Raw genomic sequence first — 246,407 nt, 5'->3', positions numbered from 1 at the left:
TTAAAAGTCAGCGCACTGCCTGTGTAAATTATATCACCATGATAATGCAAAGGCGAGACCGGTTATAAACAGCATTTGTAAAAAACTCACCAGACTGTTTATATAATTTTCGGCTGCTGTATATGTTTTCGCGGTCTAGAGAAAGGAAGACGGCAAGAAAGCTTGTTGATAAAACCGCCAGAACAAAGACGTCTTCTTCGTGTCTGAATCCCGCGAGTCCCACTGCACGGAGTCCGTTAAAGTAGATATCCTCATCGTCTTTCACATTTCTATAGAGAAGACACGTCATTTACCCTCTCTCTAAAAGTGGAAATGAATGCCCGTAGTACAGTCACTCGCTGGCATAAGGCTTCATGCGAACTATGTGCACAAGTTGAGAACGGTGTTGGCGGCACCTTGCGCACTAAGGGCTACCTAGAACGTGCTCGTATGTGACGTCACTTAGATGTCGCAGCAGTTAAAGTTAGGTGTCGCAGCAGTTAAAAATCCTCGAATCCAGCTTAGAAGACAAGGATCAATGTTAAGACGGGATAACTTTATTAAGAGACGACCATGAGGGACCTTATCGAAAGCTTTCTTCAAAATCCAAAATTATTTGTCAGTCTGGATGTTACGCGATCAAGGTTTAAATGTAAGTCGTGCAAGAAAAGAGCAAGTTGGGTGACACAGGCATAATTTTTGTGGAAACCGCGTCGACATGGGTGAACAAAATTTACGGATGTTAGGAAGTTAACAATATGCGAGTATAAAATATCTTCCAATATTTTACAAGGCACGCTTGTTATGTAAATAGGGCGGTAGTTACTCGGTGATGATCAGTTTCCTTTCTTGAAGACTGGAATGACCTTGCCCACCTGCCAGTAATGTGGAATTGAAGCGCTGTTAAGTGATTACTGGAATATGAATGATAAAAACAGGCTACACACATGTTTAGTACTTTTTAGCACTTCGGCATTGGTACCGTCTAATGCTGTACATGACTAGTTCTTCAATGATTCAATTGCTTTCACAATGCCGATGGGATAGAATGTGATGTTTTGCATCAGAGGATATGCGAAGTATGGTAGATCGGGCATGCCGTCAGGTAATTCATTAGTAAAAACCGAACTAAATGTTGTGGTAAGAAGATCTGCAACCTTGGTCTCAGGGATCGGAAGTCCGGAGCTATTGAGAAGTGATATCTTATTCCGTTTATTAGGATTATTAGTTTTCCAAAATCACTTCAGGTTAGATTGTAGCATAGCTGGTAAAGCGGCAGAAAGAAATTTGTGTTTAGTTTGGGAGGTTAACTTGTCATATTCCTTCTCGACTGCATAGTACTTCTGCCATGTGGAGGAAGAATTAGATCGTTAGGCTGATCAAAACTACGTTTTTTCTTATTATTTAGCCGTTTGACGGATACATTAAACCATGGTGGTGTTGTTCTTTGTGATTTTGTAAAGGTGGGGATGTAAAGATGTATAAGGTGATGCATTTTTGCTTTGAAAAGCAGCCAGCTCGACTCGAGAGAATTTAGTTGAAAGTTAGCGACGAACGTGCCGAAGTACTCAGATAATCCTCGGTTCATACTTACATAGTGCCCTTTATCAAAGAGTGTAAGTATTTTTCGATTTTTTTCTTTCTTTAGTACGCTGCAATGAAACGAGATATGTACTGTCAGGTGCCTGCTCAAACCGCGCAATAAAGTGACAGGGGTAAAGTTATCAGGGTGAGTTGTTAATGCAACATCTAAAACTTTGGACGAGTGAGCGGTAACGCGTGTTGAGTCAGTGACGAGCTGCGTTCAGTCGAATGTTATACACGTGTTTAAGAAATCGCTAGCGGAGCTGCTTTTAGAAAAATGTAGATAGGTGTAGGGGCAGCATCGGGCCAATCAATAGTCGGAAAATTAAAACCGCCAAACAGAAGGACAGGACTGTTAGGTTATGTTTTTGTTAACGTATTTAAGGCTTCATGAAGCAAAAGCGTGAAAGAACTGTCGGTACTAGGAGACCGATAGCAAATACCAATCAGAATGTGCGGGCGTGTAGTAATGCATCGAATCCAAATCATTTCCAGTTGTGAATAGAAGTTTACAAGTGAAAAATGTAGCTTCTGCTTCGTGGCGATTAATACACCACCACCGCGTGAGTTATCGGGTCTACCTTTCCGAAAATGTCAAAATGCGAGAGGTAAGGGAGAATTTCGGTATCATCGATTGATGTGTGAAGCCATGTTTCTGTTAGTTGTAAGACATCGCCAGAAGATGAGCCTGTTAGACTGCACAGTGCATCACGCTTGGGAACAACACTTCGGATGTTAGAGAGCAGGAATGATAAAGGCTGACAGTTCGGTGGATGCGGTGTACGATTTGGTCTCAATGATGGCTAAAGGTGTTCCCCCCTGACCTGGTTAGAAGTGTGGTCGAAATAGTAGGTATTTTCACCTACGATAAGCTTTTCATGTCGCAACTAGTACCGCAGTTTACGGGCCCTTCCAAACTCGATGAGGTGTTCCTGGGCAATGCGCGTGCTTGGGGCGAGATGTTGTGCAACGGCATAGCACGTATCTTTGAACTTGCGAGCCGAAGAAAGGACTAGATTTTTGCTTCTAAAGTGAGCGAACCTCACAATTATAGGCCTGCACTTTTCAGTTTCGAATGACCCAATACGATGTGCACGCGCAATATCACGCAGTTCTATTTATGCATCTAAATATTGTTTACAATGTGCAATAATTTTTTTCTCAGAATCAGACCATGATTCTTTTTGTTTATCAGCGATGCTGTAAAAAATAACGTTATTGTTTCTAGATCTATTTTCAGCATCGTTTATCCGGGCAAACAGTACACCTATCTGTCCCGTATTTTCAGTGCTTATCTCATGAAGTTTGCCCAATTCAGTCTGCATGTCCTCGATACTTCCACAGGCTGTCTCAATTTTCTCTAGAAGTGCTTTAATTTCACTGAACGTTGTTTCATGGTCAACTAGCTTTTTTTTCAATGGACTCTAGTTGTTCAAGCATTACCGTTTGCGCAGATTGCACTTGTTTCAAAACATTAAGAATCTCTTTGTCGGGGCCGGGGTTAGATTCGATATCACCAGCTAGCATGAAAAGCTTTAACAGTATATGCGCACAATCACACCCAATGGAACAAAAGCGCCGTGGGCGCGGCAGCACAAAGAGTGCACGGTAGCTACAAGGCTTTGCGTAAAGGCAATACGAGTTCGTTACGCGCGCGAGGAAGAAGCGTGGAAAGTCAGCACGGGCCATCGCTAGCTTGCTGCCAGGCCGAATGAAGGGCGCGTTGCTCAGGCGTAGCTTGTTAACAGAATTTCACGCATGCGCAGAATGCACAGGGGAGGTTCCGGTGTTCAGATGAGTTAATGAATGCCACGATGCTTGCAGATATTGTCGACGGCCGTGTACAAAGTGCGCGGACCGCGATGGGCTGTCAGTGAGCCGGTGATTTCAAGCCCAAGACGGCTCAGCTGGCTTCACCGCAATAGCCCCTAGACCGGAAGTTTTGCGAGTGGGTTAACCTGGCGACAGATTCTGGGCACGGGGCGCGAAAGCTGGAAGGCTCCAGAAGCTGCAAGCTCCAAAGTCTGAGGAATTACACCACGAAGAAGCATGGAACGGTAGCATGGGCCATCGCTAGCTTGCTGCCTGGCCCACTCTGTATCGTAGCAACGGGCAGTCCTGGCCAATAGTATCTTTGTCGCACTCACTTCAGCATTGGCGTGCATCCTACATGCTCAGAAGTGATCTCGCTGCGACATGCTTCTAGTATTCACAACAAAGAGGAGTAGGGACGACGAAGAAATAACTCGATCCGCTCGAAGAGAAGTTCATTTTGTATAGAACTTTGTTCGTTAAGAAGACGATGACAATCCTCTTGCGAAATACTTAGGTGCGGTCTGAGCTCGTCCGAACAAGAAATTATACAAGCCAAGCACCTCAGGGTCGTCATGTGGCTGTGGTGCATTGAATGGTATAGGTGTCGAGTAGACCAAAGCGGCCAACTTTTCATTGGAAGCAGGAGCCGACTCCATGGTTGACCGAAGCTGGCAGTCAGTGTAGGTATGAGGCTTCCCCGAGCTCTAAATGCCTGTCATATCAAAGTCTAGCAGCTTAAGGCTCCAACGTGCTACTCGCCCGGAAGGATCCTCAAGATTTGTGAGCCAGCTAAGTGAATGATGGTCACTGATAACTTTGAAGGGGTGACCGTACAAATATGGGCGAGATTGTGTAACCTATGCTATGACGGTGAGGCACTCCTTCTCAGTTGTATAGCAGTTAGCTTCTACACGTGAGAGCGCTTTGCTTACACAAGCGATCGCTCTTTTGTGTCCTTTTTTTAAGGCCAGTGACCGGAGAACCGCCTTAAGCCGGTCAAGGTGCTCGTCAAAAGTTGCGTAACCCATTATGACACCGTCGAGATAAACTAAACAGGTTTTCCACTTCAGCCATGAAAGTAGGATATTCATAAGCGGTTAGAAATTAGCAGGTGCAGACCTTAGATTCCTATAGTTCGTCTGGCGTGACAGTTTTCTCATGGTCTCTCGGGTCTATCTCAATTTGCCAATACCCGCTTTTTATGTCCTTGAAAGGGAAATCATGACCGTTTCGTAGCGGATACATGCCTTCTTTATCACTTGATTTACCTTTCGATAATTCATACAGAAACACAGGGTGTCGTCCTTCTTCTTGACCAAAACTACACGTGATGCCCAGGGGCTTTCGGAAGGCGGTGTGACATCGTCTTCAAGCATTCGGTTTACCTGCAGTTGGATCGCCTCGCGATGTTTTAGGTCCCCACGATAAGTGTTTTGTTGAATCGGTCTCGTTTAGTCCTAAGTGATTAGGTGGTCCTTGGTTAGGGGCGTCCGACAGAACCTTGACGACGACGCAAAGCAGTAGTAGAACTATTCCAGTAAAGCAAGAAGCCGTTCTCGCTGGTGTTGTGGCAAAGTAGTGTTTCCGTCAAGCACTGGTGCTGGGTCTTGCGCAGGCTCCTTCTAGTTTACTGAAAAGCATCCACGAATATAGGAAACGTCGTCAAAATATGCTACAGCCATGCCTCTTGGCAGGTGCCGCCGCTGTGTGCTAAAACTGGTTAACAATAGGTACGTGCACCGATCAGTGACAGTTACGATGCCCCGTGCAACGAAGACGCCGTGAGTAAATAACGGGGTTACATGGTTTGGAACTCCTTCACAATGAGACGGTACGTCACATGCCACGCGAACAAAGAGACATGCCCGAGATTGGACTGCCACGTCGTTTTCGATTAGAGAAAAGGAGTTCTGTTATGGTGATAAGTAGAGAATTTAACCGGGACTCTTATAAAACGCAACCGAGCGTGTTGATTATGGCGCTATATTCTCGTGAACAATCCATGCCTATGATTAAATGTTTACAACATGTTGGAAGGATGGCAAAAATGTCCACGAAAGAAGAAACTCCGATGGTTGTTCTCGCAGTGCAGCTTTAAGCAGCATGAGCAGTTGGCCACCCGCAGTCCTTATATGGGGTCCCTACCATGGTGTTTTTTAAAGTGAAGGGCTAGGCGTTGACTCAACACGGAATCTTCGACACCAGTGCCGACTAGTGCTGTCACTTGCTCTCCGTTAACGGAAACAGGAAGATTTGCGCTTAGAATTTCGTCAGTATCAGGGTCTCTCGGTTTCACGGCGTAATGCAGCACGTTTATGGTGTTCTTTCCTCATCTTGTTGCTGGCCCGTTACCTCACCCCCATTGGTCACCACCGTAAGGTTCCCCTGTGTGGGCTGGGTGAGCTTCTTTCCCGGAGGTTAGCAAAATGACCTACATTCGGCAAAGATGAATGAGCAGGGAACGCAGAGCGTGACCGTCGGCCGAGGTCTGTTTGGTGGTTAGGCAGAGGGTCATGGTTCAGAGTGCGCGTTACCGGAGGACCCTGGAAAACAGCGTCGTCGCGGCATAGCATGTAGTCGTCACAAGTGCGTCGACCGTCCAATCAGAATGGACGAGGTCGTTATGCGGCTTCGCGGGACCAGCAAAATGGACAACATGACCGATGCCTCCGCAGTTCTAACAGAGGGGACGCGCATCGACAATGCACCGTACGTCCGTTTTTCGAATTTCTGGATGCCTCCAGGCATCGTATTGTGGTGGTGACCAGAATGCAGCAGACAGTGGTTGTCCGTAGGGCAGGATCGGCTCAACGGGCGGATGTCTCTATGTTTCCTCTGGTGGTGATAACCAAGATGGGGCTATTGGCGGCTGATGGTACGAGTACGCGGGCATAACAGCGAGTAGACGTCAGACAGCGTAGGCGTAACTTATGGGAGCTGCTCGTGACTAGGATTTCCTGCCGAAAACGCTTGGCTAATTTCATCACAGAGGACTTCAGCGACTGATGCCACGAATGTGCACACTGCCGGTGTCCAGAGCTTCTGAAGTTCTTCGAGCAGAATCTCCCGAACTGGGTCACGGAGGTAGTTGTAACTGCTAACGGCCGTTTCGGTGGTCTTGACCGGAGTGCTGGTTGGCACTCCAATCATCTCAGACGGAGTGCGCGTTCACAAACAGTGGCTTCTTTTACATAATCAGCCACGGTACTCGGTGGATTGCGCACAAGCCCGGCAAACAGTTCTTCTGTCACGCCGCGCATAAGGTAACCAACTTCTTTCCTCGGGCATGCGAGGGTCAGCTCTAGGACACAGGCGGTTCATGTCCTCGGCAAACATTGCTACGGGTTCGTTTGGTGTCTGGATACACAACTGCATTAGTTGCTGGGCACGGTCCCATCGATTGACATTCGCCAACATTTCAGTTAGCTGACGTTGGAAATATTTCCATGTAGCAATGCTGGTCTCGCTCTTTTCAAGCCACGTGCGAACACTACTGTCAAGGGCTAAATACACGTGGGAGAGCTTTTGTTGAGCAGTCCACCAACTGACGTTGACAACACCTTCGTTCTAGTCAAGCCAGTCTTCAACGTTTTCGAGGGTACCACCATGAAAGCGATCGAGGACCACTACCTGTAGGAGGGCTACCTGGGACGGATTGGTCGTCATTGACAGAGGTAGGCACTGCGCAAACGAACGTTCCTTTAGGGGGTGTAACTCAGGAGCAACGCCTAGCAACCGGCCACTAAAGCGATGCAGAAGAGTCGTAATTGGAGACAGGCTCATTGAACGGCTCCTAGGAGGAGTCTAGAGCTTCAGGCAGTGTTGCATACCTAGCACCTGGACTTGTATCGTGTTTCAAGGCGAAGAAGAGACAGCAACGGTGAAACAGCCTTTTGAAAAGCACCAAAAAAATTACGTCTTCATCTCTGAATTCTCCGTCTACGTAGAGCACGCTCACGTCTTGCGTCGGCAAGTACATCGAACACATAGTTCTCACCCGCGTGACCGACTTTCCTCAAGACGGCGACGGGTTCCCGCGCACCATACTAGGATTCCGCCGAAATCTCTCCGCACAGATCGTATTGCTTGAGCTTAAACTCCATATCGTAGACGACACTACCAGCTCCGCTCAGGTAATTCTCGGCGTAGATAATAAAAAGCCTGTCACAATGTTAAACACTTTTAAAAAACAGTAAACACATAAGAACTAGGCCAAAGAACGTACAATTAGGTTGGTAATTTGCTTGCGGCCAGCCGTGCACGCGTCGTCGTCGGCGACGAGGAGTCGCCGGAAGTGGAGATGGATCTGTCCGGCATGCCGCAACACTCCGTAATATTACCATTACTCTTTAATTTAGTTCTACTCGGTCTACCCGAGAAATTAACAGTAGTAGAAGTATTGCATCACTGTATCTGCACGGATGACATGACCCTCCGGGTTGCCGGGAAAGATGTGACGGTCACGTCGAGCTAACGCTGCAGGCGGGAGCAGACACGATCCAGGTATACTTGCGAGGAATGGACCTCGAGTGCTCAGTTACCAAGGCCGAACTCTAAATCTACAAAGCCACCAGCAGAGGTCGTAATACTCTGCGCGACGAGGAATGGGAATACTCCAAGATACGCATTTTTTGGCAAATGGTACTGCCATACTACACGTAGACAAACTGAGAATCCTAAGGTTACATCTGCCGGTAAATGGCCATAATGGAGAGATGGCGCGAAGATTTCGCCATTCGGTAGATGACCCGATCCGACTCTTGCGTCGCGTGATCAATAGACGCAATGGCATACGCGAACACTGCGCCATCCGTCTCGTGTAGGCGCACGCGATAAGCCGCATAGCATATGTTGCCCCCTACTTGAAGTGGATAGGGTCCGTAAAAAAAACAAGATCGAGTGCATGATACGAAAGGCTTTCAAGAGGGCGATTGGCGTTCCACTCTACGCGAGCACCGAGAAGTTTCTAGAACACGCACTTCACAACTGTATTAACGAGTTAATCGAGGCGCACGACATTGCGCAACACGAACGATTCACGAAGTCAAAGACTGGTCGATGCATCTTCGAGTCGTTCGGAATCGTACCACACTCAGCATGGAGAAACAATGGCAGTTCCGGCCTCGGTCGCGACCGCCTGATCATCCCGCCACTTTCCTTGATGAACGTGCACGCGACGCACCACGTCCGGAGATGCAACCAGCAACCGAGCGACTTCCAAATAACTTTGGCAACAGCGACGAGGATGTGTACGTATGCGCCGCGTAGTATGTGGAACGGTGCAGCGCACACGCGATCGCGGTTGCAGAGCACGCGGGTAGTTGCCTCGCGAGCGTCACGTTGACCACGGGACACTGGGAGGCGGACGAAGAAGTCTCGATAGCCCTAGCAATCCCCGTGGGGCCGAATACTGCGATCATGATCAGCGACTCGCTGGCGGCAATCCGCGGCTTCGAGCGTGGCTGCATCTCGCAGGAAGTGACCCGCACACTTCAAATTTGGGACGATGGTTACTCGACATTGCTCTCGCAACCCCCAAAACTCTGCGGTCTTCTTTGTGTGGACCCCGGCTCACACCAATGTCCCGCTCGCGGGCAACGAGGCGACCCACGCCACGGCTCGAAGTCTCACACGCCGAGCCGCCGCAGATTATATCGCCGCCGCCTCCAGTCCCGAAAGCAGGGCATCGGATCTCCCGGATCGGGACTACGACAGAAATGCAGCAACAAGAATCACAGTGCGCGTGGGGCGATCGTCGGACCACGTTCAGAGACCTGAATACACAAAGTCTGAATACACAGAGTCTGAATACACAACTGCATTAGTTCCTTGGCGTGGTTCCGTCGATCGACATTCGCCAATATTTCAGTAAGCTGACGTTGGAAATAATTCCATCTAGCAGTGCTGGTCTCACGCTTTTCAAGCCATATGTGAGCACTACGGTGAAGGGCTAAATGCACGTGGGAGAGTTTTTGTTGAGCAGACCAACCATTGACGTTGGCAACAACTTCATACTGGTCAAGCCAGTCCTCAACATCTTCGTGTGTACCACCATGAAAGCGATCGGGGACCAGTGCCTGCAGCAGGGCTACCTGGGCCGGATTGGTCGCCGTTGGCAGAGGTAGGCACTGCGCGGACGAACGTTCCTTTAGGGGGTGTAACTCGGGAGCAAAGCCTAACAACCACCGACTGAAGCGATGCACAGGAGTTGCAATTGGACACAGGCTCAATGAACCGCTCGCACGAGGAGTTCGGAGCATCAGGCAGGGTTGTTTACCCAGCACCTCGACTAGTAAAGTGTTTCAAGGCGAACAAGAGACACCAACAGGTTGAGCAAGACTGTCTTCTGAAAGGAAGGAAGGAAATCAACTTTATTCAGGTCCTGCAGGCCACGAGAACTTTGGGCTCTCATGGAGTGGGCGTCTCCCACGACGAAACCGGGAGGTTGAGTTTCCTGGCGGCGTCGTGGACCTGCTGGAAGGCCCAGAGTTGGGGAGCGAGTTCTTCGCTCCGAATTGCTTCTTCAAACTTGCGCTTGTCCTGTTCGTAGTTTACGTGAGCTTGCGAGCACGGCCAGAGTAAATGATATACGTTAAGGGATGTATTGAAATTGGTGCAATGAGACTTGCCCTAGTTTCTCAGCAAGACCCGCCATGGCAAGGTTGAAAAGCATAGGGGAGATGACCTAGCCTTGGGGAGTGCCCCTGCTCCCCAGCGAGAGAGTCTCCGTGGAGAGGTCGGCAAATCGGAGCGTAGCCGTCCTGCTATGCAAGAATGACTTGACGTACGAGTGGAACCTAGCTCAGAGGTTGAGTTTGGAAATGGTGTCCACAATGTATTGGTGAGAGAGGTTGTCGAACGCTTTCTCTAGATCCAACCCAGGAATGGCCTTGGCGTTTCTAATGGGGTCATCAATGATTTGGTGCTTGATTAAAATCATGGTGTCTTGAGTTGATAGACCGGGTCTAAATCCGATGGGCGTGTTTGGTAACAGTCCCTTGGTTTCGAGGAATCTGGAGATTCTGTTCTGAATGACGTGTTCCGCCGCCTTACCCACGCACGACGTGAGTGATATGGGTCTGAGGTTCTCGACGCCGAAGGGCTTGTTGGGCTTTGTAATGAGAACCGTGGTGGCGTTCTTCCATTCCGGTGGGACCCTGCCGGAAGCCCAGACCTGATTAATTTGATCCGCTAGGAACCGGACGGAGTCTTCGTCCAAGTTACGAAGGGCCTTGTTACTAACACCGTCCGGACCTGGGGCCGATGTGCCATTCAAGTTTTGAAGGACGGTCCTGATTTCTTCCAGGGTAAAGGGTTCATCGAGGTCGGGGTTGTCAGCTCGCGTGTACGGGGAACCGCATGCCTCGGCCTCGCTTTCGTGGCTGCTCGAGAGTGGCATGAACCTTTCGGCAAGTCTTGCCATAAATTCCTGCTCGTTGGAGTTTTTGAGTTCATGTTTCGCTACCTTGTCAGCCGCCTTGGTCTGGGAGCTCCTGGTTTGACCTTTGTTAAGAAGGTGTTTGAGTGGGTTCTAAGTTTTTACATATGTCACACTGCCATCGACCCTTGCACATACTTCGTCCCATTGTTGGTTGGAGAGTACTACACAGTGGTGCTCAATGTCCTTGTTCAGTAATGCAATCTTTTTCCTAAGTCTTCTATTGAGTCTCTGGGTACGCCATCTCTGCAGTATGGATCTTTTCGCTTCCAGCATGTGAGCGAGCTTAGCGTCCATCCCGATCGTCTGGACATCTGTTTCTATTTCCTTGGTCCCATTGCTGGCGTCCTCCTTTAGTTATTGCGTCCACTGTTCTAGTGTAGCGGGCTTGTCGGTATGTTCCTTTCTTATCTGTCTAAACACATCCCAATCCGTGTATCTCAACTTTCGTAGTGGTTTCAAGGCGATTGCTATTGACCTTTTGACAATGTAATGGTCGCTGCCGAGGTCGTCGCCGGTATTATGCCAGGTGGCCCCCTCGATGTTGAGAACCAATGTGAGGTCTGGGGTGGTGTCCCTCGAGACCGAGTAGCCCATCCTGGTAGGGTAGAGCGCGCACGTGTTAAGGCTGAGGCCCATCTCTTCGGCATCGGTGGCAAGATTTCTGCCTTTGGCGCTGGTGACGCCGTAGCCCCATTCTACGTTTGGGGCGTTGAAATCTCCGGCAATAATCAGTGGGTTGTCCCCGGCTTTGTCCCTGGCCTTCTTCAACAGTCTTCTGAAACTTTGCGTTCTGTGGTTCGGGCTGCTGTAAATGTTCAGTGCTAGTATGCTCTTAGCCTTCTTGCCTTTGGGAAAGACTTCGATGAACAAGTGCTCGCATTTGCTGTCCGGATTGCTTCTGTCAATTTCGGCCCACGCGAGCCTGTTACTGACAAACTTCGCTACGCCGCTGCAGGCTTTTGTTGGTGGAACGGCAATTGTTTCATATCCCGGAAGTGTTGGTGTGTCGGTGTTGGTCTCTTGAATGAGTATGATGTCCGGCTTGTCTGTAGTGTGTCTGATGTGCTGTTGCAAGACGGATTTCTTGTTGCGGAACCCGCGACAATTCCATTGCCAGATTATAAGCTTGCCTTGACTGTTCGTTTGCGCTTGGTGCCTTTCGGCTGGTTCTCGCTTATTCGCCTTCTCCATTTTTATTTTCTACTATGGTTGCGGACTTTACCGCCATTTTGGGTGTGACGATATCGCTTGTTGCAGTGTTCCTTCTGACCATGGGGGAGGCAGGGGTGTTGACCGGTACCGTGGAGTGAGTAAAGACGATCCTTTCGAGGCCCTCGATCCTGGCACCGAAGCCCTTCTCCATCACTTCTATCCTGCTCGTTAGGCCATCGACCGCCTCTACTAGCCTGTCGTGCCCCTTCTTTAGTGACTCGACATCGAATTGTAGTTAACCTAGGGTACTAAGCATCTTCTCCAATTTACCGTCTATGTCCTTGGCAGGCGTGTCGCATTCCGTGGTCTTGGCCTTGCGTTTCTTGGTGGCTGGTGTGCCCGCGGGTGGGCTTTGACTAGTCGTTTCTGATTCCGCTACGCTGGAGGGATTCGGACTGGGTGAAGTGTCCATGTGCATGTCCTGTGTCTGTGCAGTTGGTGAGCTAATTTGTGTTTTAAGCAATCTATTCTCGTTAGCCAGTTCTGTCATTGTGCGTCTGAGTTCAGCGTTTTCGTGCTCGAGTGCTTTGATTATCTCTAAGATGTCTTTGTGCACATTATTCTCTGGCCGCGCTTGCAAGCTCACCTGTGATTGGTCCCTCAGTGGCCCGGAGTTAGTGGGCAGCGTCCCTGCCGTTGCCGAGGCCTGACATCCCGTTGTCGCCTTGACTCGCTGTGCCCAGCTGTCAGCTCCAGCCGCGGGTGCGAAGCGCACGCCCGAGGTGGAGCGGCCCCGGCTTCCGGGTGTGCGGGAGCGGCTCCTGCGACCTCTGCTGGCCGATCGGGATCCCGAGCTCCCTCTGGATCTGGAGCGTGCTCTGGGCTTGCGATGTCCGTCTGGATGCTGCGCCGCACCTGCGCCGTTCTGCCTTAAGAGACTCGTCGCTTTTTCTCGAAGTTTCTTGGACGCAATGGCTGCCTGCTTGTCTCGATTCTTTGTTTGCGTACCACGTACGGGACCTGGTATCTGCTCTTGCATTCCTTGCTGGCCGTGGGGTGCTTCTCGCCGCACAGCGCGCAAGATACTTCTTCACAAGCGTGATCTTCTCCGGGGTCTGGAATGCCGCAATCCCTGCAAGTCTGCTTCTCCGGTGTGGGGCATACGTCTGATCGGTGCCCTAGTTTGCCGCAAGCCTGACATATGGCGATCTGCTTCCTGTAGAGCGAGCACTCTACCCATGTACATCCGTACATCACGTGGTTGGGAACTTTGTGTCCTTCGAAGACGACGATCACCATCCCGGTTTCCCTAATGCGCTTCGCCGCCAGTGCGAGTGGGTTTCTCGGGTTGACGATGGACCTGGTTATCGTTTCTTGCGTGTGGTGGAGCGGAATGTTCCGATTGACTCCCTTGCACGTGTCGTCCGGTGCAGTCTGGTAGGAGAAGGCCTCGTACGTCTGCCCGGCGATGGTGACGCTCTGAATTTTCAAATATCCGTTGACGTTCTCGGGTAGCGGGGAATTCACGACCATGATGTTCTGTTTGAGGTTGGGGCAAATCGTGCCCCCGTCGCACTGCATCGGTTCAAAGCCGGCTGCTGGAATGGCCTGCACAATTCCCACGTGTCAGGTTTTGGCGATGTTCAGTCCGCCGCGGATGCGAATTACAACTTTGATCTCGTTTAGCGGGAGTAAAGGCATTCTACTTGCCTTGATGATTTCTTTACGGGCCGACATGGGTTTGGGTGCTTTCGCTCTGGCACCGGAGGCTGCCACGTTGGCAGCCATGTTGAGGTTAGACTTAGGCTTGGTTGCTCTTCGTGGGGCGATGTCGCACCACCCGTTCCTGACGGAAACCTCGGAGGGGTCGATTTCTCGGCCGATCACTTCGTAATTTATTGTAGTGCCGTTGGCAAGGCTTGGGTAGATGTCTCTGTGCCGGTGGGAGCCCCGGCGTCCGTCCAAGCGATGAAATCGTCGGCGGGTACAGCGTTAGGGTTAACCGATGTAGCGCCCGCTTCGGGCATAAAAGTCCTCGCGGTAGTGTACAAAATAAACTCACAGGGTCGAAAATGTAGATGCGATCCAGATTTACTTGCGAGAAATGGACCTCGAGTGCTCAGCTACCAAGACCGAACTCTTAATCCACAAAACCACCAGAGGGTCGCAATACTCTGCGCGACGAGGAGTGGGAATACTCCAAACTGCGCATTATATTGGCAAATGGTACTGCCATACCACACGTAGACAAACTTAGAATCCTAGGGTTACACCTGCCGGTAAATGGCCATAACGGAAAGACGCTGCGAAGACTTCGCCGTCTGGTTAATGACCCGATCCGACTCTTGCGTCGCGTTATGAATAGACGCAATGGTATGCGCGAACACTGCCCCATCCGTCTCGTGCATGCGTACGCGATAAGCCGTATAGCGTATGTTGCAGCCTACCTGAAGTAGATAAGGTTGGTAAAAAGCAAGATCGAGTGCATCATACGAAAGGGTTTCAAGAGGGCGATCGGCGTTCCCCTCTACGCGAGCACCGAGAAGTTTCTAGAGCACGCAATTGACAACTGTATTAACGAGTTAATCGAGGCGGACGACAATGCGCAACACGAACGATTATCGAAGTCAATGACTTGTCGATGCATCCTCGAGTCATTCGGAATCATGTGCCACACTCAGCATAGAGCAAAGACGGCAGTTCCGGCCTCGATCGCGACTGCCTGATCATCCCGCCACTTTCAATGTTGTACATGCATGCGACGCACCACGTCGGGAGATGCAACAAACAAGCAAGTGACCTTCCAAATAACTTTGGCAACAGCGACGAGGGTGTGTACGTAGGCGCCGCGTAGTATGTGGAAGGGTGAAGCGCACACGCGATGGTGGTTGCAGAACGCCCGGGTAGTTGCCTCGCGAGCGCCACGGTGACCACGAGACACTGGGAGGCGGCCGAAGAAGCCTCGACAGCGCTATAGTACTCCCCGCAGGGCCGAACGCTGCGATCATGATCAGCGACTCGCTGGCGGCAATCCGTGGCTTCGAGCGCGGCTGCGCCACGCAGGAAGTGGCCCGCATACTTCAAATTTGGGACGACGCTGACTCGACATTGCTCTCGTAAACCCAACATTCTACGATTTTCCGTGTCTGCACCCCGGCTCACACCAATGTCCCGCTGGCGGGCAACGAGGTGGCCCACGCCACAGCTCGAGGTCCCACACGCCGAGCCGCCGCAGATTATGTGGCCATCGTTTCCTCTCCCGAGAGCAGGGCATTGAATCTACCGGATTGGAACACTACGACAGAAATGCAGCAACAAGAATCACTTTGTGCGTGAGGCGATCGCCGGACCACGTTCAGAGACCTCACCCAACAATACACACTCTAGAGACGCGCAGTCACGCCACAGCACGATTAATCCCTAGCCCCGCCGTCTTACATCACTGCTACTCGCGTTTATACCCAACTGATGCGTGTAAAGCGTGCGGACAAAGAGCACAGCTGCGACACATGCTTTTGGAATGTGACGGCAATAACGGTACTGAAACCACCTCCCTTCACGATGCGTTCAAAACCGAGGCCCTTACCAGCGTACAGGAACCCTGGAGGTCGCTTTTTCCCAGCGCCACTTTAGCTGCGGGGGCCACCGGGGAGGCGCCGTTGCGAGGCAGCTCTCGAAAGTTCGGAGTTGGAAGACCAGCTCTGGGCCATTTGGCACCCCAAAGATGCCACCCGCGTCGAAGGAGTTCAAGCCACCACCTGAGGCCACCAAAACAAAACAGCTGCACTATTCTTTGTAATAAAGTTTCTTCTTGTCGCCCTCCTACAAATTTTGTGCACTACCACCACGAACAAATTTATTTTATATAATTATTCAGTGAGTCCTGTCAAGCTTACAGAATGTGGTACCCATGCAATGAATGGTCCACAGGACTCCCACACGGGAGCACATAGACGCTTTTATGTCTACTATACTTGGAAAGCAACTATCCAGTAGCTTGTAAAAAAATTGGAATGTGAAAAACAAATTGGCAGTGACCAAATGAGTGAGACAACTTTATTTGGTCCACAATAGACGCGAGTAAACTCAACGTCACCTGGCTAGGCCCACTGAGGGACAATCAGGTGAAACCTGACGGCCCTCTCGCGAGCACTCTGGTCTGCCAGAATTTGAGAGGTCTGGTCTTGGGCCCTAATAAGCTTCATCATTTCCTCTTATGTAAAAGTGGGACCGGCAGAGGCGCAGCTCCACAGGACATGCTCGAAGTCCGCATAACCCCCACACACAGGGCGATCTGGGCTTTGAAACCATTCGGCGTACATTGTGTGCAGTGCCGCGGGGCTCAGGTAAGTGCTTGTTAGCAGACATCTGAGAATGACTGCCTGGACCCTGCTCAACGAGGAGTGTGGGAAAGGCAGGAGTCTTCTTGATAGATAATTATGTTTGCATATCTCGTTGTACGAGCACAGACGCTCGGGTTGCCCTGGAGCGGACGCGTTACCCGGTGCACGGTCAGTCAAACCTCGTGCAGCCGAGTGCGCCTCCTCGTTGGTGTTGATCAAGGCACCTTCAATGGTTCCAAGGTGCGCAGGGAACCAGGCCTATGAGTAATGTTTGATGTCTTTAGCATTTTTGATGATACGTAGGGCCTGGGGAGCCACCACTCCCATCTGAAAGGCCCTGACAGCGGCCACGGAATCTGAATAAATCGTGTCGAGTATACTGTTCGTCAATGCAAAAGCAATAACAACCTGCTCTGCAACTCTGGAACTAGAAGTGCCGATGGCAGCGCAGCTGAGGACTTTGGAATCACGGTCGATGACCACTGAGGAGAATTCTTCTTGAGCGTACGAAGCAGCGTCTACAAAGGATGATCGATCCTTGTTCAAGCGGGCACAGGCAGCAAAGCTTCACCCCTGGCTTGTCTTCATCCTTCGTTGTTAGTGGGATGCATGTTGCTTCGAATCCGCTGAGTGTATATCTTGGATCTTGCGTCGTTGGGTAGCTTCACGGCTTCGCGACAGACGACCGTGGGGTTACATTCCAGTTTGCGAGGCATGGCTCGGCCCGCCGGGATACCGTAGTCTGACCAAACTGAGAAAACTTTTGGGCTTAAACAATTTCTCCGAACGCGTTGTGAATTCCCAAATTGAGGAGGCATCTTGTGTGCGTTCGGACGGGAAGGCCGAGGGCAAGCTTGAAGACTCTTCTGATTAAGGCATTGATCTTGTTGCGCTCCGACACGACCCAGTTCTGCATAGCCCGTGAATAAGCGAGGTGGCATAGCAAGATGACGTGAATATATCGCATCAGATTTTCCTCCCTGATTCAGGGGTACCTGTTGACGATTATTCGGCTCAGGCCGAGGGACCTTTGGTCTTGTAACGAATGCGTTTGAGGGCGGCTCCATTGGCCCCGTTCGACTCGATAAACATTCCTAGACCAGGATGAACATTCCTAGAGTGCAGTAAATGGGATATAATAGGGCTCAGTGAAGTTAGGAGGCCAAAAGAAGCATATACAGTGCTAAAAAGCGGGCACGTCCTGTGCTACCGGGGCTTTGCGGAGAGAACTAGGAGTCGCATTCCTGATTAATAAGAATATAGCTGGTAACATACAGGAATTCTATAGCATTAACGAGAGGGTGGCAGGTCTTGTTGTGAAACTTAATAAGAGGTACAAAATGAAGATTGTACATGTCTACGCCCCTACATCCAGTCATGATGACCAGGAAGTCGAAAGCTTCTATGAAGACATGCAATCGGCGATAGGTAGAGTGAAAACCAAATACACTATACTAATGGGCGACTTTAATGCCAAGGTAGGCAAGAAGCAGGCTGGAGACAAGGCAGTGGGGGAATATGGCATAGGTACTAGGAATAGCAGGGGAGAGTTATTAGTAGAGTTTGCGGAACAGAATAATATGAGGATAATGAATACCTTCTTCCACAAGCGGGATAGCCGAAAGTGGACGTGGAGGAGCCCGAACGGTGAGACTAGAAATGAAATAGACTTCATATCCTGCGCTAACCCTGGCATCATACAAGATGTGGACGTGCTCGGCAAGGTGCGCTGCAGTGACCACAGGATGGTAAGAACTCGAATTAGCCTAGATCTGAGAAGGGAACGGAAGAAACTGGTAAATAAGAAGCCGATTAATGAGTTAGCGGTAAGAGGGAAAATAGAGGAATTCCAGATCAAGCTACAGAAGAGGTATTCGGCTTTAACTCAGGGAGAGGACCTTAGTCTTGAAGCAATGAAGGACAATCTCGTGGGCATCATTAAAGAGTGTGCCTTGGAAGTCGGTGGTAACTCCGTTAGGCAGGATACCAGCAAACTATCGCAGGAGACGAAAGATCTGATCAAGAAACGCCAATGTATGAAAGCACCTAACTCTACAACTAGAATAGAACTGGCAGAACTTTCGAAGTTAATCAACAATGGTAAGACAGCTGACATAAGGAAATATAATATGGATAGAATTGAACATGCTCTCAGAAACGGAGGAAGCCTAAAAACAGTGAAGAAGAAACTAGGAATTGGCAAGAATCAGATGCATGCGTTAAAAGACAAAGTCGGCAATATCATTACTAATATGGATGAGATAGTTCAAATGGCTGAGGAGTTCTATAGAGATTTATACAGTACCAGTGGCACCCACGACGATAACGGAAGAGAGAATAGTCTAGACGAATTCGAAATCCCAAAGGTAACGCCGGAAGAAGTAAAGAAAGCCTTGGGAGATATGCAAAGGGGGAAGGCAGCTGGGGAGGATCGGGTAAAAGCAGATTTGTTGAAGGATGGTGGACAGATTGTTCTAGAGAAACTGGCCACCCTGTATACGCAATGCCTCATGACCTCGAGCGTACCGGAATCTTGGAAGAACGCTAACATAATCCTAATCCATAAGAAAGGGGACGCCAAAGACTTGAAAAATTATTGACCAATCAGCTTACTGTCCGTTGCCTACAAACTATTTACTAAGGTAATCGCAAATAGAATCAGGAGCCCCTTAGACTTCTGTCAAGCAAAGGACCAGGCAGGATTCCGTAAAGGCTACTCAACAATAGATCATATTCACACTATCAATCAGGTGATAGAGAAATGTGCGGAATATAACCAACCCTTATATGTAGCTTTCATTGATTACGAGAAAGCGTTTGATTCTGTCGAAACATCAGCAGTCATGGAGGCATTACGGAATCAGGGTGTAGACGAGCCGTATGTAAAAATACTGAAAGATATCTATAGCGGCTCCACAGCCACCGTAGTCCTCCATAAAGCAAGCAACAAAATCCCAATAAAAAAAGGCGTCAGGCAGGGAGATACGATAGCTCCAATGCTATTCACAGCGTGTTTACAGGAGGTATTCAGAAACCTTGATTGGGAAGAATTGGGGATAAAAGTTAATGGAGAATTCCTTAGTAACTTGCGATTCGCTGATGATATTGCCTTGCTTAGTAACTCGGCACCAATTGCAATGCATGCCCACTGACCTGGAGAGGCAAAGCAGAAGAGTGGGTCTAAAAATTAATCGGCAGAAAACTAAAGTAATGCTTAACAGTCTCGGAAGAGAGCAGCAATTTACAATAGGCAGTGAGGCACTGGAAGTCGTAAGGGAATACGTCTACTTAGGGCAGATAGTGACGGCGGATCCGGATCATGAGACGGAAATAATCAGAAGAATAAGGATGGGCTGGGGTGCATTTGGCAGGCATTCTGAGATCATGAACAGTAGGTTGCCATTATCCCTCACGATAAAAGTATATAATAGCTGTGTCTTACCAGTACTCACCTACGGGGCAGAAACCTGGAGGCTTACGAAAAGGGTTCTACTCAAATTGAGGACGACGCAAGGAGCTATGGAAGAAAGAATGATAGGTGTAACGTTAAGGGATAAGAAAAGAGCAGATTGGTTGAGGGACAAGCGCGAGTTAATGACATCTTAGTTGAAATCAAGAAAAAGAAATGGGCATGGGCAGGACATGTAATGAGGAGGGAAGATAACCGATGGTCAATAAGGGTTACGGACTGGATCCCAACGCAAGGGAAGCGTAGCAGGGGGCGGCAGAAAGTTAGGTGGGCGGATGAGATTAAGAAGTTTGCAGGCACGGCATGGCCACAATTAGTACATGACCGGGGTTGTTGGAGAAATAATGGAGAGGCCTTTGCCCTGCAGTAGGCGTAACCAGGCTGATGATGATGATGATGATGATGATAGTGTCTACCTGCGGTACTGGGGCGCCCTTACCGGTGATTAACTTAATGTGGCTGTCCGTTGCTGCCTTGCAAGACCTGTGAGAACCGCCTAAGGGCCTCTTGTTGTAGAGCAAGAGCTCGGATTTAGCGGCAAGCACCTTAGCCCGGTGGGGATAAGATATCGCACCGTCACATCGATGGCCTCTTGTAAAGCTTGATCAGTGTCTTGGCGTCCCGAGTCGAGAGCGCAGACCGAGAGCCAATCATGTTGTGTATATAGTATTCGTTAGATTAGAGATGGTCACTGAGGCGGTTAAGCATGACGTGCTCGGCCATCTTACCAAGATACGACGTAAGGGAGATGGGCCTTAGATCGTCGATGCTCGTCGCCTTACCTAGCTTGGGTATGACTACTGCGGAGGCAGCTTTCCAGCTCTTGGGAATGAGGCCTCTCTACCAGATTTCATTCATCTTGTGTGTAAGAAACTCGGGTGAGTCGTCATCGAGATGCTTGAGCATTTTGTTGGTGACCCCGTCAAGCCCAGAGGCAGCTCTGCCTTTGAAGGAAGTGAGGACCCGCTTAACCTCCATCACGGTATAATACTCGTCCATAGATGGCACGTCGCCCCCTTCGTACTCGGGAAACTGGGGGAGGGGGGCACCGGATCGTCCGTGGCCTCCAGGTACTTGTCTACGAGCTGCACCGTGACCGCCTCATCTGGAGTCGAGTCGGTGGCCGAATGAACAGCTTTCACCAAAGTTCTCTTCTGATTAGACTTGACGTTGCCATCGTGCTGTAGGTGCCTGAGGAGACTCCAGCATTTACAATTCTTGAGCTAGCCCTCCACCGAGTCGCACAGCTTGTCCCATTGCTACTTGCATAGCACCTTGCAATGAACCTCTATCGTCTTGTTGATTTCAGAAATTTTCTTGCATAGACTTCTGTTAGGGTGCTGACTCTTCCATCTGGCGAGGAGTGCCTGCTTGGCTACCAACAGATGCGCGAACCTACTGTACATCCTGTCCACCTGCAGATCGGTTGCCACCTCCTTGGTGGCTCTAGCCACATACTTTTTTATCTCGTCGCACCAAGAGTCTAGGTCCATATCCTGGTTGAGAACGCGCTCGAGGCGGTTCGCTCGAAACAAGCCCCAGTTAGTGAACTTAAAGGTTCTCGTTTTCTTACGGGCCGCCTTGATCACCGCTTCGATGCTGCAATGAACGCTACTGAGGTCCATGGGTGTGTTGGTCCACTTGACTTTTTCCACGTTCTTGACAACGGTAAAATCCGGAGTCGTATCTCGGCACACCGAGTTCCCTCTCCTACACCGAAAGTCTTTATTGGCTATCAGCGTAAGATCTTCCTCCGTTGTCATATCCCATATGTCTCTACCGTTCTTCGTATTGGTCCGATAGCCCCACGCATGATGCTGGACATTGAAATCCCTCATGACGACTAGAGGTTGACAGCCGGCTAAATGCACGGCCTTCTTGAGAATATAACCAGCCCCACCTCTCTGAACGGTGGGTCTGCAGTAAACATTGAGTATGAAGATACTGTTTCTTCTTAAGCACTGTATAGGGGGGTCGACAAGGAATTCGGCCATGTCGTACTCGACCCCATTGTCCGCGGTACCAACTTCTCGCTGAAGGCACCTGAACTTTTTATTGACCAGAGTATCAACCGTCCTTCTTCCCTCTTTAGTGGAAGCCACCATTAAAAAACTGGGGAGGTTGATGGGTGATGGTGTGATCGTCTCTTGCAAGGCGATTACTTTGGGTTTGTCCTTTACGCTTTTTAAGTATTGTCACAGGGTCGCCTGTTTGCTGACGAACCCTGCGCATTTCCACTGCCACATTGCTATGACGTTAGTGCCGTTATCCATGTTTGGGCTCGGGGATGGATTGCGTAAGTGCCGCATTCAGAATGGCACCCTCCTTCTTGTGAGGCAATGACGCTGGGCCAGCTTGGGACTTGTTTTGTAGATGCGCTTTGCAAAGATTCGTGGCTCATCCCCTCCAGCATAAGTATTCTCGCCCTGAGAGCGTCCATGCACACTGACGGTGCAGGATCTTTTCTTGTACGTGAAAGAGACCTGTCTCTATGTTGGAGATGGCGTTGGGATACAAAGTGGGCAAAAATCATTGAGCTTCATTCTCGACGTGACAACATACTGGCACCGAGAGCAAACTCCCTGCCATATACCTCAGAATTCATTTCACAAGAATAACTTACATGTGATATTGGAACTTGCAGAATAGGTACGATGAAAACCGTTCAATGGGAGGTGCAACAGGTTACACCTATCAAGGCCATAAGCGATCTTTATTCATATCGCGATGTGTACAATGGTCCACGCAAGGGCAATAAAATAAAGACGATGCTAGAATTTCAAGGGCCCGCACCGCGATCTGATTATGAGGCACATGGTAGCGGTAGACTCGATATTAATGTTCAATATTTGATTATAGCGTGCACCTAAATCTATCTCCACGAGCGTTTTGGCATTTATGTTTCATGTGAACATGGCAGCCGTGGTCGGCATTGAACCCGCAGCCTCAAGCTAAGCAGCGCCACGCTGAAGCCACTGGAATACTGGGCTTCGCCAGGCATGTTCAGCTCTGCCATATAGTATAAGGCCCAAACAATGAAACTTTCCTTTCCTTCGACCGCTTCTTAAGCTTACGTGAGGCCTCCTTAGGTAAGGACCGCTGAAGGCTGGCTTGCCGCATGCCTGACTTTGAGAGCATATCTTGAAAGCTTTACACGAACAGCTTTCAATAAAAATGTTGTATCGTCGCGCAATTTTGAAATTGAAGTGGTACTATAGACATCTGGACCGTTTCATCAAGTTTTGTTTAATAAACGCGAACAAGTACCGCATTCTAGCGCAAAACTTGTTGTGTTCCAGCAACACTGGCATGTGAGCGTCATGAAACGCTTTCATGCCGAAAGGGCGAGTGAAACAAACCTGCCTGGTGTCATAGAGTTCGTGCAATAATTAGAGCAGGTAATTCTGGTTGTGCAATCGTTAAACTACCGTAGACATGATGGGAAGTACATGGATTTGTCTGATTTCCATGCTTGCGGACTCAGACGTTCTTGTGGGGTTGTTTATTTCGCCTTATGTGCCTTCATTGTCGTACATTTCAATGCAAGCTATGCTTTTCGAATCGCAGAGGACACTGCCAACACGCACAATCACTACTAATTGCAATGGTTAAGCTTGTCGAGTTGGCCAAATCAAAACGTGCCACGCGTCTCAATGAGCCGCCTTGCCGGCGATAAATTCCTAAGGGTAATTTATTAAGCTTGTCGATGCAGGTGCCTGTAGCCTAATGGTTTCGCTAACAGCCTTTTCGGTTGAGGTGCGGTGTTCGAATCCTCCCATCAGAGAATTTTAATAATGTTTATCTGATATTTATTTACTCAATACTTAGTTGAAAATGAGTTTACAAACCAGGAAGCCATTTGAAGCCAGCAGGACGACGTTTAGGCAAATCCATGTACAGGCGTGGCCACTGGTAGTGGGAACATGAAGCTCATGAAAATACTCTACGCAGTACCCTACCACCGCCTCCTCACAAATTCTAGCGGCGCCTGTGCAATCAAAGTGATTTCCGAAAAGCGCTTTGAGCCGTCTGCTATGGTGAGTCTTCTGCCAATACTTCATAAAGCTACAATAGTGGCGCTCCGCGTAGTGCTGCGATGGGTTCTTGTGTTCCCGCTAGCAGTGGCCATGCCGGTACTTCGCACAATTCCCATGCTGGCTGAACTGCCCAAATAGCAGCTTACATAAATGCGAGCGCCAGAGTTGCCTCTGTAGAGAAGGAATGGAACAATATAAGGATTGTCCTCTCACGTACTTTCTAGAGGGTAGTCCTCTTACGTGCTTTTGTTCATGTATGCAGCTCGCGCTCCAAGTCCGTGCTCTGCCTGGTGGCGAGTTCTGTGCCCTAAATCCTCCCACCCTCGAACTTCTATCCCGTACCTTGCCGTCTACCATGCCTCAGGACGCCTTGCAGCAAACACCTCTACCTGCACCGACCCCGTGTCCTGGTGAACCTCGTCACCGCAACCCTGCCATCGTCGCTGGCACAGCTGACACCGATATGGAGGACTGGCTCACCACATACGAGAGGGCCAGCACGCATAACAAGTGGGACGAACCAGCCAAACTAAACAATGTGATCTTCAACCTCACACGTGTCACCAGCCTATGGTAAAACACGGAGCAGATTTCCCGATAGGGTCCGCCTTCAAGACCGCCCTTGTCGATGTATTGCTTCGCCCCGCTAGTCGTAAGCTGCGTGCCGAGCAGCGTTTGGGTGAGCGCTCTAAGCAACCGGGTGAATCATTCACAAGTTGCATAGAAGACAACGTGGACCCGTGCAAGAAAACGAACTCGACCATGGCGGAATCTGAGTTGAAACTGAAATGTTTTGAAGACGGCGCCTTCAGCACGTTGCTCGTAAATAATCCTTGCTCCATGGCCGACATCTTCACATTGTGTTAAATCTATGAAGAGTTTCGGCGGCAGACGTTGTTGACCCGTTGCTCCTCGTCGTGCAACGAACTCCTCACTGATGTTCCTACAATTCCGGACAAGTCTGCGTTGCAAGGGGAAATGCAGGGGTTCCTCCATGAGGAGGTTGCCCGCCAACTATCATTGCAGGAGCCCTCCTCGCGTTTTGCGCCTCCGCTCCGCCGCGCTATTGAGCAGGAGATCAAAAAATTACCGACGATTACGTTACTTCCTAATGCGAAATTTGAGCGCAGCAAATAAGCTGTTTCACCTTTTCGATAGATTGAGGCAAAGAAATCGAGCAACACATGTATGCGCTATCACAGAATTTTTTTTTTATTTTTCACACGTATTCCTTTAACAAAGACTCCACTAACAGTTCTTGACAGTCATGAAGGAAGCTTTGTGGTCGGAGAAATAGACTGATATATGTTCGACTTGGTACACCAATGCTTGATTCTCAAAGACGTTCACACAGACGTTCACAACTGGGCCCTTAATGCCATATTGGCCTCCGCCGTGCATCAGTCGTCGCACTTGCATGAATGGGATTCGCGGAGATACGAGTCTTACACTCACCGCATTAAGTTGTGGAAGGTGCGCTGGCCTCGAGGGATATTTGTAACCGTTTGTTGTCGAAATAACAACCAAAACAAGCGCGAACGAGACCGACCCAACAGAACCAAACAGGCGCGGGCGAGAGCTGTGGCGCGAGCAGACGATAGTACGAAACGAGCGGATCGGCTGAGACCAGACACGAGTGCGCATCGAGCCGTAAGGAGGGTCCGCATGACACCAGCATCGCGCGCGCACCTCACTGAAGGGGCCGCTCTCATTGGTCTCCGCCATTCGCGGCTCGCGTCCTTCGTCTCCCACTCCAGCGAAGGGGGGCGGAGCTGGTTACGAGGCCGACAACGCCGACGACGACGCGAAACCCAGGAACGGACGCCAAAGAGCTGCGCTCTAAAAAGGCTTTTTATGAACTCCACCAAATTGTTCCTGCGGCCGGACTTCACCCGGACGTCATCACCCGGCCCCCACAAATCCGCGCGGCTGCACCACTCAGCGACGCCGATTTCGTCGCCTGGCCCTAACCACTTCCGCAATGTGCACCTTTCAGCTACGCCGTCGTCATGCCTAGACGCTGACCGCAGTCCGCCATTCTACCAGCCACACTTCGGTGACGCACTTCGGACAATCGATCCATCTGTTTTGCGTGCAGCTACACCGGACATGTGGCATGCCTATGCAATTGCGCGCAGCCTTCCAGCACCACGCCCTACCCTGCAAGTAGTCTTGTTGGTTCTACCCACCCATGTGATGGCTCGCCTGATGACTCAACATCGGCAGTACGTCCGAGGCCTGTCACTCACCGTTCGCCTTCTCCACGTCGCCGCCCACTATCACCGATGCGGACTGGTCCCTTCGCTCGCGAGCATAAAAACTAGTCGTCGCAGTCCATGAGGCACGGGCTTCGACACTATCGAAATCTCAAAGCCTTCAACGAAGCCCATCGAATGTATAGACGTGTCTGTCGACGGTGTTCACGTATCTGCGCTTGTGGACCCTGGAGCCGTCGTGTCCGTTATAACCACGCAACTTAGCCGTTTGCTTCGAAAAATGAAGACGCCACTTTCTGGACAGTCTCTCCGTACAGGCAGTGCCCAACGTATTCACCCCATAGCGGCCTGCACTGCTCATGATGTCATTGCGGACATTCTATACGCCGTCGAATTCATCCCCCTTTCCTCATGCACGCATGACCTCGTGTTAGGCTGGGATACCGTGATTCATTGCTCACACACCGAAATAGAACTCTTGCCGTAGTCAGACTATACGCTGACCGACAGTCCTTCGACTTCAAACGAGCTACTCGTCAAAGACGACAATACAGTCCCCCCGAACTCGTCAATGGTTGCGTCCATCTATTGCAGCAGCCTCTCCTACCCCGCTGCACTTCTTTCTCCATCCGATCACTTTTGCTTCAGAAAAGGTCTGCTGCTACCTTTTGCGACCGTGGGAGTCACTGAGGCATCCAGCGCTACCTTTGTTTGCAACCCATTGCCATGCACTGTGATGCTGCGAGGGGAATATCTTGGTAGCGTGGAAACCTTTGAAGCCACGCAAGTTAACGACGTGCCCTATGACAGGCACTGAGCCACTTAAAGTACGCACAGTGCTATTTCTATGTCTGCGCCGTCACTCTGTGAAGCATACGGTTCCTCCATTGCTCATCACCTAGATTACGCCAGCCCAACGTTGCCAGCATATGTGCCTGTTAGAAGGATTTCGTGCTTCTTTCGACGTCGGGCAACTTTCGCTGGGCCGGACCTCTACTTTTAGGCGTCGCATGCACATGGGCTCCCAAGTGACACTGCGACAACGTCCGTATCACGTGTCTCCCAGACAAAGTCGTGTAATTAAAGAGCAAGTCGACGAATGCTTGGACGCGAAGTGGTTCGACCTTCGAACAGTCCATGGGCATCACTTCTCGTCTTTTTCGGGAAAAAAAGTTTTTGTGCGGTTTTGTGTTGACTTTCGTCGCCACAACAAGATTACTCGCAAGGACTTTACCAGCTTCAGGGAATTGATGAAGCCATTGACAGACTACAAAGAGCAGAATTATTCTCTTCTCTTGGTCTGCGCTCGGGGTATTGGCAAGTACCCATGGGAGACCACGATCAACCGAAGATAGCTTTTGTCACACACGACGTCTTGTAGGAATTACACATCATGCCTTCAGACTTTGTAATGCGCCATTAACGTTTGAGCACGTGACGGATACCCTTCCGTGTGACTTGAAATGTCATACAGACTTGTGCTTCTTTGAGGACGTCGTTTTCACTCCGAACTTCCGCACGCACCTTCAACGCCTCCGGCTTGTTTTGACGTGCTTGAGAGACGTCGGCCTACATCTAAATTTAAAGAAGTGCCAATTTCCAACTTGGAGGCTGACCATACTAGGTGACGTCGTCTCCAAGGATGGAATTCTCCCTGATTCAGTCAATGTTCAGGCCGTTGCCGAATTCCCGAAACCTACATCTGTCAATGGCCTGTGCAGTTTTGTAGACCGGCGTTAATACTTTAAACGCTTCATCCGAAACTTCGCCCCATTCACATCGCCCCTGACAGTGCTCCTTGGAAGCATCGGGCCCCACTCTTCGTGGTCGTCTGAGTGTGATGAGGCATTCGCATTCCTGCACCGTTTGCTGAAGTGCTCTTCAATTTTGCGTCACTACGGCCCGACGGTCCCTACAGAGGTGCATGCTGATGCCAGCGGTGCTTGCCTCGGCGCTGTCCTTGCCGAGCGCAAACACAAGGTTTCTGATTATGTTGTGGTCTATTTATGCAAGTCGCACGCTTACGAAAGCCGAGAGTATCTACACCGTGATGAAATTAGAACGTTTGGCGATTATATGGGCTCTTATTGAGTTCCGGCCATATTTGTATTGCCACCCATATGACGTCGTCAAGGACCACCACGCAGTTTTTTGGTTGTCGGCACCAGGCAAACCGCTCAGGCCACCTTGCTCGTTAGGGACTTCATCTGCAGGGCTACGAAATTCAACCGACAGCTTTTGTGCCGCTTGAGAGAATTGGATAGTGCGAACCTTTCTCGCTTTGCGTGGCATGTGAGCGGGAAAATTCATGTTTGAAAGAGAGTGAACCTGCGGTTGTTATTCGCTGCACAACTGACCTCGATAAACTGTGCTGTAGCTGAAGTATACAGCTAACCTGTCTGTTCATCTGTGTCGTATTTCATGGACCGAGTAAATTTATCGGGCTTAGGTACAATCATCCGAAGCTACGGTTCAAATTGCTGCTGTTGTGTTCAGTTAACCCTTACATCTGGCAGAAACGATAGAGACAAATTTGACTGTATTTCGTGTTTTCTTTTGTGGGGTAGGGGAGGGGCACCACAGAATGTCAATTTAGTGTTGTCATATTCTCTGAAGCATGGTTTGTTTTGGAAGAGGATGTGTATTATTTTCCTGGCTAGAAATGTTTTTACAGAGAGCTCTCAATACTTGCTTCAAATTCTGAGTTTCTCTCCGAATGTTGTTGCACTAATCAGCACTATGAATTCGTCGTTGTTAAATGCACCAATCTGATTTTCTGTGCTTGCTACCCGATGCCAAAGAAATATCATAAGCTGCTTTTATCGCATGTAGATTAGCTGTTAGCAATAATTACCATGAACAATTATGAAACACTTCTTGGTGTTGACTGAAATATAAATATAATTGCTCAGCAATAACATGAAACTAGAATTAGAATTTTTCGTAAATAAACAGCTCTGTCAAAGCGTGAGTACCACGCCTACGCGAGTTGCCGCAATATGTCGACTGCATTGGGGTTGTTCGGAACTTAAAACTAACTTTCACATGTCTTCTGTAAGACCTGGTGTTTTAGTACAGGCAACTACTGATCACTTACCTTTGTTTGTATTCATTACCACTACTGTTGAAAAACAAAGACAACTTCATCAAGCATTCCCTTTTGACTTACCAATCCTAGAGTGTTGTTAACATTCCCAGATTTTCTTGCCAGCCTTTCTTGGGATGATGTGAAAAAAAACAGTAGATGCGGCTTATGACAATTTCATGCAAACGTTTTTGGAAATATACTATGCATGTTTGCTAGCGAAAACTTTCAAGCCCACCAAAATATGTCGCAAGCCCTAGATAGATAACACCTGCTTAAGCTCGTAAGCAAAAGAGTCTGGTTGTAGAGTTCAATCAAGCAAAGTAAATCACTGGAAGCATTGAAATATTTAAAAGACGCAGAAACTACTTCGCGAAACAACTAAGTTTTGCTAAGAAACATCAGTTAATCTTTTCAGCTCATCGGCAGGACGCTCTCACAAAAAAACCACTACACTTCTTTAAGATGGCACTGAACTAAAGGGCATCCTTATTTTAACGCTCTTAATAATTGTTTTTGTCTCTTGGTCAGGTATCAGATAATATCGACTTCTCGTATATGAACTCACCTAATAGTCAGTCATTATTCTTAACAAGGTTACAAAACAGTAAGTTTTTTTTTCATTCTTGTCGTTAAGTAGGAGCAGAGCTACTGATTTATTCAGTATTCAAATAGCGCTGGTGAACTTGGTTATTTACACAATTACACCTTGTTAATAGTACACTTTTTATTCTGGCTTTAACTACAGGCGTTTCCCCACGGATCATGCAGACAGCGAAAGTCACAACATTTAAACAAGGCAACAAAAATTATCTTGCAAACTACCGCCCTGTGTCAGTGCTCCCTGTTTGTTGAAAAGGCTTATGGAAGGTAATTTTAACGTGGTTGTGCTCATTTACTGACCACTTTATTGTCATAAATCCTGCACAGTCATGGTTTTGTGAAAATCAGTCCAATTAATCAGCCCAGGCGGACCCAAAAGGAATGCATATTACACGAATTTGGGGAAAAGCAAATAGAGCTGGTAATTTTTATAGATTCATCCAAGGCCTTCGATCTGATAAGCTACAACGTTTAACAAAAAACTCAATTATTGTGACATTCGAGGCACAGCTCACTCTCTTCTTACATCCTACCTTCAACACAGGTAGGACGTAAGGTTCCTAGATACAGCCGGGGACAATTACGAGTTCAAACCTGCAAAGTCTCGTAGGGGAACATACTGGGTCAGTATCTTTTCATTTTATCTAATAATTAAATACTCAATGTTGATCCGTCTGCAAAGTGCGTAGTTTACGCAGACTACCGCAGGCTGTTTTTTTTTACGATGACTCTGGTTCTAGAATATAATAGAATAGCTTTATTTCCATCTACATGATGGAGAAGGCTGCAAGTATAAGCTGCTCCAGTAGGCAGCTCGACGAGGCCCGCAGCCCCCTCTACAGAACATTCGGCAACAGCATACATGCAAGCACATATGCATCATACATACATTATACACATAAACATACACATATGTATACATACATATATATACACATACTCGTATATAGTCTCATGAACCCACATACTCGCATTTACACATGCACACCCATATCCATACAGAGCCACTGGTGACTAAACCAGTACCTCTGTATGCTAAACCAGTGGCTAAACCAGTAACATCTAAAATCGAGCCAATGAAACGCTTTAATACATTCTCATCTTTGTGACAAACAATTATGATTAACGTAAAAAAACAAACATAGGCAAGTTTCAGCCCCTTAAGAGAAAGATTCAACAATTCCCCATTAGGTTAAATAATACCAAAACAGGATGAGTACCCTCTTTCAGATCACTTGGCATATGTTGCTCCAAAACGATCTCATGGGATTGACAAGATATAAATCGCTCACTAAATTGTCCACAGCAATGGGTGATTCTTATTATCTCCCAGGTCGGTATACATTAGTACGCTTTTATATAATTCAATGTTTCTCTCTTTAGTATCGTGCAGAATTATTCACGGGGAAACGACTTCAGTGGAGAACGTACATAAACTTAGAGTATTGCAAAAAAAAACAGCAATGCCCCTTGTCTCCCAGGCACCCTATATGTGCCACACCGCTCAGTTGTTTTTGAAGCTTAGAGCTAGTGAAATTTAATCCTTCTATAGAGATAGGCTGCATCGTTTATATAGAACTTGAAAAAATAAAAAAGGTGAGACATTAAAAAATCTGGCATGTTGAAAGCAGCGCAATTCTTTTTATAAATTACGTCAGCTAGAACCTTTGAATGTTAGCACGAACAGAACTACGGTGACCAAATTCTATAGCTTGTCATATTCACCGCAAATAAAGACGGGGACGGCGGAAGAGAACACAAAAATGACGAGGGCGGTAACTTTCAACTGGTTTATTCACGGCAACCCGTGCGGCCATCAGATGGCTCATACCTTTCTTTTTGCTGTGCTATAGGCGCTCAGTTTGTGCTAATTTATTTCTTTATTTAGAAGATACTGTAGGCCAATGAATGGCCCAAGCAGGAGTGGGGGACATACAGAAAAAAATGTACAGGACACGATACCTAATTATAGAGGCGTGGCAAAATAACGCAGAGGTATGGCATATAGTGAAGAAGAGTTATAGAGCGCAGAAGATCACTTAGCTCGCCGTTGCTGCCGGCTCCCTCACGCCAGCATTTCTGTAGCGAGCGTCTGCGGTCATTGAGTGTGGTGTGTGCAGTTTCCCTGTGCGTGCAGGCACCATGCTGGTTAATTTATGTTCTAGGCGAGTATTTTTAATCTTATACGGCCGATAAAACTGCCCCCCTTACTTCGCACAGCTGTCTGCTAATTTGCTATTTAGATCGATGCTTCGCCTTCCAAGCAAAACTGCGACAGTATTGCTCTTCACCCGCATGGACGGCACCGCCGGTGCCACGAATGAATGGATGCCATGAGCGTCCCTGTTAAGAATGGGTGGTGTTTTGTGCCACCAAGCTCTTGTTCTCATTTTGACCGATGCGCTAACTTTACTTTCGTAAAGAATTGTTAGCTCTCCCGTAATCGAAAGTAGATGTAAGCATCAAATGACAGCAGGCAATGCAGATTTGTTCGCAATGATACAGCCACAATCTTAAAATGAGCGTAGTGTACGTTCTCAACGGCACACCCCACCAAACCACACCAAACCACGCCAATACTGTGCACTTGTCTATATTGGATGGCAAAATTTCGGACAAACCAAGGGAAGTAGGAGCAAAGGCCAAAGAAGCTGCGAACATCCTTGGCATATGTTGGCACGGGAAACTCTTTGACTGCCCGTATTTTATCGTGATCGGGGCGTACACAAGAAGAATCAACGAGATGCCCAAGCACAGAAATTTCACGACGACCGAAGTGGCACTTGGACAAATTTAGTTGTAGCCCCGCCTGACGGAAAACATATATGACTGTCAACAGGCGCTCGTGGTGTGTCGCAAAAGTCGGAGAAAAGACCATCACGTCGTCCAGGTAACAGAGGTAGATGGACCACTTGAAACCATGTAGGAGGGCGTCCATCATTTGTTCCAATGTGGCTGGGGCATTACATAAACCGAAAGGCATCACTTCAAACTGATACAGGCCATCGGCAGTAATAAAAGCTGTCTTCTAGCGGTCGATGTCATCGATGGCGATTTGCCAGTAGCCGGAGCGAAGGTCGATGGACGAAAAATATTGTGCTCCATGCAGGCAATCCAGGCCATCGTCAATGCGTAGTAGCGGATAGACGTCTTTCCTTGTTACCTTGTTTATGTGTCGATAGTCGACGCAAAATCGCCAACTGTTGTCCTTATTTTAACTACTACAACAGGGGATGCTCTTGGGCTGCAAGAAGGTTAGATGATGTCTCGTGAAAGCATCTTGTCAACTTCGTGTTGGATAATATGTCGCTCAGTAGGCGAGACGCGGTAGGGTCGCCGACGGATCGGGCTCGCATCACCGGTGTTTATTCAATGTTTTACGACAGATGTTTGTCCTAGAGGGCGTTCTCCAAGGTCGAATATGTCCCAGTATGAGGCAAGGACGCAACGTAGTTCTTAAGCACGCTGCGGAGGAAGGTCGGTACCAATGGTTTTTGTTAGGGCATTCAAATTTGAAGGGACAGGGGGCGAAGCAAGCGTTGAACACGAGGAGCTGTCAAAAGGTAAAGCAGAAATGTGGTAGTCTCTGGCTGGCGTTATTTGTGCCAGGGATATATAGCGCGGGAGTGCTTGTGTACGGAGTCGAAAGTTCACAAGCGGAAGGCAGGATGTGTTGTCCGAAATGGTAACGACGGTGTGAGGGAAAGCAAAGTTATGCCAGAGCAGGACATCCGGATTAGGAGATACGATCCATCTGGGATTGTCTGGGACAGGTGGAACGGGGGAGACACCTATGTAGGTAACAGCGCGCTGGGGGAGGCGAATATGCTCTGTGGAACATAGCCGTATCGGAGCACTGTCGGGAGAGTCAATAACAGCAGGTAGAGCGAGTTGCATAGCACCAGCAGAGCAGTCTATCAAAGCGAAATGTGTAGACAGAAAGTCAAGACCCAGGATGAGGTCGTGAGGGCAGTGCTCTATTCCATAGAATAAAACAAGTATGATGTCCGGCGACACTCACGCGAGCCGGACACATGCCAATAACGGTTGGTGTTCCACCGTCGGTGACTTGGACCTCAGGCGAAGGGGCAGGAGTGAGGACTTTCTTGAGACGATTCCGAAGCTGAGCGTTCATCACAGATACGTACGTGCCAGTGTCAATCAGGACCGTAACAGGTACACCACCCACGTTCATGTCAATGAGGTTTCTATCTGTGGACAAGGTAAAAAGAGAATTTTTGCGTCGGGTTGGTTTGGTGCAGGTTCTGCACCCGTTAGGTTTCCGGAAGGGTGCGCCGGAAGGATCGGCGAGATGGGGTCGATCGGGAGAAACGGCGACGTGGCGAAGGAGAGTGGCTAGAGCGGGTAGGACGAGAAGTGTCGCTAGAATTTGCTGGCTGCGTTTGCGGGGCGAACCGAGGAGCAGCATGAGGGCCGTGGGATGGGTGGTAGGACCAGTGGGTCGAATTCCACGAAGACCAGCAGGGACGTAAAATATGGCCGATACGGACACAAATTAAGCATATAGGCCTGTCGTCTCGAGTAGGCCATTCGACCGGGTTGCGATACCGCGTTGGGACATTCAAGCTGCGGGTGCTTATGACAGTGCTGGAAGGAGTGTAGTCAGGCCAATTAACTGAGCTGACACTGGTCAAACGAACGTTGGCCAATTCTTGCAGCACGACGGACTGAATCAATGAGACGGTCGCCTGGCAATTGTCGCGGCCATGGTTTGGGATCGTGACAGGAGATGTGGCTTCTATTTCACGCCGGATGACATGAAGGATGTCATCAGAGCGATTGGGTGTGAGCGGACTGCGGAGTTCTTCGCAGGTGGACATAGCAGCCGTGCTGGGAAGGCGAGGATATGGCTGGGCAAGGCAGCGACTCTTGGCTTCTTCAAACCGCCGGCATTTGGTAATGATGGCTTCCACAGTGGAAGAATTCTTGAAGACAAGGACATAGAAGGCATCATCTGCTATGCCCTTAATGACATATGCACCCTTATCTGGTTCGGACATCTACGGATCCAATTTGCGGCACAGAGCGTGCACGCCCTGGATGTAAGTGAGATAGGATTCTGTGCACGTCTGGACACGCGACTTTTCTTACAGATCACTCATGAGAGCGCTGTAATCGCGGCGCATTTGGGCGCACAAAGCGCGTTCTCACGGGGTATTTTTTAAACTCCTCTGGCCTACGTTTTTCCCAAATTAAAACGACCACGCTAAGCCTATCTCGTTCGAAGTACCTGGAGTACCAATAGTTGTGAAGCGCCACTACATTTCTATTGACGCCTGCACGTTTGAAGCTACAATGGAAAAGTTAATTAATTTTTCTGGGGTAATTACTGCGAAGAAGACGAGCAGAACAATGGAACTGTAAGCTTAAATAGACGCTAACAACATCCACACGATCTCTGTTCTGAAGAACGCATAGCTTTTTTCAAAATCTTTGTCCAAGTTAGCTTGGACACATTGTATATATTGCCTTTATTTATTCATATGCCAAGCTATTTCCGTACGTATATTCGAGGTATTTCTAAGTAACTGTCTCCACACGACTTCCATTGAACACCTTAAAAGGCTAAATTTTAGTCCGAAATTCTCACATTCCTGTGAGCCGAACGCTGCATATAACTTTGTTTTTAGGAACACAACACAAAGTCGTCCGCATAAAATAAACCTGGAAGCTGCTGCTGTACTATCGTGTGCTCCTGCTTGTATGAGAGATTAAACCTGATATTGATTCCTTCTAGCGCCGTTCCCATTCTTACCATGTACATCACAAACAACAACGGGGATAACTGACGACCCCATCTCTGTCACTTCGTGATATAAACATTCTCCTCACACCTGATCCCTTCCCATTCAACGCAGACGGTATTTTCTAGTTAAAGGTCCCTCAAAAGCGGTATAGAGTCGCTTCGTACGCCTTCCTTTTCTGCAATATCCCACAAAATGTTGCGGTCTATATTTTCATGCGCTTCAGTAATGTCTAAAAAACCACGTGTAACAGTATGCTTTCTTGTCTGCATATTTCTATACCTTAAGAAGAAATAAGCTATGATTCTGGAGTCTACGGATTCTGGAGCCAATCTGATGTTCTCCCAATGGGTCATTAAGTTCTGCCCATACTTGCACTTTAATTTATTCGCTTGCGTTTCTAACCTTGTTGCGTCACAATACGACGATGAGCATTCCTTGGACATTTTACACAAGATAGTCCTTTCATAAGCGCGCGCCCAGACCATGCCAAGTCCCGACATAGACTATGATGTGGAAACAAAAGAGATCAGTCAATTCAATTGTGGGCTTTTACGTGCCAAAACCACGATCTCAATATGAGGCATGCCGAAGTGGGGGAATCCAAAAATTTGGACCCCCTGGGATTCTTTGACATGCACCTAAATGTAAGCACCCGTGTGTTTTCGCATTTCGCCCCCATTGAAATGGGCCGCCGTGGGCGGCATTCGATCGCACGACGCCGTGCTTAGCAGCCCAACACCAAGGAACCACGGCGGGGTCAGAAAAGCTCACTTCGAGGCGGCGACCACCGCGAAGATCGCTCTAACTGAACCTGACCTTCACAAGCTGAACTAATTGATAAAAAGGAATGTGCGGAAGACAGCCCCACACCAAATTACAAAAGCTCCCGCTCAAAGGAGGTGCACGTAATATTCTGGCTCCTAGTTCAGAAACCCCGTATTTGTTTACTTGTGCTTCCCTGCCCCAAGTAATTACATCATGGAGTGGAAACAGCTAAGAAGTTCATTTAAATGTTCGACTCCCTAGGGACAGAAACGTTTCAAAGAATAAGATAGAAGCTGTCAGAAAAATATTTTTTGTAAAGTGTTCCATTAACTTTACGAAAGCTTAAATGGAGGGGAAAATACGATACATCGACAATTTCTCGGCTCATTGCCCGATGTAACCGATGGGTCTAGAGCAATCCCCGAGGTCACCACTGAACACCAACGCTTCCGTCTGACAGCTGGTCACAACGAGATCAAGTCTCTCGTCATGAAGGAGCCTATTTTATGTCAACACAACGACGAGCATTCCCTAGTCGTTTTCCAAGAGGCAGTCCTTTCGTCAGCGCGCGTTGAGAAGACGCCGGGACCCGACATAGACTGTGATGCGCAAAGGCGCTCACATCGAGGTGACAACTACCGCTAAGATCACTCAACTTAAGCCTGACCCTCATGTGGTGAACTAATTGATGAAAAGGGCCAACGTAGAAGGCTACCGTGGGAAGAGCGTCCACCTCACATTCCTGGAATGCTACACTGTTACATCATATGCGGGGGCGAACGTGCAACTGAGGAGGTAGAGTCACGCAGAATGGCGCGACAACATCAGAGGAATATAGCGACCAATTCAGCTATTGTGATTGGCCGAGATAAAGTAATCATATTCCCTATTGTAGTCTCTTACGGAAGAACACACTTGTTAAAGAACAGTTGTTAAAGTGAAGGGCTTTTGTGTAGAGAGGCGCCGCCGTGTTTTGATGTGAACTCAGTCGTTTAATATGCTCCTACATGGAGTGAGCTTCCATATATGGAGCCAGTGTTAAAGGGACCCTGAAACGATTTTGACGATTTTCTACAAACGTACGGAGTCGTTAAAGTAGGTGCTTCTGATCATTAATTGGCACATCTAAGTGCTTCGCGTAAAGTATGTAATTTATTATAAGTTTTTTAAATTGCGCATCGCTATCGATTGCAGCACACTGCTCGGCGGAATTTTAAGCCGCCCCTACGCATATGAGAAAAATCATCCATATGACGTCAGTGGGGCGAGCTATCCGATTAGCTGACCAGGGCGTGCGATCGATAATTTTTCCAACTTTATGGTAAACAAATGATCTTCGTAATAGTTGGAATGTTAGTTCATTTGTTTCAGTATAAAGAATGTAACTTAAAGAGAGTGTACAAGAACAATTTTTCAGTACACTTAAGCACTTCCGGCACACAGCAAGTGTCGTCTGCTTGTGTTACAACGTACTCCATTTTGACGAGAGCTCCGCGGTCAGAGTCGGTCTCAGTCTTTTCGCGAGCACTATGATTCGACTTTGTTGCCTTGCAGGCTGCAAACGTAGCGACTGGCAATATGTTAAGATGCGACATCGTGTCCCTCTTCAAGGCATCATAGGGGCGAACTGCCTGCTGCACATCGGACTGACACTGTCCGATCGGCGCCAGGATTTGCGCGTTTGTACTGGTCACTTTACACCGGTAGATTACTAACGCAATGGCGTTTCACGAGTCCGGTAATAGGGCAAGCGCAAGCGCACGGGGACAGGGTCTGGCTGCTTGACTGTGCCGTAACGGGATGAGCCATGAGATGAGCAGAGGTGCAAATCTGAACGGTCTGCACGGTGCAGCCACCTGGTGGCACAGAGCTCAACCATACAAAGTAGCAGTAACGAAGTGTATTCTTCTATGGCTGCTGGTTTGTATAGTGTAATCATGAACACGTTGTTTTTAAAATTGTTTAAAATGTCTCACTCCTGGTGAGAACAATATTAGCGCTTTGTTTGGCTGGTTACGCGCTGCGCCAACAAGTGGCTGGACCGTGCAGACCAATCAGGTCGCTCACGTACGTCCACGCTAAATTTCCTTCATCAGCTTGAGTTTATGCCTCCAGTCATTTGCCGAAATTACCAGCTTGCCTGTGGTTACCGGAATACTAGACACGTTCGGCGCTAGGACCGAATGCTCACAAGGCACGTTGCTTCGATAGCTCTCGCTTGGGGTCGACGGCCAAGCGGCTAGCGGAGAGGTTTCGCGCGGGCGGGGGCGGGCTCCAAAACAAGCGGAAGTGGATGACGCGACGTCGCATCGTGACGCATAACAAGTGAAGGCGGAGCTTAGCCCCGATCGCTCGGCGAACAAGTTGAGGAGGAAAAGCATGGCTATGGAGGAGGGTAACTTCTAAACGCTTGTAGCTCCATTAATACGTAACGCTTCACTTAAATTGTGGTGCGAATGTTCTACTTATGTTGTACCCTACGCGTCTACAAAATTTGTCCGAACCGTTTCAGTGGCCCTTTAACAATGTAAAACAAACGGTCTTTTACTTCACGTACTCAGCCCTGTGCCGGGTCGATTCCTATCCCGAACTCTACCACGAGTTGCAACCGCCTGTATATTAACAATGTAATGATAAACGATCTATAGGAGTGAATTTTATCTTTTTTCCAAATACCAAGAGGTTCGTGTGAACCCATAGAAAAATGTCATTGCTGTTGACATAAGAGATGATAAGGTGGTGCAAACTCTGCTTGGTTTGTCTGAAATTTGTGGTGTCCACATGCGGAACCGCATACCACAGGCTGCGCGTATAGCAGCTTGTGTTTTATCTGATTTCTGTTTGGATCAGAAAGACAAGATTTTTAAGAGCATGATTGTTCGCACGGCACCATGCCAAATTATTAGAGTTCCAAGGAAAAGCTCGTTAAAGTGTATGAAGGTACTGTTTGCCTGTGGAAAGGTTCCTAGTCATATTTAGGATGAACTTTTGCGCTATCCTGTTCGGCCTTTAGTACCACAGCTCTTATAGTGCGATAAATGTTTTAGGATTGCTATTTTCAGGGCTTTTGCACCAGGTCTGTGCCAAATGGGGTGGGAGTCACCCTGTACATTTTTGTGAAAGCCACGCAGATCGGTGCAATATCTGTAATGGTGAATATTTCGCGACGGATACAGGATGTACCTTACTGAAACATGAACTAACAGCACTAAAAGATAAAACCGCAGCAGACCAGCGTCATTTCCACTTCCCTACAAAAAGTGGCAGGTCATTTTTCCAGTGAGCTACTGAACAACGCTTTCCAATGGTATGTACGTGGTTGAAATCATGGATCCGATACCTCAAAAATGTGTGAGACAATGCTGATGCATGTTGTGTAGCATTTCCACTAGATCACCACTTAAATACTTTTCAGATTATCAACAGTTTCAGCATAAAAGAAAAGGGGTCGATTGTCTTTTGTTTTCAGTAAGTGCTAGGAAACCCTCTTTGCTACGCCTGAACGGACAGTGTGCATGCCGAAAGAAAGCTGCTGAAAATGTTCCTTGAAGGGCGACCCATCAGAGAAGTGCCATTCGATATTCATGAAGCAGGTGTCTGAGAAATTGAGGTCTTAGTTGCAATACCCTCCGGAGTGCATGTATAGGAATGAATCGACAAAGTGTTTTTTCTGAAATACATGAATGGCTTCCAGAAATAGTGTCCAGCTAGCGATGTAATTGATTCAAATGAGGCTGTAGAAAAAGACGAATAAAGGGGGCAAGCGGGCACTACGAAGAGAAGACGTTAGAAGTTGGAACAATGAGTAGCTCTTTGTCTGGTTTTTTCGTGTCTCGTTAGTTTTATACATTTTCGGTGCCGAAACTCTCCGTGCGCACTCGTTACCTTCATCGCACGCCTGCAACGGCCTTCTACTCTACCGATTCGCGCTGCGAGCGGTGAGGAATGACTGGATAACGGATCGTTCATGATCGGCGTGGAGACCAGCCATCTATCAAGAGCTAATCGAATGGATCGCCTCAAGACCAAGCGGTCGGCTCGACAAGCACAGAGTACGAAGATTCTGCAGGAAGCACAGTTGCTAGTTACAGATCCTACACCTGGACAAGCGCAAGCTATCAGGTATTTTTGACCGACTATCTGCTAGCAACAATGAGCTCTCGAAGCTTAACGATGCACTCGAAGAGCACATTGCCGACGATGACCTCGAAGCAGAATACATAACTGCTTCAGAATATAACGATCAAGCTATCCGCATGCTTTCCGAGATTCGGTGCGAGATAGGCGCTTTGGGACGCGTGGACACTACAGCGGAGTCTTCTCCTCGGAATGCAACCCCGACAGTTCCTGACGCTATGCCCAGAATTGGCCCAAGCTACCGGATCATGATATGCCGACATTTAAAGGCGATGTTCAAAAATGGGCACTTTTCTGCGAGCAGTTCGAGGAGACCGTTCATCTCAATAACGCTATATCGACAACGACGAAGTTTTTCTATTTACGGCGTTATTTTGCCGGGGAAGCGGCAGCGGCCATTGCCGGTTTACCAACTCCTGAAGCTTGCCACTCAGATGCCGTAGAACCTCTCATAGAACGTTTTGGCGATCGTCAAAGTATAGTGGAGCACCACCTGACAGCGCTTCGCCATCTACCTCATGTAAAGTCCGGAAGTGATGCACGCGGCCTCAGGCAGCTGTATGACGCCACGGAACTAAATATTCGCTGTCTTACTGCACTAAAAGTACCCACTGCCAGTTTCTTTACAATGCTGATAGATATTCTACAGAAGACATTGCCATACGAGATTGCTCTTGCATATACACGAGGAAAGCGAAGTCTGACTTTACGTCGACATGGGCCTGATACGAACCTCTCGGAGCCAGCACTGGCAGCTGCAACATCGGAAGCGGAATTAAAAGAGCTGCTCATGTTCACACGTGTTGAATTAGAAAGCCGAGAGCAGTGCGACTCATCGTCACAACGATCTGTCAATGACCGTGCTGGGAGAACTCAAGGGAGCAGCACCGCTTCCATACTGCACAGTGCATCATACAGCTGGAGCGAGTGTTTCTGCTGTCAATCTAAGAAGCGCGGTACCCGCGCCGGCGACGCCAACATATCTCTTGTTTCCAAAAAAAGAAGCTAGCTAAGGATAATTGATGTTATAGATGTACATCATGAGGTCGTCAGGCTTGGTCTTTCCATGTCAAACTCAAGTGCTCAGCTTGTCACGGAAGACACGCCTCGATTATGTGTGACCGGAACTACAGAAAGAAAGGTACTAAAGATGAAACTTCGAGACCAGCGGTGGTTTCAGGTAGCACAGCAGGGATAGCCTCGTCGTAATCAGTAATGCTTTGCGACAGAAATTCCACAAACGCTTGCGGAAAGATGGACAGAGAAATGTACCTGCAGACTTTTCGCGCTTTTGTCGTTAAAAACAACAGGTCCAGATACATCAGAGGGATTATGGATGGAGGCAGTCAGAGACCATTTATCAAAGAAGATCTGGCTGTAAAACTGCAACTGCAGGTACTGGGAGAAACGAGAATTTCATTCAACACGTTTGGCAACGCATTCCAAAGATCTGCTGAAATACGAAAGGTTGTTAAAGTACCACTGCGTAGTCAGCACTGTTCCGACATCCATATTGCTCAAGCAATTATAGTTCCAGTTATCTGTCACGTTATTGCTGCTGATAACAACTTCATTCGGAAGCTGCAATGTGAGGGTGAATTTCTTGCTGACGACAAGAATTTTCTTGAAGCAGATAGTGGACAAGAATTTTCTTGAAGCAGATACTGGACCGGCGTCAACTTGTTGATTGGAGCTTACCATCTTTGGGAAATGATGACGGGAGAAGTTGCAAGGAGCATAGAAATTCCAGGACTGGCCTCAATGAACACAGCATTTGGATGGACACTGCAAGGACAAAATCGCCAAAAAGCCTTTCTTGACTGCGACGCTAACGTTTTGGTCTGCGTTCTGCGAGTGGAAACAATTACTGACGAGGACACAACCTCGCAGATTCTACAATCGTTCTTGCAGCTCGAAGCAATGGCCATCACAGATTCTGGCAAACCTCGCTCTCCTGAGTCCATTGCATGGTTCCGAGGAACAATTCTCAAGAAAATGGCAGACACAGCTTGGCGCTGCCTTGGAAATAGCATCAGAAACAGCTACTTGGAAGCAACCGTGATACCGCGCTCGCAGGTCTACAAAAACTGGCAAAGAGGCTATCAATGAATGAAGGATAATTGGAGCAATACAACGTAGTCATCCGACAATACCTAGAGCTAGGACACGCTGAAGTGGTACCTAAGGGTGTTCCTATTGATCGGGCCACCTATTGTATGCCACATCGGGAAGTTATACGAGAGGAATCGCTGACCACCAAGCTCCGGGTCGTGTTCGACGCATCATCACACGCTCAAGGCTTTCCATCACTCAACGACTGCCTGGATAAAGGAGTGAACCTCAACCCAGCATTACTACAAGTACTGCTTCGCTTTCGGTGGTTTCCGGTGGCCATCAACTCGGATATCGAGGAGGCATTATTACAAATTGAAACACAGGAGACCGACCGAGATGCATTCCGGTTTCTCTTGTTTGAAGCCATTCCCGTCACCCAAAACAGTAACATTGTCGAATGGTGCATGATCCGGGTACTGTTTAGATCAACATCAAGCTCTTTCTTGCTCATGGCGGCTATTCATCGCCACTTGGACACCGCTTGTGAGGACAAAGCGCTTGCTTCTATTTTCAAGAAGTCCTTTTATGTAGACGATTTACTGGTGGATGCAGAGACATTCGAAGATGTTCTGAGCATCTATGAACGATCGAAGGCTATTATGCGAGATGCAGGCATGAGTGTCAGAAAATGGAAGACCGATAACCAGCAACTGCAGAACATTTTAGACCACCAGGAGGAGCAAGTTGAAGGTATATCAAGGGAATCAACTGCAGTTTTGGGAATGCAATGGAATACCGAAACTGATTACTTTAAATTTTCTTCCAAATTTATAGCCCAATACTTAGCCTCTGCTAAGTATTAGGCTTCTTCCCGAATTTCCGACCCTCTTGGTATTCTCTCGCCTTTCACCATCACTGCGAAGCTTTTGTTTCAACGACTGTGGATTTTAGGCCAGTCTTGGGATGACCAGTCACAAGAGGAGATCAAGACGACGTGGACAGCATGGTGGGCAGACGCAATCCAGCTTGGCTTCATCAACATTCCGTGCTGCCTGACAGATTGGCTATATGGAGCGGTCGAGAAGGCAGAGCTACATATTGTCACGTGGTGGTGACGTTGAAGAACACAGTAGCAATACTGTAAAGGACAAAACTAACTTTTCTTGGGCGAACCTGTGCCCATAAAAACAGGCTACACTTATAACACAACGATAGCGGCGAACACGGTCGGCGATCGTCGAAAATCTGATCAGTGGGTCCAGCGCGTCGGCTTTTATACAGCAGTCCTCGAATGTTCCACACTAATTGTTGGGACCCGCATGCCTTCCACAAAGTTCTACACCATTCGCGTTACGCGGTGAAATCAGATAACACAATGTTCGGCGACGACAGACAGCGGATAGAAGCATCGACAACTTTCCAGAAACTTCGGATACATGCAGGTGCGTCCCGCGCTGTGCGATAAGGTTTGTTAGGTGGCGAAACGTAGTCGCCCGATAAATATAAGTACACGTGTCAATATAATCGTCGAGGCCAGCCTGAAGGCTTATGGAGCATGTGCCTATTTGAGAACAGTTGATGACGGTGGAAATACAGCTACATCACTAATAGCATCGAAGTCTCGAGTAGCACCTACCAAGAATTTAACACTGCCGAAGCTTGAGCTTATGGCTGCAGTAGTAGGAACCAGATTATTAAAATAGACCCGCTCATCGTGGATTCAACGCATTTTCCCTACGTCATGTGGACAGACTCAGCGATAACGCTGAGCTGGATGCGGGCTGACCGTAAGAAGTGGGGTCAGTTTGTGAAGCACAGAGTGACTGAAATCGCAGCAATTGCTGACCCACTGCTATGGCGTTACTGTCCCGGAGAAGACAACCCGTCAGATTTATTGACTAGGGGCGTATGTTTAGAGATTCCGCGTACATGTCACAGCTAGTGGAGGGGACCTGAATGGTTATCCCAGGCAAGATTAACCTGGCCTACAGACTCGCACATGAGCACGCCGATCTACGAAGAGTCAAAATGTGACACGCAACATGTACTTCAAGCGCCGAGAATGGTGCACACCCTGATTGAATTAAGGAAGTTTGGCAACCTACAGAAGCTCCTGGGCGTCACCGCCTGGGTAGTGCGATTTGTGGATCGATGTCGTCGTATTCAAGCGTCGCTCGGTGGAACTATTTCGAGAGAGGAGCTAAGCAAGGCTGAAGTGTTCTGGATCAGTCGTGTCCAGCTCACAGTATACAAGAATGACATTGAACACCTTCGGCTTAGAGACACTGTCTAGAAACACCCGTACTGCGCGATACTCACCCTTACCTTGATCACAACGGGCAGCTTCGACTTGGTGGCCGACTTGAAGGAATGAACGCTGCGTATGAAAAAAAACACTCAGTTAGTCTTCCGCAAACGCATCCATTCACAGCCTTAGTTGTTATTGAGGCCCACTGCAGAGTTTTACATGGCGGTGTGGCAAACACTATGGTGCAGATTCGACAGCGTTACTGGGTTATACATGCTCGACAAGAAGTTGAACGGATCATCAATTCTTGCTTTCTCTGCAAAAAATACAACGGCAAACCTGTAAAGGTGCAATTATAAGGTGCGATTTGCGCCAGTGAATGAAGACAGGCCTCTCACACCACGGCCGTTTGAAGTTGTGGGATTAGACATTGCAGGCCCACTATATGTAAAGCAACATGAGACTGGTGGAGTTACATACAAAGCTTATATTCTGTTGTTCACATGTGCCACAATGTGAGCTGTACACCTTGAATTGACGAGTGGAATCTCTACAAGCACCTTCTTACCAGCGTTTCGTAGGTTTTTGGCTCGTATAGGAGTACCCGTAACTCTTTACTCCGATAATGCTGTCGCATTTAAGAGAACATCGCGAGACCAATGGGATATTTGGAACACCATGAAGAGCTCTCCCTTTGCATCTTTGCTCTTGACGCATCGCATATAATGGAAATTCATTAGGCCACGTGCGCTTTGGTGGGGCTTCTGCTGGGAGAGTCTTATCCGATCAGTCAAGTCATTTTTACGCAAAGTGCTGGGAAAGAGCAAGCTCAACAGCGAACAAACTGAGACTGTACTGCTGTATCAATTCAAGACCCCTAACCTATACGTATACGGAGGCTAGAGAGCCCTCTTCACTATGCCCTGCTCATTTGCTGGTCGGGAGCTCATTTCTTGCCTCTCCAGAGCGAACCAACAGCGGCGACGAAGCTCGAAGTGCACAGGCTACGCGACGTGATCTCAGCAAGAAGTTGCGATACCACCAGAAGCTCGTGGACCACCTGTGGATCCGGTGGAAAAAAGAATACTTCCTCGAGCTGCGAGCACTTCACCTCTACTCATCGCATCCAAGTAGCAGTCTACAAGTAGAATATGTAGTACTCATCGAAGAACCTAACATCTCTAGAGGTATTTGGCCACTGGGACGAGTCGTGGACATCTTCCCTGGTCAAGATGGAATAATGCGAGCCTGCAATGTGAAAGTTCAAGATGGCATGCTTATAAGCAGGCCAGTGCAGAAATTGTACAAGGTTGAATTGGACAACGCTACTGGGTGGGGGGGGGGGCTGTATGTAGAACAAGACGAATAAATGGAGCAGGCGGGCACTGCGAAGAGAAGTTGGAAAAATTAGTGGCTTTTTGTCTGGTTTCTTCGCGTCTCGTTAGTTTTATACAGATGCTACATATTTTGGTACTTTCAAAACCAAGATATACGTTCTTTATGACGGCCACATGTGCGGTTAGATTTAGTAAACTGATGATGTTGCTGATTCATTCTTTTTCGCACGAAGCCGTTATTAAGGCTGCTGTTGTTTCCTATCAAGCATGTGGCTGCGACCCACTATGAGGGATTGACGTAGACATGGATGGTTTATTGCAGTTTATAATGAGGAATAACTTGCGGAATCGCTAAGAACGTAGCACTGTAGAACGTCACATTGTTTGTTAAAATAAAATCAGTAAAAGCAGATCGAATGAATAATCAATAATTCAAAGGTAGACAAAAAAGACAATATACAGTATCAGGAGGGCATTCGGCTGGATTATAGAAGACATTTTTGGAGAGTGGAACAAATGCCCCGGTGGCTGAATCGCGGAGGACCCCAACGGGAAGAATATTCTGTTCTGCTAAGCCTAGACCAAGTTTTCTTAGTGGTGTTTGCAATATAAGTTTCTTGCTGCAGTAAACTTACGACAAGATAAAAAGGGCTGCCTTTCCCATTTGGTATTAAAGACTTTATTTCTCTGATTTGGTCTGCATGCCAATGCAAAGCACCTAATTTGTAAGTTCGCGAAGTAGGCTCTGAGTGGCTAATAAAACAATGATTATGACATTTTTGGCAAGGCACTCTTCAAATATGAATAGACGAACTTAATTCAGCAATACCAACCCAAGTCTTGGCTAAAGCCGCAGTGGAATTGAGTCACGTGCTCAGAGCACCACAACAACAAAGAAGCTTCGTTCATCCTCTGCGTCATCCCCCTCAGTGGGTTCGTGCCATTCTCTGAGGCTTCATCATCATCATCGTCAGCACCAGTTCTGATAATGGAACCAGGTAGGCCTACAATTTTCTTATTTCTACTACGGACGTCAGGGTTTCTTTCTTTATTTGTTTTTTACTCGGTGAAAGCAAGTTACGCTTCTCTATTGTCAGCATTAAGATGCTGTCACCTTCGGTACGCGAGAGCCTGCTGCTAAGCTTGTCTTTTTTCGCAGAAACATCCAAAGCGAAGCCCCACACATGTTGGTCTTGACTTCCCACGTTTTAAACGCAGATAAATATATTCTTTGACCAACAAGACTGCAGTCAGTAAATATTTCTTAGAAAATTGGCTGCTTTCTGCATATAATATACATGTGAACGCCTGTTAATAAAGTCTTCGTTTTAAAACCGAACGAGACATAGAGGCTGTTCCTTTTTTTAGACCAGACACATTTCTAGAACAATGGTTTGAGTTTAGTGAGCGTGGCGGTTTTACCGCATACGTTATTTTGCGAGGTGGACTCGTACCTTACCATGAGTGTCACCATGAGTGTCGGAACACTAATGAAGAAAAAATTGCGCATAAAGTTCTTTACGTGAACCTTCGCGGCAGCTGTTTCACTGGCAGCTAGGAGGCAGTCATGTTTTAGTACACCATTTTTTAAAACTTTCAAACTGTAATCATGAAATTTCAGCATTCAGGCAATAACGAAACCGAGTCCGCTGTAAGCGTAGAAACGGCTGCCCCGCTATCATATTAGACGGAAACGCTCCGCGACGATAAGCGTGATGATGATTAAAACTGAACCTCATGGTCACTGCTGATGCTGATGGTCACTGCTCATGATGCTGAGAGAGAGAGAGACAAGAAGGAAAGGCAGTGAGGTTAACCAAGGTCACGCCCAAATGGCCGGCTGACATGTGGGGAAGGGAAAACAGGGAAATAAAGATAAGAAGGTAGAAGGAGATTCATCAGGATGTACACAATGAATGTTCAACCACGAGTACACACGGCGCGTTTAGCCTAGCTTTATTCTGCCGGTACGAATTCTGTCAGTATTTACCTCAAATTTTAATAAGTACTTAAATTAATACGTCTTGGTAACTAGCGTTGTGATATTCGCGTTATAAGCGCTAAGGTATATCAAACTCACCGAAGAACTCATCTGCAAAAATGACATCTTTGCTACGCTGATTCTGTTTTTATTAAGCATCTGTGGGGTCTAAAGAAAACCATTTACTGAGTTATTAATTCATTACGATAGATTTTGTTTACATGTAAAGAAGTATTGAAGAGTGCAACCAAAAATGAGGAAATTCACGTGCGCGTGTACATCCCGCACCCTCACAAACTTCAAATGCTTCTGAAAGCGTGAACACGAGAGTGACGACGTGGAAGAAATGAGCTAATGTCTTCGTTGTGAAAAGAGAAAAAATTACCTAAAAATATTAGGTACTGGTGCACTAGGATTATCGCCATGTCGGCTATGCAACTCGTGTTCCTCATTTCGACAGTAAAGAAAAGAGGATTACGATTGTGCTTTTCAAGGAAGACCTGCGGCTAAGTTTTTTGTGCGCAAAGAATTTACCGAAAATATTGCGTGCACGTGTCCCAACAAGCAACTTTTAAACGATTTTATTTTTCTTGCTGGCATTTCCCAGTCTAACGTTTAACAAAGCTTGTGCCTTGGCCGAATAAGAACCATTGCCGGCAGGAAACCTCTAGATGCCCTCCTTGTTGAGTTAAACTGTAAAAAGACATTGTGTAGATCCGGTGTAAAGAGAATTATCCCAATGTTTTACATACCACGGTCGTTATTAATTCAGCAATTCTGATGTGCACTCTGTCATCAAGAACATTTGCAAGAACTTGTAGAACCATTATTTCTAGCCGTGCAGACATCTGTGTAAAAAGAATGAAATTTTTTTCGAGCTCAATAGTGCAATATTTATTTGTGTATTGGTTTGGTAATATATTCAAAGCTTAAACATTCATAAACTTATCAAGCACGCAAACAAAGACTAAGTTTGCTGCATCTGCATCATCTTTTCTATGCGTGGTACTCCTCGTTGCGTAATTGATGCTTCGGACGATGCAGGGCTAGAAACAAATATATTTCAACTACTACAGCCCCTACTCTCGCCACTTGAACTATCCCTCCTCTCCCTACTCTTATAACGCGCACATTGTATCATTTGTTTGCTTACGAACAAATTAGCTCTAGAAAAGCTACTGGTTGATGGAGTCCGGTCAGTTGTGAACTAACGTTCCCTGAACAGGTCAGTTCATGTTTTGATTGGGTCAGCAGGAGGCTAACATTAATGTAGTATTTGTTTACAAATGTCAAATTGGCAGTTTCCTTATTTTGTAACATTTCGCTAGGAAGGTATTCTTCTGCTGTTTTTATAATTTTTTCCTTCTTTTTTTTCTGCAGAAGAACCAGATTCCTACTATTCTTCCGAGTACACGGAAGATGCCGAGGACACGGACACTGGTCCTTCTTTGTGCACCTCAGATGAGAGCCGTAAGTTTTATCAAGTTATGAAGGCGCAATGTCTTGACTCCCAATTGTCGTTTAAGTTATTGATCCGTAGCTTCATGGCGTTCTAATGCTCGCGAGCCAGAAGAAGACGAATCTCAGTTTCATAATTGGGTGGCCTTCATGCCACTTCCGCCATTCTGCGGGCCTATCACATTTCCTTGGCAAAAATGCAGAGGATATGGCGTATTTATTCGTTATATCATTCATAGAAGTAGATGTATTATGACACGTAGCGTTTAAAATATTTGGCATCAGATACACCGGTTCGGCGTAAGATGATGTGGATCGGTATTACCTTTAAAATGGACTTAATTATATACTATTTGAGTAGAGAAAACATGCTTATTTATCAAAATAGAGGAAGCGTTGATTAATATGCCACACCCACATTCAAAGAGGGACAAGCTCGGTGCACTTTTAGGTGCAGATAATGCCCCTCTATTTATTATTTCGAATCTTGTCATTGAGCATGGTATAGTGGTTATCAGTGTTTAATGCTGTCCCCGAAGCTACTCGCGCAATACATCATCATCATCAGCCTATTTGCGCCCACTGCAGGGCAAAGGCACCTCCCATACTTCTCCAACTACCCCGGTCATGTACTAATTGGGGCCATGTTGTCCCTGCAAACTTCTTAATCTCAACCGCCCACCTAACTTTCTGTCGCCCCCTGCTACACTTCCCTTCCCTTAGAATCAGTGCGTAACGCTCAATGACCATCAGTTATCTTGAATCTTAAAACTCATTGTGCGCAACAAACAGGGACGAAGAATACAAGATACACAAGGACGAGCGCTTTCTAACAACTGGTTTTATTTTTGAAGAACCACCTGCATATAGTCTGGCTTCAGTTATCTTCCGTCGTCAATACATGTCCTGCCCATGCCCATTTCTTTTTCTTGATTTCAACTAAGATGTCATTAAGTCGCGTTTGTTCCCTCACCCAATCTGCTCATTTCTTATCCCTTAACGTTACACCCATCATTCTTCTTTCCATAGCTCGTTGCGCCGTCGTCAATTTAAGTAGAACCCTTTTCGTAAGCCTCCAGGTTTCTGCCGCGTACGTAAGTACTGGTAAGACACAGCTGTTATACACTTTTCTCTTGAGGGATAATGGCAACCTGCTGTTCATGATCTCAGAATGCCCGCCAAACGCACCCCAAGCCATTCTTATTCTCCTGATTATTTCAGTCTCATGAAACGGGTCAGCGGTCACCATCTGTCCTAAGTAGATGTATTCCCTTACCATTTTCAGTGTCTCACTACTATCGTAAACCGTTGTTCCCTTCCCAGACTGTTAAACATTACTTTAGTTTTCTGCAGATTAATTTTTAGACCCACCCTTCTGCTTTGCCTCTCCAGATCAGTAAGCATGCATTGCAATTGGTCCTCTGAGTTACTAAGCAAAGCAATATCATCTGCGAATCTCATGTTACTAAGGTATTTTCCATTAATACTTATCCCCAATTCTTCGCAATCCAGGTCTCTGAATACCTCCTGTAAACACGCTGTGAATAGCATTGGAGAGATCGTATCTGCCTGCCTGACGCGTGTCTTTATTAGGATTTTGTTGCTTTCCTTATGGAGGACTACGGTGGCTGTGGAATCACTGTGGATATCTTTCAGTGATTTTTACATACGGCTCGTCTGCACCCTGATTCCGTAATGCATCCATGACTGCTGAGGTTTTGACTGAATCAAACGCTTTCTCGTAATCAATGAAAGCTATATGTAAGGGGTGGTGATATCCTGCACATTTCTCTATCACCTGATTGATAGGGTGAATATGGTCTATTGTTGAGCAGCCTTTATGGAATCCTGCCTGGTCCTTTCGTTGACAGAAGTCTAAGGTGTTCCTGATTCAATTTGCGATTACCTTAGTAAATACTGTGTAGGCAACGGACAGTAAGCTGATTGGTCAATAATTTTTCAAATCTTTGACGTCTCCTATCTTATGGATTAGAATTATGTTAGCATTCTTCCGAGATTCCGGTACGCTCGAAGTCATGAGGCAATGCGTATACAGGGTGGCCAGTTTTTCTAGAACAGTCTGCCCACCATCCTTCGACAAATCTGCTGTTACCAGATCCTCCCCAGCTGCCTTCCCCTTTTGCAGAACTCCCTAAGGCTTTCCTTACTTTTTACGACGTTACTTCTGGGAGTTCAATTTGCTTCAGAATATCGTCTCTTCCATTGTCATCGTGGGCGCCACTGGTACTGTATAAATCTCTATAGAACGCCTCAGCGACTTCAAGTATCTCATCCATATTACCAATAATATTGGTGACTTTGTCTCCTAACGCATACATCTGGTTCTTGCCTTTTCTTAGTTTCTTCTGTATTGCTTTTAGGCTTCCTCCTTTCCTGAGAGCATGTTCAATTCTATCCATATTATACTTCCTTATGTCAGCTGTCTTACACTTGCTGGTTAACTTGGAAAGTTCTGCCAGTTCTAGCTGTAGGGTTATTGGCTTTCAATAATTGGCGTTTCTTGATCAGATCTTTCGTCTCCGGTGATAGCTTACTGGCATCCTGCCTAACGGGGTTACCACTGACTTCTATTGCACCCTCCTTAATGATTTCATAAGGTGGTAATTCATATCTTCAATATTAAGGTCCTCTTCCTGAGTTAAAGCCGAATACCTGTTCTGTAGCTTGATTCGCAATTCCTCTATTTTCGCTCTTACCGCTAACTCATTGATCGGCTTCTTATGTACCAGTTTCTTCCGTTTCCTCCTCAAGTCTAGCCTAATTCGAGTTCTTATCATCCTACGGTCACTTCAGCGCACCTTGCCGAGCACGTCCACATCTTGTGTGATGCCAGGGTTAGCGCAGAGTATAAAGTCTATTTCATTTCTAGTCTTGCCATTCGAGCTCCTCCACGTCCACTTTCGGCTATCCCGCTTGCGGAAGAAGGTATTCATTATTCGCACATTAATCGGTTTTGCAAACTCTACTAATACCTCTCCCCTGCTTTTCCTAGTGCCTATGCCTTATTCCCTGACTGACTTGTCTCCAGCCTGCTTCTTGCCTACCTTGGCATTGATGTAGCCCATGAGTGTAGTGTATTTTGTTTTGAATTTACCTATCGCCGATTCCGCGTCTTCATAGAAGCTTTCGACTTCCTGGTAATCATGACTGGATATAGGGGAGTAGACCTGTATGTCCTTCAATTGCTACCTCTTATTATGTTTCACAACACGACCTGCCCCCTCTCGTTAAGGCTATAGAATTCCTGTATGTTACCAGTGACATTCTTAGTCAGGAATTCGACTCCTAGTTGTCGCCTCTCCACTAAGCCCCGGTAGCGCAGGACGTGCCCGCTTTCTAGGACTGTATATATGCTTCATTTGTCCTCCTAAGTTCATTGAGCCGAAATACACTATGTAGGTAGACTCAAACTTGGCAGTTAAGGACCGTGCCTTTATTTCAATAATGTTGCACCTTGCTCCAGGGGACGGAACGGTAACAGCGTTTGTAAGTATAGAAAACCTTTATATGAAATCATCATACGCTTTCCTTCGCAATGTGCCGTACCTAAACACAGCGAAGAAAACGATGAATTTTATGAACTGATCGACGACGGTGGCGTGACAATGATGGCATGACTAATGTCGGATGATGAGGCTAGACTGTCGACGATGGAAAAACTGCGAAGGCATGAAGACGACGGTGTGACACCGAATTCAAGACGACGGTGTGTATAGACGATACTGTGATGACGACGGCATGACGAGTATATGGGAAGAATGTAAATATGAAGAATGTATGACGGCTACGGCCTGACGATGACTCTAATAAAAGGCCTGTATGGCGATGATGGTTTGTCTACCACGGCATGCTGAGAGTTGGATGATGATGAGGGGGTGGTGATGACGGAATGACCATCATGGCATGCCGGCAGCGGTGTAGTAACGCATCCATGATAGCAACTTCCATAGGACTATAGGCAGTGATATCGATGGCAAGACAGCAATAGCAATATTATCATTGAATAAGGATGGCATATATAGGATAGATTTGATAAGATGTTTATTAACGGTGCGTTCCCTCAAGGAGGCTACGAGTAGAAAGGGCAAGAAAGTGTGAGGCACTGTGTCGAAAGACACCAGCGAACAGCAATGCGATCAGAGCGAGCTGAGCGTTGGCGATGCTGCCGAATCGAGGCGCGCCTTCTTCACAATCAGCTCGCGCAGAAACAGGGCTATATTGGCGGCCTGACAGATTGGAGGCAAGGGGTTATGGTAGGGCTTGACACGCGCCATGTAAACGAGGTCACGTCAACTCCAGCGCTTTCCGTCTGGTGCAGAAAGTAGCTCAAGGAGAAAATTTACTGGCACGTTCGCTCCACGATGCGGTACAGCCCTTCGCATTTTGGCACGTGTTCAAACGAAAGCCGAGGAATTTGGCTAGGAACAGCCAGCTATGAAAGAAACACTAGGGCATAGGTGCGATTTGCAAGTGAGTCGGCGTGGCTTTCTTACTGGTGCTGTTGTTCTTGTGATGTAAAGGTACGCGCGAGCTGGCAGCACTCTTCGGCTTTTTGAGAAGCTTTGTACACATCTGAGCACTTAGAAGTGCCATGACGGGATGGAACGAGAGTGTCAATGCCATGCGACAGCTCGTGTCCATACAGAAGGAACAAAGGTGAAAATCTTGTAACAGCTTGTACCATGGTGTTGTATGCGAACGTGAAAAAAGAACACAATCTCAGTTACCATGATCAGATACACATACATCAGGAGCATATCACTGGAGTGCGGCTAAACTGTTCGGTCAGCCGATTAGTCTGCAGGTGGTATGCCGTATTCGTACGATGCGCACTGTGGTGTTCCGAAAGCAGAGCTTCGACGACTTTGGAGAGGAAGGCGCGACCTCTATCACTAAAGAGTTCCATAGGTGTCCCATGTCGAAAGACGACGCGATGTAGGACGAAAGAGGGTGCATGACGCTGTGCGGCATTTGGTAAAGTATCAGTTCCGTCGTAGCGTGCCAAATGGCCCACAGCAACTATGACCCATCGATTCTCTTCTGGTGTCATTGGAAGCAGGCCGTAGACGTCAATGACGACGTGGTCGGAGGGATTTGCAGGGAAGGGAAAGGGCCTGCTTCGACGTCAATAGCGCAAAGGTGGTGATTTGCGCCGTTGACAGTGAGGACAGGCCTGAACTAGCTTTCGTACAAAAGTGCACATTCCGCGCCCATAAGCGATCGCGATATGTTCGTATCTCTTAAATATTCCAGTGCTGCCACATTGCGGGTCGTCGGGAAAGGGGTACAGATTTGTGGTCTTAAGCTGCGGGAATCACCAGCAGACGTCTACGGCCTTCGGGAGCGTAGTTTCGTCATTGGAGCAGGCGATCACGAATGGTGAACTGAACAGCTTGACGTTGGAAGGATCGAGATGATCCAGAGAAATAGGCGAAAAGAGAAACGATCAACATTTCACGGCTTTGTTCGGTGCCACTTAAGTCGAGGTTGAACAAGGGGATGACGTGTTGCGTTCATTCGTTCCACAGGCCGAGTGTGGAGCTAGAGGTGAACGGGACATGACGTCTACATCAGATTGATTACGTAGGCAACGTAAAACAACGTGTGAATATCGTACTACTGGATTCGGAGTGCCCAGCGTACTGAGCGGCCAGGTGCATCTTTCAACGTGGCGAGCCAACAAAGCACATAGTAATTAATTACTATGTCGAATGGGTGGCCATGCAAATATGGGTGGTACTTGCCAAGCCAATAATACAACCAAGCACTCTTTTTTCAGTAAGGTCGTAATTGACTGATAATTCATTCAGCATGTGACTCGCATATGCGACGACGTATTCAGCGAAGCCGGGCTTGCCTTGTGTTAAGCGAGGCCAAGACCGAACGCGCTGGCGTCCATATGTACTCAAGTTGTAACTGTCGGGTTGAAATGGCGACGAATGGTGACAGTATAGTGGTAAGAGGACTGCAGAGCGCAGCAAACGCGAAGTCACATGTAGCCGACCAGGAGGAAAGGTCTGCGCCACCGCGTGGGAGCTCGGTCAAGGGCGACATGATGGAGGCAAAATTGTGAACAAAGCGGCGGAAATATGAGCATAGTCCCAGAAAACGGCACAATTCTGTAATGTTCGTAGGTTCGTGAACTCAGCTACTCCTCGAGGTTTTGCATGTTTGCGCAGGAAGGGGTGCTTGGACGTGGTATGGCCTGAGATTTTCCGCTTCCGCGCGGCAAAGCGGCACTTCGGCACTTTTTCGGGTTGAGTTGCAGGCCAGCGTTGCTGACACACCTCAAAACATTTTTAAGGTGAAGCAAGTCGGTAGGAAAATCAGGCGAGAAAACACCGACATTGTCGAGGTAACATGGAGAAATATACCACTTCGTGGCACGCAGCGCATTGTCCACGAGTCCTTTAAACATGGCAGGTGCATGCGTTGCAAAATCCAAAGGGCATCACCATGAATTCATATAGGCCGTTATGTTTGATAAATGCAGTTTCTTGGCCATGATCTTCGGCCAACGTGGGCTGCCAGTAGCCGGAAGGCAAGCCTATGGACGAACAGAATTCTGCTGCTTGAAGACTGTGAAAGTCGAAGCCGATGCGCGGCAAAGGATAGACGTCCTTGTGCATTACCAGAATAATTCCAACGTAACCGAGGCAAAAACTAATAGACCCGCCCTTCTTGCGAATGACAATGACAGGAGGTGCCCAGATACTGTAGGATGGCTGAATAAGGCCACGGCGTAGCCTATCTTCGACTTGGTCGTTACTGACATGAAGTTCATCTGCAGGGACGCGGCAGTGTCTTTCACGCCATGGCTGGTGTAAACCGGTGTCAATGTAGTGGTTAACTCCCAACGTTCAGCCCAGTTGCGGTTGAGAAGCATCGAATCACCTTCTAAAGTGGTGTAGCAGCTGAAGAAGGTCGTAGTGTTCGGTAGGGCTTATTGTATTAGCGGTGGAACTCGAGAACATGTCACTTGACGACTCTTCAAGCGTTGGAAGTGCGCGTAGTTCACTGGAGCGAAAATGGGAAACTTCGCCTGGCACATTAGTAAAGGACGAAGAGTCAGGGTGTTCCACGTGGCCGAGACATTCACCGACAAATAACGCAACAGACGTAGAAAGGGGATTGTATAAAAAAATGTCGCTGAAGCCACCTGCGATGTCAAACGCTGCAAAAGGCATTGGAACGGCTTTGCGGCTCATGAATGTGTCAGATGGCGTCAAGTCCTTAGCATCGGTGACAGCACTGCGGAAGACTAGGACAAGGGCAAAAGAACCATGTGGAATGTTGGCATCCTCGCGGACGACCAGTGTGGGTGGCTGATCAAGAGCGTCGCGGAATATTGCGTCACACAGGGACGAAAATTCAACTTTCGCTCGTGCGCAGCCGATGGTGGAATTGTGACGAGATAGGAAGTCCCATCCAAGGATGGCGTTATGTGCGCAGGCAAAGAAAACCATGAACTCCCCATTGTAGATAAGACCTTGTATACAGGTGGCGAGAGGTTTAACGTGCTGCGCGTTTGCCGAGTGAAGCGACAGCCCAGAGAGCGGCGTGCTTACCTTGCGCTGTGAGCGGGAGAGTTTGGCGGCTTTAACAGAAACGGTGGCGCCGATGTCCACCAGTGCAAAGTAGAAACACCTTAGACAAATATTGTGACCATGTTAGCAGGACTGGAGCGAGAACTTGGCCAGTTCAAAGATGTCGCAATTTATGCCTCCTTAACAGCGGCACTGAGTTTTTCTTGTCGAAGGGTGCAGGTTGGCGACGCATTGGGGAGAGTGATCATCAAAGAGGAGATCGAGAGCGGCGTGAGGGAAATTCAGGGTAAGCAGCACAGAAATACCATTGTGAGGGACGAAGAGCGGAATGGCGCATGGGCTGGCTGCCGTGGTGCAGCGCGAAGCGGGACAGGTGACACAGAAACAAAATGAGGACAAGTGCCTGTCCTAATTTTTTTCTGTGTCTTCTGTCCCGCTTCGCTCTGCATCACAAAGTTACATGAAAAACCGGCTAATCCAAAACATCGCCCTTCTAACGTACTGGAAAGGCCGGGCAACGTGGCCGGATGCTTGAAGCGAATGATGGCAATAGCAAGCAACGAGTCCTGGAGCTATGTAGGTGTAACAAAGGGAACGATTATTAGGCGTCCTCTAAGGATTGCTGGCTCTCGGCGTGGTCCAAGGTGTAGTAGCAGCGGCGGGGGCAGCAGATTGTTGCAGGGTCGAGAAATGCGACTGGAAAGGACTACGCACTACCTGCGCGCACGTATGTGGCATGGCTACAGACTTCAGTGCCTGCGCATAAGCAGGAGGCGCGACCACAGGCTGCTGGTGGTGAGCGACATGAGAAGCTTGAACGACGTCTTCAGCAATAACAGTGTGAAGCGTAGGTGGCTAATGACAGGGTTGCTCCTGAGTGAAGGGGACCACGGAAAAGTTGGCGGGAAACTTCCTCGCGCACAGAGTTTTGACCTGCAGAAGCCGTGGTGTGTGCCAGGGACCGGCAACAAGACTGGAGAGTGAGTCGGCGTCCGACTGAGGCTGTCGAATCAATGTACGTTATGATGCAGCCGACCTTGTTGATCGAACGCACGCTTAGGAGCAGCACAATACCACTGCGCAAGCTCTCCGTCAAGTGGGTTTTTTTTTTTTCATACCTTGCGGGCCTTCTTTGAAAACCGGAACAGAGGACTACGTCAGGCGTGTTGTACAGTAAACAGTTCGATTGGTAGTTTCCGAAGGTGCTCTACAATTCTGCGTATCAATCTTAGGGTTTTCAGCCTATTATTAAAAATTTGGGTAATTAAGCCTAACTGCTGAGTTATAGGGAAAATAAAAAAAATGCCTGAGTTACTAGAGACCAGTGCGAACATTATCAGTTTGGTTCAATTCGCTCCCAACGCGCCATTGATTTTTAAAATCTTCGTTCAAATTCCGCGGGGCACCCTGTATAGATGGATGTGCAAAAAACGGTGCTGAAGTAAGTAAGAAACGCTATTGCATCAAAAATGCTCATGTAGCTCGAATTCACATGTTGGAATCTTCTAGAAGAGAAGTTTTAGTGAGGCAGGTTACGTTCCATTCTACGCAGAGTAATGCGCAAAATTGCATTTCCTTTCAATCCATGCAATGGATAACGGAGTGCAATAATTACGTTTGTTTGAACTCGAAGAAAGCCCTTTACTGGAGTGTGAGTGATATAATATGAGAGCTAAATATGCTAAAAAGAACACCAATCGGTAAAAACCTGTCTTTCTAAACGGCCAGGTTCGCTCACCAGAAAGGAAGATGATGTCACACCTACCAGGAAATATATACGGCGCACGACACACGTGTTCAAGCTTTGAAAACCTTTACATAGAAAAACTGCTTGATAATGTATCTGCAGTATTGGCAGCGAAGACTTACAGAGTCGCCATCTGTCGAAAGCGCCTCGCTTGCCTAGTACGAGGGATAACGCGGCGCACTCCTCATAGGTTTGGCTGTGTGTGCTGAATAAAACAAAACCTCATGAGAGGCCTGCAGGATAAATCTGTAAGTATTCTCGAAACGACAGAAGTTTTAGTGTCAAAATATTAACCTCGCGCACACAGAAAGCACGCAATGATTTACAGACGCTATATCTTTACTAAATACGTAGAGTTAACGCCCACTGAACGCGGTGGACGCGATGGAGTCGCCCGAACGGGTTTCTCGCGTGAAAGGTAGGCCATCGCTGAGAGATAACTATGAAATACGTTCTTGTAATCTGCTGTTTCTGTAATGAAATGAAGCATAACGGAACGTAACCTCAATGCAGCGATCGCACGGGTTCGCAGCGACCGACTGTGTGTCTGCACACATGCACGTGCATAATGTTTCGCTTTCGCAACATGCCATGAGCTTTAGGCCGCAGCATATGAGAACTGTTGCGTGGATGCTATCAGCGCTGTTCAAACATAATTTCTTCATAACCAGGTACTTCGGGACGCCTAACGCGACCTTTGATATGCCATATGGACGATTCGATCTTTCTTTTTTTTTCATAGTTCTCGGACGTTTCAATACCATTTCACAACTTGGATCATACTGTATGTTTGTCGGTCTTCTCAAGGAGGAATTTCTTGCTTTTTGTTTTCTTAATCAAGTACATTCATTCTTTGGTGCTAACACAAACATTAGCATATGTCATGCGCTTTTTAAATGTGAGTTTTACCTTTCCCGTTCCATTCCAGTGAACTTGCCAGTATCTAGCGTCAAAGAACTAATAGACCAATGCGAGATGACATCAGCCTGGCAGTGCGGCCAGGCGAGCGTCTCACTGCGCGCTTTCTGCTATTGAGTCATCATCGCAGCCACGATGCCGTAGCAGTAATCTTCCTCGAGGAAGTGTTTGCGCACACCGGAGTTTTAGCTAATGGCTGCTTGCCAGCTCTAAGTTTCACGATCCAAGATTCACGCATCTTGTCCTGGGGGTAACTGTGAAGGCTGACACCGGGCTCCGTTGAATACTTCCGGCACTGCGACACCGAGCACTAGCCTACCATGTGGGGCACCTTCTAGGCAGCCCCTACTTATTACAGTGTTTTTAAGGGTTGCCAAGCAGACACCCGAAGCAGGAAAGCCTCCCCTGTTAATCAGAACCACAGCCCAGTTAGAATTTTAAACTTTCGCTTTCAGCTTGCTTGGGCTTTTCCGAAGCAGCCGATGTGGCCGCTGTTTGCACGTGATCCCTCGTGCCACGTCACGCCGACAACATCGACAGCTTTTGCAGTGGTGGAGCTCGCATATAATAATTAGATCCCTCTCGCTAGAAACAATTGGTGAGCCATCTTGTTAGTAATGTATTTACAAAATGCTCCCTGAAACACTAGCCGTGCAGTTAATTGCGTATGCCACCCAGCTTCCCACTGAGACAGAAGGCAAACATCAGGGATATAGCAGTGGAGAGTTGTAGAGGGTATTTATTGTTTTTCTACCATTTATCGCTACTCGCCTATCGGATATATAAAGGCATAGTTGCGAGGCTCTTGAAAATTAATACTGTTTCATATTATTTAACTGTCACATACAGAAACGACATTTTCATTGGCTGATTTTCATTCATTCAAGAAACGAAACTATATCAGTGAATTGATTTGTATTGTATTTTCTTGCAGCTGCGAAGTAAGTGAAACACATCGTTTACTTTTCACAAAGCACGTATCTTCTCGCATGAATGCAAAATATCAAAAGTGTATTTTTTGGTCACACGTTTGTCTAAAATAAGCAAAAGTTAGCCCGTGTGATTGACTGCCATTGTACAGACGTAAATACTCATGTCTAGAACAACGAAACATCACATTCGGGAGTGCACGAGCAGCATATACAGTTTGAAATAAGCACACAATGGAGCATGCACGGCACCAATGACGCACCTGTCTTGCATTTTCCCTCCTTGTTTATCGCCGCGGCTGCGACAACTGATTTGGCCGCCAGAAAGCGCTGTCAAAGGTGCAGCGCCGAAAGAAAAACAAAACGCGTGGAAACGCCCGGATTAGAGCCCTTATACTGCAGGTTTATGATATGATTATTATTATCATGATACTGCGAACTTCAGTTCGCGATATATACCGCTATTGCGTCGCAAATATATTTCACGCTTCGCGCCGTGGATATTGCATAGTGTATTGCGTTTATTGCCGTGTGTTAGGAGGGAATTTACTAACCTACTTTCATCATCTATTGGTCGTCAAATCGCCAACTATGCATTAATTGCGAATAATTGTAGGTTCACATCGCACATAAGAAAAATACTGCCTAGATATACTGAACTTTGCAGATTTATTGAAATCAGCACATGTAGGTACCTCAACAAGGGCGTCAAATGTAAGCACAACATACAGGAGCGGTAAACGGAAACATTTCCTTGTGCGTTTCGTGAGCGAGAATTCTCATTGCTAACAGTACTCGAAAGTTCCAGGAAAAGGTGTCTTAGCAAATGCAGCATCCTTATCGTAGTGCTTGTCATTCGTGCCGCAGAATTTTGCAGTGAGACAAACTAATATCGCGTTGCGGCTCCAAAAGAGAGTTGTGTCCTCTGAATTATGGAAGGGAGAGACGTGTAAAAGTGGTCCATAAGAGTGGGGTCATTCCGCAGATCAACGCACTCCTTTTCAACAGTGCCCTACAGATCGCCTGAAATACACCTTGTCAGGCCAGGCCATTGGGCGAGATCGTTTTCAGCAGATACCATACATATTCAATAATATTAAGTCCTGGCTTCTGGTAGGCCGCTCTAAGGTCATTACACCGAGGCTGCCAAAAATCTCTCGAACTTTAGTGGCTATGTAGACAGACGCGCCATACTGCTGCAACTCGTAGAGCCCGTCTGGAACGGGGCCGTCCACTACGTAAGGTAAAAGGACCGTTTCTAGTATGCACGCATAGGCTGCTGCCATCATCCGTCTTTTAAGCTTGCCTTAAAACTCTTGCCTTTGCTTCGTGTTGTCGAAAAATTCGACTTCGCCCTGCCATCTGCTAGCCGCCTGGTTAGCTCAGATGGTAGAGCGGCTGCCCCGGAAAGGCGGTGGTCCCGGGTTCGAGTCCCGGACCAGGACGAATTTTTCTTCAACTATGAGGCTTTTCTTTCGAGGAACCCGTATAGGTTTCCTTTGTAGCAATTGCTACGAACGGGTGGATGTCTGATTTTCCCTTTATTCATTACTTCTCTCCACCTTGCGGGTTTCCGCAGAACTACTGCGTCAAGCTTCTGAAGCAGTCCTAGGCCATGATAACTCACTACTCTCCACACGGTGACTGAGGTGCGCCCACTCGAGTAAACACTCCAGACGTATCTCTCGTCATCCCTGCGTGATAAACCGCACTTCCTGAATAATAAAAAAAAACGCCTCCAGCACTGATTAGCCACGGCCTTGGAAGAAGCCCGAATGACAAGCAATAAATTAACGTTGCTACAATATTCTTGTCCAGAGGTGTACACATCAGAATTCTTCATCGTCATACTCAAATACAACATGAATACATATATTGTCATTACTGTGAAATTTAGTGTGTTACACTAATTAGTAGCAACACTCTAGGTCTCGCTGTTCGCATGACTGTAATCTATTGTCTTTCATAAACGAACATACTCATTCTCTCTCTCTCTGTTCTCTGTCTAAAACAATTTGCGGACAATTTTTGCGCGCTAATGGAATATTTCCAGCATAAGACATGCAAGAAAACCAGTGTTATTTGCTACTATCTGGACGACGCACACGTTACCGGGGGTCCCAGCATGGCTTCGTCGCTGAACACAACGGCCCGCCAGTTGTCTGGTGTCCAGATTTGCACAAAGGAAGCGAAGTATATGCGCTGATCCCTGTGCGTTTTTCCAAGTTGGGGGCTGTGAGCATCAATACTGCTTTTTATCGCGTCTGAATGAAGCCTCCGACGCATGTTTGCGTGGAAACCTCCAATCCCAAAATATCCCGAATTTCCCGGGTCCTGAGAAAGGGGTTTTGAACAGTCGGTCCCCTTCATCGGCTATAGCCCTTTCTGGTCGACGACGGGCATCATCAGCAAGCCGACCTTCCTTGTAAAAAGCTCGAGCACTCTGTTAACAGTTTCCAATGCACGTCTCGTAGCCACCGAAATGACTATTTTAGTCATCGTGCGTTCCATCACCGTGATAGTATTTCTTTCGTCGAGTGTCAAGCCGGGTGCCATTGTTGGAGTTGTATTATATTGCCACGTGGTGACGTTGAAGAACACAGTAGCAATACTGGGAAAGATGAAACTAACTTTTATTGGGCGAACCTGTGTCCGCAAAAGAGGCTGCACTTATAGCACAACGATAGCGGCGAACACGGTCGGCGGTCGTCGAAAATCTGATCAACGGGTCAAACGCATCGCCTTTTATACAGCACTCGTCGAATGTTCCAGGCTAATCGTTGGGACCCGCGTGCCTTCCACAAAGTTGTACACCATTTCCGTCAGGCGATGAACTCAGATAACAAAAGGCTCGGCGACAACTGACAGCGGATAGAAGCATCAATAACTTTCCAGAAACTTCGGATACATGCAGGCGCATCCGGCGCTGTGCGATAACATTTGTCAGGTGGCGAAACGTGGTCGCCCGATAAAGATAAGTACACGTGTCAATATTATGGGGCTTTACGTGTCAAAACCACTTTCTGGTTATGAGGCACGCCGTAGTGGAGGACTCCTGAAATTTGGACCACCTGGGGTTCTTTAACGTACACCTAAATGTAAGCACACGGGTGTTTCCGCATTTAGGCCCCATCGAAATGCTGCTGCCGTGGCCGGGAGTCAATCCCGCGACCTTCTGCTTAGTAGCCCAACACCATAGTCACTAAGCGATTACGGCGGGTCACAAGTTCTAATGCAGCATCAGTAAAGCCACGTAAATAATAAATGGGCATTGCTACAGCAGCTGGCTCACTCACGCACGCTCCGAACGCTAAATTCAGGAGCAGCCAAGCGCCCGCGTGCAAACAGCCTGGTGCGAATAGTAGCACCAAATCTTTATTCTGCTGGCAAGTGAGTGCAAATCTGCTGCCCGAGAGATGAGTCCGCGAACAGAGAATAAGCTTGCAGCACAGTTTGCATCGGGTGCCCAGAAGAATGATTCGCTGCTTTTTTGTTTGTTTGTTTGTTTATTTGTGTGTGTCTGTTTGCGCTACACCGTCGACAGCGCATTTGACGACCAAAACAGTTGTTGCAGCCGCGGTGATAAACAAGGATAAAAAATGCATGGTCTGCGTATCATTGGTGCCACGCATGCTCAGATGTGGCCTATTTCCAACCATTGGTGTCCCTCATGCTGTCCCCAGTGCTACGCACCGTCGTTCTAGACGTGAGTGTTGGCCTCTCTACGCTTAACTAGCTCAAATTCAATAGAAAAGATATCTCATGCTTGTAACCACTAATTGCTGTTTCAATACATTTTTTGTTTTATTTTGCCAACAGAAAATCTCCACTGTCTTACGTAGCAGTACTGCTAATGATGGTCTTGGTGCTGGCCATGGTGTGCATTCTGCTTGTAGCAGCACAGAGTTCAGGTATAATGAGATTTCCCATTTCTCTTTCAAGCTATTATTCGCCGACTTTACGGCTTGTTACGTAGGACAGGAATACATATGTTACCTGCGTTGTCATTGACAAATACACACTCAGAAGATCAAAAGGACAGTCGCAAATACTTACCAGCACGTTAGCTCGGCTTACAAGACCAAATAAATGCGCGAATTTGTTTCTCGTGAAACGTACTGCTGTTGACTAGTTGGCATATGTTCACAGCTAAAAATCGAGCCCAAAATATAAAGCAAGACACCGGACTTAGCAAGTCAAAATAGTCTCATTCTCAGAAAAATATGTTAAGTCTTTTCACCAGAACCTATTTTACGTATTATTAAAAAAGTATTTCGAGTATATTGATTGTCAGCATAATTTGCTGTGTTAATTTGGAGCTCTTGTAGAGAAGGTGCCGTGTTTGCGAAAATTAACGCTTCAAAAATAATAAATGCCGACGTTGATGTACGTAAGTTTCGGGCGTGAATTTTTAATGGCATAGAAAACGGAGAAGTCTTAAAGAGGAAATCATAGCTCCCACATTTCGAGCAATAGAACTACCTGGGTCTATCTGCAAATAAGGAAAATAACAAGAATCAGGTGGTTTTCTAGCGATTAATGCAAGGACGTGAGTTCCAATCGTACATGAGGGACTCTATTTTTCTGCTAAATGTTTTTTATGATTGTAAAAATTAGCGTTCTCTTTAGTTCTGTTTCAAGAAACTGCGACTGAGTTAATATGCAATAATTGTTACCAGATTGTCCGCTGAGAAGGGAACCGTGGATTTGAAGATACATGTGACTGTAAATATTGCCACATCTTCTATGGACGCCTCGGTCATGTGCCAGGCAATGAAAACGGCGCTGAAGTAGCGCGCGAGTAGGAAAACAATGACGACAACGACGTCGCGTTAACTGCGCTGATAAAGTGCTTTCAGACGACTTCGACGCCGGATTTCCCGTCTCCTACTAGGCTGTGACACTGGTGGAGGTGCTGGGTAGGATTACCTCATGCTCGGCACCCCTTCGCGGAGCCATACATTGAACACGGAATCACCTGCCTTCGCCGAAACTCTTGTTCACCGGTACAGTCGCCGCCTGCTAGTCCTGACGCCCGAGTTCAACCCTTTGCAGGACCCTGCAGGAACGCGTCTACCTACGTCAGCCATGGCTACTGCAACTCCATCGCAGGTGACGCTACAGAATCCTAAGATCCCAGAAAGTTTCCATGGTAACGCTTTTGAAGATGCCCAAGGTTGGCTGGAGCAATTTGAGCGTGTCTCCAGTTATAATGACTGGGCTCCCAGCAAAAGCTGGCTAATGTCTATTTTGCGCTTCAAGACAGGGCGCGAACGTGGTTTGTGAACCGGGAGAGACGTTTGACGACATGGGATGCCTTCCGCACGCAGCTGCTAGACACATTCACTAGCAGCGACAGAAGAGACAATGCGCAGCGCCTGCTCGAATCCCGTATTCAAAAACCAAACGAGAGCGTCGCCATGTTTGTAGAAGATATGACCTGCCTTTTACGCAGAGCAGACTCTGAGATGGCCGAAGAAAAGAAGTTACGCTATCTCTTGCGCGGAGTGAAGGATGAAGTGTTTGCCGGACTCGTGGGGAACCCACCGACGACAGTGGCCGAATTTAGCAAGGACGCTACCGCTATAGAACGGGCACTACAGCAACAGTACCACCAATATGATCGGAAGAACTCACCGGTGAATCCTCCAATTCTACTTGAGAGCTGCGGCACGTCTCTGCACGAAGTCATCCGAGAGATTGTGCGAGAGGAGATCCGGCAGCTCGGGATTTCTCCTATGACACCAGCGGTGGCTTCTGTCGCTGATATCGTTCGGGAGGAAGTACGACAGGCCTTTTCGTCGCCCTACCGGCAGGCGGTGCCGCGACGATTAACCAACGCGGAAGCTGTCTATCGTCCTCCTCCCACCACTTCGATGCTTCTGACACCGTCAACCACTACGACGCAGCCATCACTGTCACCCCCGACGCCCTATTTTCGACCGTCACAGCCGCCGCCAGCTATGCCCTATTGCCGCCAACCGACCGCTGCGCCTCGGTCTTACGGCGAATTCCCTGCCGGCTACCCGATTCGAAAAACAGATTTGCGGCGCACTGCTGACCGCCGGCCGCTATGCTTTCATTGCGACGAAGCAGGACATGTTTACCGCGCGTGCCACTACGCAGCTGGGTGTCTAAGGTTTCCCAACTGCAATCACCCTGTGTTTGATGCTACACGTACCTGCGACGAAAATTCCGTAAACTTTCGGCCGGAAGGTTCAGCGACGCCTCGATCGCGCTCCCCTTCTCCGGCTCGTTACACCAAACCGACCGTCGCGATTTTCCTGACGCCTCTAGGGGCAGGTCCCCCGACCCGCACCAAAGAAACTAGAGGCAGCGACCTCCGGGGGTGAGGTTGCAAACCGTCTAACTTTGCAAGAGCCCCCATAAGCGACGACCGACGACTCTAACACTCCGACGACTCCAACCACACCCCCTGTAACCGACGCCGTCAGCGCCAATCTTGCCGTTTGCATTGACGGCCACCAAGTGGTCGTTCTCGTCGATACTGGTTCCCATTTTTCGATAATAAGTGAAAAGCGGTCTACAGGCTGAGAAAAGTGAAGACGCCGTGGACTGGGCCCAACATCAGAACTGCCGGCGGCCAGTTGATGACGCCTATTGGAAAATGCACAGCCAGATTAGTAATCGCCGGTACAAACTTCGTCGCCACTCTCGTCATTCTCTTTGAGTGCTGCAAGGAACTTATATTGGGGATGGATTTCTCAAGAGAGTACGGTGCAGTGATTAATGTCTGTGACCTCGTCGTCACATTTGCTACGAGCTCAGACGACGTCGACCTCGCGGAACACCAGCGACCCCTCTTACGTATCGCCGACGACGACGTCACGCATCCGCCGCGAAGCTGTTCCCTCGTACCTGTTATCTGTGACAACTTGAACACCGGGACTGGCGTCGTCGAACACATCGACGCACTGGTACTGAGTCAAGGCGTTTCCATCGCTAGGGCTGTTTTACCGTAAACGACAGACGTGCTGAACTCCTACTGACGAATTTTATCAGGGAACGTTGACACAATGTTAACGGCATGGCTGTTGCTTACTTCGACGAATTTACCTCAGTACAAGACTGCCTCTAAGGGAAACATGCGACGTCCACCGACGCTGTGCCGGCCCCTGTGGTTGACATCAGTCCCACCTTGTCACCCGTCGAACGCAACAGCCTTCTTGAGCTCATCGATGAGTTTTAGAGCTGCTTCTCATCAACGTCACCAGCCAGCCAGATGCTACTCACTAAGCACCGTATTGTCACCGAAGCCGACGCCAGACCAATTCGGCAGAATCATTATCGTGTAGCACCGAAAGAGCGCGAGGCAATACAAACCTAAGTGAAGACGATGCTTGAGGACGGGGTTATTCGGCCATCTAAGAGTCCTTGGGCATTGCCTGTCGTATTGGTGAAAAAGAAGGACGGCAGCCTGCGCTTCTGCGTCGACTATCGAAAACTCAACCACATCACAAAGAAAGACGTTTATCCGCTACCGCGTATCGACGATTCACTGGACAGGCTACGAAACGCACGTTACTTTTCGTCGATGGACTTGAAAAGTGGCTACTGGCAAATAGAAGGTGGGGAAAAAGACCGTGAGAAGGCCACTTTTGTGACGCCCGACAGACTTTATGAATTTCAGGTGCTCCCCTTCGGTTTGTGTTCCGCGCCAGCAACATTTCAACGATTAATGGACACGGCACTCTCAGGCCTCAAATGGCAAACCTGTCTGGTGTACCTCCACGACGTGATTGTTTTCTCCGTCACATTCGAGGAACACTTACGGAGACTAAAGGCACTCTTTGAAGCAATACGCTCAACAGGTCTAACTTTAAAACCTGAAAAGTGCCATTTTGGTTTCGAAGAACTGCACTTTCTCGGTCACGTTGTTAGTCGTGAAGGTGTCCGACTTGACACTGAGAAATTTCTGCTGTTGCTAATTTCCCAACGCCATCAGATAAAAAGGCCATGTGACGTTTTCTGGCCCTTTGCGCCTACTACCGACGCTTTATTGCGGAATTATCACGCATGGCATGGCCATTAACACATCTCACCAGAGAAGATGTCCCCTTTGTGGGGGGCGAAGACCAGCAACGGGCATTTCACGACCTACGGCAACGGCTGCAGACGCTTCCCGTGCTCGCACACTTTGATGATGACGCTCCTACGATTATTCATACCGACGCTAGTTATGTCGGCCTTGGTGCAGTGCTTGTACAGCGGCAGTATGGCACCGAAAGAGTGATTGCTTACGCCAGCAGGGCGCTATCAAGGACGGAGGCTAACTATTACACTAAAGAAAAACAATGCCTCGCACTAGTGCGGGCCGTCCTGTAATTTCGGCCATATTTGTAAGGTTGGTGTTTCACCGTTCTCAGTGATCATCATGCACTTTGCTGGCTGGCTAACTTAAAAGATCCAGCCAGTCGGCTTGCGCGCTGGAGTCTTCGGCTCCAAGAGTTCGACTTCATGGTTGGTTACAAATCAGGGAAACGACACACCGACGCCGACTGCATTTCTCGATATCCTGTTGAGACTGCAGTGCACGACGATGATGACGCGGCTTTTCTAGGCGTGGTAGATAGCGTCGCCGTTTCACGCCACCAACGCGAGGACCCAGAACTGGCTCCTCTTTTCGATTATTTGGAGGGAAAAACAAGCAGCTGTAGGGATTTGGAGCGGTCGTAGTTGTCGGGAGGACCTTGGGAAGAGCTAGGCGAGCAGGATTTATTGGCAGTCTTTACAGTTTAAACATGAGGTACATCGACATCGACAGTCTAGAGTGACTCCCATATGGAGCCCGCATGACTAACATACAGCAAACAGCTTACGAGCACACAGCTCACGAGTGCATTTTTAGCATGAAAACGAGCACTGAGCTCCCGACGATGAGCACACCCTAGCAGCCGGCAACCGCTACTTATAAGCACTTGGTCCCCCCTTGATTCCAAGCGAACGGAAACGTTCGTCCAGTCATCGTTCAACGTCACCGTTCGACGTCACCGAAGATGACCCGCCCTTTTGGAGGAGGCGGGCCCACATACTCGTGTTGCACACACACACAGGTGTAAAGGTCCGGAGCCGACGTCAGAGGGCTTCGTAGAACTATGCTTTGTCCCTGGTGGCGCGGCCGAGTACCACACTCCTGAGCTGACCCCGCGCGATGTGGCTGCCGGTTTATTCGCAGTTCTCTGAAGGGTGCCCCGTCCGGTTGGATAGGAACACGTGCAGCGGTCTGAAAGCTGGCACGTTGTCACCCCGTCCGGCCATTTCTAATAGCTCCTCCATGGCCCGGAAAATCTCGCCTGGCCAGTGCTGGCAACCGCTGGGCAGGAAGCAAGACGATGGCTTTGCTCTCTACAACCCGTGCGTACTTGGAATGCCTTCAACCATCTCACAACAACTGGCATCAGAAGAATCGACCCGGCAACACAATACCGATCAGCGTTCAAACGCCCGGAATTAGCTGTTAACCCACCAGGCCTCCTATCACAATTTCAATGCAAGTCACTCAATTGGGAATCCCCAAATTTTGCCCGAAAACTTTGTGCCGCCACAGCGAGCGTTCACGTTCCTCTTGAGTTCGACCAAACCCGACCGTCGCGCTGCACAAGAGCAAAGGTTTACACAGAATTAAACCGAAGGCTTTCAACCACGAATTCCCTAACATATCTTAAGCAGCCTAACTTCACGAACAGCCTGTTCCTACCCTAGCGCAGTGGCGTACTTATCTCATGTACTGTTACCACCGAACCGTCTGGCCAACTCCACCGGTGCGTCACCACAAACGCGCTAATTTTGTGCTCCCTATTCCGAACGCGTATTTGCGTCTTCCGCAAACGTTTCATTACGCTTACTCACATTTGTTCCTTTAGTCCACACAAGACACGCGCTCATGGAACTAAGAACGCTTCTTAGTGCAAATGATGCACTTACTGAAAACCTACGCGATTAAGCTTAGAAAATAAAGAAACGCTTGCAAAAAAAAGAAGGTTAACTAATGCACACGCGCGTTACCATATGCCTCTCAACGATAACCTTGACACTCAGGTTATTTACACACAAAAAAAGAAAGCTTATTTACTCATTAACTAACACCTCGTTAAACTAGAGGTTTACTTAAAACGCGTCTTTCAACTCTCGGAGCTATTTAAACAAAACATAAACAAAGCTCATACCTTACATATTGAAAGAAACTGTAGTCTTAAATCGCGATATCTTCCAAATGCTCAAAATTAAAACAAAACGACATGCTTTACTTCCACGGAAGCTCTCTTGGCCTCCCGTTCCAAACGTTTACAACTGACTCATACTAATTGAGCCGTACTCGAGGTGGTCGCGGTTCGAAAGCTATTCTGACTACCGAGGAACAACAAAAGGGTTGACTCACTATCAGCTCCCCCAAGACGTTACAGTCTCCCGCCAATTTTCGTCCTGGCGCCCCTCTTTCCTAAGAAACTCGAGTGACCGCGTCGCTACTCCCCACCTGGTCTCGACTTGCAACATTTGCGCTACTTTGGACTACACGCTGAGCTTCGGAAAGAACGACCGAACGACGAGGAATTTAACTGCCCCGTGCCCTTTGTCCGCGTCCGTGCAGAACATGCTTCGCGGTCCCCCTTTGACCGATGGCTCGAACGTGTTTGATGCGTCAACATCGTCAGTGACGACCACACCATTCTTTTCCTCGCGCCCCGTCCTTTTGGGTCTCTCGCCGTCTTTGGCGGCGTTTCATTAGTCACCCCATACCTATCTTTAGGGCGCTTCTTTCTGCGGCACTTTCTCTTTGAATTCTCTTTCATGTCGCCTTCTGGCGCCTCGTGCTGGCCGTTACACCTCTCATCGGCCCGGATCGGTCTCTTACACGCTGTTACGTTTCGCTTACGACGCGCGGTATGGCCGGCGCGGATGCAACGGACGCCGGGGCTTCGTTTGGGGTGGCGGACATTTTGGCCCGTTCAGCGCTGCCACAACGCCTCCCCGCCAAGCACGTCCAGGCATGTTTCAATGCCACGTGTCTTCATGTGTGCGTGTGTGTGTGTGTGCATGTTGGTGCCCACGCTTGTCAAAGCGCGGCAGCCGGGGAGAGGAGCTCTCCAACTGTGAAGCGAGGAGGTCTGACTGGCACCGGTCCCACGGATGCGTATCCTTCTAGTCTCAACGTGTCCGCGCGGCGCCGTCACGTGCGCCCCATCCGGAGCCGTTCCTTCTTGACCTCGACTCCGAGGGTATAAAAGCAGCTACCCCCGGACGCCAAGAGAGAGGCTCCGATTTCTTCCGTCGAGTAACGTGCTCTCCCATCTCTCCACTTCGGTCGACCTGACCGGCCGCTCTTTTGCGATGCTAGAATAAACAAGTTGTTCTGTTAGCAATCGACTCATTCTTTGACAGGACCTTTGGATGCTTCCGGCTATGCCTAAGGCCGCTAGGCCAACGCTACCCTTGGGGCTTGCAACCCATCTGCAACAAATGGGTGCCAGCGGTGAGATTGCAACAACTGTTTGCCAGCGGTGAGATCGCGACAATGGAGGCCAGCAGCGAAGATATGCGGTTGACTCTATGCTGAGCAGCACAACGACCCTCCGGGAGCAGTGCAACGAGCCCTGTGTGATGACTGGTTGCCTGCAGTGGAACGACTGCGCTGAATTCTTGGCTGCGAGGTTTGGTGAGTGCGGGACTTTCTTCTTCTGAGTTTAGCCAGGCTTTTGTTAGTGTCAGAAACAGAGCTGCTAATTGTGGTTGTCGCTGCTGCCGGGTTAGTTTGCGGCAAGACAATAGTAGGCAGTAGAGAAAGCAGCATTCAGAGCAGCCATGGATTGGAAGTCGTTCCGCAAACCGAAATTGCTGGAGCTTGCAAAAGAGTTGGGTCTGGATGTCTCAGACAAACTCAGAAAACCAGAACTGCTAAGGGCTATTCTTGAGTTAGAAGCTGAGGATGACGGGCTGTCGAAATGCCTTGCGAGCATTGAGAAGAGGGTGACGGCAAAAATACAGGAGCGCGAATGTAATGAACAGAAAGAGATAGATGAGCGCGAACGTAAAGAACAGAAAGAGCGAAAGCAACAAGAGAAAGAAAAAGAGCGCGATCGTCAACACGCTTTGGAAATGAAGCGTCTTGAGATAGAAATGGAACGCGCTCGTAATGGAAGTCAGGCGCAAGGTGCAGGTGAACGAGTATTTTTCAATATAACTGACCTGATGCGGCCGTTTATGCACGGAGAGGACATTGCTTTGGTCCTGGTTAACTTTGAGCGAACGTGCGAGAAGCCGGGGTTCTCTCGGGAAACATGGCCACAGCACTTGCTCACTTTGTTACCCGGTGAGGTGGCCGACGTAGTCGCTCGCTTGAAGAGAGAGGAGGCAGAGGATTTCGACAAAGTGAAATCGAGTCTGCTAAAAAAGTACAGGCTGTCAGCGGAGGCGTTCCGTCGGAAGTTTCGGGAAAATGAGAAAGGCAGAAGTGAGTCATATACAGAGTTTGCCTACAGGCTAATGTCCAACATGCAGGAGTGGCTCAAAGAAGAGAAAGCGTTTGGTGACCACGAGAAAGTTCTGCAGTGTTTCGGGCTGGAATAGTTTTATGGTCGGTTACCTGAGAACGTGCGGTACTGGGTCTTGGATAGGCCAGACGTTGGTACGGTGGCTAAAGCCGCTGAGCTGGCCGAGGAGTTTGTGACGCGTCGGGCTCGCGGAGCTGAGGACGGTCAAAAGGGTGAATTTGGCTCCAAGTTTGAGAGGCCGAAGTTCACACCCATGAGAGCAAGGGGGAACACACGTAGTGCGGATGCGAGTGAAAGCAGTCCGACCGAACGTAAGGAGACGGCGGCAGCCGAAGCCGAACGCAGAAAGGGGTTCGAGACGAGGCAAGCGCGCGTGTGTTATACGTGCCAGAAGCCGGGTCACTTTTCGGCGCAATGTCCGGAAACAAAAACAAAAGTCGTGTTTTTGTCATTATGCAGCACTGACGAGAGCATGAAGCTTCTCGAGCCTTAAATGCGAGACCTCCTCGTGAACGGGAAAGAGTGCCGAGTGCTTCGTGATTCCGCAGCTACAATGGATGTAGTTCACCCCTCTTACGTAGAACCCGATATGTTCACGGGCGAGTGCGCATGGATCAAGCAAGCCGTGGAAGCTCATAGCGTGTTTCTGCCCGTAGCAAAAGTGCTTATTGAAGGAACTTTCGGAGCACTTGAGACGGAGGCCGCAGAGCCATCTATGCGGCCCCCCACAGTACCCGTACCTATTTTCGAACAGGTCCGATCACCTCCTGCGCGAGAAGGGGCTTTTGTTTGGTGAGGCTAGCGTTCAGGCCTTAACCAGATCGAAAGTTCGGGAACTCATTGCAGAGGCGGTAGTTGCGGGGCCGACGTTGTCGAACAATGAGAAAGGGTCAGAGGCGCAGCAAGCTGATATTCAGAGCATGTCCGAACTGAATAAAATTGAGCCTGTAGCGTTGAAGGCACCAGATACTGCAGACGAAATGCCCGACACGGGAAAGTTAGAAGAGCTATCTGCAGATTCGCTCATCGCGCCGACGTCAGATTGACTTAATAGGTTGCTAAAAGTCAGCCGGTCGGCTTTGATAGCCGAGCAAAAAAAGGATAGCAGCCTAGAAAACATGCGCTGCCATGTCAAGGAAGGTATCGTCAAGAAAAATGCTCGTTTTGTAGGAAGAAGTGGAGTCCTGTACCGGAAGTATCTAGACCGCAGGGGAGTGGTGGAGTTCGATCAGCTGATCGTGCCTCAGTGTTACTGTCAGGATCTGCTGCGCTCGTCGCATGGGCGTTCGTGGTCCGGACACCTAGGAGTTAAGAAAACTAAGGACCGGCTATTGCAAGAGTACTATTGGCCAAGGGGTGTTCGGGACGCAGACCACTTTGTGAGGACATGTGACACCTGTCAGCGGGTGGTCAAACCAGGGGACAAATTGAGGGCGCCGTTGAAGTTTGTTCCTATCATTACGGAGCCTTTTAGACGGCTCGTTATGGATACAGTGGGACCTCTGCCGGTAACAGTCACGGGGTACAGACACATTTTGACTGTGATCTGCCCAGCGACAAAGTTCCCTGAAGCAGTGCCGCTTAAACAACTCAGCTCAGTTGAGATAGTCAATGCACTACTGTCCATATTTGCGCGAGTCGGTTTTCCTCCGGAAATCCAGTCAGATCAGGGCACAGTGTTTACTAGCGCTTTGACGACAGCCTTTCTCGAAAGGTGCGGGGTAAAGCTATTACACAGCTCAGTGTACCACCCACATTCGAATTCCGTTGAGAAGCGCCACTCCGTCATGAAGCGCGTGTTGAGAGCATTGTGTTTTGGACAACAAACTGACTGGGAGCTGTGTCTGCCTGGGGTGATGTTTGCATTAAGGACCGCGCCGCATGCGGCTACAGGGTTTTCGCCAGCTGAGCTTGTGTACGGTCGCTCGCTGCGGTCTCCGCTTCGCATGCTTCGAGAATATAGGGAAGGCAGGGGCGACGACCCAGTCGTGGTGGAGTACGTGCTTAGGCTCCTCGAACGCTTAAGAAGGGCACAGGAGTGGTCATGTGAAGCAATGGCAAAGGCCCAGCAGAGGGCCAAGGTTTATTATCATCGGACAGCCAGGGCCCGTGGTTTTGAGGTGGGCGATGAGGTAATGATATTGCGCACGTCGCTAAAGAACAAACTCGACGTGCAGTGGGAGGGCCCAGCACGCATTGTTCAAAAACTGTCGGACGTCAACTACGTGGTAAATCTGCCAGGAAAACGGAAAGCACAGCAAGTTTACCACTGTAATCTGCTCAAACCCTACAGACAACGGGAAGCAGTGGTGTGTATGATGGTAAACGTTCCCGAAGAGCTTCCGGTCCAGCTTCCGGGACTAGGCTCAGTGACGAACAGAGAATACACTGATCAGGTCATTAGTGACTTAATCAGTAAAGCACCGCTGTCGCCTGAGCAGAAAACCGAACACCAGCTTTTACAAGAGTTTCAAGGTAAGTTCTCTGAGAGGCCTGGTAGGACTTCTGTTCTTACTCATGAAATAGAACTTACCTCCCCAGAGCCAGTACGATCCAAGGCGTACTGGGTGTTACCCCTCCGGCGCGATATTATGGAGGCTCAAGTAAAGAAAATGCTACAGCTCGGTGTTATTGAGGCGGGTGAGAGTGATTATATCTCCCCTTTGATTTTAGTTGAGGTACCGGGCAAGGAACCTCGTCCTTGCGTCGACTACCGCAGGCTTAATTCCATCACTGAGGATCAAAGTAATACGATCCCTAACATCGAGGAGCGTCTTGAGAAAGTTAGCAGCGCTCAGTTTATTTTCACCCTAGATCTTGTCAGGAGTTATTGGCAGGTTCCACTTACAGAAGAGGCTAGTAGGTATGCGGTGTTCATTTCACCAATGGGAACATTCCGTCCTAAAGTGCTGAGTTTTGGTTTGAAGAACGCGCCATACTGCTTTTCAAGCCTCATGGATAAAGTATGGCGGGGACAGCAAGAATTCGCTTTGCCGTATTTAGACAATGTAGCGATATTCTCCGCATCCCTGGTCTGAGCATATGGCACACTTCCGGGCAGCGCTAACTCGCCTGCGTGAAGCAGGCTTGAGAGTCAAGGCTCCCAAGTGCCAGTTAGCACAGGCCGAGGTTGTCTACCTCGGTCACGTGATTGGTCGGGGTCGTCGCCGCCCCTCTGAAATAAAGGTGGCCGCTGTGCGAGACTTCCCGCAACCACGCACGAAGACTCATATTCGGTCGTTCTTAGGTGTCGCCGGCTACTATCAGAGGTACGTACGCAGGTACTCTGATATCGTAGCTCCCCTGATGGATGGTCTACGAAAAACAGAGCCCCAGACAGTCGTCTGCGACGAGACAAAGGAAAGAGCTTTTAGCGCCCCAAAGAGCGCCCTAACAAGCCAGCCTGCGCTACGATCGCCAGACTACACAAAATGCTTCGTTGTTCAGTGCGATGCCAGTGAGCGAGGCATGGGCGTTGTACTGTGCCAACGGGAAAATGGAGAAGTGGAACACCCCGTCCTGCATGCTAGTCGTAAGCTGACCAGTCGTGAGCAAGCGTACAGCGCCACCGAGAAAGAGTGTGCCTGTCTGCTATGGGCCGTTCAGAAATTGTCATGCTTCCTAGCCGGCTCGAGGTTTATCATTGAGACGGATCACTGCCCTCTCCGATGGCTGTAGACTATCTCTCCCAAAAAATGGCCGCCTCCTGCGCTGGAGCCTCGCTTTGCAACAATATTCTTTTGAGGTGCGTTACAAAAAGGGGAGTCTCAACGGTAACACCGATGGCTTAAGTCGAGTCCCCTAACGTAGGAATCAGCCTCAAAGTTATTTGTTACTGATGTTTTTCTTCCTGAGGCAGGATCTTTAACATATTTCTTTTGTTTAGTGTTTCAAAGTCATGATGTGCTTTCTAGTGCAATTTTCCAATTTGTGGACGCGTTCTGAGTGCTGCTAGAGTACTGTAAGGAACTAGGCAGTAGTATAAAAGGGGAAAGAGCCTGGCATGGCTCAGTGAGGGTTGTGTCGTGCTTGCTGACTGAGCGGTTGAGTTTCGGCGTAGTTCTAACGCTTGCTGGGAACGAGAAGAAAAATGGCAACTCTCCCCAAGTCACTTTGCAGTGTCCTGTGTGAACCTGAACATGAGAAGGAGGCCTTCTCTGTGCGCTGCGCTCAAGAAACGCCGAAAAACGACCGACTTCGGGTATGAGCATCATCGAGCGACATCCCTCCGGACAGCGGATGCAGTCCCCTGACCATCGCGATCTCCTTCTCCTGGTGGGGCGGTCTGTTACGTTTCGCCTACGATGCGCGGTATGGCCGGCGCGGATGCAACGGACGCCGGGGCTTCGTTCGGGGCGGCGGACATTTTGGCCCGTTCAGCGCTGCCGTAACGCCTCCCCGCCAAGCACTTCCAGACATGTTTCAATGCCACGTGTCTTCGTGTGTGCGTGTGTGTGTGTGTGTGCATGTTGGTGCCCGCGCTTGTCAAAGCGCGGCAGCCGGGGAGAGGAGCTCCCCAACTGTGAAGCGAGGAGGTCTAACCGGCGCCGACCCGGTGGATGCGTCATCTTCTAGTCTCAACGTGTCCGCGTGGCGCCGTCACGTGCGCCCCATCCGGAGCCGTTCCATCTTGCCCTTGACTCCGAGAGCATAAAAGCAGCTGCCCCCGGACGCCAAGAGAGAGGCTCCGATTTCTTCCGTCGAGTAACGTACTCTCCCGTCTCTCCACTTCGGTCGACCTGACCGGCCGCTCTTTTGCGATGCTACAATAAACAAGTTGTTCTGTTAGCAGTCGACTCATCCTTTGCCAGGACCTTCGGATGCTTCCGGCTGTGCCTAAGGCCGCTAGGCCGACGCTACCCTTGGGGCTTGCGACCCATTTGCAACACCGCACAGTCTGATTGATCCTTAACTAAATCATTGCTCGCTTGGCTACCTAGACTGGCGGAGAGCCGCACTAATCCCTGAACAATGCAGTTGTTCTCTCGTGAGCTACGGAGCTCCCCATCCCGAGAACTACTCTCAACTGCATCGTCCAGCTGGCACTTCTCTTCGGCACGGAGATCTGACTCGACATGGTTGCCCGTGTCTATTCGGTCAGCAGTACTCTTTACTTCGCTAGCAACCTCGCTAACATTACAAGCGACGCACACGCGCGGTAACTGTGCCAATTTGTTCGCAGCTGCCCTAGCTGTCTCTACAGTCCTCTGTTGGCACAGCACCTCGTCGCTCTCACTCTGACCTTTAACGGCCTCTGCGGCCACTAAGGCATTGTTAGCTGCTAGCACTTCGAGTGCACTTATGAACGTGCTGCTAATCTCGCAGGTGCTGCTACTTCTCTCGGCTTTTGAGCAAAATCTGCTATCTACTTGCTCCCACTTTCGCTGCGTGCAGCCTACAGATTGCTCAAGCCGCTGTTGACTTTGCTCGATTAACTGCTCAAGACCTTCAATCTCTTTGTTCAGTGCATCAATGTACTGCCTCGTTACTTCTGTTAGGTCTTTTTCCTGCGAAATGCTTTTTAGTTTCTGCCTAGTTTCTTCCTGTTTTCGCCTAAATTCATCCTGTTTTTGCCTAATGGCTTCCTGTTCCCGTTTCTTACTTAAAATTTGTTTGCCCATTTGTTCTATGAATTTCAAATCATTCTCACTTTCGAGAATTGTCTTACGAATTTCGGTTTCCGTCAAGTCCTCCTCTACGTTTACCTCGATCTCTTCACACAACCACAACAGGTCAGCTCTCGTCAAACACATTAGGACCAAGGTGGCTACTTTAAGCTTTGACTTTGCTGTCACACAATACTTGTTGCGATACCCACGCAAGTCAAAATACAAGTAAAAGATCCCCAGCGAATCAAATCCAAAAACACAGAGAAATTGAAGCCTGGTAAATCTTACAGCCAAAACCAAACGCTTACCCACTGAAGCAGCACCATATCACCAGGACTTCCCCGCCGTATCCAGTCAGTTGCAAGAGGTGGTCAATCTCAAGTCGCCTCCAACTTGATAAGGATACCGGTCGGTCACCATGTGCCAACGTCCGTCAGCTGCCGTTGCTGTCTCCGAGTCGTAGGCCGATTTACGAGCCGTAGGCCGATTTCACCGCTGCCATTCAGTTGTATGATTTGGCAGTCGTAGCTGTTGGGATGAACTTGGGCCGACAGGAAAAGGCGAGCATGATTTCTTGGCAGTCTTTACAGTTTAAACATGAGGCACATTGACAGTCTAGCGTGACTCCCATATGGAGCCCGCAAGACTAACATACAGCAAACAGCTTACGAGCAAACAGCTCACGAGTACATTTTTCGCATGACAACGAGCACTCAGCTCCCATCGACGAGCACACCCTAGCAGCCGGCAACGGCTGCTTATAAGCACTTGGTCCCCCCTTGATTCTAAGCGAACGGAAACGTTCATCCAGTCATCATTGGACGTCACCGTTCGACGTCACCGAAGATGACCCGCCCTTTTGGAGAAGGATGGCCCACATACTCGTGTTGCACACAAACACAGGTGTGAAGGTCCGGAGCCGACGTCAGAGGGCTTCGTAGAACTCTGCTTTGCCCCGGGTGGCGCGGCCGAGTACCAAATTCCTGAGCTGACCCCGCACCACGTGGCTGCCACTTTATTCGCAGTTCTCTGAAGGGCGCCCCGTCCGGTTGGATAAGAACACATGCAGCGGGCTAAAAGCTGGCACGTTGCCACCCGTCCGGCCATTCCTAACACAGCGTGCCGAGGTTATTCGCGGGAGCGCTGCCTTCGTTTTGCTTGCGCCACGACGTTCTCTATAAAAAGAACTTTTCACCTAGTGGCTGCAGCTACTTACTCGTCATTCCCGCATATCTTCGTGACGAAGTCCTACATGCCTGTCGCAACGAGGCGACCGCTCGTCACTTGGGTTACACCCACACGTTCGCAAGAATTAGGCTAAAGTACTACTGGCCAAGACTTGCGTCGATCGTGAAACGTTACATACAGACATGCCTGGATTGCCAGCGCGGCAAATCCCTACCCGGCAAGCCAGCTGGACTGCTGCATCCTGTCGAGATACCGCAAGCGCCGTTTGAACAAATTGGCATGGATCTGTTAGGTCCATTTCCACTGTCTACTGCCGGAAATAGATGGGTAATCGTCGTCACAGATTATCTTACTCGATACGCCGAAACAGGTGCTATCCAACGTGGAACAGCAGCCGAGCAGCACGATTTTTCATCGAAGCCGTCGTCCTAAGGCATGGAGCTTCCGCAGTGGTCATAACAGACAGAGGATCTGCGTTCATGGCTGCGCTTCTGGACACCGTTTTGCGACTAAGTGGTACCACTCACCGAAAGGCCACGGCTTATCATCCCCAAACCAATGGGCTGACAGAACGTCTGAATAAGGCTCTGGCAGACATGATGAATATGTACATCGAAGTCGACCACAAGAACTGGGACAAGATTTTACCATACGTTACATTTGCGTATAATACGGTGCGCCAAGATACAACATGCGTGACGCCTTTCAATGTCGTTTACGGCTGGGAAGGACAACCATGATGGACGCAATGCTGCCACACGAGTGCGGTCACGACGAGACTGGTGCCGAGGAGTTTACACAACGCGCAGAGGAAGCCAGACAGCTTGCGCGTTTCCAAATTTAAGAACAACAGGAATACGATGCCCGACACTACAATATTCGGCGAAGACCCGTCACATACAACGTCGGTGACCAGGTGTGGGTCTGGACTCCTATTCGTCGGCGGGGGCTCTTTAAGAAACTCCTGCGAAGATACTTCGGCCCGTATACAGTTCTGCGCCGCATCAGCGATGTGAATTATGAAGTTGTCCCCCACGGCCATAACTGCTCCAAACGCCGGCGGCATCTGCCCGAGGTTGTGCACGTGATTCGTATGAAGCCACACTTTTCTTCATGACCTCAACTTTGCACCGTCTGTGCACAGCCTTCGGACGTTGGTGCATCGGGACGATGCCTCGTTTTCAAAGGAGGGGCAAATGCCACATCCTCTATGATCGCCGCGGGTATGTGCCAGACAATGAAAACGACGTTGAAGTAGCGCGCGAGTAGAACAACAGACGACAACGACGTCGCGTTGACTACGCTGATAAAGTGCTTTACACGTCCTCGACACCGGATTTCCCATCTCCTACTAGGCTGTGCCAATGTAAACCATGAACAACAGACGTTGTTTTTGCAAGACAGGCGTTCTTTGTTTTTGCGTCGTAACCATGCTGTGTAAACAGAGAGGCACTAGGAACCACTGCACTGTATCTCATGACAGCAGAAGGAGTGCAGTATTAGGTAAATGTTTTTTTCATCCGTCAGGACGTCCTATTTCGCCGACCAGCGTGAATATTAAACCTTCGATATGCTGGAAACGACGTGAACGTGGGATGAGAATCCTCTCCGCAGCTTTAAAACTTGCCAGCTCACGAGAGGCAACACATTGCATTTAAAACTTTGGTGAATTGGAGTCAGCTAATATCAGTAAAACACCCAATAGTTTAGTTTTTTTAATATAGCTGCTCAAGTTGGTAGCTTCTATAATATTATTATGGCACCCATTGGACAACTCCTATGATTTCACACAGTTGTGTCAAGGCTATTTGTGGGGTGGTGGCGTCCTCTCTTTGTACGCATATCTGATGCAAAGATGGTGCCAGCGTAACAAAAGAGCACGGCTTCCTAGAGAGTTAACGGAGTCTTTAGTTCATCGAATGTTGAAAACAGACAACTTGAAGGCAATACGGGCGCTCAATATCAGTTGGACTTACTAACAGCCAGGCAGTACTGTTTCACAACTGCGCTTGAGGCTATAAAAACAGAAAATTATCTACGAAAAATTTACCCCTTGTCACGCATGCTCACCTTGTTGCCTTGAGCTGAGATTTTTGAGAGTGAGTGATAAACGGGGCCCTAGTGTAGTTATCACTTTTCTTAAGAAGTGAGAAAGATTCAAGTGTTGTTTTCTTTTTTTTGTGGATGACATTTGCCAATTACGCGTGCGCTCTCAAAAGCTGTTTTGCACGGACACTATCCTCACTAATATTCAAGATTGCCGACGCCCACCAAGTGCATCTGGTGCACCTCATATCTGTAGATGAAAGTGCTGCTTTAGCCAGAGCCAGCAATGCCTCATGAAGTTCTTCACGGGGCGCCGTGTTGAGATCCAATTTGATTGGCTAAGGTGTCCTTGCAAACAATTGCGAAAGATGCGACTGCTTGCCATTTTTTAAACAACGAACTTGTAAAGGGGTCATTCCATGCCAAATGAACCAGCGTTTTTTCGACATCACATATATAGGTAAAACATGTCCCCGTGTTTGCTGGAGTGCATAAGTTGTCCTCCTAGTTTATTTTTCCTGCCAGTAATATTGTAGCATTTTGGCAATAATTTGTATTTCGTGCTAGTTGAGTTAGAAGGCATCATTCAAATTTTTTTTCTCAAAGACACATTGTATTACTCGGTCCTTCAAATCGTTGCATATGGCAAGGCGATGAAGCCGTGTTACTGACAAAATAGCAAATTTTTCAAGTAGTTGAATACTTCGTACTAATGATAGCGCGTTCTAGCTGAGTTAGGAGGCATCATTCAACATTTCCTTTTCTCAAAGACACATTGTATTACTCGGTCCTTCAAATGGTGCATATGGCAAGGAATGGAGAAGTGTGACTGACAAAATAGCAAATTTTTCAAATAGTTGAATACTTCTACTGCGTTTGGCCCCGGCAAAAGCGAGTAAGCTTGAACATTTAGAATTTTTTTCTCCAAACGTAAAAAACTGCAGGAGACACAACTAAAGTATATAATGATAGCGTGCTCTACACAGTATATTATATATATATATATATATATATATATATATATATATATATATATATATATATATATATTGTTACACACGTCACGTCACATGTCACAAGCTGTCATGAACCACGCCTGCCGCGCAAACAACCAGATGAAAGAAAGAAGAGAACGACGTGAGCCAAGCTGCCGCGAGACCGCTATTCAACAACCGCGCCTATCAACCAGATTCATCTGGTTCTGCATTAAAACACCTCGTGTGTAACATTTGGTGGAGCTGTGCGGGGTAACTCCCACGACCTACAACGGAGCCACCAGCACAAGAGCTACGCCGAAGCCGTCGCCTCGCCGGACTTTCGCCGTCGCGCTCAGTCATGGCCACAGAGCAAAATACCCTCACCAGCAGTGCCTCGGCGAGCCCAGTCCCTATCCAGCACTACCGAGAGCCACGCACGTTCTCGGCGAAGGCAGAGGAAGATGTGGATGAGTGGCTAACCCATTACGAAAGGGTAAGCCAATACAATAACTGGAACGCTGCCAGTCAGCTTAGGAACGTTGTTTTCTTCTTGGCCGGCACGGCGTTGGTATGGTACGACAACCACGCGGACATGCTAACTACGTGGACACGCTTCGTTGAGGAAATCAAAAAGTGTTTCGGTGACTCGGACGCAAAGAGGAAACGTTCGGAACTCACATTAGCCCAGAGAGCTCAGGTACCCGGCGAGACTTGCACTACCTACATCGAAGAAATTTTGAAGCTGTGCCGCACCGTCAACCCTCACATGACAGAGGAAGATAAAGTGGGGCACGTGGTAAAAGGAATAGCGGAAGACGTGTACAACTTCCTCATTGGTAAAGAGAACTTGCACACTGTACCAGAACTGATACGGCACTGCCGTACGTTCGAGGCGCTGAAGACTCGCCGAATTACACCAAAGTTTGGACGGCTGGCCAATGTAACGACTGTAGCTAGTGTTGACACGAGTCCTCTGCTCCCAGACCTTTGGTCCGCCATCCGCCAGATAGTCCGCGAGGAGCTCCAGCGACATGACGAACAGGCACGTTATGCGGCGCCTCGTTGCAGCTCCTCCGTTTTCCGAGACACTTTTCGGGAACCCCCTTCGGCTACTTGGAACCACTCGGTGAACGTCGCGGATCTTATCGGCTCCAGAGACGAACCGCATTACATTACGACCGAACCACCACGCAATGATTCGCCCCCTCAACGTTTTGATCCACGCCCACGCAACTTTCGTCCACGAAGACTCGCCGCTACCTACGACTTTCAAGGGGAAGAGCCTCGTTACCCTCAACCGATGTCTTCGGCAGATTACTTCAATCCGCATTCTGAAGTTCGCCCTTCGCCAGTGTGTTACTGCTGCGGCATGCCTGGCCATATAGCTAGGTACTGTAGCCGACGCCGAGCATCAAACTACGGATCGTCAGCGCCGACTACGCGGTCTAGCGGTCGTACACTGCGCACTCAGTGGCCAGGAGACTCCTCTTCAGGAAGCCACTTTCGAGAGGACCGATGCACCGCCCAGGAGACCTACTTTGGAGCAGAAAGAACCCGGAACCGCTACCGCTCCCCTGCCTCCGACCCTACTCTGACGCCACCACCAGCCTTCCGAGCCTCCCGATCACCATCCCCTCGGCCGCGATTCACGTCACCATCGCCTCGGCGCCGTTTCGTGTCGCCCCCGCCGGGAAACTAGCCAGCGCGGCCGATGGAGGTGAGGTCGCTGGAAAATGTGTGCTGCCGACTTAACTGCCTCCAACTATTTTCATGCTAAAGAATAAGGTTCATGTACTGATTGATGGGGTCTCCACAATGGCTTTAGTCGACACGGGAGCAACTGTCTCGGTCATGAGTGTGGGGTTTAAAGGCCTTCTGGGACGCAAGGTTATGTTTCGTTGGGACCAGTGCACAAGTTTCCGTGGAGTCAGTGGTGAAGCATTATACCCGGTTGGTGTGTGTAACGTGGATGTGTCTTTGGGTGGGAAAGTTTTTAATGCAGAGTTTACTGTTCTTCCTCGCTCCTCGCATGACGTGATTCTGGGGATTGACTTTTTGCAGTTGTGTGGTGCGAATGTTGATTGCCGGACGGGAGAACTCAGTGTCGACACCAGTGTTTCACCTGTGCTCTTTGAAGGTGAAGCTTGCCCGGAGAGTGTGCTGTGCGTGTCTGAGGATACGGTTGTGCCCGCCTTATCCGCGATGCGTGTTGCCGTCGCCTGTTCATCTCCGACTCCTATCTCGTTCGATGCTGCAATGGAACCTGTACATCGGAACTGCCTCAAGAAAAACGTGTTAGTTCCGCACTGCGTGGTCTCAGTGACCAATGGATGCGCGGGGCTGTGGGCGCTAAAATGTTCCACTGAAGCGGCAGTGCTACCTCAAGGCCTAAAGATTGCCACGTTTCCGACAGACTCTCCCGTATCGGTGGCAGTACTTGCGGAACTCCCCGATGAAGGAGCAACCAGTGTCTCGAGCTCCGGGAGCTCGAAGATACTTTCCATGATTGATAAGTCACTCAGCGATAATGAGCGTCAAGTTTTGATGGCCCTGCATACGAAACATACCTCGGTATTCGACTTTGCGCGGCAGGCGTGGTTCATGACAGCTTGTGACAATATATATATATATATATATATATATATATATATTGTTACGGTGAAGGGAACGAAGAAGTTGGATTGGCCTAGACGAAGACGAAGTGTGGCAGTTGCCTGAACGCCATATTCGCCAGTTGTAAATATACGTTATTTTACACTCGTGGGCCTGCTTTCTTCCTGCAACATTTTGGTGGAAGGTGCGGGGTACAATCACGGAACTTCGAAGCGGACGTCATCTACCTGCTCTACCTGCCGCCACAATGGCAAATCAACCGACACAAGCGACAACGCCTCAGCAGCTCGTGCCAATGGTCATCCTCACTCATCCACGGGACCCAGGGACATTTTGTGACACGGACAACGCCGACGTCGAGGACTGGCTTACGATGTACGAACGAGTGTGCGACAACAACAGGTGGGATCCAACAATGATGCTAGCAAACGTCATATTTTACCTTAGAGGAACTGCGAGGCAATGGTACGACACACACGAAGCTGACCTAACGAGCTGGGATGTCTGCAAAGAAAAAATGCGAGACCTGTTTGGCAGACCTGTCGGTCATGAGCTGGCGGCAAAAAAAGGACTTGCGTGTCGCGCTCAAACGTCCACAGAATCCTATGTCGTCTACATACAGGATGTGCTGGCCCTCTGTCGCAAGGCTGATAACAACATTACCGAGGTAGACAAGATTGGTCACATATTGAAAGGTATTGCAGACGATGCCTTCAATCTCCTGATGTGTAAGGATTGTGCCACTGTGGATGCAATTATAAAGGAGTGCCGGCGCTTCGAACAAGCGAAGGGCCGCCGCATCGCTCAGACTTTCGACCGATTGCCCAATACCGCCGCGACATGTTCTTGCGAAGACCCGCCACGCTTCGTTCAGCCCACAGGACCAGAAGAAATCACGCGCATCGTTCGCTATGAGCTTGAGGCCATGGCTCCGGCTCCAGTCCGTTCTGACTGTCGGGAAAGCGTGCCCGCTATCTCCCTTATACAAGCGGTCGTTCGGGAGGAAATAGCAAGTTTAGGCATTCCATCTCTCTGCTCGGTCCGCCATACAAACACCTACCAGATTTCACCGGCCGCTCGCTCCCAGACGCAAAGCTTTCCGCCCCCTCGTCGCAACCCAGCTGACTGGCGCACAGCGGATGATAAACCTATCTGTTTTAATTGTTCCGGTATTGGACACATCGCCCGTCATTGCCGCAACCATTGGTCGTCGCCTCCTCGCTGGTCCTCTCCGAGTCACTACCGCCAAGTACCAGACAATCGTACTTTCTCGCCCTATACGCCGACTAGGAACATCAACGCCGACAGTGCTCCCCCAAGATCCAGCCGCTCCCCGTCTCCGCAAGGCCGTACGTCCCGTTCGCCTCTCGTTCACCGCTCTTCGTCCCCTTCTGCAACCGGTCGCTTCGCTTCAGGAAACTAGGCGGTGCAGCTCCCGGAGGTGAAGCTGCATCTACGACCCGGCCCACAAATCCTCTGTTGAACCTGCCTACATGTGGAAACCTACTGGACATTGAAGTTGATGGCGTCCCTGTTAGATTTCTCGTTGACACAGGAGCGCAGATTTCAGTTATGAGCGCTGCTCTCCATCGAAGGCTCAAGAAGGTTCTGACCCCCGCCGTACCGTGCACCGTGCGAGTCGCCGATGGGAGTACGTCACCTGTCCTTGGAATGTGCACAGCACGTGTGACCATTGGGGGCCATTATACTGTTGTTCTATTTATTGTCCTTGAACACTGTCCGCACGACCTAATTCTCGGCCTCGACTTCCTTTCGAAACACTCTGCCCAAATTGACTGCTCCGCAGGTGTTGTACAGTTGGATCTGCCGCTTCCTGCCGACGCAACAACTTGTGTTTCACACCGCTTATGTTGTGCTGAGTTTGCAAGGCTGTCTCCACAAGCGGCTACAAATGTCCTCCTGACGTCCTGTCCTCCCGTACCTGATGGCGAGTACGTCGCGTCGCCGCTTACTGACGTGGTTTTGTCGCGCAATATTGCCCTACCGAGCACCTTAATCCGGATCCGCGAAAACTGTGCTCGCGTGCCAATCCTCAATTTTGGATTTTCGTCGCATGTGTTGCCACACGGTATCGCCATAGCGCATATCACTCCTTTGGAAGAATGTGAGATTTCTTCTTTGACCTCCGAATCCTTCGTCAGTACCAACGGACCTTTGTCACCCACTCCTCCGTACTCGACGCCTGCGGACGATGTTTCTAAGATGATCGCCCCTGACCTTCCTTCCGAACAAATAACAGCTCTTCGTCAGCTCCTGTCATATTTTCGGGACATCTTTGATTTGGACGACCGTCCACTTGGCCAGACATCTGTTGTCACGCATCGCATCAACAACGCCAGCCCCATTCATAGGCGGCCATATCGCGTCTCCGCAACAGAAAGGGCCATCATACAGAAAGAGAGTAGACAGGATGATGGACAAGGACATCATTGAACCTTCCAGTGGCCCGTGGGCATCACCGGTTGTCTTAGTGAAGAAAAAAGACAACTCGTGGCGCTTCTGCGTTGACTACCGGCACCTCAACAGGATCACAAAGAAGGATGTGTATCCCCTGCCGCGCATTGATGATGTTCTTGACTGCCTTCACGGATCCCAATACTTTTCATCAGTTGACCTCCGCTCCGGCTATTGGCAGATTAGCGTCGATGAGATGGACCGCGAGAAAACAGCCTTCATCACACCGGACGGTCTGTACCAATTTAAAGCCACGCCGTTTGGATTATGCAATGCGCCAGCTACATTCGAGCGCATGATGGACTCTCTCTTGCGCGGCTTGAAGTAGTCTACATGCCTCTGTTACCTCGACGATGTGATTGTGTTTTCGCTGAACTTTGAGAGCCACCTGCGGCGCCTCACAACCATACTCTCCGTGTTTCGCAGGGCTCGCCTTCAGCTAAACTCCTCCAAGTGCCATTTCGGTCACCGTGAAATTAACATGCTCGGCCATGTCGTAAACGCCGCTGGAATCCAACCTGATCCGCAGAAAGTTCACGCCGTGCGAAATTTTCCTGTACCTTCTTCAACAAACGATGTCCGTAGTTTCCTGGGCTTATGCTCTTATTTCCGGCGATTTGTGAGAAATTTTGCCGACATCGCTCACCCTCTCACTGACCTTCTTAAGAAAGACGTCTCTTTCTCTTGGGGACCTGTGCAGGAGAAAGCCTTTTCTACCCTGATTGAGCGGCTTACAACTTCCGCAATTCTGTCACATTTTGACCCTTCTGCGCACACTGAAGTACGAACTGACGCTAGTGGTCATGGCATCGGCGCTCTCCTCGCTCAGCGTCAACAGGGCCAAGATCATGTCATCGCTTACGCTAGCCGCCATCTTTTCACACCCGAGCGAAATTACTCCATTACCGAGAGAGAATGTCTCGCACTCGTATGGGCGGTCGCGAAATTCCGGCCGTACCTTTTCGGTCGGAGCTTCTGCGTCGTAACCGATCATCACGCCCTCTGCTGGCTCTCCTCTTTGAAGGACCCAACTGGACGACTTGCACGTTGGGCATTGCGTCTACAGGAATATACATTTTCTATTATGTATAAGTCAGGGCGCCTGCATAAAGACGCTGACTGCCTGTCCCGCAATCCCGTGGATCAACCGGACGATACCGATGCAGACTCAGACATCAGTGTTCTATCCATCTCCGACTTCCTCCATATTGGCGACGAGCAGCGCAAAGATCCTGTTATTCGAACACTTATGGAACGCCTAAGCTCCTCGCCCAATGACCCGTCCCTCCGCATGTTCACCTTGCGCGATGGAACTTTATACCGTCGTAGCGTTCGTCCTGACGGCCCGGAGCTCCTCCTAATCGTTCCCAAGCACCTTCGACTAGCCGTGCTCCAGCAACTTCATGACGCTCCTACTGCTGGACATCTGGGCATCACTCGTACATACGACCGCCTGCGGCGCCGCTTCTTCTGGCCCGGCATTTATCGCTTTGTGCGCCGTTACGTCGCTTCTTGCGACCTGTGTCAGCGCCGGAAGACGCCTGCTACGCCTCCCGCTGGTTTGCTTCAACCAATCGATATCCCCACAGAGCCTTTCTTTCGTGTGGGCCTAGACCTCCTAGGCCCCTTTCCAATTTCTATCAAAGGCAACAAATGGATTGCTGTAGCAACCGATTATGCCACGAGATATGCCAACGCGCGAGCGCTTCCAACCAGCTGCGCTACAGATGTCGCAGACTTCTTACTATACGACGTCATCCTGCACCACGGCGCCCCTCGCCAGTTGCTGACGGATCGCGGCCGCTACTTCTTATCGAAGGTCGTCGATGACCTGCTCCGCTCCTGTGCAACAGAACACCAGGTTGCTACCGCGTACAACCCTCAAACAAAGGGCCTCACCGAGGGACTCAACCGCACGCTAACTGAAATGCTGGCGATGTACGTTTCCGACGATCACCGCGACTGGGACGTCGCTCTACCATACATAACTTTCGCATACAACTCGTCTCGTCACGACACTGCCGGATTTTCACCATTTTACCTTTTGTATGGCCGCGACCCCACCTTGCCCTTTGACACGTTGCTACCTCCCGCAGTACAATCATCCAGCACTGGTTACGCTCGCGATGCTATTGACTTAGCCGCCCAGGCCCGAGATGCCGCCCGTCATCGCCTCACTCTCTCGCAAGCTTCTCAAAAGCGACGCTACGACCTTCGGCACCGAGACTACCATTCTTCACCTGGTTCCCTTGTCCTTCTCTGGACGCCTTCACGTCGCGTCGGCTTGTCGGAAAAACTACTTTCCCGGTATTCGGGTCCGTACCAGATCTTACTCCAACTGTCCGGCGTGACATACGTGATCGCCCCAGTCGGTCAGCCTTCAGTGCATCGCAACGTCACCAGCGATGTTGTTCACGTCGCCAGGCTTAAGCCCTATGTCCCCCCATTAAGTGAGGCTCTATAATTTGCACCGGGACAGAGTTACTCCACCGGGAGGGTAATGAATGTTACGGTGAAGGGAACGAAGAAGTTGGATTGGCCTAGACGAAGATGAAGTCTGGCAGTTGCCTGAACGCCATATTCGCCAGTTGTAAATATACGTTACTTTACCCCCGTGGGCCTGCTTTCTTCCTGCAACAATATATATATATATATATATATATATATATATATATATATATATATATATATATATATATATATAGTAGGCAAAGAGGGATTCTTCAGGCTACCCTTCAAACGTAAACAACTTGAGTCGTGCTACAAGGTAAACAGAACAAGTATTTAATTTCGACAGTTTCGATCGGTGGACCGATCTTCATCAGGGTTTTAAAAAACATGGCAGTTTGGCCCTGGTAGTGAAGACACCAGACCGGGTGCCCGGTCGTTCTTACATACATCAAACCGAGAGGAACAGTTGCGACCGTGATTGATTTTCGGCGCCTTGGCAGATTTACAGCAGCCTTTGGCAGCTATGCAGGGCAAGAGGAAGGCGGAGTCACATGTGTGTAGATCAAGAAGGTCAGTGAGGAAAAAAAAGGAAAAAGAAAGAAAATGGAAAGAGAAAGAAAAAAGCACACAGCAGGACGTAGACGTAAGACTGAGAATGAGGGGAGCGCGAAGTAGCGGCAGCTAGGTTCCCGTGCACCCGAGCCAAGGAGGGAGAAAGCGGTCGCTCCACAGCACCAGTGCGTGGGCTGCCGTTGTAGCGGGAGAGAGGGCAAGTTGAATCGGGTGGCGGGGGGCACAATAGAGAAGGGGCCCAGAAGGAAGACAGAAAAGCGGCAACTTGTAGAAAGAAACATTGTGTCACAGTACACATATACAAGGCACGGCCCGTTCCGGCAACTTTGTGGTCCAGCTACGGTGCGAAAAAAAGAAAAAATATAGTTCCAAAAAAGAATATATGCATGGGATTCGCACAGCAAGTGCGCCCATGGGCTTAGATTTAGGAAGTCGAGTTAAATAGCCTCCTTGTGTTCCAGTTTTTGAACGTTTAACAGACAACTGACGTCAAGGCAGCACGTGCGTATTTCAAGAAGGGCAATAGGTCACTCAGAATGACCACTTCAGTGGCAGGGTCCAGGAAACTGAATTTATTGGTTTTCCGCTCGCCCCCTTGAGGCGCATGTGGAGGGGTGAGCAAGCAGTGAATAGCCAGCATCTCAATTTTAGAGTACAGAGCATGTATTCGGGTTTCCCATGCACTTTCACGGCATATCCCGGAGGCACGTCAGCGGCCCCGGACTCTCATTAATTCCTTTAATGTACGTTCCAAATTTATGGATGAAAAAGGATTCTCTCTGCTCGCGTGCATGGGTGTGTTGGAAACCAGATTGCAAGAGCACAACGCTCACGCGTTCAAAGGAGTGATCTGGCAGCCGAACGTGCCTGGAGAAGGGTAAATTGGGGAGACTTTTCCCATGCGCGCGGTGATTGTTAAACCAATAGGCGGAAAGGGGTCTCTGTTTGGCCGATATATTCCTGCTTACACACCTCGCATCGAATTTTGTACACGACGTTACTGGAATCACAGTCAAGATTTTCGGTAAATTTATATACGAAGGGCGAGTTCGATGCTTCAGCCGTGTCTGCGGTTGTCATGTGACGGCATACCTTGCAACGAGGTTTCCCACACAGTCGACAGCCCTTGGGCGTGTTTGACTTCTGTGTCCTCGCCCTGACTAACAAATCCCTTAAATTTTTGTTTCTTCTATACACAACCCGAGGCGGCTGCTTGAAGATAGTAGCGAGTCGGATGCTCTGTTTCATGATATTAAAATGGCGGGTGAGAATGGCATTGACCCGCGGAGCACCGGTGGTGTATGTGAGGACCAAGCTTGGATCTGATTGTGTATTGGTATTGCTACCCTTTTCTCCCATTATCAGTGCTCGATCTAAGCTGCGGGTGCGTTCAATGGCATCGTCTACTATTTTTGGAGGATATTTTTGGCGTATGAGAGCAGATTTCAGTTCCTCCGCGTGTCGCTCAAATTGCGCAGATTTGGAACAGACTCTTCTGTATCTGTGGGCCTGGGAGTAGGGAATGCCTGTTTTGCAGTGATGGGGGTGGCTACTATAAAAATGCAGATATCGCTGACGATCTGTCGGCTTTTTGTATAGGGACGTGCAAATGAGACCGCCACTCAGTGACAGAGTGACGTCGAGGAAGTGAATACTATTTTGGGAGAAGTTGTGCGCAAAGCAGATTGACGGGTGCAGAGAATTGAAATTAGAAATGAAGTCTAAGAGACTTTGTTCATTGTCGGCCCACACAAACAAAATGTCATCCAGGAATCGCTTATAAAATATTGGTTTTACGGCCGAGTTTGCGAGGAAGGGTATTTCTAAAGATGCCATAAAGATATTTGCATAATTTGGCGCCATCTTCGTTCCCATGGTGGTTCCACTGATTTGCAAATAATGCTTGTCCTCGAACTCAAAGTGATTATATTTCAGTACTAGATTTAAAAGAGTCTCAACTGTGTCTTTATCTAATTGCCTAGGTTGGCTGGAGCCAGCGTAAGCTGAAACTGTGGAAGCTATGCCCTCGGCGTGAGGTACAGGAAGCTATGCCCTCGACATCTTTGGTTTACAAAGATGCGACATCCATAGTGACCAAGTAACCCCCCGCCGCTACCGTCAGGTTTGATACCTCCCGAAGGAAATGATTTGTGTCTTTAATGTACGAGGGACATGAAGATGGGATGTCCTTAATGAGACTGTCCTTAATGAGACTTAATGAGATCTATGGGCTAATTTCTACAGAGTCCTGCAGATTTGAGAGGTGCGTTTCATGCAGTTTATACATTGAAATCTGTGAACAATACTAGAAATTAAACGCAGAAAGAGTGCTGGCCTCGTTCACTCAATGCACTATAAATAAAAGGTGGGCACTCTATCGCCAAATGCTTTTTAATTTTAATACAAGCATCTTTTTCCCTGGTCACTGGGACCCGAAGACTGTAATAAGACGACATATGTGAAAAGCGCCTTCACGATTAGAACTGAAAACCTAGACAATCGTGAACTTGGTCCTCTGCTGTTGCGTGCGAAAAGCAACAAGCACAGTTCAGAAAGAGTGCGCGAACACCGTATTACATCACATCAAATATGTGCTCGGATACTTTCTCCGCTCATGGGTCAGACCGCTGGGGAACCATGGTCATAGCTCTGGACCCTGCTACAGCAATACCTCTCCTGGAGCTGATTCCTCGTGAAAAACCCTTTCCACAATGTAAGGTTAGATGTTTCTAAGTGCGGGCACAGCCAATAAAAGCTTAGTGGATTGTGAAACAACATGCGCGTCTACGTTTGAAGAACCGAGTGCACCAACCTCAAAACACTCTGCTGGACCGCGAGATGGGACTGAAAGGACCTCGAGCAGAAAACGGAAGCACCACGAGGAAGAAGTAGCTGTCACAGATGGTACCATGCCGAGTGATATTAGCACGGATGCTCAAGTGCAAGGCTTAGAGAACAGAGAAACGTTCCCGAGGACTATAAGACGCTTGTTTAAAATGTGAAAGATTCATTCGTACGAGAAAGAAATCAGTCGAAAAAGGTTTCTCTTCTGACATTGGCGCCTCCTTCATGATCGAGAAAAAAAAGTTGTGAAGTACTTTCGTGCATCGGAAAGGCAAGTTCGCATGGCTGTAAAAATTAGGCAACAGCGAGGAATTTCGGACTCTATGGCAACAAAGTTAAATATACCACTAGGCGAGAGAACAAGCATAACAAAGTTCTCTAAAGATGATTTTGCATCCGTCTCACTTCCAGCTGATAAACATGTCGTTCGAGGCAACCAAAAAAGATTACTGCACAGAAATCTCGAGGATGCGCACGAGGATTGGAAGAAAAGTTACACGAAACTGGAGTGCGGCCTTTGGATGTTCGCCTACCTGACGCCACGCCACTGTTTACTTGCTGGCGCTCCGGAAGCGCACTCCGTTTGCGTTTACATTTACCACGAAAATTTAAAATTGATGCTACAGTCCTTGGGCGTTTTATAAACGATTGATTCCTTCCTCGAGATGAGTGTGTGAGATAAAGAATGAGAGCTGTATGACCGGTATATGCAACAATTGCCCAGGAGCTTCGTCGCTCACATCGTTGATATTGAGCTCTCCTGCACAGAGCCCGCATTCGGTAACAAATATTTCTGTCCGTTAGTGGGCTAGGGGAGTGAGCTGCCGATTGGAAAGAATCCTGTTAACCATTAATGACTTCGTGGGTCGTGTCCTTGACGTGATAAATAACTTAACATCGCATCGCTTTCTCAGCAAGCTCCAAGTTCAGCCCCTACGCAATTCGAAGACAACTCTCATACCTGCAGAAGCCATAGTTTTAATGGATTTCTCTGAAACCATACCTTTCTCTTACAGAGCACCGCACACTATATATTGGTACAACTCTCAGGCAACAGTACACCCAAGTAGACAATGTAGACATTCCGTAGGTAGAAGATATACACTGCTTTTCATTAGGCACTACTTCCCAGTATAATAACAGAAAAAAATCGCAAACTTCTGCTGCCACAAGGAAGATTTTAACGCGATAGCGTGAAGGAGAATCTGGCGTCGGCGTCCCGCGTCGGCATTAAGCGTCAGTTCGACAAAATTTCGAACCACGCATACCCAACCACTTCTCTACCACCAATGGTGCTCATATCTTGTCTTTCATTTTTTAGAAAGTTATTCGTCGGATTTTCAGAACGGCACCCAGAAACAAATGCGATGGAAAAAAGCACCGACGGTGCATGTCCTTTATGTTAGCCTTTTTGAGACTGAAATATTAAAAGTGCGACGCAATAACAGGAAATTGACCATCGCAAGACGCCAACCTTCTATCAGCAAGCTCGCCTTCATGCACAGCATTTGTATTCAGCGTTTCCCGTTAAGCATTACGGTTACATAAACTGCAGTTGCCGGGCAGCTTGAAAAGCAGTAAGGGGTCTTTGAACGCTATGCTGTTCCGCTCTTAAAGGCGAAGCTTAAGCGTCCTCCAAACTTTAATTCGGATGCTACATGGCATTTTCTTTTTTCATATCACACGGAAAAAGCTCTTGTGATCTGGTGGTTGGCATCCTAAAAAAGGTGGCTGCCAAGAAAAACCTTGGCTAATTTTGACGCCGCTTGAGTTGTACAATTGGGAACGCGAAAGCCTTTTTGAGATAAAGCCTATTTGTGTGCCGTAGAATGCAATATTTGAGCCACAAGTTCAACCGTCCACCAGCTTTGCGAACACTGTCCGCATTAATGGAACCGAGCCTTTGCAATATTTTCAACCGACGACACTATTTCAACTAGAAGTGGCACTCGCGCCTTTGTCAAGGGCAAGAAGTGTCACTCCTGTTCGACAGCGCGCATTTGCTCGACTTCAAAACTGATATGTGCCACGTTCAGGCTCATGTGCTGAAATCTGGTTGGCACTTATTTTTCGTAGCCATGACAATAAAAAAAAAAGAGTCGGCCAACAATCTGGCGCTCCAAATGACTTGTCTCGGTTTTCATAGAATAACAAAGCCAGAAACTCCTTACTGAATAGTTTCTCGGGCTCAATTTGATACCAATGGGACTTTTCAAGGCGGCAACGCTTAATATATGTCTGCTGCCTACGTGATGCACGTAGGCAGAATACATATAAATAATAAATAAATAAAAATGCTTGCGTTTACAACATAATACCTTTTTGTTACTTCGTGCATTCATAGTAAAGACGTAGGGCTACCTAATGATGTAACGCAGATATTTTAGGCAGACGACCAAAGCAACGTTTTTTTTACCTTGAATATAGAATGTTTCGCAAAAACAGAATATTACAAATGTTTTCCTTGCAATCCACTGTAGCTTCGACACTTTCAATATTGTTCAATTATGCTGTGTTGAGTGTGCCACCATTATTATATACTTCATTTGTGTCTGCTAATTTTTCTAGTTTTTGAGGAGAAACTTTGAACGTAGGATTTTTACTCTTTTTGGACGATTCCAAAGTTAGTCGAAGTTCTCGAATATTTGAAAAAATTAGCTATTTTGTCAGTCGCAATACTTCATTGTCTTGTCATACACACTGGATCCTACAATGTGTCCTTGAGATAAAATGTTGAATGATTCCTTCTAGATCAGTTGGGCAAGAAAAACAAATTCTCTCCAAAATGCTACAAAAATTTTGAGAAGGAAAATAACCGCGGAGAATGAGTTTTGAACTGCAACAAACATGTGGGAATTTTTTCAGCTATGTCTTTGATGAACGAAAAAACGCCGATGCATTCGGCGTGCAATGACCCAAACGCAAATGTCATCAGTGAAAGAGCAAATCCGTACTTCATGCCTTCTCCATTGGAACGGAAAGTATAAACTTCATTAGTACTTGATTCGATGCCACTCAATAAAAAGTTAAAAAAATAAGCTTGAATATGTCTCTCAAAGGCTCCGTTGTCCACAAACGTCGTCGTTCATAAATTTATTTGTGGTTTTTCTTTTCTCTACCGCCCGTGGCATTGTGTTGACAATCACTCCCCAGTGTTGTCAAAAACAGTGAAGTTCAGCACCCCTTCTGTCTCCATGCGGCGAGTTTCCGTTTTATCTGGTTTGTAAATATATGACATACCACTCAAACCATCTCGGTGGATTGCAATTGCGGAAGAAATCAGGGCCTCTTGCATTGCGATCAGTTTGTGAATATACTTTATCGCGGCGCGCAAACAAGTTTCGTGAAGCTTCCAAAATGATTACCTCAGTAGAAAAACACGGGTATTTTTACTTTCCTTCCGCTGCTTTTTAACTCAACACTTTCTTTCTCTGGCACATTGGTGCTCAGCAAATTCCATGAAGATTGTTCTCTGGGTGCTTCAGATCTGCGTTTTTTTTTCTATATGAAGTAATTTCACCGCGTATTTTACCACTCCCAATTAATAATATATCCTGAGGGCAATTTAGTCATACATTTAACACCGCTACCATAATTATGACCATGCTGGTGGTAGTTTTTCCTCCTAGCGAATATTCTCTGCAATCACTGCTTCAAGAGAATGAAGCTTTTGTAGAGTATTCAGCTATCAGTATAACGGGGAACATGCACTGTGGCGCCCTATAACGTAAAACTATTCCAATATGTTTTCATTCCAATCTCTTGACGTCAAATTTGCGTAACCGCCGACGCAAGCATCGGGTCGTCATCCGCAAGGTTGTCTGAACAGGCTAATCAAACGCTGTCTTTTTCATAGGAGGTCACATTTGTTCGCTTGAAAAACCAGTAACATTACCTACACTGAATGGCGTGTCTTATCCAATTAGCTGACAAGAGACGAGGAGCACGCTCAAGTGGAGAGGGATTCGATGGCGCTGAGCCACTGCACTGAATATCGATAACCGGATGAAGAGGGTGGTGCCGGTGTCAGCGATTGTTCCGCTTTTCCTTACTTAGCTGGTGGTGGCTGTCCGAAAATCGTGGTGGCATGCAATGGAAGCGTCAGAATGACACTAAAACGGATCCTCAGCAAAGAAGAGTTGGTAGAACGCGGTCGTAAACGTTCCGAAAGTGCTCGAAAACGTTACACGGCCACACAACAAGTTTTATAACACGCAAATAAACCCATGCTCTCCGACAGGTGCGAGTAGCCAGTGCATCAGTGATCGGCGGCAGCCATCTTTTATTCCTTTTGGAACGGGGCAGCCTGCGGCTATTCAGAATAAAATTCAGTTTTGTTCGGCATAATAATGCACCTTTAAGGCGTACACGTCACTTTGACGCGGTGAGTTTTTGTGGTTTTGTGACGTCGCGTGACAAGCAGGTGAAGTGGGTGCACCCCGAAAATTTTTGACACATAGCCGAAGGTTAATGGCGAAAAGGCGTCGAATCAGAAATAACTTTTTTCATTTATTCGGTCAAATCATGCATAGTCATTGTGTACACGTTATATGAGATGCTGAGCTATCGGGGTTTTCGTGACGTCGCATGACAGACAGGTGAAGGGGGGCTGGCCCCCAAAAAAAGTTTTCACCAATCGCGCAGGACTGATTGCAGAATTGGAATAGAAATGTTTGGAATAGTCTTACGTTATAGCGCCCATGCTAACGTAAAAAGGTATTTAAATACTGTTAATGGTGTTAGACACCTTTATAGGTTTCCAGTGTTCGGGTGCAGCGGAAGTTTCATAAAAAAATTCGCTGCCTACCACAGCTGAATATTACAAGAGAAGAGCCCCAACGACGAAAGCCGACGACGCGTTCACATTGGAGATAAATGAAGCAAGAAAACCCGTGGTATGCGCTCTGGTTTTTCTGAATTGTATTTTTGCATTGCAACAAGGGAGCCAAGAGAGACAATTTTAGTGCCATATCCCACAGGTGGCATGAGAAGGTGTAATACAAAACTGTGTTGTGGTACAAAGCCATAAAACTAGCATGGCCACGCTTGTTTCATAGCCGTTTCGTGAAGACTCTCGTGGAAATAATCTTTCTCTTCAATTGAGGCTAACATAAACATATTAGTTGTTTTTGTAATTTCCTGACAATGGCTGCTTCTTTTCTATTACTAATAAGAAAGAACAAAAAACAATGAAACGCTGCACGCTACAACGCTGAAGAAACGCTACATTAGCTGCCCAAGGAAAACAGAAGGGTATATGACAACACTAAGTGAAATTAACTAGCAGAAACTTATCTTTGTTAGAAAGGATATGAAAAGCACGAAATTGTCTGCTACTCTTTAACTTGTGCACAACCGTATATTGACATAAACTAGTATTCTACTATCATCGCCTCTTAACAAAAAGTGTTTCCTTTACTGCAAGGACGATGGAATTAAAATGCTATAAACTTCTAATATGATGTATGCCTTTACTCAAAGAAAATAGGGAGGAGTGAGAATCAAGAAGTGTCAGTTTTCCTCCTTCAGACCAGCGGTTCCTTCCTTCAAACACATTTTAAACGTCTAAAAATACTTACTCGCCTAAAGTAATACTTCACATGTGTCACACTCTTGCTTACATAAAACGTAGAGCAGTTTCCCTCTTGCATACGTATCAGGCGCGTTACCGTCGCCCGCGACGAGAGCACCGCCTGCAACTTGTTTTCGACATAATATAGTATCAAGCAGCATCAGTGGTGGATCCAGCAACTGAATTTAGAAGGAGGTAGCACTTCAATGGCTTCTGGCGGCAGCCCGAACCACGCCTAGCGTGCCGAGGCTAACGCCACCCACTCCTACGGTCGGAGCAGCCAACTCAGCCCTGCCATCTCACAAAGTGTCCACACCAATTTCATCTTCAAGCTCCGGCAGCAGCCAAGGCACCGCAGAGGCCACATGGGTCCTGGCGACCTCCGGCCTGGTGGGGACGAAGACTTCGTCACTTGAGATGAAGTCTACGCGGCGCACACATCACTCCCTGGAGCGGGTGTCCAGTGCCTCGCAAGAGGCTATGGACACCAGTCCAAGCCAAACGGCGCAGGTAGCGTCGAAGGAGCGGCGAGGTTCTCTTGACCGCTCCAGAAAGGACCAAACACCAATTACAGGGCCTAACAATGGCATTGTAGAGTAACGTCATTCTCCTATCTCTCAAGACACACACCACAATGTTCTTTTCAACATGCATGACATTATGCAGTGGAATGTTAGAGGACTACTAAGAAACCTAGATGATGTCCAAGAAATTCTCTCTAAGTTTAAACCTAAAGTGCTGTGTGTACAAGAAACCCATCTAACTTCCAAGCACACCAACTTCTTCCGACAATACATGACTTTCCGGAGAGACCGCGAGGATGCTGTCGTATCATCTGGCGGTGTAGCCATCATTGCTGATAGAAGTATAGCATGTCAATATTTCAAGCTCCAAACGGCCCTTGAGGCAGTGTCCATTCGAGCCATACTTTTAGATAAACTCATAACCATCTGATCCTTGTATATACCACCACATTGTCACCTTCACAGACGCGACATAGAATCAATAATAGATGAGCTCCCGGAGCCCTATCTGATTCTTGGTGATCTTAATGCACATAGTAGTTTGTGGGGCGATGCACGCTATGATTTGCGAGGGTGTGTTATTGAACAGTTGCTTTTTTTCTTCTGGAGCATGTCTTTTGAATACAAAGGAGCCCACGTATTTTAACCTGGCTAACAAGTCACATTCTGCCATAGATCTTAGCATTTTCTAGCCGACGCTATTACCTTATTTTAAATGGAGTGTGCTGAATAACCCATATCGGAGTGACCACTTCACTATAACCTTAAATACGATGGAACAAGATCAACTTCTCCCGCAGGTCCCTCGGTGGAAGGTTGACACAGCCGATTGGGAACGGTACCGAACTCTTACTCAGATGACGTGGACTGAGATGTCCGGTATAACAATAGATGATGCTGTCACATACTTTACAGCCTTTATACTTGATGCCGCCTCTAAGTGCATTACTCAAGCAAGTGGCACTGACTCCAAGCGGCGTGTTCCCAGGTGGAACGATGCATGTAGGCAAGCACGGAGGAACCAGAACAAAGCGTGGGCGCTGCTTCGCGATTCGCCAACAGCAGAAACCTGGAAAACTTTAAGCATGTCAAATCACAGGCGAGGAGAACGCGCCGACAAGCAAGACGAGAGAGTTGGGCAAAGTTTATATCAAGCATTACCTCTTACACAGATGAGAGAAAATCTGCAATAGAGTGAAGAAAGTCAATGGGCAACGAACGTATTCCTTACCTTTAGTAGATAGCCACGGAGAAAGCCTGGAAGATCAAGCCAACTTTCTAGGTGCACATTTTCAATGCATATCGCGCTCCTCGCACTACTCCGAAACCTTCCTAAACTACAAAACGCGAATAGAACAGCAAAAGTTGCAAAGAAAATGTGCTACAAGTATGACGTACAACGAGCCCTTCTGCATAGCACAACTGCAGGCAGCAGTGAACAGTTGTAATACATCCGCCCCAGGTTCAGACCGCGTAATGTATGAGATGTTGAAACAACTACCCTCCGAAACACAAGAAACCCTCCTTTACCTTTACAATGTTATATGGTTTTCAGGCGAGATTCCACCTGTTTGGAAGGAGGCTATTATAATTCCAATTCTAAAGCACGGTAAGGATCCTTCCTCTATTTCAAGTTACAGACCTATAGCATTAACAAGTTGCCTCTGCAAAGTTTTCGGAAAAATGATCAACTGTCGCCTACTACACTTCCTCGAATCAAACAAATTGCTCGACCCATACCCGTGCGGGTTTCGGGAGGGTCGATCTACCAATGACCATCTCATACGTATCGAGGCATGTATCCGTGAAGCTTTTGTTCATAAGCAGTTTTTCGTATCAGTTTTCCTAGATATGGAGAAAGCCTATGATACTACGTGGCGGTTTGGGATATTGAGACCTCTCACAGTTAGGTATACACGGTAATATGTTCAATGTTATCGAAAGTTATCTGCGTAGTCGTACATTCCGTGTTCGAGTGGGCAGCGTTCTGTCACGGAAATTTGTACAGGAAACTGGAGTGCCGCAGGGCGGGGTGCTCAGCTGCGCGCTCTTTATAGTCAAAATGAATTCTCTTCGTCTACGCATGCCACGTAACATCTTCTATTCAACATATGATGACGATGCGCGGATAGGATTTCAATCAATTTCTCGCAATCTGTGAGCGACAGGTCCAGCTTGGTCTTAACAATGTCTCCAAATGGGATGATGAGAAGGGGTTCAGGCTGAACCCACAAATAAGCACATGTGTGGTTTTCTCTAGAAAAGAGGCCTGCACCCTGATCCCGAAATTGTTTTGTATGGGGAGCATCTGCCTGTAAATAGGGAACATAATTTTTTAGGCATAATCTTAGAAGCGAAATTAACCTTTATACAGCACATGAAGTATCTTAAAAATAAATGTATGAAAACAATGAATATCTTAAAGGGGCTGTCACGCACAACCTCGGGCAGTGCTAGAAAATGTCTCATGAACTTGTATAGAAGCCTCATACGCACACGACTAGACTGTGGAGCCATAGTTTACCAGTCGGCTACTCCAACTGCTCTGAAGATGCTAGACCCTGTCCACCACTTAGGAATTCGCCTATCAGCAGGGGTTTTTAGAACAAGCCCAGTGGAAAGCCTTTACGTTGAATCGGATGAGTGGTCACTTCATCTGCGGAGAACATATTCGTCTTTCATGTATTTTCTGAGAGTGAACACAAACAGTGAGCATCCCGCGTATTCCACTATAAATTATTTGTTCAGTTCTCAACATTTTCGCAACCGGCCCACAGTGGCAAAGCCTTTCTCCCTGCGTGTTAGAGACATAGCTGAAGAAACAAGGGTTCCACTGCTTGAATACCACCTTATGCCCCCTGTTATACGGCCCCCGCCCTGGCAGTGGCAACTTATACATTGTGATACATCTTTTGTAGCTGTTACAAAGCGCGCGCCTGTCGCGCATATCCGAATGCACTTCCTCGAATTACAGCACAAATACTCCTCTCCTGAATTTTTCACAGACGCATCGAAGTGTTATTCTGGCGTGTCTTACGCAGCGGTCGGTCCATCCTTTTCGGATTCCGATGTTATGCACCCTAGCACAAGTATTTTCACAGCAGAAGCCTACGCGATATTGGCCGTGGTTAAACACATTAAAGAATTTAATATCCAAAAGGCAGTTATATACACAGATTCTTTGAGCGCCATCAACACTTTGAAAACTGTCAAAAAATATCAAAACCCTATCATTGTATCTCTTTACTCAGCATTACTAACCACCTATGCGTCCAAGCAGCATATCATGGTATGCTGGGTGACGGGGCACCGAGAGATAGACTGATTAGATTGAGAGAGGCTGAGATAGATTGGCTGACCAGCTAGCAGCATCCGTCCACACGAACGCTTCCAACACTTCCATGACTGTCCCAGTAATGGACCTCAAGCCCTCAATAAGGAAAAAGCTAAGGGCTTTCTGGCAGGGCTTGTGGGACAAAGAAACGGAAAATAAACTACATGTTTTCAAGCCGTGTCTTGGCATCTGGCCACCGGTATCAAAGAACCGCCATACAGAAGCAACACTTTGCAGACTTAGGATGGGACACACATACAGCACACACGCATACCTCTTGTCCGGTGGTAATCCACCCACGTGTGATAACTGTGGTGAGCCACTTGCCGTGGTTCACATCCTGATGCAATGCAGAGAATTAGACGCAAATAGGAAAAAGAATTTTCCATTACCACACCGGCAGCGAATTACACTCCATCCTCAGATGTTCATAGGCATACAACCTCTCTTTAAATGCCAGTCCCTGCTTCAATTTTTAAAAGATACACATAGTTTTCGTGTTATAGCCCCACGAAATCCATAGCACAGCCTCTTAACAGAGGTTTCTGCTGCGGTAACTGCAATAAAAGAAAGCACCTGCCTCCCAGCCTTTGGGCTCAAAGGCCCCCCGGAAGCATAGGTGCTATTTACATATTCTTGAATTTTAGCTCCATGATCGCTTATCACGCGTACTATATCCACAGACCACTACATGTATCACTATCATAATTTTATACTATATATTATTTTACGCTTCCATGACACTGATTGATTTTAGGCCACTTTACAGCCATGTTGCATCCCACCATCGCAACTCACAAATCAGTGCTTAACACAATATTATCAGTCATGGTGCTCTTTGGCCATACCTGGCCCTAGCGCCACTAAACAACACATCCATCCATCCATCTAGGCCACCAGTGCCTCTAGAGAAGAGAGCTGCAATACTATCTAATTGGCTAGCTGCTGCGAATACCGAGTTGTAGGCAATACATGCGGAGTAAGAGCACAGTAAAAATGCGTTTGCATGTTTTCTGGCAATTCGGGGAAGTACTATACGAAGACATTCATAGACATGCCGTGTGCACAGGAAACTTCAGCCATTGCTGCAAGATTTGCAGCAAAGTAGCACATTCCCTCAGGGGCTATAGAGCGCACAATCATCCCAATGGCAGCCCCAAAGAAGGGATATTGTAATTTCTTAAACAGAAATATGTGGACTTCTTAGAACATGCTGGTTGGGGTGGATGATTGGGCGCCGTATTTTAACACTCGTTTGGGGCAATTTTTTGCGAATGCGAGGCTAGTATTTGGTGCACCAGCTCATGTGTATGAACAGTTGAATTGAAGTGTGCATATGTTCGACGGAGCAGAAAACTTGTCTTTAGAGAGATTGTCCATTAATGTATAGAATAACATACGTACGCATGTACAAGTGAGATAATTTGCATTTTTCTAGATTTCTTGCGTCATCTGCAACGTCCCTGGATCAGCATATGACTCATCGGTCTCCAGTGTGTCCAGCATGTACCAAGGAAGTGAATACCTGTTGCGATTATGGACGAGGATATTTGTAGGCCTGCTAATATCATTCATACTGCTTGGTGACCTTGTTTATCCACGCTCGCCATGGATTTTCAATGGATATACTGAACTCGCAACAGAACAAGAGTATTTCAATGTGTATCGCTGTTCTTCCCTAACATTGTGTAGCATGCCTTTGAGAGATCTTAAGGAAGGTGACGCATAACTTTAAAGACAGCAGACTTAACAAGTTCATTCCTATTGTTATTGCAGCAGGAGGCATACTGCAAATCCTCTGTGAAGAGAGGCACGAAATGGTAGATCAGTGGATTTCTTATGTGAGAGATATTGAACCGAACATCCGCGTGGAGTGAGAAAATACCCTATCTGACAAAAGCGCAGTGCACACTGTCAGGAACTTCCTGAAGGACTACCTCGCATAGGAGTTTTTTTTTTGTCTTTAGCACCGTGATGGCTTCTGGCGACAGGGAGGGGGGTGAGTTACTGTCATGTTTTTTTAACCAGTAAAACCTGTCCAAAGCTTAATTTGCTCTCGATAAACTACAGGCTAAAAACGGATGCGTTACCGCAAAAATTACCTTGCTCAGTGTCTCCTGGCCTATGCGCTGCAGCCGCAATTACGGCGCATGCACTCAAAAGTAGAAGCATTGTATTCATGAGTCCATTGGACACAAAAGAGGATTGCGAAACGCCATCAATGCAGAGCATGTACAGAAATCGGAAGCATTCATTTACCATCGGAAGCACAACTTTTTGCTACCCATTTCTACAAACAACAAAACTGCGAGGCTGGTGAATGACCTTGAAGTAATGTTTGCGACATACCATCATGGCAGCATGCGGATATATTTGCTGGTTTCAAAGGCAAACTTGAAAACAAACTGAACATGCGCGGACTTGTTCACAACTTTGGATAGCACCATTTAAAAAGGTATATCACGTGTTTGATAAAGATTATGAAGGAGCTGAATACTAAAAGGTCGTCGCACAACTTGAGGTAGCACACTTGTAAAGGGCATGTCATGTTTTTGATAAAAATGGAGAAGGTGCCAAATACTAATGCGTGTCTGTGCTTTCCCAGCATAACAGAAGGCAAGATCACAACCCTTGCAGGCCACACTGTAGAGGGTTAAAATACATAAAAACTTTTTCCTGTTATATTTTTTTTTGGGGGGGGGGGGGGCACATGCTGTAGCCTGCGTATGACTGATACGGTGCTCTAGAGATCTGCAAGTAACAGAAAACATGCTGCCCTTTCTTTACCCAGCACTAAGGGGAAACATGCAACTGAGCTGTAGCAGGACACCTCTGAGACGACTAGAAAATAATAGGGAGAGATCAGCGAGTCGCCTAGTGCAAGTTCAATCAAGTTAAATGCTATGGGACACATTACTCGTGGGTAGAAAAATAACATATGATGACATTTCCTGCCACAACACTCGCTGAATACAAAATTAAGACGAAGATGTCTATGGTATTCCTATATAAACTTTGTCAAATGAAAGTGAAGCGAATCATGCCAATGACAAGAAAATATTTTGAAAGTTGCGTTGGCATTTTTTGCTACGACTTGTAGGTGAACTCGGTTTGCTGAGGTAGACAGGGTGAGTCCTTTGAACACTACTAAAATTTTCTTGCCCAGGCTATACATGGAAATCTCTTAACCAGAGATGGTGAACACTGTGCTTGGTTACTCCACAGCTGACAGAATTGTTTGTGAGCTTTCGAGGACTGTCGGCCATTATTTCGCGCACATTGTTTCATTCTTCTTGTATCTGCCGCTGCTGGTGAAATATCATCGTAGGATGCTCTTGTAGCAGCTCTGGATATTTTCTCACGGTCATCTAAGAGCTTTTGCCAGTTAAGCATACTTGTTTTTGCTCTGCTTCATTTGCACTGCATTTGGCGTGGCTCAGGTGTTACAGACATAAGCAAATAATAATGAGATGAAAGCTGGAAAGTTTATTCATGTTACAAATAAATTCTGAATTCCGAAGTAATGTTATAGAAATTTACTGTATTGGCATATGACCAGTAGCCTTAAAGTAGTATTTCTGTTATAAATTATTGCCATAAAAGAATTTTGTCGCCTGCCATATCAATGAAACTTACTTTGCAATAGTACAATGAACAATAACTACATAGTCCACAAGAACCAATATAATCTGTAACACATAACATATAATCTTCCGGGAAAGATCCTACACAAAGAGCGTTGCGAACAAAGTGGAAAAACTAGAAATATTGCTTTTGAGCTACGACCCTCATGTGGTTGCTATCACTGAGACGTGGTTGCATGATGGCGTACACGACGATGAAATTATTCCGCCCGGCTATCAGATACACAAGCGTGATCGAGGCACACGTGGCGGAGGAGTTGCTGTTATTTCTAAACTCGGTATTGATGTCTGACAAACCAGATTAATGATAACGAAAGCCTGTTTCTGAATGTCACTGTTAATGCTGCTACATTTATGCTTCGTGTTGTTTATGAACCCCTGAAATGTCAGAATAATTTCTCGACCAACTTTACGACCATCTTCTTCTAAGCCACCCACGACACTTGATTATTACAGGAGATTTCAACCTTCCAGCTATTAAATGGGATAAACTAGTTTACGGGCAATCTAAACCGAGTGATGTTATTTTAAACACAATGTTAGCTCTGAAGCTTGATCAAATTTTCTGTGAACCTATGCGCAACTGTGCTGTCTTGGACTTATTCTTTGTAAGTGATATGTTTTTAAATGGTGTTATTAGTACTGAACCTGATATGTCGGACCACAGCTTATTGTTTTTTTTCTTGGTCTTATCGAAGGTTCGCAGGGCATTCGAGTACTCATTCAGTGTGCAATAATGACTTTGCCCGCACTGATGATACATCTACCACAGATTACTTAGACACTGCTCTAAACCACACTGCACATGATGATGTTCATGCCTTGTGGGCACAATTTAAAAAGGCATTCATATTCTCCATTGAACAATATGTCCCATTCCGGAAGGTACGTAAGAACCGTAAAACCCCATGGATCGCTAGGGATATTATCCATCTTGAACGTAGACTCAAGCTACTTAGAAAGCGTAGAGACGTAACATCCGAGAACTTTATTGAATTGAAAAGAAATTTGGCAACTAAAGTAAATAAAGCGCGGACGCATAACTATCAAGTCACTCTTGCCGCATTCATCAGAGATGATCCTGCTAAATTTTGGAGATTTCTCGGTCAAGGCAATGAAACGGTAAGCAAAATTAAACTGAACGGCAAATTTGAAACTGACGGCTTTATAATATCGCAGGCTTTTAATATTTATTTTCAGAGCATTTTCTCTCCGTCAAGTGCTAACGTAGGCCAACCCGATATGCTCGATGATATGCACATTCCTATCATCCCAAGGGAAGGTGTCTTAATTATGTTAAGAAACTTGAGCACCAGAAAAAGTATAGGACCAGATCAAATCCCAAATATATTTTTACAGCGCTATTCCATACAGATAAGCGATTTCTTGGCAGAGGTCTTTACTGCATCCTTGCGTAGTTGCAAACTTCTGGACGACTGGAAAATTGCATGTGTAAGCCCCTTCTTTAAGAAAGGTGATAGGTCAATAATTTCTAATTATAGGCTGATTTCTTTAACTTCTGTTTGTTGCAAGGTACTGGAGCATATTGTGGCTCACCATATCCAGTGCTTTTTAGCAGAAGTAACGCCTTATCTCCTTGCCAACACGGCTTTCGGAAGGGAATGTCCACGACGGCACAACTGGTAACAACTATTCACGACTTTTTAGCAGCTCTAGATCGTTGTGGCCAAATTGATATACTTCTGTTGGATTTTCCGGAAGCATTTGATAAGGTTCCGCACTGTAAATTACTCATAAAATTAAACAACCTAGGATTGCCGTTATACCTTATCAAATGGGTTGAGGCATATTTAACTAATAGAAAGCAGTTGGTTGAAATCAAATCTAGTGTATCTAGGATGCTCAGCGTTACATCCGGTATTCTCCAGGGGACTGTTTTGGTACCATTATTATTTCTTATATATGTAAATAATATAGTGCAAGTAATTCCTGACTCAGTGTCAATTAAACTTTTTACGGACGATTGTATTGTGTTTAAAGAAATAACCTGCCATGAAAATCATAAGCTGTTACAGCGAACTCTCAGCCACATTGAATGCTGGAGCGCAGAATGGGACATGGAACTAAACGTTCACAAAACTGTGTAATTAAATTTACCACGGAAAACGAATCCTAGCGTATTCACTTACACTATCCATGGCTCTAACATTCAAGCAGTAACTCAATATAAGTATTTAGGGATTACTCTTTCTAGTGATATGACATGGGGGGCGCACATCTAAGCAATTTGCGCAACAGCTTTTCGCAAGCTATGTTTTTTTTAAAAAGGAAGCTTACAAAGGCAACGATGAATGTTAAACTTCAAGCATACAATGCCCTTGTCAGATCTAAATTGGAATATGCATCCGTTGTATGGCATCCCCACACACAAAAAAGACATACACTGCTTAGAACGCCTGTAAAGGAAAGCAATCAGATTTATACTTAATAAATATAAAAGGCTGGATTCTCCAACTAAGCTCATGATTGCGCATAACATTTCCACACTAGCTGCGCGCAGGAAAATCAGTCGACTAAAATTCTTGCATAATATTTTGTCTCGAAAAATAAATATATCTGTACCCTCATATTTAAACTCCATCGCAAGAAGACCAACATGTAACACTCACAAACACTCCCTACAACCAATTTTTGCCAAAACAGAGGCTTTTAAGCAGTTTTTCCCACGCACAGTTTCGGATTTGAACAGTCTACCTGAGTTTGTTTGTGAGGCTAAAAATTTCGCCGAAGCCTTTGAACTACACTTGTTGTCTTAAATATCAACCTAGCCAAACTGTTATTTCTGGTGCAAGTACTGTCGTAAATTATTTATTTGCTGTTCTTTTTACGTTTGTGTGTGCGATAAATACCTTCCTAGTAAAACCGATGTATTACATTGTTGTGCGAATGTTGTTGGAAATTATTTCTGGGCTGTTCTTTTTCGCATGTCATTGTAATTCCACTCCTGCTTGAGCCACATTGGCCTGCAGTATTGTCAAATAAAAAATAAATAAATAAACATCAAAGGCATTGTGGTAAAGTTTAAAGTGAAATGTAGTTTAATAAGAGAGAAAGACAAATGCACTAGAATGTGGACTTTTCAGTGAAATTTATTTTTGAACGCGGGATGAAAACTCGTCAGTGCACCCTGAAGAACATGTGCGCCCTTGTAGGGATATTGGCAGCGTACTACGGTTTCCTGTCGTTTCTGTTCGCTGACAAAAAATGTTTCATCTTCCAAGCTCTATTTGGGCTACTACAGCTGTAGGGATCGACACACCAGCGCTCTGCGTGTCGGTTGAGCTAACTTGAATGCGCACCTTTCACTCCACGGTCCGAAATCAATGTATTCGGTATTTATTTGCAAGTTGGAACGGCCGTGCTCGTAGGTTGGAATGTTAATGCGCATGAAGCAAACGCCAGAACTTTCCGATGGGAGGTATCCAGAACTGTGTATTCCGCTGTGAAATATTGCTTTGTTGATGTAGTAGTACCCAATGGAACACATGCTCCAAGAATTTTTTTTTTGTTGATAATAGCACAAAAGTAAGCGAACCGCATGTCATGCATGGTTTACACTGTGATATTCATTAACCGCCTCTGTGGTGAGCGCGTATCATCCTTTACGCGATTATCAGAAAAACAGCATATTAATGGAGACACTGCTCCTGGGCATAAGCAGGATAAACAAAAATAGAAAGATATCTGCACCTGCACTTATGATGCCTTATTGACATGTCAACACGTGTATGAATCGTAAGCTATTGTTGATAATTTTGACCGCATTGTTAAATACTTTGATTATAATGCGCTTTCTCTTTTCAACGCAGCACCATATTTTTTATTGCTAACGTCGACTATTTTGTCTTGACCGATCAGAAATGTAGACTGACCTCAGATTCAAAGTAATTAAAGGACTATGCTGAATAAATGTGCCATTTTTCTCTGAACTGAAATTACGTGCTAATGGCTGCAGAAGTATTGCATTAAGCTTCAACACAAGATAGTGTTCAAGCCATAAATTACTGAAAGTCATTGTTCAAGCGTTTAACAGATGCACTGCCTAAAAAATTCGCCGACGAATACTATACCATCTTATGCGAAATTAGAGCACCGTTCTATAAGAGTTTTCATTTCGCGATATGTTAACTGGCGTGGACAATCTATCTCGTTTCAAACGCAGCGAAGGGTGAGGCGGCTGCTTCGCTAATGTGGAGAGTGCGAGAGGCAGCGTGTGGGTAGGCGTGATTCACTGCAGCCTCTGCATGCGGAGCGCCCGGACGACGCGCGCTACTGTGGTGCCATCTCGTAGCCATCGTCGCAGCAATCTTCACGCTTTCGCCATTCCAAACTCCGCACGCGCGGCAGCCCCCGCTGCGCTCTGCGTCCTTTCTTATGTTGAATTCCAATGGCGGAATCGGAGCAAGTTTTTCTGCTCGTTTCGGAGCAAGTTTGTTCCAATGTCAGAGTGAGGGCGGGAGTAAGGTGTTCCAATGAGAGAGTCAGAGGGGATTCAGAACGGGAGTCACTACGTGGAGCAGAAAAAGATGCTCCGCCCATAGAGTTTCCTACGAGAATTACTAGAGGGAACTCTGGCGCTAGTGTCTACGGCAGCTGCAATGGGAGCGGTTGTCCCAGCATGGGAACTATGGGAAGTACATAGATTTGCCTAAACGTCGTTCTTTTGGCTTCAAACGGCTTTGTAAACTCGTCATTTTCAACAGACTATTGCGCAACAAATAATTGTATAAACATCATTAAAATTGCCCGACGACAAGATTCGAACACAGGGACTCTAGCACATACGCCTGATATTGAAACCATTACGCCACGGACGCATGTATTGACAAGCGAATGAAACGCCCTTATGAATTTATCGTGGGCATGCCAGTGCCTTGAGACGCTTGGTGCGTTTCGATTTGGCCACCTGGACATGCTCAATCGTTGCAATTAATAGCATATGTACGCGCTCCCGGCGTCTTCTGCACTTCGAAGAATATATATTGACACGAGTTGAAGACTTAGCTGATGCTTTCAATCGCTTCTTTCAATCTGTTTATACGACAGACAAAGGTGATAAGATAGGCGAATACATGAACGACGACATGAGGACCGCAATGGAATCAGTTATTGTCAGCCGTGAAGGTATTTTACAATTGCTTCTTGAAGTAGACGCGAAGAAGGCAAGCGGACCGGATGGTCTACCAACTGAATTTTTGAAACGATATGCCGAATGGGTTTCCTTTTACTTAGAGATAATATATACGAAGTCAATTGAAACTCGTTCACTTCCGCAAGACTGGCGCAATGCAATAGTAATCCCTGTTTTTAAAGGTGGCAACCGTATGCAAGTAAACAATTACCGACCCATATCCCTGACGTCAGTTTGCTGCAAGGCTCTAGAACACGTTATTGCAAAGCATATTATTAGTTTTCTTGACACTAACGAGTTACTTTCCACAATTCAGCATGGATTTAGGAGCGGTCTTCCTACGGTGACACAGTTAACAGAAACACTCCATGATTTCTACCTGAACATGGATGCACACCTACAAACAGACGTAATAAGCGTTGATTTTAGGAAAGCTTTCGATAAGGTTTCTCACCGTAAATTACTTTTTAAGCTCGATAAAATAGGAATAGGTAAAGAAGTAATACAATGGATAGAGGCCTATTTATCTATGCGTCAACAGTCCGTAAGGATTGAGGATTGCATTTCAAATCCATTGCGTGTGTACTCTGGGGTTCCCCAAGGCTCCGTTTTGGGACCAATACTTTTTTTGTTGTTTGTTAATGATATCGGTGCACTAGTCGAACCGCCTGTTAAAATGAAACTTTTTGCTGATGATTGTTTGATTTATTCGCCAATAGGTTGCGAAGATGACCAAATTAATCTAAATAGATGCTTACAGGCATTAGACGAGTGGTGTTTAACATGGGACATGGAAATAAACTATAGCAAAACAACATTTACGCATATTCGCTCAAGCAGGAGCAAATTTTCCTTCATATACCACATCGGAAACCATCCTCTGAATAATGCAGCTTCTTTCAAATACTTAGGAGTCAGTATTATGCACACATTGCAATGGCACTCACACGTTGATAATATATGTTCTAAGGCAAACCAAAAACTATACTTTTTAAAGAAAAAACTGGAATGCGCTACACGGGACGTGAAATTAACAGCCTACAAAACTTTTGTACGACCAGTCTTGGAGTACGCTTGTGTTGTGTGGTCCCCTCATCAGAAAGTCCTGAAAGCAAAAATAGAAAGAATACAAAGATAGGCAGTCCGTTTCATATGCGGTAAATACCGACGCATGGAGTCTGTTACAGCCTTGTTAAAATCGTGTAAACTAGAGCCTCTGGAGGAACGCAGAAGTAAGCATAGGCTGAAGTTTCTTTTTAAAATCATGAGTGGGCGAACGAAAATAAACAAGGATCTATATCTACAACCTCCAGGACGGAGATGCGATCGTCTAAACAATAGCAGAGCTATTCAACCTTATTTAACACGTACTGATGCTTTTCGTTTCTCCTTTTTTCCTGACACAATTGAAATGTGGAACAGATTGCCTGATGCAGTTGTGAGCAACGAGGGCTCTGCCGAATTTGAAAATGCGTTGGATACTTTCTTTTACGAGAATGTATACTAAATTGTTGCTGCGAGCACTTTCGTTGACTTTTCTTTGTATAACTACTGTTATTTGCTTTTTCGTTGTTGCTGTTGTTAACTTCCAAGAGCGCCAGTGCATTTGTATGTTACATAGAAAGAAAATTATGTATCATGTATTCTTGACACATCACCCTCCCTGTAATGACCCCAACAACGGGGTTGACAGTATCAAATAAATAAATAAAATAAATAAATAAATATTGCGTTGAAATATACGATAATAAAATTTATATGGCGTAATATACGAAGCCACAAGAACGTCTGAATCCACAAGCACGAAGATCAAACAAATCCATGTACTTCCCATCATTCGCATGGTAGGACAACGACTGCAGCGCCAGAGTTCCCTCTAGTAATTTTTGTAGGAAACTCTATGGCTCCGCCAAAATCGGCGGAGTGGACCGGAACTCTGCGTGACGTATTTCCTTTACCACGTTTGTCTGCTGGGAGGCGCCACCAGTTACGACTCGCGAGGAAGCAAAAGCTGGTGCACGCTTGGCGTGATATCCATTCCGCACTTTAAAAAAAACAGGTGAACGGCGCTGAAGAGACAAGTGACCGGTGCGGCGGTGCTGGGAGCAAACAGCGGAAGGAAATGACAACATGCAAGTTATCCTGGGTAACCCGGCGATAGAACTTCCGCTTCCGCCTTGCTTCGGCGGCGCAGGTTGTGTTCCGCTCGCGGATCTGGAGGCGTTGCTCTGCGCCAGAGTCGAGTGCTCGCTCGCGGAGTCCATCGGCTGCTCCGACTCCGCCATTGGAATTCAACAGTAGTTCGTTGGGGGGTACGCCGACGCTCGCCGCCGGAACGCACGCATGAGAGCCGCGTTCTAAAGAGACCACATATTAGCGGCAGTCAAGCAATTTGCTCAGCCATTGAAATGCCACACTCAGACAGCAAGGTGGCCGGCAATTTTTTTGCGCCACCGTTGGACTCTGGCGATATCGAGCTGATGCACTTTTGTGCCACACGAAAACGAGAGTCAATTTGTTGCACCCAGCGCTCACCTGCAGCGCATCGATCGCCGGCCGCCATACTGTCCGAATATCGCGTCTCACTCGCTGAGCACCGTCCGTCCGAGGACGTAACCAGCGCATTTCATTTAGGCATTTCTAATTTCGTACAGTTGACAGACTGTGCAGCGGTTTACCAAAGCCAAGTTTGTAATTTGAGTATTTTGTATGGCGTGTTCGCAATGCTTTTTCCAACACTACACCACCATAAGACTAAGACGAGTGTTGTGTTTGGACTCTGCGATATAGCAGCCTCTTCTACTGTCACTGTACCAACCGTTTATACATTGTGTGCATTCAGTTTTGTGAGAAGTGTACGCCATATTGTGCAGGAGCTCGGTAATCGTCGGGAGAGGGATTCTAAAGAGAGTTATCATGGAAGGGCGTCGCCTAGGCAACCGAAGTCAACGTCGTCGGGTTCTGTATCATTCGGTGCGCTCCCAGCTTTTAGAGGAAATGGCGCGAAAGCGTACCGAACGGCCGTAACATCCACTACGACGGCTGCCACAGAAAATATAGATGAAGAGGCTTCAACCACCTACACAGAAAATGTAGAGTTTACAAATGCATCATCTTGGCTTACATCAACGCCCCGCGCAATTCATTTCAACGCATCACAGAAGCCGAAAATCAGTAAGTGTGCATCAATCTTCGCTCATTTTCCTATGTAATGTGTTCTGTCGAGAGAGAAAATGAAGAGTAATAAGCTGGCCGTTCACGCCAGCTCGACATCTGCTACAACAAGCACACACACATCCCGTGAGTTTGTTCTAATTTTGCTCATTCTCTGGTGCATCAATGCGCGACTAGATAATTATTGTAATAACTGATGGTAGGCAGCAGAGTTGAAGTCTCCAAATAAATTTTAGCAGAAATTTTTGAGTATATTCGACATATTATTTCTTTCAGCCGAATAGTACACTCGATTGGAACTTATGCTTGAAGCCACTCCTCTATTACGCAAATATGGTAGAAAATATCTTGCAGAATTCAGCTTCTCTGAGAGCTTTAAAAAACTGAAGGACATTTTTTTTTCAATCTTCCTTCGAGAGGGGTGTTTTCTTTCTTACACCCAGAGAAAGATGCAGACCCTTCATGAACATATGTAAATTGGAATCACATCATCAACGCATATAGATCGGAGAAAACGAATAAATGGAGATGAATATAGAACAGGGCGCGGGGTGTCAATGAGACTTTGTTTGAAAGTGTTGTATGCATTCAAATGGACAGCTATCAGCTGCGATAATATATTGTAGTGCACACTGACACTAAAGTAGCTACAGTAAAGCCACATGTACAAGTATTATAAGCTTTAGACGACACACACACACGCATATATATATATATATACACTCAAGCTCAGATCTCATTGTAGATTATAGCTCATCATATCATTCCCAATCTGCAGAAAGAAACGTGTGGAAAGGCGATGCCTATATTTTCACATGCTTCGTTCAAATGTTGGCTACTGAAAAGGTTTGTGTATAAGGGGAAAGAATCATCCCGCAGATCTCGCACATGTCCCCTGTTTAAGGATGTGGGAGAATCATGAATATCGGTTTCTAATAGCCAGTCATTCACTGCAACACATATTCCTGGCGGGTTTGATCAGTCGTGGTCAGTCAAGAAAAACGATTGCCCGCTTGTAATACCTTTTGTGAAACTATAGCAATATATGGAAATAGCAAGTTTGTATTCTGTGCTATCCCTGCATATGCTAGTGGAAAGTAGCAGTCATACACGGCTAAAAAAAATGTGTAACAAGGACTTCCCAAGAACAGAATTTACGTTTTGTTATCACACCTACGTATTCATTACTCTATAGACATTTTCATTGGAAAGAGTGACAGCCTCCTCTGTGTATTGCACCATGGGAGTACAAAGGCCTGCGCACCAGCTTCTGGAATGCTTTTACGCGGTCATTGACGCGCTACTGCAACCCAGAAGGCAAAATGGCAATGGCCAGGGCATTGTCGTTGAAAAGGGCCACTGGACTGGACTGGTCTTAGGTCCGTTTTTCAAGAACTTACCGTAAAAAATCTTATTAATTCGACCTGGCCACTGCGGCCAAAGGTAGAAAGTGTGGTTGGCCTCTCATAACAAACAGTAGAACGCTAAAGTGAAACGTGTGTTCACAGAAGCTGTTGCAAGTTTGCTTCGTGAAGGCATGGTCGGCTGCAGGGAAAGACACGTGATTTTCGGGCAATCCCCCATGGTACAGGTTTGCTCGGCGCGCCGCGTCCTGTTGGGTAGTAGCGGTGTCCTGATGCCGAGTCGGATCCGCGAAAGTACGAGCACATTTGTCAGGCTTCGTAGCAACTTGGCCAGACAAATGAGCTGCGACGCGCTCAGCACCAGGGATGCGAGTGGCAGAGTTTGCAGCCTGCGCCACGAAAGCGCGAAGACGTTCTTCTTCACAATGGCATGTCTCTCGCCGTACCAAAGCGAGATTCGTGCGTCGACGCCGTTGCCATTCTGTACCGCCTGGCACAGTATAGTTGGTGCCATCGCAGGCGAAGCAGTAGGCGGCGTGTAAGCACTGCTGGTGCATGTTGAAGCTGCGCTGCCTAGGTGGCGAGGCGTCACAGGCTAATCGGACGCGAAGGACAAACTCAGTGCAGAAACTACATCGTCACCTCAGCAGAAGTATTCCATGCCTACAGCAGGCTACACCATGCTGTGCTGCGCTGAGATTACCGAAGCGCTCACTATCGACGCTCCTTCATGTCATGATGCAATACTTCATTTCACCGCTCCTAGTTGGCGACGCCACCTGTCTCAAAAGAGCATATTTTGCGCGTTCGCGCAAACGACACATCCTTTACAGGAAGTTGATGGTAGAGCCAGACATAAAAATTACCGTGTTAATTACCTGCGGTGAAACGAGACATAGCGCCACCAATGACCGCAGGGTACAAAACCTTCAGGCGCCACATACCTCTCCCATGGGAGAAGCTTCGTCGACTAAAGAAACTGTTGGGCACTCGGTGATGAGCGCGCCCGTTCGCATACAAAAACGGGCGACAGGTGCAAACAGCTATTCTTAACATGGTAGAGAGAGCGAATAAATAAATTTGTGTATTAAAGGAATGATGCGCTTGAAGGCGTATAATGGTTACAGCGGCGATAAGTAGCTAGCGTTTAGGCTGTTTCACATGGCGCGATTTTCAGACAGCGGCACAGCGAATTCCGTCGCTCAGCGATCACCGCGACGTCGTGGGCTCTGAGCGACTGGATTCCAACAAGTTGGTCGCACCGTCGCTGAGTCGCAGCGATCGACGCGATGTGGAAGTGGCAATGCGTGTGAAGAAACAAAGCGCCGTGACAATCGGCGCTTTCCTGTTTTACCATGCGTTGGCAGCGGCTGCGGCTGAGGAGCTTCATAAACGCTTTCTTCCGCGTACACAATTCCTTTAGAAGGAGAAGCTGCACGCTATCCAGGTCGGGAGAAGGATGCCCCTTCAGCAGAAGGCACGTGCCCACTTGATCGCCGTCGTCAACCTCCTCATCGGTACAAATTGCGCTAGCTGCTTATACATGCACACTCAAAAGTAGCTTGTTCTTCTGCAAAAAAAATACTCATCTAGGAAAAAAAGTTGCGGCTTCCATGGTAACAACGAAACTAGAGTACTAACCGGAATCACCCCGCTGACGCCGCACAAGCAGCATTCGGTGTTGTGCGGCGCCTCACTCACCGTATCTGCAAGCTGTCGTAAGGTCTCAACGCTATTAAGCGCTAAAAATGGGGTGCCTATTCTATCATCGAATAGCAACAAGAAAATCCACATATTTGACATATTTGACATATTTGAAATATTCCATGTTGTTTTTATTCAACAATGTAGGCATGGATATCATGGATACTTCGTGAGCAGGAGGCAACCTTGCGCATCACTACGACGGGAATCGTGCTGCCGCAAACACATGTCAAAGCTATCAGCGAAAATCGCTCTGCGACGTGCGTGGCAGAACAATTTTTTTCGCCGCATCTGTGCCATGTGAAACAGCCGTTTGCTGTTTCACAGCGTAATTACGAAGGGAAATGAACATGCAACGGCAATATCAGCAAGGTATAGTACAGATGGCTAAACGGATAGGCCGACTCAAAATCGATGTGCTGTCCTGCGTTCAACCATGTCTAATAACATAGTTTCCATCGGGAGACCTCGCAAAAGAACGCCTTCTGGGCTGAAAGATGCGCTTCCCGCACGGGCCTTTTAGCAGGATCGTTGTCGACAAGCACACTTTGCAACCCCGTCACAGCTGTAAGCATCATGCTACCTGCCTTGCACGTGCCTGTCGCCAACGTGCATCTGGGAACCCTCTTTTGCTTTATAGTCAGCGCCATGGATTGAATAAACTACTGTAGCGATCACAGTAGTAATACCTGAGCGCCCGCAACCTAATTCTGTCAAACTAGCAAAGATGCTGGAGTACATGTTTCGCCTCTCTCTGAGCATAAGTGTCGCGTGGGACAGTGTGGTACAACTTGCGAAGACAACGCGTTTGCTGGTCCATCATATGGAGTATCCTCCTGACATCTACTCTCGCTTCTTGTATAAAGGAGTTGGACGTCCATGCCACAGTTTTCTCCGTGCAAGCACAAGGAAGCTGTTCGCAATAACATTCTGCATCATTATGCTTGTGGCTAGACATACTCCAATTCAAGCTATCTTTAACGTGGTGGTATGAAACCAATATGTTTAAGGTATATCACCAGTTTTCTTCAGGCTTTTTTGTATTTTGGCGATTATATTTATATTTCACGTTGACCTTATTAAGAAAGGCTTTATGTGATATTCGAGAGCAAAAAGAAAAAGAGTGAAAAGATCATATAGATATATATTAACATTTGTTATTCATAAAAATACCCATACTTGGCTTTTACGCGAACATTCCCGATTAGCGAACGAAGTACAGGGATTGTAAACTTTGTAACACAGTGGTAGCCAACTAACCAGACCTTGCAACAAACTAGGATCTTTGCCATCCGATAATTGTGAATCAAGTTATAGTAAACGCACCAAACAAAACAAAAATATGCCATCTTTTTCTGCATTGCTTGAACTAAATCATGATCACGTGAAAAGCTTACTATTCGTTTTCATTTATTCTATTTCACTGCCGAAGCTAGTAATGAAGTAACGAGTGTGCAAAGTTTTATTGACAAAGATTTACTCCTTTCGAAGTTACAACTGTTTGTACAGCGGGAAAGTGCGAAAAATCAAGTTTGGAGAAAAACAAGACTAAAGCTGTTGAGTCCTTCTACAAACAAGATAATCACAGCCTATAATGTCAAGATCCATCAGGTTCATAAATATGGTCCCCCTTAACTGTCATGAGCTGTTTGTCTTTTATTGCTGCCCCCGTTTCCTTGCGAAGTTATGCCTCCCCCATTGATTAATGGTGGGCCTTCATCACACTGGTGCAGCATGCTGCAAGGGTGTACTGCCCAGGGTCGATATTTACTAGCCTCAAAATACCCGCTGTACTTCTGTTGCCATCAGTGAAGTGGCACACAGCTTCTTATAAACGAAAATGTAAACAACACAGACGCTTGTAGCGTCATGCATCCCCCTTAAGAAAATGTAAAACAATGTTTAAAAAAAGAAGCCTTACATACTGCCTTTCAATATTCTTTTACGTATCCGACCAAAATGTAATAGAAACATTTCTATATATGCCGATCATTTTTGCTGAGTTATCAGTTTCTATGTCTCTATCAGTTCTTAAGTCGGCGGTAACACCGTTGGACAAGATGCCAGTAAGCTATCGCAGGAGGTGAAAGATCTGATCAAGAAACGCTAATGAATGAAAGCCCCTGACCCTACAGCTAGAACAGAACTGGCAGAACATTCCAAGTTAATCAACCAGCGCAAGACAGCTGTCATAAGGAAGCATAATACGGATAGAATTGAACATGTTCTTAGGAACGGAGGAAGCCTAAAAGCAGGGAAGAAGAAACTAGGAATAGGCAAGAATCAGATGTATGCCTTAGGAGGCAAAGCCAGCAATATTATTGCTAATATGGATGAGATAGTTCAAGTGGCTGAGGCGTTGTATACAGTACCAGTGGCACCCACGATGATAATGGGAGAGAGAATGTTCTAGAGGAATTTGAAATCCCACAAGTAACGCCGGAAGATGTAAAGAAAGCCTTGGGAGCTATGCAAAGGGGGAAGGCAGCTGGGGAGATTCAGGTAACAGCAGATTTGTTGCAGGATGGTGGGCAGATTGTTCTAGAAGAACTGGCCACCCTGTATACGCAATGCCTCATGACTTCGAGCGTACCGGAATCTTGGAAGAACGCTAACATTATCTTAATCCATAAGAAAGGGGACGCAAAAGACTTGAAAAATTATAGACCGATCAGCTTACTGTGCGTTGCCTACAAAGTATTTACTAAGATAATTGCAAATAGAATCAGGAACACCTTAGACTTCTGTCAACCAAAGGACCAGGCAGGATTCCGTAAAGGCTACTCAACAATAGACTATATTCACACTATCAATCAGGGGATAGAGAAATATGGGAAATATAGCCAACCCTTATATATAGCTTTCATTGATTACAAGAAATTATTTGATTCAGTCGAAACCTCAGCAGTCATGGAGGCATTACGGAATCAGGGTGTAGAAGAGTGGTATGTAAGAATACTGAGTGATATCTATATCGGCTGCACAGGCACCGTAGATCTCCATAAAGAAAGCAACAGAATCCCAATAAAGAAAGGCAGAAGGCAGCGAGATACGATCTCTCCAATGCTATTCACAGCGTGTTTACAGGAGGCATTCAGAGACCTGGATTGGGAAGAATTGGGGATAAAAGTTAATGGAGAATACCTCAGTAACTTGCGATTCGCTGATGATATTGTCTTGCTTAGTAACTCAGGCGACCACTTGCAATGCATGCTCACTGACCTGGAGAGGCAAAGCAGAAGAGTGGGTCTAAAAATTATTCTGCACAACACTAAAGTAATGCTTAACAGTCTCGGAAGAGAACAGCAATTTACAATATGTAGCTAGGCGCTGGAAGTGATCTAGTTAGGACAGGTAGTGACTGCGGATCCGGATCATGAGACTGAAATAATCAGAAGAATAAGAATGGGCTGGGGTGCGTTTGGCAGGCATTCTCGGATTATGAACAGCAGGTTGCCATTATCCCTCAAGGGAGAAGTGTATAACAACTGTGTCTTCCCAGTACTCACGTACGGGGCAGAAACCTGGAGGCTTGCCAAAAGGGTTGTACTTGATGCAACGAGCTATGGAAAGAAGAAACATGGTTGTAACTTTAAGGGATAAAAAATAGCAGATTCGGTGAGGCAAAATATGCGAGGTAATGACATCTTAGTTGAAATCAATAAAAAGAAATGGGCATCTGCAGGACATGTAATGAGGAGGGAAGATAACCGATGGTCATTAGGGGTTACGGACTGGATTCCAAGGGAAGGGAAGCGTAGCAGAAGGCGGCAGAAAGTAAGGTGGGAGGATGAGATAAAAAAGTTTGCAGGGACAACATGGCCATAATTAGTACATGACCAGGGTAGTTGGAGAAGCATGGGAGAGGCCTTTTCCCTGTAGAGGGCGTAACCAGGTTGGTGATGATGATGATAAGTTTCTGTTATAGCACCACATTAGTTTCGGTTTCATAACCGCACACCAGCTGTAAGAAAGTTGACTGCAACTTCTGAAGTAAAAATGATAACATTATTCATTCTGCAGAATATGTCTTGATGTTTGAGAGTTCTGGAAATCTAAAAAAATTAAGATTATGTCTTTAAAGAAAGTGCTATTTCAAAGATAGTGGCATCCCTAAATGTTTTCACGCAAAATTGGCACACTCTAGTCACAGCAGGGGACGGTCAACTCTCTTTGCGGCAGTCATCTTTAGTTGAGAAATTGATGCCTTAGTAAGCCAACAAATGCTTACCACGTATGTTGACGACGTAGGGCACCTGTTCAGAGGCGATGAACATAACACCTGTCTAGACTGCCCAGCCAGTGCCTAAGGAACGATGAGATTCTGTCGACCGACCCATAAAGGGAAAACATGCCATGGCACCTGGAAAGCACCCTGTGAGCCTATCTTCGTCTCTTAGGCACACATCACAAACACTCTTCTCATTATGTAGACACGAATACTACACTAGAATGTTTAAAGGTTTCTTCATAACCTCGACAATATTGGAGAATCCCTAGAAAAATATAAACCAAACTTGCTGTGTGTTCAGGAGACAAATCTGAAACCTACGAACACGAACTTTCTTCGTCAATATACCCCCTTCCGAAAAGGCCATGATTACGCTAATGCGTTCCGTGGTGTAGCAATAGTCGTAGATACGTGTGTCGATTATCACTACGTTACCCTTCAGATACCCCTTGAGGCAGTGCCAGTTTGGGCAATCCTTTTCAATTACCTGCTCACTGTATGATCTGTATGTATACCCACAAACTATCATGTCAGAGAAAGCTATTTTTATAACCTCACTGATCAGCTTCTCGACCCTTACATGCTCGTGGGTTGTTTTACTGCCCACAACCCGATGTAGGGAGGCTCGCGACGCGATCCGAGATATGGATTCATTGAAACTGTTCCTCGGATTTCTGGTGCCTGCCTGTTTAATAAGAAGGAGCCGACCTATTACACCATCCAACACAACTCGCATTCATCGACAGATCTTGCATTTGGCTGCGCTTCTCTCCTGCCTCAGCTGGAATGGAACATCATCAATAATGTTTTTGGAAGTGGCGACTTCACTATAATTTCAAACTTTTATTATGTACCATCATAACCCACCCAATTTTTCTTGATGGAAATTAGGACGGGCGCACAGGGAGCACCTTAAAGAGTCAGCTTGTTTGCCACGAGATTTCATTTAAATTTTAGTATAGGTAATGCTGTTGCACATTTTACCGCTTTTATTATTCATACAGCCAAAAACTTTATCCCACAAATGAATGGGGGTTTACTTACAAGACGCGTTCCTAGGCACAACGAAGACCTTAAAAAGACGCGAAAGAGGCAGAATCGATAACAGCAAGCCAATGTGTTCGACCTAAAAGATCGTAGTAGGCGTTCGAATCTGGCAGTTTTTGGCATTCCAGAAATTCCCAAAGAAACTACATCATTTTTACGCGACAGCGTTATCGAGTGTTTCTGGAAATAATGGGCGAAAACTGCAAGTCTGTGGTTAGATAGAGAAGAGCACAAAGGGCATGCAAGCCGATTATCTTGTATTTTAAGGACTACGCCGAAAAAAATTGCCATGCAGATCGCACGGAAGATATTTCTATCAAAGGTGATTAGTGTAAACACGTGACGGAAACAAGACTTGCTTTGAATTGAATTGAATTATGGGGTTTTACGTGCCAAAACCACTTTCTGATTATGAGGCATGCCGCAGTGGAGGACTCCGGGAATTTCGACTACGTGAAGTTCTTTAACATGCACTTAAATCGAAGTACATGGGTGATTTCGCATTTCGCCCCCATCGAAATGCGGCAACCGTGGCCGGGATTCGATACCGCGACCTTCTGCTCAGCAGCCCAACACCATAGCCACTGAGCAACCAAGGCGGGTCGACTTGCTTTGGAATAGTGCGAAGGCGGATAGCGGAAAGAGGGTCCAGCTGATACATGACAAGCTGCGAATTGATGACCATTAGCTTTTTAGGATGATGCCTCGAGCTCCCGCAAAAAAAATTCCGCAACTGACAGCACACCGTGCGAGCAAACAAAATTCAGGAACAAACGACTCAGCGACCGGAAGCTCACGCTTGCAGGCACATCAGCTCTGTTTTTTTTTCGGTCTATGCCAGAAGTATTGTAAATAAAACAGATAAGCAAGTAGATTTTCTTTCGTAATATGATCTCTATATTTGCGTCCTTTCAGAAACTTAATTGCATACAGCCATTCACGACCATGACATCGTTTGATCGAACTATCACGTGTACAGAAAAGATAGGGGCTCTCCCGGTGGCGGCATTGTAGTCATAACAGAGTCCGGTGTCAATGAAACAGTCGCAAATCAAATTCCGCAACACTAAAATTTGTTGTTCAAGGTATCTATCTGGGGACTGTCATTTTTGTGTGTGTGTGTTCTGTATACAGCGCTGCAGGTGCCGATGACTCATATATGCATAAATTGGATGATCATCTTCTTAGATTGAGAGGAAAAAACTTGATAATAACCGGTGATTTTCCTCTGCCGTGTTTGAACTGGAATCACCTAAAATATGATTCGTTGATTTCTGGTGACTTAGCGATAAATATTATGTTCAATTTTAGCCTCCAGTAGGTTATTAATAATCATACCCGGGTAAACAATATTCTAGGTCTTCTGTTCCTGAACGAAATATTTTTGGAGGAACAACTGTGGTCGAGCCTGGTATATCAACAGACAGGCTCATATCTTTTTGCCTGAAGGTTACAGCGGAGAAGCACCGATATCATAGAACTGTAAAAACCATGACATACTTCACTTAGGCGGATGAGGTAGCAGTTAGATAATCTGAATACACATCTTAAAATAATTGATAACATTTTTGAGCTTTCATTGCAATGATCTCAGTATCCTGTAAAGTACTGTACTTGACAGTTTGTCCATTTAAGGCCTGTTCGAAAACAACGGTTCAATTACTGGGTAAACCGAGAAATTTACGAGCGAAACGTAAGAGCAAAAGACTGAGAAAGAGGAAGAGAACGAGGACCCTGCAGATTGCGCATCTGAAGCAAGAATTATTGATAAAGATAATTTTGGCAAGAGATAAGTTCTGTAGCACAGATAATAAAGAATTCCTTTCTAGTGATCCGAAAAAGCTGTGATTACATCTAAGTCAAAGGAAACAGCAGATAAAGAGCATTAAAGATGATGGAATTGACATGGAGGACGCGCACAGCATTCGCAGAATATGTCACTGTTTACTTTCAAATTGCATGTGCGCATTGAGATAAGACTGAGCTTTCATGTACATGTAGCTCTTCGGTAGATGACAGTCTCATAAGTCGTGAGGGTGTCCTAGTGCTGCTCCTAAACATCAATATAAAAGAAGCCTGCTGGCCCTGATAACATTCCCCATGCTTTTTGAGGGGATATTCCAAACAAATCTCTTAATTTATATCTGACTTTTTTCAGTTATCTTCAGAATTGGGAGAAATACCGGCCGACTGGCGCAAGACGCGTGTTGTGCCGGTACACAAGAAAGGGGGCCATCTAACAGCTTCAAACTGTCGGTGTGTATCTATTAGTAGCACGTGTTGCAAGTAAGTGAGTGAAATGACTTTATTGGCGGTCCGGCGAGGGCGCGAACTTGTTACGCACGCAACAAGCTATTGGAAAACATTGTCTTTGGTCTCACAAGGTTTCTTGAAAGATCCTAACATACTATCCGCTTTTTAGCGCGCTGACAGAAAAGGACTCTCTACTGTGACTATACTAGTAACAACCGTGCATGAACTTTCTCAAATACTTGATTTATCCGGAAAAATTGATGTACTCTTTTTACGCTATAGCAAAGAATTTTGTGGGGTTCCCAGTGGAAAGTTGCTACATAAGTTAGAAAAAAAATGTACTTCCTTTTGTCACAATATAGTAGATTTGAGCTCATCTGAAAGGGAAAGAACAGTTTGGTGAAGTTAGAAATTGTAGTTGTGGGGCCCGTCAGGACAGCTCAGCAGCTGCAGAAGGCGGTGTGTTAGGCATATTGCGATTTTTAATCTATGTTAATTATTCATTCATGTTATTGCTACTACTGTGCCCATTCGGTTATACGTGAATGACTGTGTTATCTTCATGGAAATTGTGTCCTATGGTGATGATAATGTGTTGCAAAGATGCCTTGTAGTAATCACTGACAGTTGTTGGAATTGGAGAATAGAGCTCACTGCGGAAAACTGCTTTTAGGCGAAGGAAGAAAAAAAATCTACCAGCATATTTTCTTACCACCTTCGAAACTGAACTATCCCCGAAGGCGAAAAATATAAATATCTTGGCGTTGTCCATAAAACCCTTATCCATGATACTCCTACCCATAAACTGACATAGTCAACACATATCTCGAATATTTGCTAAGATGCATTAAAGAAACTGTGGTTCGTAACGAAGAAGCTTAAACACTCGCCTATGAGAACAAAATAATTACCCTACAATGCAATAGTGAGATCTGAATTAAAATATGTTTTTGAAGTCTGACACCCACGTACTAAAAAGGACATTACCGAACTAGAGCGACTCCCCAAAGCAGCTGTGAGATTTATACACAGAAAACATGCTAGGAAACATTCGCCGTCCTCATCAATGTCGCAAACAGAATGCAGACGCTTCAAACACGCAGGGAAATTAACTGCCTTCTACTACTACACAATACTCTTTCTGAAAAACACAGGACGCCACCCACTTCTGTATGTCCGCCTACTACAAGAGGAACACTACAAAATCACGAATATTTGCTTGCGCTAATTTTCGCTAGAACATACGCTTACAACTGCGCCTTTTTCCTTTCAACGGTGAGCGAGTGGACTTCACTTCCCATTGGTCTATTTGTGCCAAATGATTTAACGGCCGCATTGGCAACGTATCTTTGTGAATTTTAGCGATGTCGATGTGTGATCCATGCATCTCTTTATGCACTATGTTCATATAATAGAACATTATTTATACTTCTCTGTAGTTTCGTTTTACTTACTGAAAAGCCCCTCCTCTTTGGGCCGAACTATTGGTCTGCAGTATTACTAAATGAATAAAATAAATAATGACATGGGGCGTATTTCGCACTTCGCCAAATGCAGAAAATTTCATTCAGTTGAAAGACATTGCTGGCACATCGCCATGCAAAGAGGGAAAGCCGGGCGAGGTTCCTCTGGGGCATAAATTCGTACACACAGGCGGCGAAAGTATGGAATGGCTTAAGAAAGCCGAAAGGGCAACAAGTCCATCCCTTGCCTTTGGTGAAGACCAAGGGAATACCTGACAAGATTGGGCACGCTGTCTTGGTGATCCCTTTGAGCATGTGCGAAGCTCAATGCATTATTTACATCATCATCATCATTCTCATCAGCGTGGTTACGCCCACTACAGGGCAACGGCCTCTCCCATACTTATCCAACTACCCCGGTCATGTAATAATTGTGGCCATGTTGTCCCTGCAAACGTCTTAATCTCATCCGCCCACCTAGCTTTCTGCCGCCCCCTGCTACGCTTCCCTTCCCTTGGAATCCAGCCCGTAACCCTTAATGACCATCGGTTATCTTGCCTGCTCATTACATGTCCTGCAGATGCCCTTTTTTTCTTTGTTTCAACTGAGATGTCGTTAACTCGCATCCGTTCCCTTGCGCAATCTGATATTTTCTTATCCCCTAACATTACACCCATCATTCTTCTTTCCATAGCTCGTTGTGCCGTCCTCAATTTAAGTAGAACCCTTATCGTAAGCCTCCAGGTTTCTGCCCCGTACGTGAGTGCTGGTAAGACACAGCTGCTATACACTTTTCCCTTGAGGCATAATGGCAACCTGCTGTTCATGATCTGAGAATGCCTGCCAAACGCACCCCAGCTAATTCTTATTCTTCTGAATATTTCAGTCTCATGAACCGGATCCGCGGTCACTATCTGTTCTAAGTAGATGTATTCCTTTACTACTCCCAGTGCATTTCTGCCAATAGTAAGCTGCAACTGTTTTCCGAGCAGAGTAACTGTTTTCCGAGTGTCCTAAGGAGATGTATTCCCTTACCATTTTCAGTGTCTCACTACTATCGTAAACTGTTGTTCCCTTCCCAGACTGTTAAACATTACTTAATGTTCTGCAGATTAATTTTTAGACCCACCCTTCTGCTTTACCTCTCCAGGTCAGTGAGCATTCACTGCAATTGGTCCCCTGAGTTACTAAGCAAGGCAACATCATTAGCGAATCGCAAGTTATTAAAGTATTCTCCATTAACTCTTATCCCCAATTATTCCCAATCGAGGTCTCGGAATACCTTCTGTAAACACGCTGTGATCCTTAGAGAGATCGCATCTCCCTGCCTGACGCCTTTCTTTATTGGGATTTTGTTGCTTTCTGTATCGAGGACTACGGCTACCATGGAGCCGCTATAGATATCAGTCAGTATTTTTACATGCCACTCTTCTGCACCCTGATTGCGTAATGCCTCCATGACTGCTGAGGTTCCGACTGAATCGAGCGCTTTCTCCTAATCAATAAAAGCTGTATGTAAGGGTTGGTTATATTCCAAGCATTTCTCTATCACCTGATTATTTGTGTGAATACGGTCTATTGTTGAGTAGCCTTTGCGGAATCCTGCCTGGTTCTTTGGTTGACAGAATTGCATGGTGTTCCTGATTCTATTTGCAGTTATCTTAGTAAATACTTTGTAGGCAACTCACAGTAAGCTGATCGGTCTATAATTTTTCAAGTCTTTGGCATCCCCTTTCTTATGAATTAGGATTACGTTAGCGTTCTTTCAAGATTCCGGTACGCTCGAAGTCATGAGGCATTGCGTATACAGGGTGGTCACTTTTTCTAGAACAATCTGCCCACCATCCTTCAACAAATCTACTGTTACCTGATCCACCCCAGCTGCCTTCCCCATTTGCATAGCTCCCAAGGCTTTCGTTACTTCTTCCCGCGTTACTTGTGAGATTTCAAATTCATCTAGACTATTCTCTCTTCGATTATCGTCGTGGGTGCCTCTTGTACTGTATAAATCTCCATAGAACTGCTCAGCCACTTGAAATATCTCATCCATATTAGTAATGATATTGCCGGATTTGTCTTCTAACGCATACATATGATTCTTGCCTTTTCCTAGGTTCTTCTTCACTGCTTTTAGGATTCCTCCTTTCCTGAGAGCATGTTCAATTCTATTCATATTATACTTCCTTATGTCAGCTGTCTTACGCTTGTTGATTAACTTCGAAAGTTCTGCCAGTTCTATTCTAGCTGTAGGGTTAGAGGCTTTCATACATTGGCGTTTCTTGATCAGATGTTTCGTCTCCTGCGATAGCTTACTGGTATCCTGTCTAACGGAGTTACCACCGACTTCTATTGCACACTCATTAATGATGCCTACAAGACTGTCGTTCATTGCTTCAACACTAAGGTCCTCTTCCTGATTTAAAGACGCATACCTGTTCTGTAGCTTGATCTGGAATTCCTCTATTTTCCCTTTTACCGCTAACTCATTGATCGGCTTATTATGCACCAGTTTCTTCCGTTCCCTCCTCAAGTCTAAGCTAATTCGAGTTCTTACCATCGTAGGTCACTGCAGTGCACCTTGCCGAGCACGTCCACGTCTTGTATGATGCCAGGATTAGCACAGAGTATCAAGTCTATTTCATTTCTAGTCTCGCCATTCGGACTCCTCCACGTCCACTTTCGGCTATCCCACTTGCGGAAGAAAAGCTATACGTTATCCACATACTATTCCGTTCTGCAAACTCTACTAATAACTCTCTCCTGCTATTCCTAGAGCCTATGCCATATTCCCCTACTGACTTGCCTACCGTGGCATTGAAGTCGCGCCCATCATTAAAGTGTAGTTTGTTTTGACTTTACCCATCGCCGATTTCACGTCTTCATAAAAGCTTTCGACTTCCTGGTCCTCATGACTGGACGTAGGGGCGTAGACCTGTACGACCTTCAATTTGTATCTCTTAAGTTTCACAAGAATTTTGGTATGTTACCAGCTATATCCTTATTAATCAGTTATCCGACTCCTAGTTCTCGTCTCTCCGCTAAGCTCCGGTAGCACAGGACGTGCCCACTTTTTAGCACTGTTTATGCTTCTTTTGTGCTCCTAACTTCACTGAGCCCTGTTATATCCAATTTACGACCATCAAATTCCTCCAATAGCACTGCTAGGCTCGCCTCAGTAGATAACGTTCTAGCGTTAAACGTTGCCAGGTTCAGATTCCATTATCCCATTAGATTCCATTATTTACAATCTTTGCTTAAATACAAGTAGAGTAATGCAAGCCAGCCGTACCTAAGTGCCAACAGAACGAACCGTGTGTACTGTATTTGAGTATTGCCGAGTTGAGAGTTGCCTGGATCGCACGCAAGAGCTCTGCACCGGGACCCGACAACCATTTATGGCATAATTAAGAATGCTCACATTGATGCACGTCTGACACTAATCAAGCTTTTCACTACTATTTGGGCTGCCGTATAATTTCCATCCACATGGAATAAAACAATTTCGGTCTCTGTTTTTAACCAGGGTTAAATACTCTCCCTCGGTGGCAAGATACCACCCGATAGCTCTCGCAATTTGACTTTTTAAGATCTTTCAAAAAAGTCAGTATTCGGCGACTCATACATTTTCTTGAACTGAACATAATGCTTGAACCCTATCAGTGTGGCTTCACAAGGGCGGTCCAGGACTGATTAGCTTATGCGCGTTGAGGGAAACATCTGTGACGCATATTTGCATAAGCAGTTTCTTCTTATCAATATTCCTCGATATGGAGAAGGCGTACGACGCAACGAGGTGTTACGGAATAAGGTGAGACTTGAGCTAATCGAAATATATTTTTCTGATGCTACCTCCCACGTCAAAATCGGCATTGTATTGTCACGTCCATTTGTGCAGGAAGGTGGCGTACCCAAAAGAAGCACCTCGTTCATCGTTTTTGTTGGCCACACTCCATGCTTCATTACCATCGCCAATATCTTATGGCGTCTACGTGGTCGACATACAAATAGACTTCAAATCCTATAAGCTCGTCGTGTGCGAGAGACCGTTGCAGCGGGGTTTTAAAAAGGTGTCTAAGTGGTCAGAAAAAACTTAATTTAAAGCTAAGCCCACAAACGTGGTTGTGTTCTTTTTAGAAGAGAGGCCTTGTTCCAGACCCTTGCGTCGAACTGTGTGGATAACAAATACCTATCGAGAGAGAGAACAAACATCAAGGTATTAATTTTATTTGACTCTAGGCTTACTTTCATTCCACAAATAAAATACCTGAAAAAAATGTCTAAAAACAATGAATTTACTCAAAATCCCAAACAACATGGGGTAGCGGCAGGAAGTAATTATAGAATACTTACAAGAGCCTCATGCCATAGCGAATGGGTTCTGGTGCCATGGTACATCTCTCTGCTGCCCCGAATGTGCTAACCATGCTAGGTCGCGTCCACCATCAGGGAATCAGCAAACACCACTGGCGCTTTCATATCAAGCCCTGTTGAAAGCGTATACGTAAAATCGAATGAGTGGTCACTCCATCTGCAGAGGTAATACATCAGCTTCCCATATTTCCTCGAAGTGCACTCTAATCTTGAGCATTCATGTTCTAATACCATTAATGAATTGACGTTCGCTACACTTTACTGTAATCGTCTCTCCGTAAGACAGCCTTTCTCACTGCGTATGAGGAAGGTTAGCGACGAAATCGAGACACGGCTTAATGCCTTCAACCAAGCTGATTCCTCCTTGGGAGGGGCAGGTGGCAGAATGTCATACAGCTCTTCTACAAGTTACAAAACACGCACCTGAGCTGGCAATCAGATTACATTTCCTATAACTCAAGCCTGAGCACACATGCACAGAGTTTTACGCAGACGCTTCTAAGTCGCATACCGGGGTATCTTATGCAGCCGTCAGTCAATCCTTCTGAGAATCTGGTGCACTGCACCTGGAAACGAGCGTCTTTACGGCTGAGGCCTATTTCTATTGTGGGCTATGGAGCATGTAAGGAAATCAGAACTTCAAAATCAATAATATATACAGACTCCCTAAGCGCTATGAAAGCCTTGAAATACAACAATGCCATAGTTATCGAGCTCTATTCCGCTTTGGGCAGACCTTATTCATTTAACCAGCAAGTCATTACATGCTGGGTGCGAGGCCATAGAGTCATCGAGGGTAATGTGCTAGTCGACCAAATGGCCACGTCAATTACACGGCGTTCTGTTAATGCTAGAGCTGCCCACCCTGAAACAGATTTGAAGCCTTTCTTGCGAAACTGTAAAGCCCCTGGCAACGCTTGTGGGAAGCTGAAACAAATAATAAGCTTCACTTGACTAAGCCACAGGTAGGTTTCTAGCCCTCCGCAACGAAAATAAAGCGAACTGGTGTCCTTTTATGTCGTTTCAAAATAATACACAAATATGGCACCCATCAGTTTTTTGCTTACTGGTGTGAACCACTAACCTGTGCCAGATGTGGTGAACAGCTGACCGCCCTCCACGTCGTCCTGGACTATCGGGAAGAGGAAACACACAGAGAAAGAAATATTTTCATCTAGCATGTCGTGATCATGTCCCTCTTCTTTTTATGTTTCTTGTTGAAGAACCGTTTTAAAGCACCATAGCAGTTTTAGGTTTTTTGAGTGACGTTGTAATACATGTTTTCAGCCCAAGCAATTCATGGCACATCCCCTCGCCAGAGGATCCTGCTGCAGTCGTAGTTTCCTGCATAGCACGCGCCTCCAGGCTCTTGGGCAACAAGGGCTCTGTCAAAGCAGTAGTCCGTCCTACAAATTCTTAGCGCTGATATATTTAGTATATGTATTATCCTTTTAGAATGCATCTTTCATGTTCATCGTATGCATCATTAGTCATTGCCATTATGTTCTTACATGTACATATTACGCTCTTTAGAGCGACTGTTTTAAAGCGCTTTTACATCCACATCATATCTACCTCTCGCAGTTCACTATTACATTGCCAACTGATTAACACTAGACTGGCGCTCTTTGGCCATACTTGACCCTTGCACCATGAAACCTCGCATATCATTATCATGTCGTCTGTCCTCTGCAATCAATCATAAATATTTCGGTGAGTGTTATAAACGATGCTGACTGTTCGTCGTAGAACATTTTAGCCAGTGAGAATTGCTTCTCTGTCGTATTTTATTTTGTTTTCATGGACCTGCGAATGGTGCGCGCCATACTGCATGTAAGTGACCAGTCTGCGGTATTTTAAACAGAGCGCCCTCTTGTGGTGTGCGTGGTCCGCGCTCAGCTTCGCCAACCAATGTCACTCCCGAGCGGTATTTGCAAGTTCATGATATTCGCGGACGTCCGAGTGCCGAGAGAGTCCGAGGAGTTTGTGGCCGTCTCCAACCGTAAGCTCCTCCTTCTGTTCCCTATAATAATAATTATTTGTTTACTTTACAGGTGCGTGCGCTTATTTGCAAAATATCAACATACCTTTCGCGGTAGTTCAGCGGATGGCGTTGTGCTGCTGAGCACGAGGTCGCAGGTTCGATATCGGTCACGACGGCGCATTTTCCGAAGTGGACGAACTGGAAAAACTTTTGTGCGCTGTGCGTTGGGGGCGCGTAAAAGAGCCCCAGTTAGGTCAATTTATACTTGAGCCCCCATTACGGCATACCTCATAATTAGATTGTGGTTCACGTAGGGGGAAGAGGGCCCTAGTGATTAGTGGGAACAAGCTGGATACTGAATAATTTAGTAAGTGCGTGTTAAGATGCTAAATGCGCCGAAAGAATCCATCTTACGATGAACCCTGATATTAATGCGATGTGCAGAATACCAATATAGCGCCACACCGTATTGCTATCTCTGAACCGCGTCATGTAGGAGGCGTGTATAGGGGGAGCTTCCTTTGCCGCACATGCCTCTAGCAACGCTGCAACATCTAGCAGTGCTGCTGCGAAACCCGTGGGTGGCGTGCACTTGAATATATATTAAGACAGGGTAGTCTAAAGATGTGACACGTAGGTTCGTTCCCACCCCACGGTGAAAGATTTTCTCAGCTTTTTTGTTTATTGAACAGCTCAACATAAGAAGCGGCACATACCCTCAGACCCAAGGTCACAGACACTCATTGAAGAGCCGCATGTACCCACTAACCCAAGTTGCTTTTCAATAGGCCCACTGAAGGGTGGCACAGACTATGTGGCACATATTCAGTGACGCAAGCTACCGTGAAAGATATTCAGTCGCCACTGGCACATGCCTAGTGGCGCATGCCGAATTTGTCGCTTGCTGGGCCGAATCAAAGGCACTGCCCACGGCCTCCTCAAGGACAGCGACCTGACGCTTTACCAAGCTGCACCATAAATGCCATATGTATGTGCCGGTTCTCAATGAACATTTCACCAACTTGGACAACCTATTATCGGGCACTGGGTGCACGGCGAGCGAGTGAACAATTCGCAGCGTTCGCAAGCGCCGGCGCGCCACGCGTCTTGCCTAGGATCCCATGCGCGGACTTCTCGGCAGCACCACTTGATGGCGCCCTGTGTATAAGAAAAGGCGCGAGAGGAACCTGGCTGCCTCTCGATACATATCTCAGTATTCGCATGGGCCACGCACCATGCATTTTTGAGTCCACGCTTATACTTCGCAGCGGCGCGGTAAGATGGCGCAAGTGTTCAAAAGGAAGCGCTTGGTAGGAATATCGCTGCAGTACACGCCTCAGATTAGAACTTGAGACTGACTCCAACCAAATAACTGAATTTTATTAGCCCGACGTTTCGGAGCCCATTCGGCTCCTTCTTCAGGGGGTTGTTCTTCGGCGGGTGGCGGTGTGCCGCTTTTAAAGCATCTTTTTTGAAGAAAGGAGGGGGGGAACGGTAGGTGGGGAGACACTTCACAGACGGAAAGGTGGGGGGAACAAAAGGAAAGGGGGGTGTGTTGTTGAGCGCTTCCATGGTGCTGGGATGACCGGTGCTGGGAGGAGTGCTCGCGAGGGTGCCCTTGATGGGGGGCGAGGGGGGGAGGGGAGGTTACAGGGTAGCGCCGACGTTCTGTGTTGGTGAAACAAGCGGGAGTCTATCTGGCTGTGCGTCCTTTTCTTCTTTTCGTCAGGTCGCCAAGGCCATGGACATACACCGAGGGTAGGTTGCCCTTCACGCGGTTTATGTTATTCCCCGTATTCTGAATGTGCCATGACTCCAGTAGTAGTCTCTTTCGCCAGTTCGTTTCTGTTTGAAGGATTTCAGTTTCCTTGAAAGCAATTTTGTGGTCGGCGTCTTCAGAGTGTTCAGCGACGGCGCTGCGAATACGGTTGAATGTCCTGACGTCGTTCTCGTGCTGTCTGATCCTTTCTTTTAGATTTTTGGTTTCCCCGATGTACGACGCCGGACAGTCGGCACAACTGATTTTGTAGACGACGCCTTGAGCTTTTTCTTTAGGTGGACGATCTTTTGGTTTAGGGAGGAGGATATTGAAAGTGTTTATTGGTTTGTGCGCCACTTTGAGGCCTTCTTTTTTTAATATTCGGCTGAGCGCTTCGCTGGTACCTCTGATGTACGGGATGGAAACTCGCTTCTGGGGTTGGGGAGAAGTCGACGGCTGAAGGTCCCGCATTTTGCTTCTTCTTTTTTGTTGTCTGGTTGTTTTTCGAATGAAGTCATCTGTGTAGCCATTGCTCTTAAGTTCGTTGAGAACCGTTCTCTTTTCTTTCTTTAGATCCGATTCCGATGAGGAATGAGTTTCGGCTCGTTTGAATAAAGAATTTACAACAGATGCCTTGTGGTTTGCCGGATGGTCGGATTGGAAATGAAGATAGCTGCCTGTGTGGTTTGGTTTTCGGTAGACTGAAAATTTTAAAATGCCGTCTTTTCGTGTAACTTGTACATCTAAGAATGGGAGTGATCCGTTCTGTTCGCGCTCATATGTGAACTGTATATCCGGGTCTATGGAGTTTAAATGTTTCTGCAAGTTTTCGACTTGGCTCGTCTTCACGATGCAAAAACAATCATCCACGTACCTGAGGAAGACTTTTGGTTTCGAGGAAAAGGTATTTAAAGCTCTCTCCTCGATGCTCTCCATAGTCAAGTTAGCCATGGCAACGGAAATTGAGGCCCCCATAGGAGTTCCTTTAACCTGTTTGTACTAGCTGCCTCGGAAGGTGAAATAGGTATTGGACAGGCACAGTTCGAGAAGGCGGCAGATCTCGTCTACACTCAAAGGGGTTCTCTCACTGAGCATATCGTCACGTTCCAGTGCATCTCTAGTTGCGGAAACAGCCAACTTAATGGGTACTCTTGTGAACAGAGAGATTACATCAAAAGAGACCAGACATTCATCATCTTCGATACGGACTTTTGATGTGAGTTTGATGAAATTCTCGGAGTCGCGCACGTGCGATGCTGTCCTTCCAGTGAGTGGTGATATGATCTGATGCAAGTAAGTGGATAGTGATCGTAGTGGGGAACACGAAAAGTCTACGATTGGTCGTAAGGGGATTCCGGGTTTATGGAGTTTTGGCAAGCCGTAGAAAGCTGGGGCGGATCCGTTCCTACAGATTAATTTTAGGTGGAGATTTCGAGAATTTGGGTGGTTGCGGAATATTTCAATCAGCGTCTTGTTCAGCACCGACTGGGTTCTCGTAGTGGGGTCCTTCTTTAGTCTCTCGTAATCTTGGCTGTCGAGTAGGGGGGACGCCTTATCCTCGTAGTCCTTTATGTTCAAAACAACGGTTGAGGACTACGAGGATAAGGCGTCCCCCCTACTCGACAGCCAAGATTACGAGAGACTAAAGAAGGACCCCACTACGAGAACCCAGTCGGTGCTGAACAAGACGCTGATTGAAATATTCCGCAACCACCCAAATTCTCGAAATCTCCACCTAAAATTAATCTGTAGGAACGGATCCGCCCCAGCTTTCTACGGCTTGCCAAAACTCCATAAACCCGGAATCCCCTTACGACCAATCGTAGACTTTTCGTGTTCCCCACTACGATCACTAGCCACTTACTTGCATCAGATCATATCACCACTCACCGGAAGGACAGCATCGCACGTGCGCGACTCCAAGAATTTCATCAAACTCACATCAAAAGTCCGTATCGAAAATGATGAATGTCTGGTCTCTTTTGATGTAATCTCTCTGTTCACAAGAGTACCCATTAAGTTGGCTGTTTCCGCAACTAGAGATGCACTGGAACGTGACGATATGCTCAGTGAGAGAACCCCTTTGAGTGTAGACGAGATCTGCCGCCTTCTCGAACTGTGCCTGTCCTATACCTATTTCACCTTCCGAGGCAGCTACTACAAACAGGTTAAAGGAACTCCTATGGGGGCCTCAATTTCCGTTGCCATGGCTTACTTGACTATGGAGAGCATCGAGGAGAGAGCTTTAAATACCTTTTCCCCGAAACCAAAAGTCTTCCTCAGGTACGTGGATGATTGTTTTTGCATCGTGAAGACGAGCCAAGTCGAAAACTTGCAGAAACACTTAAACTCCATAGACCCGGATATACAGTTCACATATGAGCGCGAACAGAACGGATCACTCCCATTCTTAGATGTACAAGTTACACGAAAAGACGGCATTTTAAAATTTTCAGTCTACCGAAAACCAACCCACACAGGCCGCTATCTTCATTTCAAATCCGACCATCCGGCAAACCACAAGGCATCTGTTGTAAATTCTTTATTCAAACGAGCCGAAACTCATTCCTCATCGGAATCGGATCTAAAGAAAGAAAAGAGAACGGTTCTCAACGAACTTAAGAGGAATGGCTACACAGATGACTTCATTCGAAAACAACCAGACAACAAAAAAGAAGAAGCAAAATGCGGGACCTTCAGCCGTCGACTTCTCCCCAACCCCAGAAGCGAGTGTCCATCCCGTACATCAGAGGTACCAGCGAAGCGCTCAGCCGAATATTAAAAAAAGAAGGCCTCAAAGTGGCGCACAAACCAATAAACACTTTCAATATCCTCCTCCCTAAACCAAAAGATCGTCCACCTAAAGAAAAAGCTCAAGGCGTCGTCTACAAAATCAGTTGTGCCGACTGTCCGGCGTCGTACATCGGGGAAACCAAAAATCTAAAAGAAAGGATCAGACAGCACGAGAACGACGTCAGGACATTCAACCGTATTCGCAGCGCCGTCGCTGAACACTCTGAACACGCCGACCACAAAATTGCTTTCAAGGAAACTGAAATCCTTCAAACAGAAACGAACTGGCGAAAGAGACTACTACTGGAGTCATGGCACATTCAGAATACGGGGAATAACATAAACCGCGTGAAGGGCAACCTACCCTCGGTGTATGTCCATGGCCTTGGCGACCTGACGAAAAGAAGAAAAGGACGCACAGCCAGATAGACTCCCGCTTGTTTCACCAACACAGAACGTCGGCGCGACCCTGTAACCTCCCCTCCCCCCCCCCCCCCGCCCCCCATCGAGGGCACCCTCGCGAGCACTCCCCCCAGCACTGATCATCCCAGCACCATGGAAGAGCTCAACAACACACCCCCCTTTCCTTTTGTTCCCCCCACCTTTCTGTCTGTGAAGTGTCTCCCCACCTCCCGTTCCCACCCCTCCTTTCTTCAAAAAAGATGCTTTAAAACGGCACACCGCCACCCCCCGAAGAACAACCCCCTGAAGAAGGAGCCGAATGGGCTCCGAAACGTCGGGCTAATAAAATTCAGTTATTTGGTTGGAGTCAGTCTCAAGTTCTAATCAATTTCCCAACCAGACAGGCAATTCTGTCGAAATGTTTAGCTTCACGCCTCAGATTTAATGCGTTTCGATGGTGTCAATAGAGACGTTTAGCTTGTACGCTATTCCGGTAAACGGGAGCGGTTTGGGCGGATTACCGGATGGTCGGGGCGTAAACGTGAGCGGTGAAGCCGCCTGGTATTGTAGAGCTCAACCAGACAAACGCATAGCTAAAACTGCAGTAACTCACCATATCCTGCTTCGCCACTCGTGCAAATTTTTGGCAGCGGCGTAATTGTGAACACGATTACGCCACTGTCGGAAATTTACGCCAGCAGCTAAGCAGAATACAGTAATTAGCTCTGTGTTTGTGTGGTTGAGCTTTGCGCCACCAGCTGGCGCCACCGATCGGGCCGCTCACCTTGACGCCCCCGCTAAACCGGAGAACCGCCCGCGCTTGCCCGGATACCGGACTCACTAAAGGTCTCTAATCTGTTGTGCCGCTATATTGATCAAATGTTCCCGACGTGTTACCGTCGACAGTCATTGTGAAATTAAGTCTAACGAATTATTTTATGAGAGAAACATACCTACCATTGTGACTTCATCAGTAGAGCATTGGGAAGACAGTGCTTCGATCTAACCATCCGTCACGCTACATTTTAAAGCATTATAGCCAACCTTAGTTCACTTTGGAAGTAACCAATAGCTAACTATAGGCGCTCTAAAAGTACGCGAGGGGCGTCACAGTGTGCACGAAACCGCATGTTTGAGAGAAGTTCGAGATGTCGGTACGTCGGGTTCTTAAGTTGAATGTCGCGTTGAGTCCGCAAACTTGCCCTGACGCACAAGGCTGTTGGGAAATCACTATCATGACTCTATAAGTACGCTATCACTTAATAGGGGGATATCAGTGTTCTGTTTGGCGATAGTTGTTCTTTGTCGCATATGAGGAACATTAACGATAGTTCATGCTTCGAGGATGTCTCTTTAGAGGCTTTTTGCATCAGCTATCAATTCTTGTGAAATAATAACGTCTAAGGTGAGGCGGCAGAATTTGAGAAGTCATAGTGTGCTACGGCACATATTTGGAAGGGACTTGGTGGACGAAAATAAAATATCTATTCGACGAAGCGCTTTAAAACTGAATTAGGAAAGTTCAATTATACGTCCCCATTACTGGCAGAATTTACTAGCGCAAACTGCAGCCACGAAGTTTACCCCACTGCACTATTTATTACAGCTGGTGCTACAATACGCGAAACTTCTTGTGCGTACATTAATTGCATTTTCCGTACAGTGAATCTAGTGCAATGACGTAACGTACGTCGAACATGCAGTAAGATTCTGACGTTGAATCAAGGCGACTGCAATAGTAGAAACAAATACCTAGGTTGCCACGGCAACCCGTAGTCACCATGCGCTATACGATCTTTCTTTTTTTACACCACTAAGGAGGAAATAGGTGGGCCGATTGTTTTCTTATGCTAACTTTCAAGCCTATATTCGAGCATGGCAACATGCCAATTAGTAGCAATATCAGACGGGAACATATACCGCAGATTGAATTTACATTCCCTGCGTTTCTAGAACAGCTCCGTACCTTTATGCGAAAGCTATGTACCCCTACAAAGAACAGACTAGATTTTCACTGTCTGGCGGGCTGATAGCTTCTGTCGGTCGCGACCCAGCCGTGGTTTCGCATGGCGCCAGATGGCCAGCTCAGCCAATAATGACAGCAGTAGTCACAGGAGGTCGTAGGATCTCATTTGGCTATCATTTGCGGCATTTTGTCGACTTTTCACTTTAAACTTGAAGGCTAACTGCAACATTTTGTACCGGGTAATCAACAGAGGGTGTTTCACTGAACTCGTGCCAAGCCCTAGTAGATTACGGCAGAAACCACCTCGAGAGGAATGTAGACGGTAACGCGTTAGCATAGAATCAATATAAAGGCACCAAACGTATTTCCACCGTCGAAACGAGTTACGTATGAGGCGTGTACTCCAGCAAGGCTCCTCTTTACGGCTTCCTTAAAGCTATAACCGCCATCGAGTGCCGCTGCCACGCATCCTGCGCACGGCCTCCAAAAAGCATGACGCGCTAGTGCTTGCGAACGCCAGCACACGCGTTCTGCGGTAACCGCGCTTGTCTCTCGCGCTTCTTTCTGGACACGCTGCGCCATGTAGGAGCACAGCCGAGAAGTCCGCACGTGCCAAACTAGACAAGAAGCATGGCTTGCCTGTGCCATCAAATGCTCAGAATCGTTACCTGGCTTGCAGCACACTGAGTGGCAACTACTCAGTGAACCGAGTTAGCGAGAAAATAATGAAAGAGCGGTACATACCCAGAGTTTGTTTCTTTAAAGGGCCCCTGAAACGGTTCGGACAAATTTTGTAGACGCGTAGGGTACAGCTTAAGTAGAACATTCGCACCACAATTTAAGTTAAGCGCTACGTATTAATGGAGCTACAAGCGATTAGAAGTTACCCTCCTCCCCAGCCATGCTTTTCCTCCTCAACTCGTTCGCCGAGCGAGCGGGGCTAAGCTCCGCCTTTAGTGGTCCTGCGTCACGATGCGACGTCACATCGTCCACTTCCGGTTGTTTGAAGCCCGCCCCCGCCCGCGCGAATCCTCTCCGCTAGCCGCTTGGCCGTCGACCCCAAGCGAGAGCTATCGAAGCAGCGTGCGTTGCGAGCATTCTGTCGTAGCTCCGAACGTGTCTGGTATTCCGGTAACCACAGGCAAGCTGGTCATTTCGGCGAATGACTGGAGGCATAAACTGAAGTTGATGAAGGAACTTTGGCGTAGACGTACGTGAGCGGCCTGATCGGTCTGCACGGTCCAGACACTTGTTGGCGCAGCGCTTAACCGGCCAAACAAAGCGCTAATATTGCTCTAACCAAGTGTTAAACATTTTAAACATTGATAAAAACAACGTGTTGATGATTACACTCCTGCGAGAAATACGCACCAGCAGGAAAGAAGAATACGCTTCGTTGCTGCTACTGCGTATGGTTGAGCTCCATGCCACCAGGTGGCTGCACCGTGCAGGCATTCACATTTTCCCTTCTGCTCATCTCATGGCTCATCCCGTTACGGCACAGTCAAGCGGCCAGACCCTGTCCCCATGCGCTTGCGTTTGCCCTAATACCGGACTCGCGAAACGCTATTGCGTTAGTATTCTTCCGGTGTAAAGGGACGGCCACAAACGCGGAAGTCCTTGCGCCGATCGGATAGCGGCAGCCCGATGCGCAGCAGCCAGTTCGCTCGTACGCTGCCTTGCAGAGGGACACGATGTCGCAGCTTGACATATTGCCAGTCGCTACGTTTGCAGTCCACAAGGCAACGAAGTCGAATCATAGTGCTCGCGAAAAGACTGAGACCGACTCTCACCGCAGAGCTCTTGTCAAAATGGAGTACGTTGTAACACAAGCAGACGACACTTGCTCTGTGCCGGAACTGCTTAAGTGTACTGAAAAATTGTTCTTGTGCATTCGCTTTATGTTACTTTCTTTTCATAAAAACAAATTAACTAACATTCCAACTATTACAAAGATCGTTTGTTTACCATAAAGTTGGAAAAATTATCGATCACGCGCCCTGGTCGGCCAATCAGATAGCTCGCCCCACTGACGTAATATGGGTGATTTCGGTCATATGGGTAGGGGCGGCTTAAAATTCCGCCGAGCAGTGCGCTGCGATTGGCAGCGATGTGCATTTTTAATGCCTTATAATAAATTACACGCTCTACGCAGAGCACTTAGATGTGTCAATTAATGATCAGAAGGACCTACTCTAACGCCTCAGTACGTTTGTAGAAAATCGTCAAAAGCGTTCAGGGTCCCTTTAAGAAAGACTGCATCAGATTACTATTGCTGAGTAAAAAGTCACTGGCAACGTAAGCATTCGAACCAATGCTTCAAGAATGACATAAACGTTCAATATTTTATGCCACTGTAGTCTTTCAAAAGAAATTCACTAATACTTGTCATACGCTCCTCACCAGAACCAACAACACGGCCAGATTCACGTCGATATCCTGTCCAATGGCTTCTTGCAGAAGCTGCGTTCAGCGTCTTTCTAAAGATGGCTGCCGTTGCCTCGTCCACCGATTATCTACTCTCCCTGGACGCCGACGGAGATTTCTATGACAGCCTCGATGTGCGAAAACATGCAGTGGCCATCATAGGCCGCTATCTGACGAAGAACATTCGTCGCTATGGCTTTGCTCGACACCGGATGGCCAGTTCGGCCAATGACAGCAGCAAGTTGTGGAAGCACCACAGGATGCTTTTCGTGAGTACGCTCATACATGCCTCCTTCGATGATTTTAGTGTGTAAAACACTCATAGAGGTTCATAAAAGTACTCGTTGAAGCTGTGGTGCTAGTAACTATGGCAGCTGGAAGCAGGGGGTTCAGTTAGCACAGAAAGGATGGTTTGTGCATGGATTTGTCTAAATTTCGTCATTCTAGCTTCATCTGACTTATTTCACAAACTGATATTTCGGAACAAAGTACTGCGTCAGATAAAAATAAATAAACATTATTTAATTATTCGATGGCACGATATGAACACAGGAACTCTAATACAGAAGCCTGGTATGGAAAGCGTCACGTCATGCGCACATGAACAGATCAGCAGCGATGATGCGTGTTCCCGAAGTCTTACTGAAAAACAAAGTATGCATTGCTTTGAAATTTAGGTCAATGAATGCAGATAAAGCGTAATTAATGGAGTCCCAAGGTCGCGCGCAGCACAAGCACGAAGATCAGACAAATTCATGTTGTCATCATCATCATTAGCGTAGTAGGTCCAGTGCAGAACGAAGGCATCTCCCAGCAATCACTGATTACCCCTGTCTTCAAACAAATGATGCCAACTTGCATCTGCAAACTTACCGATTTCATCACCCCAACGAATTTGATCCATCATCGACATATGCTTCCCTTCCCTTGGCACCTGTTCTGTAACCCTAATTATCCAGAGTTTATCCACCCCACGCATAACGTGGCCTACCCATTTCCATTTCTTTCTCTTGATGCCCACTAGAATATCGGCTATCCCCGTTTGCTCTCTGATCGGCACGGCTCTGTTCCTCTTTCATAAAGTTACGCCTATCATTTCTCTTTCCTTTTCTCTTTGGGCGGTCCTTTACTCGAGCTTCTTTGTTAGCCTCTGTGTTTCTGCCTCATTTGTAAGCAGCGGTAGAGCGCAATGATTTTGCATTCTTATTTTCAATGACAGTGGTAAGCTCCGTGTTGGGATTCGGTAATGCCAGACGTAAGCACGCAAACCAATTTTTATTCTTCGTAATTGTTTTCATGATTTAGTAAGTAATTCACCTATAGGTATAGGAGTTGCTATGCCAGCTGCAGAGACCGACTGGCGATCATGAATTTTTGTTCCTTGCCTGACTATTCAACATTGCATTTGTCCTCTGTGTAATAATCCTCAACCCCGCATTCCTAAACTTTCTAGGTTAAGGTCCTCAAGTATTTGTTGCAATGCACCAGTGTTGACGAGCAGGACAACGTCATCGGCAAACGGAAGATGCTGATATATTTTCCCTTGACCTTCACTCTTTAGCCTTCCCAGTCTGAGAGCTTCAATACTTCTAAGCATGCAAGGAATAGAATTAGGGAGATTCCCTGTCCATGCCTTATCATTTTTTATAGGTAATTTTCTACTTTCGTTCTGCATAATCATGGTAGCAGTGGAATCTTTGTATTTTCCAAGGTACCCACGTATGCCTTATGTACCCCTTGATATTATGCATCGCCTCTCTGATTGCTAGTTTCCCTGCTGAACAAAATGCATTTTCATTATTTATCACAGCTATATAGACTTGTTGATTGTACTTCTCACATTTCTCAATTACCTGAGTTATAATGAAGATGTCATCCATTGTAAACTGTCCTTCCTGAACACAGCCTGCTCTCTTGCTTGACTAACGTTGAGTGCTGCCCTCATTCTATTCGAAATTATTTTGGCATACATTTAATGCAATACTGAAAACAACCTAATGATTGTATATTCCTGAAATTTCTGAAGAGAGACAGAATAAACTTTATTCAAAAGAATTGAATGCTCTAACGTCTTCGTTTTTATGAATTACTATGTTGTTGTCACTGTTCCAGTTCTCTGCTACACATGAAGTTTGAAGTCGTGAGACATTGCGCACAGAGTACGCAAGCTGTTCAAACACGATATAACCTCCGTTTTTCATTCCATTTTCTTTTGGCAGGCGCTATTCATCAAGCTCACGGTGGCTGAACGATCGCATTGCCAGAGTTCCCTCTAGTAATTATTGAAGGAGACTCAGTGAAACATCTGGCCAACACGATCAGTTTGCTTGGCCTTGAATTTTATCCCCATTCGTCATATAGAGGCCGGCTTTGTAACGATACTCTTCATTTTACATTTTTATGTCCTATGGCATTGTCTGGCATGATGCTAGCTCTTCTTATCACCAGTGTAAATATCTTCTCTATCCCCACTGGCTGTGACGAGTCATAAGAGATAATATGCGCTGAACGAAAATCCTTTTTTCTCCTAGGATTTCGCAGTTCATTTTCCCAAGCCCACTGTTTAAGTGACATCCAGAATGGTTGCGCTGGCCGATGGAAAACTGCAGCTATATTCAAATAAGTCCTACAGTACAAGCTATCGCCTATTGAGTAATACGTAATACCATTCCGTCTGACACTACTCTCGAAAACGCACGGATGTTTGCAGCAAAGCCTACAACTCGCAGTATTTTTTAAAGAGAGAACGTTGACACAAAAGACAAATGCACAAGATACGATACATATTTCCTCTGAACGGCTCCATAGCATTTTTTGAAACTGCGAAGCACCCTACCGATTTCATAGTTCAAGTATTTCATGCCCGTCCCTGGTCCAGTACCTGCGCGAGTAGTCGAGCAAGCCGTTCACCACGTTTATGGGCCTCCAGATAGAGCGCGCACGGAGCACAACCGACGGCCATGTCAGCGGACGGGTTGCTGAAGTGGCTGCGTAAGTTGTCCTAAGACCACGGATCAGGCCTGAAAGTGGCTCCTTTTTCTTAATTACGGGGATGCTATTTGTATGAGTAGAAGTGTTGAAAAATTATCCTTGTTGTGGAAAAAATTGGTTCGTGGATAGTGGATAGGCGGTGATGTCTGGCGATAATTTCAAATAGCGTATGAGGCGAAATTCGACACCTAGTTTAGGTGTCGTCGAAATACGGGCAATAAATCTGATAGATATGCTCGAGAAAGTTACTTCGCTGAAAATGTAGCAGTGATTCTTCATGGTCCCAAATACCCGGTGTGTTCTAATTACAGAATCTTAAAAAATGCTGGGCTTCGCCAAATAATTACCGTGCAGTAATTAGAATTTTTAAGCTGGTGTGCTTGCATATTTAGTCTGTTTGGCGCAATTTCAGAGAACGTTGGCTGTCAGTAATACCGGGGCTGCAGCTGAAGATATCAAACGCATTATTACCGAATAGTCTTTCAGAAGCCAGTGCAAACAATGCTCTCCTCATGCTATGCCCTCACCAATCACTTGTTTTTACTTAGGACTAGGTTCAAGAATGAGCAAAGGCAGACAAAACTTAAAGAACATGTGATAGTGTCACAGTAGGGATGATTAAGCTGGTTCGCTAAAACTAGTCCATTCTATTTAGAGGTACGTCCACTTTTTTTTTCTAAGTATTGTTTTGTAAGTTAGTAATTGCTGCTACTACAATCCCTTTAAAAAAGAAAGGGTGTGAAGGTCAATGCCATAATTAGTGAAATAGACCTAGCGTACCGGCTCTATGCTATAAACGTTTTTTACAAATGAAGGTTTACTGATTCCAGGCGGTAAGAGGAGGTAGCTTCTAATGTATACGGCGTATGCTTTTATTATTTGAGTATAAATCAGGTATGCGCGACACAGCTCTCGGCCTAGGAAACAACTGCTGTAGAAATACTGTATGAAGTTTCTACGCTAAATAAAAAACAAATAAATGCATTTCTCTTGCATTGTTGTAAGTATCTTTTAGGATGTGTTTAACTTCATTTGCTTCATATGGAGCGCAAACTTCATGCGAGTGCGGTTTCGCTGTTTGGTGATTGCAAGACCCAGTATCCCCTCGACGACGTGCATTTCGTGTCTACCAATGGCCACGGACGCTTCGATGCATTCAGCGTAATTAACAGATAAACGCCTACGAATTTGTGTTATTAGCTTTTCTTGATCTTGGCTGGCTCTTCGCTCATAGTCACAGTATAGCTAAAACTCAAGGGTGCATTTGATGCTCTCGTCATTTCCGCTGCGACAGCGTCATCATGCCAACGCCGGCTCTCATCGCTTCTAAGTCACACACACTTGCGTCGCCACTTCCTCGCCTTCAATCGAACCATATAAGCAGAGAACACCTTGCAGCCTAGTTATTATGGCTCCTACTCACGTCCCTACCTGGAAAAGGGTGTCGCGTGCTTTAAGACTGGACTGTAAGGCAACTATGCCGGTCCCCATTTCAGGCAGCGTTTAGTTCCTGACGAAGGCTTTTTGATAGTGGTGTTGTTGCTGCATATATTGTGGAGGCCATGGCAAGTAATAATGGAGAAGCTATCACTGAGAGGACGATGGCGTGATTTCTCAACGCATTTCGGTGGCGACTAGATAACGGACTCTTAAAATATTCTGTAGTCGAATACTCAGTCCGCAATGCAGCAGTCGTTGCCTGCGCGGATTTCAATAAAACAGTCATTATCAATATTTTGCAGGCTGTGCGGTGTCTATAATATGGGTCACAAGAGTTTCTTCAACATTGCGCCGCTTTGGTTGATTGACTGGCGTGTTGTTGTAGTCAATGTAGTGATATCATACATTTCAGCTTTTGAAATAAATACTGTTCTTAAACGCTGCCAAGCGTTATGGGTGTAATGCACCAGGAGTGCAAAATTTTGTCCGCTTTTCTGGAAGAATTACAACTGCTACCGAGATGAAACTGCGCACAAATCCCGGACACCTATGGCAAATGTGTATGCGTAGTCAAATGCGCATGAACCAAATACCGCCTGTACAATACGTTTCTTTAGCAACTGTTCGAAAGCGCCATTAGAACAGTCGCCAGCTATGTTTTCCAATGTGCCATAGAGCCTCTCCGTGACACCAAGCTTATATTTAGTAGAAGTGGGGCCCGTCATAAACGTAAATTGTAACGAAGCTCTAACGTGTTTAGCCTCATTAAGAGCTTTCAAAATAACTGGTAAACCCTGGCGGTTTTTGTTATTTTCATGTGTTTTGCCAGGTTCCCGGTAACTCTTTGCACTGGCCTCGGTGAGCCAAACGAGGCACCTTGTTTTTATTTGTGGAGTGTAAGGGCCCGTTTGTCGGTGATGTGAAGGCAAAGTTCCGAATGTGCGCGTGAGCTAGTTGCCACGTCTACAAGATAGTACTTATGCGAGCATTCCGGAGCACCAATACAATATCGTAATACAATACAATCTTTATTGTGCATCAACAAAAACAAAATACAGATAGCAGCCCTGCGAAAACCTCCGAGTGTTTTAAAGAACGCTGCAAAATATATAACGTTGTCATCGCAGAAATACTAACGACACAAAGATCAAATTCAGTGAAAGTAGGGCAACTCGAATTAAATCTCTGTGTGAACCTAAATGTATGTGGTTAAAATACAGCATTTCTCGAATGTTGCTTTAGCAATTGCTAAAAAGCGTTTACTCGCCATTTTGTTACATGTTTACCAGTGTCCCGGGAGAAATATACGGCACACAAGGCTTATGTTTGGTTGCAATGGAGGGCAAATGAAGTGTACTGTAGGGCGAAAGACGTGCGTAATTGTTATATTGAGATCGAACCTATAGCAAGAGTGGTCAAGTATGACTTAAATGATATTCAACATATTTTTCTGTGTTACAAGAACTCAAAGATATCGCAGAAGGAATTGTAGATACATAATGTTGTAGTTTTTTAAGATGTAATGGTGTGTTTATGTGGAGGCTGCACTTGCAAACGATTTCATTTCTTAGACTGAGCCAAGAAAACCAAATAATAAAGATCTTAGGTTTCTTTGTGTTTCCCTGCAATTTGCCATTATATTGTGTGCGACTGTCGACATTTTGCGTATAAACATTATTTCGGGCACATTCAGTTACATTCCTCTCTTTGTTCATTTACAAGATCGGTGGACTTCCTTATCATAGTAGTTCACACCATCCTCCCTCTTGGTGCATCCTCCGCCAACCATTGTCAAGTGGACGCCCTATGCTCCTGGAGTGGTGATTTATTTACCGACAAGCATCGTATTCCTCTGGTAGGCGAGCACTGCACCATTTCCCATGATATATCGAAGTGAGAGGTGGAAATATATATATATATATATATATATATATATATATATATATATATATATATATATATATAGAGAGAGAGAGAGAGGAAGGCAGCAGCGTACCAAATGTATTGCTTTCAGTTTCATATGTGTTTCTCATATTACTGAGGCGCTTAACAAAAGTGTGTGCCTGATTTGAACAATGCTCATCTCTTAACAAAGCAGAATTGGGAAATGGGGTTAATTTTTTATGCGACAGCGTCCAATAGGACATTCGGCGAAAAAGCTTGCGTTTGTAATAGCTAAACGGTACCTCGGTTCCCATTGGCTGTGATGGCACGGCACGACCTCCCCTCGACAAAGCAGATCGGGTGGCAGCAACACCTGCTTCAGCAACGCGCCAGGTGTGGCGTGAGGGGAGACAGCATCGCCGCGACCACACGCCACCATCGCTCTCACTCTCGCAAGCTTGTGTTATCCACGCGTTCCTTGCCTGCGCAAGCGCTAACTGCGCCTCGGTAACGTCAAATCAAAACGCCCAAGTATACCTGCGCACTCACTTGCGCATGAATAGTTCGTAACTCGAAGAACCGCTCAGATTCGTTCAATTTGAGTTTATTGAGTATAACTTGTTACTGAGCGAGGTGGTTGAAATGTAATGAATACATTGCTGCGCTAATAGAAAAATCGACATAGGAAGAAAAGTAGGAAATCATAGGTCGAGCACAGGATTTTTTTTCTCGTCTAGAGCGATTACAATGACGTTTTTATCAGTTGTATCTCGTTGTCAAACAGAAAAATAGTCGTATCACTGATGCAGTTCATGCCTGTCTCTTTTATGTGATGTGCCTCCAAAAGTCCCCTTTCTTACGCCTCACCGCTCCTGCCAATTATCTTAATCTCACTCAGTAGTGGTTAACATCTGCCTGCCAAGCAAACCATGCTATGCGCACGTAAGTGCACATTACCTTTGTTCATTATAGACAATTCATGCTTCCGTGTCCGGTAACTAAGGCGTCTTCCCGTTTGGTCCACGTAGGACTCCCTACATTTAGGCGGCATCTCGTCTATAACGCCCATCACACATTTCACGTAAGGTCTAGTGTAGTTTTTTCTGGCATCCTGACTTTTTGTCAACGCAGCTTATGCACGTACACAGTCCAGCCAACTTGCGTGGCCCCGAGAAAACGGCAGACACACCAAACCTATGAGCGACTTTGTTCAAATTGTGGGAAAGTTGGTGGACGTATGGCGCCACTGCGGGTTTGCGTTCCTTTTCGTCAGGCCTAGGCATATGCTTTTTTTTTTCCTTCACTTTCTGGAGCAATGCTTTGAGACCAGCCCTATACGAATGAGCTCGCGTAGCCGGCTGCGTGTAGCCTCCCCATTTGCTTATGAAAACTAGCCTGCATCGCGTGACGGCACGACTTCATGAGAGCAGAGTCAAGGCCAAGAGTGGCTATTGCTATTTTAACTAACTTCTGAATGTGCCAAATCGTATGGCAGCAGCTCCTTTTGGGCGCGTGGGCTATATAGTGCCAGCAGACGTGGTTTTTGCCAAAAGCTAGACATACAGAAACTGAAGAGTACCATGGGAAGGAATTTCATGTCTAAATAGCATTCCCTTGTCTTGTAGCCTAAAATCACCTAAGACCTAAAAAAAAACAGCGTTGGACCTCTCGTTTTCCAACTTTTTTTTCTGTCTTTATGCTGCTGTTAGCGCAACAGTGTATTTATATGAAAATATTGATTTCGCTTTCACAACTCATAAGAAGTGCTTAGGTGTCTTTGGATTTTTAAAACTTTGTATATTCTTCGTTCTGAATTTGTAGCAAAATTTTTTGGTAAGCTAAAGCGGTCTCACATTTATGTGTGCTAAATTATAAGGTGTGGTATTGTAGGTTATCCGTTTTGCTATAGCGTTCATCTTTTGCATCGTAACACCGTTGCACATTACGAGATGACTAATTGAGGCTGCCTTATTTTGTGCAGGGACAAGCAACCAGCATCGTGAACGCCTTCAAGCGCTATCACAAGGTACAGGTGCCTTTGCCCCTGTCACTGTCCTTTGGCGTCTTACAATATGACGTCAAGAGAGACCACAGCAACGAAAGTCCGCGTCCAAGCGGACTTAACTGTTCCACCACGACCCTCCAGCCATTCACTACGGTAAGAAATATTTTTGGGGAAAAAGACACTTCATTCGCAACCTCTGGATGTGCGAAAATGATGGAGTGTATGCATGCAATACAGTCTCCGAAGCTTCGCTTTTCTTTTACATCAAGCCACATAAAAAAGTTTAGAACAAGTCAGTGTAATTTAGGCATGCAATTCTTTCACTATGCAATAGCACTGGGCAAATTAGAAGGAGCAGAGCGAAACCATGATGTCATCAGCAACTATAATGAAACTGACATAGCTACGTTAGCAAAAAGAACTTCGGGAATAAGCAGTTCTACGTGCTTATTCGTTGGGTCTGGGCTTCGGATTACTTAAAATAGGCAAGGACGCCACATTTTACACTGTAGTTTGTAATTGTAGAGAAGTCTGTGTTTATTTGTCACCAATTCTTGACTATACCATTATTCAGATGTGTGCTTCATATGAATGACATGCAAGGCCTAGCATTCCCAGGTATTGTCATTCAAATGATACTGTCACTGCCATGTGACAATATCATCTTTTATGTATTGAAATTATCATATATCATTCTTTTAAATCTTTAGAACGAGGTATTGCTTGTAATAATACCATTTTGTAATTACATTTAAAGGTATTAAAATAGTTTAAGACAACGGGAATGACCTTGATGTAGAATAATTTGAACTCTCAGAATCGTTCACCGCAAGATTGTGATGGCGCAACAGAACTTGGAGCATATCTTGCAGCAATATTACAGACAAAATGAGGAGATTAGTGCGGCTCCCCCAAATTCCGAAAATCACAGGCCCTAAAAAGCCCATTACCGTCTAGATGCTGTTGATCTGTTCATCAATAGAAGCGCAAGAAACAAAAGGCGATGTATTTAGGAAAGAAAAACGCGCTGTTTTGAATAGACAGTGCAGTTTTGTGTACGTGTGTCTACACTTTATTATGCTTGCTTGCTTTGTTCATCTCGCAATGAACGTATTTCGCATCGTGCTATGGTATGAAGGCGCATAATTTTAATGAAAGCTCAATCAGGAAAAGTATTTTCACAGCGTTTCATCAAGGAGTGACAATGTAACAAAGCCAGTGGCTTAGTGGTAATGATTTATTCGTGAAGGGCTAGTGGCTTTATCTTTGACATTATCTCAAACATTGTGGCTGAAACAAGGACATCAGTAAGCGTCTGTCCTGCGGTGCATGTTCTAGTGCGATTACATTTATACGGACGGATACGTGGTGGTGGTGGTGGTGGTGGTGGTGGTGGTGTTGAAGCAGGCGGGGTTAACCTGGCATACATAGCCGGCAATTGTTCCGCCTGATCCTCCTTCGAGTTGAGATCAGGGGTGTGTCACCAGGTGTCGATGAGCGCCGTGTCCCACAGGAAGGCTATCAGCAGTCGTTGCGCTCTCTTCCTGAATACCGCGGGCCCTCCGGGGTAAACAACGTCTTCAAAGGTCCTGTGCGTAAGACCGCTCTTTTGTGGGTTGTCGACCATCGCTTTTCTTTCTGTGTCAAACTGCGTGCGCGGGCTGCACATGCGCGTTGATTGCGGGACAGCACTACTACACCGGTGGCTGTGCCGACGCCGCAAATGCGCTCCGAGCGTCCGTATAAATATCATCGCACTAAAACATGCACCACAGGACAGGCGCTTACTGGTGTCTTTGTTTCAGCCCCAATGTTTCAGATAATGTCAAAGATGAAGCCACTAGCCCTTCACGAATAAATCATTACCCCTAAAAAAATTAAATATGGGGTTTTACGTGCCATAACCACTGTCTGATTATGAGGCACGCCGTAGTGGAGGACTCCGGAAATTTTGACTACCTGGGGTTCTTTAACGTGACCTAAATCTAAGTACACGGGTGTTTTCGCATTTCGCCCCCATCGAAATGCGGCCGCCGTGGCCGGGATTCAATCCCGCGACCTTGTGCTCAGCAGCCCAACACCATAGCCACTGAGCAACCACGGCGGGTGAAATCATTACCCCTAAGCCACTGGCTTTGTTACATTGTCACTCCTTGAAGAAACATTGTGAAGATACTTTTCCTGATTGAGCTTTCATTAAAATTATGTGCCTTCATACCATAGGACGATGTGAAATACGTTCATTGCGAAATGAACAAAGCAAGCAAGCATAATAAAGTATAGACACACATACACAAAACTGCACTATCTAATCAAAACAACGCGTTTTTCTTTCCTAAATACATCACCTTTTATTTCTTCCGCTACTATTTATGAACAGATCAGCACCATCTGGGAAACAAAACGAAGATGTGTGGGTTCCAAAGCAAGCGTAGTAAATTATTTGAACCACTCTGTGACTTGCCAGTGTTTCATATAGCTTCGTGGTCCCGTACCTTAAGTTAACGCAAGAAAATTGGCGGAGTCAAAAATGACATCACAACACTCCTTTAGGTGTCAAAGCACGGAAACATGGTAAATACTTCGATAACGCAAAAATATTACTTAGTGACAGAAATAAAATGCAACAAATAATAACTGAGGTCATTACATCTGTGAGGAATGGGCTAAATGTCACTCCTTATGCAGATACAAACATAGCAGAATACATCTTGCGTTTTTCAGCGGGTCATCAGTAAAAATGAAGGAATAACGTCACGTGAAGAAATCTGCCTCATTAGATTTATACTATCATTGCATTCGCCCCAGCCTGTCGATCCAATGCGTGCCGAAAATGTTCAACTGTACATCGCATAAAACATCAGAGGAATGCATAGGCGTGCATCTCAATAACCATAAGCTGTGGTCGCGGTACTCATTCTTACTTTGCTGGAGATTTCTGACAATGGTTGTGAAAATAAAAATTTAATGAGTGGTCAATGCGAAGTTAAAAAATGCATGGCAAAGCAGAAAAGCGTCATAAAAATGTTGCCTTTCAGATTGTCATTAACTACTAAGCAGTGAATATCATGTAAACGAGCAGAAAGGACATTTTATGTCGTCAGACTTCCGCGATACACAAGCGACCCTTTCACTTATTTTCTTCTATAGACTTCGACGCTAGAGTGCTTGTAATGATGAAAACGAAAGCAGAATACATTTTGCATGTCTGACTTTGGCAAAGATATCTAGACAGCAACACGTAATTACTGTAGATCAATTTCAATATGGCATTCGGATTCGAAGCTCTGAATTTTGCCTAATTATGACGGTGAATAATCTGCAATCTACGGGCATATGTAATTAAGTTGCCACGCTAGGTCAAGCACCAGAAAAGAATATAGGCGAGAACAGGTAACTCTGTATTGAAGTAGCTTCATGCGAGTAATGGTTTACGACGAGTTGTCTTGACTTCAGCTAAAACGTGATATGTTATACTGTTTACATGTGCCCGCCCGACAAGGTCATCTATACCAACAGGCTCAAAATTATCAATGCCCCGCTATAGAAAATATGGAAAACATTCACGACGAAGTTAGTGAAACTGCCTATTTTTCGACAAACGAATATTTCGTGCCGGCACTCACAAAAAAAATGGTTTTCTAGAGTAAACGAGGCATACTCACGAAAGGAAACGCTATACCTTCAATAAAGCAATGTGGTGTATGCATAAACTGCCTTCAGTAAATGTTGCAATATACGTTGTGGTCACCTAGTTCCTGACATTACATGTTACCGATCCGCGTACTGTAGTGGTGCTATTTTCAGCAATCGTGAAATGTCCAGAAGGGGTCTGTTTGTGTAACACTGGCAAAAATAAATAAATACGATTTGAAGTTTCGATATTTCTTGCGCACGAACGCGATCTTCGTCGTGTAACGCCACTCAAAGTGCAAACACCTAATTTATGTTAACAATGCATTGATTTGCAGATGCTACGACCGGTGCAGAAATTATTGGGTTACAGTTGCGCGGTATGGTGGTACTATGTAGCACTGACTTGACGAAAGGGTGATGTTGCTTCAGTGATTTGAGACCATGCCTTTGCGTCCGCAGCCATCTGCGAGTGATATGACACACAAAAGGCGTCAGCAAGGGTGTTCATAAAGAAGCACTGTGAAAATATTTTTCCTTCTCAAGCAAAATAAAGAAACAATTGCAAGTTTCACTCGTACGCGAAGCAGTGAAAGTGACAGCAAGGACTATCGTTGCGCTGACGGCATCTGAGAAAGCTCGCTTGTAGATAGAGGCCGCCGAGGCGCCAAAGCACTCGCTCCTTGACGGTTCACGAGATTAGACCGAGCAGAAGCCGTGGGCGTTTGCAACCGCCCCACCAAATAAGTGACACAGTGTTACTTTGACTTTACTGTCCGTTCTTTTCAGGCCAGTGTACGCGCCACGGAGCGGTATGCTCATGGCTGATGAGCAGGGACGCTAATTTGCCTGCGCACACTGCGCACGCCAGTAGAGCAAGCCGAAGCGGTATCCTTTCTCTCACGATGCCGATTGAGTAGCGTCCACTTCACCACTTTTTTTTTTATCAAGCGCACTGGGCGTCTCTGTACTGGCGGACAACTTATGTGGCAATGAAGGGAAAGCTACGGAAGGAAAGCGCGCATCAGTAAGAGCGCTTCTGAAAAAAGTCCCGTGTTTTCATTCATGTTAGATTAAGCTGGGAAGAGAAATCATGAACACCTTATTAGCAACAGTTCAATAAGATAAAACGCACCACTGAATGTAGCAGTTGACTTATTTTGCGGCTTTTCCCTTCCGCCTCTTGACCAACGCGAAACCGTCTCACTTATAGTAGCTGCGCCGATTCAGCGTCTCTTCCGAGCAACCAAAAGCACTGTCAAACACTGGCGGACTACTTGGCGCCGTAGCACATGTGCAGCAGCCACGTGCGCCTAGCTTTCCCTTCATTGCCACAGAAAGTTGTCCGCGAGTGTACAGGCCTTCTAAGTTTGCATGGTCAATAAAACGATCGCACCACATCGGTGGCGGTGGTGGCTCCAGATGCGGTGGAGTTTTGAGAGGTCGTGTTAATAACACCACAATAAAAGCTGGCCAATTTTTTTCGCTTTTAAAGGTGTGTGGTACCAAGTCAACCTTTAAGAGCGGTGGGAACGGAGAGAGCATGCTGTGCCATTACTAGGACGACCCAGTGCACGGTAGATGGCGCACTTTCATGACATCAACAGGCATCGTCAATGAAGTAAGATATTTACACTCATTATAGTGCTCATCCTGTGAGGGAAAATTATGTTTTACATCGAACCTAGAAATCTAGGCTCACTGCCTAGCTACATAGTGGTCATTGCACTGTAAAACACATATGGGATGAAAAGTTGAAACTCGCTGGTTTTGGTCGCCGTAAACACAACAAACGTATGTCTATTGCCCTTGTGGCAAAAAAAAATTATAGATTCATAGGCAAATATTAGGAAGCGTGGACAAACCGATCATATAACCGGAAACCCCACTGAACCTATCATTTTCTACGCCGATAGGGTACCACCCACCCTGAGACACATCATGATCATCATCAGACTTGTTTTTGTTCACAGCAGGATGAAGGCTTTTTCCCAGAGATCCCAATTCTCTCCTCCCAGAGATCCCAACTCCTCTCTTGCGCCATCTGATTCTGTCTTACAGCAGAAAATCTCACGTAATCCCACCACTCAATTATCTGTCGTTCTCAACTGAGCTCCGCTTTCCTTGTTCCAGCATGTACCGAAAATGCGGCATGTGAACAACAGATAACAGTTGATTTATTTAAAGATGGAGGAAATGCATACCTGAAAAACTTGCACACGCAGTGCCTCAAGACTTCAGACAGTTCGAAGAATGCCTACGTTATACTAATTCATACGGATGGGGACGTTATTTAAGTGGATGAATATAGGCGCGCTAGCTTGCTTTAAATATTGTGCCAGCTATTCACCAAGGTAATTTCCAATAGACTGTGGGCGACACTTGCCTTCAGCCAAGTAACTCCAGTAAGGAGCATTCTACAATTAATCAGATTCATGGCATCAGTCCTGTTCTTCAGAAATTCGCGGAGTACAACCAACCTCTCTAATTGGCGGAGGGTTCGTACTGACGTTCCCGGTAACGGCTATCTAAGGTCTAAGGAGACATGCGTAGCTCGTCCCCACCCCGCAGCGCACAAAAAGGGGCGCCGCGGCGCTCTCCCTGACTCACAGGTAAGGCGTAGGGACCACTCCAGCCGCGGCACGAAAGAAAAGTGGGTTTATCCCCTGTCATGTACAAAATGCGCGCACGATACAGGCTTTGCGTCACTAGGGTGACAGCCGCGAACTATGGATGAAAGCTCCTCGGAATTCCGCTCAGCAACAGAGGCCCTTCCAAGGTCGGCTCTCCCCGCAAAATTCGTTGTTCTGATGGGCACGAGACCAAGTGGGTCCACAAGTCCGACAGCCATAAGCACCGAATGTGAATTTGGCAGGTGAAGGCACTCGCTTACCTAGCACGGGGAAAGAGAAATGCCGAAGACAGGGCGTGAGGGGCCCGCTCCTCGGCTGCTGCTCGTATGAGTAAAAATTTATGGGACGGGGGGGCGGGGGGGGTTACGTGCGAAAACCATGTTCTTATTATCAGGCATGCCGTAGATGGAAAGTGTGGATCAATTTTGACCGTCTGCTGTTTTCAACTTGCCAGCAATGCACACGAAAGGGCAACCTTGCATTTCAACCCCATCGAAATGCGGCCGCTTTTTTTCGTAGATTACGAAAACGCGTTTTGTCCAGCGGGGATACTAGCAATCATGGAGGCATCGCGTAGTCGAAGAGTGCAAGACGCATACGTCATTATCGTAGGAAATATCTGTAAAACTCCACAGCCACCTTAATTCCCCACAAGAACCGCGCAAAAATTGCGATCAAGAAAGGGCTCCGGCAAGAAGAAACAACTGCTCGAAAGCCATACGCTGCATCTTTAGAAAGAGTGTTCAATTCAAGCTACTGGACTAGGAAAGATCAGGTGTGATAATCAATTGCGAATGTATCAACAACGTACGGTTCGTAAATTACATTCTCCTTTCAGCAACACTTAATATGAGTAGAAATAAATGAAAACACTCTATACGATGATATATATTTTTTCTTGTTCGTGCCTCATTCAAAAGTAAATGGTAACTTACTTTATGGATGCCCTTTGTAAAGCAATGCCATATGCTTGCATAGCATCAGCAGAAATAATGGCGAGTTTTTTTCCGTATGCCATCCGCTAGTGAATTCCCTGCGCATAAAAACATCATTGCAAGCTAACACGCCGCAAGATATCTACTTCACACCATGTCACGTAGTCGAACTTTCCTAAACTAATAGACTAGAAGAGATGCAGAATGTGTAATTGAGAAGAGGGAAAAACTGCAGCACAGGTGGCCACGCACGAATCTCAAACATGATTGTAGCAGCAGCCAGATTAGGAGAGCCTTCATAAAAGAGCACTGGCAGCCCACAAAAGCTTCCTGTCGCAAGTCCCACGTGAGGCACCTTGTAGATACATGAATAAAACATCTGCACAGAAGAAAAAAACAAAGCGAGGGAGGAAATTAGAATGTGCATATTGGGCCTTCGATTAGCAATATGTAACAATGAAGAAGTTTGCTCATATCAAAAATAAATTTCGGCAATTCTTTCCCCTAAAGTACTGGGTTTTAAAGTGGGTATGTGATGATTTTTAAGATTAGTAGTACATTTTCTATCATAAGAAGCCAACAAACACTGAGACTAAGGATAACACAGGAGGATTTACTGGTGCTTAAGAAATGAAGTAAAGAAACAATAAATTATTTGAAATGAAAGAGGACGAAACAACTAATTACCGCAGTTGGGGAACGATCCCACAGCCTTCGCATTACGCGTACGATGCTCTACCAATTGAGCTACAGCGGAGCTGTTTCGCCATCCACTTTCTTGTGTATTTATGTTTTCTAGTAGGACCCTGGGAGTGTTAGCGCCACCACTAACGAACCTTGGCGGCGGATGTGGAACATCCTTTCTGCCGCAGTTGTCATGAGAATGGAATTTTTTTCGGTGACGGCAACCAATCAATGAACCCACACATGCTACATGAAAGCATCAATGCCCGTCGCGACAACCCTGCAGGCGTGCTTGCCCGAGCGAATGCGGTTGGCGCGCAGCGATGCATGGTGTTACGACTTTGCACCGCTGCACCACTATTACGACTTTGTGGTCCCGTAGCGCTCGTCACCCGTTTGGTGACAGAGCGTTGGTAGCGAAGACTCCGAGCCAGGCGTCGATGAGAATAACAAAAGGGACTTTATACACTATATACAGGTCATTATACAGGACATGAACGGGTCGGCACTGGGGCCGAGATCTCACAGCAAACGCGACTGTTCCCGCACGGCGACGTCCGGCGAAAACGCGTGACACATCTCACCCCAGTCGAGCGCGGCACTGGCTCCCGGTGGGTCGGGGGATCCGGTTTTCCAGGTCGCTCGTCGCGGCCTTATAATCCCCGAGGAACCATTGTCACTCAAACGGCCCAATACAAAGTCAGCACTCGGCGGTCGTCCGAGAGGTCCAACCAGCGACCGCGCTGGCCACCCGGTTCAAAGTTCGCGCGCGCGGTGACCTCCATGCAAAAGGAGGTGCGGCGCCGGGATGTCTGGCACTTGTGTGCATGTCTGAACACGCTGCTCGCCGATGCTTCTCCGCAGAGCACCGCTGCCTGACGGCTCAGCATCTTGACTTGTGAAGGGAGAATTTGGGCGCTCGCAGGATAAATTCTGCATCTTGCAGATTCGGAATCCGGGCTGGTGGTAATGGCACAACAGCATCCCCGCCCTCAGATAAGGCGCCGGGAAGACGAGCTGCCTCCACGTGGCTCGGATGCCAGGCGCGCACATTCGTCAGGCCCGTCCAAGTTCACGTCCAGTGTCGGGACGCCAGGTAACTTCACGTGCCCAGGTCCGACTCGCCAGGACAGGAGCTCTGCTCACCACGTTGTCGCCGAGGCACCTCGACCAGCTCCACTGGGTCGTTCCTAAGCCCTTGCTTCTCGCCACTGGTCCCGGTTGGTCGTTCTGCAGCTTGCAAAACCGACCGGCAAAAGGCAACACCCAACACGAACAAGTGCCCTCTGTCTCCCGTCAAACACCAGACAAGGCCATAATCCCAAATCAACCTAACTAAATTGCTATCCCCCCCTTTTGCTCCCGCTGCAACAAGAGGCAGGTGTACGATCTAGTACACAAGGCTCAAACAACCAGTTTTCAAATTAACAACACACCAAAATATCATGAACAATTAATCATCAGCAATAATAATGACAAATAGAATGGTCCCCTTGAAATCACTTGGACCGAAAACATACTACTGAGGAAGCTAATGAGGTCATTCATCTTTCCCGGCGACATTTTCGCGGAATCCGAAGCTGCTTATATCTGCGACCCTGCTTATCCGTGTAGCGGCGGTACAATAAGCCAGATTCCTTGCCAAATGAAACCCTCTTTTTTTTCACTCCCCGTTTGACGCTCTTCCTCAGATCGGCTAGTGAACAGTCTTCCTGTTGCTCGCGAATCAGAGTTTCTCTTTCAACTGCCGCCTGCTCCTGCCAGCTGGCGGAAACCGGAGCGAGTGTGGAGCCCGCGTCGCCTAATTGCGGCGTCGCGTCTATATCGCGGCTAGCATTGCACGCGTCACTCCCACTCACTTCCAGGACCCGCTCGCCTAGGCCAGCCTCCGAGCTCTGCCTCTCCCGTGCCTGCTAGCCACCTAAGTTACCTTGATCGGTCCGTGTGCCGCACCGCTGTTCGCACACCGGCGCAAAGTCAAGTTCCCTCGACAGCGGGCGCGCTTTGGACCGCGTGAGCGCCATGTACGCCATGTCGGCAAAAAATGATTTGCCCTGATCCTTCAGCAGCTGCTCCGAGTTATTTGAGAAGAGGTAGGCAAATTGTTCCGGGAGGGCGGCAGACACAGCGGCGTCTGTGTTAAGTTTCCCAAACTCTCCTTCAATGATAATCGTTGCGATCGGTAACCTTACACTCTCCTCCTCGGCCACTTGCCGTATCCTAGCGCACTCTCCCGTAAAATCACTCGAGGATACGAAAGACGGGTGGACAACGTCCATAGTTGCTGCAGAGTCCCGAAGTGCACGGCACTTCTTACCATTTACCTTAATTTCCTGCACATATGGCTCCAATAGTCGTATGTTTTTGTGAGTTTCCTGTATTGTTGCAAAAGCAATTTTCTCTGGGCAGCTCGTAGCGATGTGCCCTTGCTTTTTGCAATTGTGGCAGGTTAACGGTTTCCATTCTTCAAAGAAACGCGTCGTATCATTTCGCTGTTTTGTTGCAAAAGCAATTTTCTCTGGACAGTTCGCAGCGATGTGCCCTTGCTCTTTGCAATTGTAGCGAGTTAATGGCTTCCGTTTTTCGGGCTCCCCGGAAAACCCCTCTCTCCTATCTGCTTTTTCTATGCGCACTGCCTTGCTGTGCAAGCTGCGGCGGGTGTAATACTCTTCCGCTAACTCTGCAGCCTTGTTTAGCCTAACCTCCTTTAGCCTATCTTGCAGCCAGAGCCTGACCTCCTCATCAATGCAACGGTAGAACTGCACCAACGCGATGCATTCAACTATTTTGTCGCGGTCGTCGTGAACCTCTTCGCCCTTCAGCCATTCCACCAGGTCGGCTTTTAGACGAAACGCGAAGTCAACATTCGACTCCTTGTCCTTTTTTGCATACCGGAACCTCTGCCGGAATGCTTCGGGCGACAATTTGTACTTCCGCAGTAGCGCTTCCTTCACATCACTGTAGCTCTCAAACGCCTCTTTCGATAAGCAAGTTATTACGTCTGATGCCTCCCCAGGAAGCAAGGCTAACAGATTCTGTGCCCAGAGGGATCGCTCAATGCTATTCCGTTCGCACACGTGCTGAAATTTCACGAGGTATTTGGCCATATCCTCTCCGACGACAAAGGCTGGAAGTTGATCGCGTATTCTTGGACCGTTAGAAGTTAGATTAGGTGCCGGCGAGTTATTTCGGATCTCCAACTCTTTCATTTTAAGCTCGTGCTCAAGTCGCTTCCTTTCTGCCTGCAACTCCCGACGTTCCTTTTCTTTCCTTTCCTCCTTTTCCTCTTCGCGACGTTCCTTTTCTTTCCTTTCCTCCCTTTCCCGAAGTTCACTGATATCCGCACAGGCCTCTGCGGCTACCTCAGCCGTTACGTCCCTAGTCCTCATGACCTCAAGGATCGCATTCTTTCTTTTGGTTGAGCCCAACTCAATGCCCAACTCCTCACAAATTTCGAGAAGTTCCTTCACCTTGTACTTCTCCATCGTTCACTCTGTCCTCCTGCTGTTTACCCTTTTTGAATATACCTGCCGTACGCTACTATAACACTACTAGTAAGACATATGCAAGTATTTCAAACACTGCCCTGTTTACCCCCTCAGCATCCCCTCGTTGTCAAAACACTCTCACTAGGCTTGAAACACACAAGGTTAACACAATGCAACACCAAATCCTTCCCTAAGCTACTATAACCTGTGTCAGAGAAAGTCTGGTGTTTGAGGTAAACTTCAGGCACTCACCGCTCCGAGGTAGCTGATGCCGCTCAATCCCGTAGCTGCCATTCACTCTTACACATCCCACCGCTGCCACCACTGTTACGACTTTGCACCGCTGCACCACTATTACGACTTTGTGGTCCCGTAGCGCTCGTCACCCGTTTCGTGACAGAGCGTTGGTAGCGAAGACTCCGAGCCAGGCGTCGATGAGAATAACAAAAGGTACTTTATACACTATATACAGGTCTTTATACAGGACATCAACGGGTCGGCACTGGGGCCGAGATCTCACAGCAAACGCGACTGTTCCCGCACGGCGACGTCCGGCGAAAACGCGTGACACATCTCACCCCAGTCGAGAGCGGCACTGGCTCCCGGTGGGTCGGCGGATCCGGTTTTCCAGGTGGCTCGTCGCGGCCTTATAATCCCCGAGGAACCATTGTCACTGAAACGGCCCAATACAAGTCAGCATTCGGCGGTCGTCCGAGAGGTCCAACCAGCGACCGCGCTGGCCACCCGGTTCAAGGTTCGCACGCGCGGTGACCTCCATGCAAAAGGCGGTGCGGCGCCGGGCTGTCTGGCACTTGTGTGCATATCTGAACACGCTGCTCGCCGATGCATCTCCGCAGAGCACCGCTGCCTGACGGCTCAGCATCTTGACTTGTGAAGGGAGAATTTGGGCGCTCGCAGGATAAATTCTGCATCTTGCAGATTCGGAATCCGGGCTGGTGGTAATGGCACAACAATGGACGGAACGCATACAGTGATCACTTTTCTTGACCAATCTTCTTGTGTCGCTTCCACAGCGCTGATTGCTATGTATGGAACGGAGTATAGCGACTGAGAAGCCACTGCATACAATAACTGTATTTAAGTAATGCTTCATGCTGGCCATTTGCCCACATAGCCAAAGCTTAAACATGGCATCCTAATCAGAGGGCCAAGGAAAGCAAGTTGCTATGTTCTGATAACACCTCTAATTGATATTGTTGAAATAGATGGAAAAAACAATACAGATCAGGTAGAATTAGAGATATGTCAAAATTTTGCAAAGCACTTCTGCACATTGCTGGAAACCGCAGCACCATGCCTGTTCTACAAATATATGTGGCAATACAATCGCTATCTCAGACGCATGCTCCATCAGTGTGCAGTCCCCTCACAATGAGTTAAAAAAAAGCAGCCTGCACAAGCTACCTTAGGTGATTCATTCGGTAGGTGCCAGCCAAGTGTTAAAGGTGATAGAGTCAAGTTTACCTTAGTTCTTGCGTAGAAGCCACGGGCATGTTTTATGAAGCGTAGCAGCAAAGCGTACCTTCTGCAGCACACACAAAACATTCAAAATTACACTCCTTGCTGATGCTGTACTGGAAACTCCCGTTAAAAAGACTAAATTGCACAGACAGCTTGATAGAATGCAGAACTCATCGCGTACTGGATTGAATAACATTTGTGCATTAGGGAAGCAAGCTGCAACGTACACTATTGTAGCAAATTTTTATTCATATATGAAATACTAGTAAATGATGGCACAACCGAGTTAATTTGGGAATCTACATAGTATTGACTACCTAGAGGTTAATTTTGTAAAGATTAGAGAAACTAAATAGTAGTAGGCGTGAAGTGCGTGAGCCGGTGCTCGGAAACTGGAAATAATAGTGACATCTTATGAAGGATTCGTTCAAAAGAGTACCCATTTGTAAGCGATCAACCGGCTATTTCCCCACGATGTGCACCCTGTTATCAACCCCTATTCAATGTACTGTGCGTACCAGAGAGCATACATTAGCTTACACTGATAATAAGGATGCAGACCCATCATCAGGCTAGCGCCAAGAGAAAAGAAGGATGTCCAGCCATCTGCGCAGTGCAAATATTACAAAATCTGGTTCATCCGAAGTTCAACCTGGAAGCCCGCAAGGATCAGTTTTGGGCCACCTGTCCTTTTTTTTTAGAGTGAAGCTTTCTTCTCCTCTTCCTTCGACTTTCTCACTGCTGCTGCTGCTGCTGCTGTTGCTGCTGTCTGGCACACGTCCACGGCGAGTTCTTCAGAGCGTGCGTATACATGTCAGAAGCATGGCAGAGAAGAAAGAAGACGCGAGAAAGAAACTAGTTTGGACCATTGCAGCTCGTCGCATGTGCACCCTCTAAAGCTCCCTCGGCGTCGCCACATTAACCTTTTGACAGCTGTAGCTATCCATGTCCTCCCACAAAAGCATTGCATAAATGGCAGAGCTTACCTTTCTGGTAATGTGCAAGACCAGAGGGAAGCTAGATAGACTAGCAGGCAGGAGGGGGGAGAGGGGACACAGAATGGGTAGAACCAACGAAGATGCTAAACAAGTGACTGACAGACTTACAACAATTCGCTCTCAGTTCGCATACAAGAAGGGGATATGTAGAGATAGAAAGAAGGCAGCGTGACCAAGGCAAGGAAACATTACTACTATACGCGTAGTGCAACCCTATAGAGGCGCCACTGATAGCCACCTAGTGGGCTGTTTCAAACGTATGCTCGGGAGCAGTAGCAGTCGACAACCCTTGGCAGCAAGGATGGCATAATTGCGCGGCTGCAATTTCTTATTTGCTCGGGTGCCAGACTTCTGCTTCTGCGGTGACAACTGCAGCAAAGACGCTGGCCTCTAAGGAAGCGGACATGAACACCGTGTTACCGGTGTTTGGGACAACCCGGTCCACATACGTGTCAGGTGCATGCCGCAGACAAGCGCAATGAACCCCAGTTACACAAAGTGGAGCTCATGGTAACTAGCCGCTTTGTTTTGTTGACTAATGTGATATCTCTATCTTTTTTTAAATTTTACCTTTGCCGTATTACTGCTTCTGTACCTCAATAATACGCGCACGTCTTTAGTGCAGACTTATATCTCAAACAAATCCGCATGATGCGAAGTCTCGACATGTCGTAGTTATCTTCCTGCCTATCAATACATTTGAAATCGCCGAATAGGTTCCGTCAAAGTCGCCTCAAGAAGACTAGTCGCGAATTTATTCATGGAAATGCGTACACTAGTCAACGATGCCACCAAAACTCACGGTTTAATAATAGCACGGGTTAGCGCTGTATCGCCAATGCAGTTCCGCTGCATACGCCGGCAAACTGCCGTCCCCGCTGCAGTTTTCTCAATTTAAAGTTCCCTTAGGCGCCTGCTTGCAAACGCACAAAGCTAAACTCTGACGAGCTTCTCAGTCGTTTTTTTTTTCTCCAAAGTTACGAGAGAGAGATGCCACATGACATATTTCAAGGCAAAGCAGCGCCCATCAAAGTAGATAGGCGCTGGCGGCAAGTTCGGATTTATTCCTCTGCGGCATAAACATAATAAAAATTATTCAGTTGAGCACAAAATGAACATTGGAAAAGGCACTGCATTGTGGAACAAACAAACCACTCTGCGTGGTAAGTCTGCTGAGAGAGCATCGACGTGTAAAAACTTCCCCAACGTGACGCCAACATCTCACTGAAAATGGAACAGAAACACCATGTGCAGCAAATATTACCAATCCTCGTCCTGAATTACCTCTTTTCTTAACACATTTCCCAAGAAGATATGTATGATGTCCTAGGGCGGAAATAATAAAGCTCTTAAAGAAGTTCTTGCCTGTTACCGTTCCGATAAGAAAGAGTGTGATTTAGACCCTTCACAAACAAGGCAAGGTGAAAACCTCGCAATGTAAAAAAACAATTCTGCATGAAGCAACTACCAAAAAATAAGACATGCACGAAGCCACGCATAAGATAGATTCAAAAACATGAAGTGCGTGACAGCAGGTGGCAGGATTTACTGGGCCGCATAAAACCAACAATTTTAGTTCTTGGAAGTTTCAGTAGCCTTAACACACAACATGATGTGCTCGTGAAATCGTGCTACCTAGCTACCGCAACACAATAAAGAATCGGCAAATGGTAGAAGCTGCAAGCGACATCGAAAACTTTAGCGAAATGCCTTTAAACCGCACGCTACACTGCGGACGCACCGAACAAAACATGGGCAGGCCGTGGTCAACTTCGTCGCTGACACGTTGAAGCATGGTCGAGTGCGAAAGACACGGAAACGACCAAAGAAAGCATGTAAACAAAAAATTTCCCGACGAATGGCGCCGACCCATTGCTACCGTTTCTCGCGATCATGAGGCTTTGCGGGTCATGATTAAAATCGTATCGCAGGCATGCTTTTACTGGTATTTGAGCTCCACACTTTGCAACCATTCTTCTTCGACATGCCTCGAGGTTTTGGCCACCGCACAGTTCCGAGGGGTGTTGCTTATTTTGTTCTGAGAACGTGAATAATACAGCAAAGCACGATCCTCGACGCCGAGAAATAAGGAGCGCGGCTGCCGCCTTTCCCGAGCGCATTTCGCGAGACCTCCACCAGTGGCGCGTTCATCATCGCGCACTACGCGTATAGACACGAGAGCGTTTGCGGGCACATTTCATATAATTATGTTGAAGGTACGGTACGGTGCGTGTTTGCGATTACTAAAATATAAACACCCCGCAAATTTGTCAGGCGGACAGCTTACGCAATCTGTACAGAAACAGAGTCGCACTTAAAGCACACCGTAGGGTCTACGCGACACTGCCGAAGCGGTCGCACGACAAATCAACACTTCTGCGCGCACCGCTGTAGCTGTCCGGCTGTGCCGTCGCTCGAGGTCGCGGGTTTGGTCCCGACCGCTGCAGCGACATTTCAACGGGGGCGAAATAAAAAGAACGCTTGTGCATTTAGATTTTGGGATACGTTAAATGACATATCAAGCCACATATTTTCGAAACACTATATGGAACTTCACGGAGTTATCGAGACATCCCTAGCGCCAACATATTGCCTTCTCATGGTGTGTATATATAGGCTTTTTTGGAGTGTTCTCCAAGCTGCGCATATACAATACTGCTGGCATTGTTCTATCTGTTCGCATCATCGTTAACCTAATCTTACGTTCGCTGCAGAAGGAAGGCTTGTCACAGCGATCTCCAACTATCCCTGTCTTGCGCTAGTTGACTCCAAATTTCACCCCAAGATTTCGCAATTTCGTCACGCTACCTAATTTTCTGCGGTTGTCGAGTGAGCATCTTTTCCTTTGACAGCCATTTTGCAGATATAATTTTTAACCTGTTCTTTGTCCACGCACTGCATGGCTTACCACGATTATTTAGCAGATTAACACTCTGTGTTTACTTCAGCCATTTGAAACTATCTATCTCTTTATCGAGCGTAGGATTGATCTATCTGTATGTATATCGATGTAACCACTGACGCCAACACAGTCGCCCAAGGTGTCTACCAACATAGGGCAATAGGTATGTGCCCGGGATCGTGATGAGGTCGTGGTCATTCCAGCGCTTTCATTCAAGTTTGCCATAAGACTATCGTCATGCCGTCCTAGTCATGCCATCATCGTCATACACGCTTCTTCATTATCTTCGTCATGCCATTGTCTTCATACAAGCGCCTTCATTCCATTGTCATCATATCGTTGTAATGCCATCATCGTCTGTCTGTCACCGTCACACATTCGTTGTCATCGCGAAGCCTTCGTGGTCGTTCCATCGTCATCATTCAACTTTCCTCATGCCGTCGTCGTCACGCCATTGTAGTGATACTGTCGCCGTGATAACATCGTCCCATCCGGTCGTCATCATACTGCCTTCAATGTTACAATCGCGTCAATCTTTCTTAATCATTCTACAGTAATCATAGCACGTTGCCATTTATTCGTGATTATTCTGCCGTTGTGACGCAATCGTCATCATTGCGTTGTTGTCAAACAGTACCTATCGCGCATCTGTTGTTTTGCGGTCGCTGTCGTGTGGTTATCGTACTTAAGATTCCTCATCTGACTCTTATCGCACCATCGTCGTCGTAGAGGTTTTCTGATACAATCTTTGTCACGCCATTTTGTCATATGCTCGTCATCATCCGCCATCATACCGTCCACATGCGATCGTCATCATTGTGTCGTCATCATACAGTCATCGTCATGCATTCATTGTCTCGCCGTCATCTGGGCGTTGCAGTGGCTGTTCCATCGTCGTCATTCTAAGTTCAAACATCCAACTGTTGTCATGCCATCGATGTTGCGCTATTTTCGTGCGAGAGACAGCGTCACACTTTTGTTCTAATACGTCATACCCCTTTTGTCAATTCATCGACGTCATTACCTTTCATTCTGTCACAGCCATAATGCCGCCATTCAATCGTGATTATGCAGCTGTTGACACGCAGCGTCGTCACTTCGTCATCGTCACAGTCGCTATCATGCATCAGTTATCATACCGTCGTCGTGATTGTGTCGTAATCGTGCTACTGTCGTCATGCCCTCTTCGTCATCCGCCTGTCCTCATACGGCTGTCGTAACGCTCGTCGTCATCCCATAATCTTCATGCAATCGTCGTCAGGGGGGGGGGGGGGGGGGGGGGAGGTCGTAGACTGCCATCGTGACGATTTAACAATAGGCATCTTGTCGTCATTATTGCGTTGTCGTCATACCGTCTTTGTTGTTCCATTGGCTTGATTCTTTCACCGTCATTTCATCGTCGTCACAGCGGTGGGATCATGCAGTCATTTTCAACCCGCTTTGCTCAGAGGCGACGTTGGCAAGCGAGTGCCACAGCAAAATGTTACGATACCGGAGTATGTGTCATATAGCCGAAGTGATGGAAGTCCCAGGGACCACTGTATTATGGTTAACTCTTTCGTTGATGACGCCTATTGAAATCGATATACCGGTGATTGATGCTTTATATTACCGATTTCGACGTGTTGTAGCCGTTTCCTAGCCACTTAAGACCATGCAGTAGTTAGTACTAGCACTGCACTTTCAGAATCAGTTCAAATTTTCCCGCTCTGGCGATGTAGTGATTCTTCACGGCCCCTTTTTGCGAACTAATCTGCATACGTTGTAGCGAAAAGGAGAGTGGCTGCCAACCTGTGCCGCGCTCGAGAAAAAAAACATGCCGCTCACAATTACGCCGCACTTGTATCAAAACTTTGTACTCAGATGACTCCTAGCAACTCAATAATTACATTATTAAGGAAAAATGAGACGGCCGTCCAAAGGTAGCTAATTGCTACAAAGGAAACCCATACGGGTTCCTGGAGAGAAAAGTTTCGCAGTCGAAGAAACATTTGTCGCATGTCGGGGCTCGAACCAAGCGCTCGTCGCCTTTCCTGGGCAGCAGTTTTACCATCTGAGCTAAACAGGCGCCTAGAAGATTGCAGGACGAGGTCGCATTTATCAACAACTTGAAGCAAACACAAGTTTAACGTAATAGTTCTGCGGAAACACGCAACCTAGAGGGAATTCTTAAGGGAAAATAAGACATCCACCCAAACGTAGCTAATTGTTACAAAGGAAACTCACACGCCTGGTTAGCTCAGATGGTAGAGCGGCTGCCCCGGAAAGGCTGTGGTCTCGGGCTCGAGACCCGAACCAGGACGAATTTTTCCTCGACTGCGAAGCTTTTCTTTCGAGGAACCCTTATGGGTTCCCTTTGTAGCAATTAGTTACCTTTGGGTGGATGTCTCATTTTCCGTTAATAATTACTTATCTCCACCTTGCGGGCTTCCGCAGAACTGTTAGGTCAATAATTACATTATATCACCGCCTTTCCCGTCCGGCTGTGCAGAGCGGTGATAATTACCCGAAAATGATGCCAACTGTTAACTAGTGGGCTTTAGTATGGAGTCCAAGTCGTTTTATTCCACCAAAGTACATTTCAGAAGGTCCGCCGCATGTCTAGCATGTGGACCTGGCATTTTCAACCAGTTTCCAAGAGTTTCCACTTCGCTTCTCTCGTAAAATCCCGGCAAGGCGTGCTGCCGGTGTCACTGCACAGTCATCGAAGGACGCCCTCATTGCGTCGTCCCGCATGGCTGTGGCGCCAGAAAAGCGTCGCGCTCATAACTATGCTACACCCACACTTCAATTTAGTGATGAGGACTTGAGTTATGATTCCAAAGATGACACCAAAGCAGATTCAACCTCTGACTGTGACGACGTTTTGAGTCAGCATGGGACATCTTCCGCTTTTCACAGGGGAGTTTACGGCCGTGAGCGGTCTCCTTCTTTGTGCGCGCTTATCTGCCGATCACTCTACTCAACCTACGCGCTCGAATGATTACCTTCAGGGTGCATATTTAGCTTGGTCATGATGTGTTACCATCGGCAGCCAAGAAACTTCCCTCCAATTTTCGTTCAACTTCCATCATCATCATCATCATCAGCCTGGTTACGCCCACTGCAGGGCAAAGACCTCGCCCATATTTCTCCAACAACCCTGGTCATGTACTTCAGTCGTTCAACTTCCGCTCCGTAGCAAATCTCGGCCCAGCAGCACTACGGAGCAGCGCAAGACAGTTAAGAACAGCGTGGGAATTCTTTCTACTCTTCTTCTCTGCAGAGGTGATAAAGCAAATCTGCGAAAATGCAATCAGATACGCTGGGTTGCATAATTCTGTCGTTGCCCAGCTACGCTGAGAGCGATCGCTCCTGGAAAAAAGTGCGTGACTCCAGACGAACTGGTGAAGTACGTTCTTTGGACTTGTCATTGGACCTTCCTCAAAGGATGCCGAAAAGGTTGAACTGCAATATGTGTTACGAGGACCACAACGTTGAACCAAAATCAGTCGTATTGTGGTAAACGGCAGGAGTGCGCCTATGCGTCACAAAATCCAGGAACTGCTTCACCGCATGGTCTGAGTGATGAACTGGTCTTAGTTGTTCTTTTGTACACGAAGAACAGCGCCGTAGTGACCATTTATTTTTTCAGACACTATTCCTAGGTTATTCAACTTTGAAATGTGTATTCTAAATTTCCTTTGATATTCATGTTTTTGTACATATCATATTTTTATTGTTTTTATCAGCTGGCAGCAAAAATGACGCTTTCTTTAATTTTTATGTTTTACCTAATAATTTTTTTTGCTTGAAAACGTGTTTTTGGAAAGAGCATTTTATCATTTACAACATGCTAAGCTGCAATGTGTGCTAGCATTTTATTTTTTTTTGCGTAACCTATAAAAACGACCATTTTCTCGCGGTAATTAAATAGTTAAATAAACGTGACTGGAAATACCGTGTATCATCACATAGGTCGATTTCTCATCGAATTAAGTATTATTTATTTTTTTCAGGAAGGTTTCCTTTCTGCTAACCGGTAATTGTTATACACCTGTTACAATCATGTATTTAGGTCCAATCTTTATTGCAGTGAGTTTTCCTTTCGTTCTTGTGTTCATTTGTACCACTTTTGTCCTGTGTAGAGTGAAGGAGCTCATGAAGCTGCGGCTTTTTCCTCTGGTAGTCCTCTTCTAATTGGAGCGAAAATGAAGGTTTATTTATTTGCTGATTGATTGTTTCAGTGACTGACTGATTTACAGCCATCAACTGTCATGTTGAGATAGAACAAAGACACACAAAGGAACCAACATACGTGGACGTAGCTGCTACGTGCGCGTCTGTTCGTTCCTCTCTACGCGTTCAACTGTTTCTGCTGCTACAATCACCAAATAATGAACCAACTAGCTCGGTTAAACATCTTCAGATAAGTTCTGCAGCAACGTTTCTTTGCCTTAATCTCTACAAAAATATCGGCTACTCGTTTGCTCTTTGTTGCACAACGCTTTCTTAGTGTTTATAAATGGCACACCTAACATTTTTCACGCATCACATTTGGACTATCTTTAACTTGTTCTCAAGCTTCCTCGTTAGCTTCCAAGTTACGGTCCCGTATATAAACAATGATAGAGGCAAGCTCCCGGTAAAAATTTGGTAATACCTGCTGTTTGCCTTTCAACCTATTTTTCTCCAAGTCTTCAACTCAATAAATATACAAAAGAAACTTTATCTCCAGGAATGCAGCCACTAAAATTCAGAATAAAAATTGTTCCGTATCAGCCACGGTGCTTCACGGCCATGGATCAAAACACACAGTTGCAATTTGATCAATTAGCCGTCGTACTAAAAAGATACTGCGCAATCTTTCCACCTTGAATAAAGATCCTGGCATAGTGACTTCACTATCTTTACGAGCAAACATTTTACCTTCCCTTACACTTATCGAACCGTCGACTGGAGTGAAAACTCTTGTTGGACCACTGTACGTGACTTCCCTTCGCTGCAGGTATAAGCTGTTCTCATCTGCTCCATTAAATAACTTTCTACTTAGGGCCTTTTTCCAAATGTGAGCCTATATGTTTTCTTTTTTCTTTTTAGACAGATTTGGTACGGCATGTGCTTGACCCCTCAGTCGCTGCTGTCGTCGGCTGGGCTTTTTACGGCCTTGAACTCGAGGATTCCAGCGGTGACTGCGCTCCATACTGGGGTGGAACGAAGGAGCAGACCCAGACGTTCGCCTATTTTGGACTAAAGACTGCTGCGAAAGAAATACTAGCGCTGAAAGCAACAACTATATCTAATGCCAATGCCACAGGAAGCAACGTGGAAAGCTCCCAGCCATTACTCGTCACGGAAGTTACAAGCAGTACATTCAAGAGAATACGACACAATCGTGACGCCCAAGCATCTTTAAATGCCAAAATACAATACCAATAACGACCTCCCGATTGTGTGCTCTTGTTTAACAAAACGTACCATCAGTCATTAATGTGAACTAGGACACGACAGAGATTTCCAACGGAAGTTGCACACATGTTGTGATCTATTGAAATCGTTATTCACTTTATTACTATTATTCAATATCCTCTTTTTCAAAACTTGAACAAGTAGCAGAGCAGTGATGCGCCAACTTTCTGTGTAAACATTTTCTTTTGGACATTGACGTAAGTACGGTGGACAAGCGTTCTCTTTATTTATTAATATTGTCCAGGAACTTCACTCTCGCGAATTGTAATGAAATATGAAGCGAGGGATGATATTTGTGTTACTTAAAAAGGACAAAATCGCCGCAGGAGACATTAACAGATTCTGGGTTACTGAGGCAGAGATCTAGTACAAGAGTTGAGGATATTTTTAAAGTGGCACAGAGATGTGAAAGATATAAAATCAAGCAAGTAACAAGTTGCACTTGGCAGATAAATAAAAAGAATGTGTTGAAATTTCGCCAGAAAATTCGAGGCGTAATAAAATAACCAATTATGAGTATCTTATGGTTAGCAAGGACCGATATAACATTTTCAATAGTGGCCAGAATATTTATGTAAGTCTCAATGTTCATATCAGCCGCAACGTAGAAATGACCTACTAATAGTCTATTACAACCAGCACCAAAAATCTAATATTTTAATAATAATAATATGAACAATAATTCCTATATATACATAGATTCGACGATTGAGGTAAAACCCACCACAGCTTCGCTGCACGCCCTTCTTCACAGAGTGGAAGGCCTGAAGAATTTTTTGTTACCCTCGAAGTTTCTCCCCCTAATGTTATGGCCAATAAAATATGACGATTCTATAAGTTTCTTCTAAACATTAGCGGTAAGCTATGGATCGTAATTTCTAAATGCCTACCGTATGCGCATTTGCTGATATTTACTCTGCAACTTAGTTTCCTCTTACCTGCCTCTCCTCAGAAGGTCTGGCCTATATAAAGATGCTCTTGCATAAGTTCTAAAGGCTGTCGTGTAAACATGAAATGTCCTTTCCTTAGCAGGGAACTAAACATTAACTTTGTCTCCTACATAAGAATATTTCATTTTATTTTCACATTTGGTCGTCTTACGTTTTTGAATATTGACACTAGGTCTAAGGTCATCATTTATTGTTCACCAGTTTTGGCATTGCTGAACAGTTTCTATATAATCTTTATATAACAGTTTTTATAATCTTTTTAGAACAGTTTTTATATAATCTAATAATAACGGATATGCTGTGCATGCATGTTTCCGATGACCATCTTGACTGGGATATTGCTATCCTTTTTGACACATTCACATACATTTGATCACGCTACAACACTGCAGGTTACTCGTTATCTTATTTGCTGTACTTGCGTGTTACCGTATTGCCTTTTCATATAATACTGCCTCCCCTTCAAGAGTGCGTGTATACCCACGACATCATTACCCGAGCCGAAGAAGCACGCCAAGTTCATCACCGTCGCCTTTGTGCTTCTCAGAAGAAGCAGAAAAGCATTCATGACCGACGACACCATGGCTTCTTCTATGTTCTCGTTGATCTTGGCCTTCTATAGCCTCCGAACTCTATGCCACCCTCTCAGAGACGCTTCTGTGTCGCTACGACGTTCTCACTGGGCACTCCACCAGGTGATCGACGTGACCATACGAGATCTCTCTGGTCACACCTACTACTCGCTTCATCAAGAATTTCCGGGACGTTATTCAAACCGCTATCAGTTCTCTTCTGCCTAAGAAGCAGCGGGATAGCGCTTCCGCGCCAGGCAGAAACATGTTACACTGATCTACACAACATTGAGGAGGAGCAGCAGGAGCTTGGGGCAGGAGGAGACGAGGTTTCAGTGAATGGCCAGCTGTGGACTTGGCCTTGTGAGTCGTGTACGTATTGTGAACTTATTTCCCTTCTTACTTCTTCCCTCGGCAACAATGTAAACTTTTAGCTATGACACTCTGTGTCACACTGGCTCATAGTCATTCTGGGATATGTCTAAGGGATGCTGCATGCCATTCGCGTATTCAGTCACAGTTGAACACCAATTTAAGTACGAAATAGCTCCCGCATACAAAATTGACAAAATGAGGTGAATGAATATTTTGCCCTATTCGCAAAAAATGTGTGCTTCACAAATGTCCATAAGTGGACACTGTGTGTAGATGTTTTACATAGCGAGTTATCGTTTCGTTACGCTGCCAGAGATGAGCTAACTCATTGAATTATTAAGGTCAATGTTTAGTGCATGGATTGTCCTGTTGCAGCATACCTTGTGGCCCATAATTCAGTAGCCTAAATTAACAAAATGAAAGGTACCAGTGAATCTAGAGGGCTATCTTATTGTCTCAACCGGTTAAAGATACCTATCAGCCGATATTTATACGTATGTGCAAGCTTGGCTTGTAATTTATTGTTTTTTAGACGATACAGAAATGCGCAACCACTATTAGAGGACATTTAGTGCTATTTAAGTATTTAGGAAAATCGAGTGTAATAGTAAAAACTTCGAATCATGGGTCGTGCATCGGCAAGGCCATGAAGCACGCACTGCTTAACCGCTGGCAAGCCCATTTAGAGCAGAAAGGGGCATACCCATATGATTCCGCCCGCACTTGTCCACGCAAGACGCAATGATACAACTAAAACACCAGGTGCTAGATGGCAAGACGAGAGGCACCAGAGCAATTCTCGGCCTCGACCTCGAAAGCGCGTTCGATAGAATCGCGCACTCGGTGATCTTACACCAGATATCGCTGCAAATCCTAGGTGTACGCAAGTACACCTAGGTTCGTAAAAGATTTCCTGACACAAATTACGTTAAAGATTTCCTGACAGGAAGGCGAGCTGTTTTAGTGGCAGGGGACCTACAGCGAGAAGAGCAAATACTGGGAAGTACCAGCACCCCGCAGGGCTCCGTCATCTCGCCCACGCTATTCAACCTGCTCATGATCGGGCTAGCAGAAAAGCTATAAGAACTCAAAGACGTCCGGCACACCATATACTCCAACGACATAACTCTCTGGGTGCACGAAGGCAGCGACGGCCACATCGAAGCGGCACTGCAATTAGCAACCGAGACAATAGAGGAGTACCTTGTGGGTACGGGGTTACGATGTTCGCCGGAAAAATCGAAACTCCTGCTCTACAGCCCTACACAGAGGGGCAGAGGGTGTGGTCAGAAAGCGGCGACGACCAAGCGAGAATGTGAAGAGATCAGACAACGCACGAGAAACGGACCAACCATCCCGATAGTGCAGAGAATTAGGGTCCTCGGCATGATAATAGAGGCCAACGGCGTCAACGGCCCAACGATTGCTAAATTAAAGCCATTAAAGCCATTTAAAGCCATTTTTCCGCGTCGAGATCATTCTTGCAAAGTCAAATGCATCATGTGTCCTTCCCTCGCATTTGGTCAGTCATTTATGCCTCACACCGCGAAATAGTGGAATAATCTGCCAACGCTCATTGTCACGGAAACAAATGCCTCGAAATTTACAGACGGTCTACGCAGTACCATACATACCTAATATATGACGTTTCACTCTCTGGTTGGCGAACTGATTTTTAATGTGCCGATAACCAAAGCCTCCACGACGTTGTTATAGTTTGTACAAATCATTTAGGGCCATTTAGAGGCATCTTATGTCTTCATATCCTTGAGGTCGAACAGGAGAGGTTGCGGTGCGAGTAAGGTCCAAGTTGCCTGCAAAATGCAATGTTTATTTTTTGCCTTAGGCTGAGAGGGACACAGCGACACCCTTTGCCCAGGAAACCGCACTAGCTGGACACATGAACTATTTCTAAGCGCAAGCTCGTGTAAAGGCAGTCTCCGAAAAGGACTGGCCGAGTGGCGTCCTCCACGGGAGCGCATATTTCCTGCGCCTAGTTAGTTGTAGGCTGCCTTATACGGCCGTACAAAGAAGTGCCTAAGAAAGAAGAGGCGCAAACAGAAAGAAGCCCGAAAGAAAGAAGAGCTGCGTCCCCGTTGCTAGGCGACACCGGCTACACAGAGCATGCACAGCGCGGTGTCCATCTGGGACCTCCAGCAAGCCGCTTCGTGTAAACATTTTAATGGTTCAACTGGTATACTGTAGCAAGTACGCTTTGAATTTAGGCAAAGGCGCTCCATAATGTATGCTTATAATAAAGGTCAAAGTGTTAAATGTTATTGTAACCTCTAGTTTAAGTGCACGCCTATTTCCCTTTATTAGAGGTTAACTTTGTTTACCTTATAGATTAAAGGTACACAAATCTGTGAGAATATACCCTTTTAATAAACATTACCGTGCTAAGTGTGTAGAAATAAACTGAAGTGGCGGGCCAGTTATCAAGTAAGATTCAAGTTTATGTATTAGAATTTTTTCATAATGGTGTCAGAAGCTTTTGTTAAATCTATAAATACACTTCCAACCAGCAAGCCTTGGTCGATTGCCTTCTTGACTTTATCGGTGAAGGTTAGAAGCGCAAGTTCGGTTGAGCAACCCTGCAGAAAGCCATACTGTTTAGGCGATAGTAGATTAAATTTGGTTATGTAGCATGACAAACGTGTATGAATTAGTGAGTGAGTGAGTGAAATAACTTTATTTTGGTCCAGAGAAGACGCAGGGAAGACCCCGCGCCACCCAGCTAGTCCCACGTAGGCACCACCAAGCCGAGCTTGACGGCCCGATCGCGGGCACTCTGGACGGCCAGGGTTTGGTCGCTGAGTTCAGGGCTGCCCAAGAGCGCAGCCCACCTATCCTCGCTGAAGGAGGAGCCGATGGCTTCACACCCCCACAACACATGGTCCAATGTTGCCCTCAGTCCACAGGCAGGGCAGTCCGCACTGGAATATCTTTCAGGGAATATGGCATGAAGAACCGCGACGTTAAGGTACGAACGGGCTTGTAGAAGTCGAAGAGTAACCGCCCGCGCCCTGCACAAGGCGGGGTGTGGGAGGGGGAATACCTGTCTTGACAGATAGTAGTGTGTGGTGATTTCATTAAACGTAAGCAAGGGTTCCCCGCGGGGCTGGGGCACTGCTCGTTCAATTATATTACTGAAAAATGAAAGACTACAGATATGTCTGTAGTTATTCAGAAGTTAACGATTACCTTTTTTGTAAACAGGTGTTATTTTAGCAAGTTTCAGAGAACTGGGAAATATGACTGCTTTAACCATTTTGTTAACAATATCTGCTGTGATAGGAGACAGTTCATTAGAAACTAGCTTGATACGGGATGGGTGAACAGAGTCTAGGCTAGGTCCAGTACACCTAAACGAAGATATACCATGAACTTTCTTTGCATTCGTAGGTCGCAAGTTAAAAGAATGAAGATGACGAGGCAATGTCGGTAATGGGGAATCTGTTTCACAATCGCAAGTACTACTAAAATTCTCACTGAAGGCATTTGCGATATCAGCTGGGCGGCAGCATGTTTGTGTCTCCATTTTTATTTTTGTTAAATGCTCAAGACATTTATTATTTAAGAATTCGTTCTTGACCTGCCAGTTTCACCTCGTATTATTGCCATTATTCAAAATCTTTTTCTGAAAGCAATCACGTTTCCCACATTTAAGTGCGGCTGAAGGTGCGTTAGAATATTTATTGAAAAAAGATTTAAGTTCACAGCTAAATGGCTCGCGAATTACGCTTTTCTGGAGCCGATTTTTCTTGAACATACAGAGTAGCCCTCTCGTGACGCAAGGTTTTGGAGGGGAACTAAAGAAACTGGTTATGATAGATGTAGTAGTGCATTCATGAGTGTAGCGTGTATCTTCAGCCAAGAACAACTGATAAGCCTCTTTAGCGGAAGATTCAGAGTGTACTGCGGTCCAGTCATTTGACTGTTTCATAGAGATAAATTTTTGAGAATAAAAATAAACTTTCTCGTTCTTTTCAATCGACTTAGAATTTTCGGTACCTAAAATCAAAAATATAGGGTAGTGGTCAGTTATGCTGTGCTCGATGGCTCCTGCTGTATGTTCAGTAGTAAATTTGGTTAATATGTGATCAATTAACGTTTTATATCCTGCCATGTCACATCTAGTTGGATAAATAATTAAAGAAGCAAGGCCGTAGCTAAGAAAAGACCCGAGATAATCAGAACATGATGGAATATTAGGGTAAATAATGTTTATGTTGATGCCTCCGTAGATAATGACATTTTTGTTTTCGTTCGTAACCGTGTGCAACAACTTTTCAAACTGTAGGCGAAACTCAGAGTATGACGATGTTGGTGAACGATAAATGCACATAACACTCTGTTCCGGCCATCGATTGAAAAAACACTTTGATCAAATTCAAACCATACAAACTCGCAGAGCAAATTTATAAAGGCAAGATCATTGCGGCGTTTGTATGGCAATGACGAGGTAATAGATATTCCAGATCCGCCGCCACGCTGCGTAGCACGATAGCAGTACTCCGCATTTTACAAAGTCAGGTGCGGCGAGCGTGCCCAAGAACTACCAAACTATGTTATAATAATGCTTGGGCTCACAGAAAGCGTCGCAAATATTCCCCAGTGCAAGTAATGGACTCAAGTTAACTCAAAGTAACACGGCTTGGACGGTGGAGCTGTTTTTCGATAACTGCTTCGCTATATAGGTTCAGTTTTGTGCAGTAAGCCTAAATGTACTTGAAGTGCGTCGCAGACTGTCAAACAAAATTGTTCACCTTGCTGTATATGTCCAGCAGTGCATTGGTGCCGTGTCGAAATGCAGACGGAACACAAGAGAACGCCGGGAGCCCAAAAACGGTCTACATCCCAAACAGACGGGTCGCCGAGCACGCAAGCTTCACATGCGTAGTGGCCTCGCTCGCTCACATCTGGTGCATGACGTATGCAGACGCGTCTGACGCGCCGCTAGCTTGTTGCTAGGCGACGCAAGAAAAATAAGTCGCAAAGTATACGGTCATTTACACGCAAAAATATTTAGTTTTACTGGGAAATAATAAAACAAATAAACGTTGTCTGTAAGCTCATTTCACATTCTTTTTTTCTGATGCTCGCATCGACTAACAGACGGAGTTGACATAGGCGTGACGTTTTTCCTGTTGCCAGTTTTTGCCGAGTGTCCCCTCTTGTTGAATTTCTTTCTCTATGACCAACCTGTGACAAAGGTAGGAGTAGATTAGAGACTTACTCGGCACCGCAACCGCTGCTGCCAAAAGTGAGAGACAGCGCCAAAGATGCTTGCTTATATGTTGGAACTTGGCCGGTAGAGGGCAAATGCCACAGACATGTCACCTTGCTGTAGTCCAGTAGTGCACCTTCCAAGTGTAATAACGATAGAAATACAGAAAGAGAAACCACATGTTCATTGTAAAGGAAAAATGAAACCATAAAGCTGGTGGAACAGGGAGATAGGAGAAGCGATCGCTGAACGACAGAAAGGATCCCGAGAGCACAGGCAGGCAAAGAAGGCGCAGTTGCCGCAGGATGAAGTAACCAGTAAATGGGAAATATACCGGGAGAAAAAGTGTATAGTTCATATACTGGTGCTTGCAAAATTAAAAGGTGAAAGTGAACGTTGGTTGTCAGAAATACGCGAGAAAAAGAAGGCCGCACCTAGAATATTTTGGAACCACATTAAACTATTAGGCAGAAAGCCAACAACAATACAAGAACATATCCTAGACAAAGATGAAAACAGGCTGGAAGGAGAAGCGGCAATAAATTGCAAACGAAAAATAACAGCCGAATCTTTCCAATACAATGACGAGGTTGTATTTGAAGAAAAAAGAGCATGTAAGAGATCCAAGTGGATAAGGAGCTGGTGCTGACAAATTTCAACTGGAAGAAAGCGGAAGAGAAAATTCCCGTTAGACCACAGGGTAGACGAGGTTTCCGTTATGCTGAATAATGAAGTAGGAACAAATTGTAAGGAAGCTATAGTAAAAGCAGTGCGAAAAACTTTAAAAGATAGGCGAATACCAGACAGTTGGCGACAAAGTAGAATGAATCTAATTTATAAAGTTAAGGGGGAGAAAGATAGAATTCACTCGTATAGACCGTTGACCATTACATCGTTAATATACGCGCTAGCAATGCAGGCAATGAAATTAAAGCTTCAAGCATAGGCAGATAATAATGGCATTTTGGGAGAACTTCAGAATGGCCTCAGAATAGGTAGGCGTTTAGATGATAACTCATCTGTTCTTACTCAGTGTATTGAAATATCCGAAGTAGAAAGCAGACCGTTATATGTGGCATTTTTATACATTACAGGAGCCTATGACAACGTATACCGCAACATTGTGTGGGATATTCTGAAAAGGGAAGGCTTAGGAAACGATTGTCTACAATTTTTTAGGGATAATTACCTGGAAAACACCGCTTGCGTTGAATGGGAAGGAATGAGGAGCGAGGAGAAAGTTCATACCAACAAGGGACTGAGGCAGGGGTGCGCTTTATCCCCGCTGCTGTTTATGATGTACATGGTGAGGATAGAGAGGGCGCTAGTAGGAAGTAATATCGAGTTTGAAGTTTGAAGTTTATTTCCTTTCTTCATTACAGAAAGAGGAAACAAGAGCTAAAGGCCATTCGGCCTGACAGGGGCTCTTGCTCCTAAGTGCGTTCGGCTTGCATGATGAACCGTTGTACAAACAAAAAAGCAAATATAACAGGAAAACAAGCAAGTACGATATACAACAGACAAATAAACAAGATAATGTGTACATTATACAATGACTATGTGTAAAACACATTTATGCTTCAGTTTTTGTTTGTGCAATCACATTGCCGCGCAGATGAAGGAATACATATAGAGTGCATTATTAAAAAAAAATTAGTCCGAGAGCAATTTATGTGTAATTAATTTGATAGTGTATGAGTAGGTTTTTTATACCTTGCTTAAAATTAGGCGCACAGAAATCAATTTTTTGTTCAACAATGTTTAGTAGCCTAGGTATTTGATAGTTTATATCCTGACGTCCGTAGTTAGTACGCGTGAATGGTATTTTCTTGATTTCATAACGTAATGGGTATCGAAAAGAAGTGGGTATGCTGACAACATGGAGCCTGTGTTTTTTTATATGTAAGAGTAATCTATAATAAAATACTTGATTTGCTCGGATCATTAGATGTTTGTCGAAGAGATTGTGTGTGGGTAAGTCACGCGGCCTACCATGGTAGTTTTCAAAAATTCGGAGTACTCGTTTTTGCAAGCTTAATAACTTATCGTAGTTTTTTGTTGTAGTTGTTCCCCAGATCAAGACACAATAAGATAGCTTCGAGAAAAAAAGGGCAAAGTATATTGATTTCTTTAGCCATAAAGGAATTACATCACCTATTTTGTACATACAGCCTACTACTTTGCTAAGATCATAATCTACTAAGCCTACTACTTTGCTAAGCTACTTTGCTACTTGGCTTTGCTACTTTGCTACTTTGCTACTACTTTGCTGTACTACTACATATAGCCTACTACTTTGCTAAGATTAATCTCTCATACAAACAGGTGGGTACAGTAGTAGAGCAGCAGCTCCCAGGTTTATTTTATGCGGACGACATTGTGTTGCTAGCTAGCAAGCAAAGTCATTTGCAACGTCTGGCTAATATCTGTGGACATGGAGGCAACAATTGAGGTTTGAAATTTAGTGTTATAAAATCAGGTGTTACGGTATTGAATGAAAACAGTGAATGGACTGTGGAGATATAGGGCCAGGAAATACCTCAGGTAACAGAATATCAATACTTGGTATATGGATAAACGAAAGCAATAGATTTATGGAAACACAGCAAAAACAATAAGAGTGAAGGGGAAGAGAAATGACAGCCATAATGAAGCACAGAGCGCTATCGGCATAACATAGGTACGAGGTCCTCCAAGGTATGTGGAAAGGGGTAATCGTTCCACGACTTACTTTTGGAAATACGGTTGTTTGCTTTAAATCAGGGGTACAATCAGGACTCGATGGGAACCAAAGCTGAGTGGGTCACCTCGCATTGGGTCCGCAACAGGGATTAGTAAGAGGCGATTGGAAAATTGGTGGAAGAAAATTAGGCAAATGACAAAAAGCGGAGGCGTACGAAAGCACAGTTCGCAATAGGGAATCAGAAAATTTGGGTGTTGGAGTTCACAGCATTCTTTCTTGTTTTTTTATTGTTTAACCTAGGTAAGACATTAAGGAGTATTATAGCAAGGAGCTTTGTGGTTCAACCCACCACCCCATTCGAAAGGGGACGCTCATAGCACCCATCCACCCATCACTGTTGTGACGAGGTGGTCAGCGGTGCACTGCACTAGCAGGGGCGATAGCCTTTCCTTGTTTCATTTTGTAGATTCTTCCGCATATGCTGTGCGGTGGCAAAAATAGGAGTACATTAGCGACGTGCTCGCGACCGCAACTGCTGCTGCCAAAAGTGACAAATTGACAGCATCGTAGCTGCGCTGACTCCGAGGTCATCCTCGATTGTTGTTCGCAGCCCCAGTAGTACTAGGGGTAGCCATTCCGCCCAGTGCTGTCTGCCGAGCTTGGCGATGAATGAGGCCTTCAGTTGTTGGTGGAGGCACTTGACCATGCCGTTCCGTTGCGGGTGGTAAGCTGTGGCGTAATGAAGTACTGCTGAGATGGATATTTCTTCAGAATGGCAGCCCAGCTCTTGTTGCTTAGATTGCCCAGGGTGGAGAGAAGCCAGAGCCCACGAAGAAGCATTGAAAAATCTTCAGGCGTTACGTTTTCAAACAACTGAAGCACTGAAGGCGAAAATGGAGAAATTGCAGGGCATCGAAATGGAGCTTCAGCTAGCTGAGGATAAAGCAAACAAGTTGCATTTTGCCATTCCAAATGTTAGCCGGGGATGAACTCTCAATGGGAAAACGCCGTTGGGAGCTCGATTTAACGGAGGCGAGTAATACACGTTCTGGCAGGTTGAGAACGGATATTCGACTGCTTTATTGAGATGTAAAAGCAGGTTTGCCGAGTGGCTGTGGTGGCACGGCCGTCGGGCGGGCAGAGGGCAATGACCCCCGAATGGAGGCACGGCAAATGAAGCAAACTGCTCTCCGGCGGTGCGGGGAACGCGAATAGTGGACGGTCGCTACAAGTGCTCCCTCTAGGCTGGTTTTCTAGACTGGTTTCACGCGGTCGCTCGACAGTGACTCTTCTTTGGGGTGACCGTCAATCTTCAAGGTTTTCTCTGAACGCGTAACTGAACTCCGCAGAAAAACGGGCGTAGTTGTGTCCACTGTGAGGAAACTAAACACAGGCTGCCCGCGGGTGATACGTGGATGTGCAGGGAGGATCTGGTTCAGGCAGGAATGTAGCCTAAGTTCTGCACGGACGCTGGTGAAGTGCCTTGCTGGGTGCCGAAAAACTGGCGTGGAACGCGGATTGCTGATCCATAGAGCATCTCAGCTGCGCTGACTCCGAGGTCATCCTTGATTGTTGTTCGCAGCCACAGTAGTACTAGGGGTAGCCTTTTGACGCACTACTATCTTTCAAGCTTGGCGACAAATGACGCCTTCAATTGTTGGTGGAGAGGCTCGACCATGCCGTTCTATGGTGGGTGGTAAGCTGTGGTGTTATGCAGGCGCGTTCCGAGTAGTCTCGAAGAGCAGACAAAAATGAGTGTTGGAATTGTCGGCCTCCTCAGTAGTTATTCGCAATGGATAACCGTACCACGACACCCATCTAGCAACAAATGCTTCCGCCACTGTTGCGACCATGATGTCTTACAAAGGCATCGCCTCAGGCTACATTGAGTGCTGGCCGACACACGTGAGGATTTACCTGAAAGCTTGGTATGGCGGAAGAAGCCGCACCAAGTCTCAATGTACGGGATCGAAACGGCTCACTGGTGGTCGAAACGGCTGCGCCGCTAAACGCGTGTGCTTGGTCAATTTAACGGTTTCAAAGGCTTGACGGCTTCTTGTCCACCTTGCAACAGCTTTGTTGATCCCTGGCCAGACGAAGTGGTCTGTGATAAGCCTCGGTGTCACTCTGATGCTGGGACGGCTTAGCTCGTGCAGTGAAACGAATATTGGCTGCCGAAACTGATGGTGCATGAATGAAGCGAGGAGAATTCCCCGTGAAGGCCCACCCTCGTGTGCGTGCGGCCTATAACGGCGCTCCTATAGAGCCGCTGTTCCGGCTTACGCCGTGACTGTGCTGCGTGTAATGCGTAGGCCTGTGAATTTATTTGTTGATTCCGACATTGCAAAGACTAGTTGTTGGGTACGTTACGTGCATTCTGCTCTATACTCTTTTTTTTTCCTATAAGGCATTTACTGCCTAGAGCCACTTCCAACAGACATTTCATTAGAATAGCGAGCCTTGCAGCATCTTCCTGTGCACATCTTGTTTCTCTGTATGCGTCTAATTCACTGGCTTGATTCCGTGTTCAGGTTGTACCAACCCGCCAAGCAGGAGCGTAGCCAGGAGGCCGGCGAGCTTATGGGGCTTAAACCTCTCCCCTAAACTTTTTCATGCGGTCATGCAACGCCGACCAAGACAACCCCCGGCGCGGAAAATCATGCTAGATTTTGTCTAGAATGCCTTTTTCACGCTCGAAAAGGCATTCCAGCGCGAACATTGTGAAATTGGGTTCGATTTCGGTGCAACGCTCACGCACCGGGAGTCACATAACGCAAGCAGCCCCATCTGAGCACGAAGTTTTAAGGACGTTTTGATCGCAAGCGGGCTCTTCGCGGCATCTCGCGGAGGCGGCGGAATCTACAGGGCGCATGAATTTCAATTCCTAAGCTTCATGGGTATAAAGTTCTCATTACTTTTTATGCGAAAGTTGCATTGACATTTGCAAAGGCGTGCTGTAGATTTTCAATTCCGGAACTTTGTGGTTTTAACGTTGTTATAAACATTTGACGCCAAAGGTACATTGACATTTCTAAAGTCGTAGACCGCACCACACAACTAGACAGCCAAATCAACCCACTACCAGACAAGTCGACAATGCACGCAGCGAGGTCCCATCAGACGAAGCGTTCTGGTGGTTAATTTATGCCGTCACGTCACAGGAAAGAATATCAACATTTTTTTTTTTCACCTGCGCCAAAGCATCCATGCCAAGACACTAAAGCCAGGAAAGGTAACTACGTTCTTAATCATTTTTCTACTTTGACTTATATACTGGCGATTACACAATAAGCCTTTTCAATTTCTTTTTTTTTCTCTCTCGCTGCCCGCGGGCTGCCGGAGCCAGCCAGAGCGCATGTGCTTTTCTCGTGTTGTCCCGACTTACGCGCGGCGCACTTCGATGCGCTTTCGTTTTTCTCTTGCCAAATGGATTTTCGCATGGCAGAGATTTGGGCACTTTCTGGCTAGCAGGCCAGAAAAAGGAACAATGGTCCCGCGTCGCCATCACTGCGGGGACTCGAGGCGTTGCAACGCGTTCACATGAAAGCAACACCTCCGGGAAATTTTCTCTCGTCGCTGTAGGATACCGAGCAGTATGCGTATGGTTCTCTGTGAACCAAACGTCTGACGTTTCCATCCATATCCCTTCGGTAGCCATACTAGGTGCCCAGTGTAGGCATTCGATTGTGGCCAACATGTTTTGCTGCGCGCTTTTGTTTCCGTGCCCCAACCCAACCAAAGAAAGAGACATTGTTGCGGCACCGCCAATTATCGTATGGAAGCAGTTCGATTTTGTTACTTCTTCTTTTGCGGGAAGTAATGGGCTACGGGACGTTTCAGTTACCGGATAGTCTTAATATAATATTGGGACAGCAATTGCATGGGCACTCCAGGCTCATTCCGGCCATCGCCGTCGCACTCATCTTCCGTATAAAGTCCAAGGGCGATAACATCGTGACCACGCGCCGCATGCTGTAAGTGCGAGTAAAAGCGAGGTGGGGAGTGGCATGGGTAAGCCGACGACGGTGGCTCAGTCTTGTGTGTGCAAGGGATAAAAGCGGGGAGGAAGCGCGCCGCGTCCTGTCGCTCGAGATCCATCAGGGCTTGTGCAGGGAGGGGGTGCTGCGATCTGTGATTCTGTGGTTGCGCAACACGTTTATTTGCCGTGTTTGATGCATTATATACAGTGACTTTTCCTTACATACGTAGATTTATGGGAGACTTACACGTATATAAAAATATGTGGTTGCTAAGTTTTGTGTATACGTACAGGAAACTTTGTTTCCACTGACCCTTTTTTTGCCGTTGATCAAGCTGTACCTTCGTATTTGTATATTCAATTGTATCTTCGCATTTCTAATGTACGATGGCGAGTGAAATGAAAGAGAGGCAACCTTCCCTTCGCAATCATGGTTCGGTTCATTATCTGCGAAGCATGCCCGTAGCACACAGGCATGCTTCGCATGCCTGTGTGCATTTACAAAAGTGACACGCAGGTGTGAGGCTAAAGGTTCTTTAATGCTCTCATAAACTGTGTTGAACATGGTAGCGTGACATAATGGACGCTCCAAAAGTTTAACAGCATGGGGTCGTGAGGTATCCGACAGCTGAAGGTGTTTCACCCAAAACATTAGTCGCCGTATGGCTGCCCTGTACGTTGAACATTGCGAAATTGGCCAATGTGAAGCGTTGGAGCAAATGATTCAAAGAAGGACGTGAAAGTTGCAAAGGCGATCCAAGACTGGGCCAAAGCCACCATGCAATCACTCCCAACACAACTTCAAATGTTCATGAGCTGATCAGAAGAGATCGGAGAAAAAGCATCGATGAATTGGTAGTGTTTGTGAACATTAGTCACGGTTCATGTCACTCCATATTTCATGAACATCTCGGCTATCGGCTCTTGTGTGTGCAATAGATGCCCAAGATTTTGAACCATCGCCAAAACACGGAGAGGTTCGGCACTGCGTTGACTCATTTAATCCGGTATCACATTGAAGGTGACGACTTCTTGTCTGCAATTTTGACCGAGGACGAATCATGTTGCCATTACTATGAGCCTGAAACACGACGGCAAAGCTTACAGTAGAAACATTCCAATTCACCGCCCCCAAAGAAAGCAAAGGCCGTCATTTCTGCCGGGAAGGCTTCGACTATTTTTGATCGCTAGGGGCCATTACTGAGGGAATTCGCTAAAGCTGGAGGGACTACCAAACGCTTCTGATATTGTGAAAAGATGGTGCGCGTCGCAATCAAAAACAAACAGCGTGGAAAATTCAGGAATGAGGTAATCTTGCTCCATGGTAACGCCCGTCTCCACGACGCTGATGTGTTTACCACAAAACTGGCAAAGTTCAAGTGGGAAAACTGCAACATCTGCCATACAGCCCAGACCGGTCACCTTGAGATTTCTACATTTTGGGGCGTTTGAAGAAACAGCTCAATGGAACCAGATTCGTGTCGGACGACGACGTTCAAGTCAAGTCAAGTCAATGTTCAAGTCAGTTACAGAATTTCTGAAGAAGCGACACGTTTTATGAGACGGGAATCACGTGACTCGTTAGTCAGTGGGACAAATGTCTAAATGCTTATGGATACTACTTTCAAATAAAGCACTCTGTCATATATTCACATTGCCTCACTTTCATTTGCCTCACCCTTGAATATTTTGTAGAACTCCTGCTTTTTATATGTGCCCTCTGTTGCGACTATAATTTTGGTGCAATTACTCACAATACACGACCGGTGACAGCTACTCCTGCGCAATGCATTGTAACAAGGGATAGTGTCATTGAGATTTTACCTGGCCGTTGCATATCTATAAGAAAAGAGCAGATTTGTTGAGGGAACAAACGCGAGTTAATGACATCTTAGTTGAAATCAAGAATAAGAAATGGGCATGGGCAGGACATGTAATGAGGAGGGAAGATAACCGATGGTCATTAAGGGTTACGGACATGATTCCAAGGGAAGGGAAGCGTAGCAGGGGGCGGCAGAAAGTTAGGTGGGCGGATGAGATGAAGAAGTTTGCAGGGACGGCATGGCCACAATTAGTACATGACCGGGGTTGTTGGAGAAATATGGGAGAGGCCTTTGCCCTGCAGTGGGCGTAATCAGGCTGATGATGATGATGATGATGCATATCTAGAAATATATAAACAAAGTTCTTGAATGACAAAGCTTTATTAAAATATTTGTCTTCAGCTTGTTCATATCAGGGGGCTCACATTTTTCATATCGGCGGCATCCACTGCTTTGCTAGTTTAAAACTGATGGGTTCTAAACTGGTTCTAAACTGGTTAAAACTGGTTGTTCTAAAGTTCGTGTGATATTTTCTTTACCTGTTAAAGAGAGAGAGAAAACATGGAAGCATTGATATTAGTTATTTTGGGCCCAATATTTAACACATGCGGGTATATATTTTTTTAAAATACATATTGCACTTGTCTTGACAGTGCGTAGCGTTCAAGAATTCATTTGCAGCATTTTTGGCAATGGAAATGCAGTTATAATTAATGTATTTGATGCCTCAACAAATTTAATACGGAGCAGGCCAAGCTGCTATGTAATTCCCTCCCCCCCCTCCCCCCCCGTCCCCGAACGAAATTTCTGGCTACGCCACTGCCACCCAGCACTCAGCGAGCCCTCCGCCGCGCTAGCACTGATCGCTTGTCGACGTGCGCCGCAGCTAGTGCGTTTTCCTGCTTGTATCGCAGGATTCTACCTAGCACATTTCAGGACGGCCAAGTACGTGTCTATGATAGGCACCTCCGTACGCATTCTAACCACAGCAGTCTGAACGTGGTCCGAAGCTTTGAAGAACGTGGTTGCGGCAAAGCTTTCTCCTTATGGATTCGCGGTAGCTGTAAGCCAACAAACTGGATTACCGGCGTAGCTTTGGACACCGAATAGCTTTTAGGTTATACAACTAAAAAGAATGTCCATGTCTGGTAGAAAGTTGAAATCCTTGAAGTTAATTGCACGAGAAGATGCGCATGACTTGCACGGCTGTGCAATGCAAAAATGATATAATGAGGAACCTATAGTGACAAAGTGTTTAAATAATTGCTTTGAGGCATGAATTGCAAGTTGGGAATCGCAGCTGGTCAGTTTGCAAGACTTATCCACTTGGAACGAATTCGGAGAATAGCACTGGTTCGAAGATATGCACCCTCAAACATGCGACTGAAACGCACTGTGGTTCAGGGTATTTTTTATGCAAAACGCTGTTTATGCATCGAACGATAAAAATAAATTGAGTGCGAGTGCATTGTGCAGCACGCTTCGCGATATTTCAAAACAGGTTTAGTCCTCAAAATTCGTTCCAATGTATAAGCATTGCGGATACATCCGCTACAATACGTAAATTTGAATAAGTGTTCTAGAACAATTTGTTAAGCACCTAATTAGCAATACATTGTTAGTCCATTATCTATCTTTCTTTGTCGCGGACGTAATGCCACTGTCTACTCCTGTGAAACACACTTTCCTATATTTTGATGAACCAAAAATACTCTGTGAAAACGTTTTTTGTATAGATTCGCTTCTGATCGATAAAAATTGTCGCACTCAATGGTTGTGCTTTAGGTTTCACTGCATTAATGCAGCCAAGCCGATCAATCCTGCAATGGCGTGTAACTGTGTTAGGGATATTTGTAAGCCTGAGTGAGCTCGCCGACAAACATGGCGCGGTGAACACACTCGTGATTCGACTCCCGCAGACTCATGGGTTGGTTTTGCTCTGGGGACTGAAGTGTGAGTTCCCCAACGTATGTCGTCGGGCGCAAGTAGCATTAGATGCTTTTGGCGGCATGGCATGTTACCACATGATAATGCACTTGGTTGGGTAGTGAATATTTACCAACAATCACATAAAAAGAATGTAGATGTGCGAAGAAAAGGTAAATAGGCAGCCAGCAGCGATGTTCGCTATCTATTTCGCGTGGACCTACAGGAGTAGGACTGTGCGTTAGAAAAAAAAACGCGGTTTCCCTCGAAAGCTTCCATTGCTACAAAAGTAAGCCCAAGGTCGGGTCAATTCGGGTACTGCGAACGCGCTCATATCGATTGCACAGTCGCACTTCCGTAGCGATAGTGTGCTCGCCACTGTTTCGCCCCGGATATACAAGGACCACTCTAAATTCACGCACGCATCTTCTGTCCGATAGCGTGTACGTTATCTTCGTCTCGTGCAAGGCGCGGTAGTACTACTGTGAATCAATATCAAAATACAAATTTGGACATTAGCGTTCACGAATTCACGTAACGCCGATTTTACAACACTCTATGTATCCTTGGAATTTAGGCTAGAAAATAATTTTTCAAATACATTTAGACTTTATCTAAACATACATTTAGATTTTTAGATCAGCAGCTGCACAAAACCTCACTGCCCAGAGCGAGAGATCAATACATATAAACATAGCGTGCACTACCTCTGCACGCTACGTTTATATGTGACTATGTTTTATCGTGACTTTCCTCTCGGGATGTGCAGCCCTTTCGAGGCGCGCAGTGAAAACCACAGCAGTGGTGTCGCCAAGCATATTCAGGCTGTCTGGTCCAGTCCTCCCGGCAACGACTCATTATCCCAAGCTATAAACGGTAATTCATGACATACGTGTCGCGGGCACGTTAATCTGCAGCGCCTAAATTCTGATGTTTAAATGTTATATTTATTTACGATTGCCATTGCCGTGTTCCCGAGTGAATAGGAGATCAATACGAAAAAAGCTGATTTAATACGTCGTTAGCGCTCCCCTCTCATTCTCTTCATCAGTATTTCTTGGCTCACACTGAAGCCAAAACAGCTTCGTTTTTTGTCAAGTATTAAACTATTTTAAACTTCAGAACAGAGAAACTAGTTGTGTGTTTGCTTCGACAAGATTGTAACGATGGAGAAACTGGATAGCAAAAGTGCACCAGACGGAGACAATTGCGTAAGATTTCTGGCTTAAACATAAATAAACCATTAATAAAAATTTGGAGGGCTGTATCCTGCCAGTAAAGAAAGAGGAAGCCAGCGTGCCGTTCGATTTGGTCCATAGATGCCTAAAACTCCAATGCTCACCAGAAAATTATTGGGTCATTCCACGTCGCATTCCCAGACTAGTTGCTGGACCCTCTGAGGTTGCTTTGCAAAAAAAATATGGTTATTTAATACCTTACTGACAGTCACTCCCTAGCAAAATTTTTCTCGGCAATATGGCTGGGTGTAGAAGTGCTCGTTCTACGCAATGTGCGTGTGCTCAGAAGTGAACTGTGCAGAAGTGTTGCCGATCCCGTTATCATACTTAGTACACTTTACATATAAGCCCTATCACACTAGCCTTTTTTTCTGCTTCGTACATCTATCGTTTGTTTCAGAAGTTGTTGCTTCACTTTTGAAGGTGGTTGTATTGTGGGGGAGTTTAGGGAACATCATTAAAGTTACGTGTGTCACACAGCCTTGTCCTGAAATGAGGACTCGCCTGACAGCACTAATGCCACGAATGAAAATTTTGCGCAGCCTTTCTTTTGATCACGTGGACATTAGTGTGAATAGCAAGAATTTCTAGATTTCACGAACTAAATTGCTTTATATTTTGTGATGCAAGCGGCTTACATATACACCAAATCCTAACTGCTTGTTTTTGGCTAGTGACTAAGCACACAGTCCCTTTGTGATAAGCCAGTGGCATGGTAGATCAATACGTTACAGGTAAGAACTGGGTACTTCCTTCTTATTAAGTAAAAATTTTACATTTGCTCACAAAAAGCAATATGATTGTAAAAATGAACACGTACGACAAGTAATCACAAGTTACACGTAAGTAAGTGTAACAGGTACAGTCATATATGAAATTGGCTAGGCGCAAGCAGAAATGCGTGAATGAAATTTTGCCTAGAGTTATTCCTCACTGGCTAGGTATGGTCACGTTACTAATGTAGGCAGAATTCGGTAAGCGAAAGTTTGCCGTTACTTCGTATATCTACACCATTTCATTATCTGATTCATGTCACCTATTTTGGCATGATCCTTCAGTCGTCTCATCGTGAAGCAGCTGCTGACGTCAGGCGACGTCGTTCTCGTCGCAGACGCTCATCAAGGAATTCTTCTCTCCACACAAAGAATACGCGTGCCGCAAAGCCTCTTGCTGTTGAATCTGCTTCAACCCCAGTGCAGAATGTGTCCAAACCGTGTATAGATAACGGAGCAGCTGAAAAGAATGCCGTGGATGAAGAAGGGCCTGTGGAAAAACCCCAACAAGGAGAGGCACCACAATGCTCCACCCCTCACGCAGATGAGCTGGCAGAGCATGACCGCCGAATTGTAACAATGGTCAAGCCTTCGATAACTGCGATTCGCATGCTTGTGGGCAACTCGAATATGCCAACAGCTCCAAGCGCAGTGCAAGTGTTGGACGCCCTGATCCCAGTGCTAGCAAATCTTGCGTAAGCACAAAGGCTCTTCCACTGCCTTCACTCCGTGATGAAGTGCGTAGCGCTACGATTTTCGAGTGGAATGATGATGATGATGAGTGGTGTTTAATGGCGCAAGGGCCAGGTTTGGCCAAAGAGCGCCATGACAGGTGGTAATGTTGACGATGTGTTGTGCTTGACGTGCGTAATGAACTCATCATGGTAGGTGAGATATGGCTGTAAAAGGGCCTAAAACTTCCGCGGTAAGTGGAGTAGAATACATAGGTGCTAAAATAATGATGATGACTAGGGTGTGATATGGGCTATGGCAATGGACTTTCGTTAAAACATGATGCAATAAAACTTAACACTGACAAGAGAGTTTCAAGAGAGCCCTTGAATGCAGGGCTGTTAGTCGTGTGCTTAAAAGTTACCTGGCCAGATGATTTTCAGTGTGTCCGTTTCGGCTAAAAACTCTAAGACTGTTTGCAGGTTAAAAAGAGGTTCATCGCTAAGACAAAATGCAGGGTGAAGGGGTAAATTCTCGCGATATGCAGCAGGGAAATACTTTTTCCTCTCTGTGTCTATAGCAGGGCACTCAATAAGAGCATGGAGGACAGTGAGATTATAGCCGCACTTAGCACAAGTTGGAGGATCGCCCCCAGTCAAGAGATGAGAGTGGGTGCCGTATGTGTGGCCTATCCTTAATCGGCAGAGAAGTACTTCCTTGTACCTTGCTATTTTCCCATTTATCCAGTTCCCCAGTTTTGGCATTATTATATGAAGCTTATTCATTTTTTGTGTATCCCATTCGCCCTGCCAGTGATTCCTCAATTTACTGCGTAGAAAGGGTTTTAGGTCTGTGGCAGGGATGGGGATATTTGAATCTGCATCGCTAAAAATTACTGACCTAGCACTTTCGTCAGCAGCTTCGTTGCCTTTTATACCTTTGTGACCAGGTACCCAGCATATTATAATCGATTGATTGCACATATATGCGGAACATAACAAGCTATACAGCTCATTAAAAACCGAGTTCTTATGCATTCGTAAGCTAATTAGGGCTCTCACTACACTTAATGAGTCTGTAAGTACAACAGCCTTAGCGATATTTTTTAGCCGTATGTGTTGAATAGCCTTAAGTATGGCGTATGCTTCCGCTGTAAAGATACTGGTGTGTGGGTTTAGTGGTCCAGATGTTGAAAGTGAGGGTCCCAGAGCTGCGTAAGCAACACCAGTTGGAGACTTCGAAGCATCTGTGTAAAATTCATCACATGAGTACTTTTCCTTGAGTTCTATAAAATGCGAATATATGTGTGCCTCCGGGGCTCGTTTCGATATTTCTAAGAAAGAGATGTCGCATTGGATAGTCTGCCACTCCCAAGGCGGTGGAAGCCGTGTAGGAGCCATTAAGTCATTGTGTAAAAGAGGGACCCCTGTTTTTTCTGATAGTGCTTCCAACCGGAGGGACAGAGGAGGCCTAGTGGCTGGGCAGTTACGAAGCAGCCTAGCAGTGGACAAGTCACATATAGTGAAATGACAAGGATGTTTAACATCTGACCTAACATTAAGGGCGTAGGAGAAAGTTAAATATGTCCTTTGGTAGTGCAACGACCATTCGTTTGACTCGACGTAGAGGCTTTGCACAGGGCTAGTCCTAAAGGCGCCTGTAGCAAGGCGGATACCTAAGTGGTGAATGGGATCAAGCATTTTCAGAGCACTAGGTCCGGCAGAATTGTAGACTATTGCTCCGTAGTCAAGGCGAGTTAATATTAGACTTTTGTAGAGCTTTAAAAGGCACCGCCTGTCGCTTCCCCAAGATGTACGTGACAAGAGCTTCAGCAAGTTCATAGACTTGAGGCACTTTGATTTCAGGTACTTCAAGTGTGGTACAAAAGTTAGCTTACTCGCTCGCAGATACGTGTCGCTCGCAGATACTTAAGTTACATTATTTGAAACCTCTCTGGATGTCATCCACATATACGGAATAAAACATAGTATGTGGTATGGCTGTCTGGATAGCGTTCATTTTGACAATAAAAAGAGTACAGCTCAGCACACCACCTTGTGGAACACCAGCCTCTTGCGTAAATGGACGAGACAAGACGTTACCAACTCTAACACGGAACGTGCGATTGGAGAGGTAACTCTGAATCACGTTCAGCAAGTTGCCTCGAACTCCCATTTCAGACAGGTCACGGAGGATTCCATAGCGCCAGGTTGTGTCGTATGCCTTTTCCATATCTAAAAATACTGATAGAAAAAATTGTTTGTGGACAGAGGCATCTCGGATATTTGTCTCGATGCGGACAAGGTGATCTGTTGTGGATCTACCCTCCCGAAAACCGCACTGAAATGGATCGAGTATCTTGTTGCTCTCAAGAAAATGGATGAGGCGACGGTTAATCATTTTCTCAAACAGTTTGCATAGACAACTAGTCAGAGCAGTGGGCCTGTAACTGTTGCATGAGGAAGGGTCCTCGCCCTCTTTGAGGATAGGAATCACGATTGCTTCTTTCCAGGCAGAAGGAATGTAGCCGGCAGAGAACATGGAATTGAAGAGTGACAGTAGTGTTTCTTGGGTTTCAGGGTGTAAGTGTCTGATTATCTCATACACTATTCTGTCACTTCCTGGAGCGGACTTGTTGCAACAGTTCAGTGAGGCCTGGAACTCAGCCATACTAAATGGACGATTGTATGGTTCATTTGATGTGCTTTTCCGACCCAAATGCAGCTGTTCTGCTAGTCGCTGGTATTTTAGGAATGTTTCTGTGTAATGGGCTGCACTACAAATGTGCTCGAAATGTGCTCCTAGACAATCTGCCTGATCCTCCAGAGTGTCTCCTTGTGTATTCAATAAAGGTAAGGGGTGAGTTTCGCGGCCTTTTATTTTGTTAACCCTGCTCCAGGCTTTTCGTTCGTCTGTATACGAGTTAATGCTGTTTATGTAGTTTTTCCAACTTTCGCGTTTAGCGCGGCGGCGCGTTCTTCTACCTTGCGACTTGATCGCCTTGAAGTTAATCAGATTCTCTGTGGTTGGTGAGTTACGGAGGAGGTTCCAAGCCTTGTTTTGCTTTTTCCTGGCTTCCCTACACTCCTCATTCCACCATGGGATACGTCGTTTCGAGGGCGAACCATTTGTTTGGGGAATGCATACCGATGCAGCCTCAATAATGAACGCTGTAATGTACGCTACTGCGTCGTCTAAGCTAAGTTCAGAGATATCATTCCAGGGCAGCTGCGTTAGTTCGCGAAACTTTGTCCACTCGGCTGAGTCGACTTTCCATCGAGGAAGATGTGCATGACAATCACTTTGTTTTTCAAGGTTTAGAACGATGGGGAAGTGATCACTGCCATAAGGGTTAATAATGACATCCCACTGGAGATATGGCACAATTGTACTAGACGCTATGCTTAGGTCTATCGAAGAAAATGTTTTATGTGTAGGGCTGTAAAATGTTGGCTTTTTCTTGTTAAGCAAGCAGGAACTTGAAGTGAACAGGATGTTTTCTATAAGCCGTCCTCTCGCATCACAGCGCGAATCCCCCCACAGTGTGCTATGCGCGTTTAGATCACCGACGACAATGTAAGGGTGACGAAGCTCATCAATAAAGCTTTGAAATGTTGCGCTAGAGAGTTGATAACTTGGGGGGATATATACAGACGTGATGGTAACTAGTTTATTGAATAGAACTGCTTGGATAGCAACTGCCTCAATAGGAGTTCGGAGTTGCAGTTGCCGACAAGCAACGCCTCTGTCTACTATTATTGCTACACCACCGGACGATGCAACAGCATCATCTCGGTCCTTCCGGAAAATAGCGTATTGCCTAAGAAAGTTTGTCTGCGTAGATTTAAGATGTGTCTCCTGAACACACAGCACCTTTGGATTGTATTTGTGTAAGAGTTCTTTGATATCATCGAGGTTGTGGATCAGGCCTCTCACGTTCCAATGTAATATTTGTGTATCCATCTTGTTTGTGTTTATTTGCTGTGTGTCAAGAGATATCACTTAGGTTGGTTCAAGGGACCTTTCCAGACCCCTTGATGCGGGGTATTTCTTTGTTGTTGGCGCGCTCCAGGGAGCAACGCCGTGCCTTCGGCGTCTCAGACGCCGGGGAGGTTTTTGTTACATCCATCGCCTCGTCAGAGGCGCCCGCTCGTCAGACGCCCGCTCAGCGGGCACGCGCGGGGGTTTTTCGGGCCCGTCTGCGCGAGCAGTGGCCCTGGGACCGGCAGGCTCGGAGGTCTGCTGGCCCTTCGTCGTAGGGGGCGGAAGAGCCGTGGCTGCTCCCACCAGGGGGGCTGATGGCGTAACCGCCGTCACACTCCGTGTGACTTGCGCGGCCGCCTGAAGATGTAGCGCTGCCCCCCGGCGCGCCACATCGGTGTAGGAAGGACTGGACTGATTTTGGAGTGCGAAACGCTTACGTGCGTCTGGAAATGATAGGTTCAGTTTTACTTTCAGTTCTATGATTTGTTTCTCTTTTTTCCAAGTAGGGCATGATCGAGAGTAGGCGGGGTGGTCTCCTTCACAGTTGGCACAATGGTTTGTTGATGTACAGATGTCCGAAGCGTGTTCAGAAGAACTACACTTCGCACAAGTAGCACGTCCTTTGCAGTTCTGTGACCCATGCCCAAAGCGCTGACACTTGAAACATCGACGTGGATTTGGGATATACGGTCTCACGCGAAGCTTACAGTAACCGGTTTCTATTGTTTCAGGTAGGTTGCAGGTTCCGAAAGTAATGATTATGTGTTTGGTAGGAATTTGCTTGTCATCTCGCCTCAATGTTATTCTTTGAACTTTGACTACGTTTTGGTCTTGCCATCCTTCAAGCAGTTCGCTTTCGCTCAGTTCAAGGAGGTCATCTTCTGAGACGACCCCGCGCACTGTGTTCATGGATCTGTGTGGGCCCACTGAGACGGGAATTTCCCCAAATGCTACAACTTTCGACAGTTTGTCATACTGCACTTTGTCGCAAAGTTCCAGAAGAAGATCGCCACTTCCCATCTTCGTTACTTTATAGCCTGGGCCAATTGCTTCAGTGAGAGATTTAGCTACAACAAATGGTGAGATCATTCTGACTGTTTTCTTATCGTTCTGACTATGTACAACGTGGTATTTAGGGAAAGATTGTTTTGGCTGCATAAAGAAAGTGAAAGTCTCATCGGTGCGCCCCCTCTTCAGGGAGCGATCAGGTAGCGGAGGAAAGTTATTTGCCATATAGAGCAGGGAAATTCGGCGGCGATGGTGGCCACCCACCACCGAGCCCAACAAGGGGACGCTACAAGGTTGGAAGGATACCTGCAGACGCCAGCCATGCATCGCCGCTATAACCTAATATATATATACCCAAGGGAGGATATATTACACACGGTTAACCCTAGCCGCGAGGAAATACGGAAGTAATAAGAAGTGAAGAGAACACAGGAAAGATGGAAAAGTGGGAGAGAAAGACGGAGATTGGAGAGGAGGACAGGAAAAGGCGACTGCCGATTTCCCCCGGGTGGGTCAGTCCGGGGGTGCCGTCTATGTGAAGCAGAGGCCAAAGGGGTGTGTTGCCTCCGCCGGGGGGCCTTAAAGGTCCAAACACCCAGTATCGGATCAACCCCCAGGATCCCCTTTTCCCCAGACACGGCGAAGCCGCGCACGGCTACACGCGGGAGGGTCCAACCCTCGTGTGCTCGGGTACGTGGTGGCGCAACACACCAAACGCCTGCTGACGCAGACGCCCCTGCGGGGGATTTTCGAGTGGAATGCCAGAGGACTTAAATCACGGATTTCATGTTTCCGCCAATACGTTTTTGCGAACCTATTTCCTGTTGTGGTAATATGTGAACCGAACGTGTCAAAAGCGCTAAGACTCTCTGGATACGAAGCCTTTATGGCGTCTACGTGCGGGAAATCCAGCAAAGTATTTGTTTATATCCGTACAGAGCTAACTTACATTCTCCACTCGGTGCAGCCTCATGATGGGAACCAATACGTGTGTCTCCGCATTACCAAGAATAAAGTGGCCTTCACCCTTATCGGCGTCTACATCTCCCCATATACTCGGTTCGACGGCGACCGAGTGCGAGACATCCTGACCGCGACTTCTAGACCCTGGATTATCACGGGAGACTTTAATGCTCATCACTTGGCTTGGGGAAGCTCCAGAATAGATTCCAGGGGCCGGAAACTTGTGGAGTTTGCTTCCGACCATGAGCTCAGCATTATGAACGATGGTAGTCCGACGTGCTAGCGTGGTTCGAACTATAGCACTTGCTTAGATTTGACTTTGGTGTCACGGCAACTTGGCCAAAGTGGTCGATGGTTCTCTGACATCGAGACTCGTGGTAGTGACCATATGCCCACCTACTTAAGAATCACTGGATTTGGAAGCTTCTCCTTGTTTACTTCCCGACGAGTATATATAAGGTGGTGAACACATAAAACAAAGGTGGAAGAGGCATGCAAAGAAGGATTTACCGGCACCATTGAGAACCTCATTACAAGTGTGCTGGAGTCGTCTATGTACACATTTACATCCGCTAAAAAACGTACGGATTTCGACATGGAACTCGAGCGACTTAGAACGATTGGCAGAAGGGCCGAGAGGCGATACACGCGCACCAAGTCAATTCATGACCTTAGAGTCGCTCGACGTATACAGAAGAAAATCCAACGTCGTATGGAGAGGCTGGAGGAACAACGGTGGAAGACGTTCTGCGAATCACTTGACCGCGGCAAGCCACTGTCTATCATAGAGAGGACGGCGCGCGGACTTCGCTCGTCTTCACAGCAACGACACCCATTCTCAGCCCTATCCCTCCATCAAGGCCGCTCACAAGTAGATATAGCTGAAGATTTCTGTGTGAAGATTGCGGGCAGTGTTGTCACCATCAATACGAAAATTCTGGGTAAGGTTCCTGTGACACGCTTCCCAGAATTGAATAGCTCCTTCTGACTTGAGGAATTGGACGCTGCTCCGGCCACATGCAGGCGCTCATCGTCGCCAGGAGCAGACGGCATCACCTACGCTACTTTATGCCACCTAGGTGAAGATGGCCGAAGCAGACTTCTGGAATGTTACAACCAGTCATGGAATGATGGCGTCGTTCCTGAGTGGTGGAAGTCCAGCCGCTTAATACCACTCATGAAGCCTGGAAAGTCCCCACTTGACATAGCATCTTACCGACCCATTGCGCTGTCCAGCTGTGTTGGTAAGGTCATGGAAAGAATGATTCTCACCCGCCTAGAGCGATATCTTGAGCGCCACAACGTATACCCCGAGGTCATGGCTGGGTTTTAAAGAGGCCGTTCCTCTATTGACAACGCCATCGACCTCATCACGTCTGTACAAGGAAAACACCACAAGCGTATATCGGTTGCACTATTCCTCGACGTGAAATGGGGCTATAGTAATGTAACGCATGAAGCCATCATTAATGCCCTGGAAAATAATGTAATTGGTGGACGCATGTTTCGGTGGATTCGAAGCTATCTATTCAAAAGATCCTTCTTTGTGCACAGTGCACATGGCCGGACCACTGACCATTACACTTGCCGTGGCGTCCCTCAGGGTGGGGTTCTTAGCCCCACTTTCTTCAACCTTGCAATGCTTGGACTTGCAGACGTTCTATCACATACAGTAAACCTTTCCATATATGCTGACGACATATGCATATGGGCCTCGGCAGTTACATGTCTCCAGGTGCGTCCACGGCTCCAAAAACAGTGACCCCAACATCATTGTTCCTTCGTGCTGAAGGCCTCTGCAATTTGACCGATAAGTGCGCCTTTGTCGCTTTTACCTACAAGCCCATGACCTGGTACTCCATTTCTATTGACCACCAACCAATTTCCTACACAAAGGCTCACTGATTCCTAGGCGTTATTATCGACAGAGACCTTTCATGGAGCCCCCACATCTCATACTTGAAGAAGAGGCTTACTTCTATCCCTCATATACTAAGGTTTCTTGCGGGTAAAACGTGGGGCACATCAGTTGCATCTGTGCTTCAACTATACAGGACGCACTTCCTAGGATACTTGCGATATAGCACACCAGTGTTGTCCAATGCTAACAAAACTAACATCCATGTCTTACAGAGCATTCAAGGCCAAGCCCTTCGAACATGTCTGGGGCTACCTCGAAATGCTTCAACCGTGGCAACAATTGCCACCGTGAGAGAACACCCAATAATGACCTATATAACTATCGACGCACTCCGGGCGCATGTTCGCCATATATCCAGAGTCCCTGACTGCCATCTCGCTAGCTTGCCTGAGAAAAGACTCAAGGCAGCGTTCTCCAGATCAATTGCGGCTAACCGGCACTCTTTGTCTTTGAGGCACTCACCCGCAACAAGAACGCCCTACCCTATGTGGTGCTTGAAAAAGCCTCCTGTGTACCTTGCTGTTCTAGGAATAGTGAAGAAAGCTAGCCTGACCACCGCAGCTCTCAAGCAGATCACATTGGAGCTTTTGCATTGTTCATACGCTAACAGAATTCATGTTTACATGGATGGCTCCGTCTTGGAAAATTCTACGGGCACCGTTGTTCTACCATCTCAATCGGTCATCAGCAAGTTTAACACTTCATACGTAACGACATCTACAGGTTCCGAACTGGCCGCGCTTCGCGCCGCTGTCAGATACAATGAAAAAGAACCGCCCAACAAATGGGCAACATTGCTACGTGTAGCTGGAGCCCAATACTATATACAATTTTTTTACAGGGAAGCTAACGGAAGGCGAAAATGGCGACGCTATATCAAGCGGGCCCACGTCGTCTTCTTCCTCCTCAGTGCGGCCTGAACATCTTGAAGGGGCAGCGCAATAAGTGTCCTGTGTGTTTCCTGCCTTCTGTCATCGTCTTATTGCGCTGCCCCTTCAAGATGTTCAACCAGTACCAACTCGCCCAAATGTCGATCCTTCTTCAGTGCGGCCTCACTGTGGCGGCTGTTCCGGGGGCATCACCCCCGGCGGTAGGAGCACCGTCGCGGTGCTTAATCTACACATCCGCGGTGAAAGGTGTTTGGTATCGCTTTAGTCCCGTCACGTCAATGATGTCACTTGCAGCCGACGATGACGCTGACAGGTCTGCGGGGATGACTTCATACGTGACATCGGTCACTTGTCGCACCACATGGTATGGGCCAGTCTAGCGCGACAGCAGCTTTTCTGAAAGGCCCACACGTCGTATGGGTGACCAGAGAAGCACCAGAGAACCCGGAGTAATGTGCACGTCGCGATGGTGGCAATCATAGAGGCGTCTCTGATGCTCCTGTGAGGCCTCAAGACGGTTGCGGGCGAGCTGGCGCGCGTGGTCGGCATGTGCGATCGCGTCGCGGGCGTATTCAGTGGTTGAACGTGTGGCCGAGGGCAACAAAGTGTCCAAGGGCAACGCGGGTTCTCGGCCACATAGGAGATAGAATGGTTAATAGCGGGCGGCGTCGTGACGTGATGAATTATACGCGAACGTCACATATGGGAAGTGAAGATCCCAGTCGTGGTGGTCAGTCGCGGCGTACTTTTAAAGCATGTCGGTGATGGTCCGGTTGAGGCGCTCCGTGAGGCCGTTGGTATGTGGGTGGTAGGACGTGCTGAACTTGTGATTTATTGAGCAGGAGCGGAGGATGTCCTAGACGACTGCCGACAGAAAGCTGCGGCCACGGTCAGTGAGTAATTGGCGCGGAGCACCATGCAGTAAAATGATGTCATAGGGAAGAAAGCCAGCAACGTCAGTAGCACAAGTTGTCGGAAGGGCTCTGGTGATTGCGTGCAGTGTCGCATAATCAGTAGCGGCGTCGACCCATTTATTTCCGGAGCTCAAGACAGGTAACGGTCCAAGAAGGTCTAGACCAACACGGAAAGAGGGTTCCGATGGGATGTAGATCGGCTGGAGGCATCCAGCTGGAGGTGTGGAGGGCTTCTTCTGGCGCTGACAGGGCTCACAAGCGGCAACGTAGCGCCACACGGAGCGGGCGAGACCCGGCCAAAATAATCGACGGCGCACACGGTCGTATGTGCGCGAGACGCCCAAGTGTCCAGCCAAGGGAGCGTCGTGAAGTTGTTGGAGGACAGTCGAACGCAGGTGTGATGGAATTACGAGCAGAAGGTCAAGGCCATGTGGATCGAGATTGCGGCGGTATAATGGCCCCTCCTTGAGTAGAAACATCCGGGGAGAGGCGTCGCCAGGCGTTGTCTCCAGATCGTCGATGAGGGCTCGTAATGAAGGATCGCGGCGTTGCTCGTTGCCGATTTCAAGCAACTGGGAGACAGAGAAAACGCAAGCGATGGCGTCCGCATCAGCAGATTCGTCGACGGGGTAGCGGGACAAACAACCGGCATCCTGGTGCACGCGTCCCGTCTTATGTACCACGGAGACGGTATATTCTTGCAGGCGTAATGCCCAGCGAGCGAGTCGTGCCGTGGGGTCCTTGAGTGAGGATAGCGAGCAGAGCGCGTGCTGATCAGTGATGACACAGAAGGGGCGGCCGTACCAGTATGGACGAAACTTCGCAACATCCCACACAAGAGCGAGGCACTCGCGCTCTGTGATTGAATAATTACGCTCGGCGGGTGATAGAAGTCGGCTTGCATAAGCTATAACGCGGTCATGTCCACTCTGGCGTTGTGCTAACACTGCTCCTATGCCGTGGCGACTGGCATCAGTTCAAACTTCCGTTGAGGCAGACGGGTCAAAGTGGGCCAGAACTGGAGGCGTGGTAAGGAGAGTAGTGAGCTGTGAAAAGGATGCGGCATGGGCAGGTCACCAAGAGGTCGGCAAGTGGACGTGCGATAGTCGCAAAATCCTTCACAGACCGTCGGAAACATGAGCACAGCCCTACGAAACTACGAGCGTCCTTGGTAGACTTCGGAAGAGGAAAGTTCGTAACGGCGCGAATTTTGTCCGGATCAGGTCGCACGCCCCTGGCGTCCACGAGGTGCCCAAGGACGGTGATTTGGCGGCGAGCGAAGTGACATTTTGACGAGTTCATCTGGAGACCTGGAGATCTGGAGACACGTCAAGAATCGCTGAAAGACGGTCTAGATGCATGTGAAATGTGGACGAATAAACGATGACGTCGTCCAGATAGCACAAACAGGTGGACCACTTGAAGCCCTGAAGCAAAGAGTCCATCATTCGTTGGAAGGTAGGGGGCGCGTTACAGAGACCGAAAGGCATCACCTTGAACTGATAAAGGCTGTCAGGGGTAATAAATGCAGTCTTCTCTCGGTCCATGTCGTCGACAGATATCTGCCAGTAGCCGGACCGTAAGTCGATAGAAGAAAAACAGGTGGCACCGTACAAGCAGTCTAGAGCGTCATCAATACGTGGCAAAGGGTAGACGTCCTTTCTTGTGATTTTGTTCACGTGGTGATAATCTACACAAAAACGCCACGTTCCATCCTTCTTTTTGACAAGAACGACAGGAGAACCCCAGGGACTGCAGGTAGGCTCGATAATGTCCTTTGCAAGCATCTTTTTGACTTCCTGTTGGATAACAGCTCGTTCGGACGCAGAAACACGATATGGACGTCTGTGAATAGGGTTCGCATCGCCAATGTTTATGCGATGGGTCAAGCCGGACGTTTGACCTAAGGGTCGATTGTCAAAGTCAAAAATGTCGCGATAACCATCAAGAACGCGGCAGAGGGCTTCAGCTTGAACAGGTGTAAGGTCAGAGAAAACCATCTTCTCAATGTTGACGTCAGTACCGTGCGATGACGTCACGGTATGGGCTGAGCTGTGACGAGCTTCCACTGTGAACGGCTCAATCTCATCATCCTGCAAAGCGCTTATTATAGTCAATGAAATCCCATGAGGCAGAACTTGCGCGGTTAGCGCGAAATTGACAAGGGAAGGCAAGTGCGGTTGCCAGTAATTGTCAGCCCAGTGTGCGGCACGGTAACACCATGTGTAAGTATAAGTGCCGGAATTGGTGCGACCACGTAGTCGCCGTCAGGTACAGCTGGTGAGGACAACAAGTCGACGTGTGTCACAGATTGAGGCAGTAGGCGAATAAAATCCATGCAGCTGAAATGGCTTGGAGGCGGGTCCACAGGGTTGGCAAGAAGAAGCAAGTCAAAGGAAAGTGAGCCGGCCAAACAGTCAATGAGGGCCGAATGATTGGCAAGGAAATCCAGACCGAGAATGAGGTCGTGAGGGCAATGCTCGATGACGGTGAAGAGAACGACGGTTTGTCTCTCAGCAATGGTGAGTCGAGCAGAGCACATGCCAACAACACCGACAGTCCCTCCATCGGCGACTTCTACAAATCGGTTCGGGGCGGGCGTCAGAACTTTCTTGAGCCGACGGCGAAAAGCAGCATTCTATTGGAATCTCAGCGCTGACACCCGTTGTTGCAACTGGGTCGCAAGCCCCAAGGGTAGCGTTGGCCTGGGGGCCTGGGGCACAACTGGAAGCATCCGAAGGTCCTGGCAAAGCATGAGTCGACTGCTAACAGAACAACTTGTTTATTCTACCATCGCAAAAGAGCGGCCGGTCAGGTCGACCGAAGTGGAGAGACGGGAGAGCACGCTTCTCGACGGAAGAATTCGGAGCCTCTCTCCTGGCGTCCGGGGGCAACTGCTTTTATACTCTCGGAGTTTAGGGCAAGAGGGAACGTCACGGGACGAGACCACGTGACAGCGGGGCACAGACACGCTGAGAGACATGTTGAGACGGGTGTAGTGACGCATCCGGCGAGCCAGCGCCGGTCAGACCTCCTCGCTTCACACTTGGGGAGCTCCTCTCCCCGGCTGCCGCGCTTTGACAAGCGTGGGCACACACACACACACGCACACACGAAGACACGTGGCACTGAAACATGCCTGGACGCGCTTGGCGGGGAGGCGTTGCGGCAGCTCCGAACGGGCCAAAATGTCCGCCGCTTTGAACGAAGCCCCGGCGTCCGTTGCATCCGCGCCGGCTATACCGCGCCTTATAGGCGAAACGTAACAACTCATAATAGACACATGCGCCCCAGTGTCAATCAACGCGCACACAGGAACATTGTCGACGTAAAGGTAAAGAAATAGGTGAGAATTAGTTAAACCATATTTATTACCACATTTGTAGAGTGGAACGACCTTCCCAAATTTTCCTTGTCTATGAAGTGTAGACGTATCCTGTGACTCTTGGAAAATTTCATTAAGTAGAATGAAACTGTAAGAACTAGCATTTCTCAAACATTGTGTGTTAATGCCATCATGACCAGGAGAGGAATCATTGTTAAGCGTTTGAATGAGTCGTAGAACGCCAAATGGTTCAACAGTCACTGGTGACATCGGTAAATTATTGTGAACTCGAAATGGGTAATTCATTATGGCTATCCACAGAAAAGCTTTTTACTAAAGATTCGTTAAGAACAGTGGCCAAATGGTTTTCACGAATCTCGTCAGTGGATAAGTCAATCAAGGAAATATGGTTGTCGGACTGTTGGTTAATCATTCGCCAAAACTGACTGGCGTTAGTTTGTAACATAGAGCGCAAAACGTTAGTAAGAAAGTTATCTTTAGCGGTTCTGAGTGCAGCTATGCAGATAGTCGATGCAGATTTGTAAGCAGACCAACTGGGGTGGTTAGCATAGGCAAACATCTGGCGGAACAACAGAGATGTTTCTTTCGGTTAGATGCACGTGCAATCATTCTGACAGACCTGGGCGAACAGAAATATCCGACAGGAGAGTTTCATACCTCTCCATGTGAAGTTCCCTTGTCGCATATTTCTGCGAGCCCAGGGCTGTAAGAACAGTTACATAGTCTTCAGCTACGTCTTTTGTCCTTGCATGTCTATTAAGAGCTCCGCTGTCGTCCTCTAGAAATTTTTTAAGGTCCTAACGGTAAGGGTGTTGCCGGTGCGACAAAAAAACGCCATTAAGGGTATAAGCATTGTTACAGTGTGGTTTGACTGCACTGAACTGATATCCAAATTGCTTAAAAAGGTGTCTAAGAAATGTGGTAGTACACTGTTAATCATGTTAGTTTGTTTTCCTGTAGTCCTATGTGGTATTCATTTTGTTTTCTTTCTTTTTGTGTTTGCCTTAGGACAGCGCGCATTAAATGAAAAGGAAAGAATGATCACTATAGCGGTAGCCAAGTCTTGTCGAATCTTTAGTGCTAGATCGAGAATGCTAGCATTGCTGATGGTTGCACTGGTCGGCAACGGTATTACATGGTTTAGAGAAAACGGATTAGACAAAATTGGGTTAACAAAATTTAAGACATTCACGAGGTTCTGGCGAAGGCGGCAATGAATGAGACGGGTTTACGTTTTATATTATGCTGGGAAAATTGAAATCTCCTAGTAGAAACAAAGGATATGAGGAATATTGCGTAGAATGTAATAATTACGTCGTGCAGTTAATCGACAAATGTTGATAGGGAAGAGGGAGGCCAATAAAATTTACCTAATATCGTATTGTGGTAGCCGATGGTTACTATGGCCCAGAATAATTCGATTTTAGTGTTGATGTGGACATATGAAGAATTATAGTGCTTTGAAACGGCAAGTAGTACGCTGCCTCCTCTACGCACTGTCCGATCACAATGGTATATGTGAAAGCGGCTCGCGTCGTGTAAGATTTCATGATTGCGGACATGCGCATACAGCCTTGTTCCCGTTAAAGCGACTATGCTTGCGACACATGCGTGAATAGCTGATAAAAATTTATACTTACTCTGCACACTTCTAATGTTAGAAAAAAGAACTAATACTTGAGGACGCGATCCCCTCCCGTCACACCACCCTATGTACACGTGAAGAAGCATGGGCATAACAGGCGTGATGGTTGCGTTTATTAAACTTTATAGCTTGATTGCAGTCGGGAAAATACGTGTAACATTTGTTCTTAATGAGTAATTTGTTGTAACGTAATTGAAGCTGCGGTTGTGGGATGCGGCGCGATGGCGTTACCGCCATGGCCATGGTTCATTTACGCCGGCCAGCCATAGTGCAGCGGTATGTTGGGAGCGGCCGACACCGCTGCCGCTCAGGTCAAGTGCGCTAGCGCGTTCTGTTCACACGCTACCTGCACGCGAGTCCATCTTCTTCGCCTGATTTGGAGGCGATGGTCGCGCATCTGCAGGGCCCCCCGGCTAGAGCGAAGCGCGACTGAAATAAAGTCCAATGGTAAAGTCCAGGTAACGTATGCAGATGGTGTCTTCGTTGGTAGTGTCGAGTCCACGATGTCTGAGAGAGATGTACCAAGCAGTACCGGCAAGCGTAGGTTGTGACCGAGGTGGTTCTCGTACGTGCCCTGGCCTGCAGAGGTCGGAGCTCCAAACGTAGACTGTCTGGCGAATCGGGACTTGCGTAGACACAGCGCAAGTGTTCGTTACTCACGATGTAGACGTAGAAGTGATGCTCGAGCTGAAGAAACCAGATGGCAGAGATGCTCCAGCAAAAATTTGGTAGGCCATACATCCGTGGAAGGTGTGATCACAGAAACTCGGAAGGCTCGCCTGCTGCTGCTTGCGGCGAAATCTGTAAAGCCGATAGCATCGCATTTGCGGTGGGCGCTAAGTGCTTCGTGAAGATTGTGTTTGTGGCGACGGCGTGCTTGTGAGAGGGAAACTTGCACCTTGTAGAACCGATGGCAGAGCCTCTGAATTGGCGATGAGTGAGGTGCCCCCGAAGGGAAAGCGGACAGCTTGCGGAAACGTTCAAGGCAGTAGAGCAGCGGGCCGTAGAGTAGCCGAAAGCGCTTACATTTGGCCCAGTGAATTCCTTCGAAAGAGTCGTCGCCCAGCTTCCTTTGAGTATGGTTTGATGCTGGGGCCGGCGCCTGCTGGCGATCGCCACGGGTGGACGCAGGCGATGTGGGCCGCCAAGACGCAGAATGATGTGACGGTTCAAATGGTGAGATCTACTGCGAGTGAGCGCTCGAAGTGATGTAGTCAGCAAAAACGGCTGCCAGCAAGTCCGCATAAATGTCGGGGCCGGGGAGGAGGGGTCGCCTGGAACGTAGCCAGACCCTGGAGCCATATGGAGAAGAAAGAGGCTTTCCAGCTAGATGAACCAGATGTCCGGTATATCAAATCAAATCAATCTTTATTTTCCAGTAAAAGAAACAGAAACTGGATGGTCACCTTGTGCTAAAAGGTACGAGAGTAGCTTGACGGGTCCCAAAAGACCTTGCATGTCAACATCACCTTGGCACACGATCAAACACTGTAGTAGACATATACATATATGTGATGCAGAAAACATAATAGTCATGACTGCATTATAAACAACTACGTCTTAGTGCACCGTAGTAATGACAGCGAAATATATATATGCAGTATAAAAATAAGAAAAACAAGACAATGAAAACGGCATGTTATCACTGAAACAACATATAATAACTGAACAAAAATATTGTCTGAGTTGCTTACTATTGGAACAAGCAATATCTACATATTTGTTGAGAATAAACGGTAAGTTGCAGGCTAGCGATTGGTGTTTTTAGCAGCATGTACGGAAATGTGGACGTACTCATTTGGCTGATTTTCTTGTGTTTATCTTAGGCTGACGGTGTTCTAAGCACGCTAGACGTTCAATGAAGTTCTTTAGTGATGTCTCAGAAAATTTCATCACATACAATAATCAGTATGCGTAAAGGTGATCCATTCTGCCAATATTAAACAATTTATATGCATCTCTAGTCGTAGACAAAGGTTCTAGGTTTCCGATGTGACGAATAATTTTTTTTCTGCAATATCAACAGTCTGTTTATATTGGCTCTAGTTGTCGTGCACCAGACCAATGCACAGTAGTTTAGGAGTGAATTGAAAAGGGCAGAATATATGTGTAGTTTTATGGAGGCTGGCAGCATGCCGCGACAACGGCATAGTACTCCTGTCACAGAGGATAGTTTTTTACATAGATAGCTTACATGTTTATCCCAAGTTAAAATAGATGAAAAATGAACACCAAGAATTTTGTAACTGTCAACAATCCCTATTTCTCGATCTTCAAAAATAATGTTATGGTTTAATGTAGCTTTTTTTGTTTTTCGCATGAAATATCATAACCTTTGTCTTTGTTGCATCAATCTTATGTTGATTTTCCTTAGACCATATAGATAGCTTCTTTAGTAGATCGTTACACTGTGATGATAACCGGTTTATATCAGATCCTTCCATTAAAATGGTGCTGTCGTCTGCATATATAATAAATTTTGCCCTTCTGTCTAAATTTACGATATAATAATATAGATGTTAAACAAAAGTGGTCCCAGCACACTCCCTTGCGTTACCCCAAATTTATTGTGTAAGAGGGTTGAGGTTTCGCCATTTATGCATGTGCACTGTAGCCGTTTACTGAGATATGATTGTAATAAATTTAAAGAATTACCACGTATACCATCAGACTGCAATTTGCCAAGTAGCGGTTGTCGAACGCCTTGCTAAAATCCACAAATAGAGTCAGCGTAAACATGTTCTTTTCTTATGTTTTGTAGGATGTATTCCTTTAATGAGAGTAGAGCTGTCTCTGTTGATCTCCCCTTTCTGAAGCCGAACTGTGCATTTGTTAAAACATCATACTTGTGAAGAAATTTGGTCATGCGAGTGAATAACATTTTTTCAAGACCCTTAGAAAAAACTGGCAATACAGATATTGGCCTATAGTTACTCGGTACATTGTGATCACCACCTTTAAAGATTCCTGAAACCCTGGCACATTTCATACGTTCTGGGAAGCTTCCCGATTGCAACACTAGGTTGAATAAGATGTGCCAGTAAATTAGAAATGTAACATAAACAGTATCTTATGGGCTTTACCTGTACATTTTCAATATCGACTGCCTTGCTATTTTTTAAGCTAGCGAAGGTACTGTAAACTTCATATTCATCAATGGGCTGCATTAAAATGGTTTGCTGAACAGTGTTAAGTATACATTTCGTGGTAGAGGGTGTATTTGTAGGATCCCCAAATGCGAGGGCGGTGTTTACAAAGTGCTCGTTGAGAAAACCTGCAAGTGATTCACCGCTGAGTACAGAACCGTTGTGTAATATTGTATTTGGGACACTGGTTTTGTTCTTACGACCCAGTAAAGTATTGATTATTTTCCACGTTACATCCGGCTGCTGTCGACTGACATCCGCAAAAATACTTTGATAATATGTATTTTTTGCTTGCTTTAGCTCAGCATTCAATCGATTCCTATAAATTTTAAATTCTTTTAATGCGATCTCAGAACGTGTCCGTAAAAATGAATGGTACTTGCGATGGTTTTCTTTAATCTTCAAATGTTGTTTAGTGATCCATGGTTTTCTAACACAGATGACCAGTCGCAACTAGCTATCTCCTTTTTAAAAGACTTAAGCCTATCTTGTGTGATAAGCTGTATCTTAAAAGCAGTAGCCGAGTTTCTGCACGTGTTGTATTCATTACAATACATCAGAAAAACTGGACAGTGATCACTAATGTCCGAAGCAATCGTACCAGCCCTATAGACTGTAGTGTCTATATTTGTCACAATAAGGTCAAGGCAGATAAGGCGGGACACGTGATTCCTGTTGGCGTACCGATGTAATTTTCAAAACCCGATGATGATAGTACAGAAAAGAAATCTTGCGAGCATTTATCATCTCAAACATTGATATTGAAGTCACCACCACGTATAAGCCTATAGTTTTCCTTGCTAACATAATGTAAGAAAGCCTCATAGAACTCAATCAAGCGCGCTAAATTTCCGCTAGGAGGACGATAAACAACAGAAATGATTTGATCTTTATGCTTCAGTGTTAAGATGTCATAGTCAGCAGTTGGACGGCTGCACTCAGATAGTATTTCACAATTTTTATGTCTAGTCCCAAGAAGCGCCACGCCACCACCCCGCCTGTTTGCGCGGGTTAGAAAAAAGTTTTGGTAACCATGCGGCTGGAACATTTTACATCCGGAGGTGTACCATGTTTCAGAAAACATTATAATGTCGAATCTGAAAGGAAATTGATCGAGAAAAAAGTGAGACATCGTCTTCCTAGTTTAAAACAGAGCGCACGTTGATGTGTAGGACAGATTCACATGATGAATTGCAGTATTTGATTTCTTTGGGTAGAATTAATTCTTTGTATTCTATGTTTGCGTATATGGATTTCCAACCCTGCGACGATGGGGACTACTCAGTGATGACAGCTAGGTCACGGTCATCCCTTCTTGTGTACACTCTGCTGTTTTCAGTCTTTCTAACTTTAATACGGTAGTTATCGGTCCAGATGAACTTCCAGTTCATTTCTTTTTTGAGTGCGAGTGCTTGCGCAAATAGGCGTTTATTTTCAAGGGTGAGGTGCTCGTTTACAGAAACCTTATTTTGCTGAGAAAATCCAAGTGCTGTCATTGTCAGACGAGCCCTTCTAGCCTTCCCCAGATAGTCGGATTTTTTCAGCCGCGAGCAAAAACCAACGATTACATTCTTGCCGTGCTTTGAATTAACAGGCTGGGCGATGTCAACGTCATTGCGCGTAACAGGAGAGCCAACTTTTTCTATCTACTTACAATGTTGTCTTCCAAACTGCTTCCATGAAGACATCAACCATCTGTCTGAACTCAAATTCAAGTGGCTTGCTCTTGATGGAGGGCACCAAGCCTGGGCATTGTGAAACTGCTGCTATCATCTGCATGACCTGCGAGAAATGACGCTCTAAGTTCAAGATAAGCAAATGCTATTAGAACAAAAGAGAAGATCACTGGGAATGAGCCTCGTTTTGGTTTGCATGAGAAAAGCCAAAAAAATGGGCCTTGTGCTGCTCAATGAAAAGAAGCAAACGTCCTTCCAGATGTTGCAGTCATGCATCAAGATTGTCACAGGGTTGCATCTTTGTATGCTCATAGGTTGCTGTCAACACTGTGCCAGCATGCTTTGCAAAGCTGATAATTTCAAGTTATATTCATTATTGTGTTTTCTTGCCAATTTTTGACAAACAGCACCAGCAAAGAAGTAGCTCATTTACACACATACACCTTTGTGAGGAGTGAATTCACACACACGCACGCATGGATGCACGCACACACACACACACACACACACACACACACACACACACACACACACACACACACACACACACACACGCACACATCCACAAGCCTCTACCACATGAGCAGCTTCCAACGCTTGACACACCGCACTTTTGATCCTTTGACACACCTACTGCTAAGGCATAAAAAAGCCTTTGTATGACCAATCCCAAACTCCCTAACCTATACTTCCAGCTTAAACACGTTCTCGAGAGCCAGGAAAAGCCTTCTAGCTTCCCCAGTGCTCCAAACTGCAGTTACAAATTTCCATAGGGCTATAGGCGGCAGCTATCGAAGGGCATGCAAATTACCCGGAGAGGCCTAAAGCTTGTATATGATACCTCTAAAGCACAACAACAACACTTCAAATTTTCGAAATTCATTAAAGCTCCTGAAGACAACTGCTATATACGTAGAACGTCTTGAATAACCTGTCATTAACAATTTCAGCGGTTGTCTGCATCAACGGAAATGTGGGCTAATGGGAAATCCACGTCTTTAAATTAGAATTAGTGTAATGCCAAAACACACTACCAGATTTATTAACCATTTATTTATACTCTGGATGTAACGTTCATTTTACAATAACAATCAAGGACATCGATTCATCAAGCAATCGGAGGGAAAAAGGACGAAGCGTATATCTGAAGCCTTCCCACTGGTCCTCCCGAGAAACGGCGCCTCATACAGCAGTTGTCTATGGTGGCTTGAAACCAGACTCGGGTTTCAGGCGGGAACACTCGCTGCACCAAATTAGAAGAGTTTTATCGCGAGTAAAACGCTACCGGCCTTATGCAATACATACGCACGCACACAAAACGCACTCGCACGTGCACACAAATATACGCGCTCTCAAAGCGCAAACAAAAGCGCGCACGCGGACTGTGATGACCCCAAACAAGCACACATACATGCAGGCAGACACGGTAACACGTGCATGCACACACATCGGCCCACAGAAACACACTCACATAACACGTACGCACTAGACACACGCAAACACGCCGGCCCATACAAACCGGCATGAACGCGCGCGCACGCACGCACACACACACACACAGCGAGCCGAGCGCACGCACGCACACGCAAAGACAAAGCGAGCCGAAGACATGCTGAAGGCATCCCGCAAGCAGCAACAGCAGGACGCCACCGCATCAGGGAGAACCAATACCGCGCCGGTTCTTTCGAAAGGTGGCAAAGCCAGTCGTCCTTTTTCTAAGCGACGCAAAAGTGGTCGACCAGATTTAACTGAAGTGCAAACGACCGTATTACAAGAAGCCGCGCTGAACGAACCAGATAATCACATCTATGAACGTTCATGCGCTGAAAAACAAAGCGTAAAGCCTGTTTCACTTGCTGCGACTGCAACGACAAAAATCGGTGCAGTCGCATGCGTCGCAATGCGATTTTTAGAGGGCCCATTTCACATGATTGCGATTTCAACAATGCGACTAGTGCGACGCCCAGGGTTGCTTATTGCCAGGTTTCGTGGCACAAGCTACATAATTTTTTTTACTGTAATGACTAAAGCGTTTCTATTATCATATTATTGACTTTTCTTGATTAATAGCAAATAACATGCACGTTTAGTAATATAAAAACGTGTTAGTTAGGATTTGTTTTGGAGTGCGCAACGGTGGTTTCTGAAGTTTAGTGCGACATGGCGCACGTAAACAGCTGTTCGCAGGTGGTTCAGCGCTTTGTCACTGTGTGCTGTCTCATCTCCCTTCTATGACCGTTTCGTTATGCCTGCGCTACACCAATCTACAAGACGACCTATCGACATGTTCATATAGCTACCCTCACCTCATACGCAATATTCAGAATTCGGCTGCCACGAAGTCGTCGTGTCAGCCCAACAAGATCCTCGCGCTACCCGTGTGCGGCGTCAGTTTCTGGAGAAATGTGTGTATATTGCTCGTGATTGCGCATGTGTGGTGCCTGCTCCTAGCCATATTCTTGCGCCAAACGCAACAACAAGCACCAACCCGAAAGGCCGCGTGTCACCCTGAACGAAGGCGCAAATGTTCTGTGGCACGCCGTGGTTGCTCAGTGGCTATGGTGTTGGGCTGCTGAGTACGAGGTGGCGGGATTTAATCCCGGGCACGGCGGCCGCATTTCGATGGGGGCGAAATGCGAAAACACCCGTGTACTTAGATTTAGGTGCACGTTAAAGAACCCCAGGTGGTCGAAATTTCCGGAGCCCTCCACTACGGCGCGCCTCATAATCAGAAAATGGTTGTGGCACGTAAAACCCCATAATTAATTAAATGTTCTGTGTGATTACTGGACGTGGAATTAAAATTGTGTTGTTAAAATCAACCTTAGCGCTAGCCTGGCTCGCGCATCGCCCTGCGTGTGATGTGAATATGTATATGGGAGTCCTCAATAAATATTTCTAAAGGCACAAAATCCGACTCGTCAAATGTTTTCGCACTTACCGTCACTTTTGTAGAAACCTGTACGTTGTGCATAGCATTCTAAAAGACACGCTCCTCCTCCACCTTGCTGTCCTGTGTCTTGCGCTGGTAGTATACTCGGAACTTCTAACAAGAAGACCATATCAATACGCGCTATCCATAATGCAAGATAGTAGGCTCACGGCAGGCGCACTTGCCGTAGGGTTTTTCAGCTTTCTGCTCAGCCTCGCATGCCGCTCACGGTTGGCCTGTTTTGTGGAAATAAATATTATTATATTATTAATGTTATTAGGCATTATAGCTTCTTCACTGTAACTTGTAGCAAGTCATGCATTTAACCTGTATTAGATAACATTGCTATGCCATGCTTATGGGAGGTATTTCAAGCTAGATTGCTGTGGCAGAGAAAGTACAAATGAAAGTCTCAATGTTTATTCCAATCTGATGTTCCTAACATATTATATTGGCAGAATTTTACGCCTGCTTGCATTGCCTGCAAATCAATGTTCAGAGCTGGAAAAGCTGATTTCTTTTCTTGCTGTCAAAAGGCTGCTTTAATTTCGATAGCAAGCTAGAATTATTCATTTCGAATGTGTTAAGCAATGCCTATATCTCCAAGCTTATCAGTGCGTTTTTGTTCTCCAAACACAATGAAGTTCTTTCTCCCTCTCATTGACAGCCATGTAATGAAACTGTTTACTTTAATAAGTATCAGGATGCAAACATTCTGGAGTTTGTCCTGAACATTTGTCTGCATCCTATAGTGCTCATGTTTGTATCAAGTCCTGGTGTTGCAATCTCAGTGTTCTCCGCACATTTGTATATTGCAACAAACAAATTTGTTTAATTTTGTTTTCAAATCTACAATGTTACCATGCAGTAACGACGACATTAATAAAAAAAACTGCAGATTCAGTGTACTTGTTGGAATCTATGTGAGGTGAAGTTTTTGTCAAGAGGTCAATTAAATGCTGTTAAAGTAACTGCCATATATGCAATTTGTCTTATTTTCAACAATCCAACATGTCACCTTTTGCAAAGTTTGCTTATGCACTGCATAGGTCATACCCTTAAGGTGGCGGTCCCACTCCAGCGGCACGAGCCCCGCGTTTTCAGTACTTTTGGAGCAACCGTGGCGGCTCTTCTACTTAGGATATAAAGTTGTCGTATATACCACAACAAAGATTATTTCTTGTAGATTCCAACTATATGTAATATAAAAAAATGAGTAAAGTGATTTAGAAATAAATGTTCAAGAACAAGCACGAAATAGATGGTTTTTGCGAACAGTGTCTAAGTTGTGACCATATTTAGAAGAAACTACCGCATTTACGGCGTTGCGGCTTGCTCTGTAGCTTTACGACATATTTATCTCTTTCCTAGACGCAGCAAAATAGTATTGTATTTTTACTTTTTGACTAATTTGCTTTTGAAAATTGCCAAATATCGCAACTTCTAATCTAAACAGTCCGGCTAGTACATGTTTAAGGAAGCTAAATTTTGGATAAGTTTGAGTTCAAGGAATTTCCATTTAGGACACAAAGTTTCATTTATGTACCTTTATTAGGTTTCCTAATAATGCGACAGAAATTAGGCAATATTTAGAATTCTGGTCCTACTTTTGCCTATTTTCGCGGAAAGGTACTAAAGCTACGAAGTTGCGGTTTTGTATGAGGCAATTAGAAGCCTTAATTTAAAATCTCAACGCGTGCTTTTCCAATGAAGCAAAAAGAAACGCTGTACGGGACGCGTGAATTTTACTATTTTTTTTGCCACTGGTAACATCGATAAAGTCGACGCATCGTTCAAACCGTACCATAATCTAAGGGCTCGTATCTTAAAAATTAGCAGCTATGGTCATTTTTATTGTAATATGCTATAATCACAGCGACAAACTGCAAAGAAAGCAAGGAATTTATACTATTTTCGCACTTGCATGCAAAATTTTTACCTAGCGCCATCTACACGACAGCCACAAAAGTGCTGAGCCTGGAAGTTCACAGTTTCTCCGAATGTGGCGGGCCAAAACATTTTACTTCAGGAACGAACGTTTTAGACTTTGCTGCCGAACGATTCTTGGTGCAGAATCTTATAACGGTTCCGAAAGAGAGCCGGTTCCCTTGCCCTCACGTGATTCGTCAGAATAGTGGTTGCGTCAGCGGCCGTCAGAGAGCGGGCGGTACTGCAAATTTTGAACACATTACGCGTGAGTCAAGAATTTTCAAAGCGAACCCATAGTCGGCCTTGAGTGGAACCGGCGAAGAGGTAGTCCGCTTTGGGTTCCGTTGCTGTGGCTTGGCTGTCTGCTTGCGACCATGGCCGCGCCGCCTGGGAGACTCGCGGGTGGTGCACGCTCGCGCGCGTTGATCATCTCTAAGGTACGACTTCACACACATGAAAACAAGGTGGTGCTACTCATTCTTGGCCTCGGGTTGCTCTCCCCGATCCGCCAACGACTGGAGGGGCTAGACGCGTTATCAGAGATGACCGATGAGCAGTTTCGTCGTCATTATCGTCTGTCAAAGGGAACCATCCGATGGCTGTGCGACGAACTGAAGGAGACGAGCAGTCATCGCCCTTTGCCGGTGCGAGACGTACGACCCGAAGAAAATGTCCCTGTGCGACGATATCATACAATAAAGAACCAGCTTTTAAAATTTTCGCACAACTGTTGGTGATGGGGCTTCAACTGTTGGTGATGATCCTTTGATTCGACTGTAAACAATTTTTAACGCGTGGATTATTACTTGGCGACGAACAGATTAAGAAACGGCAATATTATATTGCCTAATGCTCAATAAAAGAATATGTCAACATGCGACGACAATTGAAAGCTCTCAGGACAATATTTAAATAATAGTTCATATTTATTGAGCAAGAAGAAACATTACGCAATTCTTACCTCGTCATGTGATGACGTACACTTCAGAGGCGGCACCCTCTGGTTTATTGGTCGTGTACTCCCTGTCCTCCACCTCAGGCTTGAGAGTGGCCTATTTAGTGACGTAAGTGGTAAGGCGAACCGGTTCGCATTGGGAACCGTTATAAGATTCCGGCAGTGGGCTCCCCCACAATGCCTGTCAATCGTCCTGAGTAGAAGAACCACTCCCAGAGGCATGGCCAAGGCCTCAAGACATGCTCTTGTTTCCTGCTTTTGTTGGGCTAGTACGTGCATAGCAACCATGGTGAAAGCACGTGCCAGCTAAGCATAAGAGCCGCTTGCGTGGCCGAAGAAGGGAGGAGGCCTCGCCTATGGTGCGCTAAAATTCCTCCCTGAAACTTTTGTTCAGTTGTCGACTTTGTAGGTGGTGCGATTACGGTAACACAATAAAGGAATCTTTCCCGTCTCTTTCTTCTTTGGCTGACACAACGCATTGGAATGGAGTTGTATTGACATGTGTACACCTGTGACCGCTTTTCACTGAATGCAGGACGCGCCTGCATGTATCGGAAGTTTCTCGAACGCTATCGATGCTTTATCCGTTGTCTGTTGTCACCGGCGCTTATGTAATCTGATTGTATGAACTACAGAAAAGCACGCATGTTGTAGTACTCAACGCGCACTAAGACGAGAGTGTAGAGAACGAATTACCCCTCATCCACACCACGTGTTGTCGCCCTTTAGTCTGGGCTAGTATTTTGTAGCGAAGCCTTTCCGATGATAATGCATTTTCGTGCTTTTCGTGCTTGGTCAGCGGTGTTGGATCTGGAGGACAATCTTACACCGCTCTCCCCCAGTTATTGGATCTTGCTGTTGAGTGCGGGAGTTGGCCGACGTTGAGGAGGACCTTGAGATGAAAACTGGAGATTTATTTACATTATTTACAGTAAACACATGAAGTAAGCCGACAGTAGATCGGACGCTGCGGCCCATGGCAAGAAGCCCGAAAGGGTTGAATGAAGGAATGCTTCTCTCGGCTCCCTGTCTCCCCTTCGGTGCCTCGAGGTCACGTCCTTTTCGGCGAATCGTCGAGCCCGCTCAGGTGTCGCCATTTTCCTGAAATGGTAGGCCCCCATGCGAGTTAAGTCATATACGGCGGGGGGGGGGGGGGGGGGGAGGGGGCGGGTATTGCTCCAAGGGCTCTTCCGTAGAAAGGGTGACTTGCCACTGATGTTGCCTCACGGCTTGCAAGCACACTCACAATAGGCAGATAGGGGTTCCGAGGACTTCACGGTGACTTGCCACTGGCGTTGCCTCGCGGCTTGCAAGCACCCTCACAATAGGCGGATGGGGGTTCCGAGGGCTTCACGGTGATTTACAGCCGTCGTCCCCTCTGGGTTGCAAGCGCTCAGCTTGGGAAGACAGGTTGTTTTAGAGCGAACTTTCAGAGCTGCAAATCAGCTTTGCTCGGGACACAGGTTACCTGGAATCGTGCCAGGCTTCAGCTACACTTTTGGGAGGAGTCAAGCAGCAGGACAATAGCTCTACGTGCGGCGCACGAGGTGGGGGACGCCAACTTGTTTGGACGTGCTGCACCTAGGGAACGTAGTTCGATGTAATCTGGTGAACTCGAAGGATGCCAGAAAAAGGCCCCATATCTTGCAGTCCTTAGAGTAACCGCCCGCTCACGTTATCAACGGGATCAGCCGGCTGTTAGCAGTGGACTAGCATAGATTAGCATAACGCACTGCTACAAAATACCGGCCCTGGTAGGCATTTTTATTTTGTCGAGCGTGCGTAGTGGTTGCCCGTGAGAGAACCTAGCACAGACAGAATTTGTCCAAGTCATGGGGAATCGCAAGGAGAGTGCTTCACGAAAAAGGAAAAGAGCCGTCGCAGCATCTCGCCGAGCGCGGGCAGCAACTGCGTTTTCACACCACTCGAGGTAAGACCCTTTCCGTTACTGGGGTTTGTAACTACCATAGAAGGGGACATTCGATAAATCAAAGCAAATCAGCAATTCCAAAAAAGTGTTTTTTCCATTTGCGTTGGAGAGCTGATTCTTTAGTTTAGACATAATCGTCGTGAAGGAAGGTGAGCAACACGACATAAAAAGGCCGTGGTGGGAGCCCTACCTTGTAATTCTGGCGATGACCGGCTCATTTGTGGCGGTAGGCTTTTAGCATACATGGTAAGGCATTGAGCTTTGACGGGCTATGAGGTGCCTCCTATTGTCTGGTTGTTTCGGGCTTTGTATCATATGCAGCCGGTTTACATCAGCTATGGCAGCGTTGTCGACACCATATTTGTGCATCTGGTGCAAGTGCATATACCGCACATATCAGGGGGAGAACAATAATTTTGTCAACTGTTGATTGAATTATCCAGACGAAATGATGAAGTAAGAAGAGTACTGTTTCATTTTTTCAGGAAGGAAGGATCGCAGGAGAGCAGTGAGCAACAGTGAAGTGCAGCCTGCACTCCGTCCTTGGAAGACAATGGCACTACCATAGAGGATGGCACAACGGTCGAGTACTGGGATAGTTTCGGCATCGGTGAAGAGCCTCTGCCGGACCTGAGTATTGAGTCAAGCTTCGCGTCAACTCAGCCAGAGGAGCCGAACATCTCCGGGAGGCGAATCGCGTCACTGAGTCATTTTGTAGATGCTGTTCGGAGTCTCGACAACCACATGTGCCCCAAGTCGACTGGTCGCTTTGTATTTGTGAAGGAACGCAGAGTGGGGCTGTGGTCAGAGCTTATGTTTTCCTGCACTGAATGCGGGGAAATCAAGAAGTTGACGACCGACCCCGTCCCAGAACCAACGTCCGTCACCGACAAGACAACATTAGGGATCAACGATGCTGCCGTGTGGGCTTTTATGAGCATCGGATCTGGCCACTCGCAGTTCGAGGAAGCGATGTCAATCATTGAAGTTCCCGTTATGAGCAAAGGGGCTTTTCTACGTCGAGAGGAATCTCTTGGAAAGGTAAAGTTATTTACAAACACTTTTCTGTTTTTATGCGGATTTGGAGTGCAGTTGTTAGAAGAACTAACGTGACGTTGCAGCTGTGCGAAGCATTTAAAGATACGGCATAGTGCACATCCCCCCATTCAATCTTTAATCGTTGAATCTAAATGTTCCTGGCGCAATTACAGGATTGCCACTATGGCAGCAAACCTGCAGTTGATATGTTTATCCATGCACGCAGGGGTCACGTTACGAAGTGTAACGCCGGCATTGTGAAATGTTTTGAGCTCATAGTCTGGTGCAATTTTACTTTGTTTCAGTGCTGGAAAGCCGTTCTTCTGGACCAGATGATAAAAGCAGGCAAGGAAGAGAAAACACTCGCAGAAGAAGCCGGGGATTTTTGTGAAGATGGCGTAACCCCCCACATCACAGTGATTGTCGATGGTGGTTGGTCGCATCGCAGTCACGGACACCGGTATTCCGCCAATTCTGGTGTGGCTGTTATTATAGGAAACCTTACTAAAAAGCTCCTATACTTAGGAGTGAGAAACAAACTGTGCAGCACATGTGAACACTACGCTAAGACGGGCAAGGAGAAAAAGGAGCATCTGTGCTATAAGAATTGGAACGAAAGCTCAGGTGCAATGGAGTCCGATATTATTGTTGAAGGGTTCCAGAGGAGCGTCGAAATGCATGGTGTCGAATATCGGACGTTCATAGGGGACGGCGATTCTTCAGTCTTGCATCAGATCCTTACAAAGGTGGAATATGGCCGTTTTGTAAAGAAGAGGGAGTGCGCGAACCATGTAGTGAAATGCTACACCACTCGCCTCTACGCTATTGCTAAAGAAACGAAAGGAAGTTCAGCCTACCTAAGTGGTCCCAGAATTAAGCGCATAAAGAATGGTGCACGGAAGGCTATCAAGCATTATGCTAACATTCTGCGGGATGTGCAGGGCACTGCAGAAGAAAAAGATGCACAGAAAGCAGAACTCGCCTTAGAGCTAGCTGCCGACCTCATAAATGGTCCAAAACATGTGTTTGGGTGCCACGACAAATGCAAGAGCTGTTTTTGTGATGGCACCAAAGGCGACAACGTTTATGAGAATATGCCTAAAGTCCTCCAGCGGAAAATAGTGACCGCCGCCAACATAATTGCGGTGAAAGCTGGCCGTCTTGTCACGAATGACACCAGTAACCTTGCCGAGGCAGTAATGTCACTGGTAGCCAAATTATCTGGAGGAAAGCAGATAAACAGGTGTCAGAAAGGCTCGTATGAACACCGATGTTATGGAGCTGGGCTCAGCTTTCAGCTGGGGCCCCACTGGCATTGCGCTACAACCAGGGCGGTCACCTGCAAGAGTCCTGCAGCCATCTTGAAGCGTTACGCAAACAAGAAATTCTGTCAGAAGGCTAGCAAAGAGTCTCTGAGGCGAAAACTATTTGAGGAAAATGGCCACCTGCAGCGTCGACGCAAGGAATCCCAGATGAAAGACTCAAGGTCCCATTACGGCCCGAACTGTCAGAAACCCGATATGCCGCTTGAACAATTCTCGGAAAAAGAAGCAAATATATTGAAAAGCCTGCAGGTGGACAAAAAACGAAGGATTGAGATTGAGGAGCACACCAGAGGTCAAGCAGACAATTGCACGTGGCATGTAGAAAGGCAAATGCGTCTAACTGCATCCAATTTTTACGCTGTGTGTAGAAGAAGAGAGTCGACGCCGTGTGACGCACTCGTGAAAAGCCTACTTTACAAAAATAGCTTCACTAGTGCCGCTCTTGAGCATGGTAAGCAGCAAGAACAAGTCGCAGTGCGGTTGTACGAAGAAGAGACGGGAACTCGCGTGCAACCATGTGGGTTATTTGTTGATCAAGAGTACGGTTTCTTGGCAGCATCTCCCGGTGGATTAGTTGGGAGCGACGGTATCTTGGAGGTCAAGTGTCCATTCACAGCGAAGGAGATGGAACCATGTGATGCTGCTAAGAAATTCAACCAGAGGAGCCAAATCCTCGAACCACCCGCACTAAGCAATTCTCATAGATACTACTATCAGGTTCAAGGCCAGCTAAATATCATCAAGAGAAGTTTCTGTCACTTTGTTGTCTACACATCAAAAGGAATTCACATACAGCGGGTTGAAAGGGAAGAAAGCTTTTGGAAATTGAAAATGCTTCCTTTCCTCATCAGATTTTACAGAGACTGCCTTCTTCCCGAAATTGTAGATCCTCGCATTACACGCAGCATGCCCATCCGCAGGCCACAGTGGAATGATCGAGCCATTGAAGCGCAGCGAAAAATCAAGGAAGCTGCAACGAAGAGCAAGCTGACAAAGCACAGTAGCCTCTCCGACACTCGCCGCGACCTCGACTCGTAGGCTTGCCGGTGCGTCAGCTCTGTGTTGAGGAGCTGTTCCTACCATAGCCCGCATTTTTATCAGTAGAAGAGTATGCATTTGAGCTGGTTGGTTCATGATTACGAGATAAGATTACGTGTATAAGATTCCCCTTTCATGCAAGCGCTTTTATATCAGCCAAACGGGGCGGTGCATCAATGACCGCATGCGTGAGCACTCAAAGTTCAAAAACGAGCTAAAGATAGTCAGTTATCATTGCATTGTAATGAATGCGGCTGCAAGCCGTCTTTCAAAGATGTGACCTACCTGTCAAACTACCTCGATGACCGCGCACGCCTTATTTCTGAAGCTTTCCACATTCATGTTAGCGGCGAAGCATGTGAAAGCCTTCCCTCTATTTCTCTCCTTCCGAAGGAGATTGCCTTCCTATCGCATTGCAGTCCTCCCTGCGCATGCCCAATTCTGTTGATTCTGTGGTTTGAGACAGCGGCGGAGTATATATATGCTGACTGAAAGAATAAAGGCACTTTGGTTGTTAGTCAGCGCTGTTGTCTGTGTTGTTAGATATGGCGCCATTTCCTGAGGCTACTTCGAGTTCCCCAGACCACATCGAATCGCAGCACAGCTAATTGAGGAATGCAGAAGCAGGAAAGCACATTCCAGAGGAGCGCACGAGCCCACAAGTTTACGTGCCAACAAGGTCGTACGCCACCGGGATTAGAAGGGGTCCTCGGACAATAGAGCCCAATCGTCCCCTTTCGCCTTTGAAGAAGGCATTTGCCACCACTGCGGAGCCGAGCCACCGGGAGCAGGTGGGCCCTTGTACAATGGAGCATGAGCGCCCCCCCCCCCCGCCTTCTCCACCTTAGAAGAAGTGGATTGCCAGTCAGCGAGGCAAGACCGCAGAGAGCCGCCGAGTGTGACACCGCGACACGGGCGCCAACGATTGGCCGAAAATGGCGTCATCTGAGCGGACTCTCCCATTGGTCAAACATGACGCGACTTCCAGTGCTCGAAGGGTTTATAAGAAGCATTCCAGAGAGACCAGCGAATTCCCTGATTCCCTGATTCACCTCTCTCGAACTTCTTGCCGCGGGCCGCAGCGTCCGAGTTGCTGCCGGCCCGTAATGACTGTACGAATGTTACTTGAGTCTCACCTCCTTGTAAATAATGTAAAATAAATACTCCCAAGTTTGGTTTCCATCCCGAAGTCCGTCCCTGAACCCCTACAGTGTCCCTTCAGTCGTCCTGCTGTTTAGCGCTGTTTTTATTGCTTTTATCAGTGTTCGTGAACAGACGACTTGTAACGCTCTGTGTAGTGACTAGTCTTTTGAAGAATAGAAAAGAAAAAAAATGCCGTCAAAGGTTCCACTCTGTCTTTCCTACGTGTCGTGTTTTAGATAATGGGTCCTCCCTATTTTGATGCACGTTTCTAATGGATAGGCTCTTTTTTGTAATTGGCACACGTGCGCCCTGGCAGTGTTTCAGTATAAAATCGACCTGAGTATGCGGTCCGCTCACGTTATCAACGGGATCAGCTGGACGTGAGCGGTGGATAAGACTAGCACAGAATAAAGGATAGCGCATTGTTGTGATCGACCTTTCGGTCCTCCTGGCAAGCCTGGGACTTCGAGCGGGAGCTGCACCTGCTGAGCGGCCAAGGCCTCTTCAATGGGCACCGATGAGCTGCCCCTTTTCGAGCCGGTGGACGGGATGTTGTGATCGGCTGTTCACTCCGCGACACCCCTCGGTCACGGCTCGCGCGATGAAAGGGCCGACAGCCTCGACAAAATGGTTCTCGACAGGGATGAATTATGACCAGCGCGGGAATGCTTTTCATGAGAGGTTTCAGAAATTAGCAATGATACGGCTGCCACCTTTCAGCAGCACAAACTGGCGTATCCAAGCCAGAGACGCGCTCAGTGCGATGATACTTGAACATGTGTCCAACAGAATTTCTCCACCATATTTTTTTTAGAAAAATATTATCGACCCGTGTGACGCACGTGTCAGCTGCTGAAGTCAAGGTCACTGGTTCTACACTAGGCCGTACCGGCCGCATTTTGATGGCGGCGATCTGCAAAATTACCCTTGTTTGAAGCATCGTGAACCCTGGTTGACATGACAAAGGAAGCACATGTTAGTAGAACATGATTCGCGCATATTTCACAACAAGACTGTGGCGCCGATGGCTTGTTTCATGCCTGCTTATCTGAAATTGGGCAAGAACACCGCTAAGCGACCTAGCCTTATATTATATTACTGTACGTGATGAAAGTGTGCTGTGTACCATGGGTTTTTTTTTGTTGTTGTACGTACGCTCTTTCCTTTGTCCTTCGTTTGGATACGTAAACTGTAATAGCTGACCTCAAGGTCTAGTTCCCGAAGAGGGCGAAAGAAAATTTTAAAAATGCTGTCAAAGGTTCCACTCTGTCTTATAGGTGTCGTGTTTTAGATAATGAGGCCCCGCCTATTTTGACGCTCGTTTCTAATCGATAGGTTCTTTTTTGTCATTTGCGCATGTGCACCCTGGTAGTGTTTCGGTATAAAATTGACCTGAGTATGCACTGCTGAAGTGAGGATCGCACACGCCCTACGATTTGATTTGTGACTACAAACAAACCTAACAGACGATTTGCAAATATATGGGAGTTGGCGGCCCTAAAACACCCTACCTTCTAAGGAAAACTCACCAACAGTCGACCATTTCGAGAAACGAACGCCGCGGAGATCGTATTTATCTTTTGGCAGGCTATTCAAACCTGATGTGCAATTTCGCCATTCAATAAACTATTCTAACACTTCAATAAAAGTCGAGCTCGAATTTATTGCAAAAAGTTTTGCATATTGCATTCTCATAAGTAACGTCAAGGAGAGAACATGTGACGAAGCGCACAAAAAGGATCAGCTCATATGTTGATAATGATGAATACATAATAAAACATCAGTTTAGTACACACAATATGCAGACGAGGGTCCCGAAATGAACGGACGAGAAATATGAAAAGGGAGCCTCGTGTCCAGCTTTATTGCGAATGCCCCGTCTATTTGTGTTTCTTCTCGCTAGCTCATACCCCCCCCCCCCCCTCCCGAAACATGTAAATAATGACTGGATCCGATATACAGCCTTATTAGCTAGAGTGTCTCGTTCATGTGTTGTTTTGCACAATACCATACGTGCCGAGAAAGTGTGATAAATAACATCGTTGCGTGCTTCCGTTATCTTTGCTTTTCTGTGCCTCAATCTATTGTAGCGAGTTTTTATGACCTTGAAGTAAGCTAGGAATGTAATAGAGTGAAAACATTACATACATCACATATCAATAAAGAAGACAAATGCCTGCTTTAGCAAAGCCTTCAAATAAAAAATAGAAGAACGCAGTAATAGCGAAATTCGCTCTACAAGAACGCGCCTTTTTGACGAGATACCTTCAAATTTTCGACGTGTACGAGAACAGCATCCTCTCGGCAGACGAAAGCCCACGTGCACGCTTTTGTCCACGGCCTGCATGTCGCGCGGAACAAAACAGAGCTAGCCACGCGATGCGAGAGTGCGCTGAGTTATCACTTTCCCTCCTCTCTACTATTTACCCTATGCTCCTGCTGGCCGACGTTCCGCTGTCAGCCATCCGGATTGTCAGGCCAGCAAAACTTCCCTCAGCCTTTTCTTCTCACAACCACGAATAAAATACACGCCTTGTCATCTACACGTGGTAAGTGCGTCGGGACGGCCAGGCGGACGGTCGCAAATACAGGGAAAGGAGAAAAAGAACCCGACACGGACGCATTCGTCTTTCCGGAAATGTCTCATTGTCGCGTAGACACTGAGGTCGACAGACTATCCTGCTTTTCTTTTGTGTCGTGTTCCTTCGCGCTACTGAGATTGCTAAATAGACACTAATCAAGTGGCGCTGCAAAGGCAACCTGCAGTGAGCTTCATGGTGTGAAGGATTTTGTCATATTATTGTTCAGTTGTATTGCACGTAGTAGTGACGGTGAAGAAAACAGTCGCAAAACTGTGACTGACGAAACGGACTTTATTGGGCGATCCTGTGCCCACAAAAGCAAGTTGTACTCTAAGCACAACGATATCGGCAAACAGTCGGCGATCGTCGAAATCTGATCAGCGGCGAAACGCGTCGGATTTTATACATGAGTAATTGAAGGTTCCACAGTAATCCCTGCTTCCCGGGTGTCTTCCAGTAAGTACTAGACAATTCGCGTCGCTCATACAATCAGATTTCATAAGCGTCGGTGACAACAAACAACGGATGGAAGCATCGACAACGTTCGAGCAACGTCCTATACATGCAGGAGCAGGCACGTCCTGCTCCGAGCGAACGCTGTGCTGCATCGGCAAAGAGCATCCCTTCAGTCATGACTCGGTGGCGTCGCCTGGTGGGGGAATATGAACTACTCGCAAGATGGCTGCCGTAGTACCCCCACCTTAATGTCATGTAATCTTTATACACTACACTGTTCACAAACAATACCGAACGGCAAACGGCAGTTAATGCAGATGCACACTGCGAGACATCAACACAGTGACGTTTGTTGAGCAAGGAATGGTGCGAGGTGTATGCATATGAATGAATGAATGAATGAATGAATGAATGAATGAATGAATGAATGAATGAATGAATGAATGAATGAATGACATGTGCTTATGTACTTATTTATTTATATATTTGGCAGGCTGCATGGGTGGAGTATTAGGTGAGCGGGAATAAAAAAGTAGTTACAAAAGCAAGAAGGGAACAACATTAAGAAAGAAAACAGCAAAAGAAGCAGCACCAATAAAATGCACCAACTAACCCAACGTGTTTTACTGGAACAACTTTATACAATACTTAACAAACAATGATAGAAAAGTTACTACCCATGCACCCTTTATAGATCGTAAACGAGCGAAGCTGAAATGTGCGGTCCCGGTGTTTATCACTGGGTTAAATCCGACGGTTCATTCAAGTCTTTATTATTGGGTATGGCTGTGCTTCTTAATGAGGTTACGCACACATTTGGCTTGGGTTTATCCCATTGTTTATTTGTAATGCCACACATCGAGCTTCGCATAACCACCATCATGAAGAACGCAATGAATGCTTCATTTTATTAATTCAGCGGGTTCATCAGTCTTTCTGAATTAGGTTATGCATTTGTGTTATGTAATGCGTTAATCATAGTATTTATGAGGCGGTTATGCACTGTAGTTACTAAGTGACACACCAGCACTGCACATTTTATTTAATTAAATACAGGGACACATTTTTGGACCTATTGAGAACTCGGATAGAGACTGCTGCACGTGCGCTCTGCTGCGAAAAAGAAACGACATCACTATCGGTATAGCCAATGGCCCACCTCACTTATGCTGCGAGATAATTGTGACATCATGATCTTGTATTACCCCGTCCCCCTCTGTGTCCCTTCCCTGAAATAATGCCTAGATGATTGTATATGTTTTAACTGCACAAGCATTTCTATGTTTACCCAACAAGAAATTTCTCCATCCGTCATGTAAGACGAATGCAATGTCTAACACACCCCTAAACAATAACTCATACCCTCACACTAGGGTTTTTGTGATCGGACCAAGAGTGTTTTGCCTAGGCATATACAGCTTCACTGTAAAAAGAATGGACACCTTTCTGCGAGAGGCCAAGACGATCATGAGGCGTACTAACAAATGAAGGTTTATCGAACATGCCGAGTAAATGCTGGTTGACAAGCAATAAATTGAAGGTACACAAAAAGCAAAAGCAAAAACTGATGTGTGTTCATACAGATCCCAACAAGAAACGCATCCATCTCTGAAAGTGTAACAGAGGCCATGCTGACACAAGGTTCTCCCAGTGTCTTTGCATCTACAGCTTCCATAATTTCTCTAGGCAGCCAATCTCCAGAGATTGCTAGCTTTTTCCTTTACAATGCATCCTCGAATCTGAGCTTGCATTGCAGAGGAACAAGCTAGCATTTTGTGCAGATCGGCTGCCTAGACAATATATGGACGCTGTAGATCTAAAAACGCTGGGAGAATCTTGTCCGTATGGCCTCCGTTAGAAATGGATGCATTTCCTCTCGGGAAATACACATTAATTTTTGCTTCTCCTTTTTGCGTACGTTCGGTTTATTGCTTGTCAGCCAGCATTTACTCGGCATGTACATTAAACTTTTGCTTGTTAGATCATCTCGGTTTACTTGTTCATCCTGTGTGTTCTCTGGTGCAGTTTGCAGCCAGGCTATTCTTTATTCTTTTAGACTGCAACAAGTCACTTTAATGGCCTTTATGATGCTTCTGTGTTCCTTATAAGATCTTTTATTTGGCTAAAGTAGCAAGAATGTATAGTGTTTAGCAGTAAGAACAGGGTACGCTAAATTCTAATGAAAAGGTTTATTGTGAAAATTCAGTGGTTTATATAGGTTACCAGAAAGTATCACAGCAATAAAGCCTGATAAAAACTACCGCTTGATGAAACCAAACATAAAAACGGGAAAGAGAGAAAATACATATGAATATACAAGTCCAAGGAAAAAACATTGTGATCGCAAGTGCGCATGTGGCTACCTTCCAAGAAACTCGTTTTTTTCTGCAATGACGTGAAACTGGGAGGTGCACATGTGCTTGCATAAGCAAGCTGTCAGCCTGTCTATTGGAATAAGAACAATGTTTCTTGAAAGGTGTGGGCATGCAGGATTGGCAATTGTAATGATTTTTTTCCTGCACTTGGAATTTTGCTGTATTTTCTTTCTGTAGCCTTTTTACTTATGCTTGGCTGCATCAAACACCAATTTTTACCTAACCTTCAAAGATGTCTTTTTTTTCTGGTAATTTGTATAACTCGCCACATTTTTACAATGAACCTTAGTTGAAAGTTAGTCCTCATCCACCTCTAGTGTCATCCTGTTGATACTGCTTCATGTATGCACCCTTGCAACATATGTAGGGGGGGGGGGGGAGGAGGGGGCCATTTCACATTGGAACGTGAAATGGAGCCCTTGGGCGGAGGTATCTTTCTCCTCCTGTGCCGCCTTATGAATTCGTTAAATATAGTGCAACAGGAATACGATGGACAAGAACGAAGTGAACACAGAGTGCTTCGCTTTTGTCCGTTGTCTATCTGTTGCGCTTTAGTTAATAAAGAATACACACCAACTCGCCCAGTTTTCAGTTCTTATGTTGGGCATATAAGCCCGCTTGTGTCCTGGAATATCTGCATGGCTACGCATCCTATAATTTCATTATTGGCCATGTGCTTGTAAGTCGCGTCTAAATCTCCCAATTTTCCTGACACTCTCGTGTGATGTGCACGCCCAGACAGTTTCTGGTGAATCCATGCAGGTGTGCAGGGTGCATTTTGCACTACAAGTGCTGCTTTGATTGCTTTCAGTTCAGCTTTTCTAGGTGTGGGATGGCCTGGAATGGTACTCGCTTATATGGGGTTTAATTTTATCTAGTGTCGTACTACGTTTACACTGCTATTGCCACATCGGTGTGCAAAGTGTGCATATGTGCCTGATGCTTGCTTGCATCTTCATGATTAGGAACCTCCTCTGTGTGTTTGGCAGTTGCATATAGTCTACTGGCCTAATTGCTTGCCGCCATATTGCACAGTATGGGACTATTGTGTATGAAGTTCAGGTGCTCCCGAGGTTGTTTTTGAAGGGAGGGGCAGTCGTCTTTGCATCTCATATGCTGGCTGGCATAGCATATTGGGGCCAGGTTCTGAGCTCTTGAGGCAAAGAATTGGTGCTGCAGGCTGCAACACTACTCTGTCTAGGTACTTGTTCATATGCTCTTTCTCGTAGAGGTCTTCAAGCATGGTAAAGTTGGAAAGACCTGTTATTACCGTATGCCTGTATTCGATCAGTTGTCTTTTTTGTGCGCTGCTGGTAATTCATACCGTAAAATACTTTGCGCACAAGCACAGAGCATCTGCGACTTTCCATAGTATCCACTCTTCCACCCCCCACGATTTCAATATTGCTACGGGGTCGTATTCCCACTGACGAAGAGCCGCGCAGGAAGAAGACGAAGACGACGATTGGAAGCTAGCGCGGGCTGTTGCCTCTTGGTCAACTGCGGCGTATTGCCTTGTAAATATACTTGTAAATAGCTTTTCGGCGGTGTCTTCCTACGTAACATATTTGGTGGAGGTGGACGTTCCCTGTACCTCGTCACGGAGCTTCGCAGTGGACGGTCCGTCGAGCCTACCTTCATGGCTCCCGGCGACGCCAACCCGACTCCTCCGGCTCCGACACCAGCTGCCACTTCGACGACTTACATCACCCTCTCCGCTCCCCGTGATCCTGGCGTATTCTCGGCAAAAGATGGGGAAGACGTCGAGGACTGGATCAGCCTTTACGAACACGTCAGCCGCAATAACCGGTGGGACCCAACTATCATGCTCGCCAACGTCGTCTTTTACCTCGGTGGCACACCTCGAGTTTGGTATCGGACGCACGAAGATGAGCTGACCAGTTGGGATTCGCTTAAGCAAAAGCTTCGAGACTTGTTCGGCAACCCCTACGGTCACCAACTTGCCGCGCAGAAGGCGCTTTCCGGTCGTGTGCAGACGTCAACGGAGCCCTACGTCACGTACATTCAGGACGTCTTGGCTCTATGCCGCAAAGTTGACGCCCACATGACTGAGTCCGACAAGGTCTCCCACATCCTCAAAGGCATTGCCGATGACGCATTCAACTTGCTCGTGTTTAACAACGTCGCGACGGTGGATGCAGTTATAAAAGAGTGCCGCCGCCTGGAATTCGCTAAAAGCCGACGCATCGACCAACAGTTTGCCCGTCTGCCCAACACACCAGCGACATCTTCCTGTGCCGACGCTCCTCGTCCCAACAACACTGGCGATGTTACCAGGATTGTCCGGCGTGAGATCGAGGCCGCCTATCCGGCTACGTTCGACTCCAGCCCCTCCAATGCACCTGCAGTCACTGTTTCCCTGATCCAAGCAGTTGTCCGCCAGGAGTTCGCCAACATGGGTATTCACACCATCTGCTCGGCCCATGGCCCTGATCCCCACCCGGCATCTTCGATTCCACCCCGTCCCGCACCTTCTTACCCTCCACGTTTCCGCAACCCCTCTGAATGGCGCACTGCAGACGACAAGCCAATTTGTTTTCACTGCCATCGAATTGGGCACATTTCTCGGCACTGCCGCAGTCGCTGGAGTTCCCTGAACCAGTCTACATCTCCTGCCTACTCTCGCCCCCCAGGTGGCCTTTCTCGTCCCTATGCTGCCCGCTCAGATAATGCCGCCACCGATTCTCCTGCGCCGAACCGCCCCTATTCTCGTTCGCCTTCGCCCCCACGACGACAATCTCGATCTCCCCAGCCCCGTCGTTCCTATTCGCCGACTCCCTTCGGACGCCGCTCCCAGCCGGAAAACTAGACGATGCAGCGCCTCGAGGTGACGCTGCATTGCTCCCAACGCCGCCAAATCCTCTCCTGACGTTGCCCACCCATCTGAACCTTCTTTACGTGCAGGTCGACGGTGTTCCTGTATCAGCTCTCATAGACACTGGGGCGCATTTGTCGGTAATGAGCGCGGATCTTCGTAACCGGCTGAGGAAAATAATCACGCCCGCCACGACGCCTCTTGTCCGCGTCGCCGATGGCGGAACAGCCCCCGTAATTGGTATGTGTGCCGCCCGCGTCTCCTTCGCCGATCGCTCCACTACAGTGCTGTTCACAGTCATCGCTCACTGTCCCCACGACATCATCCTCGGCCTCGACTTCCTCTCCGCACATTCTGCTCTCATCGATTGCTCCGCCAGTACTCCCCGCCTCGACCTGCCTGTTCTGGATCCCGCTGAAGAACACCTTCCTCGCCTCAGTTCCGTCGACTTCGTTCGCTTGCCACCTTCGGCACTGACTTACGTTGACTTCGTGTCATCCCCGCCAGTGCCCGACGGTCACTACATCGCGGCTCCTATGCAAGACGTCCTCCTTACACACGGGATCACACTACCTCATACTATTTTATCTATTACGGCGAATTGCGTCTGCCTGCCAGTGGTCAATTTTGCCTTGACGACACAAGTGCTGCCACGCGGGATGTCTCTGGCCCAACTTTGCTCATTCGAGGATCACTCTGTAGCATCGATTTCAATAGACGACAATTCAACCGATCCTCCTCTACCATCGCAGTCGGCGACTTGTACCATCGCCAACTTACAGAACATGATTACACCCGACATGCCGTCCGAGCACGCTCGTGCGCTCTACCGCGTTCTCATTTCCTACCAAGATATTTTTGACTTTAACGATCGTCCTTTGGCCCAAACAACAGCTGTTAAACATCGCATTAATACCGGAGATGCCCCTCCTCTTCATCGCCGCCCGTATCGAGTATCACCGGCTGAGCGTCAAGTGCTTCACACCGAAGTTCGCAAAATGCTTGCCAAGAACATTATTGAACCGTCATGTAGTCCATGGGCGTCACCGGTTGTGCTGGTAAAAAAGAAGGATGGCTCATGGCGCTTTTGCGTGGATTATCGGCACCTTAACAGGGTTACCAAAAAGGACGTGTATCCCCTACCTCGGATTGATGACGCCCTTGACTGCCTCCACGGTGCTCGCTATTTCTCCTCTATTGACCTTCGCTCCGGCTATTGGCAGATTGCCGTGGACGATCTCGACCGCGAGAAGACTGCCTTTGTAACACCCGACGGTCTTTATCAATTCAAGGTGATGCCGTTCGGCCTATGTAACGCTCCTGCCACTTTTGAACGCATGATGGACTCCCTTCTTCACGGTTTCAAATGGTCCACGTGCCTGTGCTACTTAGACGACGTTATAGTATTCTCCCCAACATTCGCTACGCACCTCGAGCGCCTCTCAGCAGTCCTGGACGTTTTTCGGCGAGCCGGTCTGCAACTCAACGCATCGAAGTGCCAATTCGGCCGTCGCCAGATTACCGTCCTTGGACATCTCGTTGACGCGAACGGAGTGCAACCGGACCCAGGCAAGATCGATGCTGTTACGCACTTCCCTGTTCCGAAGTGTGTCAAGGATGTGCGCAGCTTCATCGGCCTTTGCTCGTACTTCCGCCGTTTCGTCAAAAATTTCGCGGCCATAGCACGACCACTAACCGAGCTTTTGAAAAAAGACGCCCCTTTCCAGTGGGGCGATAACGAGGCCTCTGCATTCTCGCTTCTCATCGATCTTCTCACAACGCCCCCCGTTCTGGCCCACTTCGATCCTTCTGCGCCTACCGAAGTCCGTACTGATGCCAGCGGTCGCGGAATTGGCGCAGTACTGGCACAACGCCAGCGTGGCCACGACCGTGTTATCGCTTACGCGAGCAGGCTCCTCTCGCCCGCGGAGCGCAACTATTCCATCACTGAGCGTGAGTGTCTGGCCCTAGTTTGGGCGGTTGCGAAGTTCCGCCCATACTTATATGGCCGACCCTTTTCCGTTATCACAGACCATCAGGCGCTTTGTTGGTTATGCTCATTGAAAGACCCTTCAGGAAGACTTGGTCGCTGGGCCTTACGCCTCCAAGAATATTCGTTCTCTGTCACCTACAAATCTGGCCGACTACACAAGGACGCTGACTGCCTGTCTCGCTACCCGGTAGACGAGCCTGACGACGCCGACAGTAGTACCGCCGACGGCATTTTCTCTGTGTCTGCCTTCGCTAACATCGCCGATGAGCAGTACCGAGACCTATCGCTGCGAGTACTCATCGATCGTCTGCGCTCTGCACCTACCGACGCATCCGTTCGCCGATATGTCCTCCAGGGCGGCATTCTGTACCGAAGGAGCTTCCTCCCTGACGGCCCTGATCTTCTTCTTGTCGTGCCACAACATCTACGACAGACTGTGCTCTTTCAGATGCATGACGCACCCACTGCAGGACATCTTGGCGTAACCCGCACGTACGACCGCGTCCGCCGCCGCTTCTATTGGCCTGGTCTTGCTCGCTCCGTCCGACGCTATGTTGCTGCCTGTGATCCCTGCCAGCGTCGGAAAACGCCTCAGGTGCTACCTTCCGGTCATCTCCAGCCGATCGCCGTCCCTGTGGAACCGTTTTTTCGTGTTGGATTAGACCTCCTCGGTCCCTTTCCCACGTCATCCTCTGAGAACAAATGGGTAGCCGTCGCAACTGATTACGCCACCCGATACGCTATCACGCGGGCTCTACCTACCAGTTGCGCCACTGACGTCGCGGACTTTCTCTTGCGTGACATTATCTTAGTGCATGGCGCCCCGCGACAGCTGCTTACTGACCGCGGTCGTAACTTCCTCTCGAAAGTTATCGCCGACATTGTGCGTTCCTGCTCTATTCAACACAAGCTGACTACCTCATACCATCCTCAAACAAATGGCCTGACAGAGCGCTTAAACTGTACCCTTACCGACATGCTGTCCAAGTACGTTTCGAAGGACCACCACGACTGGGACGTTGCCCTTCCTTACGTCACCTTTGCTTACAATTCTTCCCGGCACGACACCGCCGGATTTTCTCCATTTTATCTACTCTACGGTCGCGAACCGACCTTGCCCCTTGACACGGTACTTCCTCCTGCTGCGACCTCAACAACCGAGTATGCGCGCGACGCCATCGCCCTCGCCGATCATGCACGCCAGCTTGCCCGTGCTCGACTGACGGCCTCGCAAACCACGCAGCAGCGTCAGTACAACGCCCGCCACCGTGACGTACAGTTTTCGCCTGGTGCACTCGTGCTCCTGTGGTCGCCCTGTCGTCACGTTGGACTTTCCGAAAAGCTCCTTTCGCGATACACAGGGCCCTACCGCGTGCTTCGCCAGGTGACGCCTGTGACTTATGAAATTGCTCCTGTGAGCTCAACCTCGTCATCTACTCTGGCGTCCAGTGATGTCGTGCACGTCAGTAGGCTCAAGAGCTACTACACTGCTTCAGAGTCCTGCCTTTAGTCGCTCCGGGACGGCGCTTTTGCCGCCGGGGGTAATGCTACGGGGTCGTATTCCCACTGACGAAGAGCCGCGCAGGAAGAAGACGAAGACGACGATTGGAAGCTAGCGCGGGCTGTTGCCTCTTGGTCAACTGCGGCGTATTGCCTTGTAAATATACTTGTAAATAGCTTTTCGTCGGTGTCTTCCTACGTAACAATATTATTCTTTTCACCAGGTGTAGAATTTGCATCCAGGCACGGCATAATTGTTTCACCCACGTGCTGGCTCTGCCGTCATGGTCTTACACTTGCTGAGGACTTGGGGATGTTGAGTTGCGGGTATATTTGTCTGTGTGGAGCACAATGTGCAATCTGGGGTAGTTCTTCATTCTAGACTTTCTTCCTACGTCGATGTAAGCCGATTTATCAGAAAGCGAGAGGCCAGAATCTCTGCAGTGTTGTCGAGAGCTTGTTGCATCGTTCTTGATATCTGTATAAGATAGCTTACCCATAGACTGTAGTACACCATAGGCTGTAGTACTTCTTGTAGAATGCCTGTGTTGTTGGTGTAGGTGGGCCAAATGTACATCCAACTCTCGCAAGGTTTGAGTACGGACTAGTTGATATTCCATGGTATCAATGGTCACTTAGAGCCCATACATAGACGGAGGACAAAAAAGGACGACGTAGACAAGCGCTGACTTCCAACTGATTTTTATTTTCAGAAACAAACGTATATGCCCTAAATATCAAGACAAAAGCGCCCTCTACAAGCAGCAACCCGACATGAGAATGCATTCAGAATTTGTTACCTAAGATGTACTAGAGCGCATGTGCGACCTCAGGAATACCAGTTCTGTCTGTCAGCGCGATTGATGGCTTACTAACCGAGTCGCCATGGGCAATCGCTGCTGCTTCAATGATAATTCTGGTATGTTCATTGGAATGCCTAGCTAAGATAGTCGTCTCTTCAAAAATTGGGGCGCAGCCGCATTGTGCGCAGTGACAAAGTGAAATAGGACAAAGAGCAGGTATCGACGTTGTTTTCTCTGCTCCAAAAAAACTTGCCTAGCTTTGTGTCAGAACCAATCCTGCTGCTAAGAAACGTAGTATTTGCAGCATTAATCATAGGAAGAAGTTTACAACTTGTTCGAAAGGTATAGTGTATAAGATCCCCCTGAAATGCGGTAGGTCTTATATAGGACAGACTGGTAGATGTCTTAACGTTAGGTTACAAGAACGCAGCAATAAAGTGCGCAAAGGGCGGGAAGGCTTCCTAGGGGTTCACTGCGCACAATGCGGCTGCGTCCCAATTTTTGAAGAGAAGACTATCTTAGCTAGGCATTCCAATGAACACACCAGAATTATCACTGAAGCAGCAGTGATTGCCGATGGCGACTTGGTTAGTAAGCCATCAATCGCACTAACAGACAAAGAACTGGTATTCCTGAGGTCGCACATGTGCTCTCGTACATCTTAGATAACAAATTCTGAATGCATTCTCATGTCGGGTTGCTGCATGTAGAGGGCGCTTTTGTCTTGGTGTTTAGGGTATATACGTTTGTTTCTGAAAATAAAAATCAGTTGGAAGTCAACGCTTGTCTACGTCGTCCTTTTTTGTCCTCCGTCTACGTATGCGCTGTAAGTTGCGCTTGATATCCAACTCTCACCTGGAATTTTCTGTCTTTCCAAAAGGTACTGTCTAACTTAAGTGCTCTACTAGAAATTTTTTGCTCATCGTTCCTCTAATTAGAGCAGCATAAGGTACTGCTGTTCACTCTCTTCATTCATTCATAAGCGGTATTACACAATGCCCTGCAATAAAGTTTCTGCTGCTTATGGCCCACTCATTTCTGCCAGATGAAACAGCTCTTGAAAAAGGTTTTCTTTCTGTTGTGTGTGTGGTGTAGTATGAGCATTCATGTCTTGACATTTATACATCTGTGGAACCAGCTTCCTGACAGAGTTCTTGCTATACCTGATGATGCTTATTTGGGCAGTGCTGTTGAACAGTACATATTGATGCAGTCAATGTTTACACACTCGAATTATCACGAAAAATGGTTGTTTTACAAAAGGCGGCCCTCGCTTTCGATTGGTGTTAGGTTTTGCATAAGCATGCCCCCTATGCAATAGTAGTTAGAAGTTTAAGAGCTTTTTTTTTACCTATGATTCCCATCGAAATGAGACTTCCATGGCTGGCACTTCAATCCCTCGCGTTGTGTTAGCAGCAGAATTTTATAGCCACAGTGGGCAGGGGAATAAATTGAAGCACAATATTTTCGTCTGTAGATTTTTTTGCCTGTATGTAGGTAAAACATGGAATTTGCCATTGCAGAAAAGCAGTTTGTGGTCCTTTAATGAATGAACCACATATTGCATATATTTGAAATGCAGAAATTTGTACTAAAATCCCCGGGTGATATGTTCTTGCAAGTAGCATGGTATTTCATTCCTTCTAAAGATAGTAAACACAGCGCATATCGTTATATGGGTTTACACACTAATATATGTGGTCACAAACTTATTAGAAACTGTTATTAGAAACATGTGAGGCACAAATATTTTTGCACACTTGAATAGCTGTGAACGTGCAAGAACTGCTTGTACTTAAAAGATTCAAAGTTTCACAGGGAGGAATGCAACTGGCTAAGTTCACTGCACAGTTTCGATTTACGTTTCTTTAACGGGTCGTTTCCTACTGTTTTATCCCCTCGAGAACAGGCTGTTTGCCTCCTCTTCGCATTGTTGCACGAGTAATACATGGCGGTGTCGGTGGGTACGTTGTCACTGTGCCACTGTAGCAAGCGAACAATTTACTTAATTTGCTAGGTGTAGAGTTAATTACCTTTCAAAGCAAATGTTAATACAGGTGCAGTAAGGATACAAAGTCCACAACATAATTAATGTTTGTTGGTTTCTGTGCAAGAGAAAAAAAATTATCCAGAGAAGAGGTGCAATTAACGTGCGTGTAACATTCGAAAACAAACTAACCACGCTGTTTATTCAAGCCATGGATTTATAGCTATCGTAAAAAAATTCATTATGGTAGCCAACACTTTTGCTCCGTCAAAGTTAATAAGTCAGGTAAGATAACCTTTCAAGATGCATAGGGAAATTGACGCCTGAAAACCGACAAGGAAATGCAACTGAACGATACCGCGTTTAACACAACGTTGAAACTTCGGGTACTTTGCTGTCTTGTCATTTGCCCTTGCCGAGGTTGCAATTATTGAAGCTGCTCCGCAAGCACGATTTCTGTATGCTATTCAACAAAAGAAAATTGTCAAGACCCCAACAAGTCATGTCATGAAAACGCTCACATCTTGGTCGTGCGACACCGCCGTGTAAACATTCATGAGGAGGCTGAAGACTGCGTTTGCAAGAGCGTATGCTGTGGATAAGAAATTACAGCTTTGACGACACCAGCCCTTAATATATAGGCTGAGCCTTACAAACAGTATCTGAGGATGCGCTTAGAAAGCAGATCAGTAGCTTAGTAAACCTCTGAATAAATTAAGCAAGGTACGTGGAAATTCGGGTTAGAGAACTTCCAACGTGATCTCGCCTCTATAAATGTCTTCTTTATGGCTTCACCATGCAAATTGTACGTTGATGCCATTGTACAGTAAAGGCTCGTCTAACAGCACGTCCCTGTTTTTTCAACAATGTATCCAAACAGCTCCTTCCATTTCGTCACTTTTTCTTGGGCTATTAAGGGCACCGAAATATTCGTGCAGAATTGTGCAAGTTGCTCACGTGTTTCGTTCTGCTACTGCAGTTTTCCTAGACGTGCTTAATTGTATGTTAATATTACTGTGAGCACGAAATATATTGATAAATAAATTGTAAGTGAAAGGGCATACTTTTTCTGGATAATACATTTTTGGAGTGGCCGTCATGCCAGTGACATCACTATCCTTGAAAACAAATCGACAGCCACTTGGAATGCGAAAACCTAATCACTTAACGTATCTACACTTGCAATTGTCACGTGACCGTGGTACGTTAGTTCATACATTGTCACGTGTCCTTCACAATTCTACCCTAATCTCCCGTAATCCACCGTGCTATAGTTTGTACGAACCTTAATGCAATTTATTCCACCCTTATTATTTCACCTTTAACTTCTACCCATATAATTCTCAAAACCTTAAAATTTGAGCGGTTTTTATTTTGACTACAATATTAAAATCACAATGCACCGGATTGCAATCTAGACTGCAAGGGAACTGAAGAAATTACAAGAAACCAGGACCTCTGGTGGGCGTTAAAAAGCGTTCGAGCATGCAATGCGCCTACGTCTTGTACTGAGCTAGCTGCCGATGCAAATTGCAAGCATATTTCATTTCACACAGTTTTGCAGCAAATAGCGCGCCCATCATTGTCTTGAAGCAACCCCGTTCCTCATTTGCATCATGAAAATTCTCATGCATAATTTGGGACAAGTTTTGAAACATGAATGTTTGATAATTTCGAAACTACACGATGTATTGGTTGGGGCTGGACAGTTTTCAGACAACTTCACCATGTTGAACCTAGCCATTACAAGACAAGAAACAAGAACGTACACACGAGTGCTCATTCGATCAATGCAATGCTTATGGTCATTTTCCACATGGCAAAATGTACTTTTAGGCGAGAGAGGGTGGGTAGCCAATTTACAACCACTGCGACTCAAGCGGGTTGTGGCAACACAGGATGCGAAATGGTTGTGGCTCTGCAGTTCATTGAATATGTGAACACTTATATACAATTCCCCCCCCCCCCCCTCTCGTGAGGGATAACCGTGCATTATGTTTTGGGAGGTAAAGAAGATTGTTTTAGGAGACAAGACATTTCAGGTTCTATTTGCGAGGCTACAGAAAGAAGGACCGTGTAAATAGTCGCAGACCAACATTAACTGCGCAGGATGGACATCACAGTTTAGAGCATGAAGTCGAAATTGGGAGCATGAGGAAGGATCATAAGATTAAATAAGGAAATACTACTTGTCAGCGTATTGCCAAGCTAACCCATTGAAAGAAGGGGGCGTGCTCTAAGGAAAATAGTTGACGACGCATGCTAAATTTTTCAGGAAAATATGCCAAAATGCCAATTCTTAATAATTAGTAAATAAAAAATACACAGTAAACTTTAGGATACGGACAGAGTAATAAACTGCATTGGAGAGTGAGAGATCACTGGGATGGATGCATGTATTGCACGACAAATGAGAATGCCAGTGGGAGTTTCCTCATTTTCATTTTGTGTGCGCTCTCTAGAACAGTACTCTGTCTACTTGGTTTAATAAACTTGTGTAAAAACAACTATTTTTTCACGTCTTGTGCATTTCAGTCTTAATGTACCATATCCTGTTAGGTTGTCAGCTGCAGTACTTACAAGGTGTAATGCGTAGATATATTGCATATTTAAAATGCCAATTTTATATTAATGTCACGTACATACTCTTAAACAAATAAATGTCTGTTACTGAGAGATGTCGTTGGTAGTGTCCTTAAGCTTCATTCACTCCTATTTTGTCAGGGAAAACGGCTGCTGTAAGTTTATTTGATTTTGCTGCTGTATGCACCATAATGTAGTCACAATGACATAGTGGTTTAGTGTTCATGGTAACATGCAATCCCTTCCTAAATTTCCAAAATAGAAATTTCTCCTACCTTTCACTTGTTTTGCCCAGTTACCTGAGCTGGGCACTGTGCCGAGTCACATTAATTAAGATTGTTTTTTTCAGGAGCTTGGTGTCTTATCAAAATTTCCGCACTGTACATGCGTAAATGCACAGACTGCACTCTTATGATTCTGTTCTTATTTTGCTAATGCAGGATGCAACATTTCAGCATAGCCATGCGCTGCATTTATTGGTCAAGGTGCTTAGAAAATGGAGTCCCTGCACCTCATGGTCAACCATGAACAGTTCTTCTTTTTGAAAGCTAAATGTCATTTGCTGCGTCAATTGTATTTTTGCAGCTCAAATGTGTACCATATTTTTTTTTTAAATTTTGAATAAATTAATATACATGGTTCAGTATGGTTACAAAGTTTGATACAACCATTTCTTGCTGGCAATGTTAACAGTGTGATGTTTAACTTGAACTTAGGCATGACTACCTGTGCCTATGTTCTTTTAGTAACCGGAGTATGGCTGATTTAATAAACCATATTTGCTCATTTGCATAATCATGCTACAGCAAGCCCTAATCTTCCATTCCCATCTTTGCCCCTAACCTTGCATTAAGAACAAATAATTTAGAAATATACAGTGTATTTTAAAACACTGTCCACGTTTAGTGCTCAGCAAAATAGTTTAATCAACACTAGTTTATTTTTATCAGGCTTCCATGGATACTGAATTTAGCACCCAAACACTATTAAATGTGGAATATTCAGTCGTTTGTTTTATAGTAAGAAAAGAACCCATTTTCAAACCACATATTGCATAACAGACCAGTGCCTTCGGTTTACAAAAGAAAAATTTGTAGAAACCGGAATTGTAATGAGAAAATTTGCTACACAGCAGCTTTAGCCCCGCCAACTCTCGTTTCACAAAAGAAAAAAAAACTATTTAGGCACTAAGAAGTTCTACACATTTTTTGCGCTCAAGTAATCTGGTTCGAAAGAGAAAATAAACAATAATGCTCTGCCATTTGTTGGGCGTTTTGGTAAATTGAAAGCATATTTAGCGCCAGCAAACAAGGACGTAAGGGAGACGACAACACAATGCGCTAACTTCAACAACTTGATTTTCAGGAAGTACACCTATATAAACCATGCACAGTGGCGCCACCTTATCCAAATCTTATCCATCCAAAAAAGCCCTCTCCTTATCTAACAGGTCGATTGAAGCGGCACTAACACACGTGTCTCTATTCCGCCAGATAGCCTGCGCTTCAATGATCTCTCGCACGTCTTTATCTTTGTGCTTTGCAAGAACCCTACAGGATTCATAGAACGGCGCACAGCCGCATTCTTGACAGTGGCTTGACAGATGACCGTTTTGCTTATTTTTCACAGTTTGGCAATGTTCCCGTAATCGGTCATTAAGACATCTCCCTGTCTGTCCGATGTATTTCTTCCCACAGGACAGCGGAAGCTCATATACAACACTTTCTGCGCATCCCACTGGCGCTTTCCGATGATTCGTAGAGCACCCGGCAGCTGGCTTACGGTACGGGTCTGTCAATCGACATATTTTTGCCAGCTTTTCTGGTGCGGAAAAGACCACTTTTGTGCCCACCCGGCTAGCCATTTTCTTAAGTTTATGTGCCGTTCTATGCAGGTAGGGCACTACCGCTACCTTCCTTCTACGTTCCGTCCCTTGATTTGCTGTGTCCTGAATTGTGCTATCCAATCTGCACCTTTTTAGCAGCCCCTCGACGACCGAAACTTGCTCTGATTCCGGAAACCCTGCTGCTGATAGCCTTCCCGATTGATCCATAAGGCTCGTATAGATCTTGTGGGTGCTGTCCTGTCGGTCCTGTCGGTCATCTGTCAACCCACTGTCAAGAATGCGGCTGTGCGCCGTTCTATGAATCCTGTCGGGTTCTTGCAAAGCACAAAGATAAAGACGTGCGAGAGATCATTGAAGCGCAGGCTATCTGGCGGAATAGACACACGTGTGTTAGTGCCCCTTCAATCGACCTGTTAGATAAGGAGACGGCTTTTTTGGATGGATAAGATTTGGATAAGGTGGCGCAACTGTGAATGGTTGATATAGGTGCACTTCCTGAAAATAAAGTTGTTGAAGTTAGCGCATTGTGTTGTCGTCTCCCTTACGTCCTTGTTTGCTGGCGCTAAATATGCTTTCAATAATGCTCTCCCGGCTTAGACCTTATTTAAAGCACGTGATGCTTGGAAAATATTGTTTCAGTCTAAGAAATGTTGGCCAGTTACGCCTTACATTGACTTTCCAAACTTTTCATAATGCTTTGCCATTACATTGGTGTACAAAATAACAGGTGTGTTTTTTGTGTGTTTGCTCTGCAATTCATTTACTTCCTTAATTCACCTCTGCAATATTCATTTTCTTTTTCAAGGCATCAAAACATGAATTTTCGTTCATTGGAGCTTAATACTGAAAATTTATTTATTTACGTGGCCCAAAACAGTGCGAGTTTAGCTCAGGCTCTTTCAGTGCTGCTATTCATAGTTTCTTCTCAAATAAGAACAGATTTGACCAATACATATGTTTTTAAATACCTTTGTGAGAAAAGTACATGTTCTTGTACTTGCCAATCTTTGGTGATTGTGCATGTTTAGATTTCACGTGATTTATTTATTTCTCGTACTCTGTATTGTAAGTGAGATAAACATATCTACAGTTTTCTTGAAAAGGCAGCATATATCTTATCAGTCTGTGTTGCATGTTCTATGGATCTGGAAATCGTGATTACCGTTGATCTCTATATACAAGCTCAAAACTGTCAAATTTGCGAGGTTGTATTTGTGCAGCGAAGAGAGGCGTTGCAATATACACCCATGAATTACTAATATTTAATGTGATCCACACATATAGGTGTTGTATATGTCCATCGAAGCTTCAAGGCCGGCTGTTGGATGGGGCGTTTGGTAGCCGAACTTGAACCTTCTGGCACACGCGAGAGTTAATCATGGATTATTGTACATAGTAGTAATTGAAGGCGTGTACTGCCAAACCTGCCTTCCATAAACATCAGAAATAAAAGGATGCACACCCTTCCAACACCCACATAGATGGGTGTTAATGTGTACAAGCACATCTACACCCTAAATTGATTTTGCTGGACACCTTTCCTGTAGGAAGCTATAATAGCACCCCAACTGTAGGGTGTAGACGACAGCACCCTTAGGGTGTCCGTCTGGTGACAAACTGATTTACACCCTTACGGCGTTAAAATATTTAGTGTGAGTCACACGAGCATTGTCATGATAATTAATCGTGGTCATCGAGTTGTCTACATTCATATGTGTCTTTGGCGGGGTGAAACGCCACGTGTTTGGGTAGTGAGTGAGTGTTTACTACAATTTGTGCTACCCACTGATATACGAGTCTGTCAATACCATTTTTTTCGGTTCCTCTTTTTTATG

The 246,407-nt window shown here is 46.6% G+C and overlaps 1 protein-coding gene and 1 non-coding gene across 11 annotated transcripts; both read left to right on the top strand.

Annotated features, from left to right (window-relative positions):
• The first annotated feature begins 46,982 nt into the window (after positions 1–46,982).
• LOC135908105 (uncharacterized) lies at positions 46,983–173,580 on the top strand. 10 transcript variants are annotated; one of them, XM_065439860.1, is made up of 8 exons: positions 47,015–47,032; positions 49,396–49,485; positions 125,825–125,922; positions 133,618–133,755; positions 143,064–143,353; positions 151,381–151,557; positions 156,533–156,658; positions 173,239–173,580. In XM_065439860.1, the coding sequence occupies exons 4-7, from the start codon at positions 133,665–133,667 to the stop codon at positions 156,596–156,598; spliced, it is 624 nt and encodes a 207-aa protein (XP_065295932.1). In that variant the 5' UTR covers positions 47,015–47,032; positions 49,396–49,485; positions 125,825–125,922; positions 133,618–133,664; the 3' UTR covers positions 156,599–156,658; positions 173,239–173,580. The 10 variants fall into 10 exon arrangements, with proteins under 10 accessions (XP_065295928.1, XP_065295935.1, XP_065295932.1 ...); XM_070539541.1 differs by lacking the exons at positions 47,015–47,032; positions 49,396–49,485; positions 125,825–125,922 and adding exons at positions 64,455–64,546; positions 101,572–101,625; positions 104,789–104,902; XM_065439856.1 differs by lacking the exon at positions 125,825–125,922 and having other exon boundaries at positions 46,983–47,032.
• On the top strand, positions 62,007–62,081 carry TRNAS-GGA (transfer RNA serine (anticodon GGA)). Its single transcript has one exon. It is a non-coding gene; the product is annotated as a tRNA-Ser (tRNA).
• Positions 173,581–246,407: the final 72,827 nt, after the last annotated feature.

This window comes from Dermacentor albipictus, chromosome 5, assembly GCF_038994185.2.
Source record: "Dermacentor albipictus isolate Rhodes 1998 colony chromosome 5, USDA_Dalb.pri_finalv2, whole genome shotgun sequence".
Classification (NCBI taxonomy): Eukaryota; Metazoa; Arthropoda; class Arachnida; order Ixodida; family Ixodidae; genus Dermacentor; species Dermacentor albipictus.
This window is presented reverse-complemented; position numbering and strand designations above follow the sequence as displayed.

Bases quoted from the DNA above. Each gene is read 5' to 3' on its own strand.
- LOC135908105 (XM_070539539.1), top strand. From the start codon at position 49,435: ATGCCGAGGACACGGACACTGGTCCTTCTTTGTGCACCTCAGATGAGA. The intron at 143,354-151,380 runs GTGAGTACGCTC...TATTTTGTGCAG, and splicing joins AGCACCACAGGATGCTTTTC to GGACAAGCAACCAGCATCGT. The intron at 151,558-156,532 runs GTAAGAAATATT...TCGCTTTTAAAG, and splicing joins CCCTCCAGCCATTCACTACG to GTGTGTGGTACCAAGTCAAC.